The 288,358-nt window shown below is 40.1% G+C and overlaps 1 protein-coding gene across 1 annotated transcript; it reads right to left on the minus strand.

Annotated features, from left to right (window-relative positions):
• Window positions 1-63,231: 63,231 nt before the first annotated feature.
• PLPPR5 (phospholipid phosphatase related 5) lies at window positions 63,232-220,589 on the minus strand. The gene is made up of 6 exons (XM_075833179.1): window positions 219,620-220,589; window positions 149,356-149,488; window positions 121,553-121,803; window positions 92,051-92,227; window positions 91,036-91,155; window positions 63,232-63,871 (listed from the first exon to the last, which is right to left on the minus strand). The coding sequence occupies exons 1-6, from the start codon at window positions 219,848-219,850 to the stop codon at window positions 63,839-63,841; spliced, it is 945 nt and encodes a 314-aa protein (XP_075689294.1). The 5' UTR covers window positions 219,851-220,589; the 3' UTR covers window positions 63,232-63,838.
• Between the last annotated feature and the right edge of the window lie 67,769 nt (window positions 220,590-288,358).

Consider the following 288,358-nt stretch of genomic DNA (forward strand, 5'->3'; position numbering starts at 1 on the left):
CCGTACGAACTATGTAACCAACCCTTTCTTTTATATAATAGAAATGATCCATGTGTCATTTTTCAGACAATATTTGCATTTTTAATCATTGATCAGAAAATCCTAACCTGTATTACCATAAGATCCTCCAAAAATCCTTGTAGAGACTAAACTGGCAGCTACTAGCTAGTTGTAAATCATGTATAAGGTGAAATACTGAAAGAATTTATAAAGAATGCAGTGAAAGTGCAGCTGCTGACGTGACCTGGACGGGTGCAATCAGCCGGAAGAATTGGAAATTAATAAAACACAAGAAATCTCCAGCCCAGGATTGTAAAATGATTTACTGAGATAAAAAAGGTAAAAATAATAAATGTTTAATGTAGTTCTATGCACGTTCTAACTCAGGATTTCATTTTGCACTGGATTGTTTAAAATCTCTATGATAAATGTTCATTATGCATGTACATGGGAACTATTAGGAAATTGTCCAACATCATCACCACTAACAAATAACTGATTTTGCAGGGGAAAGTTTCCGTGAATGGCCATATATGTAATACATGGATTGATCTAGACCTCCCTCTAATGTCCAAATGCCTTAAAGGGGTTGTCTAATCCCTAAAAATGTATGGCCTATCCTCAGCGCCTTCCCCTTCATTCCTTATCTGCTCGTACTGTGAATCGCCAAACACTCTTATAGTGGCGGCTCACAGTTTTACAGCCTTATGCCAGTCCCTTAAGTAGAACGCTGTAGTATTGTTGATCCGTCGCTACAATCGTATCGGCGATTCACTGTACGAGCGCTCTGGCCCCTTCAAAACAGCTGATCGGCGGGACTCCTGAAAGTTGGACCCTGACCTATCAGATATTGATAGCCTATACTGAATTTTCAGGACTGGACAACCCTTTTTATTAGGACATATGGATGGAGTAGTCTTTGTGAGACAACTACTTCACTGAATTTCTACTGTTAAACATATATATATATATATATATATATATATATATATATATATATATATATTTAACCTAAATAAGTACCAGATACAGTACTGATTAATTTCTTAATATACATTTATAGTTCTCAGAGCTCCATTTATCTAATACAGTGCACCAAATCCCTGCAAAGACATACATTTAAAACATAACTTGCTGGCTACCTGCAGTCGCCACTAGAGGGAGCTTAGGAGCTCACTGCATACTGTTTTGTATTGAACTCAAAGTAGAACTTCATGTAGTCCGCTCTTGTGCTGTCTCTAGTGGTAGCTGTAGGCAGCCAGCATGTTTGTTTGTTTTTAAATAAACCTCTGTGACTGCTATGTATATTAAGAAATTAGTCCGCACAGAATTTTGTTACTTGAATATTCACTTTAATGTTACTGTATTTGTGTAATTGTATTTCCTCCTACATTTAAAATAATCTAATAAATATAAGTCCTTGAGTTGTCCTCTTCTGTCAAAGTGTTAAAATTTTATTATACCATTACTTAAATTTGTTTCTGGGGAAGATGGGTGACACCATGTTGGCTGAGCCTCAGCGTTCCAAGACACAGATATAATTGATGGATTAATAGATTGTTATAGTAATTTGCCAGAAAAAGGCAATTTAAATGTTTTGTGTGAGATTACAAAAAAAAATATTATTTTTAACCAACATAACTAGCACCACCCTTGAGCTGTATAAAATCATGCCTTGGAAGTACTTACCTATGTGTACAAGGGAGTATTATATAGCATAGACATTCTCTACTTTAGGACAGTATTTCCTGGACGAGATATACAAGGCTGCTATACTCCCACAAGTGCCATGATTTGTGCAAGACTGTAGAATTGGTGCGAGCTATATATTAGATGTTGCACCCTGTTCCATTTCTAGATTCTAGACTTTTTTTTAAAGTGTAGAATATCAAGGACCTATCCTATACATTCTGATAGAGAAACACTTCAGTATCTAAGAACGTATCTCATACGTCCTTACTACAAGAGGCTAGACCTAGATCTTAGACTTGCTTTAAATCCAAGAATTGGGCTGAAATGGGAGTTGCAGAGGGGGACAAGGGGGGATGTGCTGATAGCGTGCAGGGAGAGAAGGACAATACTTCTCCTGTCCCTGCATTTCTTTAGACAACTCCTGGGGCAAAGAACATGCAATTTTGTTCATTTTATCACCCCTCCCCCCCCCCCTTATCAATCAGATAGTATTTTTGCTCTCTGTTTGTCACATATGGTTGGGGTTTTCAGAAAAGGAGTGAGAGAATGAGCAGTTTCTCATTTAATCAAAATCTCTGTGCCTAAGGAAGCCATTTGTTGATTTCACGACCCGGGCATTTACCAGTGCCCAAATCCCAGGGTTAAGTTGCGATAAGCACTCGCACCACACACAATCATTAATAAAGTTTATAAAGTATACACCAGGGGTAGTCAATCGTATCGAGGTGGAGATCTACTGTTGTAACTGGGAGCTTCATGAAATCTACTCAGTACCAAGTTGTGACAAAACCATGGGGGAGGGAATAGTGGGAAAGTTATCAGAGATGTTTCTAGGGTCTAAAAAGACACGGTCCCTGGATGAATATTACTTTTCAGTACTGATCGGAGGCAGTTATAAGTAGAATTCACAACAATTACATCAGGTGACGGCTACTCTGAATGAAGACATTTTCTCTTTCCTCATCTTCTACATCCGGCCTAGACCTCCATGAACGCTTCTTCTAGCCGTAACTCATTTTGGTAGAGTTTGTTGCCCAGACATCTTAGGTTCCTCACTTTTTCACCAACTTTCCCACCTCAACAGAAACTCCCCATCATTATACCGTAACAGTGTCAGCCTGCTGCCACCCCTAATACTGTTCCTGCTGTGCAGCCCAGTGCCCGCAAATACTGTATTTCAGAGATAATAGTGACATACAGAGTCCCCCTGAAAATACTAGTACCACTCAGATAGTGCCCCCTACTGTAATTATTGACACACATAATGCCCCCCAAAAATAATTGTATGTGCTCCTGAAAGTAATAATGCCCACTAAGTGCCCCGAAAAGTAATTTTGGGAAATAGTGCCCATGACAGTAATACTGTTTAGGCAGTTTTTTCAAAAATAATTGTGTTAACGGAGTGCCCCATTAGTAATAGTGCTCCCCATGGTGCCCCCATTAGTAATAATTATTCCCCAAAGTGCCCTATTAGTAATAGTTGCCCCCAATATTAATAATGCTTGCCCAGAATGCCCCTAATAAAAATGCTAGACCAGAGTGCCCCCATTAGTAATATTGGCGTACAAATATAATAATAATGCTAGCCCAGAGTGATAACAAAGTTTATAATGCAATTATAAGTGAATGTGTTCTGTATCCCCTTGCCGCCGCAGCAATTTTTCGGTTTTTCTTTTTCGTTTCTTCCTCCCCACCTTCCAAAAGCCATAACTTTTTTTTTATTTTTCTGCCTACATGAGGGCTTGTTTTTTTTTATTGTACCATATAATTTACTGGGAAAGTGAAAAAAATATGTTGTGGGTTGCAATGGGAAAAAAAACAGTGATTCCTCCATTGTTTTTTAGGTTTAATTTTTACTGTGTTCGCCATGTGGTAAAAACGACATGATTGTTTTTATTTTGCGGGTCAATACCATTATGGCGATAGCAAAACTATATATTTTTTTTAATGATGTACTACTTTTACAATGGAAAAACAATTTAGTTGTGTCGCCATGTTATGATAGCCATAACTTTTTAACTTTTCCGTCAAAGGAGCGTTACCATGTTACCATTTTTGGGCACATACGACTTTTTCATTATTATTTATAAAAAATGTTGGGGAGCAAAAGTGACCAAGAAACAGATTCTTTTTTTTTTTTATTGTTTTATTTTTTTACAGCATTCATCCTGCAGATTATATAGTTTTGGACTTTTACCGAATACAATGATGCTCAATTTTATTAATTTTTTTTACTATGGGGGAAAACTGGGAAAAGGGCGGTTTATTTAACTTTTAATCTTTTTTCTTTTTGTGTATACTTCAAAAGACATTATTAAATTGTTTTCTACTTTTTTTTGTCCCCCATGGGAACTTTTTTGATTGCTGGTACAATACTTATGTATTGCAGTGCATTGTAATTCTTACCAGCTTCTATTAAGGAGGGGGATATTGGAGTGACAGAGGGGGCTCCTCCTCTTTCTAACTGCTTAGTTGCTGCAGTCGCTATTGATCGAGGCCATTAAGTGGTTAAAAATCAGTTATCTCCAGTTGAACTAGTTATCAGTTCTCTCCAGTCCCCGCCATCACAGTGAAGTGTCGGCTGAAACATACAGCCAAAAGCCGCTGAGTATGGAGCGAGGTCGGACCTTTAGCACACTAGATACCATTTCCCCTATCAACATTGACTTTCAGTTACATCAAAGTAGGGAATGGTACCTTGAAAAGTGAGCGTTCACTTTGAACTGTGCTTTTCCACATCATCACCATTGGAGAACCATTCACAGCTGCGTCCCCAAGTTCAACAGACACCGTATTTATAACATATTACTGTACCAGACAAAAAGCGGAAGGAGTAGACATTACCTGCATGTAAATTAGAATATTATTCAGATATTATAAATGCAAATTAAAGTAATTCAGGGAAGATGGGCATAGTTGTGATACATATTTATGTGACATATTTTGCAAGGAGTAATTGTTCTCCCAGTGACATGTTCCTGTTCTGTAACCTCTCTGTATTATTTGCTACTTCTGCATATATAATACAGAGTTTATTCTTTTCGCTGTTTCCATATTCAGAGTTAACATCCTCCTAGCAGTTAATAAATTGGACAGCAAACACAAGTATCCTTTAAACTTTCAAATAAGCTCTGTCAAGTCTTCTGCTGACATGTTATCAAATATGGCATTTAAATGCCACAGCGCGGAGCGTCTCTACCCAGGCTGTGTGGTTTTGCAAATAGCTCCATGGGGATCTGATTGAACTTCTTCTATACAAAAAAAAGCAGTTATTTTTATTAATTATTGACAAGTCCAGTTTTTCTGCTCCGTTTATGACTGAAAAGCATTGTCCTTGTTGTGACCTCTCCAGTGATTTAACCAATAAATTTGAGTTCACAATAGACTTAGTTTGATTAAAATACTCGGAGAAGGTAAAGGATATACAACTTTGTTTAAAGAGCCCAATACTACTTTATCCTTTCCTGTGACGAACACTGCACTATGCCCACTTCAGGGCCTCAAGGGGCGGTGCATGACACTATGTCATGCTCCTCCTCTTCCGAACCTGCAGTAATTTCCTGTTCAAAATTCTGCCTCTAACTACAACTGCTTAAAATTGAAGCTACTACTTCATCTCAGGTCTAGATTATCACACCTCGAATGTTGCTTTCATTCGGAAACGTATTTGAGAGTCTGTCAAATTAACCAATAATTATGTCACTGCCGAGCAATGTAGGGCAGCACCTCTCCTCCAATCAGCAGTGCAGCTAGTCCATTTGCTCTGCACCGCTGCCCTAACTGCAAATTTTATAGATTTCTGTATTTAAAGTGCCATTGTCTTCTAACCATGGCCATCTAAACCAATGTCTATGTCTCTTGACCCCCTACAAGCATGCATGCTCTAATCAGCTGAGTATGTATGATTATTTTAATAGGGAAAGGGAGAAAAGCTGCTGCCAGATTCCTCTCGCAGCACTCACCTCCAGGGGGGGGGGGGGGACAAAGAATCGGACATGTTAAACATCCAACATACCCAATCTTTCTTTTCCCCAACAGCAGACAACATGGGAACTCTCATGCTGCTCCCATACACATTAGATTGTTGGCCGAGCCCTATGGAAATGGTGTGTGTGACCAAACTTTATCTTATGTCTAAGTCTAGTTTAAAGATGTGTCTGTTTCTTACGGTAACAGCACCACACCTGACGATGGGTTATGTCTGGTATTGCAGTTCAGCTCCATTGAAGTAAATAAACGAAAAAAAATTGTAAATAAACTATGAACAGGAGTGCTGCTGTTAAAACTGCAGCCATATTTTTATAATCCTGTACAATCCCTTTAAAAGGGAACGTCCATCATACAAAATTATGGCATATCCACAAGATATACCATAAATGCTTGATAGGTTCAGGGGCTCACCTCTGGGACCCTCACCTATCAGATCGACAGTCGTGGCGGGCACATCTCCATTAACTTCTATAGGGAGAGAGGACTGCCTCAATCGGCTATCCCCAATAAGTGAGGATCCCAGAGGTGGAACCGCCACACCTACTATATCAAACAGTTATGGCATATCCTCTCAATAATTTTGGGACGGGCCCATTGAATTCACTAATGCTCTATTGTAAAAGTTGTCAGACATTTCCAACAATAAAGCTGTTAAGAGCAACGTGTCTTCTTCAATTTGGAAATCGGCAGCGGTTTGAGCTTACAGATCCCAATGGATGTCGTCTTGTGAAATGTTTAATTGACAGAGAACATATAATTTCAGAAGAAGTGGGGGAAATGCACTTTAATCTGTGGTGTTCAATGTAGCATATTCGTTGTTCATTTTTCCATCACTTATTAACAGCAATGTCAACTGAGATTCTTTTTGTAAATAAAATTGTTCTTACGGTTATTTTGGCAAAGCTACAAAATTCCTGTACATCAAAGATTTTTTTTCATGCTTTCTACTACGGTAAATAAACAATTTCTGACAACGACAAAGTGGATTTACACGTGAATAGTATGACTCTTGGATAAAAGCTATAGATGTGAGTCACAATTAACCTGTGTAAACTGTAGTCACAGTAACTTCACAACAGAGCCATTTCTTCCAGTGAATGCTTAAGAGTTCAGCCTAACTTGGAGCCCAGAGTGACTAAATCCTACCATTAAATAGCCTCCAGCAAATATTAAAATGTAAGTCATCCAGAATAGGTATTCCATTAATTCTATACAATTTATTGCACATATTTCAGCAGTGAGAATCCAAGGTGTCTACTTTTGGGATAATCCCATTTCAACGGTGGTACACTGTCCAAATGGCCACACTTGGGGTTTCCTCAAGACTGATGACCCCAGCATTGAAATATAATGGCCCTTCCAGGGATAGATTGTGGAGCACTTTGAATCTCGGCACAGGATTTTTAGTGGACACGGTCAACTGTTTTTCTCCTGGTTCTAGGTGATATGGAGGATATGTGGGAAGGGGTGGCTTGGGGCCGCCCTCATATGATTACTCTTTGTGCTGCTGGTGTGTGATTCAGCATGCCATTATTTCAATCCATGAGCAGAAATAACCATGTACTACTTACTACCTGTTCATCAAAACGATTTTTGACATCCTCCTCTGAAGCCTTTTGTCGATGAGCTGTTGATGTCCACAGGATCTCTTTTCTCTGGATGTTTTTCCTCGATCGCACCATTCTTGAATATACTCATGACACCGTTACATGAGAAACCGCACGAGGTTGGCAGTTTTTTAAAAACTGGCCCAGGCTAGTCTAGCACCGATGACCGTGCCTCATTGGGAGTCGCTCAGATCGCTCCATTTTCCTATTCTAATGTGGATACACACTGAAACTGATTCACGGAAAACTTGCTCACTTGATCATAAGTTGCGCACCAGGGTCACCTGTCTAATTTTTACACAGGGAAGGTCCAATTATGAAAAGACCGTTATCTCTAATAAAGTGGACATTCAGGGATATTCACACTTGAAAATTACACGTCAGCAGGATCACGAACGTGTTTTACGTTCGTGATACGTGTGTGAAAATCACACGCGTCGCACGGACCTATGTTAGTGAATGGGGCCGTTCAGACAGTCCGTGATTTTCACGCAGCGTATGTCCGCTGTGTAAAACTCACGACATGTCCTATACTTGGCCGTTTTTCGCTCATTACGCACCCATTGAAGTTAATGGGTGCGTGATATTCACGCACGGCACACGGAAGCACTTCCGTGATTCGCGCAACAGTACATAAAGAAAAGAAGGAAAAAATAAAAGCACTTCCTTCATTTCTTTTTCTAAAATTCAAAACTACGTGTCTTAAGCATGGCATATGCGTGAAAATCACGCAGCCACGCAGCCAACACTGATGACACACGGAAGTGCAACGCGCGCAATATGCTGTCACCAAGATTTTTAACTATTTTCCAGATATAACATCACCCGTGTCTGCCATCTTTGTACATCTTTGAAGCTCTGCCTCCGGAACTGTCAGAATCACGATATAGTGCAATACATTAGCTGCTTCAAGTCCCCAAGAGGGACTAATAAAAAAATATAAAAAACAGTTAGATTTTTATAATGTTCCAAAAAAAATTAAAAAATATTAAAAGTTAAAAAAAAACCTTTTCCCATTTTTTTCCCTAAAGCAATATTAAAAAAAAATAAAAGTTAACATTATTGGTATTGCCGCGTCCGTAAAAGTCTGAACTATCACAATATGGTGTTGCTTAACCCACTTGGTGAACAGAGTAAAAAAAATACATAAAACATGCAATTGTTTTATTGGTCACCTTAGCTCTCCAAAAAAAAGACTAAAAATGTGATCAAAAAGTCTCATGTACCCCAAAATAATATTGGTAAAAATGACAGCTCGCCCCGCAAAATATAAGCCGTCACACCACTAAACTGATGGAAAAACAAAAAGTTATGGCTCTCGGAATATGGCAACACAAAACATTCGTTTTTTTAGCAAATAGTTTTAGTTTTTTTAAAAGTGGTAAAACATAAAACAAAACATATAAATCTGGTATCGCCGTTATTGTATCAGCCTGTAGAATAATGTGAATATGTAATTTTTACCGCCTGATGGACGCCGTAAAAACAAAATCGCTGTTTTTTTTTTGCCTATTTCACCCCAAAAATGTTTTGTTTTTTTCAGATTCCCAGTACATTATGCGGTACAATAAATGGTGCCATGAAAAACTATAACTTGTCCCACAAAAAACAAGCCCTCATATGGCTATGTCGACAAAGAAATAGAAAAGTTATGGCTTTTGGAAGGCGGGGAGGAAAAAACTAAAATCAAAGAAATCAAATTGGCCTGGTCTTTAAGGGGTTAATTTGGTGTCTAATGGTCCAGAATTTCCTCTGGTTAGACATCCCTCAAAATACTCATAAACTATAGACTGTCTAGATTTATTTATTGGCTAAACTACATCACATTAGGTCCTCATTAAGTTATTCTGGAAGTGATTTCCCGAAAACTAGTATCATCCAATGGTTAAAATGATTGAAAATCCCAGTCATTCCATGTCCCACTGGTCTGAAAGATGGCAGATTTCTAAAGATCTCCTGTTCAGTCCCACCGCTGAGCTCTGCACAGTCAGACTAGACCGGTATAGTGTGATTATACGGTGTACAGCTTTTCTAAAGAATTAGACATTTCATTGTTCTTGAAATCTTTTTAACATGTTGAAGTTTAAGAAAAAACCTCACGTGATTGTGTAAAGTAAAGCACATCATCTGCTCTCCTGTGTTTGGTTTGCACTTGTTAAAGTGGTCACGTTTTATTATCTAAAACAATACTTTTCTGACAAATACACAGCAAAAATATAGTCTAAAAATAAGCATATATTTAACTATTGGGTTCTAAAGAAACATAGACCTAAACTGAATGAAATGACTGAGACAGAATCGTAGAAGATCGTTATGTGGAATTCAGGACAAACTGGAGCATAGCGCTAAAAGGAATTACATTAAAGTGTAGCATTTTCTTGACTGTTATGTTGCCTTTATGTTTTTACATAATGTTGCTCTTCACCTTGATAAACAAGGATTGCAGAACCGGGAGTAGGAACCAGGGTTGGACTTAATGACCAGAGCATTAGAGGATACTTCAATGGGACCAGGTCACTCAATAATAGGCCCCAAAGGTCCAGCATCAGGTGACCCTATATACAGCTGACTTTGGAATAAATCACTTAGGCCCAATGCACACGACCGAGCCTGTAATCTCGATCCGTGATTACGGGCATGGCCGGCCACAGACAGCCGCCCATGGCCGTGCTCCCATATAAAGTACGGAAGCATGGTCAGTAAAAAGCAAAAAATAGGACATGTCTTATCTTTTGCAGAGGCTTTCTATGGCCCGGACACCTTTCCGCAAATATACGGGAAGGTGTCTGTGGTCAATAGAAATGAATGTGTCGGTAATTGTGAACAGTAATTACAGTCCGCAATTACACACGAAATATACGGTTGTGTGCATGGGGCCTTACCATTAGGGTCTATTTCTTATGAGCTCTGAGTTTTGAGTGCTCAAAACTGTGTAACCGTGCTATATACAAAGTGAGAAGTGTAGCATTTCCATACCTATGATGCTGGTTATGCAAATTGCATGACCAAAAAGTCTCTATTTTGATGTCCCTGGTGTTTTGGTCACAAGTTCCCCGGAGGTGGCTTCTTCATGTTAAATGTTCTGGGCCCTCTGTACTAAGCGCTGCCAGCCCATCGCCTTTGCTCTGATTGACTGCTCTAGCGCCCAATCAAGAGACTGCTAGTGGCATTTGCGAGTGCAATGCCAGGGACAGCAAAATGTCGATTTCTCAAGCAAGCATGACAAATGGCATAGGTATGGTTACGCTGCACTCCCTGCCCCGTACATAGCGTTGTCAGCAGTTTTGAGGATTTGAGATTCCCTTTAACTGTTGTTCTGTATGGAGGATAAAGTGCGTCAGCTATGCTATTCAATAGAGTTTATTTTCCATACGGTATTTTAACTCTTGTGTGAACATTTTAACTTTATCCTGTAGCCAGCAAAAAAAAAACCTGTTTGTGCTTTACGAACATTACATCTATAGTATTGAGTGGAACGAACACACTGACTGCACAAGGAAACATTTATCTGCCATCTCCGTCAACAGTTAGTGTATTGAAGGATCTCCATTGTTTACCTGTCGTATAATACTTCATAGAGAAGCTTTCACCATAAATGCTTAGCTACCAGACAGAGCGTTACCTGAGCAGGACAGAACCTGATCTCGGCTGCTTTACAACAGGGTCTCCTACTCCAGTGCGAGGCACCAAACTTCCACAGTGCAAAGAAATGCTTAAACCCCAGAACAGAATATGCAAAGAGCCGGCAAACAGGTAAGATTTTCCATAGACTGTTCAGATTATCAGTAACCATACGTATAGAAGTGGGACCTGGTAGGTTCCAGATTCTCAAATAAATTACTGGATGATTAGGACAATATGTTACTTGTAAAGCAGGAGCGTGACTAGAGAGTCTACCCTACACTTCTGAATGGGGCCCCCCAAGCATGGGACACCCCAGATCAGACCTAAGTAATGCATTTACTCACCCCTCCACAGTCCTAGTTTCTCTTGTCTTCAGGACCCTCCCCGAATACCCACAGGCTACCACATCTGACCCTGGCACACAAAGTCTGTGCTGCTTCGCATACAATATCCTGACTCTGCCCGGTATCAGGATATTGCATGCGCTGCAGCATAGAGGCAGAGGAAAATATGCCTCAAAATTCCAAACTGAATTTTGAGGCAGATTTTCCTCCTGCAAAAAACTCTGTGTGAACCCAGCCTTATACTTACAACTCGGGCTTAGTCAGAACGACGCAGTCTTCTTCTTCCAGAGCGGCCTCCTGGGATGACGTTTCATCCCATGTCACCAACCATAGACTGCAGCGCCATCCCGGGAGGCCGGACTGCACGTCAACGAAAGGACGTATTGCCATGACTACGGCTGGGGTAAGTATGAATGTTTTTTCTTTTTTCTAGTGCTGCTTTTCTGCAGCGGTATTTCCTCCGTAAAAACTGCACCACAATGTGCATAGTTTTACACAGCGTATCCGACCTATGGGAACCCGGCCCAAGTGTTGTATGAGATTAGAAAAACATGGCTGCTCTTTTCCCACATACACCATCGCTCCTGTCCATGGGCTGTGTGCAGCTCAACCTTATTTACTTGAATGAGGCTGAGCTGCAATACCACACACAACCCATAGACTAGAGTGGTGCTGTTTCTAGAAGAAAGCAGCAATGTTGTTCTAATCTGATACAATGTTTCCATTCATTTACAAAAAAAACAGATATTAAAAATAAGAAGGAAGTAAACATAATGTTTATTAGAAACTTGCGCAACTTTTTATTTTACAGTATATTTATTTTATTTAGATATATATATATAAAACCATTATTGAAGTGAATTTAGCCGTTAAAATTGTCACCTGGTGATAGTAAACCATTATACAGTATATTCCAATAAACGTTCATCATTCTCTGTACCTGAAACCTCAACAAAAATACCTCTGTGCTACAAATGAATATACCGTTAGTCGTATGTGTCCTGTTACGCTGCTTGAGAGTGTCCCTTGTTTATCATCAGGGGAAATGTGTTCCTCTCCACTCTAAGAAATTGCTTTTTAAAATTAGACCTTTAAGAAACTGGTGTATTATCATCTTATGTGTGGGAGTGAGATTGCAAAGAGATGTCTGACACCCAGTAGTTACAAGAAGTGAAGAGCACATCTAGCCAGCGTGCGTTCACATGTGACGGGAGGGATTCAGCACACACAACCATGGACAACTGCTGGCAAGAGGTTTACGATGAGTATGATGACGAATACATATCTCTAGAGAATGGAGGAAGGCTGCAGACAACAGGCCTCACCTATTGCAGTAGCAGTTCCTGAGATTTGCTTTACAGCAAGTACCTGGACATAAGAAAAGGCCAGAAAATGACGTAATGACCTGTATGGGGGAGTGTTGTGGGCATGCTCTGTGACATGTGCTGAGTTTACTGGGTGGGAAGTCATTTTTGGTGACGTGGACCCCAGAGACAGAGAAGACTTTTTAAAGCATAAAGTCTGCTCTTTGCCTACTGCCAGTGATCATTAACCCTGATTTAAGGAAAACGTTTCTGGTCCAGACCGATGCTTCTGATGCCGGTTTGGGCACGGTAGTGTCCGAAGTGGAGAATGGGGAGGAATCACTCTTTCATGTATTAATAAAATTATGCCAACAAACCATTTGTATGAATCTCCCCTGCCACTCATTTGTTGGTGTCGCAATCCTTTCACATGAAGTGCGACTCCTTAAAAAGTAGGGGTCAGAAACGCCAAGTCAGACTTAAAATTTTTCAATATAAGAGCTTTACTCCCTACTGTGCATGTTCTTGTTGGAGAATACATTACACAACCTCTCACAAAAATTGTTGCAGGGGATCTAATGGACATTTTCATCAGATCGATCCTCGCTGCAGGAAGGGGGAGCAGTTACCTCCCAGCATGGAAAAGGGCATAATTTTTGCTTAGTGACGGCTTTCATGAGTGCTGCTCTGTCGCTAAATGCGGCATTTACATTTACAGATTGTACCACTGATAAAGAAATTTGGTAGCAGCACGATCCATAAAGATCAACAATAATTGAAAGTACAAACAATAATTCTATTGATCACCCAGACCAATTATTATTACAATCGCTCGGAGAAGAGTAATGGTCGTTGGCCTGTGTAAACAAGCCTTTAAATAACTGTCAACTATCAAGTATAAATCAGCATTATTTTGACAAGCTCATGAGCAGGGTAATGCGGCAACAGACGCAGGCATAAATAAAATAAACATCATGGGTGTAACTACCAGGACAGCAGGCATAGCAGCTACTATGGGGTCCAACCAATACGGTGCCCCATATAGAGGGGCATCGGAAAATAAATAGAGCCCCATGCCAAGTTTTACTATGGCTGTGGCATAATTTTTTTAATTGTATATGTGCTGTGACATCTTTGTGTGAATTATATCTGCACTGCAACAATATTGTTTTCTTCCTGTGATGTCACAATAAGGATATTGACATTTTGTGTATGTAATTCCTGTGCTATGATATCATCATGTGGATTATCCTTCTACTGTGCCATAGCTGTGTGCAATATTTTTATGCTGTGATTTTGTACATCATCACTGTACTGTGACACCTCTGGGTTCATGATTCCTGTGATATACCGGTAACTACATGGAGTTAATTATTCCTCTACTGTGACATTACCATGTATATAATCTCTAATCTGTGACATCACTATGTGCAATATTTTTTTGCTGTGACATCATTATGCACATTATCCTGCTACTGTGACATCACCGTGCATTCTTCCTGTACTATGAACCATACAGTGCCATATGTTGGCCAAATAACACTTTGATGCAGTTATGTACCTAAGTAACATTGCTATACAATGCAGTCTTTAGCATAGTATACTGCAAACATAATATACTGGACACCGCCTAAGCAGCAGTGCCACAAAATGCATAAGTAATTACCACCATATATTGCTCAAATAATACCAACATACAGTGACCAAATAATAGCTCCATGTATAAATTAATAACAGTGCTATATAATTAATAATGAGATTTCTGGCGGTCACAAATGCCCCTGAGGTGCCCCTAAAGCAGGGGTTGCTGATTCTGATTGGACACACTTAAAAGGGTATTCCAGCCATTAAAAATGTATGGCCTATTCTCAGGATAGACCGTCTATAGCTGATGGGTCGGGGTCCGACTCCTGGGACCTCTGCCGATCAGCTGTTTTCTAGGGGCCCCTATTCACTTCAATGGAAGAGAAGGCTGCAATACCCGTAAATCGCCACTAAATGCGTGTCGAACATTCACAGTGAGCAGGAAGAAATGCAGGTGAAGCAGAGGTCGTACAAGCGCTGCACCCTCTTCAAAACAACTGATCGGCGGTGTTCCCGGGAGGAGAATGGGCCATCAATTTTTATCGGCTGGAAAACCCCTTTAAGGCCGGACGTGGGTGTAAGCACGTTGCATCATGTAAAAGGGTCCTTAGACAGGATGGTCTGGACTATTTAAGGGTATATGGGAAAATAAATAAACTACTGTAAATTTGATCAAGAAGCAGAAGTAACCACTATGTAAATTAGTTTATAGCTCCACAATAAAGCTCTATGTATTATTATCATCATTATAAATATTGTAATTACTTTTAACTATTTTTAATAATATGAATTATTGCTATATGTGATTTTTATGTATTTTACCAGGAAGATTCTATTATAATTGACTAGAAAGGGAAAGTGAGCAATTTTGTTTATTTCAAATCTAATAAATTCTCAATTATTATTTTCTATTATATGTAAATTATTATATTATGTTAGAAAAGAAGGAACATATTGACATATTGTTGCACTCATATTTCTGCTGTGAATGACTGCTTGAATAATGACAGGCATATATATATAGTATGAGTCCCTCAGTATACAGGTTAGAATTTTTTGTGCTCGCCAAACACTTGGCATAGAGATTTAAGATGATTTTCTAACTAAAGCAAACCAACTGCTGTGATAACGAGAGACTTTCTGATTCCCATGGCAACCAAAACCATTTGTATATAATAACAGAGCAACCCCCAGTTGTACTAGATGTCTTTTTACATAGAATAATCTTTCAAGGGTTCTAGAGAAATAATGACCCTATTTCTTATTGTGGTCACAGAACAAAATAAATCTATGTTTATAGGATATACACACATAATATAAAAAGGATTGGGGATTTACAGAATAATTAGTTTTTTTTCTTAGGTAGTACAGGTCCTTCTCAATGAATTAGAATATCATCAAAAAGTTAATTTATTTCAGTAAATCAATTCAAAAAGTGAAATTCATATACTATGTAGATTCAATACACACAGAGTGATCTATTTAATTAATTAATTAATGAAGACAGTTAATGAAAACCCAAAATTTAGTCTCTCAGAAAATTTGAATATTATGTAAACCCAATTTCAAAAATTATTTTTAATACCAAAATATTGGCCTATTGGTCGGGGCTCCTTTTGCATGAATTCCTGCATCAATGCGGCGTGGCATGGAGGCGATCAGCCTGTGGCACTGCTGAGGTGTTATCAATGCGGCGTGGCATGGAGGCGATCAGCCTGTGGCATTGTTGGGGTGTTATGGAAGCCCAGGTTGCTTTGATAGCGGCTTTCAGCTCGTCTGTATTGTTGGGTCTGGTGTGTCATCTTCCTCTTGACAATACCCTATAGATTCTCTATGGGGTTTAGGTCAGACGAGTTTGCTGGCCAATCATGCACAGTGATACTGTGGTTATTAAACCAGGTATTGGTACTTTTGGCAGTGTGGGCAGATGCCAAGTCCTGCTGGAAAATGAAATCTGCATCTCTATAAAGCTTGTCAGCAGAGGGAAGCATGAAGTGCTCTAAAAGTTCTTGGTAGACGGCTGCGCTGACTCTGGACTTGATATAACACAGTGGACCAACACCAGCAGATGTCATGGCTCCCCAAACCATCACTAACTGTGGAAACTTCACACTGGACCGCAAGCAACTTGGATTGAGTGCATCTTCACTCTTCCTCCAGACTCAGGGACCTTGATTTCCCAATGAAATGCAAAATTTACTTTCATCTGAAAACAGGAGTTTGGACCACTGAGCAACAGACCAGTTCTTTTTCTCCTTTGCCCAGGTAAGACGCTTCTCACGTTGTCTCTGGGTTATGAGTGGCTTGACACAAGGAATGCGACAGTTGTAGCCCATGTCTTGGATACGTCTGTGTGTGGTGGCTCTTGAAGCACTGACTCCAGCCGCAGTCCACTCCTTGTCAATCTCCCCCAGATTCTTGAATGGCCTATTCTTGACAATCCTTTCAAGGCTGCGGTTATCCCTGTTGCTTGTGCACCTTTGTCTACCACACTTTTTCCTTCCTCTGAGCTTTCCATTAATATGCTTGGATACAGCACTCTGTGAACAGCCAGCTTCTTTAGCAATGTCCTTTTGTAACTTACCCTCCTTCTGGAGGGTGTCAATGACTGTCTTCTGGACAACTGTCAAGTCCGCAGTCTTCCCAATGATTGTGTAGCCTGCTGAACCAGACTGTTGGACCATTTAAAGGCTTAGGAAACCTTTGCCGGTGTTTTGTGTTGATTAGCTGATTACAGTGTGACACCATGAATCTACAATTTTGAACTTTTACCCAATATTCACATTTGCTGAGAGACTAAATTTTGGATTTTCATTAACTGTTAGCCATAATCATCAACATTAAAAGAAAAAGATGCTGGAAATCGATCACTCTGTGTGTAATGAATCTGTATATATATATATATATATATATATATATATATATATATAATGTTTCAGATTTAGAATTTTATTACTGAAATAAATTAACTTTTTGATGATATTCTAATTCATTGAGAAGGACCTGTATATTCCCATTTACCATCAAAGGGGTTGTAGAGAACTGTGAGTAAGTGGCCATGGTGCTCAGTGAGTGGGGCTGATATGCAATACCTTATACTACCTATGGTCAGAAGTGACGTTGTACTTGGAAAAAAATCGTAGTGCTTCAAAAATAATCAATCCCGTTAATTTTATTTTATTTCTACTCTTCAGTATTCTATGAATATGAATATATTTCCCCTTAAAATAAAAAAATTATAATGCGTTCAGCTGTTTCTGTCAGTCCTATAGGTTTTGAATGGAGCAGCACAGGGCATTCTGGACCCCCCCCCCTCCATTCAAACTCCTCCTCATTCTGGTCATGTATTGAGGTCTAATGGAACAATCACGAATCCTGTTCTAGTGATCGGTGGGGGTCGTAGTAATGGATGATCATACATTTATCACTTATGGTAGCACCCAGTTGTCAACTTCTTCATACGTTTCCAGGAGGAATAACAGAGGAATGGCCCTATGCAGAATTATTTCATGAGGATTACAAGTACAGATATAGCCGTCTTTATCTTGACTATTAACGCATTAAATACACAGTGGCAAGATCTTTTATCTTTACTTTTTCAATGACTTTTCAATGGCTTTTGTCGTGTGATATCACGCTGCAGCAAGTTATCAGTCAAGATAAAGATGGCTACATCCGTATTTACTAAAACAGACATGTAAGTAGAGCTGATAGGTCCTTTTTAAGAACCCTTTCTTAGGCTGTCAGATACAAGGCAACAATAATACTATAGAACGATGTAGCCTTTTAAATAATTTTGCTTGGCATGCTTTGTATGAACTTGATATGGAAATCAGGCAAGTCTTGAGCAACCTTTCTCGAATAAGTCCTGAAGCAGAAGGAAGGTTGGCACAGACCCCTCTCTTCCGACAAAGAACATGCAAAGCTGACATATGAAGGAGGTTTATTTATAGAGCAAGCTGAGGCTAGAAAACATCTTGTGTACTCTTCCAAATACTGTAGAATATGTCAATGTTTTTAACTCATGAACACAGATTTCAATGATGAGCAGCAAGTAGTCACTTTATTATCCATCTTTCCATAATAATGTTCAGGCAACGTCTTCAGTTTTAAGATCAGGTTTTCTTTGAATTGTGAATGATAGAATATTCTGCTGAAAAACAATATGTATGTAAATCAGCAGCGTGGTCAGTTGTCAAGTTAATAACATACATTGTTAAATGCTTTTATACTTCAAATAACAGTTTTATGCAATATGAAACCTAATGTTCTTTAAAGGCTATACACACCTTTTGATTTTGATTTTTAAAAATAAATAAATTAATGTTTTATGTGTTTTTGAACAACTCTTAAAGGCTATATACACCTTTGCAGGGCATTTTTCTTTTTAATAAACAGGTCAGTCAGTGTATTTGGTGTAACTTTATAAATAGTTTTTAATAAAAATTTGTTTTACTTTTTGAGATACAGCTGCTCTATTATCTATACAGAGCAGCTGTATGTTGTGCTAAATCCTGTTCCCGTCAGGTCCATGGGACTGACAGGTACAGTGACAGCAGATCCTGCATGTCTCTGAGACGCAGCATCCACCTCTTATCCATCACATCTAAGTTCATAATTAAGATGTGATAGATCTGTCAGGTCCGTGGGACTGACGGATTCAGGTAATAGCAAACGATACAGCTGCTCTGTATAGAGAATACAGAGCAGCTGTATCGCGAAAAGACTATTTATAAAGTTACACCAAACACAATGACAGACCTGTTTATTAAAAAAAAATAATGCCCTGCAAAGCTGTACATAACCTTTATATTGACTTTTATTTAAAAAAAAAAATGTTTTTAAGATACAGCTTCTATGTATCCTGTATACATAGAAGCTGTATTGTTCTCACACAGCCGATTCTGTCAGTTCAGCTGGACTTAAAGAGGCTCAGTCACCAGATTATAAATGGCCTATATCCTACATAATCTGATCGGCGCTGTAATGTAGATAACAACAGTGGCTTTTATTTTTAAAAACTATAATTTTTTAGCAAGTTATGAGCAATTTTAGATTTATGCTAATTCGTTCCTTAATGCCCAACTGGGCGTTTTTTAACTTTTGACCAAGTGGGCGTTGTAAAAAGAAGTGTATGACGCTGGCCAATCAGCATCATACACTTCTCTCCATTCATGTCCCTTTGTACTCAGCACAGCGTAATCTCGCGAGATCACACTGTGCTGTCACATACACCCACATTAACTTTACCGAAGTGTCTTGAGAGTCAATAGACATCACCTCCAGCCAGGACGCGATGTCTATTCACACTCTCGACACTTCTGTAAAGTTTGTGTGGGACTTAATCACAGCACAGATCACGCTGTGCTGTGTGAGTAAGTCCCACAAAAACTTTACCGAAGTGTCGGGAGTGTGAATAGACATCGCGTCCTGGCTGGAGGCAATGTGATTGCAGTGGACACACGGCATAAAATCCGTAGGACTCCCAGTAAAGTTGACATGCCTGCATTTAACCCAAGAAAAGTGGTAAAGACTTCTTCGTTTATGTGGAATAGGGAAGATCCAGTCTTTGGTGACCTACAGTAAGATCATCTCAGCAGGTCTGGATATAGCAGCTGTAATACAGATTTTAAAATTCGGTCGGATTGTGTCCGTCTGAAACTATTCTAGATTTAATTGTCCATTATGATTTGTGTTACACAAGGCCTGTTGCCTGACTTAAGGTATATGCAATTTACATACTATTTGAGCAAACGTAAATGAGAATGTTTTGTTTCAATGCCAATTTCTAGCTGACTTTTATGTGAGTTTCTCCTAAAAAAAAATGCAACTGTGGTGACTCAGTCTATGCTTCTCTATGTATTCCTATGGATATGACTGTTACATAAACAAACCTGTCGTTCAGCCTCCCGTCTGATACATAGATATTTGTAAATATCCTTTTTTTTAAATCACATGTTTTAGTTGAAATCTTGTTGATTATATGTTATATCATTTACAATTGTTAGGTGTGTAAGAGAAGACTTTGTATGTGAAGGCTGGGACACCCCTACTCCAAGTGATGACGGTGAGTACTTCTATCAACTTTCCTTTTCAGGAAACATATTATTTCTCTATTCTCTCACAAGTATAGGTATTGCTTAAAATTCAAACCCTTGAAAAAGAAAAAAGATAAACAGGGTAGAAGAAAACCATCAATTCTGTTTATTTTATGTACCCAACTATATACAGTAAAATTCCTTTAAGGCCTCGGCCGAGATTACCTGAGACAATACCGGAGACACCCCGACAGAAAGCCGATGGAACCCATTAAATTTAATGGGTTCTGTCGGCCACCGGCAGGGTCCGTCGTGCAATGTAACCGCTGCTTTTGGTATTCCGTTGTTCTGCTCCTCTGACGGAGCAGAACAACGGAATGTAACAACGCAGGTGTGAACATAGCCTAATCCAGCATTAAGGGAACCTAATAGGTGCCAGATTGTCAAATATTCTGGATTACAAGATTATAACATCAAGAGCAGAGAGCCCCCAGAAATTCAAATACAAATAAACTTTGAACTTTAAATAACTGGTTATCTATTCTAGATTATGTTACGGTTCTAAATCAGAAACAAATGCCAGATGCAATTAAGATTCCAGATTAATGGAACTTCACAAGAGCCTGTAGGCACAGAATGTCTGATGCCTTAGATTCCGCCCATCAAGGCCCAGGTGTTCCAAATAAAAAGTCCTTTACTGACTGGTGGTATATAAAATTGACCACAAATGATATAAACACTTCTCAGCAGAGAGCCACAGTTTCTTTTACAACGTTACACAGCAAAATGGGGGCAATGAGAGCAATGGTGGCTCATCAACTTCTCTTGGCTTTCATGGACAACTCCTTTCTGATGCAGTAGTAGGTTCACTTTAAATCCAGGCCCTTTTTTTCACTTTGGCCTCTATAAGTCGCTATTTTGGGGAGGCCCAGGCAACTTCCACCCACTATCTCCGTATTGAACTCACAGGGAGGCCCCTATCAACTTCTCCCGGCTTTATGTCTATTTGCGGGGAGGCTTCCTGGCAATTACATCCGCCTATACCAGATCCCCTCCAGCTTCAGGGCCTTCCATCAATCTCGTACTCTTCAGTATTAGTAATACTCTGCTGCTTCCAGGGCTGCACATGCGCACTGAACCCTGTTAGGCGGGAACAGCTGCCTTTCAACGATTTAGAACCACCGCCAGCGTTAGGCATTCAACACTCCTACGCTGGATGCATCCTCACTAGTTAAGGTGCATTAAAATACCATTGAAAAAGACACCCTTTGTGCTTACCACACTAATAATGCCCACTTTGTGCCCCCTAGAAAGTAATATGGCTCCCTGTGCGACTCTAAAAAGTAATAATGCTTTGTGTCCCATATAAGTTAATAATGCCCCAGGTGCCCCTAAACAGTAATGTGTGCCCCCCCTCAAACATCACCACCTTTGTGCCCCCGAATATAGTTGAAAGTGGCATTCGCCTGGGGAACCTGGCCCAGGTGGCACATTGACCGCCCCTTCCCATCGGGAAACTGCTCAGTTGGGCAGATTACCAGTCTGGGTCTGGCAGTGAGCTTTTTCTGGCTTGAGGACCTGTAAAGCATCAAAACCTGTGACCACAGGTCCTCTATGCAAAATAACACATAATACTGCGCCCTGGCCACTAGGAGTCGTCATAGTAATAGAAATATATACACTTAAAAATAAAATACCACAGCATATACAGCAAACGTTCTTCTACAGGATCTGGACCTGTGAATAAAGACTAGTTAGAGCAACATTAAATAACACACTAAAAACAACAGTAGCATTTTCTTGGGGAGGGGCTGCTCCACCTCCTTTCATCTCCTCCATGCTACTCCACACTTGGGAAAGGGGTTGGACCCCTTTCCATACCTTACAAACAGGCAATAACCAGAGTGCACAGTTTTTATAGGAACTATAATAATAATTAAAGAGGTTTACCCATCTTGGACATCTATGGCATATCATTATTGGCTATGTTACATAACAGTCACGGCAGATTAGGACCTGCATATTTATTTCATGTCTCAGGAGAAGCTGACTAACCATGTTGTCTGTATTGTTTATATGGGGGGAGGGACAGCGTCGATCTTAGTCGTGCTCTCCACCCATCTGTCCAAGGCTGTTTTTAATTAGAATAGAATAAAACTGACTCCTACCTTTCCTGGGCTCATTTTGTGGGCTTTGTGCCAAGAGATAAGTGAGTTTTACACTGGACGATTATCGTACAGAAGTTGCGGATAATTGCCCTGTGTAAACATCGATCAGCAGATGAACGAGCAAACACTCGATCATCTGCTGGTCATATCGTTTGAAAAACGCAAATTATTATCGTTGTCGGCAGCTCATATCCCTGTGTAAACAGGGAGACGTGCTGCCGACACAATAATAATGTATGGGGACGAGCGATCGGAGTAACGACCGGTCGTCCCCATCCATAGCTCCGTGTAACAGGAGCAAACGAGCGCTGAGCAACGATGTCTCTTTGATCGGAGCTTGCTGCATCGGCCGATTCTCGGCCGGTGTAAAAGGGCATATAGGTAAGTCTCCTATTACATAAACATAATGTTTATATGGCCTCTATATGAGGTCGCCTTATCGTGGGAGGTGCGTTCGCACAATTTGATCACATTTCGAAGCATAATAAATATAGCAGTAATGCAATTAAAATAATAAAAATGCATAATAAATATCAAGTGTGCGTGTGTGTATATATATATATATATTTATCTGAGCCCACAGTGTGCATCTGCGTTTTTTTGTTATTGTCTGTTACATAAAAGTCCCGTCAGATTAGCACTTGCATATTTATTAATGCCTCGGGTGTAGCTGACTAACTATGTTTATACTTGCAGGATATGCCATAAATGTCCGATAGATGCGGGTCCTACCTCTAGAACCCACAGCTATCTCGAGAACGGGGCCTCCTGACCCCTGTCATGTCTGGCTCCTGTGGATATGTCATAAATGTCCAAGATGGGAAGACCCCTTTATTAATAATTTACTTTTTAAACTGTCTAGATATTAGAGTATTAAATATGAAATTGCTAAAAACAATGGCTTCATGATTGATTGCTGTTTGTTTGATAATGAATTTACTATAACGTTATTTTCTTGAACGCGGCTTATGACTTGAACCACAGTTTTAATCTCATCAATCACAAAAGAAGAACTTTCCCAGAATTAAGTGTAATTGAATTAACATATGGATAATTAATTGAGCCAGATAAGAGTTATACTGAAAACTGAACAAACACAAGTAATGTGACTACAATTATAAGGAATCATGATGACAGCTTCTTTTAAGTTAAAGCATCTTACTGAACCTGCCAAATAGCGCCACAAGTGCTGTTTGGGCTCCTAAGTTTGGCTTGCTCCTTATGTTAATTACATTGCCTATTCGTCTGATTGGCTGCAATGCACCACATGGCTGCTGCCAATGCACCTTCACATGGAAGGCGATCATCTGGTGCCTCTTGGTTAAGAGGTATACATAGTTAATATAAATGCTTAAATACTGTACTGCAGCACCAGCCACTAACATATTTAACGTCAGTAAAATGCTCAAACTTAACGGAGTCTGTCATGATGACATTCCCTTTAAGAGTACAGATTTAGCAGAGCTGTGTTGGTCATTTAAAACAACTCACCCTGATAGCATAGTATGGTTGTGATGGGTCTGCACACTCAGTGATTTTTCAAAATAAATGGTTGAATAACTAATTTAATTCAACTCTGCTAGATCTATACCGTAAAACCTACAGGGTATAGGGTTCAATTAACACATAACAATGTTTTTTAGAAAAAATACAAACTTTATTCACAAAATACAAAAAAATGATTAAAAGATGAGTCACGCAGAGCATGAACAAGGCGTCACTCATTGCAGGAAATATGTATAAACAGACTATGTAACACATGGGCTAGAGTAAAGCACAAGGTGCAGAGTGTTACATGCCAGCAACTGGTCATGAACTGTATCAGCTGCTAGCGTCAATGTAAAGTGAATCTGTGCCTAGATAGATCAAATATATTGGCATAACATACCCATGTGATTTGTCCTGCAGGAGAGAGACGCCAGACCCGACGCGCGTTTCGGCGGAAATGCCTTCGTCCGGGCGTGGCGTCTCTCCAGTGGGGACCTGCATTACAAAGAAGAGTCGGCCAATCGGACATGACCGTGGATGTTAACGCCTCTCTGGTGTCCGATTGGCCGACTCTTCTTTTTAATGCAGGTCCCCACTGGAGAGACGCCACCCCCGGACGAAGGCATTTCCGCCGAAAAGCGCGTCGGGTCTGGAGTCTCTCTCCTGCAGGACAAATCACATGGGTATGTTATGCCAATATATTTGATCTATCTAGGCACAGATTCACTTTACATTGACGCTAGCAGCTGATACAGTTCATGACCAGTTGCTGACATGTAACACTCTGCACCTTGTGCTTTACTCTAGCCCATGTGTTACATAGTCTGTTTATACATATTTCCTGCAATGAGTGACGCCTTGTTCATGCTCTGCATGACTCATCTTTTAATCATTTTTTTGTATTTTGTGAATAAAGTTTGTATTTTATGTTGTATGTTTGTTAATTGAACCCTATACCCTGTAGGTTTCATGTTCATTGGTAGGGTCAATGCACCAAGGTTACTTGGCTTTTAAATAGTTCTTGTCTATACATGATTTACATATTGATCTTACATGTATTTTGACAGGACTTCCTGAATGTACCAATAGGTCTTTATTAGATCTATACCGTATAACAGTGGCTTCCAAGCGTCTACAAGCCGGGGAACCCTTTAGTAATGTTACCTCTTTGGGCCGTGATTGGCTACTGTGGTCAGGTGATGTGTCGGCACTATGATCAACATGGCAACAGTGAGCTGAAAATCATGGACAGATAGAAAGGACACTCCAAAACTCCCCCCAACCTAATACGGGAGCAGTGCACATGACACCTTCATCAGACCCTCAAAATTAATTCAGCCCCAAAATTCGTTTAAACCCTAAAATTAATTAAGACGTTGTACTCTAGAAATGAAATTAGACCCCAAAATTAATTTTGACCCTAGAGCCCAAAATGTATTCAGACTTCAGATCTTAAGAAGCACTGACCTGCACTCATAGTAGAAGGAGAGGACAGTGGACTTATTGTATGCTGCTGCTTCATGGCAGGGAGGAAATAATTGGACCTGACAGCATGAAAACACGTTCAAGACCTCTCCCCGAATCCCTGCCCCCTCTGATTACAGCCACTGCAGCATTATTTGGACTGTACATGTCGCCTATGGAAACTGGCACATGCAGAGAGCAAAAAAGCACTGGCCTACCACAATTGCCTAGTCCCAGAGACCCTGCCATAAAACCTTGGGGTTCCACTGAATACACTTTGGAAACCACTGGAGTACATTATTGTAGACTGACTGCTAAAAGTAACACCTCTTGTGTTATATAGCAAATTTGACAAAAGTGGTTTCTACTTAAATGCTTTTATGACATTTCAATCAGACTTATTATAAAAGTATTATAGGTGGTGGTCCGGCTGTTGAGGACCCAGCAGTTGAATAGACTACCGTCAATGGAGAAGTATCTGTACACACTGTACAAATTAGCTCTCCTCTAGAAAAAAAACCATCTCTCTGCCACCTATTGGAGGTAGTTTCCTTGTAAGCCATTGCCGAACCTTAACCAAGCCAGAATCTCCTGCAAAAGGAAGAGAAAGCCAACTGTAGACAGCTGTTTCTGTTTTTTGCCCCTCATCAGTATAGAGCAGGGTGCTGGCTGGCGGGATAAGAGACCCCGAGTGGACATGCACTGTCATGCTCTATTGAAATGAATGGGGGTTACAGAAACCTCTGAGTGAGAGTCATTTAAGAACAATGAAATGCACAGAAAGAATGATGTTTGTTAGAATGGAAACGGAGAGGGAAATCTGATAGTTGAAGGCAAACACTAATCTATTGCTAAGCAACAATAATGAATTCTATAATTGCATTTCATGATTGTACAAGCTACTTGACTTTTAGCAAGCTCAGCGTACATAGAAGTGCCAAGAATTATGTTACCATGTTAATCATCCAAACAGGAGGCCGATGCCAATCCAAACGTCACTCCTAGCTCTAACATTGTTTTGGTGGCTCTGTAACATTATTGTCAGTTAGATCAAGAAGAAATAGTATAAAAAAGATTCTGGCTCTTTGTGATAAGATATTATCCATTGTCAAGATCACAGCCAATGACATAAAGCAGAAAGTGTTGAAGGGGATCTGTTTGACAATGTTCCAAGTTATTGAGGTCACACGTGCTGTAATATTATAGTGCATATTGGAGAAATTGATGAATCACAACATATATTTTCCACAAAATCTGCTCAGGTTGGAATTTTATTTTTTGGTGAGTACTGGTTGCGACAACTAAAGGTACATGCTTTAAGTCTCAGTCAGCCCAGGAATCATTCGCTTTTTTTGGCCGCTTATACATATTGTGTTTATACACTACATGACAAACTGTATTGTGGACATCACATCCCCAAACCATGGACATTATTATGGGATTGGTCCCCAGCCACTTCTTGTGTGGGAAAGCTTCCTTCTAAACTTAGGAATGGGGCTGCAGAGAGTGGTCAAGTGGGTTGAGGTCAGGGCTCTGTGCAAGCTAGTGCAGATTTCACACACCGATCATAACACATGTTTATGGGCCTCACTTTGTAAATGCAGGCATTATCATGCTGAAATGAGTAAGGTCTGTTTCTGAGCTGTTGGAAAACCTACCGGAATGGTGACGAACGGAAACAATTAGCAATGTTTCCGTCACCATTTATATCAATGGTGACTGAAACGGAAGCTGTGGTTTCAGTTTGACTTTCCGTTGCGGGGTTCACCCGACGGAAACCTCAGATGGAACCCCAGAACGGAAATCCAACGCTGATGTGAACAGGCCCTTAGGCTCCGTTCCGTCAGGTTTCCGTTTTTTGACAGAAGAAATACTGTAGTCTGCTGAGCTATTGTTTCCGTCAAAAATGAAATCTGACGGAAAGGAGCTTTCCGTTTTTTTTTAACATTGAAGTCAATGGATGACGGATATAAACTGATATGCCATCCGGTTATATCAGTTATGCATTACTTTTAACGGATCTGTTTTTTCTGCACATGCGCAGACGAAAAATTAAAGCAAGAAAGATGCAAAGATAAAAACGGATCCGTTAAAAACTGAGCATAACTGATGATAAACTGACACAAACGGAAAGAAAAGAGTCCGTTTTTTTGATGTCATGGTAAACTGATCCGTCAAAAACAAACATATTTTACCTTCCGGTGCATTCAGTCTGTCCATTTTTTTTTTATTTCAACGGATCCGCTAAAACGGATGGCACAACACAGATGTGAACGAAGCCTTAGAGTCACTCACTTTTAAGACAATCAACGAGAAAACGTGCAGAAACATACAAGAGAAGAGAAGAAAAAAAACCAACTACCGTAACTGACTTTAACCTTTTGCTGCCTCAACATTCCCATGCTTTTACTGTTGGCCAGGGAATCTCCAGTATGGAATGAAATTGATGAACTAACTCTTTTACATCGGCCAATTTTGGCCGTAACAAAGAGCGCCGATCAATGAGCCATTTAGTTGATCAGCGCTTGTTTGCTCCTTTCACAAGGAGCTATGATCAGTAATTTATGGGGACGAATGATCTTTACTACGAATGCTCATCCCCATGCACCATGCATTACCATCATGTCGGCAACACGTCTCCCTGTTTACATAGGGAGATGTGCTGCTGACAACGATAATATTTTCTGCTTCATAAATGATCCAGCGTTTGCGCGTTCATCGGCTGAACATTGCCCTGTTTACACAAGGCAATGATCGGGAACGAGTGTTCATATGAACGCTCATTGGCCCGTGTAAAAGGGTCTTTAGGAAAGGTAGTGTCCTATAACAGAGACTTGTTGAAAGTTGCCGAGGCCCTTCAGTATGACCCATTTTATTGCTATTGTTTGTCTATGGAGACTGGAGATTAGATGTTAAGTTGAAGCTGGTCAATGCACCATTAAAGAGGGTAATCTAGCCATCTGGACAGCATTCATCTTGCAATGAAAGAACAAAGAGAATTGTATTTTACTACTAGTTTTTCAGCTGTAATATAAAATATTACAGCAAGACCCATCACAAGAGGACATGTCCATTACTGAGGGAAATGTCTTTGTCTGTGTGTGTACTTAAGCCATTATATGAAAGTGTACTGACATTTCCAGGTAAATTATTGAATTCATGTGCAAACATTTCATAAAGTCATCTTGGGACATTTGACTAAAATGCAGCACTCCAGCTTTCAATTTTTCAATTATTCACATGCCACATTCCATATTCCAGTCACATTTAGATATAGTATATCCAGTTTTCCTTTGAAATTCAAATCATTCTTCCGTCCCTGAACATTGCTGTTATGCGTTAATGTAACCTTGAGCTGTGCTGTACCTATATTGTAGAAGGACACATAAAGAAAGGAGTGTGAAATACAAGGAGGAGGCTAGATAGCCATTGAGGAACACTATTATTTCTAGTTGCTAAGCTTATAAAGGATAATTGGTTTAGCTCCCTGATCTAAGAGTCACTGGCAGTAAACAAGTCACCTGCTTCGACGTGTAGTTATATTATATGTTGAGATGTGTAGATCTATCTACATGTGTATTCTTGCCCATGTTCCTGGTCTTTGTCTACTAATGACAATATTGCTTACATTGGCTCCCACAGTGATGAACTTCCAGTTCTTCTTACTACCCTCTTGTCCATTACCTTTTTCTTCTGTTCTTCTGATGACTTCCTAAATACAATACTTTCGTATAGGTTGCATGAACCAGCACAGGACTTCCTATCTCCTCTATCACAGCAGCGTTACTAAACAAGGTGGTGGAGAAATTGCTAGAAGATCAAGTAGCCTTTCTCTTTTGCACAACGACAAGGAGGATCTGGTGGAAAAGAGTCAGACTGTCCCTCAATTGTGGTGTATGCATGAATCCGCACCATCAGGGGGCCACATATAGATTTGTGCTATGATTCAGCCACTGGTTATTGGTTAAACCCCCCATTATTTGCTGACAATGCTGTCCATTTAAAGGCTTCTTACTTGGATTGCAGGCTGTGTGCCCCAAACCATGGTAACAGTGCTGTAGATTGATGGCTTCCCAGTCTGTTATCACTTGAGAAAGCAAAACATATTTTCCCTGCTGCCTGCAACCTGAAATGTCCAGGAAGAACAGACATGTTTGTAAGAGGGAATTATCAAAATCAATTGCAGGGGGTGCATAATGTGGGTGCATAATTGTCAAAGTTTTCTGTGTGGGGGTGGGAATAACTTTGTGTGAGTCTTATTTTGGTGTATTTGGGCTGTGTGTGTGTGTGTGTGTGTGTGTGCGTGTGTGTGTGTGTGTGTGCGTGTGTGTGTGTGTGTGTGTGTGTGTGTGTGTGCGTGTGTGTGTGTGTGTGTGTGTGTGTGTGTGTGTGTGTGTGTGTGTCAACCCCCTCCTGGTAATATCCCCTGTACGCCTATGGTTTTAGTTTTCATATTCAATATACAGTATGACTTTTAGAGTTTTCTATGAAGACAACTACAGCTAACATTCCGTTTAGTTCCCTTGTGGTTAGAGGTCAGAACTGGAAATACAGATCCTAAAAATGTTGGCAACATTAGGTCTGGTGTGAGTGGTATTGGTGGAATGAATCAATATGACTGCGAGACAAGAAATGGCTTCCAATTTCTTAATTAAAGCCGGTATGAACTCAAATCCTATAATCCTGTAATAGTGTGCCAATTCTCAAGTCTCAGGGGCGCAGGGAAACAATTATTAGAAAATGACCATTCTTTTCCTTATTCGACTAATTGAGATCTGCAGTGTTAGTTTAACTTGCTTTTGTTTTAAGAAGTTATTTTTGCCTGTAGGGAATTTTATCATAATTTATCATACCAATCTGCCACACAAGTCACTATTTTAATTTGCATCTTTATTAGAAATTTAGCAATGACTTTGCTTTGAAGTTTAATTACTCTTAGTGTTTCAAACAAAAGAAGCAATTTGCCACTTTGTTCGTGAATAGGGTTATGTGTTAAAATGTCTTCAGTTTATTATGTTACAAGTAATTATATTGTAATATTACTATTTCAGTTTAAAAAAAATAAATTCCATTCAAATATTCTCCTGTTTAATGGGAATAAACAGCAAAAAATTAACATAAAATCATCTCCAATAAAATATAATAAATATATATTAAGGAAAGTATCCGAAGAATTAGTTGTTAAAGTGTTTTATTAAAAATAGTTTTATTGCAAAAAGTTCACCTCAGATCTGAGCGTAGCATTAGCTATGAGAAATGACTGTATCCCTAGTAGATTGACTGGCACCACTTAATGTCAAAATGTGGACCTCTATGCAGATCCAGGGGGGCACCATATAATCTAAACCATTAGCTCCTGGACTACAAAATTATTTAAAATCTATACCAATTCATTTTTCTCAACATTTTAAACAAAAATCACAGGATATTATAAGCCTAGCCCCATTCTGCCTGAAAATGCCCAGAAAACTGCCTAGAAATGACCTTTAATATGCAAAACTGCATTAACTATGCTTCTTTCTCGCAAAAAACCTGACTGTTGTGAGGTATCTCAACTTTATTACTACATTCAATATACACAGTTAAAGGGAAAGTGAACACAGGGGATGTGAATAACATTGATTATCTTGTTACAATGGCGCCTGACAAGGGAATATATTAGGCAGCAAGTGAATAGTCAGTACTTGAAGTTGATGTGTTGGAGGCAGGAAAAATGGACAAGTGTGAGGATCTGAGCGAATATGACAAGGGCCAAAATGTGATGGACAGACGACTTGGTCAGATCATCTCCAAATAGCAGCTCTATGGGATGTTCCTAGTATGCAGCGCTTAACCCCTACCAAAAGTGGTCCAAGGAAGGACAAGTGGTGATCCAGCGACAGGGTCATGGGCGTCTTCGGTTCATTAATGTGTGTGGGGAGTGAAGGCTAGCCCGTCTGGTCCGATACCACAGAAGAACTGCTGTAGTACAAATTGCTGTAAAAGTTACTGCTGGCAATGATAGAAAGGTAAAAAAAAAATGTGTGGACAACACAAACAGGCTTCTCAGATACGACAGTCAAATGGTCCAGTTTTTCTCTAGATCCTAATACATCCATACATCCACTTCAGTATAATATTTTATTTGCACCTCTAAATCATACACAATGCATTGACACTCACAGGGGTCTTTCTCAAGGAACTTTAGGCAAATGCAGTTCACTTGAACCTTACTAAGATTAACCAACCACTATTAGTAGCTATTGCAGTGCCTTAAACAGAGCCTGTCACTAGATTTGAGGGCACTAAACCACCATTGTCTTGTTATACTGCAGGGGTTTATCGTTCTAAACATACTCCTCTCAAAGCCGTCTATTTTATTATTTTGTCTAAAAATAAATTATAATACTGCGTGAGCTAAATGTAAATTACGAGAGAAGAGTCTTAAGATGATTCCAACATCATTCTGCACATGCTCGATGCTCAGATGAAGCTGAGGCCGGTACACCTAGACTCATCTTAAGGTCCTTTTACATGGGCCAATTATCGGGCAAACAGGCGTTCACAGAACGCTCCTTCCTATAATTGCCCCGTGTGAACGGGGCAAAGATCAGCCGATGAACGGGCAAACGTTGTATCGTTTAGGCAGCCTAAAATATTGCTGTCCACAGCACATCTCCCTGTGTAAACACGGAGACGTGCTGCCGACATGATAGAAATGTATGGGGACGAGCGATCTTAGTAACGTTCCCTCATCCCCATACATAGCTCCTTGTGATAGGAGCAAACGATCGCCGAACAACTAGCTGTCTCGTTGATCAACGATCGTTTACAAGGCCCACGTTGGACCATGTAAGAGGACCTTTAGGACGCTTCTCTGGTAATTTACATACAGTGCATGTTTGTATGTAAAAGCTCAGCATAAACTCTGTGTGCACTGCTTCTACTAATGTGACATAAAGCACACATATAATGCTATAGTCAACAAGTGTATCCGCTTTAATGCATATTTCTATTTTCTTACATTCTTGGATTCCAAGATGACGACTTATTTATGTGTTCGTCTGGATCATCTAAATGGAGATGCAGACACCTGAACACAAACAGCCTTGTTATATCACCAAAGTTGTATCTCAAGATGTCCACTACCAAGTGCAAAGAAGATCATAATATATTATCCTTCGCTAAAATCCTTGATAGTTCTATATTAAAAGGCACCAGCAATGTACAAAAAGATAAATCTAAGACCAAATCATCTGGACCTTGTAGTTTGAAATATTCCACAGCTACGAAGGACATCAATACTGCAGAAAAAGACAACAGAGTAAAAAGACTATTATGCATCACGGATAATATATCAAGCAGATACAAGCTGGATAGATCACCTAATGCTTCTAAAGAAAAGGTCAACATCTCCACAGATCAAAGTGAACGACAACAAATTGTTACTAACAGCCCTGTCTCCATACTGTGTACAATCCATAACAATAAAAAGATCAACGGGGAAGCTGAGAGACATGCTGGTGACCTCATTGAAAATTACAAAGATGCTATAGAGAAACTCAGAGGCCAAAATGCATGGAAATCATGTTCACATTATTCTGAAAATTTGGCAAAATCTTCTTTTCATGGTCACATTCAGACATGTATCTTACACCTTTCAAATCAAAGACTGACACAACCTATCCAGCTCATCTCCTGTGGTGACAATAGCAAGTTAATGAAGAGTCCCAATGAGAAGGTAAAAAGGCTTGAAGGCCAATCTCAGAGGGTTCACCAAGGTCGTCATCATCGCAATTTATTTCCAGCCAGCCCTGTAATTGCAATGAATAAAGTCTCTAGGACAGACAATGAAAAATTTGTTTGGAGCCAGAATAGCCCGGAAAGATTAAAAAGCGGAACTTCTGAGGACAACACAGGTTGTTTCAGGATATATCCTACGTCACCGGGAAAGGAGAATGTGGGACACAACCAGGTGAGACTTTAAATATCCATAACTTAAAGGGGTTGCACAGGATTACAAAAACATGGCTGCTTTCTTCCAAAAACAGTGCCACACCTCTCCACAGGTTGGGTGTAGTATTACAGCTCATCCCCATTCACTTCAATGGAGTTGAGCTGCAAACCAGACACAACCTAAGGACATGTATCACACTATTTCTGGAAGAAAGCAGCAATGTTTTTCTAATTCTGTACTATCCCTTTAAAGTCTATGTACACTTTTGCAACACATTTTTTAATTGCTCCTATTGTTTGAGTATACATCTCCTTGCAGACTTTTGTGTTTCTATGTTTACAGACCACAAACAAACTTATTGTATTTTTGATTGTGCAGTCATGAGTTACTCTCTTCATTATTCCCCACTTTTTGTGAACCTACAGACAGTACAAGATGGGGCAGAAGGTAGGGAGTAAATGTGACATCCAATAAAGACGAGAACCTGCATTTTATCTCTTCTATTGCTGTGGTTGAACCCTAGTTTGGGCACCCACGGGGCATCAACGTACTTTAATGTTGATTTGTATCTGGGGTAACTGAATGTGGATTCATAATGAACATCACTTAGGGTATGTGCACACACACTAATTACGTCCGTAATTGACGGACGTATTTCGGCCTCAAGTCCCGGACCGACCACAGTGCAGGGAGCCGGGCTCCTAGCATCATACTTATGTACGATGCTAGGAGTCCCTGCTACTCCGTGGAACTGCTGTCCCGTACTGAAAACATGATTACAGTACGGGACAGTTGTCCTTCAGAGAGGCAGGGACTCATAGCATCGTACATAACTATGATGCTAGGAGCCCGGCTCCCTGCACTGTGTTCGGTCCGGGACTTGCGGCCGAAATACGTCCGTCAATTACGGACGTAATTAGTGTGTGTGCACATACCCTTAAAGAGAACCTTTCACCTGCCCATACATGTGCAGCTGAGTGTGGAGAGAGGAGAGCGCGCATGCGCTCTCTCCTCTTCTGCTCTTGCACTGTCCGTAGCAGAGACACGCCCCCTTGCTAGTTTGGCAGACAAGTACAAGACTGTGATCTCTCGCAAGAGATCAGTCTTGTCCTTGTCTGCCGAGAGCTGAAGAGTGAGAGCGTGCGCTCTCTCCTCTCTTCAGCTCTTGCACTCTCCGCAGCAGTGACACGAGCCCTTGCTGTGACATGCCCCCTTGCCAGTTCGACAGACAAGTACAAGACTGTGTGATCTCTCACGAGAGATCAGTGTTGTCCTTGTCTGCCGACAGCTGAAGAGTGAGAGCGTGCACGCGCACACGCTCTCCTCTCTCCAGCTCTTGCTGTAACACTGTCTGTAGCTGATTAAACAGTGGCACATCCATAGTAACACGCCCCCTTGCCATTACACGCCCCATTGACATCTCAGGGGGTTATTTAAATATCGGGCGTCAAATGTAACGGCACCAATATCTAACGGAGGAGGGTAGAATTTTTTTTTAAAGTGCCCTAGGGTTTGTGCAGTCTTGCCCATTACATGCTGCACTCAGCTGCACATGTATGGGCAGGTGAAAGGTTCTCTTTAAAGGGGTTGGCCAGGAATACATTTTATTTCTATTTTAACCTGAGGTGACATATACAATTAACTTTCTACTATAATGTATTTTTATTTTTTGAATGGCTACTTACTTCTAATTAGCGGTCACGTGACAACATCCAGAGTAAACTTTTCATTTCCTGTGACGTTACGTGTCTTTGCTCAGCCAGCACGTCCGGTTGAGAAGAGGCACGACATGTCATCAACTACGTTTACAGGCAGTGGGCCGGGTGGATGTTTCATGAGCTCTTCAGAGCTCCGCCTCTGGTCCCACTGCCTGTAAACATAGTTGATGACACGCCGTGCCTCTGCAAGCCTGAAGTGCTGGCTGAGCAAAGACACAGAGCATAGTTTTTCAAAGTACACATCCACTCCTCCTCCTATCTCATCGTTCTTCATCTCTCTTGGAGTTCCCCCACTGCCTAGCTACAGCGTGGACGATGAGAGAAGAGGAGGGAGTGTGTACGAGGCGAGCCACGGTGGCCAGGCAGTGAGGGAACTCTGAAAGAGAAGACGGAGGGGTGTGGATGTCGAGATAGGAGGGCAGTGATGTCAGGGGCTCTGCTCCCGAACTCTGTGAAATCCCCTGACATCATTGTCCATATATAGACAGTGATGTCAGCGGCTTATCCAGAGCCGGAGTCCCAGAGCAGAGCGCTAGTATAGGCTCTGCTCTGGGACCCTGGGGTAGCCTCTGACATCATTGTCCATATATAGACAGTGATGTCAGGGGTTTTCCCAGAGCCGGAGTCCCGGGCAAAGCGCTAGTATAGGCTCTGCTCTGGGACCCCGGGGAATCATCTGACATGACTTCTTCTCTCTTGGAGTTCCCTCACTGCCTGGCCGCCGCATCTCTCCTCGTACACACTCCCTCCTCTACTCTCATCGCCCAAGCTGTGTTACATAAATACATGGATGATGGGGGTTATATAAATACAGGGATGATGGGGTTATATAAATACATGGATGATTGGGTTATATACAGGGATAATGGGGTTATATCCAGGAATGATGGGGTCATGATTCCTGTATATAACCCCCATCATCCCTGTGTATAACCCCCATCATCACTGCGTGAGGGCAGAGAGCTGGGTGCCAGTAACTAGAGCAGGGAATGACCTGTGAACATAGAGGGGAGTTGCAGTATGCAAATAGCTGAGAGGCTGTGGAGGAAGAGGGGGATATAAGCTGTCTCCTCAGATGCGGAAAAGGGATCATGTGTATGGTGGGTTACTGTCACGAAGGGTCTGTGGACCCACTGAGCCGTACCGCCTTGGCGGTAAGGCAGCTGGCCAACAGGGCGCTGGTGAATGTCTATAGTTTGTATAGGTACCTGTGGCAGCTCAGACAGCAGCAGGGCAGGCTCAGCTAGAACTAGGCTGCAGGTAGACGCCAGGTGAGGTGAAGCAGGTCAGACGTGGAATACAGCACGACACGACTTTGGCACAGCTTAGTTCTCGACCAGGATGGTATGGAATGCAAGGAACAGGAACAGGAAACACACTAGGAGGCCATCACATAGACAAACTAGGAAACATCAACAACGTTCAGGCATAGAAGCAGGGGGCTGGACCCCTCTTATAGTCCAGGGTACTCACGGGTCAAAGTTCATCAAAAGTCTTGTACGCGCGAAGCCACTTTAAGAGCGGGCATGAGAGTGCGCGCGCACCCTACGGGATTCGGCTGAGGTGAGTGGAAGCGAGCGCTGGCGTCTCCTGAGGAGGGGGCTGGGGCCAGCGCTTGCCGACTCATGACTGCGGCTGTCAGGAGGGGATTGGAGCTGACAGCCCGCAGCTACGGACATTACAGTTACAAGACAGGAAACAGACAGGAATAGAAGCAAGGAACGTAAACAAACAGAAAGCGCAGCAGTGACGATTGAGATCAAACAGAAACTGTCTAGAAGGTTAGTAGGGGGTTTTAGGGAAGGCAAACCAAGGCTGTGGGCCACTTTTTAGAAAATATTTTTTCCTGGCCAACCCCTTTAAGTTTTTATTTTCCCCTTTTTATTTTTCTATGATATACAGTATAGAAGTATTTAATCCAGTGTCCATGAGTAGTAAGGTAGAGAGAGAAACTATTGTCACATTCACACAATTCACACACATTCTAATGATAAAATATAGCGCTAAATACCGATACTGAATGCAGATGTTTTACTCCTATGTACTTCCGTAATCATCTTCATATTGTACCCATATTGATTTTTCTATCAATATATTATCTGTATTTTTAAAGGGAATCTGTCAGCTTCTCTTTGCCTTTTTAAACTGGTCCCAGCATTTGGTAGGTCTCGTAAAACTATGTGCCCTACATACCATTTGATTGCTTTGTATTACCTTGTTTGCGCAGATAAATCACTTTATTGCCATATGCAAAATGACTCTGCAAGTGCCACTTGTCCGGTCTGTTTCTCCGCAGGTGCTCCTGTTATCACCATTTTAGCCTGCTCAACTTTGCCCCCTAGCTTAAGGCCCTTTTACACCGGCCGATAAGCGAGACATCGTTGATCGGCGCCTGTTGCTCCTGTCACCCGGAGCTGTGGATGGGGACCAGCGGTCGTTACTCCAATCGCTTATCCCCATAGATTATTATCTTGTCAGCAGCGCGTCTCCCTGTTTACACAGGGAGATGTGCTGCCGACAACGATAATATTTTACTCTTTTAAAACAATACGACCAGCAGATGATCGATTGCTCGTTCATCTGCTGATCGCTGCCCTGTTTACACAGGGCAATTATCAGCAATGCACGTTCTATGAACGCTCTTCTGCCCGATAATCGTCCAGTGTAAAACCCCCTTTAGGATTGACGTCAGCTATGGCCATATCCCTCTCATCCTCACTGAAGTCTCACGCATTTGCCGCTCGCATTCTCTACTGCGCATATGCAGTATGCTACCTGATCTGCCAGATGATCCGGGCCAGATAGAATTCAAGAATATGCATAGTGTGCCAATGCCAATACGAAGCATGGGGCCGAATTTGGGTACACTATGGCTATGCCACTCTCATCCTCACTGAAGCCTGCACAGCTTGCGTTCTATCTGGTTCATGCCCAGTATGTGACCCGATCTCTCAACGTCACTGAAGTCTTGTGCATTCGCCACTTGCAATCTCTCTGGTGCATGCTCACTATGCTACCTGATCTGGCAGATCAGGTATCATACTGCGCATGTGCCAGAGAAAATGGGAGCTGCACATGCACAAGATTTCAGTGAGGATGAGAGTGACGTGGCCATATTTTTCCGTTGACAATCCTAAACTAGAGGGTGGAGATGAGGAGGCTAAAATGGAAAGAACAGGAGAACTTGCAGGGAAACAGACCACAATGAGTGGCATTTACATATGGCAATAAAGTCGTTTATCTGGACAAACAAGGTAAAATAAAACATTCAAAAGGTATATGAGCACAACATTTTATAAGACCTACCAAATGTTGGGGCAAACTTGATAAGCATATAGGAGCTGTCCTCTTCTTTATATATTGTCTGTTTCTAATAGATACGACCACCCCCGAAGGACTACATCTTTCTATTTGTCTGGCCAGGTTCTCGGGAGCGCTCATTAGTCTCACATGTGCAGAAACTCCCGGCCACCTCTCTCCTCTACAATGAAGTGAATAGTAACGGCTAATGGGCATGTGAAGTAGCCCGAGAGCTGTGCTATTCAGGTATTCTCGTCACATCACGGCCTAGACTACTACATCAGAGTCCATATCAGGGATTTCACACTTCTGCTTGCTCTGAAGCTCTGTTATCTCTATATGCAAATATAGAAATATCAGGGTGGACTTTGGAGCAAACAAAAAGAGTTTCTATTTCTGTGGACATGTTTGTGCAAGTTTGCAAGAACTGGAGAAAGAGGGAAAAGGACATTATACGTTTACGCAGGACATGGTGAATGACAACGAGGGGGGAACGGGCAAAGCTCTTGTTGGAATTTATTCAGTCAGTCAGTATGTTATATTCCCAATGCTGTGTGTAATACTATACATAGCAGCATCGGGGGCGTGCTTGCTGATGCAAACGGCACTGTGATATTTATCACAGCGCCACCTGCAGGTTATGTGAATGGAAAGGGCTTTGTACCGCCCACTCAAGCAGAAAAGATAGGCAATGAGGTCGGCACCATGCAGTCCCGTAGTGGGTAAAATAAAAAGAATGAAGGCGTGTAATATGTTTACTTTTAGTAACAAAATAAGATTTAGGGTATAAATAAAAAGGGAGATGGAAATACCACTATAAGTTGTCATGAGTTTCACACAGCAGTCTCACATGTAGTCTCACATATAGGAGGTGGCATGATCTTTCATTGACAAAAATTGCAGGAACTTTCAAATAGGAAGCCAATATGCTTAGACAATGCGGTAGTATAGGAGGACCTACAGTATAACATTTACTGGCTAAATAATTATGATATTAAATGTTCGCAACAAAAATATATTTGTTTCCCTTTGTTACATATAACATTTTGCATAAATAAAATTTAAATAATGCATTATAAAGCCACAGACAGGAACCGTATGTCCCAGGTGGAAGTGTGGCTACAGACAGCCCCACTTGGTACCATATTATTGCCTAGATCACCCCACACCTCAAACATATAAGGGAGTCTACAGTGTATATATATATATATATATAATTTTTTTTATCCCCTGTCATTTATGCTGCAGTGTGAGTAGGTGGTACATTATGGTAGTAGCAGTGGCACCTGGGCAGGGTGCGTGAATTTTTTTTTATTTTAAATGGCACATGCTAGTTGGGGCCCTGATACAGATTTTGCATTGGGACTAGGGGCTTCAAATTATACATCTGTCTGTGGCACTGCATAATATACAATGCTGCTGCTGATGAACCTCTTCTTAAAGAGATGGGGAGCCCTTCATATCAGACAATCAATGGTTGACACAGGAGAAGTAAAATTCCTAAAAAATCAATCTGTGCCAGACTTCTTCTGCAGGTAGAGATGAGCAGCGCCAATATAGCACCACTCATCTCTGTATAATCCTCAGGTTCTGACACCAGAATCTGATGTTTATATAAATGTTTAAAGAGATAAAGACAAACAACATTCAGAGATTATTCATTTGTTGTAATAAAAATATGCTAAATAAAGTCAACATATTCCTCAGATGATCTCATATTGCTTCCATAACATGGAGGAGAGAGATGAATTCTTGCTATTCTGGTGAGGACCACGGCTCTTCCAGCAGTTCAGGAAAAAGTGAAAACCATTCGAAAATGTAAACATCATTTACATATTTAAATTGGTTTCCCATATTAAGCAGGCTCCCGCGTGGACACATGTGGCTCATGGATGTCAGGCTTAATGCCAATTGATATGCCATGCGGCATATTCCTCCTCTCAGCTGGTTAGTTTTCTCGACATGTATTGAATGAGGGATTACATTATTCGGAAGCCATTGTATGTTACAAACAAGTTTATAGTGTTGTATAAAAGATTTGAAACATCGTCATCGTCACCTTCATAATTCTTAAATATGATTTGTATAATGTGTTTTAAACGGTTACTGTTTATTTTATTGTTGGTTTATGATATTTCTTTTTAGTCTAAAGAGAAAGGCCATTTCCTTCAACGGTAGCTATGAAATAATATTTGATTTTTACTGGCACTGTCTATTATTAAAGCAGACCGGTCAGATATTTATGCTGCGCTTTCTGATGGCAGCATAAAGAAATGACAGACGATCTGATTTCAGCGTGCTGTCACTTGTTCATGTAAAGTAGTTATTGAGTATTTAGAACTAATATCTGTGGAGTGTAACCAAGTATATTCATATATTCACACTCCCCCCCCCCCCTCCGCCTCCTCTTGCGTCCTGTGTACATTCCTGGGCATGGAGAGAAAAATTTCAATCAGCGGCTGTAGGGGGGGGGGGGGGGGAGGTACGTGAATGTATGGATATACTTGGACTCATACTTGCTGCGCTTGTCGTGTGCCACAAGTATTAGTACTAAATACTCAATAACTACTTAACATTACCGAATAAGGGACAGCACACAGAGATCAGCGTGTCTGTCACTTCTTGGTACTGCTGTCAGACAGGGCAGCATAATTATGTGATGAATTAACTTTTAGAGGCAATGACTTAACATCTCTAGTCCAAACCCTTAAAGTAAATCTCTAAAGATGGCATCCATCACCCATAGACTATAATCGTATACATTTAACACATACGTCCTGAACTCTCATGACACCAGTTCACAACGTATCTATTTAAGGGATACTATTACGGTTTGTTCACACAGAAGCACGCAGTGTATCCGCCCAAATTGTGGTTCTGTCTTTCGACTGGAATATCCGCTGCAGAAATCCTGCACTGAAAAATAAAAATGGATACTTACCATGGCGACGTGTCCCTCCGACTTCCTGACATTCTGCAGCCCAGGGATGACATTTCTTCCCATGTGACTGCTGCAGCCTGTGATTGGCTGGAGCGGTCACATTGGATGAAACGTCGGTCCAGGAGGTGAAATCGCTGCTTTTCCGCCGCGAAAAACGCATCATCTGTTATTTGTTGCGAATTTTACCTCCCACTGAGTTCAATAGGGAAAACCCGCAACAAATAATCAGCGATAATACAAAAACAATTGATATGTTGTAGATTTTAAAAAAAGCACCGCTGTTCAATTTCTGAGCGGTTTCTCCGCTCAACATTTGCAAAGCGTGTGGATGAGATTTCTTCAAATCTCATCCACTTTGCTGTTACTGTATTATGCTGCGGATTTTCCGCAACTAAATCTGTTGAGGAAGATCCGCAGTATTTATGATATGTGTGAACGTACCCTTAAAGTCTATGGCGACAGATTCCACTGTGAGGCATCCATCACAGCTTATGTTTAACCCTTTCTCGCAACAGCCACTTTTCAGATTTTCACTTTCGCTCTTTTCCTCCCCATCTTCCAAAAGCCATAACCTTTTTATTTTCCCATTAATATTGCCGTATGATGGTTTGTTTTTTGCGGGACAAGTTATAGATTTTCACAGCACCATTTATTGTACCATATAATGTTGTGGGAAACTGGGAAAAAAATATTTGTGAGGTGGAATAGGAAAAAAACAGCGATTCCTCAGCATATTAACTTTATTCTGCAGGTCAATATGATTACGGTGATACCAAATTTATATAGGTTTTTCATGTTTTACTACTTTTACAATAATAATAATCTTTATTTATATTTTAAAGTCGTTTTATTGAAAAATAATGTTAGTTTACAACAGTATTAACTATAAAAGGTACATGACAACAGTGTCCCTATAAATGGGACAAAGCACATAAAACAAAACAAACTAGTTTAAGTTACAAAAGGCATAGAAGACATCAGTCCGAGTGTACAAATTATAACATACTTACAAGTAGGCAGATATGCAAGAGGTCCAGGAGAGCAACACCAAGCGATCAGAACAGTGACTACCTCCCCATTCCTCCCACCAGCGAATCCACCACCAGGTCTAGTTCCCTGGAGGAGTAAGCAGTAGCTGGAGATATGCACCATCAGTCCCAAATTGTATTAAATTTGTCAGGGCAATTTCTGTGTTTGAATATAATACGTTCATACGATACAGTAGAATTAACCATGTGTTTCCAAATTGCAACGTTGGGAGGACGTCTACCCATCGACCGTATAGAGATGCCTTTACGAGCCAAAAACAAAGTCTCACGCAAAAAGGTTCTTGTATGATACGGCCATATTTCTTCGTCTAAAATGTCAAATAAACCATTTTCCGGAGAACCTACAGTATAATAGGAGAATGTAATATCGAGTTAAGAAAGATAACAATCGCTGACCAATAGGACTTAATGGGAGGACACAGCCACACCATATGCCGAAAATCTACTGCAGCATATGAGCATTTAGAAGGTTCAGGAATGCAATTCCTTTTAAACAATCATAAATGCGTCAGATATGCTTGATGAATATAGTACAATTGAATGAGCTTGTTATTGGCTGCAGGCGATACATGTAAGTGAGATATTAATAATTCCTCAATAGTATCTTCCGTGAGCGACGGCATCAATTGGGACCATTTGGAGGTAGTTGGTAGAGGAATATCAGAAGCCTTCTTTTCAATTAGGTGAGCATAGATAGTAGAAATCAAACCCCTAGTGCCTTGGGATCCGACCACTCCGATGAGAGGATAGGAGGAGATGGGCTGGCATGGCTCTGGGAATTGTGTCGCAAGCAGATGACGCAACTGAAGGTATCTGAAGAAATGTTGTCTCAGAATGTGAAATCTTTCTTGCATTTATTCGAAGGACAAGAAAGCATTATGATCGTATAGATCATCGAGCACCTGTATGCCCGCATCGATCCAGTACACTGCATCTGCGTACTTGCATACGGACTCTAAAGTGTTGTTATGCCACAGTGGAGTTTCCGCAGGAGTGTCAGAAGTTTGAAATTACCATAACCGTTTTCCACACTCCCCTGGCCGTATGATGGATAGGCAACATATAGATTCTAGGGATTCAGTGATGAAACAGTATGGGCCATAGTGTTATATATGCAAAATAGTCCAGTAACATGCCCTGAGGGCCAGGAGGATGACTTATGAGTCCAGGAGCCAAGATACTTGAGATGGCCAGCCAAATAGTAGAGGTAAATATCTGGGAGAGCAATACTAGCTATCTCTTTTGTTCTTTGCAGTTTGTGTAGGCCCAGTTTTGACCAAGAGTGTCCCGATATAAATGAGATAATTAGAGAGTCCAGCTGTTTGAAAAAGGATTGCGGTATGGGAATAAAGACATGTTGCAGAATATAAAGACATTTTGGATGCACCACCATCTTTATTAAATTGATTCGGCCCATTACTGATAATGGAAGAGCTGCCCATATCTTGAATTTCTCTCTAAAGATGGTCAGAAGGGGAAGAACGTTGAGTGGAAGAGAGAGTTTAGCCTTCCTAGCGATATGTACTCCCAGATACTTGAAGTGATCAACCTCTGCAAGGCCTTCCAGCGTAGCACCCACAGGCTGTGAATCTCCAGGGTGAAGAAACAATAAGACCGACTTTGTCCAATTAATACGAAGTGCCGAATAATCTTTTTATCTCCCTAGGTAGGGAAAGCTATGTATGTGAGATAAAAAGCATGATGTCGTCTGCGTATAGGGCAATACGGTCCTCGCCTGCTTGATGTGAGATACCCTGCACCTCTGGGTCCGACCGAATGGTTATGGCCAGCGGTTCTATCACTACAGCAAAGAGCAGGGGTGACAGGGGGCATCCCTGTCTCGTCCCTCGGCCAAGCACAAATGAGGTAGCTGTAAGACCGTTTAAGGCTATAGTGGCATTTGGATGTTTATAAATGATCTGTATCCATGGCATAAATACAGGACCAAAGCCAAAACTGGAAAGGACACTGGAGAGATAAGGCCATTCAATGGAGTTGCATGCCTTGGCGGCATCCAAGGAGGCCAAGGCCCAGTCATTATAGCTATGTTCACCCATCTGCGTCACTGCCTGGACCCTCCGTAGATTGTCAGATGTACTTCTTCCAGGTATGAATCCCGATTGATCGGAATGGAAAAGATCGCTAATTACTGAGTTTAGTCGGATCGCAAAACTTTAGTGAACAATTTGTAGTCCATATTGAGCAGGGAAATAGGCCTCTAGGAACCAAAATCCATAGGTGATTTATCTGGTTTCAGGATCACTGCTATAGTACTGAAGTAGGTAAAGTTCCTCTTTCAAATGATGTATGTAAAATGATAAGTAACTGAGGTACAAGGTGATCCTGGTATTTGGTGTAGACTTCAAGTGGTATTCCATCCGGGCCTGACCACTTACCCTTTGCCATTGATGATAAAGCTTCTTTCAATCCGGTTATAGTGATCAGGGCATCCATAAACTCTCTTTGTAACGCAGTCAGCGTAGGTATATTTATCTCCGCTAGGTAATCCCGGATATTCGATAAGGAGACCTGTAATTTAGAACAGTAGAGTTCCCTGTAGAAGTCGGAAAAATCGGGTATCCCCTGATTCTGAGTTAATACGTAATATAGCTGGTGAAGTGGAATTACTATGAATGAGATGTGCCAATAGGCTACATTACTGATTACCAAACTCAAAGTATCTCTGATTAGAGAAGAAGGTTCGTCGTCTAGTCTTTTCATGCAGGAAGAGTAAATATTCCCTACCCTTCAGTAACCAACGCTGTTGGTTGAGGGGAGAGGGATCAGCAATAAATGTGGCTTCTAGGGTTGTACATTCAATGGCTAGAATCTTTTCCATCTTAGAGGATTGTTTCTTGTGATATGAGATCGAGGATTGTAAGCAACCACGTAGAAAGGCTTTTAGTGTGTCCCATAGGGCTGAGTGATTATCAAAGGGGACGTTATCTTCAAAGAAAAGCGTCAATTGGTCCAGTATGCGATCCTGTTCACCAAATAGCGTGAGCCAGAATGGGTGTATCTTCCTAGGGCCCCTATATATCAGTTGTGGACATAGGTTCATTTTAACAAGTAGAGGTGAGTGATCCGACATTGCTCGGGGTAAATGGGAAATCATCTCCATCATACTATACACTTTAGAATTACTGCACACATAATCTATTCTAGATAGTGAGTTCCTCCCGGGGGTGAAGCAGGTAAATTCCTGCATGGTTGGGTTGCGCTGTCTTCACATGTGAAGCCAGCTCATCTCCTCCAAGAAACCAGCCAGAGGAGAAGATGTAGGTAAATGCTCGGGTAGGCCCTGGGGGAAGAACTTGTCTTTAGAAGGATCTAATAAAAGGTTAAAATCTCCCATACAAAGCACTCCCGCCATGGGAAACTGTGTTGCAAATTTAGCTGTTTCATAAAGTAAAGTCATAGGTGCTGGGGGTGGGAGATACAGCCCAATTAGCACAAATGGTTGGCCCTCTATCCATGCATGTATAAAAATTGACCTGCCGTCCGGATCTTTCTGAACCACGTCAGGTTCCCATCTGACTGTCTTGTGCACTAGAATGGATATTCCTCTTGAATAGGAACTATGTGTGGAATGGGCTGACCATTGAATCCATGCCCGATTTAACCAGTGGGTATCAGATTGTGTGAGACGCGTCTCCTGAAGATAGATTATTTGTGGCCCTTGGTTACGGATAAATAAAAAAAGTTTGATTTCTCTTATGGGTGTCTCCCAGACCTCTTACATTCACATATAAAATATTCAATGTCATGTCACTCCAACATCATACAGCAGTGCAGTGATAAATTTGTAAACAAAACAGTTTAATTAACCGAATAGTGGATTGGTTATACCTGTAGCTATACACGGGATAGAACTACGTAGCAATAGGAACTACTAGTGCAAGCAGTGGCGGATTAAGTGTACCATGGGCCCTGGGCTGTTGACGCAACTTGGGCCCCCTTCTTCCCCTTCACACGCAATTCAACCCCCCCAACCCGCTGACACTGTACCCGTCATTGCCACTGACCTGACGGATACAGGTTTTAGCACTAGATACAGCTGGTCTGTAATCAGGATATAAAGCAGCTGTATCTCAAAAAGTAAAAATCATTTTTAATAAAAAGTATTTAGAAAGTTGCACCAAACATACTGATACACTGTTTTATTAAAGAAAAAAATAATAATAATAATTAAAAAAAAATTATAACACCTCTCTTTAACCCCTTAATGACCGCCGATACGTCTTTTTACGGCGGTCATTAGTGGGCTTTATTCTAGAGCGCCGCCAAACTACGTCGCTGCTGTAGAATAAAGTAAACAGAGCAGGGAGCCGTGAAATCTCCCTGCTCTCAGCTGCCAGAAGCAGCTGAGGGCTGGGGGCGTCCCTGCTCTGCCGGGTGAGATCGATATTAGTATCGATCTCACCTGTTTAACCCTTCAGATGCGGTGCACAATAGCGAGCACCGCATCTGAATGGTTTTGGAGAGAGGGAGGGAGCTCCCTCTCATCTCACTGACACCCGGCGATAAAATCGCCGAGTGTCTGTGTCTTCTATGGCAGCCGGGGGTCTAATAAAGACCCCCAGGTCTGCCTGGAGCGAATGCCTGCTAGATCATGCCGCAGGCATGACCTAGCAGATGCCTGTCCGTTTTAAACGGACAGGCAGTAATACACTGCAATACAAAAGTATTGCAGTGTATTATAATAGCGATCGGAGGATAGTGAAGTCCCCTAGTGGGACTAGTAAAAAAGTAAAAAAAGTTTAATAAAGTTAATAAAAAAAAAAAGTGAAAAAAAAAAAATGAAAAACCCAGCTTTTCCCCTTACAAAATGCTTTACTATTAAAAAAAACTACAATAAAGCAAAAAAGTTACACATATTTGGTATCGCCGCGTCCGTAACGACCCCGACTATAAAGCTGTTACGTTATTTAACCCGCACGGTGAACGCCATAAAAAATAAAATAAAAAACAATGGAAAAATTGCTGTTTTCTGTTAATCCTGACTTAAAAAAAATGTGATAGAAAGTGATCAAAAAGTCGCATTTACTCTCAAATGGTACCAATAAAAACTGCAAGTCGTCCCGCAAAAAACAAGACCTTATACAGCTATGCCGACGCAAAAATAAAAAAGTTACAGCTCTTCGAATGTGACAATGGAAAAATCTAAAAAATGGCTTGGACATTAGGGCCCAGAATGCCAGCAGGGGGAAGGGGTTAAAGTGTAACTAAACTTTTAACATGTCATAGTGATATGTCAGAACTTTTAATCGGTGGGGGGTTCGAGCACTGAGACCCCCACCGATTGCTAAAGTGAAGCGGCAGAAGCGCACGATTGAATGCTTTGTCGCTTCGCTTCTGATCGACATTCCTCGTAGTGGTGTACGTCTGTACACCGCTTGCTTGGCTTTCTGAGAAAAGCAGATCAGAAACGAAACAGCACAGCAGTCACCTGAGAACTTCTGTCACTTTGTTTTAGCAATCCATGGGGAACTGTGCTCGGACCCCCACCGATCAAAACTTCTGACATTTCACTATGACATGTCAGAAGTTTTTTAGAAGTTTAGTTACACTTTAAAGGGGTTTTCCCATGGGGGAAATTTATGACATATCCTGTGGATCCAGTCAGATAAGTGTAGTTCCCAGAGGTGGGACTCGCATCTATCTCTAAAACCGGGCCCCCTAAACCCTGTTCTACCTCTTTCTGCTATCGCTGCCTCTCAGCCACTTCCTGATCATGGACTTTCCGTAACTCATAGTAGTGAATGGCAGTTACGGAAGCAGCGTAGCATGCGAGCTACGCTGTTTCCATAACTACCATTCACTTCTATGGGACTTACGGAAACAGTGTACCAGAACCAAGCTCAGCACATAAATACAACACCAGAACCAAGCTCAGTACATAAATACAGCACTAGAACAAAAGCTCACTACATATATACAGTGACTACAGTGCTGATTAGAGGCAGAATAAACATTTACATTAAGTGACTGACTGGTGACGTCTCAGATTCTAGTTCTTCTTTTTCACTTTTCTTCTCCATCCGGTCCAGACCTCTATGACTTCTCCCGGCCACGACCCATTTCTGAAGTTTTCCGCTCAGATGTTTTGGGCTTCTCACTTTTCAAACATTTCTGCATCTATAAACAATGATACAGTTAACATGGTGCCCCACAATATGTCCCTATATATGATAGTACCATACACTGCACCTCTAGTTATAATAATGCCATACACTGTGTCCCTGATTATAATAGCACCATACACTGTATCCCCCCCCCACACACACACACACATAGTGCCCCCTATAGATAGTGCCCCCATAGAGCCCCCTGTAGATAGTGCCCCCATAGAGCCCCCTGTAGATAGTGCTCCCATAGATAGTGCACCCATAAAGCCCCCTGCAGATAGTGCCCCACATATAGCCCCCCTGTTGATAGCGCTCTACATATAGCCCCCTGCAGATAGCGCTCTACATATAGCTCCCCCTGTATATAGTGCCCTACATATAGTACCCTTGTACATTGTGCCCCACATAAAGCCTCCCCTGTAGATTGTGCCCCACATATAGCCCCCTGTAGATTGCGCTTTACATATAGCGCACACTATATAACCATCTGTACCCAAAGAGGGCTAAGAGAGGTTTACGCAAAAAATGGTGATAAAGTGTGTTACATCAAAGTGATTATACGAATCCATCAATAATCTATACCACTATGAGAAATCCACAATAAATAACCAAGCATGACTTGGTGCATTGATCAAAGGCAACTGGAAAGACTTACAAACAGAAAAATGATCAACTCTGGCACAAAGGTATTGAGTATAAAAATATATCAATTTTATTAGAGATAGACCAAACAGAATAAAAAAGATGAGTCACACAATGAAAAGAAGGCGTCGACCTGTGCAAGACCAAAAAACGTGTATAGCGAGCATGATCATACGTAAATGTCAAAATACAGGCGCATGTGCAAATTGGAGTCCAGAAGGTACAACTAAGCTGCATAAGATGTATAGAAAAATAGTTAATATCTGTAACAGTAACAGTCTAATGTAAAGTGATGAAAGATGCAGGTAGCACAGCATATAGCCATAAACTACTAGACTACATGTGAGTCAATACAAGCCTAGGGCCTTTGCAGCCCATCAACTGAAGGGCCAAAGTAACAACAGACCTAAAGCATGTAACACAGTCACCTGTAAGAGGTAACATACAGACCCAAAGTTATAGTCTCACACAGGGAGGACGCCAACATCCGACACGCGTTTCGTCAGATGCCTTCGTCTGGGGGTCCCCTTGTAGATTGTGCCCCACATAAAGCCTCCCCTGTAGATTGTGCCCCACATATAGCCCCCTGTAGATTGCACTCTACATATAGCGCACCCTGTATATAGTGCCCTACATATAGTCCCCCTGTAGATTGTGCCCCACATATAGCCCCCTGTAGATGGCACTCTACATATAGCGCCCTACATATAGTCCCCCTGTAGATTGTGCCCCACATATAGCCCCCTATAGATAGCGCTCTACATATAGCGCCCTACTTATAGTCCCCCTGTAGATTGTGTCCCACATAAAGCCTCCCCTGTAGATTGTGTCCCACATATAGCTCCCCCCTCCTGTAGATAATGCCACCCACACTTTTTAGTTGAAGACAACAAAATGTATATACTCACCGTGATCCCGTTCCCGATCTGTCCTGTGTCAATGCTGTCCTGTGTCTGCTGGGGCTGAGCGACACCATCGTACCGTTGAAAGGCACTGACTGGCAGGGCAGAATAACATGCCCGTCAATCAGCGCCCTTCAACAATGGAAGCTGTGCGATGACATCATCGCGCCGCTACCATCGTTGATTGGCAGTGCAGAATGACTTCCCCCGCCAATCAGCGCCTTTCAACAAGTTGAAAGGCGCTGATTGGTGGGACAACTTCTGCCCTGCCAATCAGCGTCATTGTGAAGCGCTGAATGGTTGGGCACGGAACGTACCAGGCCATTCAGCGCTTATGCATGTAATTGTACCTGCGTTCTATAGACGCAGGTACAATTAGTGCAGGAGGGGGTGGCGGCGGCTGGTTTCAGTTGCGCCGCCGCCCCCTCAGAGAGGCAGCAGGGCGGACCGTGCATCCCTATTCCCTCTCAGCCCGCTCTTCCTCCCCATTAGCGGCGATAGCGCGCTGCAATGTGTTTTTTTTTTAAATGATGTGCAGTTCGGTGATGTGCCACCCGAACCGCCCATATGATAACCCGCCACTGAGTGCAATGTATAGCACACTATTACTGAAAGTAGTATATACAAAAACTTTTCGTATCACAGGTGTGATAGTGTGGGTAAAACGGAGGATCACCTATACAACTTATAGATAATACAGGTGAGCAATAGTAAAACATAAAACCAGCGTTAATTTTTCCCAGAAATTTTAAAATTGGGACCACTAAAGAAATATATATATATACGGCGGATGTCGGGAAGGGGTTAACATATGTGTCGAGAACATTTTCCCGACGTTTACATCAAACATAGACTAAAAAATACCTGATGCGAACAGTGGGATGGATTTTCACAGTCCAGGCATAATTTTGATTTATGAACAAAAACAAGTAAATACCCAAATTTACATTAATAATAAATACAGTGGTAATATCCTTTCTCTTCTATTTTACCATAGCTATATAGGAGGTAAACGAAGAATTGTGAAATATAAAAGATGACAAGTGCAGGGGTTGTATTTATGTCTTTATTAGAGTATATTACAATTAAAAAAATCTAGTCTAGAACTGCAGCACCAAGGCAGGTTTATGGGACATTTGCCCACAAGGCTAGCATTTCAATGGTTCTAACTTAGAGATTAGCAGAAGTGAAGCTCACACAGGACCAAGAGTAGGAAGCCATGATGTTTGGTGTTAGGCCAGTAGTAGGGACCATCCAAATTAGATTTGTAGGGTTTAAGACGAGTTTAGATGACAAAAAAATAATTATATTTAGTTTTAATTAAACTGACAAAATTCTAGAAAATCTATCCATAGCCCAATTAGTCCTACTTGTGCTGGATCACTACAGTTCTGCTGTAGGTAGTTGGACCACTAAATTATAATTTTCTGTGTCCATAAAAATCTTATTTTTCTGAGGGCAGTTCCACAGATGCAAATTGGTATAGTACATTATATGTATGTTTACTTCAAAACTCCTGTTTTAAAATTCAGAAGAACATATATCAAAAAGTGGGTTTATTCCTATATTTTATTTTTGACAGCAAAAAGATTTTCTTTCGCAGTCATTCTATCAGCATAACTGTCATAACAATCCTTGTATTTTATGATTTGCTATTCCCACCAGTGTAATAAGACAACTTTTGAGCTTCGGGAAAACTTTTTTTTTTTCTTGGTAATTTTAGGTTCAAATAGTTTTTCAGCAACTTTAGATTTCCAGAAACGTCTGCAGGAAAATGATCTTACTTAGTTTTAAAGTATTTCATAGTCAATACCAGTGAGGTATATCAGAGGGGGCACCATAGCAAAGATTAAGATTAATTATAGTGCAAGGTTTTGTTACCCAGGTCAGAAGGACCTGGTGTTTGTTCCCTCTTTCGTGCTCATTCCATGACGCTTGAGCACCCTTGTTTGCTAACAATGTAGTTCCCCTGGAGAGAGGAATACTGCGGCCTCTACGGTAAATGACCTTCGCCAACACAGAATAGAAATGTAACATTTTTGGTTGGGTTTCCAACATTATCCCAATTGGTACAAATTATATGTATCTGATATGACCGGATACCTACATCATTTCTCATGACTTCATAAGTGGCTTTGATATTAATACAGTCTATATAAAAAGTTTAGCACACAAATAATATAACTTTGTATACGCTGGCCAGTCATTCTGTTCGTTTCGATTTATATTCTTTATGATACAGCATAAATTTCCACTAAAGAGAAAATATAGAAAAATGGCCACTGCTTGGTTTCTGAATCAAAACTCCTCTTGCCTTAAAGTGGTTGTATGAGATTAGAATTTATTTTTTTAAATTAAAAAACAGCGCCACTCTTGTTCATTTGCTGTGTCTGGTATTGCAACTAGTCCTCATTCAAGTACACAAGTCTGAGTTGCAGTACCAGGCACAGCCCATGGACAAGTGACACAGTTTCTGGACAAAATCAGAGCCTTTATTCTAATCTCATACAACCCCTTTAAGAGTGAAAGGTAAAATCTGCCAGCTGCTTTCCTTGTCCCAGTGGTAAATGCTATATTTATTTAAATGTTGTATGGAGCAAATGATCATTTTTGTAATGAGATGTAAAATGTATATACTTCGCTAATTCTCTTTGTAGGACGTTTGGGGTTTTCCTGCTTTTCATCCATACCCCATGAAAACACAATATAGTAGTTCGAGCTCTTCAAGAGGCCAAACTAGAAGTGGGAAGGTAGGATATGCATACATCTCATTGTTAGGTAATGTACTAAAGTCTGCAACTTTAGGGTTAGACCATGTTCACACAGATTATTTTCCGGTGTATTTACTCTCCGAAATACACCTCAAAAATGCTTTCAAACAGCTTTTCATTGTTTTCAATGGTACAAAGTTGTATAGTTCATACAAAGCGTAATTTTGCGCCACTGATTAAAAAAACACTGCTTAAAAATATGCTTTGTAAAAAAAGAAGCGACATGTCACTTCTTGAGGCATGTTTGAAGTCGATTTTTAACATTTAACAAAAACCACTTCAAATATTTTGGCAAATCTGCTTCAAAAATCTACTTCACACAAAAAATGTGTGAACATGGCCTTAAAGGAACACTACAGACAAAATGTATGCACTGTGTTATACCTAGTGCAGGGGGTGATGCATGACACAGGGATTCTTTGAATCCCTATGTCACGCATCACCGGTTTGGGCCCTGCACTTGGCATATCACAGTGTATCAGTTTTCCTGAAGTGTTTCTTAAATGATAATTCTACATGATGCTTCGATAGCACATTGTCTTCTCTTTGGGATCAATCGTGAAGCTATCTCTTCCTAGCTATAACTCAGAATTACAGCAGTAATGCAATGGAAATAAAGAATAGGCGAAGGTTGATAAGTTTGATAAGCTCCTCACTGCATCATAAGGACAGTATCATTAGCATGACTTTCACGTAGATTGGTACACCAGAGTACATCTATATATGTGTCTGATAATAAAATTGTAAGCATTTTTAGTGCACAATATTGATAAGTTACAGACCTAAGACCTTATTCACACAACAGGGTTTCCTGGCCTTGTGACGGCCGTTCATAAAACGGCCGTCACACGGCTGCAGTAGGAACAATAGACTCCTAATGGGGCTATTCACACGATCAATTTTTTTGAAGGCCCGGGAAATCCGGCCATCAAAAAATGGGACATGCCCTATTTTCGGCCGCTCTCCTGGCCGCCCGGCTCCCATAGAAGTCTATGGGGCCGGGTAATACACGGCCGTCACTGGAATGTGTTCCGAGTGACGGCCGTGTCTTCCGTCGCTCACTCTCTCACCTTCTCCTCCTCACAGTGCGAAGTGCATGTGAGGAGTAGGAGGAGGGTATTTGTTTGCTCCCTGCAGGAGTGGAATCCCCAATCCCCGGCCACAGCTTCGACAACGCTGAGGCCGGGTATTGGGGATTCCGCTTCAGAAGTGCTTGACGTCACTGTGTCCATATATCACTGACACAGTGACGTCAGGCACTTCTGAAGCGGAATCCCCAACCCTGTGGCCGGTGTTTCCGCTCCAGGAGAATTCCCTGACTTCACTGTGTCCATATATGCACAGAGTGACGTCAGGCACTTCTGAAGCGGAATCCCCGACCCTGTGGCTGGTGTCTCCGCTCCAGGTGAAGTCCCTGACTTCACTGTCCATATATGGACATTGAAGTCACGGACTTCTCCTGGAACAGTGGCGCTATCTACAGACAGGTAGGGGGGTGCCATCTATGGGGGGAAGGGGGTGCTGCGTAGAACTACCTACAGGGGGCTGTGTGGCATTACCTATGAGGGGCTGTGTGGCATTACCTACTGGGGTTGTGTGGTATTATCTACAGGGGGCTGTGTGCCACTACCTACAGGGGGCTGTGGGCCACTACCTACAGGGGGCTGTGTGGCACTACCTACAGGAGGTTGTGTGGCATTACCTACAAGGGGCTGTGTGGCATTACCTACAGGGGGCTGGGTGGCACTACCTACAGGGGGCTGTGGCAGTATCTACAGAGGGCAGTGTGTAGCATTATCTACACAGGGAAGTGTGTGGCAAAAAATGTACAAATGAAATTCATCTGATTTTAAAACGGACAAGGAAAAAACGGATGCAAAATGGGTCAAAATCGGCCATTAAAAATGGCAACACGGCCTGGAACGGATGCAAAACGGCCGGGAAAAATGGTCCAAAACTACCATTTTTATCGGCCGACACTCGGACCCTGTCGTGTGAATAAGGCCTAAAAGTGTCAAGCCAGCATTTAATTATGACCAAGGAAATTATGCTCGTCTGAGCCTTAATTAGATGTTAAAAAATTTCAGCTATCCAGAATATGTTAGCTTGATATCAAAACAGAATTTTTCTGTATGCAAAATATGTAGATTGTTCTACAGTGAATCTTGGAAAGCACTGGTTCTTCTTGGGGAGATCCAGCTGGTAGGGAGTCTTAAGGGCAATGCTTTCTGGGAAAAGTTAAATGTAAAATAGCTCTCCTCCAGAAGAAAGAAAAGTGCCTCTCTAGTGCCACCTATAGGGGCCTACCTTGTAAGTAATGACCAACTTTTTAGATAGCTATTTTACAGTGGACAAATGCATCTGTTCCCACCCACTAAAGTCTTCAGCACTTTACAGATACACCTTTCATGATAGAAGTTCATACTCTCATGCAGTATCAAAATTGTATAATGCGTATTACAGCTAAGTCACAAGCAGAACAATCAGTGAGCATAAAAAGTGCAAACCTTTATACAGATGCTTGCAAGTTACCACAACGCCGTCTCCCAAAACCCCAGGACCCCACCCCCTGAAGTGCTAACTCTCAAAATAACACAGTTCCCTTACTATGGTCTTCAAGAAATGTGAAATTACAATAATTTTCCAGAGGACAAGAACAAGTTCATGAAAATTAAATCGTCCCCTCCGAGTGTACAAGCTATGACAATAATGGGAAAAATACTCTTAATGACAAAAACTCAGCGGCTCATAATGTATAATATTTCATTTAAATACATTTAAATGCATGAGTTCAACTTTTTAGTGCTGTAAATGAAAGAATTATATTCTGAAAGTAATGTAAAATATTCATGAAAATATCTCAGCAGGCATAGAATATGCAGAACCACATAAAGACATTTATTGATGAGGGGTAAGACACGTTTGGAGGGGTTGTGTGTATCACAGTACAGAAAGTTTATGATGGGCTTTCGAATCTGCAATCCCAACACTGCAAATCTAAGGGCATGTTCACACAAAAGATTAGGGAACCAGAAAAATCTGACTCTGATTGCAAGGAAAACTTGCGTAAAAAAATCTGCACGTTATTAACAGATTTTTGTCGCAGATTTCCAGTTTCTTTTCAGTGAATTTGCATGCAGATTAGCCCTCTTCATTGTGTATCATCCGCGTATGGAAAAATACAATAAGAATCAGGTGACATATGTTGAATGTGAGAAATACAAGAAGCAAAAAGTAACAGCTGTAGGGGAATGAGGGGTTGGTGGTCCCTGGGCGAAAAAGTGTATGTGGCCGTATGGTTGTAGGTTAAAGGATGGTTGGCCCATAGTACGGGTATTATAGGTTGATTGATTAGAGGGATTGGATTTGCCTGGGGTGGGGGCATTTGGTGTCCACGAGTCCCAGATTTTCTGAAATTTATTAAGGGTTACTGTGTCAAGGTTGTTTCATTGATTATATAATGATACATCTTCTGAAAAGTCAAGGGTTGGTTGTTTCCAATCACCGGCAATTATTTGCTTTGTAGCTAGAAAGAAAAAGGATATGAGTTTTTTCTTAGTTCGGGGACTACTAGTTCTTTACCAAGTAGGGCCTCTCAAGGATTCTTAATTAGATTCTTAATTAGATTGTGTCCTATAACTATGTAAATAAGGCCATACACCCGAGTACTTAGCTGCACTACATTTATTTACTCCCTTGTTGCCAAAATTATTAGGAAAATTTATATTTTCAGATCATTTTACTTGTTTTTGTTTTATAGAGAAATCAGTCAGCACCAAGACTTAATTCTTCTGAAGACCAAAGGATACACATATCTGACACAAGTAAGGATCTGGTGCCTTTAGGAAGCCAGGTCACTGTAGGTCTAATGTTGAACGCTATAAGAAATGGGCTCAAACAGACTCCTATCAAAGTGATGCTTGGACCAACAAACAGGTGAGTAAATTCTATCTGTATCTCAGTTCTCAGTAAAAAGAACGGACATGGATGTGCAGTCCCTCTCCGGTGAATGAGAACTTTTTTTGGTCCTTAAGATCAGTGGGTCCTCAGCTACTTTTCTGAGATGTTTTAATAACCCGGTGAATGAACTTGCTCATAGTTTATACACATGTCAATATAATATACACATAAGTATCTTTACTTTGTGCTTTTTGTCCAATGGGTACCATCAACATTTTTTTTATGATTTTTGATTTATATAATCTGAATCCTTATCAGGAATATATGTAAGATTTGTAACACCTGCCTGAAGGCGCATATCTTGCTATATGTGTACAGTTATATTTTCCAATAGTCATGCAGCAGGGAGCCTCAGCAATACCACATCTAAAAACTGCAAATACCTCAATAATAAAGTGCACCTATTATTACATAAAAGTGTTAAAGGAATTTAAATGTCATTGGTAATAACATCACACAACATTGGAGTATGTCAAATATTCTCTCTTTTCCACGATGTGTGATATATCCAAGCAATTTGTCTGTACAGAAGGTACAGTAACTGAACCATCAGTTCATCATTGGTTTATCAGGATGGCACGTGGAGCCGCTGAGTGTCGTAACTACATATCCATATCTTGCTTAAGAATTGTACTTAATTAAACAATATAATTCCATTAAATGTGGCATAATGGAGAACCCTCCAGAGCTGCAGAATTGGCAGCATGGGCACTGGCACTGATAAGATGAATGACTAACTCAATTCTCAGCAGAATCATTTGTCTTTCGCTATACAAAATGTGGATTAGAAATATTGTTTGATGTGAAATTAACATTGCATACATTTATTTGTCGTCTTTTATAACTCCTTGTGCCCCATGCACCCCTCTCTTTCCTATTTTTCTTCTATATTCTGTAATGCCAGTCACTGTTTATCACCTCCCTACTCTTTTTCCTGCCATTCCCTTTTTATAGTAAATCAATTTTTAATAGGAAAGAAGTGAGCTTAAACATACTGTATGCACCAACAGAACAGGGTGAAGAGAGTACTCGCAGAAAATATAAACCAAGGTAAAGTACCTAGAGGTAACTTTCTATAGGAGACTACCTGAGCCGAAAAGCACTTAGCAATTGGAAAAAAAATAAAAATGTGTTGTTCTTTATTATGACAGTCAAAGAACGATAGTAGAGGAAGGAGAAGGGAAGGATGAGATAAGGGGGGGGGGGGTAGTGAGAAGGCGATGACCTACTGCCTTGAACAACATATGTTAAACTAGGTATTAAATGGGTTGTCTCATGAAGACCACCCCTGTCCATATGCCCCATCAGGACATATGGACTTCATGGAGGAACCACCGTCAAGGAACCAGAACAAAGAGCTGCTCTGAACGATCTCCTTCCATTCTGGTGGACTCAAGCTGTCCTGATATTACAAGGACGGCCATTCATCTGAATAGGCACCATGTAATACTACATTTTCCCTACAGCGGCCATGGCCGCAACTTCCCTTGGTAAAATCAGCTGTTTGCTGGGGTGCCGGAAGCATTACTCGGGCCAATAAGCTGATCAGGACAATTCCTTTACGCTGTGGATGGGGATAGGCCCAGAACCAGCTGCTTATAGCACTAAAATCATTGACGACTGCTGTTCCTTTTAAATGTGCATTTTCTCTATCTACCCTCTCCCTGCTCCTTAACTTTTATGGCTGTATTGTAGCAGTTGCTTGTTAACATGAATGTATTAGTACTGCAGTATGATAGGAGCCTCAAAAACATTGCATGCTAATATACATTTTTAAATGCATTGTATATTGTGAAAGAGTAAGGCCCTATGCACACGACTGTATTGGTTTTTGCGGTCCGCAAACCACGGGTCCGTAGCGGTCCATCAGACTGCATATAACCTTCAATGTGCATTCATGTGTCATCTGGACTCACGGATCCATAACAATTTATCAGTATTGGTGAATAAGCAAATCCGGAGAGTAAAATTTCTTGTCCTGAGTTTTGATTTGGGGCCCCAGCACCGTTCTGTGCATGGGGCCATAGAAAAGAATGGGTCTGCAATTTATTCACAAAAATACGGATAAATTGCGGATGCAAAAATATGATCATCTGCATGAGGCCTAACTGCTATATATATATATATATATATATATATTTATATACACAGTCGAGTCACATTATTATGACCACCTCCTACTTTAGACATCGGCAGCGCGTAGCCCATGAAGGAAGTGACGTGTCATGGGCTTGCTTGGAGGGTATATAAAGTGTGTGATAAGCTGTCTGAACACATATCACTCGTTGTTGCCATGGGTAAAAGTGTCGATTTAACAGAGTTGCAAAAAGGCACTGATTATTGGCTTTCGGGCAAAGGGTGGCAGTATTTCCCAAACAGCGCACTTTGTGAACTGTTTGCGTGTTGCTCTGGTGAAAGTGTATCATGAGTGGACGAATGGTATCTTTGAGAATAAGCGATGTGGAAACTACAGAGCACCACGTGCCATTGATGTGAGAGGTGAATGTCAGCTACGAAGGTGCGCGAGGGCCGAACGACACGCATCAGTGGAGCAGCTCACCGTGAAAATCAACCAGGGACTACCAAACGTGTGTCTAAAACAACAGTTCAGTGAACCCTACTATGAATGGGGCTCTGAAACACACGGATGGTGACTGCTCCTATGTTAACAATTGTGAATTGGAAAAAAAGGCTTCAATTTGCACGGCAGTATCGAAATTGGACCACCGATGATTGGCAAAGGGTTGCCTCCTCTGATGAGTCACATTTTCTGCTTTATTGAACGGATGGACGTTGGTGTGTCATGCGAGAAAAATCAGAGAACAAACACCCTGCAACCATTGCTGGAAGAACACAAGCTGGTGGCGGCAGCGTTATGGTCTGGGGAATTTTTTCATGGCATTCTCTGGGCCCACTCATCCATGTGGAAGGCACTCTAAACCGATTTGGGTATAAATCAATCGTTGCAGATCACGTCAACCCATACATGATGTTTGTCTTCTCCGGGGCAGATGGAATCTTCCAGCAAGACAATGCGACATGTCACACGGCCAAAAATGTTGAATGTTCAATGTATATATATATATATATATGTATGTATATATATATATATATATATATATATATATATATATATATACACATATATACATACAGCTACAGAGGTCATCTTTCATTTACATTGCTTTCCAGTTCTGTGTATGCACTGTTTGCCTTGAGGGGATATCATGGATAGGTACCCGCTATAATAACTGCCACAGAGGAACAATATATGGCAAATTATCTTTAGCTGTCCTCGATGGTGAATTTAAAGCACATCCATTTATTTCAAAATAGGTGTTTTAACTTGCAGATCCATCACATGGCTCAGTATATTTTCCGCTGTCTATTCAGATATAATTTGCAGTATGAAAAAAGAAGGCTAAATTTAGACTTGTATTTCCTGACAAACATCTCTATATACCTGAACAGACTGAATCATATGTGCCAAATTTCTGTCACACAGATGCTAAATTATTCTCTAGCAATGTTCCCTAAAGAGTTTTTAATGTGTTAGTTCTAGCTCAGGAAACAAAACTCAGTTTTCTTAAACATAACAGTTCTGTGAATAACTACACAATAAAAGAATCTGGTTTCCAAAAAAATACAAGGTCATGTTCATAAATGTAAATATTTCCTGGAGATAGTTGACTGTAGGCATTTAAAGGGGTGTCACGATTTATGGAAAGAAAGGTGATTACTTGTATAATTAAACATTTTCCAATATACTTTCTGTATCAGTTTCTCATGGTTATCACTAATTTTTGCTTTTAGTGGATAAAAATCTGTCCTGGTTATATACAAGATGGAGCTCTAATAACTGTACTGTAACAAGCAGAACTCCTGTGGGATTATCACATGACCAGGGCAAATTTTTTTTATCCACTGGAAGTAAATCAAGGTTCCTATAGAATAACATCAAAATTGTATAACTTTATTTTCTGAAACTGGAATACCCCTTATACCCTTTGCTTACCAGTCTCCATGAATGAGCCACTGAGGTTACCACTAACCAAGTGTTTCACCAGTGGAACTTCAGGACAGTGGAACTCAAGTAACTTATACGCAGCAACCTTGTTCTGTTTTAAACAAAATCTCAACTTCATGCAATAGTAAACCATAATCCAATGTCTCAGGAATAGTAATAATAGGGTGAAAGGCTGTGTACTCCTTGGCCAAAAAAATGGTATTGCTCCAATGCATCTAAAATAAAAAATAAAGCAACATTGAAAATGCAAAATATAAGTAAAATCATAAAGATAATGAAATATTTTTTTTAACCGTAGTCCGATTTCTCATCTCCATTCAAAGTCAGACTAACAGTAAAAACACCAAAAAATTATTTTGAGATTACAAATTGAAAATAATAAAAACTATTTAACAATAACCTTTAATATCTTACTGGTATTTATAATGTTGTACTATGTTTTATACATTTAGAGAAAAATAACCAATAATCCAAGCAACATTTTCAAATTAGTTAGTACATAGACACGTTTACTTGGTCACATCCCACTTTTTAGGACAAGAATGCTTATCGCTGTACCAGTGAAATACCAGTGATTTATCATCAATCGATTTTTGCTTTTATTTTATTTTGCATGACTTAGAAATTAGACTTTACTAATTGATACTAATACATTTGATACTGATAGACTGTTAAGTGATGATGATTCAACATATGAATGTGATATCTGTCTTTGGAATCAGAAATTATTTAAATGGTTCCTCCAGTAATGCAGCCGGAGATGGCGATGGCATGGCATGACTGCTTTGAATAGAACCTCTGACTCATTTAGACTAACTTGTTTCTGGGGATCCTCTACATTGAAGTTAGTCTTTTTAAAGGGGTCTTCAGGCTATATTTTCTTTGCAACCAGTCTGTCTCACATTACTAAGTTTTTAGCTTAATTGGCACATAGCTCAGGGTAGAAAAGTGCCAAATAGACTTAGAGTACTCAACCCACACATATAGCATCGCTATAAGAGGTGCAGAAGAAGCAATTGCACCCTAGCCATGGTGTCTTAGGGGGGCTCATATGCCGCAACTTCAGACACCAGTATTATAATAGCACATGGTAGGAGGGAGGGGAAGACTGCGACAGACTTTGCATTGGGGCCCAGGAGCTACATGTTTCCCTTCTGCACTAATTCCCTATTGCTGTGAATATAAATTTAAGGCAAGGACGACTTCTTTCATGTTTTTTTAGAATTGACTTCTGGGTTGTGTATATAGGGACAGGTTGTTCTCCATACAAAAACAACTGCAGCTAAGTTACCTTTTTGAAAGTATACTTATTGTCAGACTGCGTTATCGCAATGATGGGAGTAGCCCTGATATCATGCCAACAGTCCAGTTGGTCTCACATGAAGGGCCACAAGTGGGTGTAAACCACTTCTTCAGCTCAGAGACACAGTTTCTTTCAATGTTACACAAATGTAATGGCGTCAATGCGGGCCATGGTTGCTCCCCAACTTTACTTCCGGATAGGACTTTTAACTCCTCCCTGATGCAGGGGTAGCTTTCCCTTATCTTCAGGCTCTTTCACTCATTCGTACCTTTTCAATCTCTCCCTGAGACTCCCTGGCAACTCCATCCGGTGAATCTATCTCACTGCTTGCGGGGAGGCTCCCTGGCAAGTCGACCGGCCATAAATAGAACCACTTTAGCTTCAAGGTCTCTCCTCCGTCTTATGCTCATGAGCACTGCATCCTACTGCTTCCAGTGCCATAGCCCATGCCCTGAATGTGTTAATAGCCGCATTATATAACTTAAGCACCACCCAGTATGAGGCACGTAGTGTCCCTACATGTGTTGCTTTCTCACAGTGCTGTTAGCGTAGCAAAATATCCTAAGGATGGTGTCCAGGCCGTTTCTTTCGACGAATTCAAAAGACCAATTGAGCTAAAATCACCTGAAATCAGAGCATATTACCATGTAATAAAACACTTAAAAGTATATGCATATATAAACCACATCAGCAACAATTCTTCTCCAGGCTCTAGACCTGTGGAAGAAAAGCAGTGAATCACATAATGCACATAAATCTAAGCAATTAAAGAGACAGTAGCATCTTTACTCTGGAGGGACTGCTCCACACCATTATGGTACAACATATCTCCGTCAGGACATATGTACACACTGCATTTCCACCTTGCAGCCATTGTCCATGAGAACTGTAACCTGGAACAGGAAGATACAGATAGATCGAAAGTTAGATCATGTATAATCCTCTGCTAGTTGAGATATATGTTTTATGATAAAGAACTATTGTAGTATTTATTAGTAACTTCTTTACTCTATGTAGAAGTGCACAGAGAAAGCAAATAACATACTCATTTTGAGCATTTCAAATCCCTTGTTATGTGCTTAAGATCCCCACTTCTCATATTCTTTTTGCATTTGTATCTCATGAGTTTATGCTGTTTGTTTTGTTTTTTTGATCACCCTTTATTTGACTAATGTTTTCTTTTGTAGATTCATAGAAGCATAGCCAATGAAGACTTGAAAAAAGACTTTCCTTTGATCCACGCCAGACAAGTTTCCAAATAAATAAATTTTTAATTATGATACATTAATTATTACAGTAAAAATTTGCATTTTTCCCTTCAAAACATAAGCACCAGTCTTTATATAACATAAAGTAAAAATCATATAGTGAAATATATAGCAAAATACCATGTGCAAACAGTATTTAGCACAAAACATAAATAAGTTCCTGTTTTTTTTCTTTTGTACATACTGAATTATTACTAGATGGTAGATAGGTCATGCTAAATTAGCTTGAACATTTTTTTTTGTATATGGTCATTGTTAAAAAGTCCAAAACTGAAGATGTGACCTAAGGTAGGGTACTGTACATGATTGATTAGAAAGCTCTAAGGACCAAGAATTATGGGGATCTGACATACTGACTAGCTTACATTTCTAATACACCTTCAATGGTTTTCTGAAAAAGTAAGGAAAACAAGTTATAATTACAAAACAACCTTCAGATGCGGACAATATTGTTGAGACTGTAAAAATCATGAAATAGACCAGATACTGTAGCTTGTACTTCCCGCTCTTTTCAAATAGGTCTCAGCTGAGATGAGTGAACTGTGAAGAGGGAGGAGGTCCAGTGCAGAGAGTAGGCATCTATTTCAACATCATGTGACTTCGGCAAAGGCGGTAAGGTGGTTCTAAAGATAAAGATGCAAACCAAAATTAGAAAAAGTTCATAGGTGGCCTACTTCTCAGAGAGTGGTTTTTAAAACACGAAAGACAGAAAATCTCACTTACTGAAATATACATTTTCCCTAAGTATTTTTCATGATTTTTTTTAATTCTGTTTAACTGTAAGAGGCTTGAATGTGCATGTTCTACAAATGTAACCCAGATATGATATTTGTATTGCCTTTATACTCAACTTTAATTTTTCTGTTATCTGTTGTGGTAATTTCACATGGCACTGGAGGCTTCATTGTCGATACCTGTCGGGTCGATTACAACATTGAGAACTTCCTATTTATAGATCAGTACAAATATTAGGCCAGTTTCAGATGGCTGTGATATAGATGTATGTTAACGTCCGCATTAAAGCCGAAAGATCCAAACCACTCGCGGTTCTAGTTAACCCAACTTAGATAACCAAAGAAGTTAAAAACAAAAAAAACTTGGTTCATTAGAACTGTGGGAGGTCCAAAACTTGTGGCCATAATATGGATGTTAAAAAGGGGCAATAATATGGCTGCCTGAAACAAGCCATAAGATTATTGGCAGTGTTGGGATATAATCTGTTGATGTGACACAGAGCCACTAATGTGATCCTGTAGTCTGGATCTGAAAATCTATTTAAAAAAAAAAGAAATGTATTACCCTGGTCTTGACGTAATTGCTCACACCATTTTAATTATTCTTTAATTATATTTTACTGTTGATATGTTTTTATTTCCTTTGCATTACTTGTGCCATTTCATATATTTTGTAACTTCAACAGTCTCTTTGAAAATGTGAAAAATTAAGTTGACTGTGGTAACAAATGTAGATGTCTACCACAGATGTAGATTGTTTTTTAAATAAAAATCTTATTTCAACTCTATAAACTCAAACTAGTGCTGGAACATTTCTTGGACTACACACCAGTGTAGAAAGATAGGAAAAAAAGACATGGATAGACGCAACTTTCAGAAGATCAAACCAGAATCGGAGTCGACAGTAGTCAAAATAAGGTTCCTTTATTAAAATCTCATAAATGACGCATTTCGAGGCAGTGTCACCTCTTTATCAGATAACCGAGATGCAAGTGGTTACAGGGTGAGGAGTTTAAATACCAAAAAATTTGCCATAACAACAGACGGGATGGGGGGGGGGGGGGGGGGGGTGAAAATGGGAGGAGTTAAAAAAAGGACATAAATGAGTTTTCACTATTTAACAGTACTTTGCAGCAACACATTGTTCTGTATTGTTTTATTTTGTTAAGCTGAAAATACATAGGTGACTGAATGAATAAATAAAGTCGGAATATATGACAGCGATGTGTATATTCTGTTTTACAAATGTCGGCTGATGTACTGAATAAATGGTGATGTAAGATCAGCTGCTAGGATAAAATCAGTAGCTGTGGAGTTCTTGAATGGAGAGACAGGGAAGTAAAGTAAGACTGGGCTCAGCGTCTCGATCGGACCATGTGAATAGCGTTACCAAGGTGACGAGGAGCTGAGGGCGAGGGCCAGAGCTTTTGTCACGGATGAGCGCATGCACTGGCTAGTGTTGTCTAAGGGACTAAACGCTAAGGAGGGCTGGTAAATTAGTGTGGGCGATGCTTGTAAGGCATATGCGCAGTAGTTATTACATTCGCTGTGGATGGTTGTAATTACGTGTTGTACTTTGTTATTCGACATTGGAGAGATACATGGAGGGGGCCAACATAGGTATAACCTTGCACTTCTAGTAACACAGTATTGTATGAACAAATAAATGAGTGGGCGCATAGCAAAGGATGATATATCAGAGAGCAACAAAAATATAGGTGAACATTAATTCAAAGGCATATTGTGTGGAAGTAAATAGTGAGCAATAAGTTTAAAACTCAATATGGGTTATATAATTTTTTAAAAAAAATTTGCACTTAATAACAATGGGAATGAAAAACAGTATAATGATAAAAAGTGGTAATTAAACTATAAACAGGAATCATGTTGTCAGGATAGCATACAATAATAAAAAGTCAGGGTATGAAAGGCGCAATAAAAAACACAATTAATTGTGATTATAAATCGTGATAGTTCCTATTCAGAATAGATTAATTATCTACAGTTCTAAATGCATAAAATATTGCTATACTATTGAGACAAAGTTGGTCTAGATATAAACATAAATCAACCGGGGTGGGTGGGGGGAACCTGGAGACTATTGTCTAGGACAGAATGTAAAGAATTATATATATATATATATACACACACATGTACTGATAATTTAAATATATATGTACGCACCGATTCTTTAATCCCATATAGGATCTTGGGTGAGTCCACAGGCTAAATCAAAAGACCCATAGGTGGGGTGGGATTTTTCATTTCAAAAAATATTTTCCAGAGACTCATTTCGCCCCATAGGAGTAAAAGTGTTGAATTTAAAAATACAATACATCTCACGTCTCTATATTCAAATCTGTTCAAGACAGTGGCTGGTACTTGTTCAATAATAATTACTTTGAACTGGGCGAAGTCACAGTTGCGTGCCTTTAACGCATGTCTTAAAATACTGTGTTGGAACAAATGTAAAAGCGGATTTTTCACGGTTTATTTATTCTGCATCTGAGGTTTTTCATGATGCGTCCCACATATTGACGTTTACAAGAACATTCCAATGCATATAACAATGGGAAAGGCTTTTCTTGTGATGTTGCTCATAAATATTTTTTTTCTATTTGTTATATTATCACAACACTTACATCATTTATGATTACACCTAAAAGTACCTATCATATCTGGAAAAAAATAGCTTAGAGCTGTCAATAGGTTTCTTGTTCGTTTTCACTACATTTTAAATAGTTATAGAAGGATCAAATATTTCACGGGAACTTGGTGAACTTCTATTGTAGTAGGTGAGCAGTGGCCCAGGCATACTATAGGCCATATCCAATTGAGTCATGATGGTTTTTAAGCCATGAGGCTAAAAACTTAATAGTGGGGAACTCCTTTAGTAGTTGCAGTGGGAAAGCCATTAATGCCCTGAAAAACAAATGCATAGTTACCCCAAATACATAACAGTAGCTACCGTAACCATTTCCTGCAAAAATGTAAATACCAGAAATTTTCTATGCTGCCAATAGAAATTATTGTAGAAGCTAAAGGTCCTCCAGCTTCATGATGTATGAAACTAGCAAACTAGTATCCCACAAATGAAATGCTTGCTATTTTATTTTTTTATTTTTAATATATTCAGGAGGAAAATATCAGAACTCCTTGTGGAATGTAAATATAAATCTCCTTTATTTTGAATAGAGTAATGGCTCTTGAGAGCTAGAAACGCGTCAGAGGGGAAGGACGCTTTATGTAATCTGTCCACTTCATTTTTGCTCAGTTTTTACACTGGCTATTCAAAATAAAGGAGAATTATTTTTACATTTCACAAGAGGTGCTGATCTTTTCCTCCCGAATATTGTTCCTGTGGCGTGGAGATCGCTGTCTACTTCGTGCACCTGTGAAGGCGAGCTGATATTCCGACTTTTATTTACTGTATTTTTAATATGTTTTATCTTGTCCTTTTACCAGTGCCACTTGATGCAAATAAGATGAATTCATTCTTAGCCTGGAAAATTTAATGGCTATTGGGATAAGGGCAGACTACAAATATAATATTCAGTAAATGATTTCTTATGGTAAAGACACTCATTACTATATTATTACATTTAATACAAACCAATGTAACAAAGCGCTGCACAACTATTGAATTCAATTACAATACTATTAAGAAAGCGGTAATGCATTTAGTGGTCCTATGTGAGCAGTTCATTGTAGTCACATTTACTATGAAAATAATACAAAATGTCAGCTTAATCCCTTCCCGCCGCAGCCATTTTTCAGATTTAAATTTTTTCCTCCCCACCTTCCAAAAGCCATTACTTTTTAATTTTTCCGTCAATTGTTCCTCCATTGTTTTTTGCGCTTCGTTTTACGGCATTTACTGGCAATTAAAACAACATGTTAACTTTATTCTGAGGGTCAATACGATTACGCCGATACCAAATTCATATATTTTTAAAATATTTTACTACTTTTACGAGGAAAAAATGAACTATAAAAAATAAAATTTATTTTGTGTCGCCAAATTCTGAGAGCCATAACTTTTTTTCTTTTTACGTCGATTGAGCGGCATTAGGGCATATTTTTTGCAAGATGAGTTGTAGTTTTTAATAGTACTATTTTGGGGTACATGCAAGGTTTTGATCACTTTTTATTCTATTGTTTGTGGGAGATGAGGTGACCAAAAAGCAGCGATTCTGGTATTTAACTTTTTTTTTTACGGCGTTCACCGTGCGGGTTAAATAATGATATATTGTAATAATTCAGAATTTTACAGACGCGGCAATACCAATTATGTTTATTTAATTTTTTACAATGCTTATGGGGAAAAATAGGAGAGGGAGGGTTTTTTTAACCTAAAATATTTTTTTTTGTGCATAAAGAAAACTTTATTTAACAGATTTTTACTTTTTTTTTTTATTAGTCCTCCTTGGGGACTTGAACCAGCAATCGTTGGATCGCTGCACTATATACTGCAATACTAATGTATTGCAGTATAATGTCTTTCTGACAGGCTTCTAATAAGCCCCCAGGCTGCCAAAACATCCATCGGCAACCCGCGATTGCGTCGCGAGGGGGTGATGGGCTGTTAGAGGTGCGCGCCCCCTCTTTCTAACGATTTAAATGCTGCGGTTGCTATTGAACGCAGCATTTAATGGGTTAAATTACCTGCTTTGTATGGAGCCTGCTCCGCCCGTGAGCCTGCTCCATACTTCCCCTACCCGTCTATGATGTAAGTATATGTCATGTCGGGAAAAGGTTAAAATCATAGAAAAAGGTCATACTTACTGATACAAGGGCAGGTTAAAACACCAGTACCTGGCAGGATGCAGACGAGCCACAATGTTTTTATAGAGCGAGGTCACACAGGTCCAAAATACAGAAAAACAACCACTCTCACACCTACCATTTATTAGAGGGCAGCTGCTTAGTAATATCATTGCACACAGATAAAGCTGTGATTTAAAATAAATTGCATCTTATTTTCTGTGATGTGTTTAAAAAGTCAGCTTAAAAAAAAGATATCAATATTGAAGACCACGGCACTCGACATGTAAGTAAAATTATTTGAATTGAATTCAAATTTTCCATGTATTTTTCAACAATTATTTCTGACATACACCACAGTAAATAAAGTATGCCGTAGTTTTTCGTCCCATCGGGACTTTTTCAAAGGTAGTGAGTGACCTGTGGTATTGGATGAGATGATGTACGGAGGATAAGACGGGTAACCGTCCAAGTGCAGGCAGCTTAAAAATAGAAACGGCCTATGGAAATGAAACCTTAGAAAAGGCTAAGATGACTGTGGTAAATCTTGTTATGGTTTGATGGTTACAATGGTTAACTGGTCTACTTTTTGGATGTAGGTGAAGGTCACTAAACAGGTCATTATTGTCTAGTTGGGCCTCAAGCACACTACAGTGAAATGCTTTAGTGTGCTATCCATATTTTTAATGATTAGCACACTGACCCATTCATTTCTATGGGGCCATGCACACTTCCGTTATCCTCTCCCTTACAGCCGAATTTTCCTATTTTTTTGAAAGTATGAAAACCAGTTTTTCATACATAAACAGCAGCTACGAGACTTACCACTTCCGGTGCCTGTGCAGAGACTTGTGTATCATGTGGTTGCATAGCAACGATTCACTTCCGGTCAAAGGTTACTGACATGCACAATCAACAGGAATTAACAAAAGCATGGTTTCATGATAGTGTATCACTATGGATTACATACTACAGTCCTGATTGGTAAGTGACCCTAATGTCCTAATTAAACACATGTTTTTGCATGTTTGATTATATAGTAATCAAGCATATATGTTTTTATTTAATGTTGGAATATGTTTTTTATGTTATGTATTTATCACATGTACACTGCTGTTGCGAACACATTTGATGAACTGAGTTTATTATGTACTCTAATGGATTTTAAAATTTGTACAACACTATATTGATGGTTCATTATGTAAATTATGCACATGCTATTTATATCACTGTTCTCAATGTGGCACCAAGCTTGAAAAAGGTGCTAAGGTTGGACAGAAACGTTGCATCTTGTTTTGCTGTTTGAAATAAATCACCTTTATTTGCCATACCGGAGTGCTGTGGGATTTCTTTCTATATATATTCATTATACTTGGATCAGGATTACCTGCTGGGCACCCATATCCATTTTGGAATTTATCTTTGAGTGCTGCTTTTTTCTATTAATATATATAAATTTAATCAAAAGTTGTTTTTTTAGATACTATTCACTTTTGTAATATACGTTATTAAAAAAAAATGTTGATCTATTTCAGAGCTGCAGCTTCTATGTATCCTATTCATCAGTGAGCGGCTCCTGTGTGCGTCTGACACCTCATCTATGCCTAATACTGATAAAATCAAAGTTGATCGCCAGGCACAAAGATTTTTTATTTTTGACACCTTTAAATAGGACTAAAACCTGATGAAACATTAGGAGACGTAAGAAATGCGCCACCATTTTTTACATATTCTAAGTGCAAAAATACTAGTAAATCTTGGCCATTGTAGCAAAGTACTTTAGCTACATTACACCATTAGACTAAAAACTAATGTGTGAAGCTTTACATTGCATCATTGCCTAATCAATACTATTAATCTGGAAGTGGATATCTGCACCTCTTTCTATTGGAGAATGGACTAAATTAGAAATAAGTAGCTTGTTTTACACTTCGGTCAATCCCTTTTTGTTGGAAGGGTCACACAAAAATCAGTTTATCACATGGTGTCCTACTGCTGGGAGCCACAGACATCACCTACAATCTTTGGGGGAATCTGGCAGCAAGTGTTTAAATTATCTGCAGCACCACTAGAGGGAAAATAATGCATTACGTGGTACCCACTCACAGCTCCGGGTGGGTATTGGAATTTGCTAAATCAAGCAATTTATATTTCCGATATTTATATTATCATATTCTGTTAGTTGACTCTTAAAAATAAATATATTGAAAACAAATTATAATCAGGGTTTTGTACCTTTATAACAGCATTCAGATAATTAATTGAATTCTAAGAATGTAGTGTGTCTATGAAAGTTACTGTATACACATGCTATATGTGTATGTGGAGAAACACATGATTTCTATATAGCCGCAGTTCCTGAGATATCTGAATACTATTTGTAAAAAGTGTAGATCCCCTTTAATTATCTGACAAGGAAAAGATATCTGTATATGCTTCATCTTAGAATAAAGTTTATTTTACTTCTCCCTTTAATATTGCAACACCACAATATATTTTTGGAAGGAGAAGGAATGAATGATCTTGCCTAATGACTAATTCAACTGAACAATGAATACAATGTCCACTTTGTTTTTCATTCTATGATTAATTGCTTTTCAGAAGCCTCAAACTCCAGAATGGAGCAGGAAAATTAAGTTTATAAAAACAACATTTAATAACTGACATAAACTTATTAAAGGAGTCTTTGGATTTTACCATTACAAGAACCGAATTAGACTTTATTAAAATTATATTTTTTTTTTAGAAAATTAAAATGATATACAGTAAAAAAATTATATATATATATATATATATATATATATATATACATATGAATTTTTTTTTGCATCAGCTTAAAGTAATTCCATCATATTAATATATAGTTTAAGGGGGTATTTCCATCTTGGATATTTATAGCACATCCACGAGATATGCCATGAATGTCCGACGTTAGATGCGGGTCCCACCTCAGGACCTGCACCTATCTCTAGAATGGGCCACCGAACACGTCCTACTGCTGCGCTCCAACCACTGGCAGACGAGGTGGCCGGGTTTTCCTAAATCAGTCAAGCGTGTTTTGCTACACCTGGTCACCTCTTTAGCCAGTGGTCTGAGTCTAGCGACAACAGCAGAAGGTAGGACGGGGTTCAGATGGCCCTGTTCTAGATATAGATATGCCATAAATGTTCAAGATGGGACATGGTATGGAGCAATATCCAGGGCTCTGAACATGCACAAATAATTACAAATATTAAGGAGTAGTATATCAAAAGCAATTTGCTAATATATTACAATTATTGAAATTGTACCTTTTACAAGCAAGATAGGTCTATGCATAGAGTAGGGCAGAATCAGGAAAATGAAACTGACCGCTCTCCGTACGCCAACAGACACAGGCTGTTTTTGCTATGAAAATCGCCTGATGTTGGAATTTCTTGACGCTGCCCTCAACTAATATTGAATTATTTCCACTTGTAAATTGAGTTTTACCAATAATATATCAGTGTATGAAGTGTCCTTATCTACAAGTGTTCTGGGAGAATCACCTCTCCTTTCTAGCCATCAGCTTCTAATAAGAGTTAGTTACCATGGACATATAGCTTTGTATGGACACTGTATTAGGGGCGGACACAAATAGCAGAGGCCCCCAGTGCAAGAACTGTCTATGGACCCCTTTTCTCTTGAATAGGCCATCATAGAGGCACCCTCATGTCTCTCTAATATCCACCAGTAAATAGGAGCCATGAAATTCATTATCTAAGTCTGTAACACACAATCTGGTAGACAGTAGGGATCTGCTTTAAGGTGACAGTGGGCCCCTTAATTCCTGGGCCCTGCCTGTGCAACTGCCTCCCTCTCTCTCTCAACAATGGAGTACTTCTAAACCTTTTGCAATACATTACATATACAAGTGTTATATAACCTATGATTTTCTTCTAGCAATGTAAATTATCTTATTGCTTCATATACCAAGCAGTTAAGGGGTTTGTAAGATCTGGAACAGATGGCTAATGGAACTATACCCCAAACAGAAAAAGACCTTAGGGCTGGTTTAAAATGAGCTAGTAGTTGTTTGGGGAATAATGATTTTTTTTTTATTATTATTATTATTTTTTAGGGGGTGACTGTTAATTTTCCAGCATTGACTTTTGGGATAGTGTCTGTAATACATAATATTTTGTTTAATATAATGCTAACTCTGAATATTTTCTTAGGTTTTTTTTCTGTTATGTAGTATGGAATATTTTGTTATAAAAAAACAAACAACAACAAAAAATGATATTATAAAAAAAAAAAAAGGGGGTTGTCTCATCAGTGACAACCCCTTTCACAATGGGACCGTTGGGGCGATTAGCTTATTGCAGCAGGTCTTACTCCTGTCACCCCCAGCAAATACTGACTTTACTTAGGGGAAAGATGATACAAGGGTGGCTCTAGTCCACCAGAATGGGAGCTGCTGGTATAGCTGTACTGGCTCAAAAAAAGGGAGGGTCTTGAGAGGGGGACACCCTACGATATCCATATGCCCTAATAGGGCATATGGACAGGGATTGTCTTCATAACCCTTTTGATACAAAATAAATAGTCATGTTCTTTGTGCTCATCTATCTATACAATATTCATAAAATATAATATACAAAAGTTCACGTGTAAAGCAAGCATCAAAAGTTCAACTTTGTATCTTATAGTTTTGTTCAATGACTTTCAAAGTGCTTAGAGAATAGTGTTAGGTAAAGATATTTCCTGAAGAATTCCTCTTAGATGGTCATGAATATCTCAAATGAATGCAGTTTTATTTCTCAATAGCTGAATGCTGAGCTCCTGAGATTTCAATGACACTAATGCACATACAGCCTGGGTTGTCTTTTGTCCTGGAAATATTACATTATCAATCAAATGTTTTCTGTTGTACTCCTATTTTATATGATTTGCTATTGCCAATATCATAAGGAACATTGAGGGCATCGTTTGGGAGTATTGCTTGAAATAAACATACATATAGAAATATTGAATATGAGATACAAAACTGCTCATCACCCATGCATACGGTTTTAGTTTTTTATTAGTCTTTATATCATTTGATCTAAATAAATGTCCTGTGGGTGAAAAAGGTAACCTATCTATTTTATAAACCCTCGGCAGAAGGCACTATTCACGCCGAAACGCGTGTTGGGGTGGACACAGCATACAGGAGTCTCGGTCATCAATTTTGGGTCAGTATACTTATTATTTATTTGGCACTGTGTCTATTCACTCCATTTTATTCATTTATACCAGATTCTGGTCCATCTTTCAGGACAGTTATTTATACCTGCACTGGGGTCTATGTATTGTTCTTATTATTATATGTTACTTGCCAGGACACTTATCTTGGCATGCTGTGCAGAAGTCATTGTATTTGTACCATCATATTACCCTTTGCTGTGTCTGTTTGTTCCATGAGTAGAGTTTCCTTTCAGTTTTTAAACAATGTTTTATCATTTATATTCTAATAAAGTTAAAATATTATTCATCCAGGCATGGCTATGTAGCATCTATTATTGTGCAGGGTTATATGCATATAGGATCAGATGTTGCCTTTGATATTGTCGTATCCATATGTAAGCAGGTCACTTCTGACCATATATATTTTTCATTTATACAGTTGTATATTGGTTGAATAATATATACCATTGTATATGGATTTTCAGATGCAGCATCAGATCACGACGGACAAGCAAAGATGTTATTTGAAGCTTCTAGGCTCCAATGAAAAATGTGTAACAGGGTCCCCAACTACAATGTGCCATTTATAGTACTGGTGTCTTTTTATGTAGTTGAGAAGTTGTTGGACCCCTTTAGGCACTAGGGCCCGGATAAAACGGCTAACTTTGCACCTCTGAAAGTTGCGCCCCTGCCAGCAAGGACACATAACATGAAAACTTACAATCTAATTCTATTTAGCACTGAAAAAGTGTAGCAGATGCCATCTTTTCATTGTGGGCACCTGAAGCGTTGTTTTATCCAGAGGCATAGTGTTCTGTTAACACACTGCAACCTGTTGGGAGTCGGCAATGGCAATATATTTCTACATCATGCCAAACACTGCAGCAAAAAAGAAAAGCTGTATCAGTAAATTGGTGTTTTGAAATTATTGGGAAAATCTTCAATTTAGGTATCCATTCTGATTGTGACAACAACTTAACGTTGATTTTAAAGTGAAAATCTAAAAAAAACTTACAAGGGGTGTTTACTAGGAAACCACTGCTAGTGAACTATGGTCACAAAAAGGTGCATAACTTGTTCTCTACTAGTGTTGTCCATTATGACAGTCGAAAGCATTCACATACTACTGTACAAATAGCTTTGGCTAATCTCCCACCAGATGTTCTTCCAGATATTCAATTTGAGAAAAGCAATAAAATTGGTATATATTGTGTCAGCACCACTTATGCAGATGGGATAAGCAGGGTTCCAGAGTTTTCACAGTATTCTTTTACTGGTGGTGTATAGAAGAGTGCATTTGGAAGCTGAACGAGCACCTTCCCCAGGTAATACCTAGCAAAGGAGTTGATTCAGCTCTGAAACACAGATCCTCTAATATTCCTTCTCCAAAAGTGGAATTAACAATGCTTGGATGCTTTGATTTCATATTTACATCGAAGTTTGACATTGACATTGTTTTGGGTTGTAATGGTCAAAATGACCAAAACTCTGGGTATTACACAGTTAATCTAAAAAATGTTGTATATATATCCTTTATTCCTGTGTATCTCACACCATCATCCAATACTCTAAACTAACAGCCGTAAATATACTCGATCCTGACCCAATGGCAGTTAATAAGAAAATCACTGCAAAAAAGCATGCAATACTTTAGACCTTGAATGTGAAATATTCAAGCAAAGGCAAAGCATAAGATCTGTCTGGCATGAGAAAAACTCATTTTGTGGGAATACAAAACTGCGGCTAATCTATGTTGTAATTCCCCAGTCTATTGTTTATATTGAGAATGAAGCTGAAGCAGAAGGCTCCATGTGATGAACTGCGCCATGGTGTGCTAATCTCTAAGTATCTCGTCCATTTAAGTCAGGCGTACAATATAGCAGATCGGCAGTAGATCACCTTAAAATGCATCATGGGGATATGAAGCCAGTTAAAAATAAAAACTAGTGGAGCTTATTGAAATAAAGCTCTGCTGGAAAGCACAGTGCTACAAGTCTGGCTGTGTTAATGCATGCTAGCTGCAAATCTGTAGACACGGTCACAAGCTGTTTGACACTCAAATGCAGTCTTGAACTCATTTACTGAGCACTGCACAGCCTTTCCATCAGCAGTTTTATTATCCTTCCAAATCTTTGTATTTTCCAACATTTCATGCTGCACTTGTAACATGTTGCAATTAGAAAGTGAAAAACATGCAAAAAACTATTATTCAATGTTACCTGGAGCAAATAAAGCATTGATATTACTAATCCAAATCTGATATGAATTTGAGAACATAGGTCCATATTTTGGTTGTCTGGCCTTGTGACTTGTTGCAACCAATCATGATAATGTTTTGGTGCCAGGGAGTAGGTAAGTGGGCAATATGTCACCTGGGATTAATGTTTAAAGGGGTTGTATGGTTTAAAATAATCTACTTTCAAATAATCTATTGGGGAATACTGAGTTAAAAGAGAGGGATCCCCTGGTCAGGATCTTCATCTTTTGTTCAAACTTTAGAGCAGTTACATCTGAAGAAAATATTACTAAAGATAAAGGACTTCTACTAGATCACCATGGGTTTATACTAGATCATTAGAGTTTTAAACCAAACCAATTGTTCATCTAGTTCACTACACAATTTGGCCAGAAAACTGAACCTCTTGATCAATAGTAAGTATGGATGGACAGCACTCCAGATGTGAAAAGATGTGGTGCACTGTCCTTGTGGACTTGTCCGTCTCATCTCCGTGTATAGCCAATGCAAAAGTAATTTATGTAGTACGGCACTCACATGATCAATGCAAATATGGATTTAAATCCAGACATACATTTGTGTGGATTAAATCCATAATTTGTTACGTAGAGTACGTGGACCCACTGGGCCGTACCGCCTTGGCAGTATGGCAGCTGGCCAACAGGGTGCAGGTCAGAGTCTACAGTTTATATAGGGTACCTGTGGCAGCTCTGACAGTAGCAAGGCAGGCTTGGCAGGAACTAGGCAGCAGGTAGACGTCAGGCGTGGTATACAGCACAGCACGGCTACAGCTAAGCACGGCACTAGATCTGGATACAGGTTACAGGAAACAGGAACAGGGAACACTGGGAGCAGGAAACACTAGGGGACCATTTGCAAGACAGACTTGGAATACGACAACAAAGCTCAGGCATGGGAGGATGGAGCTGGGACCTTCTTATAGCCAAGGGAGTCGACTGGATGGAAGGAGTTCGTGGTCAGCGACCACGGACGTTACATATTTACATTGATCACATGAGTGCTGTACGCGATTATTTACTTTTGCATTGAATAAAGGGCATATCTAGTTTTAAAAACAAATAAAATAATCGACTTTCAAAGACCCTATTGGGGAATAAGTAGAGAGGAATCCCCTATTCAGGATGCTCATCTCTCGTTCAAAATTTAGAGCAGTTACATAGAGTGTCTCTTGCTCTGGAGGACCCGTCCTGTTCTGCATTACACAGATAACCCATTGATTTGAATGGGAACTGTGTAATGCATAATTTCCCCTGTGGTGGTGCTGCAGAGAAATTGAACACTTACTGCCAGGTTTCCCCACAGTTTACAGCTGATTGCTGGGGGTTCCAGCAGGGGGACACTTTGTGATCTGCTAATTGAAAGTAGGGATTTTCCAAAGCGAAGGACCCCTTTAAAGACTGGATTACTTAAGATAAAGGAACTCTATTAGACCACCGAGGGCTTACACTAAATCATTAGAGATGGAAACCAAACCACTTATTCATCTAGGACACTAGACAACTGGGCCAGAAATCTGCACTACTGGATCAATAGTGAGTAAGGTACCAGTGCAGCAATAAATCATTAGCTATCTGAGCACAATACCAGTGGATATTGGAAAAATAGAGCCTGAATAATATTTAAAAAAAACGGCTTTCAGTGTTTAAATAAAGTGGGACAGTTTGAAATGGTCCAATCGAATGTATGTCCAGAAGTATGCAACTTTATGCCCATACAGTTGCATATATCTGCCAATGACAGCAATTAAAACAAAAATAATATATACTGCATGGTTAGTGTATTTAAAGAGGCTCTGTCACCAGATTTTCAAATCCCTATCTCCTATTGCAGCTGATCGGCGCTGCAATGTAGATAACAGTATCGTTTTTCTTTTTCAAAAAGGAGCATTTTTGGCCAAGTTATGAGCATTTTTATATTTATGCAAATGAGCCTTTCTTATGGACAACTGGGCGTTTTTAATCTTATTTCCAACTGGGCGTGTATTGTGTTCGTTACATCTGGGTGTGTTTACTTGTTTTACTAGCTGGGCATTGTGAATGGAAGTGTATGATGCTGACGAATCAGCATCATCCACTTCTCTTCGTTACCACCCAGCTTCTGGCAGTGCACAGACACACAGCGTGTCCTCGCGAGATCACGCTGTGACGTCACTCACTTTCTCCCACAGGAACTTCATCCCGTCGGACGAGCGAGGACACGCTGTGTGTCTGTGAACTGCCAGAAGCTGGGTGGTAACGAAGAGAAGTGGATGATGCTGATTCGTCAGCATCATAAACTTCCATTCACAACGCCCAGCTAGTAAAACAAGTAAACACACCCAGATGTAATGAACACAATACACGCCCAGTTGGAAATAAGATTAAAAACTCCCAGTTGTACATAAGAAAGGCTCATTTGCATAAATATAAAAATGCTCACAACGTGGCCAAAAATGCTCGTTTTTGAAAAAGAAAAACGTTACTGTTATCTACATTGCAGCGCCGATCAGCTGCAATAGGAGATAGGGGTTTGAAAATCTGGCGACAGAGCCTCTTTAAGTAGCTACAGTTACACAAGTTTTGAAATTTTAGCTGTTTACCAAAACAATATGAGCTTAAAGTGCAGACTCTCAGCTTTAATTTGAGGGTATTCACATCCTAGTTTGAGGAAGGGTTTAGTAATTACAGCTCTTTAATAAGTAGCTCCCTCTTTTTCAAGGGACCAATGCTAATTGGACAATTATCTCAAAAGTTATTTAATGGGCTGCATGGGCTATTCCCTCGTTAATCATAATCAATTAAGCAGGTAAAAGGTCTGGAGTTGATTCCAGGTGTGGCATTTGCATTTGGAAGCTGTTGCTGTGAACCCACAACATGAGGTCAAAGGAGCTCTCAATGCAAGTAAAACAGACCATCGTTAGGCTGAACAAAAAAAATGAAAAAATCCATCAGAGAGATAGCACAAATGTTAGGAGTGACGAAATCAACAGTTTGGTACATTCTTGAAAAAAAAGAGCGCACTGGTGATCTCGTGAACTCCAAAAGGCCTGGGCGTCCATGGAAGACAACAGTGGAGGATGATCGCAGAATCCTTTCCATGATGAAAAAAAAACCCTTCACAACATCTACCCAAGTGAAGAACGCTCCCCTGGAAGTAGGTGTATCAGTATCTGAGTCTACCATAAAGAGAAGACTTCATAAGAGCAAATACAGAGGGTTCACCACAAGGTGCAAACTATTAATCAGCCTCAAAAATAGAAAGGCCAGATTAGACTTTGCCAAACAACATGTAAAGAAGCCAGTCCAGTTCTGGAACAGAATGAAACTAAGATCAACCTGTACCAGAATGATGGGAGGAAGAAAGTATGGAGAAGGCTTGGAACGGCTCATGATCCAAAGTACACCACATCCTCTGTAAAACATGGAGGAGGCAGTGTGATGGTATGGACATGCGTGGCTGCCAAAGGCACTGGGTCATTAGTGTTTATTGATGATGTGACTGAAGACAGAAGCAGCCGGATTAATTCTGAAGTGTTCAGGGATATACTTTTGCTCAGATTCAACCAAATGCAGTAAGGTTGATTGGACGTCGCTTCACAGTACAGATGGACAATGACCCAAAACATACTGCGAAAGCAACTCAGGAGTTTTTTAAGGCATAGAAGTGGAATATTCTGCAATGGTCAAGTCAATCACCAGATCTCAACCTGATCGAGCTGCATTTCAGTTGCTTAAAGAGGCTCTGTGACCATGTTATAAGTGAAAAACTATCATTTTTGACTGAGTTATGACCTATTTTAGCATTATGCTAATGAGTTTCTACACGTCAATTGCATCTCAGTTGTTTCATTTCAAGTCCAATGTGGTGGCATGCAGAGCCTAAATCATGAAGATTGTGTCACTGTACAAATAATTCTGGACCTAACTGTATGTTTCTCAGAAGCAAGTGAACTCTTATTCTCTGTCACCACAATAATGTTGCCGTCTCATGTCAGAAATCCCCATAGTTATTAATTCATTAAATCCAAACACCATTTTACGATAACACAATATGCACCATTAGTCATCAGTTTAAATCAATTTTTTGCAGTCAAACTCAAGCATAGAATGTAATTATAACCTAATGATAACCTACTTCTTTATTTGCTCCATGTTCAACATTTTTATTCCATCCATTATTTCCAACAATCTTAAAAGGAAACAAGTTTTAATAATCATTAAGGCTCTATTCACATTGTTTTTTAGGGTGTGTTTGAAATATTAAGTATGCATATATTTGAATGCATTTGATAGGTTTACATCTGGATACCTTTTCTTTTGCTATACTATTCGGTGCAGTAAAAAAAATAAAAAAATGATTTCAATGTAAGTCAATAAGCATATGTATCCAACTGTATGACAATTGCACGATCACATACATTTTTGCATATAGTTGAGTGAGAAGAAAAAAAGTATACCTCAACTGTATACCCCATACACCATGTGAATAGAGAAATAATCGCTGAAACCATGCTACAATAGAAAGTTGAGTTTATTGTATGTGTTTTCTACGGGTCGAGAAATACGAAACAAAAAATGTGAAGCATTCCTTGACCAATGCTATGAGGTTCACATAAGAAATATCCACATTCCTGCAGAAAAGATAATCACCGCAACCTCAAATAAACACTGCACGCCAACACACAGGTGCGCTCTCGCGCACATACAATTATTGCCTTGTTTTGTGTAGATGTTCAAAGCGATTCGTTCCTGAGATCCAAGAGAGAAGTCTTCTAACCCGAATCCTGAATGAGTTGGAATTTTCCGAGTCTTCATCATAGTTTTCTCCATAATGTTCCCGTGTGGCCTATGTCACACATACAAGTCAAATCTTATTCGTATTAATTTACAGCAGATCCAGATTTGGGGACTATTCTTTAGATGCATCATATGTCTGATAATAAAATCCTTCAAACTTATTCCCACTAATACATGTAAAGCATTCTTGACCACATAGTGCAAGTTATAGCAGGGCTGGGGCAGAGTTTACTATTGAGAACACATACGTTTATTTTAACTTCATGTAATGTAGTAGAAGAACAATATAAACACACTGAGGTCAGCCACACTTCCTCTGCATATGTACAAAGTAGCCATATAATAAAGAGAAAAATTCACTTGATAACATACTGTGATAAGGTGGTGAGATCAATTCACACTAGTGGGATGTGTTCTAAGCTGAAGAGTAAGTATCACAAAGAAGTTTCTTTATACAAATTATCTACAATTGACTCTTGGATTTGTCACCAGATGCACTTTAAGCTACAGACATCTTAAGGATTTCCTTAAAGGGGTGAAGCAGTAGGCACAAGTGCTAGCAATTGATAAGGTAACTGGTGTAGTGTGACGGTATCCCAATTTACTTCCTTGCTCTCACGAGCATCTCTTCATGATAGCACTCTCAGCACGGCTGACGTGCCCATAGCAGGGAGACAGACAGTTTCCTCTATCTGCACAACCTAACTGGTTAATTATTGGTTTGGCTGGTCACGGAGCATCTACGGCTTCAACATTCTTTATAAATATCCTCTAAATTCACTGTCCAGTGACAGGTGCACTTTAAGCTTTTATTTATTTTCATAAGGAACTAACATTTTTTTATTGTAAAAGTTTTAAGGAACATACATGTACCAAAATTCACAATGAAAAATAATTATGATGACTAGAACTGACCATAAAACAACATGAAGTTTCTGTTCACACTGACAAGGTTCCATTCTGTCAGGTTTTCATTGCACCTGACAGACAGAATAGAGTAATCTGCTGGGCTATTTATTCTACCTAGTAAAATAAAACCGGAGACTTAAAGGACCAATTATAAGTCTATGACATCCATTAAGATACATTACATATCTGTAAAGGATGCTGTAAAAACAGAACCCATGTGTCAACAGAACCTATCGTTGCTCCCTATGGGAAATTCTGTGCTTATTACTGTCTTATGAAGAGAGTAATAGTAATTAACGAGTATTTTTAATAACAGATATTAGATATGACTTTCAGTATAGAGAAACTTCTCTAAAATACCAAATCTTTAAAAAAAATCACCCATTTATCTTGACTAGATTTCCTGTGACTGATTTCAGTTCCATCATATACCTTACATACTAACCATCTTCTTTAAGCGGATCACCTATTTAGAATGCAATTTTGGATGGTCGCCTCAAAGAGGTTTCACTGCATTTAAAGGGTAGTCCAACGAATAAAGATTCATTTTAAAACAGCTCACAATGGTGTAGAAAAATAATTAAAAAAAAAAGCCATTCTCACCTCTCCGATCCCCCGCCTAGTCTCCCGCCGGTCTTTACTTCCTGTTGGGACGTTAACGCTGCAGCAGAAAGTAGAGACCATTTGGGGACCGGACAGCATTGGTAAGGGAGCGGCGGGGGATTGGTGAGATGACTATGGCTATTTTTTTTATATTTTTACACCATTGTGAGCTGATTTAAAAATATTTTTATCTATTGGACAACCCCTTTCAGTTCACTAGCTAAGTCTGCAACATTTATTTTATTCAGTTGAAATATTTAAAAGAAATCCAAATGTTATCATTTGAGGTACTTACTAATTTTTACATATATATTACCATCATAACACTTTACACTAAAACTAAATTGCCTTCACTCATGAACTATAAACAGACATCAACAGTGATGAAATTTTGCATAAACGGTAATTAACTCCTTTTATAGCTTGAGCTAAATCATAAATGTATTGAGAAATGTTGTGAATACTAAATGTACAACCGCCCTAAAATAAACTGTATGTGCTGTATTCCAACAAGCTCTTTCAATGTCTTGAAGTATCCAATTTAGAGGGGTGTTCTAATGAAGACAAACCCTGTACACATGCCCTATAAGGGCAGATGGGTATCATAGAGTGGAATCCCATGCTTGGGACTGCCCTCTATGGGCCAGAAACCTATATCTTTATATACACTTACATACTGCAGAACTCCTAATATTAATTTGATGGTGTTCCTTTAAAAGTCTATGAAATAGTTTCTGAAGTATAATTACACTTTTGCAGTTTGGTGCTATTATTATTTATATATATATATATATATATATATATATATATATATATATATATATATAAATAAAACATTAATGTATTCAGCAGCACTGTACAGAAGTTGTCCTCCCTTACTGTCCCCAGTGGGGCTAACAACCTAAATTTCCTATTTTTTGAGTGTGGCAGGAAACCGGAGTACGCAGAGGAAAACCACGCAAATACGGGAAGAACATACAAACAATTTTACTTCTCTTGTTTTTGACACATAATGTATGACCATTTTTGTAGCATTTTTGAAAAATAGTTTGTGATTTTTAAAGTATTCGGGTTTAAGCGGGTGACATTTACTCATCTTTCTCATATTTGTGCTGTTATTATTTTCAGTGACATTTTTATTTACAAAATGCTTGCCAGATAAGAACTACAGGAACTTTTTACAATATATTTTGGATAAGGGCTGGTCTAGCTCGTACAAAGAGCAGGGGAAAAAAAACAGCATATGGAAGTGCTGCGCTTTAACTTAATCTCTGGAGCTTCAGGCTTTCAGTGACACCATTGTTTTACTTATGCATATGATTTTTGTTGCGAAAATAAAGGTCAATACAAACACATATTGTCAGTCCTTAGAGGAACACTAAACCTAATATTTAATGATAAAAGAAAACAAAAGAAAAACTTGTCCACAGTGTTTGACAGTCTGCAGCATTTTCTGCATGCCTTGCAGAAGTCTAATAGAGAAAAAAAGGTGTTAATTTGCTCCTGATTCAAAAACAAGGAGGCGGCACTCCTCTAGGTAATATTTATTTGGGTAGGAACATCAAGATTTCTTATAGTGTATTTATTTCAGTCACCTATTGGAGTTGTGCTATGGAAGGCATGGTGTGTAGAGAAGGAAGTAGTACGGCCGGAGGCCACCCACTGCTTTCCCTCGGGGCATCGGATTCTGCTCCAGGGAATGAAAGTATTGAGGAGCATGAAGGAAAAAAGTTGCAGTGTTGGGGAACCAGCTGCCGTACCTTAACACTGCAACTTTTTTCCTCTATACTTCTCAACCTTTTCATTCTAGACCTGCATAAAGATTGGGCTAGTGATTTGCTAAAGGGTGACATTTAGTGTGTTTGGTCTCCTATAGCCGATAGAGAGGTGGGAGGAGGATTACCTGTTGCAGCCAGTTGCCTTGCAGCCAGATATATGTCTGATCCAACGTTTTTTAGCACCTGCCCCTGCCCCCTTGACCCCATTAACCTCTGAGCCATGTAGCAACTGATGTGGCTGCTACAGCTGCAATTGTCGCCAAAACAACCACAATTTCTGTTTTTCATGACACAATAAAAGTGATATGTTTGAGCTTATGTGTTCCCACTTGTAAAATTGTAATTCTCATTATTCTTGTACTTGTACTGTGTGGATGCTCAAACTGAAATACTCTGAGGACATCTGAATGCTGAACTTAGTCTCAGTGGACATTTTCTTTGGTAGTTTCCTATAAACAACATTTTTTTTCTCTTTTTCCAAAAAGAAATAATGGAAGACGCATGAGATGAGGTTAAAGCTTAAAAATTCTACTAAATTCATTTTCTCAAGAATTGGGAGAATTTTGCTTTTATTTAAATGTTAATGTATTTACTCAATGTCGCTGGATCTATTGTACCTATTGTAATACTGTAGCTAAAGACAATTATAGCAATTTTGCTTTTGTGTCTATCAAATTTCAAATATGTATTGCCAAGTGTTTGAATATTTCATCTCACAGCTGTGCAGCATATTCGAGGAGCTGTCTGATGTTGAGATGTGTTAATTTACAATGAGATAAAAATCAGCGGTACCTTTTATTAAACCATGTTTAAGGCTCCCTTGGGCTTTTGGCTTTACAGTCTACACTGCAGTGGTTATTCATCATACTATCGGTCTGTTTGCTTATATAGTTCTTACCCTTCATTAACAATGTAAAAGGGTCATTAATCACAGTGTCTAACATAAAATAGAATTCAAAATTGTAATGGAATTGAACAAAAAAAAAAAGACACATCAATTTCTGACCATAGATTCCCAAAGGATTCACTAGTCAAAATGCAAAAACATTATTGGAAAAAGTAATATATAGCCGTATTACTTTTAACAATTTACAAAATTAGACAAATGCCTATTAAACTCTGATAGTTTGCATAAATTGCATATACCAAAATATCACAATCAATCCATATAGTGTGCCTAAAGATAAGAATGTCTTCTGATACCCATGATTATTTGTTTAATGGTTGACATAAGGCGTAGTAGACAATTTAGAGAGTAGACTACAGATCAAGATGGAAAGTATGTAGAAGGGCATTAAAGGCTATGTAAACCTTTGAGCACAGGTTTTTTTTCGTTAAACAACATTTTAGAGGATTTTAGACAACTTTTTAATTGTTTTTTATTAAAAAATGTTTTTACTTTTTGAGATACAGCGTAGATCCTGGATACATAGAAGCTGTATCTTGCGCTCAAACCCGAATCCATCAGGTCAGCGGGACTGACAACTTCGGTGACAGTGGGTCCTGCATTTCTCTGACACGCAGGATCCAGCTGTTATTGATCACATCTAAGTTCATTATGTGATCGATAACTTTTTAACCTGTGCAATATCCACCAATATCGAGCATAAACTGATTCATAAATGTGGGCCTATGGGACCAATTTTCAAATACAGTCATCTTGAATTTTCTTACTAGAATAAATGAAGAAGTAAATCAATTAATTAGTCGTCTTATTGCAAAATCATATATTCCTTGCGGCTGGTATGCCTGTAATGGAAATCAGCAATTAATTATTTCAATGATCCAAATTTTCTTGGCCTTAAGCCCTTCCTGAAATTTGGTATTGTAGAATTAGAAAACATTTATCACCCATTTAATGGCAAGTGGTGGGCATCAATTCTTTAAATTCAAGGACTGTTAAGAGAGCACTAATGGGATAGGTTAGGTAGACCAATTACACACAATGGTTGGTTGATTGCAGAGTAAGAGAAGCGCATTGCTCCCCGCTCTGTGGTTGCCATGGAGGAACCACGTCTATTGACTCAATGTTTGAACGGCTGCTTGAAAGCATGTAGAATATACACTGCATATTGCTGGAAAAAATAAATAAATACAATTTGCCTTTACTGCATTAAATTAAAAAGACCAAGTACAAATGTTCTCATGCATATTAATTTGCATGTAGATTTAAGACTTCAAAACAAATATATGCAAAGTAAGATTTCATGAAGAGTAATTTTCCCCTAACTGTGCTGAAGAATGAACTTAAACAGTGCTGGGTAATCCTGAAAAATGACATAGTCTTGCAGAAGAAACTACATTCCTGGTCGTGGAAGTAAATAATGTATTTAAATTCCAGAATTTATTTATTCGTATGTTATTAGCCAAAGTTGCTATAGAAGTTTGCAGCCATAACAGGCATCATCACAGGAAATGGTTAACAAGTGACTTAAGAAATTGAGAAAAAGACACAATATTACTCAAATTCACTTCATACTAAGTTTTTCAACATTTTGTGTAGGTTTATACTGCAAAATGTTTTTAAGTAGTCGAACCACAATTAAATATTACATACCACTGTTAGATTAGGCAAACTATAACACAGTTTTAAGTGTAACATTTGTATAAAAAAAAATGCTCCTGTGTCTAGATATTCCTATCATTTACATGTTATGGCGCCCCCTGGTCTTCTTTAGATTCCCTCTCAGAAAGTCTACCTAATATGTCCAGTGCCAGTTGACACACCTGCCCAGTAGCTCAGTCCCACTGTTCAGATCCTCTTGTACATGGAATGGGAAGTGATTCCTCCTATCGTGCAGGCAAGCCAATAAGGATCAGCACACTGGAAGTGGCTTCCCACCGTCATTACACACATAAACAAAACACCAGGGGGCGCCATAACAAGTGCATAACCACAATATCTAGACCCAGGAGCATTTTTCCCCCAAATGATTCCAAATGGAAAAGTGTTATGTTTAACATGATCTAACAGAAAAAAATAATATTTAATTGTGGGACCACCCCTTTAAAAATGATATTACTTTTTAGCTACTCCATGTAAAAAATAAGGTAGTGCAAAAAGCAAATGTCTGAATCTTAAATTCCACACTGTTTAAATATTTATGGAAGCCAACCTTTATTAACCCCTAGTTGGTGTAAAAAATATTTTATCAAAGACTTCCGTCCTAGTCCTTTGTTCTACCAGTAGCCCGCTTCCCAGTACATTCCAACATCAATTTACATTTCTTTCTTCTATACATAGAAGTACATAGAGGCATACTTCTTTTTTCTCTTCTATATAGGGCAAATTTTTTATATATTTTTTAGCACACCAAAATATCACCTTATCTATCAAATTCTGCTCATAGTCAAGTGGACCAAATTTGTTCAAAGCCACAATTCTATTACAGTAAACCTGGTCAATTATAAAATATACAAATAATATCAGATGAACTGTATTGTGCTACTGATAGGCAAGAATAGGGATAGCTGAGGAATCTGCCACGTAAAATAGAAGGAGAAGGAACTAAACTACAAATTGTACTTTCTCAACCATCAACAGTTTAAAGAGTTGTCTGGATTTGAAACCCCGTAATAGCTTATGGATGGATTCTGCACCGTATTAGGGAATTTGGGTTAATACATGGCACTCCCGTGTTCATAACTCTCATTAGACAAAGCAGAGAGCAGATACAAAAAGTGTCTCTCGCTCTGTAGGATCTAGCACATTTTTGGTGTGTCCTTTAATTTCAATGGCAGCTATGTAATTCTTCATTTCACCTGTGGTGGCACTGCAGGGGAATTAAACACTTGCTGCTAGGTTCCTCTACAAATTACTGCTGATCATTTGGGGTTCCAACAGAGAGCGGCCCTATTATTATCCTAATTGTCATTGGATCTTTCTAAGGTTAGGGCTCCGTTCCGTCTGAGCTTTCCGTCAGAACAGAGCCATGACAGACACAAACGGAAACCATAGCTAGACTATGCCATTGATTCCATCAAAACGACGGAACCCTTGCACAATGGAGACAAACGGAAACCATTGGCACCGGATCCGTCACCATTGAAATCAATGGTGTTGGAAATGAAACCTTTGGTTTCCGTTTGTGTTAGTCAGGGTCCCGTTCTGACGGAACGGGACCCTGGAGCAGATGTGAACGAAGCCTTAAATGCACAGTCCTTTTTACCTCTTCTAATCTGTATAACAATGATTACTAATTAATGGTCATGTAAAAAAGGCTGCAGGAAAAAAAACCTTTTCTGTAATTCTGGGAATGATAAGTAAACTACCTGACAAAACATATTCAGACATATTGGTCTAGGACTTGTTTGTTAGTCAGGGACAGGGATGTGCCCAGCCCGCGCTGAACGCACCTTCAGCAGCCAAATAGATCTATTAATACGGATGTCATTGCTCACAGATCAACAAAATGCTTTGTAATATATGGTGGGTGGATTATTATAAATAAGATTCTGGAAAGCCACTTGAGTAGTTGTTGGGATGATGTACTTAATGGTATTAAAGAATATAATTTTTTTTTAGTTAGACCACTCAAAACATAAACACATCACTTAAAAAAAACAAACAAACAAAAACAGGCTCCTGTGTCTACATATTGCTGTTACATACTTGTTGTGGCGCCCTCTGGTGTTCTTTTGATTTCACAATGTCAGCCTAATGCCAGTGCCAGTGGGCACACATGCTCAGTAGCTCAGTCCCATCACCCGAATCCTCTTGTACATGGATGGTGGACGGATTCCTGATATTGTGTAGCCCAGCTAATAAGAACCAGCGTACTAGAAGCGACTTCTTCTCTCAAGCACTGAACATGGATATTCTTAGAGGTAATAGAAAAAATACCAGGGGGCGCCATAATGAGTATGTAACAGCAATATCTAGATGATTTTAATAAAAATTATGTTTTGAGTGATCAAACAGAGAAATGTAATATCTAATTGTGAGACAACGCCTTGTCATATACATGGGCCGTCCACATGGGAGGAATTTTGTTTAAGTTACTGATAATATTTTTATGTTTTTCTACAGCAATGTTTGTGTTTGCTAAAATAATTTCATGCTCTACAAAACATGAGTGATATTGAAATAATAATGAGTTCTATTTAAGCCTTGCTGCCGTTCACATATTGTATGCCATGTTTGACTATTGTACCTTACAGAATTGATCTTTTGTAGGACAGAAATGTTTTTACTGTGTAGCATTATGTAAACATTTTTTTTCTTATTTTACCTTAGTTGATCAGTTTATTTACAACCAATATAGTGTTAAAACCCCCCAAAAATTCATAATGACCAGATAATGTCTGTTTCAGTGATCACATGATGAATAAATTGTCATGCCTATGGCCACGGGCCGCCGGGTTTGCTTACCGCCTGACGGCCGCAGCCATGGATCAGTGAGCGCTGGCCCCCGTCTCCTCCCCAGGATACGCCAGTGCTCACTTCAGCTTTGCTCTGCTGTGTCCTGTAGGATGCGCACGCACACTCGTGCCCGCTCTTATAGGGCCAGCGCGCGCACCTGAATTAAAGACCAAATTAGCCCATGAGCACCCTGGACTATAAGAAGGGCTCTGCCCCTTCCTGCATTGCCTGAGCGTTGTCGTTACCCTAATTTGTCTCTGCAAATGGTCTCCTAAGTGTCTTCCAGTTCCCAGTGTTCCTGTTCCTGCTACCTGTAACCTGTATCCCGAGTTATCCTGGTCCAAGTGCCGTATTGAGTTGAAGTCGTGCTGCGCTGAGTACTATCCCTGTCCTGCTGCGCCACGCCTGGTGTCTGCCTGCTGCCTAAGTCCCATCCGAGCCTGTCTTGCTGCTGTCTGAAGCTACTAGTATTGCTATTTATATAGCTCAATCTGTGCCACTAATTATATAATCAAATCAAGGAAATTATTTTACATGCACACATTTCTATGCATGAACTGTCCGTATTAAGGGTTTGCACACATATATTAATGCAGGAAAGACATTTAAAAAAGTTGCCTGCTCAAATGAATTCTGATAAAAATCTACAGAAAGGCAATGTGCATATTTCCAACCAATGTAACTTTGCAAAGAGTCTTAATTAGAAATATCTTACCATTTTGTGTATACAGCTCCTTTGCAGACCGATGTGTCACCCTTGCTACAGACTACAAAAAACCCTGGGTGTAGTCAATACCAGCAGTCATGTGTTACTCCACTTCCTCTGCCTCTGCTTTTACTGTCTGTAGACTAGCATGAAAAGAAGGCAAAGAAAGGTGGAGTAACTCATGACTTTAGATTGAGACTACACACAGGTTTTGTTTATATCCTGTAACCAGACACAACAGTCTGCATAGGAGCTGTATACACAAACATAATATATTTTCAATCGAGACTTTTTGCAAAATTACGTTGTTTTTTTATATTTTTGATGCATTGAAGCAATAAAAATATATACATAGCCTATACATACCTCTTCTTGGCTTTGAGTTTAAGACCTTAACAAACTGACATATACTAGTTGGTATAGATGTGTTGCCTGACAACCCCATTTTAAAGGTGTAGGAGGGGTATCCCTGGCAGCCAGTCTGTCTCAACTTACTCTACTGTCTGGTCAGAGCTGGATTGGCACTGTGCTGGCAGCAGAGAAAGGGCAAAGAAACTTGGCAGTGGCATTTGCTGAGTAAATACTTATTAAAGCAGAAAAATGTTTCAATTGTTTTTTTTTTGTTTCAAATGCCTATATTTATGTTGTGAGATAAAAGTCACTTTCAAATACACTAATGAATTAAGAAAAAGATGAACATCAGGGAACATACCTTTTCCAAGGGACTTTCTACCCGGGGAATGCTGATCATTGGCATTTGTGCCAAATTATCAATGGGGGATTTTTCCTGTTCCGCCTGCCGTCCCTTAAAATTGTTAACCACACAGATAACCTGTCGTAAGACAAACATTTTGTAGCATGTAGTAATTTTTATACAGACAGTATGTTTGCATTTCAGACAGTGGTGTACATAGAAGAGGGAAGACCCCATAGCAAAAGTCAAAATTGGTCCCCCATTATGGCACTTGGGTTTGTCTCCAAGGACAGAATTGCCTAATGTCTATTTCCCCACCCACTCCCTTTCCATGATTCTTGGGCCAATTCCCCATTCACTTGTTTGCTAATAATCGGGAGTCCTACACAGGTTCTTAGGTTCTTGCCACTCAGTAGCATAGGGAATCGGACCAACCAGGACTGGGCTCCGTCTTTCCAAGGGCCCCTAAACAGCTATATATCTTGCCTCTATTTTATTTACGGCCTTGATTTTAAAAATAATGCATACAAACTATGTAAAACAAACAATATATATTTGGTTTTATTAATTATTTGTTTCCAATTATTTATTTAACACCAATATAATCTTCAGAGATTGTATTTACTTCCACTAGCCCTTATCATTACAGGGGATTACAATCTCCGAATGTCAAGTAAACACACACACACACACACACACACACACACACACACACACACACACACACACGGATACATGCTAGAAACCTTTACCATGGGTTGTCAATTAACCGTACAGTAAATTTTTGCAGGGTGAGAGGAAACCAGAATACCTAGAGAAAATTAATGAAAGCACGTGGAGAGTATATAAGCTCCAAGCAGATGTTGCCTGGGTAGATTCAAGCTGAGGACCCCAGCACAACTGTGTGATTGCGGTAATCCCCAAGTCACCATGCTTCCTCAACGCACTCCTGCACTTGGAAACCTAAATTTGGGTCTTGTCAATGTATATGTGCATTGCAGCTTTTTGAATAAAGAGGTGTTGTTATACATACCAGAAATACGGCTATTGATATTCCAATAAGAAACCCTGCTATGACATCTGACCAATGATTGCGATATTCTGCCACTCTGTTTATTCCAGTAAGAAATGCCAGACACATCAAGCCCAGGCATAGGACAGGTTTGGCGAGTCGTGTCCCTTTGGCTTTAATGGTGCTGGTAATGTACATCTGTAAAATAAAAAAATATATACATTAATAACATTAATACAAAACAAGAGGAGGAAAAATATTTGTGTTGTCTTTTATAGATGTTTTCTGAATGGTGGATGTGGTGAACTGAAATTCAAAGGATTGTTACAAATCAATACCTTCTCTCAATAGGTTCTGTCAGTGCCCCCTCCTCTATTAGTCAGAGCTGAGAGCTGCTTTAAAGAGCAATGCCACCCTGGCAGGCTTGAAATGGCCATGTACAGATGTGTCAAACTTTACCTTTGCTTGAATTTGGTTATGAACTCAAATTATCATCAAACAAATTCTATACAATATCGCAATATGCTAGCAGAACCCTTGACAGGCTACAGGTCAAATTACAACCACTGGGTGGCCACACATAGACACATGTAGCAAAGAGATCTCGTGACAGAGTATCGTGGATCTTGTTTGTTTTTTTGCTTTTCCAAAGCTGGTCAACTCACACCACTCATGTCAGAATTTGTTGAGAAAGGGAAAGGAATAAAACACATATGTATTATAAGATTGCCTATTCATTTGAATGTCTGCAGCTTACCCCAGTGATAACAGTAGATTGACGGTGGTTTTAGCAGCTGGACACTGGACACAGCAATATTGTAGCTGGTATGTTATGGTGTTTGTGAGAATCCAAGCAATTGACAACTATCCTTTAGACATATACTATATAATTATCAGGCATAATGCAAAATACAATCAAGAAAGATGTCACAGATTCTTTCTCTGTATATGGCTACAGAAATGACACTAAAATACTTGGTTTGATCCACCAAGTTACTTGACACAGCTAAAACTGTCTTCCCCACACTTAGCACATGTTACATGTTGCACAGCTTTTAATACTTTTCCATGGCCTCAAATGAAACTCTTCCTTTACAGCTACTAATGTAAACTTGAAGCTAATGCTGATGGACATACACACTATTATAGGCTACACCACTGTCATATATTTTACTTATAAGTTGTTTTTTTTAAATTGTCACTTGCTAATAACTTGGAAGTTACATTATGTGTGGAGCATTATGTTGCTGTTCTTTGAAGGTGGAAAATTGTACAGCTGTGCTCAGATATTTAAACTTATTGCTCCAATGTTTTCAAAATGAAAAATAAAACCACTTTAAGGCTATGTTCACATGGAGTATTTTGCAGAGTTTTTTTACTTCAATGGGAGGCAGAGAAAGCGTATTTCGCGCTGTTTTATGCCCGCGGCACTCAATGGCCGCGGGCAAAAAACGGCGCGAAAATCGCAGCGAAAATCGGCGTGCAGGGAGAGGAATATCTGCCTCAATCTTCCAAACGGAATTTTGAGGCAGATATTCCTCCTGCAAAATACCCCGTGTGAACATAGCCTAAAAATGTTGACTACTTTTTTAAAAAAAGGGGTTGCCAGTGGTCATCTTTGAGTCCATGCTGAACACTGGATGCTACTAATTTTTGCTTTCATAAATGTAATAATTTCTCTGAATTTATTAAGTTAATGGCCATTATTTAGAAAAAAATGAAAGTCATTGTAAAGGGTTTGTTAGTTAGAGTTACACATTTTTGTAGTGTAAGCAAATTAGTTTGATTGAGATTTATATTATCAATGTTTTCACACACTATATTGAAATACACAAAGAGAGCGATATAAATAAATTGTTGACGATACTGACACTGACCTTGGGCAAAGTTGAGTAAAATTGCTGTGTACTGCATAATAACTGAGAAAATTTTCAATTTGGCAAAACTATGTAGCATTTTTATAGTAGAAAACTCAAGTCATGACAATAGCTTGTCAGAAAAAGTAATGTGCTTAGTCTTATGGAATAGACACTTCTATGGCTATTTTTATTGCCTGTGTTATTAGGGTAAAAAAAAAAAGCTTGTAAAATGATTCTCCATATGATACTCTTAAAATGAATAATGGGTGAAATATTTTCTTGCAATCATTGCATAAAAAAAGCAACAATGGTATCTACTCAAGGGCCTATAAAGATAAAGGAAAAAGTTCAATGGTCATAAAAAAACATAATATTATAATAAAATAATACTTACTCCTGCAATCCTCCTTGAAAACTGAGCATCAGAGAGATAAATGGGTAAAGTTATCCTTAAAGGGATTGTTCCAATAGGTCAACCACCAGTCTACCTTCCCTATCAGGGCAGATAAGCATCCTAGACAGCATACCTCTATTAGTCTGAGTAAAGAGCCACTAAGAAAGAGCATCTGCCGCTCTGAATGACTCAGTGGGAAAATTTATTACATAATTGTTCATTCATTTGAATAGGGGCCATGTAATGCCACATTCTTCCTGTAGTAGCTGCTGCAGGATAAATGCACAGCTGCTTGCAGCTTTCACCGGCAAACAGCTGATCACCAGGGGTTTCACCTGCCGTACCTGTGGTGGTCAGCTGATCATGAGTGGGTCCTCATTTAGAGAGGTGGTTGCCTCTTTTAATTCTATATGTAAACTAGTGTTCAAACTATATAAAAAGTTGAGTAACTTACTAACTTTTTTGGAGTTACAGTGTGTGTTATATTCAAAAGCTACATTCACAAGTACATACGCCTAAATTCTTACATTTATCAAAATTATAGATAGTAAAGCAGGATAGAACATTACTCAAGACACTATTACTACCCAGCCTCTTGTGTGGATGAAATATTTCTTAGATCCTTGGTGTAACCTACTGATTCTATAGAACTTAGTCACATAAATTTACAGTGGCAGTTATCAGCATCATGCACCCATAAATAAGTCCAAGTAATATTAATAATAGTAATAATAATGATAATAATCCACACACAAAAAATTCAAAAAGAATTGTTTCCAACTGGCAAACAATAGGAAAATCATTAATGTGTGTAAATGTTTGTTTTTTTTTAGTATTTGTCTATGGAAAGCTCACACTGTATAAATCATACTGTCTTAAAATCAGCATATCAACACAATGGAAATGACCACCGATGCCTTTTGGGGCATTTATTATTTTGGAGACAAAATCATCTCATGGACCTTTACGCCAAGTTAGAAAAATAACAAAAAAAAGTGTGATAAATTGCACTTTGTGAATCTAAGGCAATCATTTTGTGGGATGAGAGATACAGACTATCCGTTCAAGAAGGCACTAGAAATAGATATAGTGTCATTTTGTCCCTTCTTCAATTACATTGAATTTAGCCTCTGTACTGTACATCAGCACAATGGGTTGAAAACAATGCAATGAAGATGTGATTGAAGTGTAGACTTTCAGATTTAACTGAACGGGTTTATCAAAAATGTTGCATTAAGTGTTTAGCATTTACAGACATTTGTTACCGAGTTAGCCATTGAAGCAAATTCCATTTCGCATATTTTGGTTCATTATCCATCAGTCCTCTAAAGCGCCGTCCTGTTAGTCTTCCTGCACTTGACTAAATCTTAGTAGAAAGTCTCACTCTATACACTTCAGAATGAATCCTGCCAGTGACCCAGTTCCATTGGCAGTCATACATAACACTGCCTCCGCCATGTTTGACAGATGATATGGTATGCTTCGGATCATGAACTATTCCTTTCCTTCTCCATACTGTTCTCCTAGCATCATTCTGGTACAGGTTGATCTTGGTTTCATCTGTTCAAAGCAGTAGTATAGCTAGCTGGGAGGGCGGCGGCTTCGGGGGCACTAGGTGGTGCGCCCCTGCCATGACCGCTGCTCCCGCTGCCCCCGCCATGACCGCCGTGGCCACGCCACACAGGGCGGCGTGCTGCCTGTCTGAGGGGGCAACGGCGCAACTGAAACCAGATACCGCCACCCCCTCCTGCACTAATTGTACCTGTGTCTATAGGATGCATATACAATTACATGCATAAGAGCTGAATGGCCGTGCACGTTCCGTGCCTGACCATTCAGCGCCTAACATTGACGCTGATAGGCAGGGCAGAATGACTTGCCCTGCCAATCAGCACCTTTCAACGATGCTAGCGGAGCGATGACGTCAGCTGATTGATGGGGCAAGTCATTCTGCCTTGCCAATTGGTGCCTTTCAACTACGCTCGCGGCGCGATTACGTCATCGCGCCATTTGCATCCCTCAGCCCCAGCAGACCTGCTCAGAAGAGAGCAGGCCTGCATTGACACAGGGCAGAGTGGGAACGGGATCAAGTTGAGTATGTAAAGTTTTTTTTTATTCACTTAAAATTGTGAGTGGCATTATCTACGGGGGGAGCTATATGTGGGGCACAATCTACAGGGGAGGCTATATGTAGGGCACTATCTACAGGGGGGCTATATGTGGGGCACTATCTACAGGTGGGGTATATGTAGAGCACTATCTACAGGGGGGCTATATATAGAGTGCTATCTACAAGGGTCTATATGTGGAGCACTATCTACAAGGGGGCTATGTGTGGGGCACCATCTACAGGAAGGTGTATGTGGGTACTATCGACAGGGGGATCTATGGTTGGCACAATCTACAGGGGGCTATATGGGGGCACTATCTATAGGGAGCACTGTGTGTGTGTGTGGGGGACACAGTGTATGGTGCTATTATAATCAGGGACAGATGCTAGGCACGTCTGCTAGAGCAGAGCACACCACCAATGCTGCCCGCCAGAGAGGAGCAGAAGAAGCCTGTGTTAGAAGAGAGTGTGAGAAAGCACCCCTTCTCAATAATGAATCTATACGGGGATGATGGGGTTTGTATACAGGGATAATGGCTGATATATACAGGGATGATGGGGGTTAATGCAGGGATGATGGCTGGATTACCAATCATCCCTGCATATAACCCTCATCATCCCCGTATATAACCACCATCATCCCTGTATATACCAGCCATCATTCCTGCATATAAACCCCATCATCCCTGTATATACCAGCCAGTCTTGTATTTATACGGATGATGGGGGTTATATACAGGAATGATGGCTGGTATATACTGGAATGATGGGGGTTACATACAGGGATGATTGCTGGTAAATCTAGAGATGTCGTTGTATACAGGGATGATGTGGGTTATATAAATGGATAATGGCTGATCACTGTATATAACTACCATCATCCCCGTATATAACCCCCATCATCCTTTTATATACCAGCCCTCATCCTTGTTTCTAACCTCCATCCTCCCTATAAATACCAGCCTGGCTGGTATATACAGGGATGATGAGATTTATATACAGGAATGATGGTTGTTATATACAGGGATGATGGTTGTTATATACAGTGATGATGGATAGTCCAGCCATCATCCCTGCAATAACCCCATCATCCCTGTGTATACTAACCATCATCCCCTTATATAACCCCCATCATCCCTGTATATACCACACATCATCCCTGTTTATAGCCCCATCTTACCTGTATATACTAGCCAGACTGGTATATACAGAGATGATAGGGGTTATATACAGGGATGATGGCTGGTATATTCAGGGATGATGGGGGTTATAAACAGGGATGATGGCTGGTATATACAGGGATAGTGGAGGTTATATACAGGGATGATGACCGGTATATACAGGGATGATGGGGCTATATACAGGGAGGATGGGGGTTATATACAGGGATGATGGCTGGTATATAATTAGAATTCGCCTCTTCAGTTGTAAGCATGCGTTAGGTTGGGCCCACTCAGATATTTTTTTTTGGGCCGCATATTGAGAGTTCCCATGAACAACTGCCAAATGCAAATTCAACACTTGGAATCAACTCCAGACTTTTTATCCCCTTAAAGAGGTTTTCCCCCGAGAGACATTTATGACACATCCACAGGATATGTCATAAATGTCAGATAAATGTGGGCCCCCCCTTGGGATCCACACCTATCTCCAGAACGGAGCCCCCTAAACCCCGTTCAGACGCTGTTTGTTGCGACTGAATGAGGTGTTTTCCGACCATGAAAAACGTTATATGGTCGTGAGTTATGTAAACAGCATAACTCTCGGAGGTACGCTGTTTACGTAAGTCGCATAGAACCTAATGTTAGTTACGGAAACAGTGTAGCCCGAAAGCTACGCTGCTTCTGTAACTGCCATTGACTACTATTGTAGTTACGGAAACAGCGTAGCACCGCGAGTTACGCTGTTTACATAACTCACGACCATATAACGTTTTTCATGGTCGGAAACAGCGGCTGAACGGGGTTTAGGAGGCTCCGTTTTGGAGATAGGTGTGGGTCCCAGAGCTGGGACCCACATCTATCTGGCATTTATCACATATCCTGTGGATGCGCCATAAATGGCTCTCGTGGGAAAACCCCTTTAATTTCTCACGAAATAAAGAGGGAACAGGCCACACACGGCCATAAAACTGCTTATCAGTTGAGTCAATCAGTGTCAATTTTGAGACTGTGAAAATGGAGGGTCTATGAGATATCTTCATTGCTTTGTTCCAAATTAATTGTGGTATACAGAGGCTAAATTATGAAAATTGTGTCACTATCCAAATACTTCTGTACCTGACAGTACATATGTATATATCATAAATAGATAAATCTATATATAATAGTAATGCATTCAACAGTGGACATCTTGTTAAATTAATAATCCATTCCCATGACTACCAACATGCGCCTTTGCTTGAGACTGATGACAGCATTTGTAGTACAGAAGTATATCAGATCCCTACAGTCTGGCTTATATCCGCTTATAATATATATCATAGATTGGCTTAAAGAAGTTTTCCACCGATTTATTTTTTACAAAAATTTGATACTTTAAATATATCAGTATGAAACCTTCTCTGCCTTCAGTTCACAGCTAAATCGGGCGTATCCCTACATACTCTGACACTATCCAATCAGTGTTGGGAATGTCAGATTGTGTCTAGACACACCCAATTAACTAGGGTAATGGTAAAGTCTAGAAGTCAATTTATTCATACATTTTCAAGAGAAATAACAGAGGAATAGCCGAATGCAATTCTAAGAAAAGAAACCCCAACATTGTTATTTTATGGTTATTATTAAAACAGACATATCAAGACAGGTCCACTTTAACTGGTTCCCAACCGCTAACTGTATATAAACGGCCGGCGCTCGAGGTCCTTAAAACCCGCTCCATATTGTATCTAAGGAGCAGGTTTTAGCTGGCTACCTGAGCAATCGGGCAGCTGAATGTTGGGTACCCGGCAATCAGTGACTGCCGGGGGCCCTGAAGAGAAGACAGAAGCAGCTTTTACTGCTTCTATCTTCTCTTAACAATTGTACACAGCGCTCAATGAGCACCGTTTATAGAGTAGAGGCAGCGGCACACATGATCACCGGGATGCCATCAGTGGAAGGCTAATTCTGGGTCTAAGTAGACCCATCACAGCCCTATTAGTGACGATAGTCATTTGACAATAGTCATTATAAGAGGGCTGATTTACCCTTTAACTGGGGCAGCCTCAGTAACAGTGGAAAAACAATGTGTGAAAGAAAAAGTCCCGCAAAAATCTTTTCTGTCCTTTGAGGGACAGACCATAATAATAAAAAAATAAAAGTAAAATAAAGTACAAAAAACCTAAATAATAAATACATATAAAATACCCACCCAAAAAAAACATTCACAATGCCAATCATTGTCGTAATGCTAGCTCTGACCCTTAAAATAGACGCAATATAACAGAATTTATGATGGATAATGACAATCACAAAGAAAAGGTCTATTTCAGCGTAAAACTATATTATTACCACAAAAAAATTGCTGAAATGTAAAAAAACATATATTTTTAATATTATTTTCAAACTATAAGCCTGAAAACTCTAAAATAGCCAATAGGATGTGTTTAAAAATGGAAAAAAAAGAAACCTTCATTGTCTCCGAAACAAATATCACAAAAATCACGTCGCTAGTCCAACAAATAAAAAAGTTATAGCTGTTTAACTAACACGTGCTAAAAATGGCTGAACTGTGTCAGGTACTGAAGGCTCAAAATAGCCCGGTCCTGAATCAGTTAAATACAGAAAATCATGGAAAGATGTCTAACAATAATTGTCCCCAAATCATTTTCCTACCATTAGACCCCTACTGCTCTACTAATGGTGGAGCCATGGCGACAAAATCCTTTTCTTTACTATTAGAAAGGGAATGGTTATTAAATATAAAAAAAATACTTCTTAATATGTTGCAAAAAAGTTTCTGTATTATATTAAGTATATCTGATTTTTAGAATAGCTAGATATCCTATATAAGGCATAATGATTTTATGGAGCCAAAGAAGTACCATGTACGGCCAATGTCAGGCTCTGATCTCGGAGAGCATAGGAGGTGGAGTAGATTGTGTAGGTCACTTACACACGGCAGTAGTTTGGTCTGTATTTGGTCAGTATTTTGCATCAGTATTTGGAAGCCAAAACTAGGAGTAGAACCTACACAGGAAAAATTATAATGGCAAGATTTGCACCTCTTCCATGTTTTGGACCCACTCCTAGTTTTGGCTTCCAAATACTGATGCAAAATACTGACCATATACTGACCAAAAAACTGCTGTGTGAAAGTGACCTTATGGATGCCATACATGGGATATGACCATAGAGATCTATGTACATAGTCCGTCAGCTCTATTATATATGTATTTGGGTTCTGACAATATTAAGCTTAAAAAAAATAGGAAGAACATTTAAATCTACCGTACATAAATCAGTCCTTCATAGCACGTTCACAGTTGTTCTCAGCGCTTTCATTACCCCACTTTCATTACCCCTCAGCGTCTTCCTTAAGGATACATTGTAACAATTTGTCTGTTTGTTTCTGGATTTTATGCTTGTCTTGTCAAAATGCAGAATACATTAGATTTTAATGTGTTCACTGCAATAATCTAACATTTGATCTTTGATGTTCAGCTTACAATGACTGTGATAATGTTCCGGAAGACACAATTCAATAAGGAAAAAAAACGGTTTAAAAGGCTTATTTTCACCAAGAAGAGCCTACAGTTGCCATAGCAGCCACCCACATTTCAAAAATGCAGAATAGGAATGTTATTTGTCAAGCAGGGGAGAAAAAACATTGTTAGTCTACGAACCGCATTACATTAGACATGATAATCATCTTTGCATAGGGTAAAACCATAGGGCTTTGCACATATGCTCTTTCTCATCCATCACTGTGTTAACGTATTTACCAGAATGGTAGTAAAGAGAGACGAACCCGTACAGAATCACATTAATGACGGCAGACAACTAAATCACTGCAATAATCAAAGAAGCAATTTGTATCCCAAAGTCTTCTAACCTGCAGTAGAGCTTGTCAGGTCAATGGTTTATGTTTCTCTGGACAATGTCAAATTCTATCATCTCGTCTTACAATCACCTATTAAATGTATATAAGGGAGCTGGTGGATGTCAGGATTGATACAACAAGTGAACAGATAATAACTGGGTCTTGTACTGCAAACGAATAATCCAGCACCTGCGGGACAAGACGATGTAGATGCCTCATTAGCAGGATTTTGTGATTATTAGGACTCATTGGAGCAACCAGAGCCATGTGCAGGCTATATAGTTGCACACTGTGTCCTGAGTAGTTATATACTATGAAGCTGCAGGTGCTCCGTGTGCTTCTGTCTCATGCTCCATTGGGTGCTGTGTATACAGAGCTGTTCTCCCCTAGAAGTTATGCTTCTATGGGAGAATAGCTCAATACATATGGAGTCTATTGGAGCAAGCCAGAATTTGAATTCGGAGGCATACGGAGGTACAATAAAGACCTAAGCACCTCTATAGGTGCCCTATTACGTCTCTGTAATACGGCTGTGTGGATAATACTGATATAAATGATCCATCAATATCTAACTTGCTAAAGTGCTGAAATATTAACTATAATTATCTCACAAAACATCCCAGGAATATATACCGGATGCTGCTAATACTGTAAATGCAAGTCTAAACTTTAACATCTGCTTGGACCTGTGGTAGTACAATGATATTAGAAAAAAACGGTTTACTTTTTCCAGGAACAAGTCAATGGAGCTGAGCTGCATTACCGGACACAACCAGTGGACAACAGTGGCGTTGGTTCATAAAAAAATAAATCATGCATATTAACATCATACAAACCCTTTAATGAGTTTTTGCCATTTGAGATACCAGGCTTTTTGATCCTTCCATCGTGACAATGAACTCTCTGTTACTACAATTTCTACATTTGTCAGTTTGAGCGTAGTGTTTCCAAATGTGAAAGTAATTTGAGTTGTTGCTATGAAAACCCATGATGGACATGCTATGCATCTTTCAAGTATTTTTCTATATACATATCCCTGATAATGGTGACCCATTGGCAAGTAATCATTAGAGAAGAGGTGATAATTTCTTCTGACTCTGTCATCACTAGTGGTGCCAGTATGTTAGGATTCATATCAAAATTACATTTTTATGGTGTTGCCTTCAGAGAAATCATTAAACTAATTTTCAATTCTGTTGAAAAAGTAGAACAGCTCAATTTTAGTGGTTAATTTCCCATGTAGATCTCATTAAAATGAGGTAGAAATCTATCAGTCTGCTATGCTGTCTAGCATATTTTAACAGTAATTACCTCTTACTTGTGACAAATTCCAATACAAGGGTACAGCTATTTAACACACTGAATTCCACATCGGCTTCACATCAGCTCATAGTTTTGTCAAGAAAAGTGTGCGTAGATCTAACCCATTTCCTGATGTCCTAACTAAATGACGATTGTTAACAATAATCATTACATCTGTGATAATAGAAAATTTGTTACTAATCAAAATCCTCGCAAACACGTAAAAATGTATCCACCAACCCCTAACCTAACCCACATTATAACAGCATTCTTCTATTTCCCCTAATGTCACCTCTAACTTGCTTTTTAGAAGACAATAATGTCTGTCCACAACCATTATATTAGAAAATACTGTCTGTAGGTAATAGCTCTGGTAACTAAATGTCCCATGATGCCCATGCGACACAAAGATAGGTAGGGCCAGATCAAAACTTTTATAAGCTAAAATTATATGGACTATTTGAAATTAAGACCAGTATGCCACAGAGCATAGCTGTAAGTTTAAGGCACAGGGATAAGGCACAAGAGAGGATGAAGATGTGTTTCCATGCTGTGCATTCCTTGATTGGTCCTATGAAACGTCCAAGTACTTTCTGCATGACATCCTTTTACTAAAAACCTATAAGAGATGGCAATAGCATAACACATTGTCAAGGTCTATAGCAGATTCAGAATCCAGTGGATGAAACGATTAGGCAGCAGGGTGATAATAGCAAGAGCAGTCTAGTAACAGTCCAAGTACGACACACAGATAAGCTGCAACAGGTTGTAGAGTGAGGCAGAGACGTGGTCAGAAAACAATACAAGATCGGCACACAGATAAGCTGCAACAGGTTGTAGAGGGAGGAAGAGATGTGGTCAGAAAACAATCCAAGTTCGGTACACAGATGAGCAGCAATAGTTTGTAGCGTAAGGCAGAGACGTGGTCAGGAAACAATCTAAGTTCGGCACACAGATAAATAACAACAGGTTGTAGTGTGAGGCAGAGACTAGGCCAGGAAACAATTAAAGTTTGGTACATAGATGAGCAGCAACAGTTTGTAGAGTAAGGCAGAAAAGAATTAGGCTACAGGCAGGATGTATATTATGACAATCAGGAAGTGCAAATAACAGACTTTTATAGCAAGCCAAAATAGGTTAGGCCAATCAAACAATTAGGCCGGGTTCCCACGTAGCGTAAATGCTGCGGAATTTCCACAACGGTAATTTCCACAACAGTAGTAGCAAACTCGATGAGACTTCGAAAATCTCATACCCATGCTGCAGGAAAAAAAAAAATGCAGCGAAAATGTTCAGAAATTGACTTGCAGTGCGGAATTTAAATCCGAAGCATGTCAATTTATGCTGTGTTTTCGTTGCCTTTCTGTTGCAGGTTTTCCCCATTGAAGTGTTGCGACTTTCGCGGCGGAACTGCAGAGGTTCAGCGGCAAAAATGGAAACTCAGAAAAAAAAAAGTTTATACTTACCTAGAACTCGCTGCTTTTTTTTCTATTCCGGCCTCCTGGAATGACGTTTCATCCCAGGAGGCCAGACACAGACCAATCACAAACTGCAGCAGTGACATGGGCTGCAGCATCATCCAGGGAGGCTGGACTGGACGTCAAAGGAGGGACGCATCACCATAACAACAGCCGGAGGAAGTATGAACGTTTTTTTTTTCAACCGCTGCTTTCCAGGGCGCAAATTCCATCCGAAAATCTGCACCACGATGTGGTGCAGTTTTTCGGACGGAATGTGCTGTGGGTTCCAGGTCGGATACCTGTGGGAACCCAGCCTTAAGGCAAAGAATTTAGAGAGGCATAGATCAGGAGAAACTGGAGAATAAATTTAGCAATGGTGCTCTCCAACGCTTCAGATGGCTCCATGAGAAGAACTATTGCCAGGGACATAGGAGTTTCTGGGTTTAAATTCTGACAGACATTATGTGAGAATTTACATGGGAATTATGGTTTTCGCTGAAGTTTTGATAATAATATTATTATAGATATTACATTTTGATTTATCAATATTATGCAATTGACCATTGATTCTTAATAAACATTCTCAAAATAATTATATCTGCATAACTAATTCTTTTATTTATGCAACAAAAGGCTATGATTAAAGGGTTTGTCTCGTCATTAGAAGCCATTTTCATATGGAAGCTTGCCCAGGATCCATCCGTTTTTGACAGGAGAAGCTCTGGCTGCCCATAAATTTTGGCCACTGCAGGGGAAATATAGTATTACATGCCAGCCAGGTAGTATTGCATGCCATCCGGGTCCACGAGAGCGAGAATTGCTGTTTGCAGGGAAGTCTTTAATTAGGGAGTATTTCAAATAGTTGCAATGCAAAAATGCTGGTATGACATTTTCATATGCACCACTAGCATTTCCATATAAAAGTAAATCTATATGTAAATGTAAAATTCAGATGATCATTACGTTAATATATGCATGCCGAATCTAACTCAATTTTTTTTAAATGTTATTTTCATTATAATCTCTAGCCAGCAGCAACCTGTCCATAAAAAAAAAAATGCTTGATGGGTAAATGGTGGAATCAAATATTTCTTTGGCTCTTTAAACCAGCAACAATAAAATATAAAATGTCAATATTGAGGTATTTGCATAAACTTTACGTTTTAAAAACAGTCTGGGATACATTTATAGGATGAGGTTTTGCAGGCGTCGAAATGTTGCCATTGGCATATAAAAGGCTCTGGATACCCACAGATATAATACCTTGACACAGATTGCATCACATGAGCGCATACAGCCCTGCATGATCAATTTTCCTCCATTTACAAGGTGCTTTCTGTCGGCATGTATGTCCTGTACTGCAGAGCTCTCCTGCTATTTGATTTTGTGTAAAACTCCTGCATTGTCTTCATCCATTAAGCCCTTATCTAATACATAAAACATTTTTAACCTTGCCAGAAAATAGAACAGCTTCAATATGTACTTGGGCAAGTGTATAATGTTGACGCAGAATCACCAGGTTATATGGTGAGGGAAACTCTTTGACAGAAACCATCTTCCTAATAAAGACATGGTCTGTTGAAGAGTCCTAAGATGGTACATGTCTGTTTTTGCCTACCGTAAGGATTGACCATATTAGCAGTTTACACAGATGATATAGTCTGTATGAAAGGGAACTTTAAGGATGTGATTTTTACAAAATGTCCATAAAATTGCACCTCGTCATAAAAACTACTCACATATCAATCACCCAGCGGCCATATATAAACAATGGTTGACCAAAGTGGTATTACTTACTGTGATCACATGACCTAGATATATGACCACAGCGTCTATTCACTCTAGCTAAATACACACACGTAGTGCACTATAGTCATTGGTTGCTGTACGTGATTACAGCATATGACATACTGTGGAAAATGTGGGATTATAGCATGGATTTGGTAAATCACTTTTATGAACATGAGCAACTATATATATATATCCTTTTTTTGTAAAAATTTAATAAAATAGTAACCTTTTCAACATAGTCAAAATCTATTGATTTACCTAATTTATACAGTATATTTTGAATTACCTGAATACCATGTTCCATACATCTGAATTATAGCTAATTACATTCAGACACAGCCTATCCTTAAAGGGGAAAATATCTAAGGCTCAGTGCTCCACTTGTGTAAACTAAAACACTAATGGATTGAAAAGGATTTAATGTAAATGTAATGACGGGGGGTAGGGAAACGGACAAGTGAGCCCTAGTCTACCCGCCACTCTGTCCCTGTGTACTTGCAACGACCCGCCCTAGGCGACGGGGTACAACTGGGCGGCGGTCCCTGCGCTCAGTAAGTGCACGACAAACACGACAAACATACAAGGGAATACAAGCAAGGGAAAGGGGCAGTTGCCCACGGCAACACCGTGAGCAACCAGAGTGGTGAACGAGCCGAGTCAAGCCTAGGAGTGTGCGAGGTACCAAACGAAGAGCAGAAGAGTAGTCAGTTAGCCAGGGTCTGTATGGAGCAGGATCAAAATAGAAGGAGCTGTAGCTGGGCCAGGAAACCACACGAAAAGAATCACAAGCACCGAGGGACAGGAAGGGCAGGCTTAAATAGACCGATGGCGGGAGCTAGCTGAGTCTGGCCAGGTTGCGAGTGAGGTCCGTAAGAGGCTTAGCAATGACCGAGAAGTTAGCAATAAATCTCCTGTAATAATTAGCGAACCCCAAAAAACACTGTAACGTCTTCAGGGAGGCAGGTTGGACCCATTCCGCCACAGCCTGAACCTTGGCGGGGTCCATGCGGAATTCATGAGGAGTGAGGATTTGACCGAAAATTTTTATTTCCTGTACCCCAAACACACATTTTTCGGTTTTGGCAAACAGTTTGTTTTCCCGAAGGACCTGGAGCACCTTCCTGACATGCTCAATGTCGGAGGACCAGTCCTTGGAAAACACCAGTATGTCATCAAGGTACACTACAAGAAATATCCCCAGGTAATTTCTCAAAATCTCATTTATGAGATTCTGGAAGACCGCAGGGGCAGTACACAACCCAAAGGGCATGACGAGGTATTCGAAATGGCCTTCGGGCGTGTTAAACGCAGTCTTCCACTCATCCCCCTCTTTGATGCGGATAAGGTTATACGCCCCCCGTAGGTCCAACTTAGAGAACCATTGGGCCCCCTGAACCTGATTGAAGAGATCAGGAATCAAAGGAAGGGGATACTGGTTCCTTAGCGTGACCTTATTCAGGCTACGGTAGTCAATGCATGGCCTAAGACCACCATCCTTCTTCCCTACGAAGAAGAAGCCAGCACCTACCGGAGAAGTAGAGGGACGAATGTAACCCTTGGCCAGGCATTCCTGGATATACTCTCTCATGGCTTCACGTTCGGGACAAGAAAGAATAAATATCCTACCCTTAGGAAGCTTAGCTCCTGGTACCAATTCAATAGCGCAATCGTATTCTCTATGAGGAGGTAACACTTCGGAGGCCTCCTTAGAGAAAACATCAGCGAAGTCCTGAACAAACTCGGGTAGCGTGTTCGCCTCCTCAGGGGGAGAAATAGAATTAACAGAAAAACATGACGTAAAACATTCATTACCCCATTTGGTTAGCTCCCCAGTATTCCAGTCAAACGTGGGATTATGCAACTGCAACCAGGGAAGGCCTAGAACCAAATCGTACGATAATCCCTGCATCAACAGTACAGAGCACTGCTCCAAATGCATGGAGCCAACAAGGAGTTCAAAAACAGGGGTATGCTGTGTAAAATAACCATTAGCAAGAGGAGTGGAGTCGATACCCACTACCGGGACAGGTTTAGGCAAATCAATCAGAGGCATAGCAAGAGACATAGCAAATTCCACAGACATGATATTAGTAGAGGACCCTGAATCCACGAAGGCACTGCCGGTAGCAGACCTACCACCAAAAGAGACCTGAAAGGGAAGCAAGATCTTAGTACGTTTCCTATTTACGGGAAATACCTGTGCGCCCAAGTGACCTCCCCGATGATCACTTAGGCGCGGAAGTTCTCTGGCTGCATTCTTACGCTTAGGACAGGTGTTCACTTGATGCTTGTCATCCCCACAGTAGAAGCAGAGATCATCCTTCCTGCGGAATTCTCTACGTTGTTGGGGGGACACGGAGGCCCCGAGTTGCATATGTATCTCTGAGTATTTCGGGGAGGAACGAAGCAACGGAACTTCGGGAGGCATCATGGGGGAGTCGGAGGAGAAAACACATAAACGTTCACGTTGTCGTTCCCTGAGACGTCGGTCAAGTCGTACCGCTAAAGCCATAACCTGGTCTAGGGAGTCAGAAGAGGGATAGCTAACTAGCAGGTCTTTCAGGGCATTCGACAGACCCAACCTAAACTGGCACCTTAAGGCAGGGTCATTCCACCGAGAAGCTACGCACCACTTCCTAAAGTCAGAACAATACTCCTCAACAGGTCTCTTACCCTGACGTAAGGTCACCAGCTGACTCTCGGCAAAGGCAGTCCTGTCAGTCTCGTCATAAATAAGTCAGAGAGCAGAGAAGAAACAATCAACGGAGGAAAGTTCAGGGGCGTCAGGAGCCAAGGAGAAGGCCCACTCTTGGGGCCCTTCCTGGAGCCGGGACATAATTATACCCACCCGCTGGCTCTCAGAACCTGAGGAATGAGGCTTTAAATGAAAGTAAAGCCTACAACTCTCCCGAAAGGAGAGAAAAGCCCTGCGGTCCCCTGAGAACCGGTCGGGCAACTTGAGGTGGGGTTCAAGAGGTGAGGGGAGGGGAACTACCAAGGTAGCATCAGGCTGGTTGACCCTCTGAGCCAGGGCCTGGACCTGTAGGGAGAGACCCTGCATTTGCTGAGCCAGGGTCTCACGGGGGTCCATAGTGGTGTCAGGGACCAGGGTAGACTAGGTCTGGGCTTGTGATTATGTAATGACGGGGGGTAGGGAAACGGACAAGTGAGCCCTAGTCTACCCGCCACTCTGTCCCTGCCTACTTACAACGACCCGCCCTAGGCGACGGGGTACAACTGGGCGGCGGTCCCTGCGCTCAGTAATTGCACGAAAAACACGACAAACATACAAGGGAATACAAGCAAAGGAAAGGGGCAGTTGCCCACGGCAACACCGTGAGCAACCAGAGTGGTGAAAGAGCCGAGTCAAGCCAGGAGTGTGCGAGGTACCAAACGAAGAGCAGAAGAGTAGTCAGTAAGCCAGGGTCTGTATGGAGCAGGATCAAAATAGAAGGAGCTGTAGCTGGGCCAGGAAACCACACAAAAAGAATCACAAGCACCGAGGGACAGGAAGGGCAGGCTTAAATAGACCGAGGGCGGGAGCTAGCTGAGTCTGGCCAGGTTGCGATAGGCTCTCCCACTCCTAAGCCTGCCAGCCTGAGTGGTGGAAGCTGGAGTCAGTCTCAGGGATGTAGATTCAGGTGCTGACTGATTAATTATGGGAGGTAACCCCGAAGCTGTGCCTGGCAGATCCTTTACAGTAAATGAGATTATTTTTTTTTTTTACTAAAGACATTGATGGCATATCACTAGGATGTGGCATCAAAGTCTGATCAGTGGGGTACGAGCACTGTGACTGAAATGCAGTGGCCGCAGCACGAGAAAGGCACATGCCACTTTATTTGACAGCTCTCCTCAGTTTTACAAAGACCATATGAAGCTAAGCCAAGCATCTAGGGCAGAGGCTGTAATAACATGGAATTTTTATAGCACCACTGCCACTTCAATCTAGCGGACAATGGGGGATCATTGCGGTCGGGCATCGCTGATTGAAAATAAATAGTATATGCTTGCCACAATGTCTTCAGAATTTTAGTGACATGATAGACCACTAACCATTGCCTTTGCCCTAATGAGAAATCTTAGAGACATTTTTACCATACATAACTCACATAGAAAACACATACTGGACAGCCACCACCATCTGGGAGCTGAAAACAGGTCAACCTTACATTAACCATTCTATGGCCTTACATAAAATAAATTGCACAAAACATCCAAAACAACATTAAATACATTTTGTATGCAGCAGTATGTTCTTTGCTTAAAATCCACCCAACACAGCAATAACTTATGCAAATCTCCCTAAAAGTGAAATGAAATTTGATTTTGGTAACTAAGAATATGAAGCATGTTAGAAGTATACCTATAGTTTAATAATTATATCTTCCAGAGAGCTGCTTAATGAATTACATTAGAAAAGTAAATTTTCTTTGCTTTCATTGCAAAAAAAAAAAAATGCAATGCAGAATATTGTATTAGCATCACGTAATTAAATTCTAAGTATTATGGATAAAGAATAAAAGTACATTTAAAATCAGTGTATATAAAAACTAAAGTAAAAGTTAATCCGGCATGAAAAGTGCTCCTTCTATCAGTGAGGATTGCGCTTTTCAAGTGTCACTCACACCTTTTTTCAGCTTTTCACCTTCTTTACTGGTTATTTTATAATCTGACGTTTTGATGGTGGATACAGTAAAAAAGATTATAAAAGGTTAATTATCTCTATAAACCCAAGAGTGCACCTAAGAAAACTCTGGAAGTACCTTAGCATGAGCCTTTGCTGTGTATTTCTACAGGTATAATAAGTGGAAATCTGAATATAATGGAACACATTAGATTGCAGCCTATCATATAAATACACAACATTACTGGAATTTAAGAGCAAATTCAGACATAGCAGTTTTTTTTCTAATATTTTGCAGTGAATAGTTCAACCAAGAGATAGAAAAAAGGGAAGGGATGGCAAAATCTGCATGCATTATTTCCACTATGTGTGGATGGGGTTTTAAAAAGCCTATTCACATGTATTGTACGGTCATTCGATTGGGTTTTTGGTGTGGAAACTGTATTAAAAATCGGCAACAAATCCGCTACATAGTTGCAAAGATGGCGGTCCACTCTAAACAGTCACTTTTTATAAGAGTGAGCTGAACACGGGTTGTTTCGCTGCTGGGGATCTCTTTAATGAACTATAATCTGTGGTGACTGCAACTTTTTAATTCTCCTGCTGCGACACCTCTAAAGAATTGAAGCATTACACAGTTCCCATTGAAATCAATCATCTGTCCATGTAATGCATGAACGTGTAGGGTCCTCCAGAGTAAGATGCTCTTTGCTGTGTCTAGGAAGAGTTGTTCCATCTGTCAAAACCATTTGTAGCTTCCAGCATCCAGGTGTTATTATTAGGAAAGCTACATGCAGTCGTTCATTTCCCCTGCAGTCACTCTCTGCACTAGTTCATAATTGGGGGTCCTGAGAAGGGCACCCCTCTCAAAGACAGTATATGGAAAGGGGATGTCTCCTCTGATATTTCCATAAAACGTTCCCAAAATATCCCTTTCCTGGTGCAGTTAAACAGAAAGTATGGTTTTGGTCCTTCATTTTAGTATCAATATATTCTACTCGACCTGGCAGATCCCCTTAGCCTTCTTCTGTTCCTGGGGGTCTTCCTCAGCTGATTGTGGTTTGTCCTCCTATGATTGTGTACTATTTGATTTTGAAGCCACTTGGCTGTTTCTAAAAATTATCAGAACCTTCCCTACATGGTTTCTTTAGCATAACATGACCAGGAATATTGCCCAAATAATAATAACCACCGGCGGGCACAGCACATATATTGCCACATACCCTGAAGAACTGTAGAAATGCAAAACGAATTACAAATGGGTATGTATAAGGCAAAATAACTTTTAGGCTGGGTTCACACGACCTATTTTCAGGCGTAAACGAGGCGTATTATGCCTCGTTTTACGCCTGAAAATAGGGCTACAATACGTCGGCAAACATCTGCCCATTCATTTGAATGGCTTGGCCGACGTACTGTGCAGACGACCTGTAATTTACGCGTCGTCGTTTGACAGCTGTCAAACGACGACGCGTAAATTGACTGCCTTGGCAAAGGAGTGCAGGGCACTTCTTTGCAACGTAATTTGAGCTGTTCTTCATTGAACTCAATGAAGAGCATCTCAAGATATACGAGCGTCACAGACGCCTCGTATATTACGAGGAGCTGCTTTTACGGCTGAAACGACGCAGCTGTTTTCTTCTGAAAACAGGCTGTCATTTCAGCCGTAAATGACAGCTAGCATGTGAACATACACTAAAAGTCACAATGTATTCCACAAAAATAAAAATATAATTTATTTAAAGTTAATGCTCCACATAAACATTTAAAAACATTTAAGATAGCAACAACATGCTAGACCTAATCTATTGGGGGGGTTGCCACTCTGATAAGCGGCTAAACACAAAACCCCCACGCAACCACCTAGAACCCCTCAGCATACGCAGCTCAGGAATATTGCCCAATAATGTATAAATGAGGTCTTTGAAAATCTTTATATTCTTTTGTAAGTGACCCGTGCTGACAAATATACTGCACCAGTTACACCTTTATTTCATATAAAAACAGTATTATGAAAATAGTGCCAAGGCGAACCATACTGCCCATAGTAGCCTGGGTATATAGGGTCATATACCACCAAACGTGAGGCATGTAAAAATATAAGAAGTGATCCCTATATAGCCTGTCCACCCTCTAAACAGTTCCTAAAAGAAAAATTGCTGTTCTTTCCATCTTTATTTAGGGCTCAAATCAGTGGATCTATCCTAGCAGAAGCGGAGCAGTTTCCATGAATTCACCTGTAAACTGCTGGAATTCTGTTTCTTGTTTTGTGTTTTTATTCTTCTCTGTTATTTCCTTCATTTGCATCTTGATTCCTGCCAATTTCTCTTCCTATATAAGGCAGCCGCTAAATTGCTAGAATGTTTTTTCCATCCAATCTAGTCATCTGCTCATGATACTGTATCCTGTGCTCAAAGGTGCTACTTGAAGATCCTGGGCCACAATACAAAATTTCTAGCAGGGCCCCCACCTACCACGTGCCATTTAGAATATTTGTATTTTCTTATGTGGCAGAGGGGGCTCTTCAGGCACCAGGGCCCAAGTGTTTCACTCCTGTTTTGCTGTAGTCTGCCCATTGAGTCTTTTTGCAACTTGTCAATATGATATACTGCAAGCCAACAGAAGTGAACAAATATTTTCTGTAATTTTGCAATTTGATGAAGTGCACAAATGTCCCCTATCTTTATGTCAGAGATGGCAGAACAACCATCATCCATGTACAACTACAACATTAGAAGCAACATATGCAAACTTCTCCCAATCCCCCTTTTAGCTTTGGATAATTGAGGTATGGAAAAGGACAATGGCAACCTCCATACATCCATCGCCACAATGTCAGCAAATGGGGTTATAAGTTATTACCTGTTCTACAATATTTTAACCTTGTGTTTCAAGTTGAGAAGTATAATTTATAGATGGAGGGGCAGTTAAGAAGTGTGTAGGAAGAATTTCAAGTATTTCTTATCCTCTCATGCCAATGTCTTTATTACACTATTGACATTTTCTTTCAGGAATAAGTGTAGTTACACTTGCTGATGCTCTCATATCCTGTATAGATGTAAATCTTCTGTATATTACCATCTTGCATCACTGCAGTGCATTTTATCAGGACGATGCTAAAGTCTATTAATTTTGTTAAATATCTCTACACGATGTAATAAAGTATACAGGGTGCCAAAAAAATCATCCAAGTGAGGAGAACAGGAGCTCTAGTCAGCACAATTTACAAACCTGTCTGTAGTATATGAAGCTGTTCACCTGTCTGTAGTATATGAAGCTGTTCACCTGTCTGTAGTATATGAAGCTGTTCACCTGTCTGTAGTATATGAAGCTGTTCACCTGCCTGTAGTATATGAAGCTGTTCACCTGCCTGTAGTATATGAAGCTGTTCACCTGTCTGTAGTTTATGAAGCTGTTCACCTGGCTGTAGTATATGAAGCTGTTCACTTGGCTGTAGTATATGTAGCTGTTCACCTGGCTGTAGTATATGAAGCTGTTCACCTGTCTGCAGTATATGAAGCTGTTCACCTGTCTGCAGTATATGAAGCTGTTCACCTGTCTGCAGTATATGAAGCTGTTCACCTGTCTGTAGTATATGAAGCTGTTCTTTTTATACATGTATCTTTGTTTTATTCAAATATCCCATATAGAGGCAGGTGACTTTAAGCATTGTTGCTTCACAATGGGGAACTTCACATTACTTATGACTATACGAATCAGGAAGACTAGTGTTTTCATATTTTTTTGGCCATTTTGTAATTTATTAATTCATACAATTTAGGTCTCACACTCAGGGATATATTACAGCTCTGTATAAGCTCCGAGTTGTACAAAGCTTTAATAAGGCACCCCTATAAAACTATGGAGCCACATCGTATGCCTCTTATTTCATATAAAAGCATACTGAGATTTTTCTGTCTGATTCATACGGAATCCTACTGAAAAACAAAATGTGCAATGTTCCTTTAAATGCTGTATTACTAAAGTTTTCTCCCCCAAAAGCATTGGTACAAGGATATAATTCCTAAGTAATACAGTGTCATATGGAGGCACCATGTAATACAGGATATATGCACACTGCTCTTCCAGGCGCAGGATGCCTGAGTTGGAAAAGGTGAACCGTGTGGGACACACAACAACTCGTAATATCTAACAGTTTGTTATACGGTTTTTGATTTCTTTGTTTAACAGATATCAATACAAATTAAGTCCTACGAAAAATGAATTATCCAATTTTAAAATTCCCTGTTATAAAAGTTATGTACAGTTTTGCGCTGATCCACTTTTAAGTTCTACTGCTTATGCTTATTTTTACTACACCACTAATACCAGGAAAGCAAAGCACAGCAATCTATTCACAGTTAGGCACCCTGCACCCGACTGTGATCGTAATTATGACCTGTAATTACGGGCAGAGACAGTCGCGGAAAGCCGTCCGCATTTACAGGCCGTGCTCCCATTATAAAGTATGGGAGCACGGTCCGTAAAATTAAAAAAATAGGACATGTCCTATTTTTTAAAAAAAAGTTTCTACGGCATGTTCACATTCCCGTAAGTATACGGGAAGGAGTCCGTCGACCATAGAAATTAATGGGTCCGTAATTACGCACCGTAATTACGGGCGATTTAAAGGTTGTGTGCACGGGGCCATAGATATTCTTATTTACCATGGATGACCTTTAGTCGTATTGACTCCACTCCAGCACTAATACAGCAGCTTGGTGAAACTTTTTGAAAATTTGTGTTTTTGAAGATTGGTAATAAGAATATTAAAGGGATATTCCCATCTTATAAAGTGACAGCATATCACTATATGATTGGTGGGGGTCTGACCACTGAAATGCCCCAGAAATACTGAGAATGAAGGGGCTTGAACGCTGCGGCTATTCAGCTGCAATTCCCTGCACAGCGGGTGTCTGGGCGCAGCTGTGAAGGAAAAAACAGTGAACAAGACACAGTGCTAAATCAATGTTGAGGCCCCTTCATTCTCAGGATCGTTGGGGGTCCCAGAAGTCCGACCCCAACCAATCATAAAGTGATGGCATATCCTTGTAATATTCTATCCCTTTATAAGACGGGAATACCGCTTTATTGTTAAAAATAATAATTACCAATTAAATTCAGTGTAAATGGAGGGTGACACAGGGCTGTAACGGGATCAATCTCTTTCAAATTTCATACATGTGAACTGAAATAGTTAAATAGTGAAATAGTTTGAGTAACCAGTAACTACTAGAAGTGTCGCTTCTCCCTATGGTATCATATTGAGAGCTTGAAAGCATAGAGACGTAAATAAAATGTGTGGAATCTTCTGTGCCATTTGCTTGAAGTCAAATCTGTCACTTATTTTAGAATCCTGTCAGTCAAACCTCTCACTTTCACAAACTCTGCACTTTTTAAAAATTGAACATTAAATTTGGCACAAACCTCCGCTTTGTGAATCTGCTAATTGGAGAGGAATGCCAACAGAGCGGGCTGCAAATACTGCAAACGCCACTCTGGAAAGAACATCGTATTGCACTCCAGCAAAAAAAAAACAACTTTACTGCATAGCTGCAATTTGTTTAAATTACTGACTGGGCTATCTCGAAGTGAATTTCATTACAAGACTGAATTTAGCATTAGTCACAGCTGGCTTGTGTCTTGGAGTGGCTTAAAGTGCCGCTACTCTGTTAGGCTATGTTTACACAGGGCGGATATGCTGTATAAAAACATACAGCGTATCCACCCTTGACGCCGAAGGGAATTCCAAATTGTGGTGCAGTTTTGTGGCTGGAATATCTGCTGCGGAAAATAGTAGTTTAAAAAAAAAGGCTGATTGGCTGCAGCGGTTACATGGGATGAATCGTCATTCCTGGAGGCCGGGCTGAACACAGTAGCAGAAGGTTCTGGGTAAGTATAAACTTACATTTTTTATGGAGTACGATTTTTGTGGCAGAATTGCAGCCTCTGCTATTTGTTGAGGGCTTTACCTTCCCATTAAATTCAATGGGGAAAACCCACAACAGAAAAGCAGCAATTCCGCAACATAAATTGATATGCTGCGGATTAAACATTTGAAGAGAAAGGGTTATATTGTGGTGTGTATATAAATATATATTATATACACTGATCTGTCATAACATTAAAACCAGTGACAGGTGAAGTGCCTAACATAGATTATCTCATTACAATGGCACCTGTCAAGTAGTGGGACATATTAGGCAGCTAGTGAACAGTCAGCTCTTGAAGTTGATGTGTTGAAAGTAGGAAAAATTGGCAAGTGTGAGGATCTGAGTAACTTTGACAAGCACCAAATTGTGATGACTAGATAATTGGGTCAGAGCATCTCCAAAATGGCAGGTCTTGTAGGGAATTTCCCATTATACAGTGAGTACTACCTACCAAAAGTGGTCCAAGGAAGGACAACCAGGGAAGCAGTGACAGGATCATGGGTGCCCAAAGCTCACTGATGCGTGTGGGGAGTGAAGGTTAGCGCATCTGTTGCGATCCCATACAAGAGCTACTGTAGCACAAATTTCTAGAAAAAAGTTTATGATGGCTATGAGTGTCAGAACACACAGTTCATTTCAGCTTGCTGAGTATTGGGCTGCGGTCGGAGTGCCCATGCTGAGCCCTGCCCACTGCCGAAAGCGCCTACAATGTGGGCATCAGAACTGGACCATAGAGCAATAGTAGAAGGTGGCCTGGTCTGATAAACCACGTTTTGTTGTGCATCATGTCAATGGCCGGGTGCGTGCGTGTGGTTTACCTGGGGAAGAGATGGCACCAGAATGCACTATGAGAAAATAGACAAGCCGGTGATGGCAGTGTGATGATCTGGGCAATGTTCTGTTGGAAACACTTGGTCCTGCCATTCATGTGGATGTTATTTTGACAAGTGTCACCTACCTAAACATTGTTGCAGCTCAAGCACACCCTTTCATGGCAACAGTGTTCCCTGATGGCAGTGGCCTCTTTCATCAGGATAATGCGCCTGCCACACATGCAAAAATTGTTCAGGAATGATTTGAGGAACATGACAAAGAGTTCAAGGTGTTGACTTGGCCTCCAAATTCCCTGGATCTCAACCCAATTAAGCATCTGTTGGATGTGCTGGCAAAACAAGTCCAATCCATGGAGGCCACACCTGCAATTCACAGAAGTTATAGGATAATCTGCTAATGTCTTGGTGCCAGATACCACAGGACACCATCAGAGATTTTGAGTTCATGTCTCAATGGGTCAGAACTGTTTTGGTGGCACGAGGGGACACAATATTAGGCAGGTAGTTTTCATATTATGGCACGGCTGATTGGCTGTGTGTGTGTGTGTGTGTGTGTCTCTCTCTTTATATATATTAACTGACAAAACATATTCTGAAGATTAATTTATCAGTGTATTAATGTGTATTGTGACACAAGGCTGCACTAAAAGGCATTATAAGCTAAATGGGAGCCCCAGGTTGTGCATAGGAGGGTGTTAGTAGTACAGTTGTAACAAAATCACAAATAATTTTGATTACAGGGATATCTATCTATCTATCTATCTATCTATCTATCTATCTATCTATCTATCTATCTATCTATCTATCTATCTATCTATCATCATCTTTCCCATCCGTCTTATATCATTATTTCCTTTTTCAAAATATTAACTGATCTCAGTTGCTCTGCAGTATCTCTAACAAGGTCACTTTCATCTTGATCCTTGTTTATCCCGCATTTAATTCAGTAAAGCTTGTTTCAATAAGCCATGAGAGAAGCAGGTGTTGTTTTCATCTGTAGTTTGCCCTTTAGAATGATTATATGATAAAACACACTGCGTGTAAAAGGAATCTTTCTTTTAGGGTAGGTTCAGACATGACAGATTTTTCAACTGCGGATTTCACTGCAAATCATGTAGATTTTGCCACTGTCCGATTGTGTTTTGAATTATCACAGATTTCACCCTATACATTGAAAAGGGTGAAATCTGGGGTGAAAAACTGCAACTTTTCCAAAATCCATAGCACACTCATATTTGCACACAGATTTTTCCAATATGTGTGGATGGGGTATTAAAGAACTAAATGCCCATTGTACTGTAAATTGCAAATCCCCGGCAATTCCGCCATATTTGAACTAGTGTCAACTACCATAGAGGCAGTCCATGCGGCTACATTTGGGCGCTTTGCTTCTGGACTTGTGCTGGAGTCCCCTATCCAGAGGAACTGCATTGCTAGCAACAAAACATTGAAAGGGTGTGAACGGGGGACCATCTGTCCTGGATGTCAAAACCAGGCACCATTATGGGACGGGGCAATTTTTGTCTGTGCTATGAGGCCCACACTCTTCTATGTATGCCACTACAATGCATTAAATGCGCTCTGACTTTGTAGTATACTACTTTTAAAATTTGGTCCGCAAGAGCATTTTTGGATTATTATTTCCTTATTTTCTTAGCTTTTTGGAGTGACATTTATCTTTTCCTATTGAAGCAGCTGAGGCAGAGTGACCCATATTTGTCATTATAGCTAATAATCTAGTTGTTATCCTATATTGCAGCCTTGTGTATGATGTTAAAATGATTGGTCATCTCTGCACAAACTCTTGTTAAAATGAAGAACTTCAAATACTTAGTTCTGAGTATTGTCCGCCCTATGTCATTATTACCAAACTTCCAAATTCAATGCCGATGCTTGGTTTTTATACAGCACCTCAATATGGGTTGTCAAACATAACACTTCAGCTGTCCTCCTAGTTTATCCTGTAGCTCATAACCAAACTTTAAAAGAAAATTTTATTTTTGTTACATTGGGTGATTAATCTGAATGGACACTCCACACTGGATAGGTCTCCTCCAACAATGACAGGAACGAGAGTCAAGTCCTAGCACAGTATGACACAAGGACTGAATGTAGGAGGTAGACAAAAAAAAATAAAGGTCGGGAGGTTAGTTGAGGGTCTATCTACTCTGTATAATTTTATAACTTGGTCCAGTATTGTACCTGTAAAATGTCTCTCATTCCTTTAATATTAGGAAGGTGATAGGGAAAGTTGACGTGCCACTATTTATACATAATTTAAAACACTTGACGTAGTTATCCTGAAAGGTGGATTAAAATACATCCATCACTGCTGGTAGCTGGCTTGCTTCGCTGGCGTTTTGATATTATTGAACGCATAAAATAGCTGGATAAGATATATTTCCACATTGCAAATGTTCTTCTGCTTTCATCTTTCACAAGTGTTTATTGAGCACTTGAGGCAAAATTGAGGCAGTGTTAGAAAGTATCTCAACTGAAGATGAACTGTAAAACCAGCATATCAGTTGTATGATCAGTAACTTCCAAGAAGATCATAAATAAGGATTATTAATAATAATATTGATAAAAATAGAATTATGTAAAACTGTGGACAATGGTTAATACAATATTCAATGAACGTTTATTGAGACTTGGCACCCTGCCCATTATTTTACATGTGATGGTGTACTCTTATTATAGAAAATATGAAGCTAAGTATATCCACTGATCTGATGGAGTAGACAAGGGGGAAACAAATGTACGGTGTACGAATGGATACATTATAGACACTGTTACAAATAATGGACATCTTCCTATGCACTGTCAGGTAATATACATATTATTAGACATTGGTGTCGACCATATGGTTGACCATAGACTATAATGGGAATGGACCGACCATGCAGTCTCCAAAAAAAGTGTCGCTGCCACTTTGTTCTAGTGATATGCCAGTCATGTATATCCTGAGACAACCCCTTTAAATACATAAAAGAATTAAGACCCATCTGGTGGCTTAAAAAACTATGATGTTACCCTGAAAAAGGTCCCAATTTGCATATCTATGAATACTAAAGTAATAGTTAATTAGGAGGATATTATGTTTTTATGTTAGTATTTTTCTCTATCTTTATCACAATTATCATGATTCGGGAAAGCCTTATTTTAGAGGGGGAATATAGGAGGAAGAATGAAGGCAACAGTATGGGACAAATAAATTGGGGGAAATGTATTAATACTGCATCAGTACAGTATCTGTCCATGTGAATGGAGTGCCATACTTATCAACACTCTGTGAATGTATGTGGCATGGGCTAAATAATGCCTGGTTGGACCTTGCATTATTTTCTGCCACTTTGCTAATAAAAGAAGTCAGGGCCAAACTGCCAATATGGCAATTTTAACAAATGCCGGATGGGCTGGTGTTGGCGGGGGGGCCGCTTGTGAGGAAAGACCAGACACCCCGCCCAAATCCCTGTGTCGCCTACTGTCCAACGTGAAAAATTGTCAAGTGTAGTCCCCATGTTTCCCCTCCCTTCAGTAAGTCCTTGTAGAGCGTTTGTCCCCAGTGTGTTATGTCTCCCCCTCTTGCCTGTTTCCCCCAAGCAGGCGCAGTCAGGACACAGCATTTTAACAGCGATGGACACCATGTCCCATTAGTAATGGTGGTGACACTGCAGAGCACATGACAAGAGGGAGGAAAGGATTCCTCCCTTGACGATAGAGAAGGAGGGAGGTCGTATGGAGCAGCGCTGGTTTGCACCGCTGCGTGTAGGAGGAGCCAAAGTAGAGAAGAGAAGGTAATAAAAGGGAGACAAGCAGGTGGGCATGCAGCAGTAACGTGGGTCACTTTTAATGGTGGAGTACCCTAAGTTTCTTGAAGCCCGGCCAATAAGTCTGAGACACAAAGAGCAAAATATCACAGGAGATAGTCTCAAAGAATGAAAGAAATTGTTGGAAGTATAAATCATAAATTACAGTACTTCACAATATTTTTTACTTTGATTTAGCTGACATATTGTACGTAAAGCTAAAAAATATCACAATCGCTAAAAGTAGGTTTTTACCTGCACATTACAATAAATGAAATGCAGCGGAGCAATACTTTATCAATACTAATAACATTGATCAACGTGTTTCAAATATTAGTATACAGATAATAAATAAGAAATAATAGCCAAGCTTTACTCACAGCCAGATACATTGCTCCATATATACTGAGAGCTGCTTCTTTGGATGGAAATGTTCTTCTTGCTTTAAGTACAAGGTCTAGATTTCCAGTGCAAGAATTGGCATCTGTGATGAACTGTGTAAGCTGGTAGCAACCAAGTGCTGTGTAGTTGGGTTTACAAACTGTAAGAAAATGTGGTGCCAAGTTCCCAGTCACAACTTGTCCAGCATTTACAAATATATCTGTAGCAAATAGTCCAAAAGTATAAATCCCTGAAAAGGAAGGAAACAAAAACATATTAATAACAAATTTATTTTTAGGTATGCATAAAAACACCAACAGGCATACATAGCGAACACAGATGATCCATACAAGAACCTTCAAAAATTTCCTAGGTCCTATGTTCTCTACCTGCAGTACTTGTACTCCAAAGGATATGTCTCTCCAGGGTACTCACCTCGTCCTCAAAAGATGCAGCACAGTGTATCATCAGAGCCAAAGGCCGGGTTCCCACAGGTCGGATACGCTGCCTAAAAACTGCACCACGTATCTGACCTGGAACCAACAGCACCTTTCGTCCGAACGTCTGGTTTTTCAAAATGAATTTCCGCCTGTGATTGGCTGCAGCGATTACATGGGATAAAGCATCATCCCAGGACGCCCGAATGCAGGAAGAAGGAGAGAGTTCTGGGTAAGTATGATTTTATTTTTTCCCTGGGTTTCGATTTTTGCAGCGGAACCACTGCGATTCCGCGGCAAAACTTGGCTTTCTGTTGCGGGTTTTGAATCCCCATTGAATTAAATGGGGAAAACCCGCAACAGAAAATCAACGAAAACGCAGCATAAATTGACATGCCGCAAATTTAAATTCCGCGCCACAGATCAATTTATTAACTTTTACGCTGCGTTTTTTTTCCGCAGCTTGGGCATGAGATTTTCTAAACCTCATCCCCTTTGCTGCTACTGTAAATGCTGCACAATTTCCACACAGAATTCCGTTGTGGAAATTCCGTTTACGCCGGCCATAGGGTTCTCTGATGTCCTTTATTTAAGTAAGGGTTATTTAGTAAGAATTGGTTTAGAAACACTGTCCTAGGTTACAACTTTCCATCATATTGTAAGGCTACATGCACACGTTGCGTATTTTGCTGCGGAAAATACGCACCAAAACCCACAGCAAACGCATGAAATGTGCAGGTAAAATCCGCACCAGATTGCGCATTTTTCAATGTGTTTTTGGTGCCTTTTTTTTTACGTTTTTGATGCGTATATCGGTGCGTTTTCATGCTGCGGGTTGTGCATTTTTCCTCAGTATTAGGCAGATACAATTTGCAAGCAGAAACGCAAGATAAATTGACATGCTGCAGATTTTAAAATATGCACCGCAGGTCATTTTACATGCCGAAAAGTAGCGCAGCGTGTACGTGAGATTTCCTGGAATCTTATTGGCTATGGTGGTACTGTACTTTGCTGCGGATTTGCAAATACACCCGGAAAATCGCACGTAATACCCATTGTGTGCATTGAGCCTAAGACAGATATCACTATAACATCATCAGAAGTGTTAAATTCATGCCAAGGTAATTTTAAATAAAACATTAAATCGATCATCTATCATCAATACTACACGAGACTCTGTTATGAAAACTCAATAAAACTAAATTGTATAAATTCTAGGCGATACTCAGGTATCGATAAGAGTAGAGTCACGATATATATTGTACCCAATCAGTTAATAATCGTATTTAAAATATACTACCATTTTGTGTATACAGTTCCTATGCGGATCTATGTGTTTCCATTCTTACAGACTACAAACAAACTCTGTGTGTAGTCTGATCGTGCAATCATATGTTACTGTGGTTTAGCAAGAAGCTGGGGTAAAATACTGCTCGTCTAGATTAATATACAATCTTTAGTAGAATATATGTGGTATAACTTGCACCAGTGACTATAAAGATTGGTGTGTTTGGGTGATGGTGTATTAGCAAATATGTCCTACACCTAGTGAACAGTGGTATACAAAACACAAATACGGATGTGTCCTCCCTTACTTTCTCTCTAATTCTGACATAACCTCAGGTGTATGGCACGAGATTTAAAAAAAACCTATAAAAGAAAAAAGTATACCTCCAACGGATGCCTCCGATGGGTTAATTCATTGGCATTCTGTAGAACTTCCATGTTAAAAAAAAGTATATGTCACATTTATCCAGTAAAAAAACATATACGTTAAACATATATATTTTTTAATCTGGGAGTCTATGGGATCCATCAGGGGCATCTGTTAGTCATCTGTCGCCCATAGACTCCCATGTTAAATATAAGTTTACGCTTAACGTATATGTTGTTTTACTGGATCGGTGTGTAGAAATTCCTCTGAAGAATACCACCGATCGGCCATTCGTCGCCCATAGACTCCCATGTAAAAAAAGGATACATTTAACGTATATTTTTTTTAATGGATGGCATGAGATTGTATTGAAATTTATATCATGACAAATTATATAACAGCGCAATTTAAGAAAAAGTAAGAGTGGACATATCTGTATGCAGATTCACACGCGTACTTGTGTTTTCATACCTGCAAACCTATTTAAACTAATGGATATTAAAAATAGCACCTAGGCTTTGCATACATATTATGGATTTATGTTGTATGATCTTTAATAAGGCACCCAAACAATACTATTGGCCATAGTGTACTTCCATATGTGTCTGATTTCATACAGGGCTACACAGAGGTTCTCTCTCACAGATTCATTTTGATCCCTGAGAAAAAAAAAATCATGGCATGTTCCATTGGATGCCATATTACCGAGGTGTCTCTCAGAGACATTTCATATGGTGGCATGTTTTTTTTATGATTAGGGTCAGTAGAAAATCTGCTTGTGTAATGAGAGGCACATTTGGATGTCAATTTTAAACCCGAATCTCAACAAAATATGTGTTCACAATTAAAATATTCTGTTCACTAATGTAATTTTGGGAAATAAACTTTTAATTAAAATTTATTTCAATCTAGACTAAGTGTAAAAAAAATAATCCCTGCAACTGAGCCATGAGAAAGAAAAGTGAAGATGACATTTCTTTCACAGTTTAAAATTGATAGCTAGACACAAAGTTATTTGATGATTTAAGTAGAATTATATAGTTTCAGCGGCCACATCAAACATATTTTATACTTGAAGCATAAGTGACCAGATAAAAGCTTTATCCTTTTTTTTTTTTACACATATTTAGAGAAGACCATAATTGAGAAGAAAAAGACCATAATTCTTAGGGCACGTTCAGACATGGCAGAGTTTTTCCGCTGCAAATGTTGGTGCAGAATTGGGGCAATTATGCAACGAATCTGCACCAACATTTGCATATTTGACAGGTAATTCAGACATTGCAGAAAACACAGCGGACTTGCCACAAATTTCAGTTTTTGCATTGCAAAGGCTGAAATTCTCAGTGAAATTCCGCTTCTTCTCCGCAACAGACAGTGCATGCTGCTGACTGAAAACTCCGCACCACAGCCTATGGTCCGCAGCAGAGTTTTCCGCAATGTCTAAACTGACTTGCCTTAAAATGTATAGAAACAAATGTAAAAAACGGCCACTGGAGAATTCCACTGCGGACTGTCCGCAGCGGAATTCCACAGCAATTCCGCCACGTGTGAATGTGCCCTAAGGCTGCTTTCACATTTATCAGTTGCATTCTGATTGTTCTTCTTTTTTACTGCCTGAACTGATCACAACTTATGGAAACAACAAAAGAGCTGTACCCCACATGTCCTCAACAGCGTGCAATGTTTCTTTGTCTGGTTTAGGAAGAGGTCCAGCATCAAATCCGATGCCTTCTGTGACAAAACTGCTCCCATTCCCCTATGGCAGTGTTTCCCAAACCTATTTTAAAGGAAGCCCAGCAGGCAATGTCTTGAGGATTTCATTCTCCCACCAAATCAATAAATAGCACATGTGATATCAGGGAAGAAATCCGCAAGAGATTGCCAGTTGGGTTCCTTGAAGACATGTTTTGTAAACACCGTCCTGTTGTTTCGGTTATGCGATGAGTTTCCCTCTGGTATTTGTCTATTAAGGGAAAGACCACAGGAATGCCAGACATATGGGCCTTTTTCAGGAGCTTTTCAGAACAAGGTGTCATATGTGTGTACATGAGGAATAACACTATTTCTGGCCATTACATGACTTGTATTCTGCATTATTTAGCGGTTTTCCCCTCCGCAGGTTCTCTCTCTAATTCTCAGTTTTCTCAAAGCTAGTGGGCAGAGCCTAACTGTTATCATGTCTTTTATACACTGCACACACAGGAGAGCAGGATTCTCCTTTTCTTTCTTTATCTATCACAAATATAGAAGCTGCAGAAGCATAGAGGAGATTATATGGCAGTAATGAGCAGTGTAGCTGAGAATCCAGCACTGGAGTGACACAGAAATCTTAGCAGAGTGTCTCTCTCTCTCTCTCTCTCTCTCTGCTCCTGCTTCCTCCCCTGCTAACCCCTCCCCCTTCACAGACTTACATGCAGTGTCTGTTTGCTGACTCACTCACTCTCTCTGCTCCCTTCTGCTCCCCACTCCTCTCTCCATAAAAAGTAATAGCAGGAAGTGGAAAAAACACATCCCCACCTTTTGCAGCCATCAATTCTGCTCTGAAACTAGGGACAGCCAGTGCTTGACAACAGGGGGTGGACAGCAGATTACATGAAGGGAGATACCTAGTGGCAGTAATTTCACACAGAATTTGCATGGAAAAACAACTACATTTTAACATATATAACTGACAAAGTTGATCTATATTAGGTATACTATTAGCTTAGCATAAGTTATTTCAAAAGTTAGTGTCCATCTAAAGGAAAAAGAGGAAGAGGATGGCCAAAAATGAGATTGATGGTTTATAGAAATCATGAAGATGCCTTTGAAAAGTTGAAATATCCTGGAGCAAAAAACATGCTCCATTAGTCAAACTTCCTTGGCAACTGTAATGACCGGGGGGTAGGGAAACGGACAAGTGAGCCCTAATCTACCCACCACTCTGTCCCTGCCTACTTGCAACGACCCGCCCTAGGCGACGGGGTACAACTGGGCGGCGGTCCCTGCACTCAGTAAGTGCACGGCAAACACGACAAACATACAAGGGAATACAAGCAAGGGAAAGGGGCAGTTGCCCACGGCAACACCGTGAGCAACCAGAGTGGTGAACGAGCCGAGTCAAGCCAGGAGTGTGCGAGGTACCAAACGAAGAGCAGAAGAGTAGTCAGTAAGCCAGGGTCTGTATGGAGCAGGAACAAAATAGAAGGAGCTGTAGCTGGGCCAGGAAACCACACGAAAAAGAATAACAAGCAAGGAGGAACAGGAAATGCAGGTATAAATAGACAGAGGGCGGGAGCTAGCTGAGTCTGGCCAGGCTACGATAGGCTCTCCCACTCCTAAGCCTGCCAGCCTGAGTGGTGGAAGCTGGAGTCAGTCTCAGGGATGTAGATTCAGGTGCTGACTGATTAATTAAGGGAGTTAACCCCGAAGCTGTGTCTGGCAGATCCTTTACAGTACCCCCCCTTTTATGAGGGGCCACCGGACCCTTTCTAAGTGGACCTGGCTTACTGGGGAAACGCAGGTGGAACCTCCTGACCAATACCCCAGCGTGAACATCCCGGGCGGGTACCCAAGTCCTCTCCTCGGGCCCGTAACCTCTCCAATGGACCAGGTACTGGAGGGAGCCTTGGACCATCTTGCTGTCCACAATCCTGGCCACCTCGAATTCCACCCCCTCAGGGGTGAGGACGGGAACAGGAGGTCTCCTCGAGGGAGCCAAGGAGGGGGAGCAGCGTTTAAGGAGGGAGGCATGAAACACGTCGTGTATACGAAAAGACGGGGGTAACTCCAGCCGGAAGGAGACAGGATTGAGGACCTCAATGACCTTATACGGCCCAATAAACCGGGGAGCAAACTTCTTGGACGGAACCTTGAGACGCAAGTTCCTAGACGACAACCACACCAGATCCCCGACCATAAACAGGGGGTTAGCAGAACGTTTTCTATCAGCCTGAGTTTTTTGTACGCTCTGGGACGCCTCTAGGTTCTTCTGAACCTGGGCCCAGACTGTGCACAGTTCCCGATGAACGACCTCTACCTCGGGATTGTTGGAACTACCAGGTGAAACGGAGGAGAACCGTGGATTAAACCCAAAATTACAGAAAAAGGGGGAGACCCCTGACGAGTTACTGACCCGGTTATTAAGGGAAAATTCGGCGAGGGGAATGAATGAGACCCAATCATATTGACAGTCAGAGACAAAACACCTTAAGTATTGTTCTAGAGATTGATTAGTCCTCTCCGTTTGACCATTGGTTTCAGGATGGAAGGCAGAGGAGAAGGACAGATCAATCCCCAACTTCATACAGAAGGCTCTCCAAAACAATGAAACAAATTGTACCCCTCTGTCCGAAACAATATTGACAGGGACCCCATGGAGACGCAGGATGTGTTTGACAAACAAGGTAGCCAACGTCTTGGCGTTGGGTAGTTTCTTGAGGGGCACAAAGTGGCACATCTTACTGAAGCGGTCTACCACCACCCACACCACCGACTTGCCTTGGGATGGAGGCAAATCGGTGATAAAATCCATAGAGATATGTGTCCAAGGTCTCTGGGGAATGGGCAACGAACGCAGTAAGCCCGCTGGTCGGGACCTGGGAGTCTTGGACCTAGCACAAACCTCACAAGCGGCGACGTAGGCCTTAACGTCTTTAGGCAACCCAGGCCACCAATAATTTCTGGTAATGAGGTGTTTGGTACCCAGGATGCCTGGATGACCAGATAGTGCGGAGTCATGATTTTCCCTAAGTACCCTTAGCCGGAATTGCAGGGGAACAAACAGCTTGTTCTCAGGAAGGTTCCCGGGAGCTGAACCTTGATCAGCAGCAATTTCAGAGACTAAATCAGAATCGATCGAGGAAATGATTATACCTGGAGGCAAAATACAAGCAGGATCTTCCTCCGAAGGAGGGCTGGCCATGAAGCTACGCGACAGTGCATCAGCCTTAATATTTTTAGACCCAGCCCTATAGGTAACCAAAAAATTGAATCTGGTAAAAAATAACGCCCATCGAGCTTGTCTCGGGTTTAGCCTCCGGGCAGATTCTAGGAAAACCAGATTCTTGTGGTCGGTAAGGACCGTTACCTGGTGTCTAGCCCCCTCCAGGAAGTGGTGCCACTCTTCAAATGCCCATTTAATGGCTAAGAGTTCGCGGTTGCCAATATCATAGTTACTCTCAGTTGGCGAAAACTTCCTGGAGAAGTAGGCACAGGGGCGGAGATGGGTGAGGGACCTGGTACCCTGGGACAAGACAGCCCCCACTCCCACCTCAGATGCGTCAACTTCCACGATAAATGGCTCCTTTTGGTTGGGCTGAACCAGCACCGGGGCCGAGATAAAGCACTTCTTAAGGACCTCAAAAGCCTGGACAGCCTCAGGAGGCCAGTGGAGGAGATCAGCACCTTTGCGAGTGAGGTCCGTAAGAGGCTTAGCGATGACCGAGAAGTTAGCAATAAATCTCCTGTAATAATTAGCGAACCCCAAAAAACACTGTAACGCCTTCAGGGAGGCAGGTTGGACCCATTCCGCCACAGCCTGAACCTTGGCGGGGTCCATGCGGAATTCATGAGGAGTGAGGATTTGACCCAAAAATGGTATCTCCTGTACCCCAAACACACATTTTTCGGTTTTGGCAAACAGTTTGTTTTCCCGAAGGACCTGGAGCACCTTCCTGACATGCTCAATGTGGGAGGACCAGTCCTTGGAAAACACCAGTATGTCATCAAGGTACACTACAAGAAATATCCGCAGGTAATTTCTCAAAATCTCATTTATGAAATTCTGGCAGACCGCAGGGGCATTACACAACCCAAAGGGCATGACGAGGTAATCGAAATGGCCTTCGGGCGTGTTAAACGCAGTCTTCCACTCATCCCCCTCTTTGATGCGAATAAGGTTATACGCCCCCCGTAGATCCAATTTAGAGAACCATTGGGCCCCCTGAACCTGATTAAAGAGATCAGGAATCAAAGGAAGGGGATACTGGTTCCTTACCGTGACCTTATTCAGGCTACGGTAGTCAATGCATGGCCTAAGACCACCATCCTTCTTCCCCACGAAGAAGAAGCCAGCACCTACCGGAGAAGAAGAGGGACGAATGTAACCCTTGGCCAGGGATTCCTGGATATACTCTCTCATGGCTTCACGTTCTGGACAAGAAAGATTAAATATCCTACCCTTAGGAAGCTTAGCTCCTGGTACCAATTCGATAGCGCAATCGTATTCTCTATGAGGAGGTAACACTTCGGAGGCCTCCCTAGAGAAAACATCAGCGAAGTCCTGAACAAACTCGGGTAGCGTATTCGCCTCCTCAGGGGGAGAAATAGAATTAACAGAAAAACATGACGTACAACATTCATTACCCCATTTGGTTAGCTCCCCAGTATTCCAGTCAAACGTGGGATTATGCAACTGCAACCAGGGAAGGCCTAGAACCAAATCGTACGATAATCCCTGCATCAACAGTACAGAGCATTGTTCCAAATGCATGGAGCCAACAAGGAGTTCAAAAACAGGGGTATGCTGTGTAAAATAACCATTAGCAAGAGGAGTGGAGTCGATACCCACTACCGGGACAAGTTTAGGCAAATCAATCAGAGGCATAGCAAGAGACATAGCAAATTCCACAGACATAATATTAGTAGAGGACCCTGAATCCACGAAGGCACTGCCGGTAGCAGACCTACCACCAAAAGAGACCTGAAAGGGAAGCAAGATCTTAGTACGTTTCCTATTTACTGGAAATACCTGTGCGCCCAAGTGACCTCCCCGATGATCACTTAGGCGCGGAAGTTCTCTGGCTGCATTCTTACGCTTAGGACAGTTGTTCACTTGATGCTTGTCATCCCCACAGTAGAAGCAGAGACCATTCTTCCTGCTGAATTCTCTACGTTGTTGGGGGGACACGGAGGCCCCGAGTTGCATAGGTATCTCTGAGTCTTTCCTGGAGGAACGAAGCAACGGAACTTCGGGAGGCATCATGGGGGAGTCGGAGGAGAAAACACATAAACGTTCATGTTGTCGTTCCCTGAGACGTCGGTCAAGTCGTACCGCTAAAGCCATAGCTGGTCTAGGGAGTCAGAAGAGGGATAGCTAACTAGCAGGTCTTTTAGGGCATTCGACAGACCCAACCTAAACTGGCACCTTAAGGCAGGGTCATTCCACCGAGAAGCTACGCACCACTTCCTAAAGTCAGAGCAATACTCCTCAACAGGTCTCTTACCCTGACGTAAGGTCACCAGCTGACTCTCGGCAAAGGCAGTCCTGTCAGTCTCGTCATAAATAAGTCCGAGCGCGGAAAAGAAACAATCAACGGAGGAAAAGGAAATGCAGGTATAAATAGACAGAGGGCGGGAGCTAGCTGAGTCTGGCCAGGCTACGATAGGCTCTCCCACTCCTAAGCCTGCCAGCCTGAGTGGTGGAAGCTGGAGTCAGTCTCAGGGATGTAGATTCAGGTGCTGACTGATTAATTAAGGGAGTTAACCCCGAAGCTGTGTCTGGCAGATCCTTTACAGCAACACTAATGTACAAATAATTATGATAACAGGAGCTTTATATTATGGGGAAAAATAGGCAATTGTCTCTATATTACAAAACCTTGGGTCACTGTTTGGAAACCCCTGTGATCAGATGGGAAATTCCGTCCATCCATGATGAATGATACTCTGTGGCTCTCCATTCTGGCTCATAGAGGGGGGTCTCGAGCAAACAATCCTCTGTCTATTATTTCCTTATTCTCTAATAGCACATATGAAAAAGGGTTTTCTTAGCAAACTTAATCAATATGTATTACCTAGCTGTCTTTCTTTTACTACCATCTCAAACCACAATTCTAGACCAAGCTGTTAAAAACAAGCCTTCATCTTTTGACACCACACACAGAAAGTGCTACTAATATTTGTTAATATTTAATAAAGAAGTATATAGAAATGGCACTTATATAAGTACATTATAAACCACCCAAGACTGGTTTCTCTTGGAAAACAGAATGGATAGTGATTTAATTTGAAATAAATTAATTGGACAGTCAAAAATCCCCAAAGGCTGTTCACTTGTCAAGAAGACCTTTGCCTTGAGACTGTAAAGTAGATGGGGTTGTTTAATTATAAGTATTTCATACACTAGGTTGTTGGCATTATTATCCTATTATTAAACAAATTAATTAAATACGCTATTAATTGCTGGAGGAAAATGACTGCTAAATTCACTCAGAATCTGGTAAATAAGCCTAAAGTGAACACGAAGATTTAGAGGTAATTAAGTCCTGCTAATTAGTGCTGCAAATTAATGGTTATTAAACCATAAAGTGCAGAGCAGAATAACTCCTTGTAAGGAACACAAGCACACTTCCAAGAACATTTATACATAGCATAAACCAAATAACTATGATATAATCATTTGCTATTTTAAAGGAACGCTTCAGCCAAAACTGATCCACTGTGATATGTCTACTGCAAGGCCTAAGAGGGGGGTGCGTGGCACAGAAATGCAAAGAACAACAAAGAGAGTCCCTGAGTCATGCAGCTCACCTTCATGTCTTGCGCTAGACATAACACGTGGTCTTCGTTTTGCCCAGAGTGTTCTTTTACAGGAACATTAAACCTTCAAAGTTAATGATAAGACTAAACAAGAGATATATTTGCCTCCCCTCCCCCCGTCTTTGTCAGTCTGCTGGATTTTCTACATGTTTCTAATATAGTCTTGTAGAAATCCTGCTGAGAACACAGGGCTGCGCTCCTTAAGATCTGTTCTATTTTCGGCTGAGGAATGATTGAGGGGACAGGGCTTAGCCAAAGGGGAGGTCTTAAGCATTTTTTGGCCTACTGCAGACAAGGCTAAGAGGGAGGCTCCTACTTCAGCCAGTTGTCTTACAGCCAGACACAGGATAGTGAAGAGCAGGACGAGAGAAATGATTGTTCTCCTGAAACACACAGAGAAGATTTCTTTTTATATATCCCAGTGTTAATTGTAATATGAGACAAAACAGAGTCAAAGTAGAGGAGGATATTAACCCCTTTCCAACGCAGCAACTTTTCAGATTTTTGTTTTTGTTTTGTCCTCCCTGCCTTCCAAAAAACCATAACATTAAAATTTTCCCATCAACTTAGCCATATGAGGGCTTGCTTTTTTGCTGGATGAGTAGTAGTTTTTAATGGCACCATTTAATGTACCAAGAAACTTAAAAAAAAATCTTAGTAGGGTGAAATTGGAAAAAAACCTTATTCCACTCTTGTTTTTTTGTTTTTGTTTTTACGGCTTTGATCACACGGCAAAACTGACATATTAATTTCATTCAGCCGAAAATACAATTACGGCGATACCAAATTTATATATATATGTTTTATGATGTACTAGTTTTACAAAGAAAAACAATTAAAATAAAAAATAAAAATTGTGTTGCCATATTGTGAGAGCCATGTGTTTTTTATTTTTCCATTGATGGAGCGGTGTGAGGGATTGATGTTATACAGGGTGAGCTGTAGTTCATATTGGTAAATAGGACTTTTTGATAATTTTTTTTTACAATTTTTACAACCTCTGTGTTAAATAAGGTTGTATTAAAAATAGTTTGGACTTTTACGGATGCGTCAATATCAATTATGTTTATGTTTTTATAATACTTTAGAAGCTTTGTTTTTAAGTTTAAATATTTTTACAATTGTCCATGGGATCCTACGTACGAACGATCCACTAGCAGCAGAGAATCCGTTTAAGAAAAACCTGACTCTCTGGGGTTTGCAAAAAGTGGCAAAAGATCGGCCGAACTCGGGAGATCATGAAATACACATGTAGTTGGCCGACCAGAGCCAAAATTTTCCAATTTGGCTGATTACATTTATAGCAGACAGAAGTCTCGCGTCAAAATTGTCCATTTCGGCCGACTTTTATCTCATGTGTAAGGCCAGCTTAAGGGTTTTGGCGTCTATCGTATGGAGACTGAAGAATTCTTCAGAGGGTTGTAATTCATTTTTACAATGTACTTTAGAGATTCGTAGAGGAGAACTCCACTTGTATACTTAAATTAAATGAAATAAGTAATCTCTCCACGCTCAGGTGTACACCACCTATTGAATTGTAGAAATATTGGGAAAGGGGAAAAGAGGAAAAGGAGCGTGGAGGGTTAAATGTCGCCTTCAATTGTATTGATACCGACTGCAATAGGGACAGAAAGATTATATTATGTAATGTCCCCTTTTAATATTGCCACATTGTAAAATTATCAGTGTTACAATGTATAATTGCGACTTATGTCAGTTTTATCAAAGTAGAAATTCTATTGGTTACTTTCACCACTTTGATAAAAATAGAAGAGGTAGTGCTGCAAGGTTGAATAGTATATGTGAAATTCCTTGTAAATGCACTCCGCAAGAGGTTGTATTCAAATTCTGTGAGCAACTGCGTATTGCCTAATTGCGTTTTTTGTTATTTTTTTATTATTATATTATTTTTCAATTGTTTAATTCTTTCCAATTCGTTATTAGGTCATATTATAGTGCAATATAGACTGCAGAATATGCCATTGGGCAATACGTTCGTTGGTGCGTTTTATGTACAACGCTGTTAATTTATCACTGTTAAATATGTACTTAAGTCAGCAGTGTGAACATTATCCTAATGAACTGCCGGCTCTTAATCCACCACGTGTTGTATTTGGGCCGCAGTGCACACAGATAAACAGGCTCTGTTTGAATTGTAAGTGTAACTTAATAAATTCAATCGTATAATCTGCTGGTTAATTTGGCCAGCAAATATTCAAGATGCACGCTGTCAAAGCCACGGCAATTCCGTAGCCTGTGACGGTATTACCACCACGTTCGTCCGTTCCCCTTCGTTTATAAGTGCGGAACGAACTGACAGCTCAACACCTTGTAGTGCTGTTGCCACTACCTCCGTTCGTTCTGAATTGGCAGTGAACGAACTAAATTGCGGTAAGATTAGATTTTAAATTTCTAGATTATCTCTCACTAATCTTGCCCTCTATAGTCGATAATCTTTCCCTATTGCCAGGGTCGGTATAGTCCCGACGCGCGTTTCACTGACCGAGGTCAGCTTCTTCCGGGGGCGGGAGCATTTTGTTTCTGAGGCTATTTAAAGCCCAGAATTTGATTGACATTACGTATTGCCAATCAGTTACATGGTGATTCGTTAAACTATTACTAATCTAAAGGGAACTATAATTCTGTTCCCGTCCGTGATTGCAAAACAAAAATAAAATCATCCCGTGCAGGATTCTCCTCAGCAATATTTAATAGGTTAACAAAACCTTTGATATTTATTTATATGTCCAAACCATTAGGACATATTATATTAAAAGATGTCACTTCTCATGCTCTATGTTGTTCATTAAATTTAAAAGTAATATGCTACTAGACTGTCGTTAACTTTAATTATTCTATTATTGGACCTACAAAATCTTTATTATTTATTATTGTTTTATTGTATTTTATTTTTATTTATTTATATAATGTTATATTAATTTTATTTAATTTTTGATTATTTTAACTTGTTTTTGAAAGATTTTTTAAGGTTTTATGTAATTTTTATATATATTTATTGTTTTTGGTAATTTCTGACCCTTGTAGGAAAAATACTAAATTACATTCTTTTCTAAGTAAAACCCTATATACATACTTTGTATCAGTTAGATAAATTAACCCAAAAATTAATCTACCTTCAATAGCAAATGAATTCATGTGAGCAATATCACTGTTTCCCTGTACTCTTTAGGTAGATATTCCTTGAGATCATGGCATTTGGTTGCACACAATATACCAGGATCTCCTATTATTTATAATCTAATTCCATGGACTTATTGCAAATATATAATTGACCCAAGACTGTTTTGATAACATTGATTACAGGTTGACCATTCTGGGAGATTGGAATTGTTATGGATGGTGTAATGGGAGTGTCACATATTTACAGAAAACAGCCAAAGTTGAAGGATTCGTTTAAACCATGTGGATTCACAGAGTTCATGTTGAAGATCCACTTACTCTCTTCTTGTAATAATAAGGAGTCCACATCTCCACCTCTGATTCCCGTGGTGAGGTGGCAAATCGCCCAGCCTGATAATTCTCTAAAATTGAGATTATGGCTGTGTTTAAAGTGTCTGGCCACTGGTGTTGGTTGGAACTGTTTATTTTGTTTTTTTGTCTCCATTTCCACTTTATCATAATTTCTTATGTTTCCAATATGTTCCCTTATTCTAGATTTCAGGTCTCTCTTGGTTTTTCCCACATAATGTAGGTTACACGTGCATCTTAGGACATATATCACCCCCTTGGTGGCACAGGTGATATGTTCCCGAATTTTGTAATAATCTCCTTGTCCATTTTTGAAACCCTGCTTTTTTATGAGGATTTGACAGGCTGTACATAGGCCGCATGGATAAAACCCTGGGTATTTTTGTTCTTTCTTTTTTATACAATCCCTTGAAAAATGACTTTTTACAATATGTTGTTTTATGGTGTTACTTTTTCTATAACCTGAGGAGATTGTTGTACCGAGATGTTCTTTAAGGTCTTCGTCCAGTAGTAAGATCTGCCAGTGTTTTACCATGATATTATACATTTCTTGCCATTTATCGTGTAATGTGGTAATAAACCTTACTTTGTTGTCAATTTTCGACTTTATCTTGGTGACTAGCAGTGTGTCCCTGTCTGTCCTGAGTGCAATGTTATAAGCCTGTTTTATCTGATGTCCAGAGTAATGTCTATCCTTCAATCTTTGTTTCAAATCTACTGCTCCATCCTTGAAGTTTTCAAAGGTAGAGCAGTTTCTCCTTAATCTCAGGAATTCCCCTTTGGGGACCCCTCTAATTGTTCTTTTGAGGTGGGCACTATTAGCATCTAGCAGGCTATTGGTAGCTGTCTCTTTCCGATACAGGTTCGTAACAATATCACGATTAAGATCAGTACCAATTTTAATATCTAAGAATGTGACCTCCTGCCTGCTGTAATTTAGGGTTAATTTCAAGTTCAAATCGTTGGTATTAAGTTCCTTTATAAAGTCCAGCAATTCGCCCTCTGTACCACTCCAGATGAACACGATATCATCAATGTATCTTCGCCATGTCGTGATCCTATCTATGTACATCTGGAGTGGCTCCCCAAAAACAACTTCTTCTTCCCACCATCCAAGGAACAAGTTGGCAAAGGTAGGTGCACAGGTTGTCCCCATCGCCGTTCCTTGGATTTGTAGGAAGAAGCGGGAGTCAAACACAAAATAATTCCTACTTAAAATAAATTTCAGAATCTTGTTGACAAAAATCCTCCTGTTGGGGTTATAACCTTGTTCTCGTCCCAAGAAAAAATCCACAGCTTTGCAGCCTAAATCATGTCTGATACTCGTATAGAGACTCTCTACATCCAGGGTTACGAGAATTTCTCCCTCTTCCAAGTTGGCATTGTTTAGCTCTTGGAGTATTTGCATCGTATCCCTGGTGTAGGAGGGTAGTCTATATACAAAATCTCTTAATTCTTGATCCAGCCATTGACTGCACCTCTCAGTTAGGCATCCTTGGCCAGACACAATTGGTCTGCCCGGTGGATGTTCCGCATTTTTGTGAATTTTAGGCAACATATAAAAGGTTGCCACTTTAGGATGTCCAACCGAGAGAAACTTAGCCTCACCTTCCGAGATGGCCCTTTCTTCTACACCTGAATGAATAAGTCTCTCATATTCCTGTAGGAATTGAATGGTGGGATCCCCCCAAAGGGGTTTGTAGCAATCCTTATTATTAAGCTGTTTTTTGGCTTCCCTTGTGTAAAGATCCTTTGGCCAAATGACCACATTCCCACCCTTGTCGGATTGTTTGAATACTACATCCGTCCAGATTTTAAATTCTTCAAGAGCCTTATATTCATCACGTGTGATATTATTTTGTCGTGGATTGTCACTTATTTTTAAAAGATCTTTTGTGACTAGTTCCACGAAAACTTTAACTCGTGGACATATGTCCAACGGGGGCATTTTCTTTGATTTTAACTTTAATCTCGGATTTAGCGTGTTGGTTTCCTCTAATGCTACTGTTTCGATTTCCAAGTCAATTTCTTCACTCAAATATTCGCCTTCTATAGCTAATGCTTCTAAGTCCTTCAAAGTTGCACTTTCTTGTGCACTAAGACTCCTATTGAGGGGGTCCATTAACCTAGCTCTTTGAGTAAAGATTTTTTTTTTTTTTTTTATATATTAATTTTCGACCAAATAAATGTAAGACCTGAAATCTAGAATAAGGGAACATATTGGAAACATAAGAAATTATGATAAAGTGGAAATGGAGACAAAAAAACAAAATAAACAGTTCCAACCAACACCAGTGGCCAGACACTTTAAACACAGCCATAATCTCAATTTTAGAGAATTATCAGGCTGGGCGATTTGCCACCTCACCACGGGAATCAGAGGTGGAGATGTGGACTCCTTATTATTACAAGAAGAGAGTAAGTGGATCTTCAACATGAACTCTGTGAATCCACATGGTTTAAACGAATCCTTCAACTTTGGCTGTTTTCTGTAAATATGTGACACTCCCATTACACCATCCATAACAATTCCAATCTCCCAGAATGGTCAACCTGTAATCAATGTTATCAAAACAGTCTTGGGTCAATTATATATTTGCAATAAGTCCATGGAATTAGATTATAAATAATAGGAGATCCTGGTATATTGTGTGCAACCAAATGCCATGATCTCAAGGAATATCTACCTAAAGAGTACAGGGAAACAGTGATATTGCTCACATGAATTCATTTGCTATTGAAGGTAGATTAATTTTTAAATTTATCTAACTGATACAAAGTATGTATATAGGGTTTTACTTAGAAAAGAATGTAATTTAGTATTTTTCCTACAAGGGTCAGAAATTACCAAAAACAATAAATATATATAAAAATTACATAAAACCTTAAAAAATCTTTCAAAAACAAGTTAAAATAATCAAAAATTAAATAAAATTAATATAACATTATATAAATAAATAAAAATAAAATACAATAAAACAATAATAAATAATAAAGATTTTGTAGGTCCAATAATAGAATAATTAAAGTTAACGACAGTCTAGTAGCATATTACTTTTAAATTTAATGAACAACATAGAGCATGAGAAGTGACATCTTTTAATATAATATGTCCTAATGGTTTGGACATATAAATAAATATCAAAGGTTTTGTTAACCTATTAAATATTGCTGAGGAGAATCCTGCACGGGATGATTTTATTTTTGTTTTGCAACCACGGACGGGAACAGAATTATAGTTCCCTTTAGATTAGTAATAGTTTAACGAATCACCATGTAACTGATTGGCAATACGTAATGTCAATCAAATTCTGGGCTTTAAATAGCCTCAGAAACAAAATGCTCCCGCCCCCGGAAGAAGCTGACCTCGGTCAGTGAAACGCGCGTCGGGACTATACCGACCCTGGCAATAGGGAAAGATTATCGACTATAGAGGGCAAGATTAGTGAGAGATAATCTAGAAATTTAAAATCTAATCTTACCGCAATTTAGTTCGTTCACTGCCAATTCAGAACGAACGGAGGTAGTGGCAACAGCACTACAAGGTGTTGAGCTGTCAGTTCGTTCCGCACTTATAAACGAAGGGGAACGGACGAACGTGGTGGTAATACCGTCACAGGCTACGGAATTGCCGTGGCTTTGACAGCGTGCATCTTGAATATTTGCTGGCCAAATTAACCAGCAGATTATACGATTGAATTTATTAAGTTACACTTACAATTCAAACAGAGCCTGTTTATCTGTGTGCACTGCGGCCCAAATACAACACGTGGTGGATTAAGAGCCGGCAGTTCATTAGGATAATGTTCACACTGCTGACTTAAGTACATATTTAACAGTGATAAATTAACAGCGTTGTACATAAAACGCACCAACGAACGTATTGCCCAATGGCATATTCTGCAGTCTATATTGCACTATAATATGACCTAATAACGAATTGGAAAGAATTAAACAATTGAAAAATAATATAATAATAAAAAAATAACAAAAAACGCAATTAGGCAATACGCAGTTGCTCACAGAATTTGAATACAACCTCTTGCGGAGTGCATTTACAAGGAATTTCACATATACTATTCAACCTTGCAGCACTACCTCTTCTATTTTTATCAAAGTGGTGAAAGTAACCAATAGAATTTCTACTTTGATAAAACTGACATAAGTCGCAATTATACATTGTAACACTGATAATTTTACAATGTGGCAATATTAAAAGGGGACATTACATAATATAATCTTTCTGTCCCTATTGCAGTCGGTATCAATACAATTGAAGGCGACATTTAACCCTCCACGCTCCTTTTCCTCTTTTCCCCTTTCCCAATATTTCTACAATTCAATAGGTGGTGTACACCTGAGCGTGGAGAGATTACTTATTTCATTTAATTTAAGTATACAAGTGGAGTTCTCCTCTACGAATCTCTTAACTAACCTGTGTCCTGCTAGGATACTTCTTGATCTTCCACTTAGGGTGATTAGTTTGAATTCATGGCTACTTACAATATAGTGGATAAAATTAAAGAACGACAAAACAAACAACTATCATCAGTGCAGAATTTATTCTCAGCAGAAGATGTACTAACAAATGAAGCGGATAATCCTAATTTTGATATTTCATCACTTTTGAAGCAATTTAAGGACTTAACGCTACAACAGACTCAGGCCTGGTGGACTAAGTCCACACTAGAGCGATATCTGTCTTTGAATCTAATCACCAGAGGTTTGAGAATACCGTTATTCCCAAGCTATGAACTCAGTAAACCAGAATTAAAAACTAGATGGGAGGAAGCTCTGACAGTCTGCTCTAGAACATTGATGACAATTTTGGTGGAAGATGAATCCATCTTATTAGAAAAAATAGAACCCCAACTCAACAAAACAATAGAAGCCCTAGAAATTCACAAACAAAATAAAGAATTTGAGGATAAATTTGATAAAGTCCTGGTCCAGATTGATAAAATTGAAATCAAAATAAAAGAAAAAAAGAGAAGGAAATTTTTACGTGACCAGCGTGATTATAAGTCGAACTCAGTTTATATCTGGGGTAATAGATCACAGAGGGCTGCTGACAAAAATTTTCAAAAGAGTGCTAAACCAGGATTCTCTCGCTATAATCAAGAAAATAGTGAATCTGAAGTTTCAGACTCTTCGGAAATAGAGGGGGAATCCGAAAGAACAAAAAGCAGCACCTCCAGGGGCTATTTAAACCCAGAGACACTACAAGAACAGACTTTTTTACGGGACAGATTACGTTGGGGATACAGGGGACAACAGAGAGACAGAGGAGGTCCCCCCAAAGGCAGGAGAAGGAGATAAATACACACCCTGGTGAATACAACACAATGCAAATAATTAATTTGTCACAACATGTGCTGACGCAAGCACAAATGAATATCCTTAAAAGAGGCTATAACTTTTGTATAACACCTAGATTAAATAAGTTTGAGGTTATAAAAGACTTACATTTATTTGGTCGAAAATTAATATATAAAAAAATCTTTACTCAAAGAGCTAGGTTAATGGACCCCCTCAATAGGAGTCTTAGTGCACAAGAAAGTGCAACTTTGAAGGACTTAGAAGCATTAGCTATAGAAGGCGAATATTTGAGTGAAGAAATTGACTTGGAAATCGAAACAGTAGCATTAGAGGAAACCAACACGCTAAATCCGAGATTAAAGTTAAAATCAAAGAAAATGCCCCCGTTGGACATATGTCCACGAGTTAAAGTTTTCGTGGAACTAGTCACAAAAGATCTTTTAAAAATAAGTGACAATCCACGACAAAATAATATCACACGTGATGAATATAAGGCTCTTGAAGAATTTAAAATCTGGACGGATGTAGTATTCAAACAATCCGACAAGGGTGGGAATGTGGTCATTTGGCCAAAGGATCTTTACACAAGGGAAGCCAAAAAACAGCTTAATAATAAGGATTGCTACAAACCCCTTTGGGGGGATCCCACCATTCAATTCCTACAGGAATATGAGAGACTTATTCATTCAGGTGTAGAAGAAAGGGCCATCTCGGAAGGTGAGGCTAAGTTTCTCTCGGTTGGACATCCTAAGGTGGCAACCTTTTATATGTTGCCTAAAATTCACAAAAATGCGGAACATCCACCGGGCAGACCAATTGTGTCTGGCCAAGGATGCCTAACTGAGAGGTGCAGTCAATGGCTGGATCAAGAATTAAGAGATTTTGTATATAGACTACCCTCCTACACCAGGGATACGATGCAAATACTCCAAGAGCTAAACAATGCCAACTTGGAAGAGGGAGAAATTCTCGTAACCCTGGATGTAGAGAGTCTCTATACGAGTATCAGACATGATTTAGGCTGCAAAGCTGTGGATTTTTTCTTGGGACGAGAACAAGGTTATAACCCCAACAGGAGGATTTTTGTCAACAAGATTCTGAAATTTATTTTAAGTAGGAATTATTTTGTGTTTGACTCCCGCTTCTTCCTACAAATCCAAGGAACGGCGATGGGGACAACCTGTGCACCTACCTTTGCCAACTTGTTCCTTGGATGGTGGGAAGAAGAAGTTGTTTTTGGGGAGCCACTCCAGATGTACATAGATAGGATCACGACATGGCGAAGATACATTGATGATATCGTGTTCATCTGGAGTGGTACAGAGGGCGAATTGCTGGACTTTATAAAGGAACTTAATACCAACGATTTGAACTTGAAATTAACCCTAAATTACAGCAGGCAGGAGGTCACATTCTTAGATATTAAAATTGGTACTGATCTTAATCGTGATATTGTTACGAACCTGTATCGGAAAGAGACAGCTACCAATAGCCTGCTAGATGCTAATAGTGCCCACCTCAAAAGAACAATTAGAGGGGTCCCCAAAGGGGAATTCCTGAGATTAAGGAGAAACTGCTCTACCTTTGAAAACTTCAAGGATGGAGCAGTAGATTTGAAACAAAGATTGAAGGATAGACATTACTCTGGACATCAGATAAAACAGGCTTATAACATTGCACTCAGGACAGACAGGGACACACTGCTAGTCACCAAGATAAAGTCGAAAATTGACAACAAAGTAAGGTTTATTACCACATTACACGATAAATGGCAAGAAATGTATAATATCATGGTAAAACACTGGCAGATCTTACTACTGGACGAAGACCTTAAAGAACATCTCGGTACAACAATCTCCTCAGGTTATAGAAAAAGTAACACCATAAAACAACATATTGTAAAAAGTCATTTTTCAAGGGATTGTATAAAAAAGAAAGAACAAAAATACCCAGGGTTTTATCCATGCGGCCTATGTACAGCCTGTCAAATCCTCATAAAAAAGCAGGGTTTCAAAAATGGACAAGGAGATTATTACAAAATTCGGGAACATATCACCTGTGCCACCAAGGGGGTGATATATGTCCTAAGATGCACGTGTAACCTACATTATGTGGGAAAAACCAAGAGAGACCTGAAATCTAGAATAAGGGAACATATTGGAAACATAAGAAATTATGATAAAGTGGAAATGGAGACAAAAAAACAAAATAAACAGTTCCAACCAACACCAGTGGCCAGACACTTTAAACACAGCCATAATCTCAATTTTAGAGAATTATCAGGCTGGGCGATTTGCCACCTCACCACGGGAATCAGAGGTGGAGATGTGGACTCCTTATTATTACAAGAAGAGAGTAAGTGGATCTTCAACATGAACTCTGTGAATCCACATGGTTTAAACGAATCCTTCAACTTTGGCTGTTTTCTGTAAATATGTGACACTCCCATTACACCATCCATAACAATTCCAATCTCCCAGAATGGTCAACCTGTAATCAATGTTATCAAAACAGTCTTGGGTCAATTATATATTTGCAATAAGTCCATGGAATTAGATTATAAATAATAGGAGATCCTGGTATATTGTGTGCAACCAAATGCCATGATCTCAAGGAATATCTACCTAAAGAGTACAGGGAAACAGTGATATTGCTCACATGAATTCATTTGCTATTGAAGGTAGATTAATTTTTGGGTTAATTTATCTAACTGATACAAAGTATGTATATAGGGTTTTACTTAGAAAAGAATGTAATTTAGTATTTTTCCTACAAGGGTCAGAAATTACCAAAAACAATAAATATATATAAAAATTACATAAAACCTTAAAAAATCTTTCAAAAACAAGTTAAAATAATCAAAAATTAAATAAAATTAATATAACATTATATAAATAAATAAAAATAAAATACAATAAAACAATAATAAATAATAAAGATTTTGTAGGTCCAATAATAGAATAATTAAAGTTAACGACAGTCTAGTAGCATATTACTTTTAAATTTAATGAACAACATAGAGCATGAGAAGTGACATCTTTTAATATAATATGTCCTAATGGTTTGGACATATAAATAAATATCAAAGGTTTTGTTAACCTATTAAATATTGCTGAGGAGAATCCTGCACGGGATGATTTTATTTTTGTTTTGCAATCACGGACGGGAACAGAATTATAGTTCCCTTTAGATTAGTAATAGTTTAACGAATCACCATGTAACTGATTGGCAATACGTAATGTCAATCAAATTCTGGGCTTTAAATAGCCTCAGAAACAAAATGCTCCCGCCCCCGGAAGAAGCTGACCTCGGTCAGTGAAACGCGCGTCGGGACTATACCGACCCTGGCAATAGGGAAAGATTATCGACTATAGAGGGCAAGATTAGTGAGAGATAATCTAGAAATTTAAAATCTAATCTTACCGCAATTTAGTTCGTTCACTGCCAATTCAGAACGAACGGAGGTAGTGGCAACAGCACTACAAGGTGTTGAGCTGTCAGTTCGTTCCGCACTTATAAACGAAGGGGAACGGACGAACGTGGTGGTAATACCGTCACAGGCTACGGAATTGCCGTGGCTTTGACAGCGTGCATCTTGAATATTTGCTGGCCAAATTAACCAGCAGATTATACGATTGAATTTATTAAGTTACACTTACAATTCAAACAGAGCCTGTTTATCTGTGTGCACTGCGGCCCAAATACAACACGTGGTGGATTAAGAGCCGGCAGTTCATTAGGATAATGTTCACACTGCTGACTTAAGTACATATTTAACAGTGATAAATTAACAGCGTTGTACATAAAACGCACCAACGAACGTATTGCCCAATGGCATATTCTGCAGTCTATATTGCACTATAATATGACCTAATAACGAATTGGAAAGAATTAAACAATTGAAAAATAATATAATAATAAAAAAATAACAAAAAACGCAATTAGGCAATACGCAGTTGCTCACAGAATTTGAATACAACCTCTTGCGGAGTGCATTTACAAGGAATTTCACATATACTATTCAACCTTGCAGCACTACCTCTTCTATTTTTATCAAAGTGGTGAAAGTAACCAATAGAATTTCTACTTTGATAAAACTGACATAAGTCGCAATTATACATTGTAACACTGATAATTTTACAATGTGGCAATATTAAAAGGGGACATTACATAATATAATCTTTCTGTCCCTATTGCAGTCGGTATCAATACAATTGAAGGCGACATTTAACCCTCCACGCTCCTTTTCCTCTTTTCCCCTTTCCCAATATTTCTACAATGTACTTTAATAAGGGTGGGCAGGTGTGGGAAATGAGAACCCAACTGCCTGCTTGTAAAGAGAGGTGCAGAATAATGTACTTGAGGCTGAGTTCCCACGTAGCGTAAACGCTGCAGAATTTCCGCAACAGAATTCTGTGCGGAAATTCCACAGCATTTACAGTTGCAGCAAAGTGAATGAGATTTAGAAAATCCTGTGCACACGCTGCAGAAAAAAAAAACGCTCAAAATTTGTTTGGAAAGTGTTCTGCGGTGCGTTTTTCAATTCCGCAGCATGTAAATTTATGCTGCGTGTTCTGTGCGGAGATGCTGCGTGTTTGACCCATAGACTTCAATGGGGAGCAGAAAATCTGAAACAGATTTATGTTTTTGCGGTTTTTGCAGCATTTACGCAGCGGAAACAGCTGGAAATCCACAGTTGCACATATACTTTTCTATAACCAATGTTTAACACTAAATCGGCAGGTAAAACTGCTGCAGAAAAAACACAGCGTTTCCGCAGCAATATGAGCAGGAGAAAAGCAATATTCGGTGCAGATTTTTGTGACAGATTTACCAGCGTTTTTCTAGAGATTTTGCTGTAGACTTTCTGTTGCAGAAAAATCTGCAGCGTATCCTGTGTGTGGAGCCTGAGAGGGCTGGATAACGATGGAATTCCAATGAATATTCCTGATGCACACTATTTTGATTAAAATAATTCTTCAAGAATAAAACTTTTATTGAATATGTAAATTAGCCATTTTATTTAAATTAACTAACTTATTAAACATTATGCTTTGATCTCCTACTCCAGAAACCTATGGCCTTATTTAAATGAAGTGACCACATCCAGGAGTCATGTGACCATATCATCCAATGACTCTACAGCCATTAGACACTCCTGGATGTGATCTCTTAAGCAGCTTCAGATTTGCAGAGTATTTGCCCGGTGCATAAGTGTTTACTGGTAAGTAACTTGTACATTTGTATAAAGCAAGATTTTAGACTTTAAACAAATAAAAATACAATTTTTGGAAAACCCCTTGAATCCTTTCCTGCATTTGGATGTACTATTATGTTCTAATTGTGGTATCCTTACCGCAATAGAACCTAATAGTATGTCCTGTGGATGGCACGGCCACAGGAGTTGTGCCCACGCCATCAGTAGCGGGTGTCGGCTGTAAAATACAGTTGACATCCTGCTGCAATGGCCTCCGATCCTGTTTAACCCCTTAGATGCAAAAGTGAGGGGAACTGATGGGCCTGCTATGGCTATTTGCTTAATAGATTGTCTGTGAATTTTTCACTGACAGTTGATAATGCTAAGGTATACTGAGTATACGAAAGCATTACAATAGCGATCAAACTATTGCATTGTATAGTTACCAGGGGGACTAAACAAATGAATGAAATAAAGTTAAAGTTTATTGCAAAAAAAAGTGTTAAGAGAAAAAAAATAAACAAAATCTTTTTTTTTTTATAAAAAGTGGTTTTATTGTGCAAAAGAACGACATCGATAAAAAAATAAAAAAGTTATGACTCTTGGAATGCAGCAACGTAAAACATTTTTTTCCATGAAAAGTGTTTTCATTGTAGTAAAAAAAAACTATAATAACTTAAAATATGTAAGCCATACATATTTGTATCGCCCTAATCGTACTGACTCATAGAATAAAGTTAATGCATTATTTATACTACATGGTAAATGGCATGAATAAAAAAATAATGGCATCAATTAAAAAAATATATAATTTTCATCTACCCTCCAAAAAAGTTATTATAAATGTATCAATAAGTAAAAAGTACCCCAAAATTGAAAGACTAAAAAATACAACTTGCCCCACCCAAAAAACAAGCCCCTATATGGCTAGGTCAATGGAAAAAAAAAATGAAGCGATGCAAAAAGAAAACTAAATCCTATGATCCTTAGGGCAGATTCACACGAGCGTTGCGTTTTTGCGCGCGCAAACAACGCGGCGTTTTGCGAGCGCAAAAACCATTTGACAGCTGCGTGTGTCATGCGTGTCTGATGCGCGGCTGCGTGATTTTCGCGCAGCCGGCATCATAGAGATGAGGCTTGTCGACGCCCGTCACTGTCCAGGTGCTGAAAGAGCTAAATCTTTCAGCACCCTCGACAGTGAATGCCGAACACAACAGCGAAAAACCTGTAAAAAAAAAAGATAAAGTTCCTACTTACCGAGAACTTCCCGGCCGTTGCCTTGGTGACGCGTCCTTGGTGACGCGCCTCTCTTGACATCGGGCCCCACCTCCCTGGATGACGCGGCAGTCCAAGTGACCGCTGCAGCCTGTGATTGGCTGCAGCCTGTGCTTGGCCTGTGATTGGCTGGAGCTGTCACTTGAACTGAAGTGTCATCCCGGGAGGTCGGACTGCAGGAAGGAGACAGGAGTAATCGGTAAGTTAGAACTTCGGTTTTTTTTTACAGGTTCATGTATTTTGGGATCGCAAGTCACTGTCCATGGTGCTGAAACAGTTTAACTCTTTCAGCACCATGCACAGTGAATGTCTTCCGACGTCGCGGACCAGAATTTTTTTTGCCGGGTTCGGCCAAAACGAGTTTGGCCGAACCCGGTGAAGTTAGCTTCGGTTGTCGGGGTTCGCTCCTCGCAAAGACACTCCGTTTGGATGCTTGGAAACAGAAAAGCACGTGGTGCTTTTCTGTTTCCATTCATCCTTTTGACAGCTGTTGCGCAAACACGAGGTTCGCACGGAAGAGCTTCCGTGCGACCTGCCTGGTTTTCACGCACCCATTGACTTCAATGGGTGCGTGATGCGTGAAATACGCAGAGTTATTGAACCTGTCGCGTATTTTGCGCAGCGAACAAACGCTGCACAAAATACACGGCTGTGTGTACTGCCCCATAGACTTCTATAGGGCATTGCGTGCCGCGCGAAAACCACGCGGTCTACACGCTGCCAAATCACGCTCGTGTGAATCCCCCCTTAAGTTAATGCCAAAATAGGTTCGGTCCTTAAGCAGTTAAGGAAAATGGCTTTGCTATACAAATGAAATTCAGAAATATATCAAAGGTACTCTTCTGGGAAAATTTCATGTATACATTTTAATATTTGACTTTGTGTTGAAATGCCGTTTTAGCTTTATGGCAGGCATATTATATGCTTATTGTCTCCCTGGCATTATTGCTTCAGCAACACTTGGGCCGTTTGACACTGCCAGAGCCGTAGGACAACCTGCTATTGTTTCAGATTGCTCTCAACATGACAATGTGATAAAGATGCAAACAAACTGAAAGCCAAGGTCATGTTGCAGCCAACTCTTTTGTGTATCCCAACTGATAACCTGTCATGGCAGCCGGCCACCTTGAATGTCACCATGTATATATTTGCCAGCCTAACTACTTTGAAGCTGGTAAAATTTGCCAAATTGGCTTCAGCAAAGTATTTATAATGCTGACCTCAGAAAAAGGAGCATTTTCACATCCGTTATTAGGCTACATGCACAGGTTGCAGAATTTTCCTTATTTTCTTCTCCCAAATTTTCTTCTCCAAATTTTCTTCTCCAAAATGTTCTTCTTCAAAAAAGCGGTGTAGGATATGTGAGCTTCATATGGCAACCCACCTGGTGCCTACAGTTCTGTGGTATGGAGCCGCAGGGACTCCATGTGTCTCCATAAACCCTTCATGCACACAACTCTGGTTTGTATGAGTCCCAACATGAATACATTGGTCATCAGTGTAGCCTGTACATACTTTGAGGTCCAATAGTTATCACACTTGGGTAATTTCCACAGTTACAAAAAGTTAAAAATCTGCAATGATTCAAACTTATTGTTTGTTTGCAATGACTATATGGCTGTCCACATGATGATAAGCCGTGTCCATTCTTCCATCTTGTTTTTGAAAAAAAAATTGTCGGGTAGATCGTTACTAAAGTCTATAAAACAAAGTCTATCTATAGTGTGTTCCCTACAGTAGACAGAGTGCATTATTTGCTTATAAGTTCTAAAATATGATAGAAATGTCAGAATATTAGATAAGTGTGCATGATCTTACTTTAGAAAATGTTCAAGGGTAATACTTCACAGCAATACATTTCTCTAAAATTCACCATAACATGTAAAGATCAAAGTAATAAAAACTCACCAAGGAATCTGACAGTTCTCCGCACCAGTGGATTAATATAGCAACAGTCTCCTGTTAAAAGAGTTTTTTCCTGGTTCTCAAAGTCTCTTGTCGCTACCTGTAGGCAAAAGACTACAGTTTCTCCAACAATTATCTAAATAGGAAACATAAGAGGAAAGACGCCCATTTAGAGATCATATAAACAACATTTAATTGGCGCGCGGCATGGCAGATACAGTAATTCTTCTCTCACGCAAGTATTAAACAGTAATGCTCCACTCACACAAATATTAAACAGTTATTCTCCACTCACAATTTTCTACATTTAATGTACATTTACATTTTTAATGTACATTAACTCCTTAATGACTAGTCTTATTTTTGCAAGTTATGGCATTAAATCAATTTGTTCAGTTATTAATGTTGGTTTTCTTTCGGTTGAGTGGCTTTGCTATTGTGCTATGCAAAATTTGCTTTGCTATTATTCTCAGCAACTTGTTCATTTATAGAAAGATTCCTAGACAAGAGTTCTGGTATCTGTTCATAAAATATCATAGACAAGGTGATGATCGATAACTGATGTTAGCACTTGCAGCTCTTTGTTCCTGGGTTCACATCCACCAAGGACAACATCTACATGAAGTTTGATAGGTTAAACAGCTTCCAACGACTCTTCACTAAATATTCCAACAGGGCATTTTTATAAGGTTGTCTGATCCAGGCAGTGCATTTAATGAAGGGATAAATCAACAAATTCTATGGTATTTCCTTTCTAATCGGTCACATTATGCAAAATGATAGATTAGTTACACATCTAATATGTCTAATAAAGTATATGCAAATGTAAATTATATTATGTTACACATTAAAACCTTTCCTCACCAGCAGACTTCCTTTTAATGATGATACTGGGCCTACTTTCATCTTTTTGGAGCACAAGTAGTCATTTTTACTCTAGCCAAATAAATAAAATAAAAATTCCATGGGGGGGAATCCAGTCAGGTCATCTTTGGAGGTCCAAGGGGTCAGACCCCCATAGAGCAAACTTTGATAGCCTTTCTTAAGCATAGCTCAACAAGGTCTTAGTACCGAAGAACCCATTTAATACAACTTCAAGTTACAGTCTTATCTTGACACCTTCCCTTCCTCTCCTTGACAACCTTTCTGTTGTCACCATGGCCATGAAGATTCATTTTGCTGCTTGTCTTTCAAAGAGTAGCAAAAAGAAATAGGAAGGGAGATAGAAATGTATAAGAAAAATAGGAAATTGTATTGAATTAATGTCAAGCTGTAATATGACAAATCCTACAAATTGTTATCAGTATTTTTTTACTTCTCCAGATCAAAATTCTGCACTAAACAATTCATATCATCTTGTAGGGTGAGTCACTTTTAAACTCTTTTTACAGTGAGACAAGAGAGTTTTGTCTCATGATTTCCCTATCACTTTTAATTGAGTAGAGCACTGGTTTTGCGCTGTTATTGTCGCTATGTCAAGTCTTGTGTTTTACAAGGGCTTCTGTATGACTTCTTGGTAAACACTTAATTTGTTTGTGACATTGAATAGATTAGAGACGGTTTTCGGCATAAAAAAAAAAACATTAGTAGAAGATTTCCTTACATAGGTGTTTATAAGTGTACTGATGCAGCCACTTATCTCACTTACGGATGGATAACATGAAGCAAATCTAATTGACATGAATTATGTCAAATTCAGAAATCCATCAGTTGTTTATTCCATAGAATCACTAATCATTAGAGAAGAAATATTAGAACGCAAGATGATAGCACTGAAGCATTGTTGAGCTAGGTGTATGATGACATCGCAAGTTACATCTTTGCAGGATTGTAGTGTGTAAACTCAGTTTAAGGCCTAATGACGATAGACACAGAAAACAATTAAAGGTTTTTTTCCATCTAAAAAAGTGACAGCATATCACTAGTCACTTTCTGATCTACGGGGATCTGACCGTCAGGACCCTCACTAATACTGAGAATAATGGGGACACAGCACTGGTTTACTTGAATAGAGCTGTGTTGGAGTTCCCTACACAGTGAGTGGCCGGGAGCACCACTGTCCAGGGAAAACTATGTAGAGGCTGCAGCACTAAACCAGCGCTGCGGCCCCTTCATTTTCTGTGATTGGAAAACCCCTTTAAGAAAAGTCAGATTTGCAGTCTGGACCAATAATTAGTTTCAAGTTCTTGCCTCATCCACCAAGTTCTTAAAGGTTTATTCCCTTTTTATAAAGCGCTGGCATAATGTTAGAATATGCAATCCCTTTATGATCGTGGGGATTCGACCTCTAGAACCCCCACCGATTCTGAAAATGAGGGGACCGCAGCACTAAATTAAGCCAATTCACTGTTTTGTGTGGCTTTGTCCAGAAAATATTATTGTTATCTATAATTTTTTATGAGTGGTAATGGTCATCCTTGAACCTCTTAGATTGGATAATGCTGGATTCACCTTCTGTATTTGAATGATAAGTTTCTATCATGATTGACAATGATCGTACAACAATAGGTAAAAATGAACGTTGAGTATATGTACTGTATAGCATCTATGATAGAAGATGGAAGCAGGAATAGTTTACAGACAGAAAACGTATAATGAGTTAGACGGTGGCAAGAATTACATGAAGATTGGATAGCAAAGGAAATAAGTGAATAGAAGTACAATAAATTGGATATACAAGGACAAATATAAGTAGCTGTAACAACAATGATTACTAAATAAGTTCCCCACATTCAGCAAATACAGATTACTCATTGTATAATAAAATATGTTCTTTGTTCTTCAATTCCTCAGAGTCTGTAAGATCTTTTTTTGGGCCCCAAGCAGTGGTCCCCCCTTATCCCGGTCCTGATCTCCCGGCTAGCGTTGTACTCTGTAGGTATAGGTACACTGCCATCTGTGTGATTTATATGTCTGTGATTGCAATTATATCTTTTGTGTCTCACTGTACCAATCTGTGCAAAATGTACCATACCTGACACTTGCCTTAAACTTATGATTCAAGCACTTTTTCCTGTGCGATCTTTTGACCGGTTTTCCATCTGGGGGCCATGCTGTTTTTATGTTCTGATTCCATCTTTTTATGAGGGCTCATTTTATTGTGTATAGTTTTGTCCATGTGTCTAAATTGACTTTAATAAAGGCTTTGTTACTTTTTCTATTATTTAGTCGTGACTTGTTTCTCTTTTTGGTTTATGGTAACAATAATGCCTACAGATATGCCATCCACAATATGTCCAAACATTACCGCCGTACAGTGTCTAAACAGCAATTAGGTCAAATGGCTTCTCATTTCCTCATGGACTGGCAGCAGCATTGTCCCCCAACACTGCTGCTCAGCTCATAGACTTAGATTTTGCGGGAAGCCTAGAGCTGTAGCTCTATCAGCCCTATTGTTAATCCAGCTGTGGGTCTGGGAAAGAACTGCTTCCAACACACAGTCCTAGGGGGAGATTCATAAAAAACCTTCTTATGGAAAATACTGTCTTAGGCTGCGTTCACATCTGTGTCAGGGCTCGGTTCCGACGTTCCGTCAGAGCTTTCCGTCGGAACGGAGCCCTGACTGACACAAACAGAAACCAGAGGTTTCCATCTCCCTCTCCATTGATTTCAATGGTGACGGATCCGGTGCAAATGGTTTCCGTCTGTCTAAGTTGTGCAAGGGTTCCGTCGTTTTGACGGAATCAATAGTATAGTCGACTACGGTATTCATTCCATCAAAATGACGGAACCCATGCACAACAGAGACAAACGTAAACCATTTGCACAGGATCTGTCACCATTTAAATCAATGGTGATAGAAACGGAAACCTCTGGTTTCCGTTTGTGTGAGTCAGGGCTCCGTTCCGACTGAAAATTTTGATGAAACGTCGGAACCGAGCCCTGACGCAGATGTGAACACAGCCTTAATTGCCCATAGCAATTAATCACAGGACAGCTTTAATTTTTGAAGAGCACTTTAAGAAATAAATGTTGCACTGTGATTGGGTTCAATTGGCAACACAGTTTTTCTGTGAGGCAGTGTTCATGAATCTCCCCCCAGTGTTTTACTTCAGCCATCACTAGGTGGATTCACCGCTTAGAGATTTTTACAGCTCCGATTCAGCTGAATGAATCCATATACCGTGAGCTCCCCCTTGTGTAAAGGGAAGCAGGGGATTTTTTTTGCTCTATAAATAGAGCTCCATCCCCCTATAAAGATATGTTGCAAAATTACAATGGACATTACCATTTAGAAAAAAAGGAGTTCTTTAGTTGGAGCTCTCAGTGGCGGATGGGACTATTCTGAGTTTTTAAAGGCGGTTATGGGTTCTGTCTGGATGCACAAGATCATAATGCATAGACATAACAAAAAACACAAAACAAAGAAAAAAGGCGAAGATTAAAAGGTGTAGTGTCAAAGGCTTTGAACGTTTCAAATTAACAAGAAAGTCAGATCAGAAATATAGGGACAATCATAGAAAGTAAATAAAAGAGACCATAATGCTCTGTTTTCTGTCCTTTTCTCATATATAAAGAAAACACTAAGATGGTTCCTGACCTTTACTTGATGTTCACTGTTGTTTATCAGAGCTAAATAAGGCCTGAGGGGGAATATTGGGAGTGACTTTTTAGGATGATTTAACTTATCACATTTATCATGGTTTTAGCTTTCTACAAAACAAATGATGTGTGAAACAAGATGCATTAAAATCATTATACTACAATTTGTTTTAAAATTCACCACCTATTGTTTCCCAAAAATCTGTCAAATCTTTAAATAGGTGTAGATAAAACAAAATATGGTACTTCAACACAACATGCATTAAAGTGATAGTCATTCTATTAAATGAAGAAACTATATTTGAACACATTAAAAAAAAAAAACAGTACATAAAGACTACGGGCAATGAAGCAGCTTTGCAAAAAGTCTTGATTAACCACTTGCCAATGCAGCCATTTTTATTTTTTTTATATTATTTTTTTCCTCCCCGCCTTCCAAAAGCCATAACTTAGCTGTCCAAAAAAACAACAATGTGGTCCATCTCAAGTTTGCTTAAAATCCACCAGGATATTCCACAATGCTTCTGGAAAATTTGTTCAACGGACAAATAAGGCATAAGTGGAACTTTTTAACTCAAATGCACAACGCTATGTTTGGAGAAAGAAGAACATTGCACACCAACATCAAAACTTCATCCCAACTGCGAAGCATGGTGAAGGGGGCATCATGATTTGGAGCTGCTTTGCTGCCTCATGGCCTGGATGCCTTTTGATCATTAAGGTGAACAATGAATTCAGAGGTTATCAAAATATTTTACAGGAGAATGTAAGAGCAGTGGTCCATGACCTCAAGCTGCAGAGACATTGAGTGATACAAGACAATGACCCAAAGCTCACAAGTAAATCAACTAAAGAATGGTTGGAAAAGAAGATTTGTGTTTTAGAGTGGCCAATTCCGAGTCCTGTCCTTAAAGTGTTAGCTAAACGTTTGACAAACTTCTGACATGTCATAGTGACATGTCAGAAGTTTGGATTGGTGGGGGTCCAAGCACTGAGACCCCCACCGATCTCTAGAATGAAGCAGCTGAAACGTTCATGTGAGCGCTCAGCCGCTTCGTGTCTGTTCGGCTGTTTCTGGAAATAAATGTATCGGTGTACGGATTCAATAGCGATGCTGTGGCATGACCTGAAGAGGGCTGAGCATGCAAGGTATCCCAGAAATACTAATGAACTGAAACACATTTGCTGGGAGGAATGGTCCAAAATTCCCCCTCAACGTTGTACAAATCTTATTTGTAGCTACAGGAAACGTTTGCTGGAGGTGATTGTTGCCAAAGTTGGATCTACAGGTTATTAAATTCAAAGGTTCACTTACTATTTCTCCCTGCACTGTGGATATTTACTCAATGTAGAAATTCAGGTAATTCTTGCAACTTTAGTTCTTGAAATGACAATTCAAGACTTCATATATAGCAATATCAGTTATACTTTGATAATGAACTTCTTCTAATGATACTTTTCTTATTTTTCTTATTTTAGGTCTCAGCATGATAGTGTGTTATAATCAGCAGGTGATAATTGTACTGTAACATTTTGTGACTATGTTTGTTTAGCATTGTAACCAGAGTTAACAGTATTCCTGTAGTTATTTCAGATCAGTTTTGTATTCATGTACTCACATCCAAATAAATAAATTGGGGACTTTACAAAAACTGATTTACAAGAAATGCTGATAGTCTTACACCTTTCCAACACTGAACCCCAAGATAGACTGGAATCTCACGAGACCAGAAGCAAAGATTTCCAATTATGAGACTCCTCTTATTAAAAAAAACACAAAGTGAAGGTATCACATTATATGTGAGCATTTTTCACCCAGTAAATTGACCAGTAGGTTTTGCATAATTTTCTATATTGAATATTTCTATTATATCGCTACTATAATCCAGCATTTGTCCGTTTTTGCTAAGGCCAGAATTAAAGAGTTCCCCCGGAACAGTACATTAGTGAAGTCTTTCCATTCAAAGCTCGGCTGTTTTTATTGCAGAGCACTCCTTCTTTATTCAATAACAGATAGGAGAGCATTTTTTCATTCTAGATTAGAAATTTACATTTACACATTGAGGTGCATATCCTAAGAGGTTTTTAAGTGGCATGCTTCAAAGTTTTTCTATATTATTTATTATTCTTTTGCAACATCATTTTGTATTGACATTTTTTATAAACTTAGATGTGATCGATATCAGCTGGATCCTGTGTGTCAGAGACAAGCAGGACCCGCTTTTAGCCAAGCTGTCAGTTCAGCTGAACTGATGGATTCGGCTGAGAGAGAACAATACAGCTTCTATGTAAACAGGATACATAGAAGTTGTATCGTAAAAAGTAAAAAAAAATCTCAGAAATGTGAATTTAAAAGTCGATTTAAAACACCTAAGACATTGATTTAATTTAAAAAAAAAATGCTTACAAAAGGTGTACCTAGCCTTTAAAGAGGACCTGTCACAAGGTCCTTGAATCTAATTTACATACGTTGATTTTAGCCCATTTCCTCCCTGTTTACATCACCGTTTTTCTTTTCTTCTTGCTGCCTGCGTTTCAGAGTTATTGTCTCCGATTCTTTTGGCACCCAATATGTAAATTCACTGTAGTTAGCCAATGGAGCATGAACTATAGTCAATCTTCCCAGGTGGAGCAATCTTCACAGCTTCTGATGCTATCCAATGATCGTGAGGCAGCTAATGGCAAATGTGCTTGATGAAAAGTCTTCTCCAAGCGTGGTCTCGCGAGATCACGCTGGGCAAGGCTTGTCATAAGCTGTGTTATGCTGATTGGACAGCGTCACAGGCTATGAAGTTGGTTCCAACCGGGGAGATTCACTGTAGTTCACGCCCCGTTGGATAAATACAGTGAATTTACATATTGGGTGCTAAAAGAATGGGAGACAACAACTAAAGAACGGGAGGGAGCAGGAAGAGAAGAAAACTGAAAAAGAAAAACGGCAATGGAAACAGTGAGGAAGGGGACTAAAGGTAACATATGTAAATTAGATTCTAGGACCTAGTGACAGGATCTCTTTAAGAGCAATCATTGATATAATTGCCCTTTAAAAGTCTCAATGTACTTGTATATTGCGATGACAGCAAATGCACAGAACATATAGGTCTTATACACTCTTCACCTTGAACAAAAGTGTGGGAGTGTGGGAGTAAGATTTATTGTGTTGTACAACACAATTCATTATAATAAGGTTGTTAATCAGTAAAGAAAACATGATCTATCTATCTATCTATCTATCTATCTATCTATCTATCTATCTATCTATCTATCTATCTATCTATCTATCTATCTATCTATAGAGAGAGCAGAGAAAACACATCACACCTCACAATACTGCAAATCAGTCCGTGTGCACGTTACCCAAAACAGGATGAATCAACTCCTTGGCTTTAAATAGAGAACTTTTAGGATAAGTAATAGCACTAGGACTTCAAGGTAAATTGAGAGAAGTTGGTTTAATCACCAAAAAGTGAGCAACGTTTCGGTTCACATCTGAACCTTTAAACCAACTTCTCTCCATCTACCCTGAAGTCCTGGTGCTGTTACTTATTCTACTCATCTCTCTTTCCAGAATCAGGGGTATAAATAGGGATGGGGGTTATGAGCCCCAGTTTCTGGGTGCCAGATAGGCACCAGCAAGTTAGTCTTCCTTAGCCAGGGTATTTAGATACAGATCTAGGGCAGAACACTGATTTTTTTTGTCCCAGTTGAAAGAAAGTGTAACTATGCCTAAATTGTTCCCCTCAAACACTATGTACATTATTGACCAGCAGGACCCGCAGTCACTGAACCCGTCAGTCCCGCTGACTTGACGGATACAGCACTAGATACAGCTGCTCTGTATACAGGATACAAAGCAGCTGTATCTCCAAAAGCAAAAAATATTTATTTTTTTATAAAAAGTATTTATAAAGTTGCACCAAACAGACTGATACACATTTATATATTCAGAGGTCTACATAACCTTCAAGGCCTTCTTCACAAACAGAAGTTTTCGTTAAAATGTAACATGCATTTTTAAAGTCGTTTTTGATTTGGTGTCATTTTGCACATGCTAGCGTTTTTTAAGTCCTATAGAGAAGCCTGAAAAAAACATCATACTCAGAGCATGCTACGTTTAAAAAAAACGCCACTGACCATAAAATGTCACTGGCCATTAAAAATGTCACAAACAAACTTACAAAAGCACAGCAAAACACTGTGTGTGAATCAATCCTTAGGCTGGAATCATAAATGCCATTTTTGTGACTTTTTTTTTGCCAAACATAGGAGTGGATAAAAAAAGAAAGGAGTCATTTTAGTCTTTCCTTTATACTTTTCTTTCTTTTTGAATCCATTCCTATGCTTGGATAAAAATGCTGCAACCAAAAAACGCATGTGTGATTCCAGCCTAAAACTACAAACAAAACAGGTAAAATCCAGCAAAATCCACAGTGGATTACAGCACCATGTGTGGGTACCTGTATTGTTTGAGTGTAGTGAGCAGGGAAAATATACTACTATTCATAGAATACAGGCTGTTGTAAAACTAGCAAGGAATCTGATCGGTTATCAAAAATTAAGTGATTCTATAGGCCCTTTTACATGGGCCAATGATCGGGTGAATAAGCATTCGTACAAATGCAGTGATTAGCAGGCGAATAATCAAATGCTAGTTTGTCGGTTGATCAAAAAAAAATGGTCGCTTGTCGGCAGCTTATCTCTCCGTGTAAATAGGAGATGTGCTGCCGACAAGATGCAAATGTATTAGCGATCATTCGTCCTCATACATTCCGACCATAGCTCCATTTAAATGGAGCAAACGAGCGCCGATCAACGTGCTGTAATGTCGAACAGAGCTCTTTTACCGGGCAGAAGATGTCCTTAACAAGAGTAGATGTCCCAGGAGTAGACAACCTCATACCAACTGTCAAGTATGGTGGTGGAGGCTGCTTTTGCTTAGCTTAAGCTGGGAGGAAATCGGATCATGCAATAGGAAAATGATCCGAAGCACATAAGAAAATCAACATCTAAATGGCTTAAAAAAGAAATATTATCAAGTGATTGGAATGGAAAGTCAAAGTCCAGACCTCAACCTCATTGAGATGCTGTGGCAGAGTCTAAGGAGAGCTGTGCACAAACAAATGTCTACAAACATTAATGAACAGAAGCAACATTGTAAAGAAGAGAGGACCAAAATTACTCAAAAATGATATATGCAGAATAGCTTTATTCCTGGAGGAGAGTTATTTTTGCATACTTTTTGGTAGGGAGCATTGTCTTAAAGACTCCCAAACAGCTGGATCTCTACAAGGGGAATCAGTAGCTTGTGAGAGTCCAAAACAATGTGAGAGACTGATGCTACATAAAATGTTAACTTTAGTGGGGAAATTAACAACCTTTTGACAAGAGTTTTCTGGAGTAGAAAAGTCACAAAATGGCAAAAATATAGCAATTTGTACTTTTGTCCTCTTTACGCCACCCTTGCCGCTTTTGCGAAAAGGGGACATGACTTCACAAAAGGGGTAGCGTCACAGCGTCCAAGCAAATTTATTATAATTTATGCAAGAAAACTGTGGAAAGCTACACCAGCTCCTAGCTTAGCCTAGATTTCACTAGTACCTTGCCTTTCCACCAATCAGACTAGCCCCCCTTTGGACAATGAGATAAAAAGAAAAAAAAATTATGTTCACCTCACCGTTCCTCTTCTCCTCTCCGGTTGTTCTCAGGCTCCTTCAGCATGCGACGGCTCATACAAGGTCTGGACGTTGGTCAGCGTTAGGACATTGTATGTGATGCAGCATTGATTATGTTAAGTGCTGCATCGCATATAAGGCTCTGGCGCTACGCAGCATCAGGACCTTGTATGAGCCTCTACACACTGAGGTAGTCTGAGGGGACCCGGAGGGGAGAAGAGGAGCGGTGAGGTGAGTTTACTTATTTTTATTTTATGTCTGTGTGGGGGGGGGGGTGCGGATGGGTGGCACATGGCCAGCGGGAAGATGTGACAAATTCATTAAGGGGCTTGCACATCTTAATGAATCTGTCACATATTACTCTAGCGGAGCAGATAACTAAGACTGGTTGTTGATAAATGCGGTTCTACATGTTATCGGTTGTATTTACTTTTTTCCCATCTGGTTTCTGAATGTTAGTTAATAGGACTACATATTAGAATCAGGTTTTTTTTCACCAGAGGTTGTTTATAGAAGTTAGTAGGGATCAAACAATTGTTATTTAGGCCTTAAAGGGTTATTCCCAACATATACTTTTATGTCCAAGTGTCCTGAAATGTACATTTTTTTCCGTCTTCTTTGTTGCGGTGATTATTCCTATGGAAACGACCACCGCCGCAGCTTGCAATCTCCTGTCGCGCTTGTGCAGTTCCCCCTGCTTTTGCTGGCTGGATTCCCGGGAGCACACCGGGGCTGCGATCTCCTGACCCTTCCTCCTCCCCTGCTGGTCATGTTATTTGTAAGAGACAGCTCCAAGGCTAGCAGCAACAGGAGCGCGCAGAGAGATGGTGGCGAGGAGAGGGATGGATGAGCGGCACACCCACATATTAGGAAATGCTTGGGTACGAGAAGCGGGGAAATCAGAAGAAGCCAAGAGAAGTATTGAGATGTGATTGACTACAAGGGGTGCAAAATACTATTTTTTTTATATGTATATAGATGAATTGGCTAAAAAAAAAAAAATTAACAAGGAAGTTGGGAATAACCCTTTAATAAATACAGCTATAGCAAAGAATTGAAGAAGGGTGCATTTTCCCCTTGCCATGACTTACAATTGCGGGGCTTTAGTGTATTTTTTGGACATACTTATTCATGTTGAAGTTATTAAGCTGTCACAGTAGTTGAACATTTGGTTCAAGCTGTTTAACCCCTTAGGCACAGCAATCAATATCAATTGTGCGATCAACAAAATTAAGGTCTTCCATTTGTTTAAAGAAAGATAACTATAGGTGCACAGTCAATGTGAGGATCATGCAAATATTTGGTAGAACGATTATGTTTATATTTTTACAACCTAAGAGTCGAGTGCCTCGCTTTCCAGGTATTTTTCTTTGCTCTTGTTTCTAATCCTGCAAATATTAGTCTAGATCTCACCTTCACAAATCCATATGGTTATGACTTGGTGTAGAAGTGAGATTTTGGGTGGAGTCGAGTCCGACTTTAAAGAGGCTCTGTTACCACATTATAAGTGCCTATAATCTTCTACATAATGTGATCGGCGATGTAATGTAGATTACAGCTGCGTTTTTTATTTAGAAAAAGGATCAATTTTGACAGAGTTATGACCAATTTTAGATTTATGCTAATAACTTTCTTAATGCCCAACTGGGCGTGTTTTAGCTTTTGACCAAGTGGGCGTTGTAAAGAGATCACACTGTAAGCTGTCATTCACAGTGTGATCTTGCGAGATCACGCTTGCTGTCATTCAGTCCTATACAAACGTTACCAAAGTGTCAGGATTGTGGATAGACATCGCGTCCTGGCTGGAAGGAATGTCTATTCACACTCAAGACACTTCAGTAATGTTAATGTGTGAGTAAGTGACAGCACATCATGATCGAACAGGATCACTATGTGCTGAGTACATGAATGTGGAGAAGTGTATGACGCTGATTGGTTCACGTCATACACTTCTCTTTACAACGCCTACTTGGTCAAAAGCTAAAAAAACGCCCAGTTGGGCATTAAGAAAGTCATTAGCATAAATCTAAAATTGGTCATAACTCCGTTAAAATTGATCGTTTTTCTAAATAAAAAACACTGCTGTAATCTACATTACAGCGCCGATCCCATTATGTAGAAGATATAAGCCACTTATAATGTGGTGACAGAGCCTCTTTAAGAAAGTTTACATTCTTGATATATTCCTTGAGCATAGTATCTAGATGTAACTTTTCTTTCCCTGTACTAAAGAAATCAACCTAATTGCAATACTGCATAAACCATTAAGTTGTATTTGTAGTTCGATACTTAATCTGAAAGATTTCACTCAACAATTAATTTACTGTACATTAGCAAAGAAGGGACACATTGACATGTGGAGGTCATTAAAACTATCTACCCACACATTCTCCTGACTGACGACACAAATAATCCTCTGTAGGCTATTAATTATACTAGTAACATTTTTTTTATTTTATTTTTTTATAGAAGAAATACTTAAAGTGTTTAGAAGTCAAGCAAGCTACTTTACCTGTGGTAATGAAGTTTTGACCTTGACAATGTTCTCAGACATAAACTGCACACGATTTACTGTCTACCGAGTGCACAAACTACAATTACATAGCTACAAATATGGAGAGCGCAGTGGCACAGAGGTAAGGAGCTAACCGTGCCTATTATCGCCATAGTAATAATCCCTCATTTCCATTTTGCAAGAAACTTCATCTTGTGCTCCATAGGAAGAAAAACTTTGGAGGAGATTTATTAAGACTAGCGTTTTATAGGCCAGTCTTAATAATCAGCTCACTGGAGTAAGATTTGACACATTTATTAGGAGGCGAACATCTCTTAATAAATGTGTTGCATCTTTCGGCTGGCCATGTGCCACAATTGTGGTTTATCAATTAACATAAAATTAAAAAAAACACTCAGCTTCTCCCCCTAAGACTCTCACAGCATGTCGCGGCTCATACAATGTCCTGACACTGCCCGGCATCAGTACTTTGTATGAGCCACGAACTTCTGTGAGAGCTTGAGGTGAGTACATTTTTTTTTTCATTGTCCAATGGGTGATGGGGTGTAGTCTGATCGGGGGGGGGGGGGGTACTGTTGTCAGGGATTATTAGCCTGTATATTGCTTGCAAAACCATTATTACCTTACATAAACTAAATATCAGTATATTTCACAAAGAATTTGAATGTATACAACAAGATGGAGGCTGCATAAGGAACACGCCTATGGAAGACACCGCCCCTGGAATGCAAGAGGAGTGTACAGATGAACTCACAACTGAATAGAGCCAATGGGGCTTAAGCACGTCCCACCTTCCTACAGAGATTTTTTTGTAACTCTTTGTTCAATAAAGTTCAGTTGTACTTCCTACTTCACTGAGGGAGGATCTTTACCAACAACTCTGTCTGGTATATTTCTTCCATTCATGCCCACAGTTTCCAATTTACACAGGTGGTTATTCGGTGTGAAATAACAGGAAAAGGAACCCTGACACTGTGTCAGGGACAGACCTCTACCTTTCTTCGCCCCGCAGAGTGAAATCTATGCCAGCTAGGTGCTGGTGTATATTTCCACTATAATTTATGCCACCCTCTGGCAAAGTTTAAAGTAGATATATCGGGCCGACCCTATTGTTAAGTAGATCTGTCTGGCTCCACCGTTTTGTTGTCACACTCTTTTTTGTTTTTTAAAGTGGCAAGGGTGGCGTAAAATGCCCAAAAGTTGCAATTTCCCCCGCATATTACCACTTTTGGGCTTTTTGTGACTTTTCAACGCCAGAAAGATTAATAAAATGCCCCCTATATTCCTCTGACCGAATTGGAGACAGTGGGGAATTACGTATATGTCTCTATGTCTGCCCCACCTTAGTATAATATCTCTCCTGCTCTAAAATAAAAATATGCTGATCACGTAAGTATACTAAGGAATTGCAATACATGCAATGTAGAAGTTTAGATGTTATGAGCCGGGATAGACCATAATACCTCTTTGACACAATTATGTTAGTGACAGCTAGGCAGTCAGAAACAAATTGGAACCAAGAGATGAGAGAGAAGAAGGTAAGAGGTAAGAAATTGAAACATGTCAGGAATAAAAGCCAAAATACAGAAGCAGATAACAAACCAGACATGACCAGAAAATGTCAAATCAGTAAGAAAAATCAGGAAACAATGCAGGAACCAAGACCGCAGTCAGGATGAAACACAGAAGATCAGACAGTAAATACCTGCAGTGCCGCCTGGTAGTGCTTGTTGCCTTGTCAATGGGACTTTACTTCAAAATGGTTGCAAACCTAATGCTAGAACAGTATACCACTGCCGCACCATCGAGGATATCATAAGGCATTGCTGGTGGCATGTAATACTGCTGCAGAGATTAGCACTCCTCTCCCTGAACCTTAGAGGGTCTGTCATGATAATATGCTTTAAATAGGGCAGTATATTTTATGACAGATTCGCTTTAAGAAGCTTGGCAAGAACTTTTGAATGACAATCGAGAGGACTGAGTCCCACTAGGGACTCAGGTCCTGTCCTCTTAACCAAATACCTGCCAACCAATGAATTCCTTTCACCTCAATTCACTACAAATTGTGTCTGAGGGTTTGAAATCAAAGGTGAGTAGGGCATTGGTACTATCATGCAAGTCTACCACTTCTTACAGGGGTTGTCATACCATAAGAAATGTATCACCCATCCACCACTGATACCCACCCCCACCGATCACGAAAACTTGGAAAGGTGATAAGTTGTTACGGTAGGACACCCCTTTAACTTGTGATGTCACAATCTATCCTTCCTAATAGCTCAATTCTTAGGATGTCAGTGTTTTGTTCATTATTACTTTTTTTTTTTTGGAAGTACTCTCCCATATATAAAACATAACGGAATCATCTGCTGCAGTCGCTATTATTCAAAAATTCAACAGGTCAATTTAAACTCCCCTCAGATTCTTTGAGATATTATCAATACTGTGTACGATAATCTATTGTTTGTAAATGGAAATCAGACACAGATTACTATAAAAAGTTGCAGTACAATCATCTGGTACAAAATTCGGTGTCTTCAGCGCCCTTTTCTCCTACCGAAACAATGCATTGATGACCTTACCTTCAACTTTCCAAAGACTTCACCTCCTGGGATTGAATGAAAATTCAAACAAACATTCTGAGTGATATTTTTTTCCCCGCTACTTTCGATGTTTTAGCGTCCATGCCCAGAATTGATTATGAAGATTACTATGCATTAGTTGGTCATAAAGCATCTATATACTAACTACATATGACATATATTCAACAATTCACCAGGGAGGCAAAGCTGTCTATTTGCAATAGAGGAATATATGTTTTTTGCTGCAGTAGTTTAACCCTTTCTTAATACAGGGGGAGTGGCTTTATGAGATACTTAACACGATTCTAAATAGAAAATTATATGGTATATTCAATATAATTAAAAAATATAGTTTTTGCTGGAAGTAGTACTGTCTTTTCTTAAAAATGATGTCTGCTTTTTACAATCCCTTTTGTTAGAAGGGTCCCCTGACAATAAGCTATTCACAGCATAAGGGTCCCCAGCTGTATTCTGTAGTGGAATTTGGTGGTAAGTGTTCAATTTCCCTGCAGCACAACCACAGGGCAAATGGAGCATTTTACAGTTCTCCTTTAAATTAATGTGTTATCCATGTAACTTGAGAATGTGCGAGGTCGAAGACACTCTTCACAGCCGTCTGCTCTAACTGATAGATATCCATTAACAATGAATGTCCTAATAGGGTATCTGAACCAGACATCCCCTTTAATAGGCATGGCAGCGCGATTTAATAAATGATGCAGTTAAAAGCAATGGTGAAAGCCAGAGTAAATTTTTTACTTGAAATCATGATGTCTGGGGTCTATACTGTTTCTTCTGGCATTTCTATTTGCATGCACCGTGTCACCATGTTTTTCAGTGCTTAGAGTGGTGGACCTGGTATATCAGGGCAGCCCGTCTGATAGAATACTATGGGGGTAACTAGTAGGCTGTAAGCCAGCACGGTGCACTACACGTTATTGTGCGACTGTGGAAACCTTATTTGTGTGCAATGATAGTATACTAAGCAGCCACCATTCTCATGAATAGTAGGTGTGAGAGTGCCTGCTTGCCAGTATTTTTCACCTATGGAATCTCCCCTTATATAGCAATTGTGGCTTGTCTGCATCCTGTTGGGCAGTGTTGTTTGAACCTGCCCTTGTATCAAGTGAGTATGGCCTTTTATTTTGTGCTTTTGTGGTAAATATATGTCCTTTTTTTGGTGTGATGTGCCACAAAGTTAGACCTCCATGCTGTGTGCTGCTGTTTTGAGAGATCCTACAGACCACTATAGAAGTATGGCTATGTCTACTTCCCTGCAGAGTAGTTCCCCCCGCCTCATAGCTCTGACTTGGTGCCTAGTAAGGCCGGATTCACACGAGCGTTGCGTTTTTGCGCGCGCAAACAACGCAGCGTTTTGCGCGCGCAAACACTATTTGACAGCTGCGTGTGTCATCCGTGTCTGATGCGCGGCTGCGTGATTTTCGCGCAGCCGGCATCATAGAGATGAGGCTTGTCGACGCCCGTCACTGTCCAAGGTGCTGAAAGAGCTAAATCTTACAGCACCCTCGACAGTGAATGCCGAACACAACAGCGAAAACCCTGTTAAAAAAAAGATAAAGTTCCTACTTACCGAGAACTTCCCGGCCGTTGCCTTGGTGGCGCATCCTTGGTGACGCGTCCTTGGTGACGCGCCTCTCTTGACATCGAGCCCCACCTCCCTGGATGATGCGGCAGTCCAAGTGACCGCTGCAGCCTGTGATTGGCTGCAGCCTGTGCTTGGCCTGTGATTGGCTGGAGCTGTCACTTGAACTGAAGTGTCATCCCGGGAGGTCGGACTGCAGGAAGGAGACAGGAGTAATCGGTAAGTTAGAACTTCGTTTTTTTTTACAGGTTCATGTATTTTGGGATCGCAAGTCACTGTCCATGGTGCTGAAACAGTTTAACTCTTTCAGCACCATGCACAGTGAATGTCTCCCGACGTCGCGGACCGGAAATTTTTTTGCCGGGTTCGGCCAAAACGAGTTTGGCCGAACCCGGTGAAGTTAGCTTCGGTTGTCGGGGTTCGCTAATCGCAAAGACACTCCGTTTGGATGTTCGGAAACAGAAAAGCACGTGGTGCTTTTCTGTTTACATTCATCCTTTTGACAGCTGTTGCACAAACACGCAGTTCGCACGGAAGTGCTTCCGTGCGACATGCGTGGTTTTCACGCACCCATTGACTTCAATGGGTGCGTGATGCGTTGAAAACGCAGAATCAACGGACATGTCGTGAGTTTTTTGCAACGGAGCAACGCTGCGCAAAAAACGCTGCCATGTCTGCACGGCCCCATTGTCTAATATAGCTACGGGCAACGCACGTGAAAATCACGCGCGTTGCACGCGCGTATTTTACGTTCGTCTGAATAAGCCCTCATGTTGCTTCCTTGCTTGCTGCTGCTTCCTACTGTGGACGACCAATGTTATTTCTGCAAGCAAGATGGAATCCAGTAAAAGGAGTGGGATAATATTTAATTGCATTGCTAAAATTGTTCTTTAATAGGTTTCTACGTACAGAATTATATGGCATAGACATAATGTTGTTGTCATAAGTATTAGGCCACTTACCTTCCTGCAAATAATGAGGCAATCATGTGGCTGCAATCAGTGCTACCTCTAAGCTGTGCAGTTTGGTAAAGAATTAAAACCATACCTCCCAACAATCCCAGATTCAGCAGGCAGGGGATTCTGCTCCTAGATGGAATCCCTGACGTCCCTGACCATATATGGACAGTGATGTCAGTGGCTCCTCTTGGAGCGCAATCCCTGGCCAGAGAATTGTCGATGCTGTGGCCGGGGATTCTACTCCTAGAGGGAACATCTGACTTCACTGTCCATATATGGAGAGTGAAGTCAAAGGCTCCTCCTGGAGCAGAATCCCCTGCCACAGCATGGTCGATGCTCTGGTTGGGGATTCCGCCCCTAGAGGGAGTCCCAGTGGCTACAGGGGAGGGGTAGCACTATTTACAGGGGGTGTGTCACTATCTTTAAGGGGTGTGTGGCATTATCTACGTGGGCACTGGAACTTTATATGTGGGCACTGGCACTAGGGGCATCTAAGGGGGCATTATACTGTATGGGGGCAGCTATGGGGCATTATACTGTATGGGGGTAGCTAAGGGTGCATTATACTGTATGGTGGCAGCTAAAGGGCCAATATACTGTATGGGGCAGCTTTGGGGGCATGGTAGTGTATGGTGGCAGCTAAGGGGGCATTAAACTGCATAGGGGCAGCTTTGGGGGCATTATTCTGTATGGAGGAATCTATAGGGGCATTATACTGTATGCAGCAGCTGTGGGGCATTATACTGTATGGAGCAGCTATGAGAGCATTATACTGTATGAGGGCTGCTATGGGGGCATTATACTGTATAGGTCAGCTATGGGGGCATTATGCTGTATGGGGCAGCTATGGGGCATTATACTGTATGGGGGCAGCTATGGGGGCATTATGCTGTATGAGGAAATTTGTTTGGGAATTATACTGCATGGGGGCATCTGTGTGGGCATTATACTGCATGGGGGCATCTGTGTGGGCATTATACTGCAAGGGGGCATCTGTGTGGGCAATAGAGTGCATGGGTGCATCTGTGTTGGCTTTATACTGTATGGGTACATTTATGGGTGCATTATACTGTATGGTGGCAGCTATGGGTGCAATATACTGTATGGTGGCAACGATGGGGCATTATACTGTATGGTGGCAGCTACTTGGCATTATACTTTGTGAAAGGCATTATGGGAGCATGATACTGTGTAGGCTGAACCAGGTGTGTATGGGCGGAAATTGAGCGGGATCAGAGGTGCAGCTTAAAAGAAAAAAAAATGGCCTCTCTTTGCAATGCTTGTAAATTGGGAGGCACGGTTAAAACAACATGCTAATGAGGTCAGCAAATGCGGCAAGGGTGAGGACACACCTAGCCACGTCCGCATGTTAGTTGATGGCTGCACAATTTTGCAAGTAATACTGCAATTTTACCTACAAAACAGCACAGTTAGACCGTGTGCAGAATGTGGTACCTGACCACACAACTCAGGGGAAACATTGGGTTCAACTTAATGTATAAAAGTATGATGCATGGTAAAGGGGTTCAGTTGTCAGTCAGACCAAACAATAGAATGGAGAAGAAATGAGATTTGAGTGACTATGATCGTGGAATGGTAATTGGTGACAAACAGGGTGGTTTGAGTGTCTTATAAACTGCTGATTTACTACAATTTTGAAAAAACTCAAACTCAGATATTGGTATGAAAAAAATGTACAGCAGTGAGTGTCAGTTCTATAGGCAAACAAGCATTATAATAACAGAGATCAGAGGAGAATGGGCAGACTGGTCCAAGCTATCTGGGAGGCGACAATTACTCAAATAAACATGGGTTATAACAGTGAAGAGTACGTCCAGCAAAATATCCTACAATATTAGCACTAATCATGCCGTACTAGACCCCTAAAAATGGAAGAAAGAACTGTCATTTATCTTACACATAAATCTAAAGGTGAGTGAGACAAATATTCAGTGATTCTGTCTGTTGATTTCTTCATTCTAATGGTGCCCTTATATCTCTTTCTTATTCAAATGTACCATGCTTCAGAAAGAAGTCACAAATCTATCATATCCTCCACCTCTAGGAGCAAATCGGACACTATCCGTGCTTACATCAGTGGGGCTTAGATGATGTCCTCATACTTGGTACTTGAAGGAGTTCATGGGGGGATATTCCAATCGGATGTGGTGTAAAGGAAAAACCATGAAGACGATTAATGTATTTTTTTTGCTTATTTTATCTGTACTTCTCTTCATCATATAAGAAGAGAAGAGCAACAAAGATTTATGTAAATAACTTACTTTAAATGTGTGTTTTAGTATCCATCCAAAATGCTATCATGCAGTCATGTACTACAAAAAAGCAGCGAATCTGTAACTGCTTCTTGCAGCAGCCAGCACCCCAGGGTTTGTTACAATTACATCTACATAACTATAAGTGACCTCATGCCCCTCTCAATATTGTATTTTTATTTATGAATCTGCTTTCCAGAACACTGAACAGGCAGCTCTCATTTCCCTCAGGCAGACAACCGTAAAGAACATTCCACAGAACACAGTTATTCCAGCTGAAACTGTTTGTATTATTCTTATAACTATACATTACATGTTTCACATCAAACAGAACAACGATCAGACATTCCTCCAAAATTCACTACGCTAAAAGCTACCACAAAAGTACCCAACAATCACCCTACGTCAACATAAGCATGTCACTAAGGTGCCCAAAAGTTTCTTACAGAAATAATGGTGTTGTTACCCCTGGCATCCACTCAGAGTTCAGCTTTTATTTTATAAACTACAACGTAGAATCTGATTGGTTATTATGGCCAAGACGACCATGTTGTCTCTAAGACGGTTGTGACACAAGATCCCTATATATCACAAATTTTCATGTTGCAGATCGCCTTAACCCCTTAATCAATTTTGACACACCTTTGAATAGTGGTCATTAATGGGCCTTATTCCAGAGTTTCAGCTACAGTGCTCTAGAAAAATTGCCACATGAAAGATTGTGGGTTTGGTGCACTGGCTGTCAGAGACCGCCTAACACCCATGAGGGAAGACCTTCAAAATGGCTAGACACAGAGTGCTCAAATGGGTGTTGTATATATAATAGAGGCAGCTTAAGTATTACTGTCCTCATTGCTCCCAGTATTCATGTTGCTGGATGCCTGGTTACATGGGCAAGCTGCTTGTTTACTTTAGACTTTGTCACAAAAATAAGACACAAAACTAAAAATTGGCAAAAAAAATATTGTCACAAACTGCTAATATTAAAAAACGAAACAAAAAAAAGCTATTACTATATAAAAATGGTCAAATAGTAAAGCCGTATTTGCCACAAAAACAAGACAAAAACTCACTTTATTCGCTAAAAAAAGAAAAGAAAAAAGTTATTGCCATTGAACCAAAGCGTGCGTAAAATCTTAAAAATGGTCTAGTTTTTAAAGGACCAAAATAGTGTGGGAATTAAAAGATTAAAAGACCAATAAAAGGCAATGTTTACATCTGATAAAAATGCAGCTTATAAGCAGAGCAGCTTGTATGATTCACACAGATGTATGGAAAATCTTTCTTCAGGTTATCAGACAGCGAGATAGGTGAGATGAAAAAATAATCATGGGGTAGATATTTTATGGGCATTCTCTCACTAACAACATTAAAGAGTGGTACAGTGTACATCTCCCCATCCTGAAATAGCAGAATACTTTCCATGCAAATGCACAGCAGATATAAATATACTGACCATTTTAAAACGAGAAATAGAAATGATGGAAAATGGAAATTCTATTTTTGAATCTAAACCAAATTCCAGATCTTGCCTTAAAGGAAAAATCTGTCAATCACCTTTTTCCCATATAATGATAATGCTAAGTATAGCCTTAGGAGGTGAAAATGGGGAAACATCTGGTCTGTTTCACATTAGTCCCTGAATGTATTTATTGCTCCAGAAATCCATTCATATAAAGTCATGGAGTCCATTCCTTTAAAGGACTAAATAAGGATCTGTTTCCTATTACCCTGATTATGTGGGAATGAAGGTCCCTGTGTTGGGAGCAAGTCCAATTTTGTCCATGTTACACAGGGACCCCTGAGGCTCCTGTGTTGGGAGCAAGTCCTATGTTGTCCATGTTACACAGGGACCCCTGAGGCTCATATATAATCTTGTCACTCAAAAATGATGTTTTGTTATTGGGCAAATCTGGATGCAAGAACCAAATAACTTTCCTTTTTTTAAAACAAATTCAGAATATGACATATAATCTCCAATATCCCACTCATTTTCATGTAGGACAAAATACCTCTATACTTATGGCTAGACTTTTTCACCCAGGGCAAAGATTAAATTTAGGACCCGTCTCTCAAAAAGTAATACATACTGTTGCTAGGTGGACCCCCATGTGCTGCTTCACCATGCACATTGAGTTTTATGCCAAAATAGGGCAGCCAAGTGACTTAGTGGTGAGTATTGGGGTCCTGGATTAGAATCCGAACAAGGACAATATCTGCATGGAGTTTGTATGATTCTTATAGGCCAATTGGCTTCAAGAAATAAATGATACCTTTCAATGTATCATTATTAAAACTTCAACTTCAATCAACTCTTACTGCTGGTACCAGTGGGGTTCAACCCCTCCCGATGCAGCACCCAGGGCACATGCCCCTGTCTAGACTATACCTCCTTTTTAAAAAAGTGCATTGGCAACACGACAATATAAGATCAATATATGGTTGTGTTCAGATGGCACTGGTTTCTTTGGGTGCTCGAGGTAGGGTCCCAACCCGGGTGTAGGTTAAGAATTTGTACTCGGCACACCTTGCTTGTGTTACAAAAATATATATTTTTATTATGGATGCCAGAGGCTGCATGTGCGACGTCGACGTTTTGGTCAGACAGACCTTCGTCGGGCACTGAGCCGTGCTGGGGACTGGATCGGTACAAAATATGATGCGTATATAGCGCTGCTGTGGTCAGTAACCGGCGGCTTACCGCTCTGTGTTGGCGCTCAACACAGAGCGGTAAGCCGCCGGTTACTGACCACAGCAGCGCTATATACGCATCATATTTTGTACCGATCCAGTCCCCAGCACGGCTCAGTGCCCGACGAAGGTCTGTCTGACCGAAACGTCGACGTCGCACATGCAGCCTCTGGCATCCATAATAAAAATATATATTTTTGTAATATAAGATCAATGTTAGTGTCACCTGTATGAATTTCTGATATGGGTAATAAAAGTATGAATATTTTATACCAGTTATAAAACTGGAAGTTTACATTTGATACATCGCCTATGAACACCTGCTATAGTATTAAAATCTATACAGCACAGTGCATTTTAACAATTGTTCCCTATCATTTTAAATGGAGAAAATCTTGGTGAAATGTCATAGAAAGTAAATGGTAGGAAAAAGGAACGTGGATAAGAAAAAAGAAGGGCAAAAGTTACTTGGATCATTCGATCTCTTATAGTATAAGACTGGCACCAGGAGGCAGATTATGCCTACCAAGGGGATATATGGTGAACGGTCCCTCTGTTGCGAACACCAATAATTAATTTTCAAATCCCATTAATATTTCTATTATTATTTACAATTTGCAATAGTGTAACCAAGCACAAACTCATTATTGGTGTTCATAACAAAGGGACCGTTCGCCATATATCCCCTTGGTAGGCAAAATCTGCCTTCTGGTGCTGGTTTTATACTATAAGAGATCGAATGATCCAAGTAAAATTTGCCCTTCTTTTTTCTTATCCCCATCCCTTTTTCCTACTATTTACTATTTACCTATGGTGGTGTACATCAGGGCAGAATAAAAGTTATTAAAAAAGATCAAACGAGGGGAGGCTTTAACCCCAATGTCATAGGAATACATCTTAACCTATTGTACCTACTTGTCAATCTTTTCAATGATAATGTAATTCCCTCAACCTTATGTAAGTGAGTTTATAGATTCTCAGACACACACAGCTGTTACGCCAGGGCCACAGATGGTCCAAAATGCATGAATTTTTCTCCTGCCCCCGCAGCCAAAGCACATCGAAATGCTCCAAGCTCTCCTTGTCTATGCATTATACACTTACATAAAACATTTTATTACCCCATTGAACGCAATACAACAGCCAGAACAATAAATTTCAGCTCAGCTCCTCTGGCTGTATCTCTAATTAAAGTTATTTTTGTCTCATTGGTAATGTATGCTGATAAAACACTTCTGGGACATTCACGTTTATGAAAACCATTGCTCACTTATGTTCTGCAATGAGATATTGTGTTGACAGATAAAGTTTGCTTAAAGCCATTCTGTTTAACTCAATATTGATAACTGGACTTCAGAGGTACAAAAGGAGGACAAGATTATGCTCAACAAATCCCAATAGAATACCAATTTTTACTTAGATATAAACATATGGCGCTCGATATCTGGCATATTTGGATTTATTGATGTATTTTTAATAATTAATTACTTCTATCATTGAGAATTCACCGTAGAAAACGAAGGGGGAATGACTGTGAAGTTATCAAGACTTGCAGTACAAGAAAAATACTAAGGATAAATCACACAGAACAATAATAGCTGTATGCTGCAGTTGAAGATAATGTACAGTACAGTTATTACATTATTCCTATCTGTTCTTTGGGTCTTTACAATGAAATATAATGAGTTGTTATGAATACATTTCGGGGTGCAAGGCAACGCTTTTGCGCTTGCGTGACCGGCGCTCCATTAATTTCTATGGAGATACCGGAAACCACAAGCCGGACACAGACCCTGGAAGTCCCAAGCTTCTCATGGAGCTCTTCGGGGGACTTTTAGTTCCCCGTTCTCCTTATTGCTGGGGGCCCCAGTGGTCAGACCCCCAGCGATCACACATGTATCCCCTATCCTGTGACTAGGAGATATGTGTTTTGTGGGACAACCCCCTAGACCAATTAACTTCTGTGTGTTAAAAATTGTACCAATACAGATCCATTGTAACATGCTGCGTTTTAAAAAGAATGCCATGCACAGAAAAAAAACGTGTGCTAAAAAATTTAAATGTGATAAAAACTTTAAAATGTATTGGCACCATTTTTTCATTGAGAAAAATGGAATTGAATGCAGATTCGATATATGCAAGTGTGAATGAGCCCATAGTGGGTGTATGTATTTGGGTTGTGTTCACATAGCCTATTAATTTATCAGAAATTGACATGCCTGCTCCTTCACTCTCCACTTACTCTATATACCTGGGCGGTAGACGTTACTCCCTCTTGTAGTCACATGACTTTTTTTTTCGTCCAGGACTACATATTCCAGCTTCTTTCTATACTAAGGCGCGCTCTTGAGTACTAGTATCAATTTCCTTCTATTATTCTCTGTATTTTCAGTAGGGGGAACACCTGGGAAATTCCAAAGAGTAACACTTCGGGTGAATTGCAGTACATTAGTTTTGCTCTACTGCCCATTCTTATCTAAGGTACAGTCCTTGCCGAGCAAGCACAGAGTTATGCGCGCTCCCACAGCTCGGCATACAGGAAGATACTGTGCATGCTCAGCCAAGGATTTTCTAGGCATCTGGTGGATGTAACTATAAGTTACCAGTAATAAACATTGCATGGATTACTGGAAATACATAGGTCGGAATTCAGAACACTGATCATTTTGAAAAATAACATCTATTTGCAAAGTTTCATATCTTGCTAATAACTATTCATAAGGATTCATTTGCTATTGCGGTGAAACCCCTTTAACCAGCACAGAATTGTGGACCAAATAAAATATATATTATTACACAGTCTGGACAATATATGTACTGTATATTATCAGTTTTAGTGAGTCATAAAGATATTGACATGGTCACTGAAATACAAGCTACTTTTACCCTTAACTCTATGAATAGACTTCTTCCAATCCATCAGTATCGTAACTATGAATGTGGTTATATAAGACATCAGAGAAGTATCGCACACTAAGCATATAATCAGGCAAATGAATGTATTTTTATTCTCTTGAAAATTAAGCTTTAATTGTGGTATTTAGCTACCGTGAAGGTGAACATTTTCTAGGAAGGAATGCTGCAGGCGCACGGGATACTTAGCAAGATCTAATTGTTGCTGTGAGAGTAAATGTTTACTTGTAATTGTGTCTGTCATTTTAAAGTTGACTTAGCACTTCACTTTCTGTTTTAGAAAAAAAAAATAGAAATGGATAGAGTGTTTTCTTTCTGAACCTAGTTTCGACATTTTTTAGTCTATATTGTATTACATTTAGTGATTTGCAGAGAGCACCCTCAAGGTCATGTGCAGCACATCTGTGCTCTATAGGCAGCCCACGGGATGAGGGTTTGGGAATCTAGGTTGTTATCAGCATTACTGACAACATTATGTCACTTCTTTTCACCTCTATTTAATTTCAGAGCAATCCAGTTTCAACAAATGAAGTTTACCCAACATATAGCAACAAATTCTGTCGTTTTCTAATATAGTTTCTATATTAATTTCCGCAGAGTTTTTATTTATTTTTTTAAATCTCTGCATGAGATCACTTAAACTGGCCATACACTTGAGATCGCTATCAGTCGAACGATTGTTCCGCTGACAGCGGTTTCTCCAGACTCTCCCACACACATACACGCTCGGTTTGGCCGAGCGTTTATGCATTTTCAATAGGGAGAAGGGATAAAGCTGATGCCCGCCGAAATAGTGGGATTGGCCGAAATACAGTGTATTTGTAAAGTTTTCAGACCCTTTCAGTTTTTTCACATTTTGTTATGTTGAGGCCTTGTGCTAAAATAAACAAAATTCAAGTTTTTCCCCATCATTCTGCACTCAATACCCCATAATGACAAAGTGAAGACAACATTTTTAGAAATGTTTTCAAATTTATTAAAAATGAAAAATGCTAATTTTGCATGGACTTAACTATTCAGTCCCTTTGCTATGACACGTGAAATTTAGACATCAATAGAAATGTTTCTCCACCTTGATTGAAGTCCACCTGTGATTGGACATGATTTGGAAAGACACATCCCTGTCTATATAAGGTCTCACATATCAGAGCAAAAACCAAGCCATGAGGTGGAAAGAACTGCCTGTAGAGCTCAGAGACAGGATTGTGTGGAGGAACAGATCTGGAAAAGGGTACAAAAACATTTCTGCAGCACTGAAAGTTCCAAAGTGCACAGTGGCCTCCATAATTCTTTAATAGAAGACGTTTGGAACAACCAGGACTCTTCCTAGAGCTGACCGCCCCACCAAACTAAGTAATCGAGACAGAAAGACCTTGGCAAGAGAGGTGACCAAATGGCCACTCTGGCTGAGCTCCAAAGATCCTGTGTGCAGATGAGAGAAACTTCTAGAAGGTCAACCAACACTGCAGCACTCCACCAATCTAGGCTTTATGGCAGAGTGGCCAAGAGAGAAGCCTCTCCTCAGTAAAAGATACATAAAAGCACGGCTGGCGATTGCAAAAAAGCACCTAAATGGCTCTCAGATGGTGAGGAAAAAAGATTCTGTGGTCTGATGAAACCAAGATTGTACTTTTTGGTCTCAAATCTAAGTGTCATGTCTGGAGGAGAACACACACTGCTCATCACCTGCCCATTACCATCCCAACAATGAAGCATGGGGTGGCAGCATGATGCTGTAGGGGTGCTTTTCAGCGGTTTGGACAGGGAGACTTGTCAGGGTTGGGGGAAAGATGAATAGAGCAAAGTATAGAGATAGTCTTAATAATAACAACCTGATCCAGAGTGCTCTGGACCTCGGACTGGGCCAAAAGTTCACCTTCCAACAAGACAATGACCCTAAGCACACAACCAAGACAACACAGGAGTGACTTAGGGACAACTCTGTGAATGTCCTTAAGTGGCCCAACCAGAGCCCTGACTTGAACCCAATCGAAAAACTCTGGGGAGACCTGAAAATGGCTGCCCTCTGATGGTCCCCATCCAACCTGACAGAGATTGAGAGGAGCTGCAGAGGAGAATGGCAGAAAATCCCCAAATCCAGGTGTGCAAACCTTGTGGCATCATAACCAAGAAGACTGGAGGTTGTTATCACTCCCAAAGGTGCTTCAACTAAGTACGGAGTAAAGGGCCTGAATACTTATGTCAATGCAATATGTTCATTTTTACTTTTCAATAAATTAGCAAAGATTACTAACATTCTGTTTTCACTTTGTCATTATGGGATATTGAATGTAGAATGATGGAAAAAAAAAACTTGAATTTTTTAATTTTAGCACAAGGCCCCAACATAACAAAATGTATAAAAATTGAAAGGGTCTGAAGACTTTCCAAATGCATTGTACATATAATGTGTCTGGTCAGCCATAGTAGGAACCTTTATTGTTTAATTTCAGAAGAATCAAAGATCAGTCCTGACCATGTGATGATCAGACCACTACCTGGTGAATTACAAAAGAGATCTAATAACTGTACTGTAACAAGCCATGCACCTGTGTGTCAATCACATGACCAGGACAGATTCTAATCCTCTGGAAGTAAACAATAAAGGTTCCCGTTGACTACAAGCAGAGATCTAAAAAAACAGGAGGAAGTGATGTTCCAAGAAAACTGCATAGCTTTTTGTTATACAAGGAATACGCTTCATTTGCTGAAACTAGACTACTCTGTAAGTAGCTTGCAACACTCTTGTCAATTTCTCATAAATTTTCCGAAATCTCTTATTCTATACCCGATATTGCTTTTTATACTCCTCTTTGTATGTTCCAAGGAAATGTATTGTATTCTTATTTATTGAACTTTGTAGCACTTAAAGGCATTTTCCATGACTAAAACATTGATAGCTGATCCCTAAGATGAGCGATCGATCGATTGGGGTCCTTGCTAATCATTAAAACAAAGGGGCCACGGTGCTTGCAGAAGTGCCAGGGTCCTTTCATTGTCTATCCAGGCACCGCTTCACATCTAAACATGTGGCTCTGCCTGGTACTGCAGCTCAGCCCCATTCAAGTGAATGTATAAGTATACAGTACTATATTTCAAGAGAGTGCTGGATTTCTCAATTTATATACATTTGAGTTAAACGTTTAGTTCTGTTTTTAAGCTACACTCATGACCAATTATTAGGAAATTGTAGTTAATAAAGTATTTTAATTAGGTTGTTTTTACTTTTGATAGATGAATTTAACTGAATTGACCTGCTCACAACAGAATGCTACAGACTACTACATAATATGGCAGCCTGTATGGGTTAATGGTCTTTCAACTAGGAAAAGCAGTAAATCTTGCCCTCACCATACTGAAAGTCCATGTTTTAGCTGTGGTTATAGGGTATATTGAATCCTGTCCAACATTCATCCACAATAGTTTTATATGAATAATGAACAATAATCTCCAGCTTATATTCATACATAATAGATTGAAATAAATCTAAACTTAGAATCAGACGTATTTTCCATTACTTGTTGCTGTCCTACTATATCATTCCTATTTCTTTTTAATGTAATACTTACTGACACAACTGTGAACTGGAGGACTACCTGGTTCAAATTGGCAATTTTCCTCTCTGCATGATAACACGATCTCCCTTAGAATATATTGATATTTCCAAAGCACAGAGGGAATTTAAGTGTCTCATACATACTGTGTGTCAATGGAGCAGAATAAATGTGTCCATTTCTGATACATCTACTGGAAGATTCCAATCGCAGCGATAAATGAATCAGCAGGTTTCCTTTGTTTGACTGAACCAACTGTAAATAACTGCAATTTCCATTTGTTTTTTTGCTCACAATCTTGTCCAATAAAGCTACCCACCATTTAGCAACACTTGTAATATTCACTTCTTGCCATTTTTGCAGTGTTGGGTCCTGGATAGAGTAAATTTTTACTGATGTATGGGACATTGTACTTACAGCTTATGCACATGGCAATGCCATGTGCAAGGATCTTGTACAGTGGCACACTGTTTCTACGGATCCATATTATGGAATAGTTGGCACTTAATGTGCCGCCATATGGTGCCTCATTCAGGCACTGTAATTTACCATAGATGTAATGCTTTTAGGGAAGAATGCCTCCATAATACAGTGGGGAAAGGAGCATGCTAAAAAAACAACTCACTGTGTGCATTCATGTAAAACTGAAGGCATATGAAGGTACAGTATAACTGTAATAGGGCCAGTGGCAGATTAAGTAGAACATAGGCCCTGGGCTGTTCCATACACTTGGGCCCCCCTTCCCCATCGCAGCTCTACCATGTCTATAGTGAACACCACCTTTCTGTGCGAGCATTGACAAAAGGGCTTTGTCCCTACTTACTGAAAGTCTCCAACTATCGCTGACAGTACCACACTGTGCAGGGACACATCCTCCTGACAATGAGAATGGTAATATGCATTTGTCTATTAGTCCTGGGTACACAAAGACTTTATGTGGAATACAAGGATTTCCTACAACAGACATGTCAGGAGAGGTAACAGATCCTCTATAGATCCAGTGACTCACAAGTGATGTCTTTTCTGATGAGAGTCATTCTATTTTCTTCTCCATCTGACACAGACCATTATGGCGACTTCTCCTGATGAGACATGATCCTCGCTTCTGCAGCCATTTCCAGCCTCTATAGAAACACACAAATTCAGATACCAATGCCCAGGCCCGTACATTAAAGGGGTTGTCCGGGCACGGACCGTTTTTTTTTTATACTGATGACCTATCCATGTGCCTGGATAACCCCTTTTACTCAGACTAGTAAATTCGGACCCCAGACTAGAACCTAGAATACATACAGACACCCAGACCTTCTAAACTATTGCAGTTCCCAGACCAGGCCCCCATAAGCAAATACAGACTGCAGAATAAGCACCCTAAATAATTACAGACCTCGTACCAGACCCCTAAATACAGAACCTAGACCTGACCCCGTACACTAATAATGACCCCAGACCTGACTCCCTAAGGTAATACAGACCCCTAAATAAAGACCCCTAAACTAATACAGACCCCAGACCAGACTCCTAAATACAGACACCAGAACCCCGAAATACAGACCCCAGACCCCATAAACTAATACAGACCCCAGACCTCCTATATACACACCCAAAACCAGACCCCCTAAATATAGACCCCAGACTAGACCTACTAAATACAGACCCCAAACCAGAACCCCTAAATACAGACCCAAGACCAGAACCCCTAAATACAGACCCCAGAACAGACCCCCAAAATATAAACCCCAGACCCCCTAAATGCAGACCCCTTAAACAAATCCATCCCCTTATACTTACCTAGCAGCTCACCTCATTCTTCTTCCTGCAGTCTTGCTGCTGTTCTAGGACCTGCGGTCATGTAAACTGCAGGTCTCTAAACAGTAACAAGTACTGCAGAGATAATGTCATGTGATCTTATGTCTTAAGACCCTTTTGCAGGACATACTCAGTGCAGTTTTGTCGAGTTTTGCCACGATTTGCTGCAAAATGCATATGGCTGTATGCATGAGCCCTTATGATGAGAGTAAATCTCGTGAATCTACACTATAGACAATAGCGGAAATTAATCAATATTGTCCTAAGATACTGCATTTTAGGAGATGCCAAAAATGATGCAAATTGTGCCAAATGTATGAAAATAGTGATTTGGTGGTATAAATAATTTGGCACAATTAACTACGCATGGTAGACATGTTATAGTATGGCTGGTGTAATTTATATCGATATCTTGCACCAAAAATGGTGCACGTCCTTAACACATTTGGTACATTTTACAACTCATCCTAAGAACCCTCTTTTTTCTAGAAGTCTTCCAAAACTGTTGATGTACAGTAAGTGAAAAACATTCATTTTTGGTGCAATTTGTGCAATTTTGTTTAGTAAATCTCCTGTAATGGGCCAAGTAGGATACAGAGACTTGTGCAGGAGAATTTACAGCTGCACACTGAGTATCTTGCGGATCTATGGTCCTGAGCAACAAAGACTCCTTGTTCCTATGTATGGTGCTCTTTTTTGAGATATGTCAGACATATTTTATCCTAGATTAACTATTTCTAGTGCAAAATACCTGCATACTATGGCATGCGATCAGAGAAAAACAACATTTTAGCTCTGTCCGATTTTTACAGAATCCAAAAGAAATACATCCTTAGGCCACCGTACGACATCAGAGGCATACAGAGATACAGCAGGGCACCATGCAACTCTATGGGAGCCCTATTATGGCTCTGTACAATATGCATGAGGCCTAAGGTCTAGTGCCCTTACCAGACAAGCTGACACTGGATATTGACATAGTACTTTTAGCACCATGCCATTTATCATTAAAAAAAAGACCAATGCCTGGTGACGAGCGAGTGGCAAAAATATATAAACAGCTAATAACCCATATCCTGATTAATCTTTAAGTAGTCCTTTGCTTATAAACACAAGATAATTAAAAGCAACTCTTTCCTGCAAAGCTTGTGTCAAATATAGGTACTTTAATTGGTAAATTAAAAGGATCTGAGCCATTAATGAGAGTCAATTAATATGCTTTTGACTGAGTTGGGATGAATTGTGCGTAAAGTAAAAGTAGTCATTAGAGGTGGTCGAATCAATATGTCAGGTTCAAGATTTGCAGTAAATGGATAAAAGAATTTTTAAAGATTTTCTCATCTCTAGTAGTTACATAAGTAGAAGTGGTAGAAGTGTAATAAGTATTATTCCTTGGTCAATTTGACAGCGTTTTTCCAACCTTTGCAAAAAAAAACAGCATTACACACGTCACTATTATACATGGAGTGGACGCGCCATCCACACTGGCATTCAGATTGGCTGGCACAGCCACATGTCGTGTACAGTATGTCATTGCTGCTTACTTCTTCCATGTCTTTATTCATCTTTTGTCTTTTCTTGCTGAACGCTCGTTTCCGATCATTGTCCTGTGTAAACAGGGCAACGATCAACCGATGGACAAGCAAACTCTCATATTATCCTTGTTGGCAGCACATCTCCCTGTGTAAACATGACATGATGGAAATGTATGGGGACGAATGATCGTAGTAACTGATCATAGCTCCTTGAGAAAAGGAGCAAAGGAGCGCTGATCAACAAGCTGCCTCGTTGATCGGCGCTCGTTTTCACGGCCCATATTGGGCCGTATAATAGGAATAGTGCCATCTGATACTTCTGTTTCACTAATCTGTCTAGGTTATTGGTGTGGTCTCATCATAATTTAGGTAAAGTAAAAGGTAATGCAACTTTTCCCTTTTCATCCACATATTTGCTCTAGAATAGAGAATTCTACATTACAATGATAAAGTTTATAGCAAGGGTCCAAACTTTATATTTTTAATATGTTAACATCTACAAAGAATATGTTTTCAAACTCATATATAATATAGGTAACATACTATATAATAAGTAAACGTACATCATTATAACATTAGCTCTGCAGAAGAGTTTTTGAAAAGATCTGTCTTGACACAGAAGTTTTTTTTCTCACTTTTAGAAAGTAGGCTAAGAGTCCTCTAGAGAAAAATATGTGTAGTCTAAACAGCATTAAATGGCGTCCCAAGAGAAGGGTTACATGGAGTGAGTGCATTGTATATGACATTTATGTGTCAGAATGAACTGCTAAAAAGAGAAAGAAAGGGACAGGGATGTGAAATGTAATAATGTGTCCTGTCACTTTTAATCGAAGACTTGCTTCATAAGCACACAAGGGAGGTCAGGCAATTGGAAAATGTTAGTTTTTTTTTTACACAGAAATGATTCCAGTTTTTTCTCCTTCATCAAGTAAGGATTTGTCTAACTTATTAAGACTACAGTTAGAGTAGTAGCAACTTTCACTCTGCCAATGACAGCATTATCTCTACCACTTTTATCAACTCCCCTCTCTCTTACATACAAGACTTCTCTCGTGCCTCCCCTCTCTTCTGGAACGCCCTCCCTCATGCCATCTGACACTCTCACACCCTCCAAACGCTCACTAAAAATGTAACTCTTCCTATAAGCATATACCTGGCCTAAAAGAATCACTCAACCGCTATGCTAAGGCCTCGTTCACACTGAGTTTTTTGTAGGAGGAAAATTCTGCCTCAAAATTCAGTTTGGGATTTTGAGTCAGATTTTGTCCTTCCTGCACGTCGTTTGCCGCGATTTTCGATCACGCCCATTGAGTGCTACGAGCAAAAAACTCAGCAAAATATGCTTTCTCTGCCTCCCATTGATGACAATGGGAGGTCAGAGGCATAACCGCGCGAAGATAGGGCATGTCCCTTCTTTCTCCAGCAAGGCGGATTTACTGCTCGCGGGAGAAAACCGCCACCGCCTCCCATTGAAATCAATGGGAGGCATTTTCGGCCGGTTCTTGATGAGTTTTGCAGAGCGGTTTCCGCTCCAAAAAGCTTGTCAAAATACTCTGTGTGAACAGGGCCTAACACTCCCTCCATCTACAGATCTGCTTACTCCATTTCCTGACTTAAATTGTATCTATTCTCTTTTCCTTATAGATTATAAGCTTGTTTGGGCAGTGCTCCTCCATAACGAAGATTGTAATAACATTTGATTATACCCCACTGTCTTTTGTAATTGCTACTATGTTCTACCCCAATATTGTGCTATAATATATATGTATACACATATATATATATATATATATATATATATATATATATATATATACACATACACTACCGTTCAAAAGTTTGGGGTCACCCAGACAATTTTGTGTTTTCCATGAAAACTCACACTTATATTTATCAAATGAGTTGCAAAATGACTGGAAAATATACACTACCGTTCAAAAGTTTAGGGTCACTTAGAAATTTCCTTATTTTTGAAAGAAAAGCACAGTTTTTTTCAATGAAGATAGCATTAAATTAATCAGAAATACACTCTATACATTGTTAATGTGCTAAATGACTATTCTAGCTGCAAACGTCTGGTTTTTAATGCAATATCTACATAGGTGTATAGCGGCCCATTTCCAGCAACCATCACTCCAGTGTTCTAATGGCACATTGTGTTTGCTAACTGTGTTAGAAGGCTAATGGATGATTAGAAAACACTTGAAAACCCTTGTGCATTTATTTTAGCACCGCTGTAAACAGTTTTGCTGTTTAGAGGAGCTATAAAACTGACCTTCCTTTGAGCTAGTTGAGAATCTGGAGCATTACATTTGTTGGTTCGATTAAACTCTCAAAATGGGTAGAAAAAGAGAGCTTTCATGTGAAACTCAACAGTCTATTCTTGTTCTTAGAAATTAAGGCAATTCCATGCGAGAAATTGCCCAGAAACTGAAGATTTCCTACAACGGTGTGTACTACTCCCTTCAGAGGACAGCACAAACAGGCTCTAACCAGAGTAGAAAGAGAAGTGGGAGGCCCCGCTACACAACTGAGCAACAAGACAAGTACATTAGAGTCTCTAGTTTGAGAAACAGACGCCTCACAGGTCCTCAACTGGTAGCTTAATTAAATAGTACCCGCAAAATGCCAGTGTCAACGTCTATAGTGAAGAGGCGACTCCGGGATGCTGGCCTTCAGGGCAGAGTGGCAAAGAAAAAGCCATATCTTTGACTGGCTAATAAAAGGAAAAGATTACTATGGGCAAAAGCACACAGACATTGGACAGAGGAAGACTGGAAAAAAGAGTTATGGACAGACGAATCGAACTTTGAGGTGTTTGGATCACACAGAAGAACATTTGTGAGACGCAGAACAACTGAAAAGATGCTGGAAGAGTGCCTGACGCCATCTGTCAAGCATGGTGCAGGTAATGTGATGGTCGGGGGTTGCATTGGTGATGGTGAAGTGGGAAATTTGTTCAAGGTAAAAGGGATTTTGAATAAGGAAGGCTATCACTCCATTTTGCAACGCCATGCCATACCCTGTGGACAGCGCTTGATTGGAGCCAATTTCATCCTACAACAGGACAATGACCCAAAGCACACCTCCAAATTATGCAAGACTATATTTTCTAGTCATTTTGCAACTCATTTGATAAATATTTCATGGAAAACACAAAATTGTCTGGGTGACCCCAAACTTTTGAACGGTAGTGTAGTCAAGACATTGACAAGGTTAGAAATAATGATTTTTATTTCAACTAATAATTTTCTCCTTCGAACTTTGCTTTCATCAAATAATGCTCCATTTGCAGCAATTACAGCATTGCAGACCTTTGGCATTCTAGCTGTTAATTTGCTGAGGTAATCGGGAGAAATTTCACCCCATGCTTCCAGAAGGCCCTCCCACAAGTTGGATTGGCTTGATGGGCACTTCTTGCGTACCATACGGTCAAGCTGCTCCCACAACAGCTCTATGGGGTTGAGATCTGGTGACTGCGCTGGCCACTCCATTACAGATAGAATACCAGCTGCCTGCTTCTTCCCTAAATAGTTCTTGCATAATTTGGAGGTGTGCTTTGGGTCATTGTCCTGTTGTAGGATGAGATTGGCTCCAATCAAGCGCTGTCCACAGGGTATGGCATGGTGTTGCAAAATGGAGTGATAGCCTTCCTTATTCAAAATCCCTTTTACCTTGTACAAATCTCCCACTTTACCAGCACCAAAGCAACCCCAGACCATCACATTACCTCCACCATGCTTGACAGATGGCATCAGGCACTCTTCCAGCATCTTTTCAGTTCTGCGTCTCACAAATGTTCTTCTGTGTGATCCAAACACCTAAAACTTAGATTCGTCTGTCCATAACACTTTTTTCCAATCTTCCTCTGTCCAATGTCTGTGTGCTTTTGGCCATAGTAATCTTTTCCTTTTATTAGCCAGTCTCAGATATGGCTTTTTCTTTGCCACTCTGCCCTGAAGGGCAGGATCCCGGAGTCGCCTCTTCACTGTAGACGTTGACACTGGCGTTTTGCGGGTACTATTTAATGAAGCTGCCAGTTGAGGACCTGTGAGGCGTCTATTTCTCAAACTAGAGACTCTAATGTACTTGTCTTGTTGCTCAGTTGTGCAGCGGGGCCTCCCACTTCTCTTTCTACTCTGGTTAGAGCCTGTTTGTGCTGTCCTCTGAAGGGAGTAGTACACACCGTTGTAGGAAATCTTCAGTTTCTTGGCAATTTCTCGCATGGAATTGCCTTCATTTCTAAGAACAAGAATAGACTGTTGAGTTTCACATGAAAGCTCTCTTTTTCTACCCATTTTGAGAGTTTAATCGAACCCACAAATGTAATGCTCCAGATTCTCAACTAGCTCAAAGGAAGGTCAGTTTTATAGCTCCTCTAAACAGCAAAACTGTTTACAGCAGTGCTAACATAATTGCACAAGGGTTTTCAAGTGTTTTCTAATCATCCATTAGCCTTCTAACACAGTTAGCAAACACAATGTACCATTAGAACACTGGAGTGATGGTTGCTGAAAATGGGCCTCTATACACCTATGTAGATATTGCATTAAAAACCAGACGTTTGCAGCTAGAATAGTCATTTAGCACATTAACAATGTATAGAATGTATTTCTGATTAATTTAATGTTATCTTCATTGAAAAAAACTGTGCTTTTCTTGCAAAAATAAGGAAATTTCTAAGTGACCCTAAACTTTTGAACGGTAGTGTATATATATATATAGTACATAAATAAATATCAATAATTAATAATATATTTTAATAATAATGTTTCAGCACATTAAGTGCTAACACTTTGTATTATATGTATACTGTGTTAACATTTTGCGCTGAGAGTGGCTACAAAATGAATGGGGGAGCAAAAAATTGTCATAGCGGCAGACTTTGCATACATTTCCACACTAATTTTCCAATGTTTAATTTGAAAACATGCTCAGTCTATTTTTATCACCACAATATCTAATTGTAATCGCTACTCTGTCTTTCTTTCAGCAAATATAATGGAAAGTATATAATATATACACCTACAACATTATAACATCCACTCTGCAGAATATTATTTGTATGGAAATGTCTTGACATTGAGAATTTTTCATCTCATTACTTGCTGTAGACCACATGGACAGTGATATACTGTTTTGAAAATATTTAGAAGCTTAGATTTTCTGTTTCACGCACAAGAGAGAAGTTTTACTCAGTAATTATTTAGTGGAAATATAGTATTCTGTAAATATTTAGAATTTCACAATTACTCATAAAGAATCAATTCGTAATAGTTTCTACTATTCACAGTAATTGGCCCAGATCACTATTTATGTGCATATATTTTAGTGCTAATTGCTGTACAGTCATCAATTTGGCAACACGATGATTATTCTTATACACAAATTTATTTATATTTACACTCCGACCAACATACAGATGTGTTCACCCTTACCTTTGCTTGAATTTTGTTAAGTTCAGTTCCTTATAAATCCAATTTTTTTCAATATCGCGGCATGCTAGCAAATCCCTTGGCAGGCTGCAACTCACATCACAACCATTGGGTGGCCACACATAGACACATATAGCATATACATCTCGTGACAGAGTATCGCAAAATCATGTTGTTGGTTTTTTTCAAAGCTGGTCAGCCTGCCCTACACATCTTAGGCTATGAGGACAGGTAAAGAAGGCTACATCTGTTTTAAAGGGTTATTTACATTTTATTAAGTGATGGATGGCATATCCTTAGGATGTGGCATCACTTTATGATTGCTGCGGTCTGACCTCTTGGACCTCCACCAATCCTCAGAATCCAGATTTAGCCCTGTGTCCCCTTCAAAGCTTTTTCTGCACAGCGGTGCTCCCGCCCATCCGGCAATGCAGGGAACTGTAGGTGTCTCCAATCACTTGAATGGGGCCCTGCTGCAGTTCCCTACACAGGGGATGTGCAGAGAAAAACAGTGAACGGATTACAACTCTAAATCAGTGCTTCGCCCCTTCATTTTCAAGGTCAGTGAGGGTCCTAGAGATCGGACGCTCATCAATCATAAGGCAATAGGTCAGATGGAAATGCCCCTTTAAGCATCATTTTATTGGGTACATGGGAGTAACAATTGCTGGAGCAACCATCGGAGCTGCTATGGGGCCAAGAGGTCGAGGGGACAAAGTCAGGTGCAAGGACATGTTTCTTCTTATGGGGAATAACAAGTGGGTGCCTTTCTACTATATAGCACTTCCATGTAGGATTTCTCATATTTGGTGCTATTATCCATACTTTTAATTATTGCTACTTATGCTCTTTTTTCAGTTTCCTGACGCTAAGTGGTTGGGGCCCATCTCATGTTGATGTGGGACCCTTTGAATTCTAGTTACACCTCTGGTTGTGTATCTAAGCTATTGAGAATGAAGCAGCACCATAAAAATCAACACACTACATTGAATGTCAGGACCTTTTTTTGAACTGGATAGTTATTAGAGTCACAGTAAAGGGACCCCAATAAAGCTCATAATGTCCCATCCTCCAAAAATATTGAAATTGCAACACCTTTAAAAGTATGGTACATTCAGAGGCTTAAATGGGTATTCTCAACTCAGATAAGAGGGAAAATAACTAGGTGGGAATGCAGAAGTCACACATTTTTAAAGGAACACTATATGTAGAGAATACATAAAACAAAAATGCCAACAATTTCTTCTATAATATGCTCCTGTGCTTTGGTCCTAATCCTTGTAATATTACTGTTTTTTACATGTGAGTCATAGGGGAACTTACACTTCTCTGTCCTGCTTACAAACCTCACACCAGAGCTGCTTCTGGCAGTATGACAAATGGCTGCCGCTACCCTCCCCCACTGCCCTTTCAGCTAAAAAAAATACCCATGATAAACTCCGCCCCTTGCCTATGCAACATATATGTTAACAAGCTGCATAAATATACATATATATATACACACACACTTTTGCAAGCATTTTTGCAACTCTGCATGTAATGTTAAAAAATTCCTATTTTTTTGTGTATACAGATCCTATGTAAATCCATGTACCTATACGGTTAGTGCTTGTCCACACACAACGTAATTGCTGCAGAAAATTTAGACAGCAATTCCGTTGAAAGTCAAAGGCTTTCCGCTGTGGCAAAAATGCACCATTTCCTGCATTTTTTCCCAATGTTAGGAGATGGTGACATCTCCTATGAAAAACGCAACAATTCTGCACCCTTTCTGTAACAGGAACTGACATGCTGCGCTCTGAAAAATATGCACCGCAGGTAAATTTTGGCTTGGAAATTTTATGCAGGATGTGGGTGAGATTTGTTAAATATTACCCGCTATGCTGCTACTGTATTCTGCTGCGTTTTTTCTGGCCGAAAAAACGCAGCAGTTCCGGAGCGTGTGGACAAGTCCTTTCTTGCTGTCATACTCCCTTCCATCTGTTCTCTAATCCTTACTAACATACATTCAGCAGGATTGCAAGAGTTAGGGGACAGATGGATGGAAATATAACTGCACAAAGCTTGCTTGTCGTCTGTAACCATGGAGATACACAGGTCTGCATAGGAACTAAAGACACAAAATGATAGGATATTATTCAATAAGACTGTTTGCTTTATTTTTTATTTAAATGCATTGGAACAATAGAAAGAAGTGTCTGCACATTCCTAGGTTTAGTGTTCCTTAAAGGTGAAGCTAGAGATTACTGGAAAAGAACCACCACCTTAACATGAATTCTAAATCTTCAGGTGACATTGTCCTTTGTTGCTAAAATCAAAGTGTTAAAGACACATGGCTAAACTAATAAGAATACAGATGTGTCTTTTTATCTTTCATCTTATCTCAAAATACCCCTGAGATGTCTGGCGCGAGATGACCAGCTTTGAAAATAAACATGATTTTGCGATAATCTGTCACGAGATTTCTATGCTATATGTGTCTAGGTGTGACCACCCGGTGGCTGTGATGTGAGGTATGGCCCGTCAAGACTTTTACTAGCATGACGCGATATTGTATTGAATTTGTTTCATCAGAAATTGGAGTACTTAACAAAATTTAATAAAAGGTAAGTGTGGGCACTTCTGTATGTCCACATGTGGCAGATTTGTTGCAGAAATGTCTGCAACTAAAAATCTGTTCTATGCTTGTTCATAAATTTTTAAAATCCTTACTCTATCGTCTCAGAAAGTTTTGCAACTAACCTGCCATGCGTGAACATACCCAAAATCTTTTAGGACATTGGTTGTGTTCTTTGTACTGTCTTAACATCTTAATGACTTATGACGTAACTATACGTCAAGTCCAGCAAGGGGGAATACAGAATGGGCTCACGGACTGAGGCCGCTCCATTCTCAGCGAGAGTCAGCTGCATGTTACAGCCGACACTTCACTGTAACAGCCGGAATTGGAGATAACTCCAATGCCGATCGTTTAATCACTTTGCCATGGTCACTAGCAAAAGAGGAGGCCCTCCGTCATCCCATCACCCCCGTGACGTGATCGTGGCATGCCGTTGGTTGTTATGGCAGCCTGGGGGATTAATGAAGGCCCCCAGACCTGCCATCTTCGTAGCCAGAGCTTAAGAATCCCTGTGTCTGTAAAAGTCTAATCTATTACAATATAACATTATTTCTCCTGCATGGTGAAGGCTGTAAAAAAAAAAATTAAATGCCAGAATTGCTGTTTTTTTGTTCACTATTCCTCCCAAAAGAAATGAAATTAAAAGTAATCAAAAAGTAGTATAAACCTAAAAATGGTACCAATAAAAACAACAGTTCACCCGCAAAAACAACAAGCCCACACACACACTGTTCCATCGAGAAAAAAAATAAAAACAAGTTATGGCTATCAGCATATGATAAAACAAAAGTATTTCTTCTTTTTTTTTAAATATTTGTTTCTTTGTAAAAGTAGTACATCAGTAAAAAATAGATAAATAAATTTGGTTTCACCGTAACAATATTGACCTACAGAATAAAGTTCACGTGTTGTTTTTACTGCACGTTAAATGCCATAAAAACAAAACCCCAAAAAACATGAAGGAATAGCTGTTTTGTCCAATTACACCCCACAAATAATTTTTTCCCAGTATATTATATAATATATTAAATGGAGCCATTAAAAACTATAACTCATCCCTCAAAAAAACAATCCCTCACACATCTATAGAAGGAAAAGATGGAAATGAGAAAAAAAGAAATTTGTTGCGGAACCAAGGGGTTAAACGACTCGGTAAGAAGCTATCGTCCCTTAAAAAACTCTCAGTAATTTCTTTGAACTAAAAACTAACATCCTCATTAAGCTTCTTGTCCCATATACAGTTTTTAGAGTTTTAATGATTCACTTGTCCTTGGATTATATTCCAACTGGCAGAATTCTGGAGATTTACAGACCTTAATTAATACATGTGATATAAAGGAGCATACTTCAAAATATTCCAAAATCTGCAGAAAACAATGAAGAAATCGAGTTCTTTTGTAGCTCAGAAATGTAATTATACTGCTGTTTTTATTCACATCACGCGCATCAGTTCAGCTGCTTTAGGTTACGTAATAGAAATCTGTTTGTACGCCGTTACTTTCCATATGGAAACATTAGCCTAGTCAAAGTCACAGATGATATTCTTATTTGGCAAGCCCCTTCTTGGCTGAATGTGCTGCGCCACTCCATGATTTAGAGGGATTTTCAGACTTGTGGCATGTTGACTATATAAGTAATCAATGTCTTTTCAGTGGGGTTCCCATCAGTTCTAATGTTGGGTGGAGAAGAAGCGACACATACACAGTCACTCTCGATTAAAGTGAATGGAAAATACAAAAACAGCCGAGTGTGCTCTTGTAGCATCCTCTAACTTTAATAGAGTGACTGCACCTGCTTAAACACTTTTTAATAGGTGCCAGAAGTTGCCCCTCCACCCACATTCATGAGACTTTTATACACGCTCATTGTGGGGTCTTTTTTTTTTTTTTTAGTAAAACGGTCCATGCGTTTTCTTTATGCCGTTTTTGGTGACTTTTTTTTGCAAATAATGTATTTTAGTATCTGCATTTTTTTCACATTGCAAATCATAGGAATCAAAGATCATGTGTGTAATGACAGGGATAGGGAAACAGACAAGTGAGCCCTAATCTACCCGCCACTCAGTCCCTGCCTACTTGCAACGACCCGCCCTAGGCGACGGGGTACAACTGGGCGACGGTCCCTACACTCAGTAAGTGCACGACAGACAACCAGACAAGGAAACACAGAACAAAGGGAAACGGGGCAGTTGCCCACGGCAACACCGTGAGCAACAAGAGTAGTAAACGAGCCGAGTCAAACCAGGAGAGTACGAGGTGCCAAACGCAGAGCAGGAGAGTAGTGAACAAGCCGAGTCAAACCAGGAGTGTACGAGGTACCAAACGCAGAGCAGAAGAGTAGTCAGTAAGCCAGGGTCAATACGAAGCAGGGACAAGTAGTTCAAGAAGCTGCAGCAGGGCCAGGAAACCAAAAGAGAAGAATCACAAGCAAGGAGGAACAGGAAAGGCAGGTATAAATAGACAGAGGGCGGGAGCTAGCTCCGTCTGGCCAGGCTGTGATAGGCTCTCCCACTCCTAAGCCTGCCATCCTGAGTGGTGGAAGATGGAGTCAGCCTCACAGACATAGAAGCAGGTGCAGACTGATTACCTATGAGCGTGGATACAGAAGCTGTGCCTGGCAGATCCTTAACAATGTGATGCAAAGATTTCACTATTATTCTGAAAAAAGATTTCACATTATTCTGAAAAAAAAAAAAAAAATTTCAAAAAAAGCCAAACACATTGACATGCATTTGTTTTTTGTTTTTTTTTAAAAAGGCACAAAAGTTTATGGAGGTCTATAAGAGAAAAACACTATAAAATGCTTTAAAAACACCTCCAATGCCAGCCTTGCCGCGATTTTGCAAAAGCAGCGCTGAACAAACAGCGCTGAAAAGGCCACCTAAAAGACGCCATAATTATAGTGTGTTTTATATTTCTCCTTTGACTTCCAGCTAACTACAAGTATAAAGTTAATACATCAAACGCGAATCATAGACAGGAAAAAGGGGCGACTGCCCAGGGTCTCTTTCTCAAAGTCCCCTAAAGCTCCTCCTAGAATATCGCCACAGATCAGTAAAACAATGTTCATGCAGACACAGCTACACATACAGATTAGTCGCTGTGCCTGGATAAGGGGCCATGTCGCTCACTGAAGCTGATTAGTCGGGGTGCCCTGGCGGTCAGTCCCGGACTATTAACACATTGATGGTTTATCTGAAGGATCATTCAATGCTTTTTTTCTGGAAAGCCAATTTCATTTAGTCACAAATTATATGACACTTTAACTGGAGCGGCGGCCCCCACCAGATATTTTGCTCAGGGGCTTCCACCAACCTTGATACGGCTCAAAGTGTCCATACAAAATCCGGCCTCTATAGACTTAATGTTATATTCTTAGAATTCATACATGTCAGTGGTTTTTAAATGGATTATTATAGAAATATGGCAATATATAACAGAATACATTTTGCTACATGTACAGTCCTGTAGAAGAATGTATTACATTAATATGCTGCTCTGTTCGGCTTTGATAGTCATTTCTTTTTTCTGAAAATCTTGACTTACATTTATTAAGCGTTGGGACCATCTCTCTGGAGATAGCTGCAAGCATATGTTCCAACTTATAAAGCAATGATAACTTAAAATACAGTTTTTTTCTGTTGATAATATAATTCTGTTGCGCCAGTTGGAATGAAATTTTACTTCTTCCATTATCTAGGTCGATTGATAGATGTAGGAGAACATTGCAGAAGGTTTTTGGTAGGTGATTACCGGCAATTGGACTGCGTGATATGGATGCAAATGTGCAGGTTAGTAAAAGTTCTAAAATGTTCATATATGTTAATCCTACTACAATTAAATTCATTTTATCCAGCATTTGATTACCCAGAAACTAGAATAGAGTTTCACGAGATCGGAAGTAGAAGACTGAGGGGACCTATTAGGAACTTGGATTTTATGCTATCATTTAATTGTGGACTTTATTTTTGAAGTTTTTTAACCTTACAAGATGGTTTTATATACTTTTTTTATGACCATATGTGATAATGTAGCAATTTAGTCTGGTACTAGGAATTTTAATGTGAATAGCACAGTGTATACAGGGGTTTTATGGTGTCTGTGTTGTACAGTGACATCATATATATAACTACACTACTTGGAAGCTGATAGATTTTAGATAAATATCTTTATTTTTTTGCAACTTTTAACAAACTTCAATTTGAAGCAGATGTGCTGACTGTGATGGTTTTACATATACTATTCTGATTAACTGGCCTATCTCGGGGTAATTAAAAACTTTTTCAATTATGCCTTTAAAAAAAATAAGAGCTGGAATTGATTTATATGGGAAAAGTGGGCATGATGTCCAAGGAGTTGTAGTTTTAATCATATTTATTAAGCAAACTAAGGGGAAATGGTACAAATGATATAATTTATATATATACCTACGCTGCTTATAACAGGCATAGATTTGATTTCTAATTGAAAGAGAGCTCAAAATGCTCCAAATTTAGAGGTTAACATTTGATAAAATTAGAGCAAATCAATCCAACTGCGTCCTTTATTTGGACTGCCATAAGATATGCTGTATTGTTTTAAAATGGTAAACACGGGTGATATCTCTCTGTATAAAACCACCTTTGTTAAATGTGAGCCATAATTATTGAAGGACCAATAGGGTTAATCTCCTAATTAGCACATGTATTGTGATGATTTTTAATGATCTCAAATATCAGAGATACCTTAAAAACATGCAACTAAAATATCTAACAGCCTACTGTTCTGTCAGTAAAATTGCAGCACAACAGCGTCATTTTGCTGTGATTTTGTGAAAATCGCTGTAAATAATGCATTTGACTGCAACGTGTGTACCTAGCGTAACAGCGTTAACATACCATTCCCTTTCGCAGTCAGAGAATGATGACAGATGGATTTGTATCTCTAATCTTTGGTAAACAAGCCTAATCTGAGAATTTAGCTGAATGGGACACTAAAAAACAGCGTAAGTATGTAGACATGTAAGCTGTAACGGCCTCGGTCGTGGACCGCCGCCTCCCCTTACCTGCTGACGGCCGCGACCGCAGACCTCTATCCTGTGACCGACGTCTCCTTCTCCCGAGATGTCAGCACATCCAGCCACTCTGCCCCCTAGTGTCTGCTAGGGGGCACACACTCAATCCCGGCCTTAAAAGGCCAACGCATATGTAATTAATTCATTCTTTATTTATTCACAGATCACCCTGGACTATAAAAAGGGTCCTGCCCTTTCACTCCTTGCCTGAGCATTGTTGTGTATTCTCATGTTAGTCTTGCAAATGGTCCCTTAGTCGTATCCTGTTCCAGTGTTCCCGTGCCGTGCTACCTGTATCCTGTGATGTGTGTGTTCCTGAACCATTTCTAGTGTTCGAGATGCGTTGTCTCATCTGCTATGCCTCTTGTTATACACCACGTCTGGTGTCATCCGCTACACATGTGTTATACACCACGTCTGGAGTCACCTGCCACGCCTGCTGTCACACACTACGTCTGGTTTCATCTTCTAGGTCTGCTGTTATACACCACGTCTGGTGTGATCCACTACACATGCTGTTATACACCACGTCTGGATTCACTTTCCACGACTGCTGTCACACACTACGTCTGGTGTCATCTGCCACTGCTGGTATCATCCGCCACATCTTGCGCTAGCTGCCACATCTAGTTCCATCTGTGCCGAAGCCTCTGCTACAGTCTGCACTATCTCAGGTACCTTTGTGCTAAGAACTTTGTATAGACTTTGTATAGACTGTGACTTGGCCAGCTGCCACCCCGATACGGCAGAGCGGCCCAGTGTGTCTACATACCCCTAGATTGTGACAGTACGCTCAGGCCATGGAACCCGCTGGCCTACCTAAGACCACGGTTCAGGTGATGCAAACGGATATGCGTGACCTGCATACACACGAGGATCCACTCCTCGTGGCAGTAAACTCTATCATCGCCCAACTGGATCAGCCTCCTGCTCCTTTTCCGGATGCTGCTGCCGTTCCACTGCCCGTTACTCCTCCTGTCTGTTCCGGATCCACAGTTTCGCTATCTCTTCCACCTCGCTATGACGGTGATCTGGTGATCCTAGAGCCTGTAGAGGTTTCATCAACCAATGTACCATTCATTTTAGACTGCTTGCTCACCTCTTCCCCTCTGATGAGGCCAAGGTAGCGTTGATCATTTCCCTTTTCGCTGGCAAGGCCCTGGCATGGGCGAACCCCATCTTGGATCTTGGAATGAGAAGGCCCTGAATTCTAGGACCTGGCGTTATTTCTAGAGACTTTTCGTACTGTGTTCGAGGAGCAGGGTCAAACATTCTCTGCAGCGGCCACTCTGCTAACTCTCAAGCAAGAAGGGTCCACGGTAGGAGAGTATGCTATCTCCTTCCGTATACTGGCAGCAGATTTGGCATGGAATAATGAGGCATTGGTGGCAAACTTTTGGCAGGGACTGTCCTCGCACATCAAAGATGAGCTAGCAGCCCGCAATCTTCCTTCTAACCTGGATGTTATTATCCTGTTGGCTACGTGGTTCGACATGAGTATCCAGGAACGTGTTCAGGAGGCTCGGCGGGAGAGACATTTCCACAGACTGGCAGCCTCGTTCCAGAGACCACTATTGCCTCCTCCTTTTACTCTACCAGAAGAACCTATGCAGGTAGGCAGAATCAAATTGTCCGAGCAGGAGAAACAGCGCAGACGCTATTCAGGTCTGTGTCTGTATTGTGGCCTTAAAGGCCATTTTGTGCGCCAATGTCCACAAAAGCCCAGAAACTCCAGTACCTAGGGTTGGTTGGAGAGACAATCCTAGGTGGGACGACGCCAAATGTCAAAGCCTCTCCCAAGTTATCTATTCCTGTGACCATCATCTCTTGAGAGACATCACACTCCTCCTGCCTATCTGGATTCTGGAGCAGCTGCAAACTTTATCCAGCAGGATCTGGTGGATCGCCTACATCTATCCACAGTTCCTCTGGAGAGCCCCCTTGTCATTGCCTCTGTGAATGGACTACCATTGCCCAATCCTATTTTGTCTGTCACTAAACCACTGACACTACAAATCAGAGTTCTTCACTCGGAACAGATCACCTTCCTCATTCTACCTAAAGCTATCAACCCTGTTCTGCTTGGCCTGCCTTGGCTTCGTCTACACGCTCCGGTTCTCGACTGGAGTTCTGGAGAAGTCCTGCAATGGGGGCCCAGATGCCCTAGCCGCTGCCTGCCATAGATTCATCCTGTTTTGCCTCCACTGCCTCAGTCACTCTCCGATCTACCGTCTCATTATGCTAGTTTTGCGGACCTCTTCTGTAAGAAGGAAGCAGGGACTCTTCCTCCTCATCGCAACTACGACTGCCCTGTTGAGTTACATCCAGATGCCTCACCACCTCGAGGGCAAGTTTATCCTCTCTCCCTGCCAGAGACCCTAGCCATGTCTGCCTACGTTAAGGAGAACCTCGAGAGAGGGTTCATGAGGAGGTCTTCCTCCCCGGCCTTTGCCGGATTCTTCTTCATGAAGAAGTAGGACAGATCTCTTCATCCATGCATCGACTACCAGGGTCTGAACCAAATTACAGTCAAGAATAAGTATCCCCTGCCGCTCATTTCACAACTTTTCGATAGAATTTGTGGGGCCAAGTTGTTCACAAAGCTGGATCTACGCGGAGCTTATAACTTTTTCCGTATCTGCAAAGGTGACGAGTGGAAAACCGCATTTAACACCAGAGACAGCCTCTACGAATATCTCGTGATTCCCTTGGGTCTATGTAAAGCTCCAGCGGGGTTCAAGGAGTCTCTGGTAGCCTCTGCTACACTCTGGAATATCTCAGGTACTCTTGTGCTAAGAACTTTGTATAGACGTGGTATAGACTGTGACTTGGCCAGCTGCCACTCCGCTACTGTGCCTAGATCGTGACATAAGCAATATTGTGAGGCCCTTAGTTATGAGTTTATTAATGGCTATCTATGATTTAATAATGTATATACCAGTCTGTGTGGTCAATGACTTACAGTGATTGTCCAACTTTTTTTTAAATCTCAATATGTAAGGGGGTGCTCCAGCATAGGCAGACTTGAGCATTGACTAGCACCCCTTACACAATAGTGCATTCAAGCTGACCTCTTGTTGCTGTGCACATGAACTGTTGATGCACCAGTAAAGCTGACGGCCCTTTTACATTGGCCAATTATCGGGCAAACGATAATTGTCTCGTTGATCGGCGCTCGTTTCATTGGCCAAACTTGGCCAGTGTAAAAGTATCCTTGCTGTATGTTCATGTTATGTGTACTTTGTGCCAAACGTGTTATTAACATGCTTTTTTTGCAGGTATTGTGCCTTTAAAAGTTGTTGTAATGTTTACACTGTTTAAAGGAGGGGATGCTAGGTCTAGTGAGGTCTCTCGTCATGTGTGCGGATGCAGTAGCGTGGTGGCATATGGGATCTGTACTAGGGTGGATCTAGACTATAGAAGGAGGTGTTGGAGTGCCTTGAGGGGAGAGTCAAGTGTGTAATGAGGGAGTACTGAGAACTTGTTAGGTGTGAGACAAGTAGCACACGGGACTGACATTGCAATGAAATCTGGAGAAGTTCTGTGAAGAGGAATGGGAGCTGCCAGCATTTGTCACTGAAAAGGCAGCAGTTTTGTGTATATTGTTGAGCAGCTGCGGACCGTTTCCAGCACCTTGATCCTAAACCGGACTTCTGTATCCTCAGTGATCAGAGAATGCACTGTGTATCACTGTTTTGGACCACTTCCACGCTTTTTCTGTTCCAATAGTGGATGAAAGCCTTATCACCCCTGCCTGCAAGTGTAATCAAAGACCAGGGACTGCAACGGCCAAGCTAAGTGTCCATCAAAGACTGTAGCCGCTAAGTGCCCCTATTTGTTACTATTACACATTGTGCCCCAACCAGAGTGAATTTCTGTGCCATTGAACGGTGTGTGTCTGCCTCCATTACTTCATCATCCTTGAGTGGGGTGTGTTAGGGTCAAGGGCCCACACAAAAAAAATTACTCTCTTACAAATATGTCTACATTTCTATGGTGGTTAGGGGTCTGTTCACATCTGCGTCAGGGTTTCCGCTGTTTTGCTCCTTCATACGAGCAGAACAAAAAAATGCTGGTAAAGCACAAAGGGCGCCCAATGGAAATCATTGACTTGACTAATGTGTTCCATCGGGTTTCCATCATGGTGTCCGATGTTTTGCACGTTTTCTATCTATTTCTATTCATTTCCACATTTATTTATTTTTTTTTAAAAAAGCCAGAAAATACAGTTTGTGCACATTTCTCTATAAAAAGGGATTTTCTCACCTCAGCATTTGGAAGTGACTTGCTTGGTATAGACTATAATCAACGAAAACATTCTGTACTTGTTGCTATACCAACACATCCATCTAAGATCAGCTAGGCAGAACAGTTTGCTATGTCCCTTTCAGAAACAAAGACCCAAAGGTATTTTTAAGTGTATTTTCCCAGAGGAACAATCTAGCACACATCAAACGCCTGGTAATACAAAGTCTTCAGAAATCTATGTAGTCACAAAATTAGGTTTAGAAAATGTTTTGTAAGGGTGTATTCTCATGTGCCAAATTGAACTGCCAATGCAGTGTGGGCAATATCTGCGTAGCTAAAGGACAGCGTTTAACAGCGAATTACCCCAATTTTACAATGTGGTTTTTGGACACACAGGCTAGAGAAGTGAAACACATGCCTTAAATATGAATCACCTGCACAAGCTGCTCAAGAACTGAATTGCAAAACCGTGTTTTTTCTGTGCGGTAATTGGGTGTGAGGCACACTCCCACTGCCATTCAACACATGCGAATATACCGTAAATAAGGATAAGGCACACATTCAGTGGTTTCCGTTTGGTTTTCGTTCATGGGTTCCCCTGATGGAAAAGTCTGACTAAACCCATGAATGGAACCCCAACGCAGGTGAGAACGAAGCCTATTACTGTATGATCTGTACAGATGATGGAGGGTACTATATTTTGGGGTGTAAGCAACTCCCATTATATGATTACCATTGTTCAGGTCATACTGGAAGTTGCTAACCTGACTTTGCAAATGATCTCTGTACTGAAATGTATTATGTACTAAGCTTGGTTCTGGTACTGTATTTATGTACTAAGCGTTGTTCTGGTGTTGTGTATATATGTACTGAGCTTGGTGCTGGTGTTGTGTGTGTGTGTGTGTGTGTGTGTGGGTGTGGGTGTGGGTGTGTATACACATATGAGCTTAGTTCTGGTGTGGTGTGTGTTTGTGTGTTTGTGTGTGTTTGTGTGTTTGTGTGTATACATGTATGAGCTTGGTTCTGGTGATTATATATGTACTAAGCTTGGTTCCGGTACTGTATGTATGTAGGAGCTTAGTTCTGGTGCTGTAATTATATAAGATATATTTATAATTCAAAATTGCAGAGCAGATGGCATTGTTGCAATTCATTGTATGTTTAATGGGAAACCTGTCTGGTAGTTTTAACCCCTTGAACCGCCACCATGCAGTAATACATGTCCTGACAATATTTCCAAACATTCCCCTGTATGTTTGTTTTAGATACAGCAAAATCCATAAAATCAACTTTTAAAATAGTGCACGCTATATGCTAATTACTTTATTAAGGGTCATGGGTCGGTGCTGCTATCCTGTAGAGTCACACAGTCCTAACTGAAAACCCACCTTTCTATGCTTGGTTGACATCCCCCTGACTGTTATACATCTCTACCAGTCTCCTCCAACTTTCTTGGATGCGCCATTGCCTTGTACTTCATGAGCACGCACCATTTAGTGAGGTGTACTCTGCCCAGCTTCATCGCTGCACCGCGCATGCCAAGGGAGTACAATGCAATGGAGAAGGCCGGTAGTAATGTAGAACAGTCAGGGGGATGCCAATCAAGATCTGGGGGGTGCCGTTTACATTTTCACATCAGGTAGCAGAAAAGCTAGAATCGGCCCTGGGCTAAGGCGCCACTGAAACCAGTCGCCGCCACCCCCTCCTGCACTAATTGTACCTGCCTTACAATGACATGCCCCGCCAATCTGAGCCTTTTAACGATGCTAGCGGCGCGATGACGTTATGTGGGGCACCATCTACAGGGGGCTATATGTGGGGCATTATATACAGGGGCGCTATATGTGGGGCACTATCTACAGGGGGCTCTATGGGGCACTATCTACATGGGGCTGTATGGGGGCACTATCTATGGGGAGCAGTCTGTGTGTGTGGGACACAGTGTATGGTGCTATTATAATCAGGGACACAGCGTATGGTGCTATTATAAACGGGGACACAGTGTATGGTGCTATTATAATTAGAGGTGCAGTGTATGGAGCTATTATATTTAGGGGTACAGTGTGTGTCACCGTGAGAATTTTATCTTTGTTTATAGGTGCAGAAATGTTTGAATAGTTAGTAGCTGAAGACATCTGAGTGGCAAGCTCTGCAGAAATGGGTCAAGACCGGGAGAAGTCATCATAGAGGTCTGGAGCGGATGGAGAAGAAAAGAGAAAAAGAACAACTCGAATCTTAGATAGTCACTGGTGAGTCACTTAATATAAATGTTTATTCTGCCTCAAATCAGTACTGTAGTCACTGTATGATCTGCAGCGAGATGATGGGTGGTATGTTGTTTTTTTTTGTGAAACGTCAACTCCCAGCATATCCTTACCATTGTTCGGTCCATGCTGGGATCTGTAGTTTTACTACGTACAAACCTATATGGCAAGGGTTGCACTAAATTAAGCTGTATTTGTGCTGGTGCTGTATTTATGCACTGAGCTTGGTTCTGATGCTGTATTTATGTACTGAGTTTTGTTCTGGTGCTGTATATATGTACTGAGCTTTGTTCTGGTGCTGTATATATGTACTGAGCTTGGTTCTGGTGCTGTATATATGTACTGAGCTTGGTTCTGGTGTATATATGTACTGCACATGAGTCATAAGTGTGAGAGGTGTGCGTGCGCATGTGTCTTAGGTGTGAGTGGCACAAATGCAGAATATGTCCAGCTTCTGGGTTGCATTTGTGCATCATGTTTCCAGGATGTGTGTGTGTGTGTGTGTGTGTGTGTGTGTGTGTGTGTGTGTGTGTGTGTGTGTGTGTGTGTGTGTGTGTGTGTGTGTGTGTGTGTGTGTGTGTGTGTGTGTGTGTGTGTGTGTGTGTGTGTGTGTGTGTGTGTGTGTGTGTGTGTGTATATGGCTGAATATGAGATTGAAATCATACTATTTAGTTAAAGTATGGTGACATTTTAGCATTGTATACTGGTATAATTTGCAATCTTTATACTACAGTATTTGGCCATGATCACGCAAGTCCCTGATTCCACACCCAAATCCCTTTCAAATCCACTAACATTCTGCATCCATTAATAGTGAATGGGCTATTTTGTACCACATTCACATGCAGCAGAAATAAGTCTGCTTCAATTTTTTTGGGTTCCGCAAAAAAAAATCCTTTACAATAATGAGCATGTTCATTATACTTATGGGAATGCAGCGGATTCATTGGAGTTTGAGCTATCAGGAACTATTTCTCTTTTAATTTACACCTGTTTACACCTGTTTTAATAAATCTTCCCGTGACTTGTATAGCTGAAAGGTGGTCCCAGCCCAACATTGGCGGCTGCGTATGGCCTCAGGTGGGCCTGGGTGCTTAAAAATGCCAGGGCTGATTTTAAGTCCCAGTCTGGCCCTGTCTAGGACCCACGCCTATCTCTTTAGAACGGGGCACCCTAAGCCCCGTTCTACCGATCTGTGATGCGGCTAATGCGAATGATTTTCGACCATGAAGAAGAAAACAGCGTAGCTCGCTGAGCTACGCTGTTTCCGTAACTTCCATAGTAGTGAATGGCAGTTACGTAAGCAGCATAGCTTGCGAGCTACGCTGTTTCCGTAACTACCTTTCAGTTGTATGGGACTTACAGAAACAGTGTAGCTCAGCGAGATACGCTGTTTTTGTAACTCAAGACCAAATAACCTTTTTTAGGGTCGGAATTCACCTCATTCAGCCGCAATACATAGCGGTAGAATGGAGTATAGGGGGCCTCGTTCTAGACATAGGTGCGGGTCCGAGATGTGGGAACCGCATCTATCTGACATTTATGACATATAATGTGGAGATGTCATAAATGTCCCTGCTGGGAAAACCCCTTTAACCATTTATCGAATCATCAATAACCAAGAAGAGAGGTTCGATTGCTGTGAAGAAAGCTTCAGGGCGCCCAAGAAGGTCCAGCAAGTGCTAGGACCGTCTCCTAAAGCGGATTAAGCTACGTAATTGGTTCTACACCAGTGCAGAGCTTGCTCAGAAATGGCAGCAGGCAGGTGTCAGTGCATCTGCACGCACAGTGAGATGAAGGCTTATGGAGGCTGGCCTGGTGTTAAGGAGGGCAGCAAAGAAGCCACTTCTCTCCAAGAGAAACATTGAGGACAGTCCTCTGCAGTAAGTACCGGGATTGGACTGCAGAGGATATAGTGATGTGGAGGCAGCGCAGTGCTGCATAAGAAAGTTACTCATACAAAGAAATTTACTTATGCTGCTGTCTGTTTTGAGACAACTGTATTTATATAGTAGATTATTGCAGAGTTCAGCAATATACTCATCACTCAAACAGGTATCATAATCCATCACTCCATAGATGGCACCTTGGGAAAGGGGGTGCAGCCCAAGGTCACCACTAGGACAATGTTGAAGTTAGAACCCACATTGTGCAGAAGTGATTCCTGCGCTCAAGTTGGATCACACAAGCTGTGAGCTAGCTGCACGGCAGCTTTACAAGAACACATTTTTAACCTCTTTTAAAAAAGGGTAATCGGAACTTCAACAAGAAAAACTTTAGATCACATTGGGGAAGGCAGCAGCATGACAGCGTGATGGCTTGGGGCTTAAGTGCCTAAGCCTGGTTTGCTATGGGGTTAGCCCATGTCCCTAGGTTCAAAGCATCCTGCATGCTGCTTGTGTAGTAGATGGTGGGCTCCTTACTTATATGAGTTTGTTGCTTGTGCTTGAAGGTGACAACAATTTTGGCAAGCGGCTGATGTTCAACAGGGCAATACGTTTCTCCTTTAAAAGGATGCCTCGCCTTGTGAACCTAAACTGGTGAAAGACATTCAAAACTGAGACACAAGGAGGAGATCCTGGAGATAGAGCCCACATGTTCCTGACTCCTATAATTCATCAGCAGAGAACATTACCAGTGCACTACTTCTGCTGTCGAGAGCCGGCCACAAACTCTTCCAAAGATGAAATGGGCTGGACTGGGCCAGACCTTCATCAAGAAAAACTTTAGATAACATTGGGGAGGGTGGGGGCAGTATGACAGCATGGTGGCTTGGGGCTTAAGTGCAATGGGAACAATAAGAAAGGAAAGAAGCCAACGTGAGCTGGTGGTGTGGTGATTAAAGGGAATGTGTTGCCAGAAAAACATGTTTGTTTTTTTTTAATTAAACATTTAGTGTGTAGGTGATTAAACATTGTTCAAATTTTTTTTATTTTTTTCACGAGTCAGGAAATATTATAGATTCTAATTTATAATATTTCCCATTGCTGGTCACTAGATGGAGCTATTCCCAAAATTGCAGCATTGCAAAATTGGGTAAAAAGCCCTCGCTCTAGTGAGCTCTCAGCATCCCCCCTCCTTTATCCTGGCTAGTGCCGGGATAAACGAGGGGTTTGAACGGTCTAACCTCCTACACTGTGTGTCGCCATTTTTTGAGCTAACACACAGTGTAGTAGGTTTACATACAGTAGTAAACGTACACAAACACGAACATACATTGAAATCTCTTACCTGCTCCTGCCGCCGCGGCTCCCTCCGGCCCGTCCGCTCTGTCTGCTGCCGCTGGTCCAAGTGCACAAGTCCGGAAGCCGCGACCGGAAGTAGTAATCTTACTGTCCGGCCGCGACTTCCGGTCCACAGGAAAATGGCGCCGGACGGCGCCAATTTCAAATTGGACTGTGTGGGAGCGGCGCATGCGCAGTTCCCACACAGACGGCGTACACAGAAGTGGATGGGACGGGAGCCGTTCGCAGTCCCTATGGGACTGTGGCTGCCGTATTCCATGTCTGTATGTGTCGTTAATCGACACATACAGAAATGGAACAAAAAATGGCAGCCCCCATAGGGAAGAAAAAGTGTAAAAATAAGAAAAAGTAAAACACAAACACACAAATAAATATAAACGTTTTTAATAAAGCACTAACATCTTTAACATATGAAAAAATAATTTGTGATGACACTGTTCCTTTAAGTGGTGTCTTAACATTGAGTGTCTTCTGTGCAGTCCTTGGTTCAAATCCTGATGTGTGGATTGTCCAAAATGGTACTCTGCTTGGTGGTGTAGAGACAGTGCAGCGAGATTGTTGCTGCATAAGAAAGTTACTTATGCAGCTGTCTCTATTTTGAGACAGCTGTAATTATATATTAGATTATTACAGATTTCAGCAATATACTCATCACTCAAATCGGTATCATAATCCATCCCCCCATGCAGGGCCGGATCCAGGTTTAGGGGGGCCCTTGGGTGACAGAGCCTTAGTGGGCCTCTTTGCGGTGCAACTCGAGTGGCCGCGGCATAAAGGCACAAACTAAACAGTGAATATGAAAACATTTTATATGATATACTTAGATACAGGGCCCCAGCAGTAAGTATCCTTGTACTAACATACGTTCATCCCCCAAAAAAATGTGTGTGTGTGTGTGTGTGTGTGTGTGTGTGTGTGTGTGTGTGTGTATGTGTGTGTGTGTGTGTGTGTGTGTGTGTGTGTATGGAATTGCTTTGCTTTGTTATGTGTTACTAATTTTTTTGTGTGTTTGGGTTTTTCTACAGGTTCGGATGTTGGACTACTTCGGATTCGAGGACTACTTCGATGACGGCTTTTTTTATTCTCAAGGACAGAGAAAAAATATTTTATTGAAATAAAAAAAAACACACAACCCTCATTAACCATTTTATTGAAAATAAAAAAAGCCATCATCGAAGTAGTCCTCGAATCCGACGTAGTTCATTGACCAAACCTGTAAAAAAAACACAAAAAAACTGAGTAACGCATACTGTATAAGATTAATGTTTGCTGGGGCCCTGCATCTAAGCCTGCTATGTTGTAGGCTTAGATACAGGGCCCATCAGACAGTATCATACATGGACATACATACATACATACATACACACACACACATACATACATACATACATACATACCTACATACATACATACATACATGCCCCCATACAGAAGTTAGTCCGTTTTTGTTCTCCCATGTAAAAGTCAAGTGAGACCCCAGTTTCTGCCTCCATGTGAAAGTTTTAGATCACAGGTTTGTGTCCCCGGCAAGTTTGGTGCCTTTGCTCCAATAAAAATAATTAAAACAAACTCACCTAACACGGTCCCGACTCCCATCACTGTCTTCTCACTGGCACTTGACTTGGTGCTACTCGCATCCACAATAACAATAGCGATGCGGCGCAGTTGCACAAATGACATAATCGCGTCAGCGTGACATGAATACGTCATCTGTGCCGCAACGCTAGGTTGTTATGGATGCGAGAGATGGGGCCTCCGCACTGCTCCTCTGCAATCTGCCGCCACGCACCACAGATGGCTACAGTTTGTTTAAGCAGGTGGGCGGCGTAAGGCACCCATCGGCCGAGTGGGCCCCGGCACTTGCCTGGGTTTGCCAGGTGCTGAGGCTGGCCCTGCCTCCATGGGTGGCACCTTGGGAGGGGAGGGGGGCTGCCCAGGGTCTCCAGGTGGTGAACATTGGGATTTGAACTCACATTGTACAGAAGTGATTCCTGTGCTCAACTTGGATCACGCGAGCTGCGAGCTGCCTGCATGGCAGCTTTACAAATACACATTTTTCACCTAAATGGGTAATCGGACCTTCAACAGGAAAAACCTTGGAAGACATTGGGACATGACAGCACGGTGGCTTGGGGGTTAACTGCTTTTAAGGTTGGAAATCCTAGAGATAGAACTCACATGGTCCTCACACCTCTAATTTATTAGCAGAGATCTTTACCAGTGTGCTACCCCTGCTTTCAATTGTTGGCAACAAATTCTTCCAAAGATGACATGTTCTTATTCCTGCTGGAAGTGACGTTTACATTTGGTCTTATGGGAACAATAAAAAAGCTCAGGGGTCTGCCAGTGCTGGTGGTCTGATGCTTAAGCAGTGTCTTCTGTGTGTACCCTGGTTCAAATGCTGAAGTGGGGCCTTGTCTGAGAGGATACCTTGCTGGGTGGAGGTGGTGTAGTGAGGAGGTTGCTGCATAAGAAAGTTACTTATGCGGCTGAACCAGTTCTCTTTTACAGAACATTATTGCAGATTTCAGCCATTTACTTATCACTCAATCAAGTATCACGTTCCGTCGCCCCGTAAGTGTTGCTCTATGGCGAAGGGGGAAAGCTGAATGTTCAGCACATAAGCTGTGAGCTAGCTGCTCCACCGGAATGCATTTTCACCTCATAAAAAAGTGCGGTAATCTGACATTCAACAGAAATCACTTTGGACCAAATCGACCAACGTGCGCTGTGTGCTGTGACTGGGGGGCTTAGGGCCAGGGCCGGTTTTAAACAGAGTGTGTTGGCTGCTGGGGCTTGTGTGCCAGGGATGCTTTTTTGTCTCAATCCAAGCCCTGTATATGTATATATATATATATCTATATATCACTAATTTTTTTATTATCCAAATTGTCAAAAAAACTGTGTCTGTCCCTGATTTTTTTAAATAAGTTGTTCGGAAAAAAATTAAACAGAAGGCTGGCAACCCTGTTTGCAAGTGAAGATGTCAATAATAATGATGCTCTTGGTGATAATATTATTGTATTTTGCATTGTGTTATATGGTACCCTCCTCATAAAGTGGTTGAGGGATCACGGTCATTTCATTAACCTCTGACATGACATAGACACACGTCAGAAATTGATATCAGTGAATATTGTAGCAATGAGTCTCCCACTGATCAATAGAAGTAAGAGGCATATGCGCTGACTGCTGCGCCAACTTCGGCTCCTGTTTAGATAGATACAGAAGGTGGCACTAATAGAGGACGGATAATAGACAATTTCTTAGTCCAACAGTCTAAGGCTTTCCAATGAAAGTAAAGAAAAAAAATGACAGGCACAGAGCTCTTGAGCACCTTCATTCTAGTAATTGGTGGCAGTCTCAGCACAGAAATGACAGCTCCCCTTTAAGTTAGTCAGTTCTGAGCTCATATAACTAGTCCTAGCTTATAATACCAGCATGTCATGACAATATTATTGGCTATCAGTATTATTGCATGAATTCTACCTATAATACATTTATTCACATGTGTTTATCCTTGGAAGAAATATATTATGGGCAGAATTTATGAAAATCCGGAAAATATATGTGAATTTGTGCTTAAATGTATTTGTTTCAGAAAAAACATGACCATTTGTAATTAACCCCATCACTTCCTTGCTGCATTTATTAGAAAGGCACAAAGACCCAATTGGAAAACTATGAAGATCATTAATACACAAAGCACAAGTGATTTTGAAGCCGAAAACATACTGTTAGAATTCATGAGAACTTCAATCTTTCTGATTAGATCAGTGAAGGGAACATCATCTGAACAAGAGAAGGCATTTATTATGTGATAGTTGAAACATTTTATTGAGTATTTTCCAGCATGCAGTATCAGATTGAGCCAAATCCCTAATGTCCTGGCCGGCTCTTCTCTGATCTGCAGTGCTGGGGGCCTGCTGCAGTCTGTTTTATTTCCAAAACACCAGCAAGACACTTTATTCACAATATGAGACAATCAAATCATCAAATATGGATTAAACAGATGCTGGGAATCCAAGATTATTTAGTAATCAACTGGAAAATAATGATATAACCAAATAGTTTAATCTATCCATTTATAGACTAAGCTACCCCTCCCCCTTCATCCACATCCTCTCCTCTCCCCTGGTTGAACTTGACGGACACACTGTATGTCTTTTTTTCAACTATTTTCTCCAGGCTGATATCATACGGAATACCAAGCAGGCGTTCAGTTTGAATTCCCATTGATACTAGTTTTGTAGTTCAGCATGGATGACATGTGCTACTACAATAACCATTCCATGTACTTCTCAACACAATATATGCAGTGCATGGAGAATTGGAGATCAACCAATGATCCTTTTAATTCTCCTTTCTCCTTTTATATGCATCTTACTTGTTTAGACAATATAAAATTATGTTTGTCTATTAAAGACCATGGAAAATTTTTGTTACAAAACAATTCATGACATGTACGCCCAAAAAAACGTAACTTAGGGTAATATTCATTAAACTCATCATGCAGAATTTACATTAAAGGGTTTGTCCACCATTTAAACCAATTTTTATTGCTTCAATATGCCTTGAAAAAAATTAAGCAACGTTGCAAAGCCTTGATTAAAAATCTCCTATTTTGTGTTCACAGCTTCTGCGCAGACTTATACGTCTCCATTAATAGACTACAAACCATGTGGGAAATTTGATCCTACAGTCATGTGTTACTCTGCTCCGTCTGTCCCCTCTCCTACTTTGTGAAGGGTAGTACGAAGCAAGTGACAAATGGAAGAGAGTGAAGGTGGCCATACACCTTAGATAACTGTCAGTTATTCTTCCGAACCCCCAACCCCACCTCCCACTCCCATACACACTTATCCGACCTGAGCGTGCATGTGTTCTCAATGGGGAGAGGAGAATAAGACATAGACAGACTCCTCTGGCAGTGGCTTATGTCCTGTCAGAACAAAGGATCAGGCATGTTAAAATCCAACATGGCCATCCACCACACCCCCAACAACTGCCGTCAGAGGTGAGTTGGGCTTCGATCAACAAACGTGCATGGGCATCTTTACAAAGGTGGACATACCCTTTAAACAATGGGAAAATCTCTACTGCCAGGTTTATCAACTGTTGCCATAAATCTCAAGCTCATATTATGATCAGTTTGCATTCATGCTTTTGGAACTGCATGGAAATAATTAAAGAATAAATAAATTATGCATTAATAAACATGAAATATCTCCCCAAATATTCCTGCAAGAACCCAGTCTTACAATAATTGTTATAACCAGGGTTTAAAACACATTAAAATATTTCAAATAATGCAGAATTGCCCATAAAGTCAGAGGGGTTGCTGGGTGCTAAAACATTTGTTGGGCTTATGCCTTCTTTCATCATTATGAAATCGTATTGTATTTCAGATTGTATAATTCAGGTTGTTTTCTCTGTTTTCTTGTTTCTGTCTGCTCTTTTTCTACACACTATGGTTTCTACCAGCCAATTATCTAATTGTGTGATTTCCTACCAAGATATGCCATCAAGAATGTGGCCACTGGAGCTCGATGGCCACTCCATTCAAAGTCCTCCTTACTGTGGTCAAGCAGTGTGGGTGAACGAAGAATTTGGCAACATGTACTCGCGACGGATGGGGGTCCTCACAGTGGAGCCCCTAGTGATCAGATAATTACCACCTATCATAAGGAAGGGTGATAATTGTTGGTTCTGAAAATACCCCGTTTAAGGGGTTGTACAGGATTAGAAAAACATGGCTGCTTTCTTCCAAAAAGAAGACCACACCTGTCCACAAGTTGTATGTGGTATTGAAGCTTAGCCCCATACACTTCAATAAAACCAAGTTGCAATACCAGACACAACCCATGGACATGTGGCGCCCAGGCTCTGGAAGAAAGCAGACATGTTTTTCTTATTCTAGTCAACCACTTTAAGTGAATGTTATGATGGGAATGATTTCTCACTTTTGCCCCATGTCTGCCAATAATCATTGCATTAAACTATAAATAAAGCATTTTTTCACAAACCTCAGTCTTTGTTGGTATTGATTTGTGTCACTGGAAGAGTGATTAAATCATTCTTATGAAGCTCTATTTTCATTAGAGGCTCAATAAAAATACCCCGGGGGTTTGGAAAGTTCCACATGAGTCTAATTAATCATGATTTTATTCTTTATCAATTTAGAAATGTTTTGTTCATTCATACAAATACTATTTGTCCCACACTTGTTATTTATTATGACTTTAAACCTACAGTATTTGTGGCAGAATGAAGAAAGTTCAGTATAACAAAACTGATACAGTATAAGGACAACATCCTTAAAGTTATTCATTATTTAAATCTCTTTGTGTTCCCCCAACAATAAGCTGATTGCAGGGTGTCCCAAGCACTGCCAGTGGTCATCTATAATCTGGGGGGAACCTAGCAGCAAGTGATCAATTCCACTGCAGCACCACCACAGGGGTAATGAAGCATTACATATTGCCTATTGAATTTATTGAGATGTCCATGAAAATTCACAGACCTAACATGACCTCCAGATGCTATTGAATGGGGGGTTACCCTATTTTAGTTGAGAATTTGTAGTATTCAAAATTTATTAGGCATGATCTGAAGTAGATGGGGGCTTAAAAATGATCACAAATTATAATAAGGGCTGATGCACACATCCGTGACCTTTTTTGTGGCTATAAAGCACGAATCCGCAAAACACGGACCCCACACAGATGGCTTCTGTGTGCAGACCATTGAATAGAATGGGCGAGACTGATCTGCAAAAACAGACAGGAATAGGACCTGTTCTATAACTTGCGGAACCTACATATGGATCCGCCAAATGGGTTACATGCACTAATAAACAATACCTTCCTATAGTGTTTGTGTACAGTATATATATCAGGAATTATGGTAAAGCTAGTAAATGAAGGAAAAAGTGTTTTACAGTCTCATGAACAACAGCAACTGACTTTAGAAGGCTACAATTCGATTGTCCCATATTTTTACATATTAGAAATATGAGGAAAAATTGCTAATAGCTACAGGAGCTGGCATGCCATCACTATCACTTTATGCTGTTATATAAGTACAAGTACCTTTGAACAAGTCCAGCCTTAAAATGAATGATGCCCTGTGTGGTACCTTGTTGTAGTTGTCCCCTATGGTGTCATATAGTTTACAAAGAATTAGAACATAAAGTGCCTAAGTAATAGCACCATACAGTAGGGAGCCAAAATAACAGAGCTATATGTTGACCACATTCCATACATTTGTTAAAATAACAGTGTTATACAGTGTTGCACACCACTAATCAACGACCTTGCATATGTACATATAAAGACTGATTTTATCTATCTATCTATCTATCTATCTATCTATCTATCTATCTATCTATCTATCTATCTATCTATCTATCTATCTATCTATCTATCTATCTATCTATCTACTTATCTATCTAGTAACAGTTGTTTACTTGATTCTTACTCAGAGGTCTATTTCCACATAAAAAAAAAAGCCAATGGGAAATAATGCTTCAACCTTCGTACTGCCTGCCACTGTTCATGAGCTGACCATACATCTAGCAACATGGACACTTATGTGATAAAGTAACATGTATTTGCTATAAGCAATGCATAATATGAACAGAGAGCATATTAGGCATTGATCTAACATTCTATTGTTCTAATAAGCCCAAACACTTTTGACCTCTGTAAACAATCTACATTAAAATATAAAACAGGAGATAGGATCACAGCTATAGTGCAACATAGGATTGAACTGATCTTGTTAGGATATATCAGAAATATTCATATTCAATGTTAGAACAATCAATTTAGAATTTTAAAATGTCTGTACATAGTTTGTTATTTTTCCTAGTATTTTCCACATTTTACTGAATAGCATGGTAGGAAAATAATTTTAATGAATCTTAATGATGCCTTGCAGGGAATTCATTCTGGCTGTATATACTCCACTTCCTAAATTGGTTTAAAAAGTTTCCTGTGGGGCTATTTGAATAATTTAGATGTATGTCTACATTAGACCAAAAATAAGCAATTTATTGGATTGTAACTTTGATATCTGCCTACTTGGAGGTCAATAAACTATTCTATTCAATATGGAAAAAGGGAATGGAAATTAATAGAAGATAATCTGCCAACTAACAGCCAGACAATGTCCTGTATTTAAATTGCGGAACATACAGTAGCTGTATGATTTTAATCACAAAGACCATGCTTGAATGTATTAAGGCTGAGAACAACCCTATTGGAAAAATTTACGTGCCATGTTTATGAATAGAAATAATAAACATAGACGTAAAGATTTAGTTTCATCAGAAATCATTCTAGTTACCATATTAGAAATCAAAGCAATTCGACCGAATCAGACTCAAAATAATTCTTGGGAAATGCACTCATTTTTTAAAGAAATCTTTGATTGAGTTTGACCCTCCAGAGGACAGAAGGATCAGGTGCATAGGGTGTTATAAGGTTGATATTTCTGGAAGTATATCTGTAAAATGGAGATTGATTGGACTTTACTGGAAAAATGGTAAAGACAATATGATGTTTCCAAATGTGAAATAATGTTTTTAGGGAAAAATAATATTTGTGTAACCAATGCAAAGCTCCTGAAGAGAAACTTCTGGAACACTTGTTGTGAGCGAACACTAAAGTGAGTGCACAGTGTTCCCAGGCTGCAGGAAAGCTAGAAGGATTTTGTGACGCATCACGAGAGGTATTTCCAGTAGAATGAAGGAGATTTTGACTCCCCTGTATACGACTTTCATCAGGCCTAGTGGCTACAAATATTTACTGATAAGATACAGCAGATTCAACAATATAGTTCATGGTCTGGCTATGAAATATGCCTAGTTCTGCAGCTCAACCACATGTAAGTGAATAGAGCTGAGCTACAGTACAAGTCACAGCCGTACATATGGATGAGCCGCTGTGCCTGGATAGACAATAAATGGGCCACAGCACTTACTAGAGCACCATGGCTCCTTTGTTCTGATGATCACAAGGGTTCGAGGTCAGACTCCCATCGATCAAACATTGATGGCCTATTCTAAGGATAGGCCATAAATGTTTCAGTACCTAAAAAACCCTTTAATGGTAACAAAAACAAAAATACACCATGACATAGTTTTGTTTCAGTATAGTGAACACCTTTTTAATATAACACAATGTAACATAGTATAATAAAATATAATACAGCTTTCTTTTGTTAATCCTTATATATGTTGCATTATAATTGAGTAAAAAGTTGTACAAATTTCTAATCTGACCTTAAAATTACCCGTCCTGAATTGTTTTGGAAGAATGTTGAAATATTCATTACAGAATTGATGCCATTTTGTCAAGAACCAGTAAAAAGACTCTGGCTAAAAGTATGGTTTGTATCTCAGGGGGAAGTAAGACATTTGTTATTGCTTTATCCTAGGCACTTTCCCCAGTATGCCCCAACATGCAGAGTCTCTCTCTCTCTTTCTGTCTCTCTCTCTCTCTCTCCCCCTCTCTCTCTCTCTCTCTCCCCATCTCTCTCTCTTGTTAATGTATCCATTTTGCATCATTAACAGCATTTAAAACACATAAAATTGTAAAGCCCTGTAAAACATTCATAAAGGTCAGTGGCATAGCTATAGGGGTCGGTGCGGTCGCAATTGCGACCAGGCCCCGAAGCCAGGGGGCCCGCTGCCCCCCGCATCACATCAATAAAAAGTTACTATCGTAACTGGGGCCACGAGCCCCTGTTACTATAGTAACTTACAGTACTTACCCGCCTGGTTCCGGAGCGCAGTGGAGGTCCTGACGTCACAGCGCTGTGTGCAGTGCATGACGCCACAACGCTATGCGCTGCGCACAGCATCCTGATCCTGGATAGAGTCAGGACATCCGCTGCAGCTGAAGAGGAGGGTAAGATTAATATCCCTGTCTGCTGAAGCTGATTGGCGGGGTCCGACTCCCGGGAGCTGGCCAATCAGCTGTTCTGAAGGGGCTGCAGCGCTCGTACAAGAGCTGCTTCCCCTTCATTCCGGTCACTTGCTCACACTGTGAATCCGTGTCAGCCATTCACAGTGTAAGTAAGTGAGGGTAATGAAGGGGAAGCAGGTCTCGTACGAGCACTGTGGCCCCTTCAAAACAGCTGATTGGCGGGGTCCTGGGAGTCGGATCCTGACCCATCAGCTATTGATGGCCTATCCTGAGGATAGACCATCAATGTTTAGGGACTGGACAACCCCTTTAAGCCTACGATGTAGCAGGCTTAGAGGGCCCATGAGACAGGATCACAGATTGTGTGATTCTGTCTGCTGGGCCCTGTATCTAAGACAATCACATGGTAGGCTTAGATACAGGGCCCATGTATGATCCTGTCTGATGGACCCTGTATATAAGCCTACCACACGGTTGGCTTATATACAGGGCCCCAGCAGACAGTAATCTTATACTGGATAAGATTACTGTCTGCTGGGGCCCTCGATCTAAGCATCTTACGTAAGCACATGGTAAGCTTAGATACAAGGCCTATATGTGATACTGTCTTTTGGAGCCTTGTATCTAAGCCTACCACATGGTAGGCTTAGATACAAGGCTCCAGCAGACAGTAATCTTATACTGTATAAGATTACTGTCTTCTGGACCCTGTAACTAAGCCTACCTTGTGGTAGGCTTAGATACAGGGTCCAACAGACAGTATCACACATGGGCCCTGTATCTAAGCCTACCACATGTGTTACTAATCTTTTTTTGTGTTTGTATTTTTTTACAGGTTCGGTCATTGGACTACGTCGGATTCGAGGACTACTTAGATGAAGGCTTTTTTTATTATCAATAAATTGGTTAATGAGGGTTGTGTGTTTTTTTTTAAATTTCAATAAAATATTTTTTCTATGTCTTTGTGGTTTTTTTAAACTTTTATTACTACCGCCTTAGTAATGGCCGCTGGCTGATTGACAGCGTCCATTACTAAGGCGGGGCTTAGTGTTAGCCGGTGCAGAGGCTAACACTAACCCCCATTATTACCATGGTACCCACAGCCACCAGGGGTGCCGGGAAGAGGGTGCCGGGAAGACCCGGGTACGATCCAGTACTTGACCATCTGTAGTGATGGTCGGATACTGGGGCAGTTGCGGGCTGGTATTATCAGGCTTGGAAAGGCCAGAAACAGCTGCCCTTTCTCCCCCGGTAATGCTAGCCTGCTGCTGCTTTATTGTATCTCACTGGTTATGAAAAACCCACGTCATTTAAAAAAAATAAGAAATTTGTTTTTGGAAAGAACGATGTGGGGTCCCCTCCCAATTTTCATAACCAGCCAGATACAACATAGCAGCAGCAGGCAGCAGAATCAAAACGATTATTATTCTTACCTTTCCTGGGTTCAGCGCTGGAACCGCAATGTCAGCGAGCTGGGCCCTATGTCTAATCCTATCATGTGTGATACTGTCTGCTGAGCCACTGTATCTAATCCTATCCATAGTTTGTAGGGTCATAGTGCTATAGATATGCTCTCTCCTATACACACATATACATACACACATTTTCTTGGGGGGGACATATGTATTGGGGCTATTTCCCCTGACATTTTAAGATCTTAGTGACGCCCCTGGCTGCTAGTGCTGCGTTGTTGGGTCACTTAGGAGACCCAGCGATGCAACTGAAAGCTGCGGGCTGTCAGCCATGAGAAGTTTGCTGGGGGGGCAGTAAGAACTTTTGCATCAGGGCCCATGAGCCTTTAGCTACGCCCCTGATAAAGGTTATAGTGTTGTGAATGTTGTAATACTTATCAACTGTGTCAATAAATAAAATTTGGGAACCCCTTATTGGCAAATATACAAAACATTGCTTTAACCCTTTCCGTACCAAGGACGTTTCTCATATGTCCTGGAAGGGAAACACTTCAGTATTAGATATGTCCTTGCTACTAAAAGCTCCAACTGTAGACTCGTGACTTTAAAAATAGACCAAAATCTCTTATCTAGCTGCGATCTGGCCCAAGTTAGAGCAGGTAGAAGTGGAAGATGCATATACTTGCAGCTCTCATTTAGTCTATGTGAAGAGCAGAGAGGAACAGCAGGGGAAATTTCTGATCCTTCTCCTGTCCCTGTATGGCTTCAGATAACACCAAGTGGAGGGATAACATGAACTTTTGTTCATGATATTACCTCTTCCCCTCTTATCAATCAGAAAGCATACTTGCTCTCTGATTTTCATATACAGGTGTTCTTTCTTCCAGAAAAGGAGTGAGAGGAGTTAAGTCTGTGTCTGGAGCATTTAGCTAAAAAAGGAATAATGGAAGATTCTTGTTGATCCTAAAACACCCAATGCTCTGTCTGCATATGGAATATTTCTTTACAACGTGGCTAAAGTTCTATGATCAGAGCCTAGTGTTTATGAATTTACTGCATGGTGCATCCTGCTGGCAGACCTGCTGCAATTCCATGTTGGAGTTTTATTGTTTAGCCATAAGTTCCATTTGTCAGATGACAGGTGACATGCTTGCCGATCAATAGGTGGGAAAGTTACTGGTTTTCATATTAAGCCTTTTTAAAAACATGTGAACTCGTGCTGAATTTCATTACAGATTACATCTAATTGCTGGAGGTTCTATCAGTGGGACACCCTGTGATCAGCTCATCATCCCGGGAACCCTTCTAACAAAAAAGGGATTTTCCACCATGGACAACATTTTTAAAGATGAATTCATATTAGCAGTTTTCATACATTTGTTTTACTGATTAACAACAAAACAAATTAGCTCCTAGGTTAGAAGATTTTTCTCCCTGTGTATGATTAAATTTATAAAGATCTCAAACTTTAAGATACAGTGCAAGTCTCTCAAGCTTACTTCTCCAAGGATGAGGGGTGGGTAGGGGGTGAATGTTGCAGTCATTGTTTTTGTTTGTAATTTAGTACTCTAATAGACATTATAAAATGTAAACAAATACCACAAGAACCACATATAGTATCATAGTACATAGTATAAATACATATTAGCACATTTAACAGCTTAATCATAATCAGATACTACATTAGAATTTATCACTTCTTAAGAACAAATGAAAAATACAGTTCAGGTAAGGTGTATCTCCAGTATGTGACATGTAATGCATATTTTAATTTCCCAAGCAGGGTAAAGAAAATCCCAGTGTATGAAAGAGAATAAAATTCATGGTTGGAACCAGATATAGCATTGTATATGCCCCTATTTGAAAATAAAGACAAATATTATATACTTGTGAACCGTATTTATTTATATTCAATATCATAATATTGGAATATGCTTGAAACATGTTTCAAATGCATTTAACACTTCAATTCCAAGAGGCCTAGGACATATTAAAGTTGCAGCTCTATGCTGCAGGTATATGTACAAGCTAGACATAAGGTTTCTGACCATAGTCCTATTATGGTCTGCTGCAATATTCTCCAAGGTTACTTAAGGATTTGAAACCGTTATGACAAGAAATGATTAATACATCACCTCACCCCCCCCCCCCAAGTGTAACAGCAATTGTCATAAATGACTTCCAATTACAATGTTGAATAATCCATGTAGTACTGCAGTAGAGAGGAATGTATAATAACCATTTAGTGAGGGATAAAAGTAAGGCAGATGAAAACACAGGACCATGCAAATAGCATATCTAGCTATATAACTAGTGAATTCCACCACTGAAAGAATGTATATATATATATATATATGTGTGTATATATATATATATATATATATATATATATATATATATATATATATATGTATCTATCTATCATTGCTATGAGAAGGGATAATTAGGCATTGGCAGATTTTACGGACCCATTTGTATCTACTGGGTAATAAATTGCTGTGCTTCTAGTAGGCAACATATGGGTTAAAGTTCAAATTCATTAAGGTTACAAGGGCAGCAGGTTTTGAATCAGTATAAACCCCCTAATCCTATAATAAGTGGTCGGTGGTTGTTTGACAACTCCATTTTGTGAATGAAGAAGCTTGCAGCCATCTAACCTAAGTCGACAACTGAGCTAACAGTCTATGAAACTATCATTATGTATCAGGTCACAGATGGGCTTCCCTTTATTTTCAGCTAATGACCCTCACCGTCCCCTATATACCATAATGAAGAATAAAATGCAGGTTCTGTGAGGCTGGTGCTGATCTTTGGCATGTCAGCATCTAAATGATTCATCTAAAAGTACAACCCTCTTTCTTTATCCCAAAGTACAATGAACCTTAATGCTGACCCAAGAATACACAGCAGTGAACTGCAGATCTGCTCTGCACAAAGACACAGCACATTAAAGCTCACTGGGACTTAAGACAGAGAGCAGCAGTAAGTCCAGAAATAGAGAAGGAGGGGGGAGAGGAGGAATCAGAGAGGAGAGATTGTCAGAAGAGGGAGCTGCAGGCAGTTAAAACCATACCACAATACACACAATGCAGCTTTAAAAATGCAAATAAAGTGCAGTGAATGTTCAGAGTCATAATAAGAATATAATTCACAAAATGGGAAATCTGCAGTCAAATAATAACAATTCATAATCAGCCCAGATATGACTTCTATTAACCCCTTCGTGTAGTACCTAACACAACATGCTTTATCATGTACTGTAATGACTCAGTGTATGAATAATACGTATATAGCATGCATATATGTGCAATGTATGATCTGATAAGGGTGCCAGTTGTCTATAATCTTATATTTACCACTCATACAGACACAACCAACACATAATAAGTGAAGAAAAACCATGCTTACCACAAGCACTGGTACCCCAGTGACCAGAGAGAAGAGAAGAACTGGAGGGATATCACTGCTCTCATCAGGTCCTGGATAGGGCTTGGTGTAGGAACTGTCAAAGCAGAAAAACCCCTGGACATTCACAGTGAACGTGTCCGTATACTCGAAGTAATAAGCCAGCATTACAGTCCCTGCCATAATCACCATCTGGAAATAAAGCATGATCGTCAGGGAAAATTGAAAACTCATTTAAAGAACCATCCACACATCAAAGGCACAACCGGAGCTCAGGAGCTGTCCACACTGCCAGTGCTGAAATCTACATCTCTATGCAGGAGACACAATGGTACAAGGTTGAGTTCTGCTTCCTCGTTTCCGTCACCCAGAAAGCAGCTTCTACCAAACAAGATCATCTACTTAATTCAAATGGTTGTCTGGATCCACTGGCAGATTTAGATCAGATGCCCACACACATAGTAAGTTGTATTCAAAGACTGATGCTTAAAGCTCCAGCCACATAATAATTATTCCCCCCCTTTGCCTGATCACTGATCCATTGTAGCTGCCAAATAGAATTCACATGGTTCCAGCTGCTTCCCAGGTGGTGAAAAATAGAAGATAGCTTTTTTTTTCTTCCTTGCCACAGTGCTGTGTTTGGAAAATAAATTCAAGTGGTGAGCCTGCCCCATTGCAAAGCCATCCTCTCTTTCCCACTATTTGAGGCTGGAATATAAACCAGAAATCCCAGCAGAAAGGTTCAGATCCTCCCACTGTGTAGAGAGAGACAGAGAAGCCGTTGTCCTGATGTGAAGAACAGATCTGAATAAATCTGAATTAAGAATCCCTCTGTAGAATTCAGTAGGTATTAATGCATTACTTAAGATGTAGCTAGATTAAGGATTAGGCTCAGACGAATCCTTCTTATAGCTGCTATAGATGTAAGCACATATAGTCTCAATAATACAGGCATGTGTATAGGGTAAACCGAGCAAATGGCACTTTTTTTTTTATTCTCTGCAATGTAAGTAACTTCCTCCTCATTGCTTACACTCCTCCCCTTCAAGAAGCAAATGCTTTCTACCAGAATATGACCTCCTCTTCTGCACTTCAGGAAGGGACAGTCCACAAATAGTCCTCTTACATGAACCCAAGGTGTTTTAAAGGGCTACTCGTGATAAAATCCCAAAAACGTTATTGTCGCCTAATTGTCAAAAAAATAAAAAAAAGATAAAAAGGCACCAATGAGAGAGGGACATACAATGATAAAATAAGTGACTAAAAAAATCTGTTAGATCTGGCAGATTTAAAGAAAAGGGAGAAGTAATCGAGACACAACTTTGGAGATAAAAGTGGCAACAAATTAGGATTTAAAAGGCACAAATGGGAGCAAAAGTAGAAATTAAAGAAAGGGAAAGGATTATGAAAGCATTGGGGGAGGTTTAGAAACTCTGGTGTACCACTTCATGGTAAATTGTATGGTAGCACATGCCATATTCTCTAGAATGGTGTATTGAACAATCTAGCACTGTTCATTGCCACCAAAGTAGCAAAAAGTTGCAACTTGTAAGCTGCATCCCCATAATTGTCTCAGGTTTTGGAAAAAGTGTTGGTTCATAAATAAGGCTCTCATACTAAACACCATTTATTTTAATGTTCTTTAATGTAAAATTGTGGCGAAAAATCCATAGGGACAAGGGAAAGATGAGCGAAGTGTGTGGTTATGATTGAAAATAAATATTAAGATATAACTTTTATGATGCGTGTTTCGTTGGTATTCTCGACTTCTTAATGTAAAATTCACAATTGCATTCATAACTGTACCTTATTGAGTAAAGCTAAACATTTTAGGCAATATTGACTATAATGCTTTTATTTAACCCTACACATAAAACTCTACCCTTCCTAATCTTTATCCATGTTTAAGTTCACACTCTATGTCCCTATTTTTGTCCCCATGTTTTGTTTGTTAACATTTTGCCTCCACATTTCTTAGTAATATCTTTGCTTAATTACATCTTTACACTGTTTTTAGTATATAGACAATCCCATAACCCATTCTTTCCTTAAAGACCTGCTGGTGATTAGCTAATTGCCGTGGGTCCGATAGCTGAAAACCACAATGATCAGACATTATCCCTGCGAAAAGCTACAGCAGCTGCACATTTCAACTACAGTGGCCACTATAGAAGAAATATGACATTACATGCAACCTATTTAAATGAATTGGCAACCAAATAATACATGTTAAGCTGAATCCTCTAGAGTCCAAAGCCTCTCTTAGCAACAGCTTTATGCTTTGGTTAATACAAAGGGGGACCTCCCTCTATGACGTACATATAACCTAACAGGGAATATGAACAAGGGTTGTCCTGATGGGATATTAATCACACATTCCCGATTCTACCATTTTTGTGTCTCTATTAAAGATGAGATGAACTCTGAAAATTTACCAATCAGCAAACTTTAGAGATCGATCCCTTTAGCCTCCATTATCTTAAATGGTGTCAATTTGCGCCCCCCCCCCCCCCATGTTTCCCATTAAAGACACTTATGACATATCCCAGGATATGTCATACATTTCTCATAGGTGGGGTCCCACCTCAGGTACCCCTACCTATTGGGAAAGAAAGAGATCCCCAAGCCTGCTTGCCTGGTTCTGTATCCTCCATAGACTAGAATGAAAAGAGCCATAGTCATGCATGATCATCTCTCCATTCATTCTCCTCTGGGATGCAAAGGCCTACGGCCATCTAACCAGCCACATCAGTGATCCCAGGATCCATGTTTTTCTGGAAACCCACCAGATATTTATGACAAATCCTGTGGATATGCCATAAATGTATTTGGTGGAAAACCCTTTTTTATATATATATATATATATATATATATATATATATATATATATATATATATATATATATATAGGCTCTGTATGGTATTTCTTCTTCTTTTACAAACATCTGAAATGAGATTCTGCTTCAGGAAATGTGTGAAAGGCTGTCACATCTATGCAAAAATCTATATAATAAAAAGTGCCTGCCTTTATTAATAATAACCCTTGTAGGTGCTGAAAATGCTTTCTCCATGACCCATATAAGAACTTTCTTCTTGATGTTTTTTAATCACTGTTTAAAGTTTTATTTTTACTTCAATGTCATTGTCAGCTCTCCTGAAACATTCATTTAGACATCCCATGACAATTGCAGCAGCCTTATTGAACACTGCTGATATAGTACATGTTGGTTAAACATCAGCCCAGGGATATGGGACATGACAGATAAACCAGCATGCATTCCCATTATTCCCCAGAGAGTAGAAATACGACCTGATTTATTTTAACACAAGCAGCACGTTTAAAAAAAAAAAGCTGTACACCTGTATTTGTAGGATGAGGGTGATCATACAGAAATCTATTTTTATTTTTTCATGTAGCGGAAAACAATGCAGATAGGACCCCACCCCCCACAATAAAAAAAACAAAACCCAAAAAAAACAACAACCCAAAAATAAAACATAAAAAATAAAACATGAATAAGAAAGGAAAACACAGTATGTATTTTCCATATGGTGTTTCATTGTATGACGTATTTAAAAATTCTATTATTCTATTATGAACAGTTCTGAACACATAATTAACTTCCAAAGTGGACAACATTAGTTGTCTGCTATTTCTGTGCACATAAGTGTTATCACCAAATTAAATGGTCTGTCCCATTAGGACAACTCCTTTCTATATGTCATATTAGGGCATATGTACATCAAAGAGGGGTACCCCTATTCATGTTCTATTCCTCTATTGGTCAGAGTAGAGAGTCACCTCAAAGAGTGGCTCTTGCTTTAAAGGACTCAGCATGACTATATATTATTTGGTTGCTCATTCATTTGAATGGGAGCCATGTAACATTACATTTCACCCACAAAGGCCCTATACTTTCTACAATGACATCAGCTGATCACCAGTGGGTCTGCATTTAGAAAATGGGTTGTACTAATGTGCAATTCCTGTGGAACAGCTCCTAATGGCATGTAAGGGTATAATCAATATGCAGAATTGTTGCAGAAATTTCTGCAAATTAAAATCAGTTTTATTCATCTGAATTGGATTGCTTCTGGAGTATATGTGCATATTTCTGCAAGCCCCATTCAGATGTATGGGATAGTTGGAGACATTTTTGCAAGAAATCTGACACATGTAAACATACTCTAAATATCTATTTTTACCCACAATTCCACCTCTTCCCGATTCCTTCTCCAATACTCTGCATAGTGTCAGTCTTCACTGTTATAATGGTGTTGCATTCACAAATCATAACAAACTTTTTAATTTGCACAGCTAGGGAGAGTGTTACTACACAAAAGTGCAAGCATTTGTAAAAACACACATCAATTGTTGCATTGCTCTTTATCGGAATTGCCCTTGCTGGGGTCGAAAGACACTGTCTCTGCATTCACATCCAAATCTGGTCAACAGCACAATAGAAGTTTAGACTGACTTGCAGCCAGGCTTACTTAACCTCTTAAGCATCCCTAACATACATGTACATCATGGAGTGCCTTAACTAAAGCCTCCATGACATGTGCTGCGTTCAACAGCAGTATTCCGATAGTGATTGACAATTAAGCTACTGCTGTAATGGCTCGGACCAGAGTAACCGCTGATTCCAGCCATTAACCCCCTTTTATGCGGTGGTCAATAGTGACCAGAGCATCTAAAGAGTTTGACAGAGGGAGGGGGCACCCTCTGTCTGTCCATTGGTGCCCCGCGATGCGATCACGGGTGCCGATGTGTTAACATGGCAACCAGAGGCCTAACAAATGCCCCAAAGTCTGCCATAGTTATGTGCCTATTAGTGAATTGGCAGTGCCAATGAATTACCATGTCAACTGGAGGCCCTAACAAAGACCCCCAGGTCTGCCATAGCTTTGTGCCTATTAGTGATACACTGACTAATACTGTATATTGTAGCTTCAAGTCCTCTAGTGGGACAAAATAGTTAGGTAAAGATTAAAAAAAGTTTAATAGGGCACATGCACAAGGGTTGTCCTCCTGAAATATTAAGTATGCCATCGCAGTGCTGGCGACGCAATAACGTCACGGTTCCAGTGACGGGATGACATCATGACGCTGGGTTTACAGAAGAGAACCTATCTGCTTGTCATGGGGGAGGGGTTAGGTAAGTTTTTTAGTTTTGTACTTTTTATTGATGCAAAGGGGACCTAACTGTTAGGAAACGTCTGTTCCTATAAGATTGCCATGACTACTAGTCTAGCTTCTGGGCGGTTCTGGTTTTACTTGTTGAGCCTTTCCCACTGCTCTGTCTTTCTTCCTGTCATGTGTAAGGATGGAGTATTTATACCTGGCTTCCTCCCCTTTTTCTTGTGAATTTTCCTGTCTGCATTTGTTTTGATCAAGCTACTGACTATACCCTGTACCTTTGATTTCTTGGAATTCTTGGAACTGGACCTCGGCTTGTCTCTGGATTACCTCTTGTTTGCTGATTTGGACTTTCTGCTCCTGGCTGGTTTTGACCTTTGCTATTCCTGACATCCACTTGCTTATTGATTTAGACTTTCTGTTTAGCCTCTGGCTGTCTTGTTACCTGTTCTGGTATTTCCTGCATTGCACCTCTTATCCAACACTGAACTCCTGGGTTCTATGCAGCAAAAACCAACATGACTTGTGGTGGGCACTGGCGAACAACATAGAGTAGCCTTAGACTCTGTTGATCAGAATTGTGACGGATCTGGGGTTGCAGATTTATTTGTATGCTCACTCCCGACAGTCTCCAGCAGCCTTTGAGGAATCGCTCACCTAGCAATTCCATAAACTTCCACCCTGGGAATTGCTCAACTAGCGATACCATAACACTAACTACTACATGGAGAGCACAAAAGTAGCCTAACTAATTACATGGAGAGCACAAGAGGGCCTAACTACTATATGGAGGGCACAAGGAGGCTAATTACTGTATGGAGGGCACAAGGGGGCCTAATTATTATATGGAGGGCACAGGGGAGCCTAATTACTCTATGGAGGGCACAAGGGGGTGTAACTACTACATGGAGGGCACAAGGTGGTCTAACTGTTATATGGAGGGCACAAGGGGGCCTAACTACTGTATGGAGGGCACAAGGGGGTCTAACTACTACATGGTGGGCACACAGGGGGCATAACTGCTATATAGGGGCACAAAGCGGGAGCTAACTAACATGTGGACACAAAAGGGTCCTAAATACTTGATAGGGGTACAAAGGGGACCTAAACAATATATAAGGGTACCAAACGGGACCTAACTAACATGGGGACACAAAGTGGTCTTAACTACTATATGGAAGCCTAAAGGGGGACCTAACTACTTTATGAGGACACAAAGGAGGACCTAACTACTAGGGATGAATTCCTGTGTAGGGAGGGCAGTATTACTGTGCGTGGGTCACTATTATTGTGTGAAGCACAAAGGGGGCACTATTACTGTACTATTATATTGTGGGGCACCAAGAGGGGACATTATTTCCATCTGGGGCACTATAAATGGTGAGTTTTTGTACAGGGTGTGGAATAGGTGGGGTGGGTGCAGGAAAAGCGAGGAGCCAAAGATGTTTGTGTTGAAAATCCTGCAGATGTGATTTGTGGATGGAAGAAGTCGTCATGGCGTTTTTGGTCGGATGAAGAAAAGGGAAAATTATCAACTTCAATGTGAGAAGACGTCACCGATGAGTCACTGTATATGCCTGTATTGTAATCACAGATATGGTTTGCAGAGCGCCTATATAGGACAGCTATCTGACACTATATGGTCACTATATACTGGTAATATTGATTTTGGTTGACTACACACGTTTTCCTTCACAATCAAGAGTGGTCGCATTATTTCTATATAGCTGAAGGGTGGTCCCCAATAACACATATCTTCATACGTCCATGAGAATCCAGCCTTTAGGATGCAGAATTTAAAGTTGTATCAATAGTGTGTGGTTTATTTTCAATTTAGTTTGTTTAATGTAATTAAACATATATTTTCACATGAGCATATTTCTCTTCATTTACCGAATTGACTGAATGTGACTATGTTGTTGGTACAATATTTTAAAATTTGAGGCCCCACTTGTAATTTTGCCCAGGGCCACACTTTGCCTAAAACCAACCCTGTTTAGGGGGCAGGGTTGAAGTGGCCCACCAGAGTACCAAAGGATCCTTCAGTGCACGCAGGTCCTAACACAATAATGGCCCCAAAGGTCCATCAAAAGGAAACTCTATTTGAAGCTGATTTGGAGCCCAATTATTGCTGCTAGGGGCTATCCTTATTGGTTTTATGCACATGTAATATATAAAAATATATTCATGAAAAAAGGTGACATGCACGTGTTTTGTATAAAATCACAGTAGACCCTCACAATACTTTCCTCTGGTGGGTCCAAGGCACACTGGGCCAACATTGCTAACGGGGTTAAACAGCTCAGATCATAGGTTTCTATCATAGCTGCCCTCCCACTGGTAATCGTGCGGACACAGCTGCTATGCCCACATGATCACATTACCGTAATTGAATGTGCATGGGCAGAAACTGTACACTGCCTGCAACACAAATGTACGCCACAAACCGTGGTCATTGATTGCAGTAAAACAACAAATATTACATGTGCGGTTGTGGTGCAACTTTGTGCACCACAATGCCAAGTGTAAATGAGGCATAACAGTTTTTTTGAGTCTGAATTGGTGAGGTCTTAAATGCTTATATACAAACCTATTAGTGACAATATAGTTGAAATATTTCAATCAAAATCTATTGTGAAACAGAATTGTTAACATTACATCTGATACTAGAACAGTGCTAACTAAGTGTAAACATTCCTCTTAAATAATTTGTTTTTAAAACTTAGAAACCCAAAAAAACAAGAAATTATTATTAATTATTCATGCAGTTTATTTAGTAAATTGATCTAAACATTAAACATCTTCTATTCTCTGTGAATATAAACAATAGCAATGAATACTAAAACATTCAGAAACTTACATCTTATGAATTGAATTATGTGGGTGGACATCTGTCAGATTAATTCTCTGAGTAGAAGTATTGATGCTTTGTCATTTCTCTTTTAAGATATGTGAAATGTCTTTTTTTTTTATTTAGAGAGTTTTATATGAGTAATTTTCCAGTCTGCTCTGAAAGCATAGCACAAATTGTGACAGATTTGCAATAAAGAACATTATATTAACAGTGCGCTGACTTAGACTAAAAAGCTATTTTGCAAGGTCAAAAATACATTTAAAATAAATGAGAATTTTAGACTAAGCTACTAGTTATAATCAATATATAAAAGCATTGATAATGAAGGCTGGGCATGGATTACAACAAAAACGTCCCCCCATAATTTACCATACAGGCAGCTCCATATGATTGACCATACACAGAAGAACAAAGAAGAGCCATAAAACCAATTAATATAAAAAGTAGAATTTATTTAACACATATCACAGACAAAGTTTAAAAATTAATAAGGATAAGACCCTAGTATGAGCAGCGGAGCAATTATTAGCACTTGCTGAATAGTATCTATGGATATAAGGGCTATATAGACAATTGTATAGACTGTATAAAGACCCAAAAGGGAAATTACCTTATTATTAATCAAAAATTAACCCTGTAAATATATTCAGTGGGTAGAAGAAAAAAGGGAAGGGAAAGTGGAATAAAGTGACAGTGCATCAGAATATTGTTTGTATCCAACAGCCTTACCTGTAGCAGCAAGAAAAAGTAGTAGTCAGTGCTCGCTCCTTCACATGAACCCCAACGAGTGTTTCGCTAAAGGTGCTTCCTCAGGGGGAATGTGTTTATATGTCCTGATATCAGCCCTTAAATAGTGTGTGGAATGTCACAGGTGTGATGAGTGGTGGCGAATCCCCAATGGCGTGGCCGGCAACGAGGCCAGCCCCACTTCCGGCTCCAGTCACTGCAGCGCACATCCGGATTCCCGACGCGTACGGGAGTTTCGGACATGCGCAGTGGGCCATTGGAGACGGAGAGGGCAAAGCGTCGCCGCCAGCAGCTGACACAGACATGCGCACTTCATCACATGGGGAGATTCCAGTACCGTAAGTGGAAAGATTTGTATCCTATAATGTTATTACCTTTATATATACAAAAACCTGTTAGGGACAAAAGTGGCCATAAAAAGCAAATTATCTATCAATATATATATATAGGGAATGGTATTGTATAACTCTCAGTGGGGACCTAGTTGGCCATAAAGAACCGGATGCCTATCAATATGTATCCAAAATGATACGAAATATCCATAGGGTCTAGGTCTTTAGGTAAAAATCCTGCATGTTATAGATGCGTGATGTGAATGAAGTGAAAAACGAATTAAGACGCAATTAAAAAAATATACAAAGAAAAATTGCGATTAAGGGTAAAAATTAAAATGTGTTAACACAATAAAAGTGAAACAGATCCAAAAACGAATAAAATCAAATAAAAATAATTCATTCGAAAAAATATATAAATAAAACAAAACAAAAAACAAACAAGGAGATATGTGCAGTTAAAGCTGGTAAATTTCAACGAGACGTCCATGACTATCAGCAGCACCGGGTGTATAAATGGCGCATGGGTAGGGGGAGATCGAGAAGTATATCCCATTCCAGGTCATCGTCCATCTCATCTCGTACCTCTACAGAGGACCCCCCCCCCCAGATCTAGAGAAACTAGAAACATGTTAGAATCTGGTAACACCCAGAGCTCCCAAGGCCCACGTTGGCACTTTGACTGGCAAGCAAAAAGGAAGAATCTCTCCAACCATCGGCGGGATAAAAAAAATAGGAGTAACTTAGAGGTAATAAACCTCTCTTCACATGTCCTCTCTGATGCCCAATAAGAGATTTTAGGGAAAGGTTTGACTTTTTCACCTACCAACTCCTTTAATTTCTTCAAAGCTTTAATAGATTTACACCTTTTCTCAAGGAAAGTGGTTTTAAAGAAACGACATAGTTAGGGTATGTTCACACGATAACGGCATTTATGTCTGAAATTACGGAGCTGTTTTCAGGAGAAAACAGCTCTTGAATTTCAGAAGTAAATGTATGTACTGGCGTTTTTCGCCGCGTCTTTTACGGACGTAATGTGGAGCTGTTCTTCATTTAAGTCAATGAAAAACGGCTCCAATTATGTCCCAAAAAGTGTCCTGCACGTCTTTGACGAGGCTTTAATTTTACGCGCCGTTTTTTGACAGCGACACGTAAAATGACAGGTCGTTGGCACAGTATATTGTAAGACCCGTTGAAAGTAATGGGCAGATGTTTGCCGATGTATTAGAGGCGTTTTTCAGACATAATTCGAGGCGTAAAACGCCTCCATTATGCCTGAAAATAGGTCGTGTGAACCCAGCCTTAGGGATCCATGGAAGTTACTAGTCAATTGGAAAGGGACGCCCTGTTGACACTGGAAGAACTATTGCAAGAACAAACAACCGAAGTGCAAGGTATGTTTCCATCTACTATTTTGCCCAAATCCACCAAGTTTCCCCCTTGTCCTTATGTCCCCAGGTGGAAATCTTTACTAAATTGGGGATTGAGGACTTTGAAAGGTTATCCACCAATAGGACCAATGACAATTTAACCTTAGATCAAAGAAACACACTAAAGGAACTCCAAGCATTGGATGATGTAGTCTTTAAGGCTGCGGACAAGGGGGGAAATATTGTGGTTTGGCCAATAGTAAAATACGAGAGGGAAGCTTTCAGACAGTTACGGGATAAGCAGACTTATGCTAGGTTACCTACAAACCCCATGTGTCTTTTTTTCTCAAGAACTACTGAGAATTTTGGACATAGCTCTTGATAGGGGCATCATCCCCAAAAAAATGTATGATGGATTAATGACCAATGATCCTAAAATCCCCACTCTGTATCTTCTGCCAAAGATTCACAAGGATCCCATTGACCCCTGGGACGTCCGATCGTGTCCGGTATTGATGGATTGTGTGATCCTGTGTGCAAATTCATTGACCATTATTTGAAAACCTTGGTGGTTGATTCGCCTTCATTTGTCAAGGACATGACGGATGTGCTTGGGAGGATCAATGAGATCCAAATTGAACTAAATACGTATCTGGTGACAGCAGATGTAGAGTCACTCTACACGAGCATAAGACATCATGATGGGTTGGAGGCGGTCCGCTTCTTCCTGGGGACCGGCAACCGTGATGGCCAGCTATGCGATTTCATTTTGGAATTACTACAATTCATCCTTAGCCATAACTTCTTTGTATTCAAAGATTGTTATTATTTACAGAAGCAGGGTGCTGCAATGGGTGCGGCGTGCACGCCATCCTATACAAACCTGTTTCTTGGTTTTTTGGAGAGACAGGTTTTTCATGGGGATGGCGCCTGCGCCGCTGACCAGGTACATTTTTTGGCTACGCTACATCGATGACATTTTCTTTATTTGGCAAGGAACGGAGTCTGGGCTGACAAGTTTCATGCAGCAACTAAATAATAATCCATTCAATATCAAGCTGACATATAAATATCATCAGCAACATGTAGTATTCCTGGACATACAGATCTTTAATATCAATATATAGACTCCAAATAGAATTATAATAGAGGCTGGAGACTGTTTAAACCACCACTGTCCCCCCATATCATCTAGGTGGCTCCATGTACTAATCAATATAACACAGAGAAACAATTAAGAGCCTTTGACGCCAATGTATGAATATAAAAAGTTTTTTATTTTATTAAACAAACACAATATAAGTTAAAATCAACAGAAAGATATGACTCTAGTATAGCAGGCGGAGACCGCACACACAAATTGTTGCTGACTATAGTCTATGGGCAAACATGTGAATATATTAGACCAACCTCCTTCAGGAGTATATTACCAAAGACAGTGCATTAAACAGAGTTAACCGGTCAAAATCATGAACTTACCCATAATAGCAACAAAGAGTGGAAAGAGTGTCTGCTCCGCCGTATAAGCCCCGACGCGCGTTTCGCCACGTATGCTTCCTCAAGGTGATGTATAATAATGTGTGTCCCGTCGCTACCCTTTTATAGTGTTTAAACCATCTGATTATGGCGATGCACAGCGGCGCATCACCGCTGAGACGGCCGGAAGCGGGGCAAGCCCCACATCCGGCTCCAGGCACGGCAGCACACGTCCGGAATCCCGACGCGTAACGGGAGTTCCGGACATGCGCAGTGCGCCCAAGGAGGCGGAGTGGGAGTGCATCGCGGGCAGCCATCGCAGCGGACATGCGCACAACACCGCCAAATCAAGGTTATTGGAACCTGCATCAATGTATCTCTATTGGACGATCTCCCTAGCCTCTTACTATGAATTGTATCAACAATGTGTGTATTAATAAGACCACTAAAAAATGTCTCTCCCCCCCAAAAAATGCATATAGCACATGAATATATACGGTTTATATCGTGACCGAGTAGTTATAAATATATTTAAAGAAAATAAATAGACAAGGAAAGAAAAAGAGGGTAATTATTGTGTCCTGAATTCCGTACGTATATCAAAAACTAAAAAAAGAGGGAAACTACCGTGTACAGAATAATCAAGTGTGGAACAGGTTAATCTGATTATATGACGGTGTGTATGACCTAAGCATGAGTAAATGAGTTAATAAAAACAAGAATAACCCATAAGAAAATTTATATTATTAAGGGGTACATAATGACCCAAATACATATTTTACAAACATCACGTGTTATGTTACGCATTATTTTTGACATATGTTCGGAAATTTCAGTACGCTTCCCTGAAATAATAGTGCATTCATTTTTCTGCATGATGTTACACTAACTTTTATCACTGTGGATGTTGTATGTTCTTGTAATTTTCCGATTACACTATTACACTGTCTGTTTGTGCCTTAATGGGTCAATAAGTCACCCCTCAATTTACATATCTTTGTCACTTTGTCACTTAGTTTTATATCAGTTGCATCAATCGGCATACAACTGTGTTTGTTGTTTGTTTTTTGTTTTGTTTTATTTATATATTTTTTCTAATGAATTATTTTTATTTGATTTTATTCGTTTGTGGATCTGTTTCACTCATCTATACCATGCAGGATTTTTACGTAAAGACCTAGATCCTATGGATATTTTGTATCATTTTGGATACATATTGATAGGCATCCGGTTCTTTATGGCTAACTAGGTCCCCACTGAGAGTTATACAATACCATTCCCTATATATATTGATAGATAATCTGCTTTTTATGGCCACTTTTGTCCCTAACAAGTTTTTGTATATATAAAGGTAATAACATTATAAGATACAAATCTTTCCAGAAAAGGAAAAGAGGTGATCCAGCGCTGTGTGAAATTAAAAGGGATACTCTGTTCCCACTTTTATTAGCAAAAAAATGATTAAAAATAGAGCAGAGACGCAGTCTCAAGGTGAAGAGTAGTGCGGGTTAGTACCTGAGCCTACGCGTTTCGAACACGTGCAGTGTTCTTATTCATGGCAAAGAATTCTTTGGACTATAGGTTTAGAAAGTATAGTTTGTAATTGGATTGAGAATTGGCTGAAGGACCGTATCCAGAGAATTGTGGTCAATGATTCCTACTCTGAATGGTCCCCGGTTATAAGTGGTGTACCCCACGGTTCAGTGCTAGGGCCACTATTATTCAACTTATTTATTAATGATATAGAGGATGGGATTAATAGCACTGTTTCTACTTTTGCAGAAAACCCCAAGCTATGTAGTAATGTTCAGTCTATGGAAGATGTTCATGAATTGCAAGCTGCTTTGAACACACTAAGTGTTTGGGCGTCCACTTGGCAAATTAAGTTTAATGTAGATAAATGTAAAGTTATGCACCGGGGTACGAACAACCTGCATGCATCATATGTCCTCGGGGGAGCTACACTGGGGGAGTCACTTGTTGAGAAGGATCTGGGTGTACTTGTAAATCATAAACTAAATAACAGCATGCAATGTCAATCAGCTGCTTCAAAGGCCAGCAATTTAGCCTTGAAAATAGACGACTAAGGGGGGACATGATTAACTTATATAAATATATGAATGGCACATACAAAAAATATGGTGAAATCCTGTTCCATGTAAAATGCCCCCAATAAACAAGGGGGCACTCCGTACGTCTGGAGAAAAAAAGGTTCAATCTGCAGTCTAGCCTTCTTTACTGTGAGAACTATGACTCTATGGAATAGTCACCGCAGGAGCTGGTCACAGCAGGGACAGTAGATGGCATTAAAAAAGGCTTAGATATTTTCCTAGAACAAAAAAATATTATCTCCTAAGTCAATGTGTAGAAATTTTTCCGTTCCCCTTTACCATCCCTTGGTTGAACTTGATGGACATGTGTCTTTTTTCAACAGTACTAACTATGTAACTAAGTAACCTAGTAGTGTGTGACATATATTTATTGCACGCAAATATTCTTGATATTTCTGTAATATTTAATTTATTATGAGAAATTTAAGTATGATTGGGGAGAGTCCATTTCCAGGTATCGTCACCTTTGACTCATCTCCATCAAATTCCCATTTTTGCTGCCTTCCTTCTGTGCAGGTCAAACATTTTATGATTGATAATCAGACACCGTTCCTGCATGAGAGTGGTGACTGGTGTACTCATTCAGCCCCTCACATCATGCTCCCATTTTTGATGGATGTAAGGTTTTACTGATTTATGTAATATCTGAATAGTACAAAACAAAGGCAGCGTTAGAAACAATGTGCAATAGACAAAAGGAAGGAGCATCAGAAACGATGTACAAGGATTTTTGTATAGCTGGGGGGTGGGTCTGCAGCTGCACAAGTATATTGCATAAACAGCAGGTGGGCCTGTGTGCTTCAAAACACTAGGGCTGATTTTATGTCCCAATTTGGCACTGAGCTCAGGGATATAGTCATTGCTTATAACAGGAACATGCTCTATTTTATATTGTATGTGATTTTATCTATATTAGGGCTTATTCACACAAACGTAGAATACGTCCATGTAAAAGCCGTTAAAACAACGGCCGTCACACAAACGCATGTATTTCAATGTGGCCGTCCACTCGGCCGTTGTTTTAACGGACCGTGTGAAGGGTCCGTTGAAAAATAGATGTCCTATGTTCTTCAGTTTTCAGGGATCCCTCGATTGACTCAGGTCTATGGGGATCCATGAAAACGGGTCCCACACGGGTGAAACTCATTCGTATGAATAAGCCCTAAAAGATCATAATACTGCTTTAAAACTGTACATAATAACACGCACTTGTTGCCAATAATTAAAAAATACAACAGCGTTGTGGATCGCCCAACTATCACAGGCCATTTACGGTACTGGCATCCTTCTATGGTACAAGGGGACATTTTGGACGCCCTAGGCCTCTAAGACCTGTATGCAACCGCAACCTCTTCACCCCTATATTTGTGGCCCTATAGGCTTAGTTTAAAGTCTCACTCCAGGCTACAGATTTACTAAGGATTCTGCCCACTTTGTTGGAACAGTTGTTCAGTAGTGTGCGCTGTATCCCTCTATACACTGTAATTACATACAGTACTGGTAGACCGCCTGTTTAAATATTCATAGTTTAAGTACAGCCCAAGGTTCTACTTAGAGATGTCGTTGGCACTTGAGCTGGAAGTCAGACATGCTATTACGATCAATGTTCAAAGAAACAGTATGTCGATTATAATTAGAGATCACCAAGTGACGAACTTCTAAAGAAGAGACAACATATTTATATGTGGTCCATATGATATAATATAATGTAAATAAATTATACAGTGTATTGATCTCCCTATTGGTTTCTAATCACAAGTGGCTGCATCTACATATTCAAATTAAATGCAAAAGACTAATTAAACATTCACAGCAATAATACTCAAGAAATCCTACCACCAAATGAATAATAAAGTGTGCAGTGATCTGTATGATGGGAAGTTAATGTGACACAATGGCTTCTTCTAGTGTGTCCATAAATAAACATTAGCAGTGACACTTACCACGCTGTATGTGCCTTTAAGAGGCTGTTCACAGCGGAGATAGAAAATTACCGACAATTACAGTTGAGCATGCGATTGTACAAAATACTTATTTGGGTATTGTGAGAACGAAGCCACTTGTACTGTTGGAAATGTAACGGCACAGCAGGTTCAAACTAAGAGCAGCTGCTTTTTCTCTCTCTCCTGCTGAAAAACATCTGCAATGGAACATTTGTACATAGTCTCCAGACATACAAATTATTTAGAAAACCTATAATTAGAGCATATCCTAAAATATGTAACATTGCTTGTTTATGTTAATACAAAATTGCTTTGACATTTCACCGGAAAGTTCTTTCTTTCTTTCTTTCTTTCTTTCTTTCCACACTAAAGTTTTTTTTAAATACAGTATGTATTATTGTATCAGGTATTTGAATCATGGGATTCTAGTAGGGATTATCAGTCAGCAACATTAGTGAAGCTGGTCATAGATATATCGATTATCGTTAACAGTCTGAACAATTATATGATATAACAAACCTAATGGATTGTATAGAAAAAAAATCACTCCTTCTCGAGGCGCTCCTGTGTATACAAGGTATAATTCGAGATACCCCTTGGCTCTTCATCGGGCAAGTTCTGGGTCAAAAACGTGTAGCACATTAGTATTGTTATAATTGTTTTATTTTATTTGCTTTTACCGTTTTATTATACAAATGGAATAAATCTGACATTTTTACCCAAACGGGAAGTGAGTGGATCGGTTCTTACCTGAACGGAAGGGGTATCTCGAATGATACCTTGCATATACAGGAGCGCCTCGAGAAGGAGTGATTTTTTTCTTTACAAACAATTGGGTATTATCTTTTACCAGAGGATTTGGTGTTTACCTGCTGCCGGTATTCACTCCTAGGGTAAGCATACTGTATGCTACAAAGTTTGAAAGTTGAGTTGTGCCAATGAACTTCGCACAACTGGGGTGAGTAAACATTTTTACCAGCTATACTCACTGATACTGATGTGTTGCTATCTTTATAATCAAATCATAAACGGGATATACAATACTACCAGTGCCTGTTCTTTTTCTCCTTTTCCTTTTTCCCCTACCCCTCCTTTCCTTCCCCATGGCTGTTTTTTTCAAGACTAACTGCTTTGTTAGTCGGAGCACTACATCATATATGAAAGATATGACTGACTGTACATAAGTGTTCATAGTAAGTACTCGGGAGATCAAAGCACAATCTGTAGGGCGTTCTTCAGTGGCACCCTGCACCAAGGACACAGTGGACGTGTATATAATTGAAAACCACATGTCAGACATAGAGAGAAGCCAACCCAACACAGGTAACTGTGGGCTGGGCTAAAAAAATTGATGTGGGCAATGAGGCTAGCAAAGAGATCATGGAGTGTAGAGTAGTTGTAATGATAGCTGGCAATTTGTGTACTGTTGAAGGCATGGGGAATTGTGGCTATCATGGAGGGAGTGGGGCGCGCATAGGGGCCACTGCAAATGTCATTGGGGCATTGTAGCCGGGATAAGAAACAGTGTGGCCATCAAAGAGTCATTATGGCTGTCAGGTGGGCATTGTGGTTGTTGTTGTTGTTGTTGTGGGGGCATTATGGTCGTCATGGGGGCATTGTGGTTGTTGCAGGGGCAATCTGTGGCTTTCATGGGAATCATGTGGTGTGAAAACAAGAATTCTTGACAGCAAACTCTGCAGAGGAGCAACATATCTGGAAGAAGCCTTCGTGCCAGTCTGGCCAGTTGAAAAATACAGGGAAAGTGAACAACTACAATTAGAGAGAAGGAGTCACCTGTGAGTCACTAGATTTTTTTTCCCTCTGAATGCATGACATCAGCACTGTATTTATATGTCCGGTATATTGTGGTAATAGTTGGTCATGTTACGTTAGTGGTATGTATATTTGCATAGATAATATACATATTTATCATGATAACATATTTTTGTGGGTGGGGCTAAAGGAGGACACATAATTATGGGGAAAAAAAATGTGTTCAGCGCTAATAAGTATCCTGCCCTTGCATAAGCAACATCAACCAGTAGCCACGCCCTGGCATCCTTTATTTCGTTTTATGGACCCTAAATATAAAGACATTGTAGAAGCATTCACAAAGTACTCGGAAAATCAAGATACAGGAAAAATCGTATCCACTTTAAATAAATTTGTGCCCAAAAAAAGCTTGCGTTTCTGGCTTTATGGAGCTGCATATGCACTTATATTCATTAGCAAATATTAGAAGATATTTCAGCAACTTATCCTGAAGTAGTAGATTAATAAAGTCTTTTTAGCTTAACAGAAATGTGACATGTTCGGAAATTAATTGCTAAATCTTACCTAAAAAGCATCATTCATATATATATATCTTTTTTTTATTTAACCCCTTCCTGAAATTTGATGTAACTGTACATCATGGCCAGGAGGGGAAAGTGTGGAGCATGCTCATGAGCTGCCCGCTCCATGCTTAGCGAGTGTTTACTGTATGTTACAGAACTGTATGCAGAACTCCCGTTAGTGCTGTAGAATCCTATAGTGCTAGCGGCCGTTCTGCACACAGGAGCCATAGAGATGAGCAGGAGGCTCTGTTTCCAACTGCAGAGTTATGAGTGGCTGGTAGCACAGGCTATACACAGTCCATGCTGCTGCTAGAAGCAGAATCATATATGAAAGATATGACTGACTGTACATAAGTGTTCATAGTAAGTACTCGGGAGATCAGAGCACAATCTGTAGGACGTTCTTCAGTGGCACCCTGCACCAAGGGCACAGTGGACGTGTATACACCGTGTTCCAAATTATTATGCACATTGGATTTAAGTGTCATAAACATTTAATTATTAGTTTTTCAATTAAACTCATGGATGGTATTGTGTCTTAGGGCTCTTTGCATCATTGTAATCAATCTCAGACACCTGTGATAATTAAAGAACCAAAAAAGAAGGATTGACGCTGGAAGACTGAAAAGTAGGAAATGTACAAAAAATATATTTTATTGACAATAATTACACAATATAAAAAGAATCCAAAAAACCACAGTATAAAAACAGGGATCTTTGGCTGATGAAATGTAATCAAACCATGTGGCTACACAAGGGAATGGTATATAAAGTGCATGTGCGTCCTAAAATAAGATGATAGATGTATGTATGCATCCGTAAAGTTGCAGTCTGTACAGAGAACAGTTCAAGTGAAATGTATAGTAAATATGCAATCTCACAGACTACATGCAAGTGTGTCTCATGGTTACATGCTGAATACAAAGGAACGAAAAACATGCAGGATAAAGTAAAAAGAAAAGTAAGTGAAAATATTTAAAGGTCTCACATACCCATGGTAGTAGAACAAGGTAAGTACAGCCAAGGTCCACCCCAACGCGCGTTTCGGCGCTAATGCCTTCGTCCCCCCAGACGAAGGCATTAGCGCCGAAACGCGCGTTGGGGTGGACCTTGGCTGTACTTACCTTGTTCTACTACCATGGGTATGTGAGACCTTTAAATATTTTCACTTACTTTTCTTTTTACTTTATCCTGCATGTTTTTCGTTCCTTTGTATTCAGCATGTAACCATGAGACACACTTGCATGTAGTCTGTGAGATTGCATATTTACTATACATTTCACTTGAACTGTTCTCTGTACAGACTGCAACTTTACGGATGCATACATACATCTATCATCTTATTTTAGGACGCACATGCACTTTATATACCATTCCCTTGTGTAGCCACATGGTTTGATTACATTTCATCAGCCAAAGATCCCTGTTTTTATACTGTGGTTTTTTGGATTCTTTTTATATTGTGTAATTATTGTCAATAAAATATATTTTTTGTACATTTCCTACTTTTCAGTCTTCCAGCGTCAATCCTTCTTTTTTGGTTCTTTATTGCATTTCTGATGCTGTTAGGGTTTTACACCCTGAAATCGACCCATTTGTCCACACATATTTCTATGTGCGACTTGCTCTGGGCTTATGGTTATGCAAATTTCTGTTGCTTTTCTTGAATCGGTTATATATACCTGTGATAATTAGTTTGCCAGGTGTGCCCAATCAAAGGAAAACTACTTAAGAAGGACGTTCCACATTATTAAGCAGGCCACAGGTTTCAAGCAATACTGGAAAGAAAAAGGATCTCTCTGCTGCTGAAATGCGTGAAATAGTGCAATACCATGGACAAGGTATGAAAACATTGGATATTTCACGAATCATCGTACTGTGAAAAGATTTGTGGCTGATTCAGAGCACAGACGGATTCGTTCAGATAAAGGCATAATGAGGAAGGTTTCTGCCAGACAAATTAATAGGATTAGGATAGCAGCTGCTAAAATTCCATTGCAAAGCAGCAAACAGGTATTTGAAGCCGCTGGTGCCTCTGGAGTACCTCAAGGTGTAGGATCCTCCAGAGGTTTGCAAGTGTGCATAAAGCTATTATTCGGCCACCCCTAAACAATGCTCACAAGCAGAAACGGTTGCAGTGTGCTCAGAAATACATAAATACTAATTTTCAAACCGTGTTGTTTACTGATGAGTGCCGTGCAACCCTGGATGGTGCAGATGGATGGAGTAGTGGATGGTTGGTGAATGGCCACCATGTCCCGACAAGGCTGCGACGTCAGCAAGGAGGTGGCGGAGTCATGTTTTGGGCTGGAATCATGGGGAGAGAGCTGGTAGGCCCCTTTAGGGTCCCTGACGGTGTGAAAATGACCTCTGCAAAGTACGTAGAGTTTATGACTGACCACTTTCTTCCGTGGTACAAAAAGAAGAACCGTGCCTTCCGTAGCAAAATTATCTTCATGCATGACAATGCACCGTCTCGTGCTGCAAAGAATACTTCTGTGTCATTGGCTGCTATGGGCATAAAAGGAGAGAAACTCATGGTGTGGCCCCCATGTTCCCCTGACCTCAACCCTATTGAGAAACTTTGGAGCATCCTCAAGCAAAATATCTATGAGGGTGGGAGGCAGTTCACATCAAAACAGAAGCTCTGGGAGGCTATTCTGACATCCAGCAAAGATATTCAAGCAGAAACTGTCCAAATACTCACAAATTCAATGGATGCAAGAATTGTGAAGGTGATATCAAAGAAGGGATCCCATGTTAACATGTAACTTGGCCTGTTAAGTTTTTTTTGATTGAAAGAGCTTTTGATTTCTGTAAATATGACCTCCTGATGCTGCAAATTCAACAAATTACCATTTTAGTTCTCTTTACAACCTTTAAAAATTTTTGATCTCTGTTGTGCATAATAATTTGAAACTGTGCATTTTGAGTTTTTTACTTCTAAAAAAAAATCTGTTATCATTAGGAGATTTGTTCAATAAAATTTGCATTATACTTCAACGGTTGATGGCTTGAAGATTATACTGACTGTCATTTGCATCAACTATTTAGGAAAATCAGCGAAAAATAACATTTGCATAATAATTTGGAACGCGGTGTATAATTGAAAACCACGTGTCAGACATAGGGAGAAGCCAACCCCTACGCTAATAAAAGGTATTTAGAAAAATTATTATTGTGCATACTCCTGCACTATAATCATTTTTCAGTGAAAGTGGAGGTACGCTTTAATAATTTTGACTAATTGTGACTACTTAATGTTATATATACACATATAATTTAAAGCAGGAAGCACAACTGACTGAAATAAAGTCAAACATGTATTCAAATCTCTATTGGATATTACCAATACATTCTATTATTGGTTATGCTGATACTTTGCTTAGAATAATTATGCGAAGAATAAAAAAATCAATAACTATCCCATATCTTTTAGAGTTTTTTACGAGTTAATAAATATATTCATGAGACTGAATTCCTTATTACAAAAAATAAATTCTTATCTTTAATTAAAATAAGCTTTCATGAAGTGAAACCTTGAGTAAACAAAAAAATCTCGATGAGCTGTTTCTTCTAAAGAAGTTATTTATTTGGCTAGTTGGTTCCAAGGATAATTAAAGTAAATAAAAGCTTTCTCATTTCCAAAGTCACCTGCTTAAGAAATATCTAGTAGATGTCATTATGCTTTTTTTTTTTATATACATTAAGTGTCATTTTACATGGCTCGATGTGGGCTGTGAAAACGAGCGCCGATTGACGAAACAGCTCATTGATCGGTGCTTATTTGAACCTTTCACAAGGAGCAATGATTCGTAACGAGTGTTTATATGAATGCTCGTTTGCTATATCATTAGCCCGTGTCACAGGCCTTCAGAGAATTCATTGTTTGATAATTCTGTTCAAAGAATTGGAAATTTGTGTTGTCAAAGCAATAGTAGAAAAACAAATCTGTATTACACAGCAGTTAGCATCAGCAATTTTTTTTTTGAATTTCTTAACAAAAGTTTGATTCTAATCAGCAAAAATAATAATAATAATAATAATAATAATAATAAAAGGCTACATTTACACGACAGTGAAAAAAAATGGCCATTGAAAACTGATCAACTGTCAGTTTTTCATGGCCGTTTTGCATCAGTGTGTGTCCAAATTTTCATCCATTTCCAGTTTGTCTGTTCGTTTTTAATGGCCGTTTGCCATCCGTTTTTCATGGCCGTTAAAAAAAAAGGATGGATTTAATTTGTCAGTTTTTTTTTTGTCCCAACCCCGTGAAAACACCACAGTGCTGCAATGTCCCTGTAGATAGTGCCACAGTGCCCACTGCAGATAATGCCCTCAAATTAACACAGTGCCTGCATAGTGCCACAGTGACCACATATAAAGTATCAGTGCCCACATAGTGCCACAGTGCCCACTATAGATAGTGCCACAGTGCCCACATAGTACCACAGTGCCCACATATAAAGTGCCAGTGCCCACATAGTGACACAGTGCCCATTGTAGATAATGCCCTCATAGGGTCAGTGCCCACTTCAGATAATGAACTCATAGGGCCAGTGTCCACAAAGTACCACAGTTTCCACATAGTGCCACAGTGCCCACATATAAAGTGCAAGTGCCCACATAGTGCCACATTGCCCACTATAGATAGTGCCACAGTGCCCACATAGTACCACAGTGCCCACATATAAAGTGACATAGTGCCCATATATAAAGTGCCAGTGCCCACATAGTGCCACAGTGCCCATGTAGAGAGCGCCACAGCATCCCCTGTAGATAGTGCCGCAGTGCCCATATAGCACCACCCCTTGTAGATAGCAACCCCCTGTAGATAGCACCCCCTTGTAGATAGCACCCCTCTTGTAGACAGCACCTCCCTTGTAGCTAGCACCCCCCTTGTAGATAGCACCCCTCTTGTAGATAGCACCTGCCTCTCCTGTAGATAACACCACTGTAGCTCACTCTAGGAGCAGAATCTCTCTGTCCAGGGATTCCGCTCATAGACGGAGTCCCTGACGTCTCTGTCCATTTATGTACAGTGACGTCAGGAGAGCGGAATCCCCTGCCAGAGCGGGCTGGGAATTCCGCTCCTGGAGTTAACCCTTGAAGTCACTGTCCATATATGGATAGTGACGCCAGGGGGCTTATCCAAGAGTGGAATCCCCTGCCAGAGCGGGGTCTGGCCGCAGGGGATTCTGCTCCTACAGGGAGCTACAGTGGCGCTATGGGGGATGGGGGGTTGCTATCTTCAGGCAGGGGCTGCTATCTACATGGAGGGGTGCTATCTACAAGACAGGAGTCCACGGCCGGACAAGGATTTTTCCCTAAAAACGGCCGGTAACAACTGATCCATTGACTTCTATGGGAGCCGTCTGGTGAAAACGGACAGAAATAGGACAGGTCCTATTTTTTGACAGACAATATTCGCAGGCTATTAAAAACGTGGCCATGTTAATACACCCATAGAACTTCATGGTTCTGAAAACGTCCGTGCGACGGCTGTTAAGAAAATGGCCGTCACACGGACGATTTTCCCTCTCGTGAATGAAGCCTAATAATAATAATAATCAAAAATGGCAAATTCATGTATCTCCCTTAAGGGGGAAGCTTGGTTTAGAAAACACATTTAAATCTTGAATTAGTGGTAAAGGCAAGAGGTCAAGCTCTAGCTATAAAAGGGGTTGTCTAGCCACACAACATTGTTTACAAAGAGCTTACAATGCTATGAAATAACAAAAGTAGAGATGGATGAATCTATTCTACACAAATCAAATTCGGTCCAAACTCCCTGAAAGCTTCTAATCCACAAATTCCAAAACTTTTGAGGTTTGTGGCGCCCAAATTGAGAGCTATTGGTCGCTATTTTACATATTAGAAAATCGATCACTTGACCTCGTATGGGGTTTGCCATAATAATGCCTTGCAGGCAGCTTTCACAAAATACATTGCGGCTATTCCTTCCTCTATCCATGTATGTTGCTGTCACTTTCACATTATGTGCTGGCTTGGCGTTAAAGAGCTTGAAAGTTCTATAAGACATCAAGGTCAGACATGAGTATTCAAGGCAATTGGGGCATTTTTGATTTGTGCAAATTTTTTTTAGACAATCAGTCAGACGATTCAACCGAATTGGTTCCAAAACGTGTTTTAGGGAAGTATTTAGGAAAGTAATACTCACTTACCAATACCCTGCTGCTGCCGTGCTGATGCTTCCCGGGTGCCCCGACAGTCTCTGTTCTTCCTGTTTAAGCGAGGATGTGTCAATCACTGACTGCAGTGGTAACGTTTCGACACCACCCAGGGGACCGCTGCGGCCCGAGACATTTTTATAAAAACATTTATGTGGCTGGATAACAACTTTAATGGCATTTCACAGCTTCCTTCACTTAGTTAACTTGGTTCAAAAACATGATCGCATTCTTCCAAAAACAGCACCACACTCGTCCACAGGTTTTGCGTGGTATTGCAAGCTCAATTCACTTCAATGGAGCTGAGGGGTAATACTAGGCACAGACCATTGACAGGTGTGGTGCTGTTTTTGGAAGCAAGAAGCCATGTTTTTCTAATCCTGGAGAACCCCTTTAAGGCGCACTACTAAAAAAGAATGGAGTCATGGTAGACACACACACCCTGCTATGCAGGTACACAATATAAAGACTAATGATGCATTTGATACGTAATAATGCTGTCTCTAAATAGTCTTATTTTGTGGCCCAATAAACCATGAAAAGCCGAGACCTGGGAAGCACTTTTAATCGAAGTGCCTGTTATCACACGCACAGAACATGTTGGAGATTCTCTGTAAAATTAACACAATCTAGTGCTTCACTTTCCTCATAGAAATATGAATATCGTATACATAGTAAAGCCACATCCGTTGTGCACTTTAGTTTCTTCTGTAACTATTTTTAAAGAATGACAAACACTAATGAAGACCATTACTGCTCTCATACTAGTTGTCACCAACATTTTCAGATTTTCTAGTTGTCAGGAAATTTATCATTTTATAGCTAGGCAATTTTGCAACACAGGAGTGTGGATGACTGAATAGAATAATTTTACAATTCTTATTTACAGCTTGAGAGTAAAGGGCAATAAATATTATCAATATTACCAGTCATCATGAGACATTTTAAACTTTCTAGAAGCCAGACATAAATTTGCATCTTATAAAAGAGAAATGTTGATAAGATAGAATAGTCTGAAAATGCATCTCTATACACACAGTATATAATTCTGATCGTGGTAACTGTAGTGACCAGGTCTCCACAACCTGTTCACTTCTACCACCCAGTAGCCTCCAGCATTTCCTTTAATAGTTTTAAACAATTTAGGAGCAAGGCCTTTCATGCAAATCTCTCATCCAGTCAGCAGATGATAGCGTGTGAGCTAGTGCCATGTAAGGGTATGTTCACACGCTAGCTGTCATTTATGGCTGAAATGACAGCCTGTTTTCATAAGAAAACAGCTGTGTCGTTTCAGCCGTAAAAGCAGCTCCTCGTAATATACGAGGCGTCTGTGACGCTCGTATATCTTGAGCTGCTCTTCATTGAGTTCAATGAAGAACGGCTCAAATTACGTAGCAAAGAAGTGCCCTGCACTTCTTTGCCGAGGCAGACAATTTACGCGTCGTCGTTTGACAGCTGTCAAACGACGACGCGTAAATTACAGGTCGTCTGCACAATACGTCGGCAAACCCATTCAAATGAATGGGCAGATGTTTGCCGACGTATTGTACCCCTATTTTCAGACGTAAAACGAGGCATAATACGCCTCGTTTACGTCTGAAAATAGGTTGTGTGAACCCAGCCTAATGAAGAAGCCCAGAAAAGCAGTGTCTCCTGCTCTGCATTGGTATGCATATAAGTAGAGATGATGACTTGAGTCAGCTGAAACTGTTAGGTTAGTGGAGTAGCTGCAGGTGTGTCAACCTTACCTTTGCTTAAATTTAGTTAAGAACTACAAAACCCCATGAAACAAATTCAATACAATATCGTGAAATGCTAGCAAAACCATTGTCTGCAATCCACATCACAACCATTGGTTGGCCACACGTGGACACAAAGTATTGAAATCTTGCGACAGAGTTTTTCAAAATCATGATTTCTTTCAAAGCTGGTCATCTCACACCACACATCTCATATGTTGAGGGAAGAGAAAAGGTAAGGAAAAAAACATCTGTACTACTAAATGGCATTGAGAAAACGAAAGGTGGTCCCACACAATTACACCAACCTTGGAACCACCCCAGAGTGAATTTGTTGAGTGATCTGACGAGCTGAAGAGAGAAGGGTTCGGCACACAAAAAAGTTTGTGAAATAGAGGTCTGGCATATAACAGAGCTGGAGAAAAACTAGTGACACGAAGGGTGATTGGAGTCCAATATGAAAGCCATTGACCATAATTATAATAACAGTTCTGTGATTGTTTGCACAGGGAGAGCAGGGATGAGGGGTAATGATGCTGGCGCCTCATTGGCCATAAGAGTAAGAACATTTTTTGAAGATTGAAGAACTTTCAGGTAATTTTTTTCAAAAGAGTTTAACATATATTACATTTTATGACTTTGTACAGAGTTTTAAAATTACATAATTTCTTATGATGTCTGATTGACATAATTATGGGACCTATGATACTGTATGTTCAAACTTTATGGATCTTCTATGTAAGTTTTTGTGTGTCAGGCCTGGAAACAGTTTTTTCTAGTATTTATAATTTTCAATTAGTAGAGGAATTTAAGCTGCACCATCTGATACACAAACAAGTATTCTTTACTTTGAAGATTTACACACCAGGGAGAGGAAAGTGGTTCAAAGAAGAGCAGGGAACTGTACATGACAGCAACATTTCAAAGAGAGAAACAAAGTGGTAGATGCCAAAGGCGAGAAATGACTTTAGAAGTTCTCACTGCACATACTTAAAACAGTAAATTGTTTTTTCATTGAAATTATTATTTCCATCATAATAATGGTTGTAAAACAAATTATTAAAATTAGAATACTGCTGTGATGTTTGAAAACAATGTCCTGTATGTAATCTTCACCATGGTAAATCGTAAAAGCAGAAACCTCTGCCAGACCAGCTTTAACACCTTGTATTCCTCAAGAATCAGTGACACTAGAGACATGCAATGTCTGTTGTTGTATTCTTTGGAATGCATTGAGGTGTAACATGTGCTTAACCCATTGAGGGGGGCTGAGTGAATGATGCAGTTGACAAGTGTATTGCTCCAAAATTTGTCCATATAGCCGAAAGAGACAAGTTGGGGGAACTTTACTAAGCAAAATGCGCCAGAATTCAAATGCAAATTGTGCCAAAAAAAATGGAGAACATGATGTGCACCAAATTTATCACGTGTTTTAGACTTTAGTTTTTATCCAGGTAGAAAGTAGAAAATCACACAATTCGTAGAATACAAAAAATTAGTGTCTAATTTTTAAGCTCCAGAGTAATCAAATATGGGCAACATTACGGACCAAGATGGTCCTTTATCAAGCAGTGCTGTTAAGCAGCGGGACCTGTGGTCTCTGAGGGAGCATGTGAGTGTGTGTCCCGCTACTTCACAGCACTGCTTGATAAAGGACCATCTTGGTCTGAAACGTTGCCCATTACTTTGCAGCCTAATAAATCTACACAAATTTTTGCGTTCTAGGAACTGTGCTGTCCTTCATTTTGCCTATCTGGATATAGTGTTGGTCTGTGACATTGGGATCCTTGAGGACTTGCACCTACACTCATCTCAAACATATAAGAGTGCTGCTTCTCTCCAGCTGTTGAGAAAAAGGGTCATGGCTAATAGGAGTACTAATAAACGGGCAATGTGGGATTACTAAAGAATGGCTCCAAGTTATTGAGAATTTCTTTATGTATTACATGAAATGTGTATGTGTTTTCAAATAAATCATTGCTTCTAGAGGGGCATACCACTGTAATACAGTGTGCATTTTTTTTTTTTAGGAATTCTGTATGAATAAAATCAGAGACACTTAGAACTTAGAGGGACAGTCTGCTATGGGTTCCCTATTACGGATCAGTACAAGACAGATATGTAATACAGACATGTGCATAAGACTTAAACCTGGCTTTCCACAATCTCAGCTTATTGACTAGATTTTTAATTTCTTAGTTATGAGTGAATCTCTAAAAACCAATCATTCTCCAATTCCATTCTGGGCCATGGAGGCTAAAATATGCAGAATACAACACCATTATCTTATATGGGAAGAATGCCATTCAATCAGAAGATTTTGTCAGTGGGTAGATGACTGGCTAGGCAAGTTTTAGTAGTTTCACTCATCACTTTTACAGAGTTACATCACTTTCACTGATCAGTTACGAGAAACTTTTTATGAAAATAGGAGAACCCTTTAAATAAGTTCCCATTTGTTAGTGTAAGCTGGATGTGTCTTTCTCAGTTACTTCAAATATATTTTATATATCAGCAAAACATGAATTTTAGAACCGTGTGAAATGATTTCTCCCCAGTGTCTCTATCCAAATAATTGGCAAACAAACTAAAGATGACACATTCTATTCTGGAACTAGCAAAACCTATTTGTTTCAATCTTGTTTTCCAGTTTCTGTCAACTCTTGTAAATGTTTGTTTTTCTTCCAGATCCCCAATGAATTTGCATATTGTCGGTTATTTTTCCATTCCCTTTTTTATATGAGTTGTTAATTTTGGACACATTGTACTGAAGTAACAAGGGATACATGTGTATATATATATATATATATATAGTTTGGATGCAGATCAGAAACAAAGGGATTTTTAGAGATTATGTGTAAATCTGCATAAAAAGTCCAACATTTTACAACTCATTTACATACGTAAGAGAAGAATTTCAGTTGAACAAAATCTTATTATAATGACTTAGGGTTTGCCAGGAATAATACAGTTAGAAAATTATATAACCACAGGCACAGAATTTCATTAATAGGAGTTATCTGTAGGTATCACCATCTTTCCTTATCTCTTCCAAGTGCTCCTCATGTATTTGTAGCACAAATGGACAAACCATCTAATTCTCCATAGCTGCTCCCACAGTACAATAAGCAGAATACAGCTAGATACTTCAATTTTTATCTTATTGGAAGGTATCTGCTTGCGGTCTGTGAATAGAACACTTATTGATATCCAGAGGCTGAAAACTTGTCCTGATCCTGTTCAACTGATACAAGTTCAAGTGATTCCAAGCCCTCTCATAAAATTAGTTATGCACTATAGTATGATATTTAATGCATACAGAGGAATATAATTATACTGATGAGATCTTAATCTGACCATTCACATATCACTATTGATATAAATATCTATATACACACATATATATATATATAGATAGATAGATAGATAGATAGATAGATAGATAGATAGATAGATAGATAGATAGATATATATATATATATATGTCTATAAATATATATATATAGTAAGGTTGTCTCTAGTCTCCCTCATTACATCTTCACAACTATTGCCTGCAGCCAGTCACATGACACATATTATTGGGCGTGGCTTATTTTCTGATGACCTCAAATGTTTAGACATATTCAGTCCATAGGGGAACCAAATATATTATTACACAAAATACCTTTCAGTATATCATCACTATGCAATGATCTGTCTAGAAAAACAAATAAAGCTAGCACCAAAAAAAAGGTGACAAGTTCTCTTTAAGACAAGCAAAATCCTATATAGTTTTCTAGACCAGTGCTTCTTCATCTGTGAGGCGCCCCCCAGTTGTGAGTGAGGAGCAGCTGGGATTGCAGTTTTGACAGAAGTGATTATATGCTATTCTGTCCTTACTATGGTTGCGCACATCTCTGGTTCAGCAACATAACTGATTCTTTTTGTGCATATTTGAATGTTCTACTGGCTTTAGAAGACAAATTTTAAGAGAGATTAAGAAAAGTTCTTCAAATTGTGACATGAACTATGACTGTAGCGTCCATGGCCGTGGGCCGTCGGGTTTACTCACCTCCCGACGCCCGCAGCCATGTATCCGTGAGCGCTGGTCCCTATCTCCTTCCTAGGAGACGCCAGCGCTCACTTCCGCTCCGGTCTGCTGTGTCCCGTAGGAAAGGAAATAGTCATCATCATCAACTGCCTCGATTTCCTGGTCTATAAGAAGGCCCCAGGCCTTCTGATCCTTGCCTGAGCGCTGTTAGTTTTCCCAGTCTGTCTTGCATATGGTCCCTAGTGTTTCCCGTTCCAGTTGTCACCGGTGCCTTGTTACCTGTTCCTGTATCCCGTGCTGTGCCTCTAGTATCGAGTCGTGCCACGTCCTGTGTCATCTGCCCCGTCCGGAGGAATCTGCCATGTCTGGAGGAATCCGCCACGTCTGGCGCAACCTGCGGCACCTGTGTCATCCGCCACATTTGGCGTTATCTGCTGCACCCATCTCCATCAGTGCCAGAGCTGCGGCCACTGTCTGGACTATCCAGGTATCCTTGTGCGGGACATTGTATTGCTGGGGTTTCCTGTTGTTTGGCCAGCTACCTCCCCGCTACGGTGGTACGGCCTAGTGGGTCCACTAATCCGCTTCGTGACAATGACCAATAGTGAAGCCCAGGTAACATGTTGTATTGGCTAGTGAGGCCCAATAGAAAAAGATTGAGAAGCCGTAGTGTAGACAAATCCTAGGCACACAAGATCTCCAAATACAAGCATTAAAATGGTTAATAGAAGTAATAGTATTTGTAGAAACATGAATTGTTGTATATGTGACTTATAAATGTTTTTCTATAATCGCTCTTACATAAACTACAATTATATTTAGTCAACATTAACTAAGCTCAATAATATTAATCATTCCTAAGACTTGTATTACCATCATCATCATTTAAGGATATACTATACGTTACTTTTCTCCTGTTATTTTGATAAGTGGATATTTAAAGATATCTTGTTATCTGAACCTTTCCAGATTTTCAGCGCAAGACATATGGTTTGAAGATTGCAAAGATTGATGTGATTTTTTATACCTTTTGACAGGCATGACGCTTAATTTGCTATACAGTGAAAGATATATTTATTAACATTTAGCTTTTCTGACAGCAAGTCATCTGCTCTGTCTCTTCTCAGCAGCCTGTAAATCTACCACACACACTGCCAAAAAAATGGATGACACTGGTGTATCAAATCAATAAGGCAACATGTCAACTCTTGTAGAATATCTTTTAAAAGTCTAAGTTTTTTTAAAAAAAATGCAATTTTCAAGTAGTTTACATAAGCAGAGCAATTACATTTTGTGCAAGATAGATGCCCTTTAACAAGTCCACGATGATAGACTGATATGCAAGATGAATTCTATTTCAGGAGTTGTCAAAGCATGACAGGAAACCTAATCCTGGTTCTTGCTAATAAGATTTACAAGAAAATTTTTTACTTTATGCTTATTTACCAATGTAGCCCATTCTGTACTTCACTAGAATGTGGCGCCTTTATAGAGAGTGGGTGATAAGTAATAGTAAATAATACACAACTTATGCCATACTTATGTGGACGGCAGATAAAAGGTTAAAGGTGTTGTCTAACAGTTCAAAAAAAATTGTCAGCAGAAAAAGTACTAAAATAATAATAAAAATCTTTCCTTGTAATCTAACCAAAAACACTGTTATAATATAAAGTTCCCCGATATATGAAAGGAAAAGAGCCCACACTGTGAACTGCAGCAATAATCCAACAGTGTTTTCTAGTTAAATGTTATTTATGGGAAACCCCTTTAATTATCACCTATCTACAGAATAGGTGATAAAAGTCTGATTGGGTGAATCCAACCATTGCTACCCCATCCCATCACAAGAACGAGCGACCCCTATGTGAATGAAACGGTGGCTAAGCATGCGGAGTTCTGCTTAATTTACTGTCTATGGGACTGCCGGAGATGGCCGAGAAAACATGGCAGGAAGACAACCACCCATGAAGCTACGCCTCTGTCCACCCTTAAACTTTCTTGAATTGGGCTGTTATAGAATTTGTCATGATACCAATTCATATACATTAAATGTATATTTTATTTAACATTGGAGTCTATGGGCGATGGAAGGCTTCTGGATGTCATCACTCGGAGGCATACGTTGGAGGCAAACTTTTTTTATTTTAACATGTTTTCTTAACATCTCGCACTATACATCTCGAGATATGTTGGGTTTATAGGTAAGTTAAAGAAGGACATATCTGTAGTAGTAACAGAACGTAGATGAGTGGTTTGTTAGATTGGTTGAGAGAGTTTTGTGGAAAGATTTAAGTTTGCTCACTCTAAAAAAATCAACTAAGACAGCGCAAACAATAGAACTTGAGCATTCACATGCATACTGTACTGTATGAGCATATTGCCATTGGAATCAATGATCTGTTTTTGGACAAATCTCTGGCTAGGAATATCGAAAGGGCTGTAAGTAGTCGTTTAAATCCAAAGTCAGAGACGTTTGCAGTAATTTGCTTGACTCATTACTCTACCTCTCAATAAATCATGAATCCTTATAGCAACCTCAGATAGACCTGAGTAATTACCACTGAAAGACACAGTATAGAGCTACCACAGCTGGGATACTTTATATCTCACAAACAGATGTGATTCTGCAGGAAAAAGATTGATTTATTTTCTCTCCCCAGAGGTACACCTTTGACATTGTTCCCTTTAATTGACTAGAAGTAATGTAAAGTACTGTAATTAAATGACTTGTACTATGTTAGCAGTAGAGAGGAACAGCACAAAAAACGATGATGGTGAATGTGCTTACAAACAAAATACAGCACAGGTTAATACTGACAAACCAAGCCCATGACACGTCTAGAAGATGTCCATAAAGGGTTTGCTTAGCGGGAATTAGGAGAGTCCACTTGATCCCACCCCAGCCAATAGTAGTTGGGTCTCACCTTCCTTTATCTAAATAACCCTCACCTGTCCTGACAGTGTTGCCAACTGTGTAAATTCACAGACGGTTGATAAAATGTTTTTTCTAGTCGCCACAAAAAAAAAATTATATACAAAGTGTGGGGGTTATTCTTGAAGCTGGATGAGCTTACGATTATGCTCATTGTAACGTCCAATGGGGTTGTGAATCCACTGGGCTACTTCGCCGCAACAAAGTAGCTGCTGGCCAGACAGGTAGATGGTACCTTGGTGGCAGCTGGACACAGTCAGATTGCAGGTAACGGGTACAAGCTGGTAACAGATTACTGGAAGCAGGCTGGTGCCAGATTACTGGGTGCAGGCTGGATACGACTCTGGATACAGGACAGGTCACCGACACAGGATTCAGGATACAGGACTGGTCACAGACACAGGACTCAGGATACAGGAATGGTCACGGACACAGGACTCAGGATCCAGGTTACGGAACCTTCGCAGACTAACCCTGGGTTAGTAACAACATTGCTCAGACACTGGGTAAGTGGGCAGAGTTCCTTATATAGTCCAGAGAATGCAGGGATAGGCTGGGGTAAATATTCCTGGTGCGCGCGCTGGTCCTTTAGGAAACAACAGGAGCGTACAGGTCTAGAGGCAGGAGGCGTCCTAGGCAAGAAGGCAGAGGATACCGGAAGTGGGTATTCCCAGGCTGACGGCCGGTGGAGTGGACGAGGTCCGCAGCGGTCGGCGCTATACTCATATTAGTATTCTCAGCTACAGACATATATTACTTATGTTTATAAGTATTATATGCCAGCGGTCTGAAGCATTTTTATGACATTGTTTCCATGTGTTTTTATTGGTATTTTTTATACAGCCGTTTCTTCCAGATGTTTTTTTAAGTTCTATTTTGAACCCTATGGAGAAAAATGTCTGGACAAAAAGGCCATAAATAGAGCATGCTGCATTTTGGAAAAAAATACATTTCCCAAAATCTCCCAAAAAGCTAAACACCATAAAACCTAAATGCTGTATGTAGACATTTTCATATTTTACATTTTCATATTTACAATTTCCATTATATATAGTTGGAATCTGTACATATGTGGGGTTGTGGGTGGCAATGAAAGCGTAGATACAGTTCAGGTTTAAAGTCCACGCTTGGCTTTAGTGCAAAAAATACATAAGTGCTTGTCCAGCATGCAAAAGTTGCAGCATATAAACAAAACAAACACCTTGAAAAGTAGAATAGATTCAGTACTGCAGCACGGGCGCTATACAGTGGTCAGAGCCTTGTGCTTCCGGCACCAAACACTGCATAACTTCTGGTGCCCGGAGGCAGCCGGAACAGCTGAATGGTGCAGGGTGTGGGTGTCGGACCCCCACCAATCAGGATAGGTCATCAGTATGAAAAGCCGTCCCCTGCCCAGACAACCCCTTTAAGTCTTTCAAGTCATATTTTAAGACTCATAAAACATATGGTGTCAATATAAAATAATGGAATGCCTAAATACATACCACACATTACCTACCTCCACAAAGAAAAAGCAGTGAATAATGGTGTCATTTCTTCTTGTCTCTCCACGAATTGGTCTGATCATTCTTATCTGCAGTAATAGAAAATATTAAAATAACTGCATTAAAATCAACTATGAAGTATTTGTAAATGCTAAAGACATGCTCACTCTGAAGATCAATTTACAATAGAAAGTTAGTGAGAATAACTTTGTATTGTAAATGAATCTTTAGGGTATGTTCACACGTGCACGTCCGTTACGGCTGAAATTACGGAGCTGTTTTCAGGCGAAAACAGCTCCTGAATTTCAGACGTAATTGCATGTGCAGGCGTTTTTCGCAGCGTCCATTACGGACGTAATTGGAGCTGTTTTTCTATGGCGTCAATGGAAAACGGCTCCAATTACGTCCCAAGGAGTGACATGCACTTCTTTGACGCGGGCATCTTTTTTACGTAAAAAAAAATGACCATCTGCACAGTACATCTAAAAACCCATTCAAATGAATGGGCAGATGTTTGCCGACGCTTTCAAGCAGTATTTTCGGCCGTAAATCCAGGCGTAAAATGCCTGAATTACGTCCGTAAATAGTGCGTGTGAACATACCCTAAGAGTCACTATTCACTTGTTTCCGAATAATCCTAACAATAATTGTAAATGTAGGAAAATGATCAATGATAAAACTATTGTTTATCTTGATCAATGATTGAGCCCGTAAGAATAAATATCAGCGGCGTGATCTGTAAATGTTAATAACACCTGTATATAATACTGTAGTTACTGCTGCCAAGCGCACGGCTCTTATAGGAGGAGTCGCTTGGCAACAATGAGGCGCGCTCTCTGCCTGGCTGGGAAGAAACTCCTCACCACCGTCTGCGAGGGTCATAATGATAGAAATGTTTATCAGATTCTCGGTAACGACTTTTCGGGACTACATCATATGATAACAACCTTTATTCTTTGTTTTTGAAGGAGTTCTCGGCTTTGGACAATCTCTACTTGTAAAATGGGTTCCTTGAAAATAAGCTGATAAATGTCAACATGGTGAAACCCCCAGCGATCGGCTGTAATCTGTGGGGAAACCTGGCAGTAAGTGTTCAATTTCCCTGCAGCGCCACCACTGATGAAACATTACACAAGGCACATTCAAAAAATGAGTTGTCTGTATAATGCCACACAGGGCAGGTCCTCCAGAGTGAGAGATGCTCTTTGTAACCTCTCATCACTTTGGCCAAGAGATGAGGGTCCTAAAGGGAAGACCCCCCTCTTTGAACTCAAAATGACCTAATAGGGTATATAAAAATAAGTTTTTGAAATAGAATAACGTTTTTAAAGAGGTTATCTCACTTGTCAACATTATTTTTAGAAACAGCTTCAAATGGCCTAAAATAAAAAAAGAATCAGTATTCCCGAAATTAGTTTTGAGGCCGATTCTATCAAATTGGCAGTCCAATTCAATTTGGTCAAAAAAAATTCAACGCAAATCGCAGGTGCCCTGATTGCCCTGTCTGACTCTCTGATGTCCTCTAGGACTTTATGCAGTCGTCACATGGACCAAAACAACATCTTCTAAGGAGGACGCCAGGGATGCGTTGCGGCAGCAGTCATATGAGATACAACAACATCATCTCAGGCGGTCGGCATGGACGCGTCACTACGGGAGGCCAAGTGAGTATAAATATATATATTTTTATCTCCTCTTCTCCCCTTTTCCTTTTCCTAATCTGTAAAATGGTGGCCAGTGGCCACCATTTTGCCGATTTGTGCATTGTGAACCTCAAAAGTTTCATATGTCTACGAATTGAAACTTTTGGGAAATTTGGTCCAAATTCAATTTGTTTAGAATTGATTCGCTCATCTTTAGTACTTAACTATTCTTTCCCTTGCGATCCAGCGCTGATGCACCGGCAGGCCTCTCTGTTTTTTTACATTTAGCCAACATGTGACTGCTACAGCCAATGTGATGTCTCAGCGGTCATGTGCTGTATTGCAAGCATCATGGCCGAGCATCAGCCCCTTGAACTTTAAATGGAGCGGCACTGCGCGTGCCTGGCCGCCAATCCATTCAAACATGTGGATGGGGGATTGGGGGTCAGGGTCCCCTTTTTGGCGATCAGTGAGGGCCCCAGTGGTTGGACATCCACCGATCTAGCATTTATCACCTATCCAGTGGATATGTGAAAAATTCTGTAGGCTGAAATACCCTGTTAGAGGATATTTCAATTATAGCTGGCTTTTTCTAGGATAAATCAACTGTAAACATACACAAGTCGTTAAATTTATGCTCAAATGAGATGGGTCATTTGTACTGCAACTGTCACGCACACGTCGGATTTCAAGCTGCGGATGCATAATTTAGCTAAAAAGAAACTTATTACTGTGTACATTTAGTATAAATTCCTCTGATGATGAGATTAGATAAATCTTTCAGTTTGATGAAATGTTTCAGAAGAATTTATGCATAAAAATAAATTAGACACATCAAGTTCATTTTAGGCTGTCCTCGTAATATACTGATTAAAATGTTTACAGTGGTAGAATGAGAAAGTTACTAAACTGACAACTATGGGATTATTTGGAAAGGAAGGGCATATACTTTTATTTTTCTATTGGTTTCTAGGGCGAAGACTCAATGGTTTCTGATGAATTTTATAGATTTTCTTTTCCAAAGAAGGAACTATAAAGTGGTTTAGATAAATGCAGTTATTGCTATTATAATGTATCAGAACTTTCAAGTTTATAACTGAGTGTCAGTGTCACTTTATCAATGTCACTTGACAATACTGAGATGGGAAGTTCCAGAAAATGGCACTAGTGGTGTATATTTCAGTGTCATATATTGAGGTAACAAATTTAAAAAAAATTAAAACAAAAACAAAAAAAAACCATTATAATCTCAATCTGAAATAAAATGCTAAAAAACAGAAAGCCACTAAACTGAGCAGAAATTTGTGTATTTATAAGAGGGAGTAATGAGGTTGTCCCTCTTTTTTTAAATAAGGCCTCCCTGGCAGAAAGCTGATCAGTTCACATTTCCCCTGTAGGGTACATAAATGTAGTATTACACAGCACCAATTTAAATGAACAGACCAAAATCTAATAATACATGGTTGCACCACAGCAGGAGCCTATCTTTGCAGTGGCATTATTCTCTGGCTAATAAAAAGGGGTCACAAGCAGGGAACCCCTTCCTCAATGACGTCCATATACCCCAATAGGGAATATAGCCAGAGGTTGTTCTAATGTGATAAGCCCTCTAAATATTGTTGGCAATTGCATTTTAGTATTGTATTATCAATCTATATATATATATATATATATATACAGTGAAGGAAATAAGTATTTGATCCCTTGCTGATTTTGTAAGTTTGCCCACTGTCAAAGACATGAACAGTCTATAATTTTTTGGCTAGGTTAATTTTACCAGTGAGAGATAGATTATATTAGAAAAGAAAAAAAAAATCACATTGTCAAAATTATATATATTTATTTGCATTGTGCACAGAGAAATAAGTATTTGATCCCTTTGGCAAACAAGACTTAATACTTGGTGGCAAAACCCTTGTTGGCAAGCACAGCAGTCAGACATTTTTAGTAGTTGATGATGAGGTTTGCACACATGTTAGATGGAATTTTGACCCACTCCTCTTTGCAGATCATCTGTAAATCATTAAGATTTCGAGGCTGTCGCTTGGCAACTCGGATCTTCAGCTCCCTCCATAAGTTTTCGATGGGATTAAGGTCTGGAGACTGGCTAGGCCACTCCATGACCTAAATGTGCTTCTTTTTGAGACACTCCTTTGTTGCCTTGGCTGTATGTTTCGGGTAATTGTCGTGCTGGAAGACCCAGCCACGAGCCATTTTTAATGTCCTGGTGGAGGGAAGGAGGTTGTCACTCAGGATTTGAAGGTACATGGCTCCATCCATTCTCCCATTGATGCGGTGAAGTAGTCCTGTGCCCTTAGCAGAGAAACACCCCCAAAACATAATGTTTCTACCTCCATGCTTGACAGTGAGGATGGTGTTCTTTGGGTCATAGGCAGCATTTCTCTTCCTTCAAACACGGCGAGTTGAGTTAATGCCAAAGAGCTCAATTTTAGTCTCATCAGACCACAGCACCTTCTCCCAATCACTCTCAGAATCATCCAGATGTTCATTTGCAAACTTCAGACGGGCCTGTACATGTGCCTTCTTGAGCAGGGGGACCTTGCGGGCACTGCAGGATTTTAATCCATTACGGCGCAATGTGTTACCAATGGTTTTATTGGTGACTGTGGTCCCAGCTGCCTTGAGATCATTAACAAGTTCCCCCGTGTAGTTTTCAGCTGAGCTCTCACCTTCCTCAGGATCAAGGATACCCCACGAGGTGAGATTTTGCATGGAGCCCCAGATCGATGTTGATTGACAGTCATTTTGTAGGTCTTCCATCCTTAGAAAGCTCTTTGGTCTTGCCCATGTTCTAGAGGTTAGAGTCAGACTGATTAATTGAGTCTGTGGACAGGAGTCTTTTATACAGGTGACCATGTAAGACAGCTGTCTTTAATGCAGGCACCAAGTTGATTTGGAGCGTGTAACTGGTCTGGAGGAGGCTGAACTCTTAATGGTTGGTAGGGGATCAAATACTTATTTCTCTGTGCACAATGCAAATAAATATATATAATTTTGACAATGTGATTTTCTTTTTTTTTTTTTTATATAATCTATCTCTCACTGGTAAAATTAACCTAGCCTAAAAATTCTAGACTGTTCATGTCTTTGACAGTGGGCAAACTTACAAAATCAGCAAGGGATCAAATACTTATTTCCTCCACTGTATATATATATACATACATATATATATATATATATATATATATATACATACACATATTTATACATATATACACATACACACACAAATGTGAGGATTGTTAAGCTGCTGGCGACCTGTCCCTGCTAGTGGTTCCTGTCGGCGGCATACTTACAGTGTCCGCCGTGCTTGGCTCCACCCCGCTAAAGAGCCTTTCCTTTCTCTCCTTCTCCTGCAGGAGAGGTAGCGACCTGGTAGTCCCTCAGCATTGAAGTCCAGATCCCTGTATAGGGGTTACAGGGTGAAGACAAGAGGGACTACTTAGATAACGCCTTTGGGAGTGGCCCAAAGCCAAACCAGTTAGGTGGCAGAGCTTGTTCACTATCCGCTGCCCGTTACAAGGATGAAAAACAAATACAGTAAATCCAGTAAACTCCAATATGGTAAATTCTCCAATATTTGTACAGTAGTCTACTGTCTGATCTCAAGTGTTTGGTCGCCCACTCCGTTATGGTTGACAAGATGTACTCAACTTACAGATTGAAGCTTCTTCCATGAAGACGTTTACATATATTTTTATTCTGTAAATGCATTTTTTCCTAGAAAAAATTAAACTTGTATTTTTAATCTACACCTGAACGCACAAGATTTCACCCGGGGAATGTCTCACAAGTTTGAAATTTCAATATGCAGACATTGGCAGTTCAACAGGAGATCTATAGAATTTTGTTATGATAACAGTATTAGAATTTAATCAATGGAGCAAGAACGGCTCCAACATTTCAGAAAATAAATAAATGAGTCAGTGACGCCCCCATTCTGTTTTCACTTGGCTTATCTTGTGCCCTCCCTAACGCAGATGGTGCACAGAAGCTGCTTTGCGAGTGTCCTTATTTGGACTTCTAGACCTAAATCTTATTCCAGCTGCAAGGCAAAGCTGATAACAATGTAAGTGTAATGCTCACACGGACTTGTTATAACAGTCATAACTACTCCTAACCTCAATAGGAAGGGGGGGACATATAGACAAAAGCAATACTTTAAGCCGGGTAGGGCCCATGACAAACTATTAGACTGTGAAATAGTCTGATTTTCAGCAAAGAATTGTTCTACTCTTACAGCAGACATAATCGTACAATGCTGGTGTATAGCAATATAGTAAAAACACATATACCTTTAAACGGAAAAAGGAGCTTGCAAGTGTTTACATGCCTTAGAGGCAAATTATTTAGAGGAGAACTGTAGCTACTAATCTGCCCTTAGAGATGACGGCAGAAGTAATTTTGAACAATCACTGCTATCGGTTATTGAATTTACTCACTATCCATGCAGGAGAGATGTGCCTTTATGGACCACTTTTTATACAATTTTGGAAGAAAAAAAACATCATATGCTCCCGCATTTGCAATGTAACGCCCAAACACCTGACAATTCCATACACATATAATTTCAGAGGACAAACAGCTGAAATTATCCAACATGGCTGACTAGTTTTTCAGCAAACGTCCGTCAGATGTCATCTCAAGGGATTGTTTGCATAATAATTTCATACAATCATTGGCATTTCCATCTAATGTCTAGGGGTAGCTTTAGATGGATCTATTTAATCTAACCCAATTTACTTAGCCCTATTCATTAGACTACTATAGATGTAATTCATACAGATGAAGCACATGTCAGGGTAAGGCCCTGTTCACATCATGTGTGTGATGTACATTTAGTGTGAACGCCAGGAAATTTCCTGGCATACACACCAAAAGTGTCTTTAGTCTTACATTAACCCCCATATATATATAAAGTATGGAATAGCATAGTAGACCAGGCTGTTCCATACAACGGAATTAAGTAAAATAACTTTCAGAAGCACTGCATGGGGAAACAAGCATTTGCAAGTAATGAGTAATATGACAAATATTTAAAAGAATCTCACGAATCATAATGTATCAGTCATATTTCTGGTTGGGGAATTTTAAGCGTTGCTGGAGTACAATTAGGGAGAAATTATCAGACGTCTATTCATAGTAATGACTTTGCATTGACACATGTTCAGGAAATGTGGACGTCTGGAAGTCAAGAAGAAAATATTGAAAGTGCCTTTTACCAGAGAATATAGTTGAGCGCTGCATAAGATGCTCTCTGGCACAGAAAGAGTTAATATAACGAAATTAAAAATACGCTCAGAATCCAAAATAGAGTACAACACAATGAGATAATGAGCAAGAGATTAATCTGAACATGAACTGTTAATCTGCAAAATACAGAATTTTCCATTTGACCGACGCTGCTTTGCTGATGACAGAGATTGTGTGGATTAGGTTAACAGAGCAGAAGGTGTGAATTATACATAAAACATTAAGATCGATCTCTTAAATTAAAAAAGAAAGCTGATCATATCTTCACATGCCAGCAGTAAACATGGTAATTTCAAAAAGTTTTCTACCTAGAACAACTCCATTCTTTGAGGCAGCTCTCGTGTCCATGAACGGATTGCTGGGGTCCAGTCACTGGATACTTCAGCACCAAGGCAAGTTGCCTCTACATTTATCCTGCAGCAACTCTGCAGGACAATAGTAGTATTACATGGCAGGAGCTGCTTTTTGCAGGGCAAAGCTGGGGAAACCTTACCAAGTCCATGTCCGAATTGTTATGAGTGGTTTTGACAACCCATTTTAATATGGGTCGTGCTAACTAGAGTAGAAATGCTTTCATTTCTATGATAGCCCCCAAGCAAACACTGAGAAGCATACAGACTTTACGGTGCCCTAGCTGGACTCAAATCAATATTACTGTAGCCGTGCTGACTACTCAGCCACTATTCCACTCCAAGAGTGATGCTTGCACTCGCATGGACTAGCAAGCAAGAAATGACTGTGAATAAAAAATGCCTTCCCCTGGTAAGGGCCCAGATACAATGAATATCAGTAAATTAGTAATTTAGTGCTTTGACATTTTTTGTTAATTTAAAACAGATCTGTCATGGGGGCACAAGATAAGTTAATTAATCCAAGTCCAGAAAAACAAGCATGGACCTTTTGTGGTCCAAATTCTAATATTGGCAACCTTCAGCTTCTCTGAACCTGCATGTATGGAACTGGCCTTATATTGGTGAGAATTGGCTCTTCCAAACAGGGTTATCTGCAAGGCAATTACAGTGTTAAAACCAAGCCCCTCCACCTGATGCCTCATCCCTGACTGCAGCACAATACTTTTCTTTAGGAACTTTACATAGACTTGCCCCTCTCATTAAATGAGTGGAGGGGGTCAATATAAAGTTGCTGGAAGAAGCCTAGAACAAGCATCTATGCAGAAGCCAGTACTTAGGAAGAGAGGGAAGTTACTTACTGACTCCTCTCCTAGAACACAGGTCACAGCACGACTTCTTGCTCCAGTGTTCTACCAGTAACTTCATATAGATCTCCCCCACTTCTATGGCACTGGGCAAAGGAAGAAGTCTGTGTATAGTTGTTAAAAGATATAAGTAATTGGGCACTGATCAGACTGAGGAGCATGAGGGAGACACGCTCAGGGATGTGGATGGAGAGCAGCCGGTGAGCCGGACTGAAGCTGGAAAGAGGAGGAGACAAACAGCCCAGTTACGAACTACTGGATTGGATAAAGTTGCAGAATGAAATGCAAGAAAAATTTTAATGACACCCTTCCCCCCTTGAGTGAATCCTTTGTTTGCCTCTGCTTTCAAGTATTGGAGTACTGTAGTAGTAATTAAAAGGGTTGTCTAGTATAAAGAACCCATTTTCATATGCCCTATTGGGAAATTCTGAGTTAAAGGGGTTTTCCCATCAGGGACATTTATGGCATATCCACAGGATATGCGAGAAATGTCAGATAAATGCGGGTCCACCACTGGGACCACTATCTCTAGATTGGTGCCCCCAAACCCTGTTCTACCTTTCTCTGCTCCCACTGCCTCCGAGTCACTTCCTGATTAGGTGGTCGGGAATTACAAAGATAGCGTAGCTCACTGAGCTACGCTATTTCCATCAGTCCCATAGAAGTGAGTGGCAGTTACGGAAACAGTGTACCTCGCGTGGTACGCTGCTTCCATAACTGCCATTTAAATCTATTGGAGTTACAGAAACAGCGCAGCTCAGCGCCTGATGGGCAAACCCCTTTAATAGCAGGATCCTCATCTCTTGGCCAGTGTGAAGAGTGGCTCTCACTCTGGAGGACCTGTCATGCATTACACATACAACCCACTGACCTTAATGGGCATTACAGTATGTAATGATCAATTTTCCCTGTGGTGGCGCTGCAGGGAAATTGAACACATTCTGCTAGGTTTCTCTCCAGAATACAGCTGGTTGCTGGGGGTCACAGCAGGGGTACATTTTGGGATCAGCTTATTGTAAAGGAATCATTCTAACAATTGTCCAAAACGTACAAACCCTTCAAAGAGGAACTATTACTCATGAAGTAAAAGAAGAACAAAATATAAAAAATATAAAGCCTTTCTGGCCCTGTAATAAAGGGAGACGACATCAGCTGAAATCGGCAGCATTGCAGTCAAAGATGGGTATTTATTAGAAAATCACAAAGCAGCTCTATCCTCCTCTAACTGATTAACCATTCACAAGCAGCTATCTCATCCTCCTCTTCCTGTAGCAGATTAACCCATTAATAGCAGGAGTCTCCTCCGCCTACTCTAGCAGGTTAACCCTCAGCGGTCTCTATGTACCTCCTCCTTTATTAAATTAACTCTATACAAGCAGGTTTCCCTTCCTCCGTTAGCTGAGCTGCATAATACGCAGGGAAATCTTATTACATGGCTGATAAATAACAATACTCTATATAAACTCCAGGCTCCTAGCTGGATATAATTAATTTTTTTTCTCGATTTGCATTTTTCTGATTTATCACCAGTTATGAGGTATAGGGGAATTAATTCACCAGGTTTCAGATTCGTTTTTGTCGAATTTATGTGAAAAACAGGGGAATTAATTCTCCAGTTGTATCCCATGGGTCAGCAAATCGACAAAACGGTGATACCGGTGACTTGATTCTCTCGCCCCTAATCCTGACCAGATCTAAGCACAAGACTCCACATTGCTCTTCATATGCTGAATAAGCTTCACCGCTCCTCACAGAGAAGAAGAGAATCGCATGAGATTTGTACCAAAGGGTATGTTCACATGCAAACTCAAAAACGTCTGAAAATACGGAGCTGTTTTCAAGGGAAAACAGCTCCTGATTTTCAGAAGTTTTTTGAGCCACTCGCGACTTTCGCTGCTTTTTTTGCAGAGTTTTTTACAGGCATTTTTGGAGCTGTTTTCAATAGAGTCTATAAAAAACAGCTCAAAAAATGTCCCAAGAAGTGACCTGCACTTCTTTTACGCAGCCGTTTTTCAAAATGGCTGCGCAAAAAAAACGCCCGTCGGAACAGAACGCCGTTTTTCCCATTGAAATATATATATAGGATATATATAGGAAATAATTATTTTCATTGAATCTACTGTCACTTTTTGTTTTTTTTCCAGAACCGATATGTTCTCTTTAGTTATTAGAGGAACGTTTGCTCCATGACAGATTAATATAAAAACTAGATACACAACAACCAATCAGATTCTTGCTTTTCCACTCCAGGTTAAACAGTGTTAAATACTTTTGTGTAAAAAAAGACAAAAGTATTGTAGGTATGATACCTTTATTGGCTAACCATAAAAGTTCTATATGCAAGCTTTCAGAGCACACAGGCCCCTTCTTCAGGCAAGTTTACATATCTGAAAGCTTGCATATAGAACTTTAATGGATAGCCAATAAAGGTATCATACCTACAATACTTTTGTCTTTTTGTTTCTAGCTAACACGATACTACACTGTTTTCTTTACTGTACTTCAGGTTAAACAGCAAAACAAGTGATCTAATTGGTTGCTATAGACAATTCCTTTAATTTTTGTCAGCATTAATTTAAAAAAATAAAAGTCATGACTGGAATTAGTATTTTTTTAGGGTAATCTGTGCTTTTAATCAACATACATTGTTAGGCTGGATTAAATCTGTATTCTACATTGCTGGGGTTTTATTATTTATTCAGTGCTCGTGCCAACATAGTTCTGAATTGTCATTTTGACTAATCCCTTGTCTCAACAATCTAATTTCCTTATCTCAGACACACACATTACATTTTCTAGTGAATCATATGTAATTTTTTTTTTATTAAATCCATGTGTTTTGTGTTAACAATTTTCTAATTTACTTTTATTAACCTTTTTCAGCTTCTACGTCTACAGTATACATAGAAGCTGTATTGTAAAAAGTAAAACAAAAGAAAACAAATTTAATAAAAGTCAATTAGAAAATTGCTTAAAAACACAAAACACATTGATTTAATTTAAAAAACAAATTCATTCAAAAGTGTAGATAGCCTTGTGTGGAAGAATTTAAAGGAAGAAAATGCTGTCACATTATACAGTGAAGGAAATAAGTATTTGATCCCTTGCTGATTTTGTAAGTTTGCCCACTGTCAAAGACATGAACAGTCTCGAATTTTTAGGCTAGGTTAATTTTACCAGTGAGAGATAGATTATGTAAAAAAAAAAAAAAAAAATCACATTGTCTAAATTATATATATTTATTTGCATTGTGCACAGAGAAATAAGTATTTGATCCCTTTGGCAAACAAGACTTAATACTTGGTGGCAAAACCCTTGTTGGCAAGCACAGCAGTCAGACATTTTTAGTAGTTGATGATGAGGTTTGCACACATGTTAGATGGAATTTTGGCCCACTCCTCTCTGCAGATCATCTGTAAATCTTTAAGATTTCAAGGCTGTCGCTTGGCAACTCGGATCTTCAGCTCCCTCCATAAGTTTTCGATGGGATTAAGGTCTGGAGACTGGCTAGGCCACTCCATGACCTTAATGTGCTTCTTTTTGAGCCACTCCTTTGTTACCTTGGCTGTATGTTTTGGGTAATTGTCGTGCTGGATGACCCAGCCACGAGCCATTTTTAATGTCCTGGTGGAAGGAAGGAGGTTGTCACTCAGGATTTGACGGTACATGGCTCCATCCATTCTCCCATTGATGCGGTGAAGTAGTCCTGTGCCCTTAGCAGAGAAACACCCCCAAAACATCATGTTTCCACCTCCATGTTTGACAGTGGGGACGGTGTTCTTTGGGTCATAGGCAGCATTTCTCTTCCTCCAAAAACGGCGAGTTGAGTTAATGCCAAAGAGCTCAATTTTAGTCTCATCTGACCACAGCACCTTCTCCCAATCACTCTCAGAATCATCCAGATGTTCATTTGCAAACTTCAGACGGGCCTGTACATGTGCCTTCTTGAGCAGGGGGACCTTGCGGGCACTGCAGGATTTTAATCCATTACGGCGTAATGTGTTACCAATGGTTTTCTTGGTGACTGTGGTCCCAGCTGCCTTGTGATCATTAACAAGTTCCCCCCGTGTAGTTTTCGGCTGAGCTCTCACCTTCCTCAGGATCAAGGATACCCCACGAGGTGACATTTTGCATGGAGCCACAGATCGATGTCGATTGACAGTCATTTTGTATGTCTTCCATTTTCTTACTATTGCACCAACAGTTGTCTCCTTCTCACCCAGCATCTTACTTATGGTTTTGTAGCCCATTCCAGCCTTGTGCAGGTCTATGATCTTGTCCCTGACATCCTTAGAAAGCTCTTTGGTCTTACCCATGTTGTAGAGATTAGAGTCAGACTGATTCAGTGGCGTAACTACCGCGGTAGCAGCAGTAGCGGCTGCTACGGGGCCCGGGGCTTGAGGGGGCCCGGTGGCGCCGCTAGCAGCCGTTATGGCTACTACAGCGGTAGCGTCGCTACTGTGGGGCCCGCGACGCCGAGCCTTACACAGGCCCTCTCATGCCTGTAGGTGTCGCTAGCACCGGAGGAGGCCCCAGTGCTAGCGGCAGCCAAATACATGTATTAGCACTGAATGGCCGGGCATGTTCCGTGCCTGACCATCCAGTGCCTTACAATGACACTGATTGGCTAGCGGCGCGATGACATCATCGCGCCGCTTCCATGCTTAGAAGGTGCTGATTGGCGGGGCAAGTCATTCTGCCCCGCCAATCAGCGTCATTGGAGGACGCTCGTTCAGCTCCTGCAGACATGCTCAGAAGAGAGCATGTCTGCATCGCCAGTGAACAGCGTGGGAACCGGAGAATGTGAGTATGTCAAGTTTTTGTTTTTTTTCCCTCATAAAAATGCGAATGGCATTATCTATAGTGGGGGGGTGGGGGGGAGGGGTCATCTTTATGTGGGCTATTATATATAGGGTTCTATATGTGGGGCAGTAGCTACAGGGGGGTCTATATGTGGGGCAGTAGCTACAGGGGGGGTCTATATGTGGGGGTGTGGGCCACTATATACAGGGGGCTCTATATGTGGGCCATTATATACAGGGGGCTCTATATGTGGGCCACTATATACAGGGGGGGGTCTATATGTGGGCCACTATATACAGGGGGCTCTATATGTGAGCCATTATATACAGGGGGCTCTATATGTGGGCCACTATATACAGGGGGGGTCTATATGTGGGCCACTATATACAGGGGGGTCTATATGTGGGCCACTATATACAGGGGTGGGTTACCTGTGGGGCACTAGCAACAGGGTGGCTATATGTAGTGCACAGTCTACAGGGGTGGGCTATATGTGGGACACTATATACAGGGGGAGCTATATGTGAGACACTATGTACAGAGGTGGGCTATACGTGGAGCAATAACTATAGGGGAAGCTATATGTAGGGCAGCACGGTGGCTCAGTGGTTAGCACTATTGCCTTGCAGCTCTGGAGTCCATATGTGGGCACTATCTATAGGGGCTTCTATGTAGGTCACTATCTACAGGGGGCATGTTGTGTGTTTGTGACAGTTATATTTAGATGTGTTGAGAATTTTAACTTTGTTTATAGGTGCAGAAATGTTTTAAAAGTGAGAAGCTGAAGACATCTGAACGGAAAACTGCAGAAATGGGTCATGGCCGGTAGAAATCCATCATAGATGTCTGAGCCGGAGGGAGAAGAAAAGAACTAGAATCTGAGACGTCACCGGTGAGTCACTTAATGTAAATGTTTATTCTGCCTCTAATCAGTAATGTAGTCACTGTATGATCTGCAGCGAGATGAAGGTGATAGGATTTTTTTTGTGAAACCGCATCTCCCAGCATATCCTTATCATTGTTCAGGCCATGCTGGGAGCTGTAGTTATACGCCGTACAAACCTATACGCAGTGGCGTAACTACCGCTATAGCAGCCGTAGCGACTTCTACAGGGCCTGCAGCATGAGGGGGCCCGTGCCACCCGCCGGCACGGCCCCCTCCCATGGCCGCAGGCTCCGCTAGCAGCCGCTATGGCTGCTACAGCGCGACGCCACTGAAGGGGTTGTTCCTACATAAGACATGTATCCCCTAATCACAGGATAGGGGATACATGTGTGATCGCTGGCAGCGATGAGGAGAACGGGGGACCGAAAGTCCCCCCTAAGTTCTCCATGACAAACCTCGGACTTCCGGGGTCTGTGTCGGCAGCTCCGTAGAAATGAATGGAGCGCCGGTCGCAGTTGTGCGCATGCGTGACTAGCGCTCCTTTCATTTTTATTGAACTGCGCAGACGCCGGAAGTCCGAGGTTAGTCATGGAGAACTTCGGGGGACTTTCGGTCCCCCATTCTCCTTATCGCTGCCAGCGATCACACATGTATCCCCTATCCTGTGGATAGGGGATGCATGTCTTTTGTAGGACAAACTATAGGCCGTTTTTTTTTTGGGGGGGGGGCTATATGGCGTTATCTACAGAGGGGTTCTGTATGGCATTATCTACAGGGGGGGCTGTATGGCATTCTCTACAGGGGGGACTGTATGGCATTCTCTACAGGGGGGGCTGTATGGCGTTATCTGCAGGGGGCTGTGTATGGTGCTATCTATAGGGGGGCGCTGTGTGGTGGAATCTATAGGGAGGCACTATCTATAAAGGGGGGGGGGGTTGCGTGATACCCAGCAGAGGGGGGGCCCTAGTCAAAAGTTTGCTATGGGGCCCAGTCTTTCCTAGTTACGCCCCTGGACTGATTAATGGAGTCTGTGGACAGGAGTCTTTTATACAGGTGACCATGTAAGACAGCTGTCTTTAATGCAGGCACCAAGTTGATTTGGAGCGTGTAACTGGTCTGGAGGAGGCTGAACTCTTAATGGTTGGTAGGGGATCAAATACTTATTTCTCTGTGCACAATGCAAATAAATATATATAATTTTGACAATGTGTTTTTTTTTTTTTTTTTATATAATCTATCTCTCACTGGTAAAATTAACCTAGCCAAAAAATTCTAGACTGTTCATGACTTTGACAGTGGGCAAACTTACAAAATCAGCAAGGGATCAAATACTTATTTCCTCCACTGTATATATATATATATATATATATATATATATAAAGAATTCTATGGGCGCTTCCGCATTTGCGTACGGGCACGGAAGTGGATCCGTAGCCATCCATGACTGCGGAAGCATTGCTATGGAACGCCAGGGGATTCTCCAAGATTCGTCTCTGTTTTGTTTTTTTTACGGATACGTAAAAACGGAAGCACTAAGGATGCACTACAGACCATAATTACGGATACCGTCCCGTATTTGCGGATGAATACGGATCCATATTTGCGGACAGTAAAAACCCTTAGGCCCCATGCATACGAACGTGCTTTTGCGGCTGCAATTCCCCCCAAAATCCACGGGAGAATTGCGGCCCCATTCATTCCTAAGGGCCCATGCACACGACCGTGGTTTTCACGGTCCGTGCATGGCCCAGGAGCCTGGGCCGCAGAAAGAACGGACATGTCTTATTACGGCTATGTTCTGCAGCTCATAGGAAATAATGGATGCGGCCATGTGCGGGCAGCTCACCGGTGACACTACGCGGCTGGCCGACCAGAAAATCACGGCCGTGCACATGGCTACGGTCATGTACATGAGGCCTAATGATTAATCTAACAAAAGAATAATCACACAAAGATCAATATATATTATAAACGGAGCAGGAGATCCTGGAAAAATAGTGCAAGTTTGCAAATGTCCTCTTAAAAGTCAAAGTAACAGCAATACGCAGTCTGACCCGCTCTATGTTTTCACAAAACCGCATCTAATACAAAATAATCTCCCTTTACCCACCTGAGGTAGATGTATGAACATAAAAAAAACAATGTTGTAGTATCGTAGAAGTAATCAGAGTCCAGCACAACTGGATGCAAAACAGACCTGGAACTCTGTTTCTTACGAGCCGCTCAAACAACGGATGATTTTGCCTCTTATGCACATACAGGGATGGTAGATGTATGAAACAGATATTAACTCGTAGAAAATGTCTGCAACAAAATCTGCCGTGTGTGACTGCATACTAGGATTCCCTTAATAAAAGGAAGCTATTATTATACTCACACAATGTTGATTAAAAAGCGATTTGAACAATAAAATGCGCAGCACATCATGCTGTTGCCTCCAGTCAAATTTTTACGGGGCATGCAAGCGTGTCTACACAACTCTATTAAAGGGGTTATCTGGGTAATTTAAATTGATGGCTTATCCTCAGGATAGGCCATCAATATTAGATCGGTGGGGGTCCGACTGCCGGCTCCCCCGCCAATCAGCTGTTCGAAGGGGCCGTCATATGAGCGGTCATTGTTTCATGGTTTTGTTTCTGTTTGTACTTGCACGTGCTGTTACATTTGTAGCAGCCATTCAAGGCGCCGCGGCCCCTTCAAACAGCTGATTGTCGGGGTTGTCGAAAGTCGGACCCCCACTGATCTAATATTGATTATCCTAAGGATAGGCCATCAATTTTAATAACCCAGATAACCCCTTAAATTAGCGGACAAATTCAGTATCTACTGCACAGCAAATGTAGATCATCATTATTATTATTACTATTATTATTAAAAGACATGCCATATCTATTTATCTATCTGTTATCTATCTCTCTCATAGCTATCTATTGTTTTGTGTAAATGACATTGGAATATGGCTCATTACTCATGGTTTGCAGACGTGTTTACCAATGTAAGGCTGGATTCACACGACACGACCATGTTACGTCCGTAATGGACGGAACGTATTTTGGCCGGAAGTACCGGACCGAACACAGTGCAGGGAGCCGGGCTCCTAGCATCATAGTTATGTACGGTGCTAGGAGTCCCTGCCTCGCTGCAGGACAACTATCCCGTACTGAAAACATGATTACAGGACGGGACAGTTGTCCTGCAGCGAGGCAGGGACTCCTAGCATCGTGCATAACTAGGATGCTAGGAGTCCGGCTCCCTGCACTGTGTTCGGTCCGGGATTAGCGGCCGAAATACGTTCCGTCCATTACGGACGTAACATGGTCGTGTGAATCCAGCCTAAAAGAGACAGTAGGAGACTACACCTTGGGATCAGAGAGGAAACTCTTCCAATCTAAAAAAAAGTTTTTTCAGCTCTTGATAACATATGTGTGTCAGGGCTTCCAAATATATTATCTGTACATATTGTTGTATGTATTAGGGTATGTTCACACGCTGAGTCAAAAACGTCTGAAAATACGGCTCCTGATTTTCAGACATTTTTTGAGCAACTCGCGTTTTTCGCGACGTTTTCGCTGCGTTTTTAACGGACGTTTTTGGAGCTGTTTTCAATAGAGTCTATGAAAAACGGCTCCAAAAACATCCCAAGAAGTGACCTGCACTACTTTTTCGCGGCCGTTTTTTTACGCAGTTGTTTTTAAAAAAAAACGGCCCGTCGGAACAGAATACCGTTTTTCACATTGCAATCAATAGGCAGATGTTTGGAGGCTTTCTGCTTCCGATTTTTCTGCTGTTTTTCAGGCATTTACGGCCCGTGTGAACATACCCTGAAAGTGGATGGCGGACGAGATAACACACTTGTACAACAGTCCACTGAAGTCTATTGTAGCCCCCTCTGTAAATTTTATATATGCTTTTAGCAGCAGTATGTGAATGGAAATATATTACTATATTACACAGTGTTAACACTATCTGTGTTGACACTGTTATTTATTGAGATTAGTACAGAACCCCTTCAATAAGGTTGTGTGTTTTAGCAAATCCATTTTTACATTCTTCTTTCAGGGTATTGTGAGTTTTTAGGGGGGGTTTTAGGGATTTCATCAATTGGGTAGTACAGAAAGCAGCTACAAACAACACACCACTATAGAGCACCCAGCACATCCGAACATTACACACAGCCTATTGATTTCAATGAGCACCATGTAATACTTTATTTCGCCTTTCTACCAGGTCCCACACAGATTACAGCTGATCGATAGGTGGCCCAGCATGGCTGCCATTGAAAATGTCTGGTCCCCATGCAGTGTCATGGTCAGGTCCCCTGAGTTCCCTCCCACAGCTCCCAACTTTCTAAGGGGGTGAATGTCAAAAATAAATTATATTGTGAGTCGCACTAAGGAAAGGGACTGATGTGAATGAATTAGAAATGTGTACAACTGTACCCATAAACCTTACTTATTAGGGTATGTTCACACGCTTCACAAAATACGGCTGAAAATACGGAGCGGTTTTCAAGGGAAAACAGCTCCTGATTTTCAGCCGTTTTTTAATCAAACAAGCGTTTTGTGCTGCGTTTTTTATGGCCTGTTTTTCTATCGAGAAGTGACATGCACTTTTTAACAGAACACCATATTTCCCATTGAAATCAATGGGCAGGTGTTTGTAGGCATTCTGCTTACGATTTTTCAGCCATTTTTTGGGACGTCAATGGCCCGAAAAACGGCTGAAAATAGCCCGTGTGAACATACCCTCAACTGGCCTCAGGTTTCAGTGTTCTTATAATGAAATTCTATTTACTCTAAAAATATGCAATGTAATAAAATATCTTATACAGATGTAGCAATCTTTAACTTCACATTTAACGCATTAAGAACACTGCATCAAGAAACTTTAACTTGACTTTTTTATGGCTTTTCAATAGCTTTGTTTTGTGTAACATGTTATCAAGGTCAATTTAAAGTTTACTATAGCTGTATAAGGGTCAGAACTTAATTTGTCTGACACAGGGCTCCCATTTACACAGCCATAGAGTTAAATAATAAAAGTCTGGCTGCCCGTAGACACCACTAGGGGGAGCTCACTACATACAGATATATACAGCTCTCCTTATCTAACTCAATAGCAGCTGTATAAAATCATATGTGAGGAGTTCACCCTAATGGTGGCTGCAGGCAAAAATAATCTTATTTGGTTGGGCCATTGAACACAATACCACCTCTCCTGCTTTGATGGCAGCTGTGATCCCAGCAACCGGCACCCTTCTGACAAAAAGGATTGTCTAAAGTGGACAACTCCTTTAATTAATAAGGGCCACCATAACTATATTTGGAGTCACTGCATGATGAAGTAGATTCACTTTCACAATGCCAGTTAAAGTTCTCTCAGATGCCTCTTAGCAATGGAGTACAAAAGTCATTAAATAACTATAAATGCTTATAATCTATTACTGAGGAGCAACTGAGAATTTAAAATCTCCTGCAGTAGAAGGAATTTGTACTAAAACTATGTAAATAAATAGGATGAATATATTTGACACCGATGTATTAAATTTACGGAATTTTTGCTAAAAGCAAAAGTTTGAACAACTTCTTCTTGATGAAGATTTAGTGTCATTTTATCAGGAAATTCTGTTTATTTACTGTTGAGAATCCGTTGAATGTTTAGCTCATACCAGGCCATTATTATTTCTCTGTGTACTGTCAAAGTACCACCTGCTATTTTCTTCACTCAATTTCTTGTAATTCCGGTTTTCCATTGTTTGCAAAATGTGATTTCTTGGAGCCCACAGTGTAGAAAACAATGTTTCTGCAGTTTTAGGGGGTATTCACAGTATACCATATCATTCGCCTGCAGAGTAAATGTGTTTTGCACAGTGACTTTGTCAATGGATGCCCTTTTACTTTTGTACGTTTTAGAAAGCTGGAGCAGCAGTGAAAAGGAAAGCCGGAAATTCACCATTAAGAAAATACCTGTATTTTGTTGATGGTAGAATGTATTAAGTGTTTTTTCCTTGCCTAATAAGTTGTAATGACTCTACCTTACAAAATGGTGTGGGTGTGGGTGTGTGTGTGTGTGTGTGTGTGTGTGTGCGTGAGCGTGTGCATATGTGCGAGTATGTGCGTGCGCTTGTGCGTGAATGTGTGCGTGTGTGTGCGCGTTTTGTAAGCCTGTAGCTGGGAAAGTACCGGAGAAGGTGTATTTCTCACTTCGCTGGTTAAGATGGGTGAGATGAGGAATCCAGGAAAGTTGAGTATCTCAGAAAAACTTACTTGTTGAGGCTCTTTGCTAAGTCTGTTTTCTGGACCTGGATTTCTACGGATTGGCAGAGGGACTTGGCATTATCTCCCCGCTAAAGTACATTGTTTTTCCCTAGACTAAATCAGTAACGGTGTGCTCACTGGGCTATTTATGGCTGCACCTAATTCAGTCCAGTGACAGAGCCTGGAAATCCACACAAGGATAGAGTGAAAAACCTGATCCAAGAAACACTGTGCTCATGGTTTACCATAAGAGTGGAAACCTGCCTTTTAGTTAGTGACCGGAGAAGTCACGTGTTTGTTTTGTTTGTATACTGCAAGTCTTGTTTGCTGGATAAGTGCTCGTTTGTTTCCGGACTGCAATAAAGCCAACTGTGGACTTCCAACCGCAGCCCCCATACTCACAGATCCTGAATATATATACACGCACACACAATTTTTATTTTATTTTTTTACTTACTTATTTTTAGTAAAGACACTTTAAGTTGGGGTAAAAGTGTGATTCCTTAGGCTTATAGAGCTGAAGATCTACCAACTCCACTTGAGATACAGGCACACTCACTCTACTAGATCTATTGCAGCATCATGGGCTAATCTAAACCAAGTCTTTCTGCAGCAAACATGCCAAGCAGCTTTGTGGACTTCATCCAATACCTTTGCCAAGCACTACAATCTGGATGTCTCATTTACTGGTTCAGCCTTTGGTGTAGGAAAGATAACTAAACTCGCTGATTTTCACCCAACCCTGTGATTGACGAGTTAAAAAGCACCAGTCACCTCTCCTGACGTGTCTGTTTTTGTAAATAATTGTATTCCCCATGAAATAACAATTCTGGAACATCGTTTCTTACAAATTTATAAATAAATTGACAGTTGGGTGTTACCAGTTGGGGAAGAGGGTGTCCCTACATAGACTGACAATGTCCAATCAGTGCTGACAGAGTGAGACTGTGTAGGGACACACCCCTTTGACAAGGTAAATGGTAAAGACCAGTTGGCAATTTATTCATAAATTCCTAGGAGGAGTAATAGAGGAATGGCACAGCACAGAAAAGTATTTACTAATATAGACATGTCAGGAGAGGTGACAGGTCCTCTTTAAATACTTTTAGTGCTGCCTGAGGACCAAGAGGAAACTTCTAAATTTTGCCTACCTGAAATTTTGTTCTTTTTTTTTTTTTAAGTCCAAAGGCAGCCCTATTTTTCCGCCCAATAAAATGTTGTTTTGCTTGATAATAACACGTCCTTGTTTCCAGGCGGTACTTATAGGCTAGGTTCACACAAGGTGGATATGCTGCGTAAAGGTACACAGCGTATCCGTCCTGTTGCCCACAGGGAATCCGGGCGATAAAACCGCACCAAATTGTGGTGCAGTTCTTCGCCCGGAATGTCTGCTGTGGAAATTCTGCAATGAAAATAAAATAAAAAATTGATACAATTACCATGGCAACGCATCCCTCCGACTTCCTAAAGTCATCCCATGGGGCCAGCCTGGACGAAGAAGCACAAAGTTCTGGCTAAGTCTAAGATTTTTCCTGAGTTGCGATTTTCGCGGCAGAATCACAGCTTTTCTGCCGCAAAAATCGCAACATCTGCTATTTATTGTGGGCTTTATCTCCCATTGAATACAATGGGAAAAACACAGAAAACGTAAGTGTTTTTTCCGCTATTCATTTACGCAGGACGTGGATGAAATTTGTTCAAATCTCATTCACTTTGCTGCTACTGTATTAGGCTGTGGATTTTCCGCAACAAAATACGTTTTATGTTCCAATTGTTTTAATTGTTTAAATGTACTTATAGTAATTTATTCTTCTGTCCTAATTTGGAACAGTTATCCTTAACCCTTCACCGCTGTCCCCAGAAGAAAAGAGATTTCAGGTAGGCAAATATTTTTGTACATTGTCCACTCGATGTGTACAAATCATTTTACCGCTCTATTTCAGACTATGTTGGATCCATAGGTAAAACCATTCACCGTGCAGTATAAATGATGTGATAACTTTATTTTATATTTTAAGTCATGGGGATACCATAATAGTTTTTATTATGTTTTACAATTGCACAATAAAAACATTTTTTTTATAGGATACTTTATTTTTGTGTCACCACATTCCAAGAACAATAACATTTTTATTTTTCTGTAGACTTAGCTGCAGGAGGGCTTTTTTTTTTGTGGAATGACTTGAAGTGAAATCTTCGCCAGCCAGGAATAAATTATAGTAAATTAATCAGGTCAGTTCCGCCCGCTCAATAACTTTTTGTTGCGACTCCTGGGCCGTTAGCTTCATTTCTACACCTGAAAACTGGCGTAGAAACATTGTTAACTTAGCCCCTATGTATTTTTCTAATCACTTTATTTGACTTTTTTGTTGCAAGGTTGTGAAGTTAACAGTCTAATAAAGGCACAGAAGTATATTACACATACACACACACACACACACACACACACACACACATACATACATACATACATATATATATATATATAATTTGTGATGGTCGCAATTTTACTCTCTGATTAATAAAGGTGGCTCATAACATGAACAAAAATTCATGTTACCCTTCCACTGGGGTCACCTAAAGGCATATAAAGGCAGGGGAAGGATCACAATACCTCCTCATCTCCTTGCACTGCTGTCAGCACATCCCCACTGCCCCCCTGCTCTTCACACAGGCTGAAGTAAGAACCCACTCTAGCCGGGGCTAGATCCTCACTAGAGCCACGATCCTGGATTTAATAGGCTCTCTCTGCAGTCACGCTGATGCCTCAAGCTGTGATCATTCTAAATAGTATTGTCCTCTTCATGTTGCTTGAGCACAGTTCAGGATAAACAGTAGGGGGTTAAAATGTCTGTACTAATGTATAGTATTAGATACCGATAATGGAATCTTATCAGTATTTTTTTTTATAGAGAAGAGAAGCAAAATAAATCAGATGCTGCATGCAAGTCTCATGGGATGAATATTGATACAAAACATGAGCAGTAGTTTAGAGAAAAAATAGATATGGCCCCAAATGGCGCATGTTGCTTGCTTTAATGCACAGCTGGAAAAACCACAAGAGGGCACTTCTGGAGATGGCATGGATTTTCAAAACTTAAGATACATTACTTTGTGGCAGAAATAGCATTTGACAATTGAGCTCTGCAGTGACATAACATCTGAAAGCATCTTGAGTGGATACAATATCTGAAATCAGGTTGTCTATAGCCATAATGAAAAAACAGATCCTGTTTTGCTTTATATTATTGCTTGGAGTTGAGTGTTGTATTTCACTTTATATAGGAAAAAAAAACAGAGGAAACATGTATAAAATTATAATTAGCCTGAAATATTGAATTTGTTGTTATTGAAAAAACAAACAAACAGCAAATCTCTGCAGATTCTGGAAATTATTTACAAGGTCCATTTTGTTTTTGGCTTGTTAACAATCTATACTATCGTTACCTATAAAAGTTAGAGGGTTTGCATACCGAAAGAGAGCGAGAAACAATAAAGGAGAGAGAGAAGAGGCAAATAGAAAAATCGGAGATATGGATGAAGGGATACCTTTAATTGGTTTGAGTCATGAGACTTGCATAATATGTTCAAGTGGTTCAGTGATATTGTTAAAGTTTGTCATAATAAGTTTTCCTTATGACACAATGGAGATATCATCAGATACATAGTAACATACACATTACAAGATATAATGGCAGTCCTGTTGATAGTCATCCCCACGAGTGTATATGAACCACTAGCTGTTTGAAACCAACCATACCTTGTGGAATCGCAGGAGAAAAAAAGTTCAGTAGAATAGTCAGCAGATTATTAAAGGGGTGTGTGGGGACCGAAAAGTATTAGCAGTGTACTCACTGCAGTATGTGAGTACACCCGCTAATATACATTCCGGTCCCCCGTCACGCTGATGAGATTTTAATAGATTTTTATAGCGCTGGCGAGGGCCCAGAAGTTGAGTGGCACAGTCTTTCTTCATGACGACATGACTCTTTGTCATGTGACCGGCCCGCTGTACTCTAGTAAATCGCTGTACTACTGCTACTGCTTGTACATAGAGTACAGCGAGGCCGGTCACATGACGAAGAGCCGTGTCGTCATGAAGAAAGACTGTGCCCTAGACTTCCGGTCCCACGCCAGTGCTATAAAAATCTATTAAAATCTCAGAATCAGCATGACAGGGGACCGGAATATATATTAGCGGGTATACTCACATACTGCAGTAAGTACACTGCTAATACTTTTTGGTCCCCACATAATCCTTTTAATGCTCTATACTAATCATTGGAAAACAGCGATTACCAGGGTTTCCAGCAGTCAAAAAACAAGTTTTTATTTCCTTTAAGATATACTACTCTGTTTTATTATCATATTGCTTAACATGTTTTTTTCAATGGTTTGGTGATTTTTAAGGTAGCTTCAAGCACCTAATAAACTTAGCAAGAGGAAGTGAAATTTGCATTTGGTACACGGCACGTAACCGGAGAAGTCTCTTCCTTACAATATACAGAGTGGGCCATTTATATGGAAACACCTAAATAAAATGGGAATGGTTGGTGATATTAACTTCCTGTTTGTGGCACATTAGTATATGGGAGGGGGGAAACTTTTCAAGCTGGGTGTTGACCATGGTGGCCATTTTGAAGTCGGCCATTTTGTATCCAACTTTAGTTTTTTCAATGGGAAGAGGGTCATGTGACACATCAAACTTATCGAGAATTTCACAAGAAAAACAATGGTGTGCTTGGTTTTAATGTTACTGTATTCTTTCATGAGTTATTTACAAGTTTCTGACCACTTATAAATTCTGAATATAAATTTTGGGTTATTATATAATCTATGATATGAACGGTTAACCAATGCAAGATTTTCAGCTAGCCTTAAAAGTAATACTGGTAGTATTACAAAAAATGTTTCCAAACTTGAAGATGGAATCTCTCCTATATACCTATACCACTTTTCATGGCATTTTGTATTTATTACCCTTAACTAGATTTTTGAATTAATATTGCATACGTTTTTTGTAATCATTTCGTTTTTTTTACCACTTTTATTAAAAAAATATTCCAACAGATTAAAATTTTCAATAGACAATGGACCAGTTTTCACCTGCACATCCAATGCGTGTCTGCATTGAAAATATCTGTACATACAATATCTGGGCAAACCATAATCCCTTTTTAAATTTCCAAATAGTTTAATACCCGTACACCCGTACCCGTATCTTGTTCTAGTCTATGAATACCAAATTTTGCCAAAAATCTCATCCCAGTATCCTTGTATAGATCTTTTAGATATGTTACCCTAAAGAGGGGTTGCCCTCGTATATCCGGAGATACACCATATTTTTTTTTAACTCTAATACATACTCTCTATTGAACATAATATGTTGGTATATTTATATTTGATTTTGAAAAAAGATACCACCTTACAGTATTTCACACAAAATCACCGACTGTTCTATATGATTGTTGAACCCGCTGGTTTACCATGTTAAATTCCCAGTCCACCAAGTATATTATTTGAGCAGCCAGATAATAATAGCAGCCAGTGTACGGGCATTTGATCTCCATTATCTCCAAAGAGAGGAGAACTTACCTTCCCTGGTAAGCCACCACTTTACTGCTTGTACTCTTTGAAATTCGTTATTTTTCATAATACTGTTCATACCTTACTATATTCATTTGCCGAATATGGTAATAGTAATTTGTATATAAATCTAGACCTAATGGCACTTACTATGCTCTTATCATATTGTCTCACTTGGTCTTTGATTTTGTAAACCTCTATGCTTGTATTATAGCTTAGTCTATTATACCTGCACAACATTGTACTCACTTATATCTCGTCCTATCCAGGTACGTACAGGCATTCATATGTCTGTTGATTAAAAATTGAATGTAGGCAGCCACAATTTTATTAATGTTACACATTCATTAGGACCAGGGTTGGGATTCAAATTTTTAAGAACAGGTTCCCTGTTTTTCGGACGAAGACATGCGGGGGGGGGGGAGGATGGGTTCACAGTGTTTTGCGGTGTATCGCTCCATTGAAAATGATTCTAATAATAAAATAAAACAATTATGATATTCCAAATACCCCCTACATTAAAGTGGACTCTAAATAAAGAAATCCCCTTTCCAGAATGTTATAGTGTGGATTGCCACGCTTTTTATATAAGTAACATATGCCATGATGAAGGACACTGCACGTGTCTGAAACGCGTAGGTGAAATATAATTGCGATACACCCTTCAGCACTTTTTATTCATAGTTTTAAACTCGATTTACAATAAAATTGGAACTCTGATTCCTTTTATTTACGCACAAGCGCTGGATCACAGTTTCTTTCTTTTCCTTGTATCCATATCCTTATTTCATTCTGAATTTTAAATCTATTTAATAAAATGTATATTTTAAATTCATAATATTCTGCTCATGATGCATTTGTGGGTTTTATGACTTCTATTTTTCCGAGTTGGTTTAAATATATGCATGAAGTTGTTCTAAACCACTTTCAAATATTTTGGGACCATTGTCTAAATTTTCCAAGCCTGGTTCTGTCAATCTCACTTCAAATGTACTTATATCAGCCCTTATAATTAAAACTTCCTTTTTAATGCTACCAGTTTGCTGTGTTGGATAATTTATTTGGAATTACAAAGGCATATAGCTTTAAAAACATCTCCCAGACTGGGTTCTCCCACGATGGGCAAATTCATCTTGAAGGAGCTTTCATCTAACACAGTGGAGGAACACTCAGCGCTATTTCGTGAACAGTCAATAGGGTTAGTGCTGCCAAGATTTGCCAGCGGTGTCGCTTTTTGCATACTGCAGAATCTGGCAGAATGGCCATGGACTCTGCATAGTTTTCTGGGCTATGCCAGAGGGCTTCTAATATTTATTCATTTTAGTGGCTGCGGTACTTCTGGAAGTATTTTTTTTGGCTGTCTGAGGTGGGAACCTGCCCCAGAGACTTTCTATCTTTCATAATAATATTGCTGGTGTTGACACCCAGATTCTGTTTTCTAGGCATATTGGATACACCAATCAAATAAGCACCCTAATTTATTCACTAAGGCAAATACTAGTACACCAGCCACAAAACCTCTCCAGCCAGGAAGATCAGCTGTTCGGGTGTCATGCAATTAGGCAGTTGTAGTGTTAAATGCAGACACGTAATGGGGAGGGGGGGGGTGACTAAAATACCTCTCCAGCCAGGTAGATCAGATGTTCCAGTGCCAGGCAGTTGGGCAGTTATAATGTTAAGTGTAAGGAAAAGAACAGGGGAGCATCCGCCACTCCTGTCAAATATCTTTTCAGCCAGGTAGATTAGTTATAGTGCCTACAAGTTAGCCAGTTATAATGTTAAGTGCAGGCAAGAAACAAATGGACATCCACCACTTCCAAAACTTGTCAGTCGTGCTCCACGCTGGTCAGTAGGGAATACAGAGCAGCCCTGGGCCGCTCCACCACATATACGGCATGCGAGGAGCAGTAGTGAGAAGTCAGGTAAGCCGCTCTCCACGGGTAAGTCTCTCAGTAACATAAATGGCTCTACACACCGGCTGGTCAAGGAACTCGAACAGCGCTAGACTGCACAGACAGCACAAGAGGAGCAGATGTCAGAAGCTGGGTAAGCCGCTCTCCAAACCGGCTGGTCCAACCAAAAAAATTTACACTTCGAGGGACTAAATGGCTCAGCATTCTGTGATGTGTATGATGCAGGAGGCATCTATGAGTGGTGAGCAGCAGCACGTCACTTTTGCCTCACATGCTCAGATTTATCATTTTTTTTTAAAATGTTACATTATTGAGGCCTGAGTCATAAACTAAGCAGTGCAGGGGTGGCACAAGCTGTGCTATACCCTGCATTTTCTTCTTGGGCATAATATGTAAAGATATATGCTCTTTTAATATGAGTAAGTCTGTAGCTTGAGGCATGACAATGTTGTTAGCAGTAGAAAGAGAGATATCTGTAGTTCTTTAGATAAAAATCTCATTGATTAAAGCTAAATGGGCAGAGGGGCCTTAGTGCCCCCTCAAAGACAGAGGCTCAAATGTGAGCCCAACTTATGAATCCTCGGTAGCTATGCCAAAGTACTTACTGTAGTTTAATAGATCCTGAGAAGTAAGTAGTAAGGGATCCTTTACACGGGCAGACTTCTTACCATAATTAGCATTGATCGACAATATAACAAGTCGATCAGCGTTTGTTTCATATCCCTTTTGCATGGGCCGATACAAACAAGTTTGTATATTGTCGGCAGCACATCCTCTGTATACACAGGGAGATGTGCTGCCAACAACGATTATTTTTTAGGCAGAAAAAAAAATGCAATGAGCCGACAAACAACATTTGCTCCTTTGTTGGCTGATCACTAAAATGTTGACACTGGTCAATAATTGGGAACAAATATTCTTACGAAACAATTATTCTGCCTGCGTAAATGGACCTTTAGTATTACAGATTGTAATGTGGTCATAACACTAGAACAAAATGCCTAAATGTACAGTACAAACCTAGACACAGCCAATAAAAGATTAACAATGTCTCTAACAAAAACTTTTACTTAACTAATCTATATGCCTGTGCCCATGCTTGTGTCCATTGTTGGCAGGAGGAAGGGCAAGGGGAGAGGTGACATGGTCAGTAATGATATATACAGTACAGGTTATTACTGTGTAAGCAATTCCATAATGACAGATGAAAGGTTAGTTTCAAAAAGGCGCTAAAATGTAAGAAGTTCTTCATTCATTAGTAATGGTAGACGGCTAAATCACCTAATCACCTGATTGGTGGAGGCAAACAGCCGGGACCAAGAATGATCCTCAAAATGCAAAATTGATTTGAATGCTCAGTAGCTGTGTTGCAGTTTCTTGCACAGTTGGTGGATGAGAGTAAGGCTGTGCAGGGAAAAAGCTGAAAGGACCTTGGTCCCTTTATTATTTGAATAGGCGTGGTTTAAGATGTCAGACACCCCCGCCCCCAGAAATCATAATGTTATGGAATATCCTAGAAAATAACATAGATCACATTTAATATGGGAATACCCCTGAAAACTAAGGCACACAATTTAGATAAATACTACTCAACAAGTGGCTCAGGAGCATTATGTTTCCCTTGGGCCCTTTGCATGTGGGGACTTTAAATGACACATAATTCCAAATCACAAACAAACCTGGGACTAAATAGGATGTGAATTTCTTATCTCTATAGAGTCTTGACCATTCGTATGTCTATAGTTGCCATATAACCTATTTGAATTGGTTGTATGTGTTTTTGGCTATGCTGATTATTGTCCCACCCCCTGCCCAAAAAAATAACAACAATAATTATATAGTAATAAATATTATAATAAATAAATATAAATAATAAGAAAAAATGAATAGATACATGAATATAAATAAAATAACATGAAATATGACTTATTACAAGTGTTACAAACAGAACAATTTATTTTAAAGCAAACGGAACATCATTATGTTACTAGACAATACAATAATTTACAGTCTTTTTATATTCTTTCAGGCCCTCCATTGATTTTTCTTTTCTTTTTAGTACAACACTTTCTCAGAAAATCAATGAATATTTGAATCTATTAACTGTATAATGCGAAATCAGTCAATAAAAAAAAAATCTCTAGTGGGGTCAATTACATATGTAGGATTTGCTTTACCTCATTTCCACCACTAGGTGGCAAAAGACTATTGTGGATAAATCAACCTTCCTTCCTTTCACTGGTGTCAGATAACAGGCATTGCATTACATTGTGACCGCTGCATCAATGTAAAGAAATTTCCTACAAATATTTTGCTATCAAAAGACAATACAATAAAATTTGGGAAGAGAATTAATAATGACATTGATTGGAGTAAAACATCTTAAATGTTACAACTGCTCCAGGGTTTGCAGTGATGCGCAGACAAACTGGAGCACGGCTATTACGGATAAACATCTCCATGGCAACGGCTCATGTAGAAATGAAAGTTTAAAGGGACAGCAGGGTGCACGTGCTCTTGGATAAGTAACAAATACTGACAGTTCCGTGCCACTCATATTCCCAGTGTTCTGCTTTATGGAAACAATTATAAATCAATTAAATATAGATATATTGAATAAAAAAAAAAGAAAAGGGAAACCTGGATGTAAGATAACCAATAATATGTTCATTTATCAATCAACACTGGGAAGATCTGGATTAAACTGTTAAAATGATCTACTATATATGGGGATATCAACCCCTCCATAAAATGTAGTATCCCTTAGGCCATGCTCACAGATTTGTTGCAGAAATTTCTTTCCCGTTCTTCTGAATGGGGTTTATAAAACATGATGCAGAAACAATCCCATTCAGAGGGGTGAACACACCCATTGACATTTGGGTAATAGAGCACAACAATGTCATCAGTAGAATACAGGGCCACTTCCATGGAAAGGAATGAATAATCTCTTTGTTCACCCCATTCAATTAAAATAAGATCCATAAACAGCACATACATTCTACTAAGAGAATAGTAGCAACAATGAATTTATATTCCCCAATGCTGCATTGATTTGTTATTTAAACAGCTCCTTCTTTTAACTGAGCAAGTAGGGTTGTGTGCGCATCGCCTGGGCAGGGGCGTAGCTAGGGGGGGCAGGCGGGGTATGTGCCCCGGGCGCAACTTAGAGGGGGGCGCCAGCGCCACCTCCTCCTGCACTATAATTGTACCTGTGTCTATAGGACACAGGTATAATTAGAAGAATGAATGACCGGGTACGTTCCGTGCCCGTCCATTCAGCTCTTTTGTACAAGTCACACTTCCGTCGCTGAAAGGCGCTGAATGACAGGCAAAGTTACCCTGCCCAGCCAATCAGCGCCTTTCATAGACGCTTCGTTCAACCCCAAGGAGACCTGCGCAGAAGAGAGCAGGTCTCCATTGCTGCCGGCCGGCGTGGGAACGGGATTAAGGTGAGTTTGAACAGTTGTTTTTTTTATTGTAATGAAAAAGTGTGTGGCTGTATCTACAAAGGGGACTTTATCTATACGGGGGGGCTTTATCTACAAGGGGGGGGCTTTATCTATGGGGGATTTATCTATGGGGGCTTTATCTATGGGGGGTCTATCTACAGGGGGGGCTATATACTGGGGTGGGTGATCTATGGAGCACTATATACAGGGGTGGGCTATATCTACAGGGGGGCCATATACAGGGGTGGGCGATATATGGAGCACTATATACAGGGGTGGGTTATATCTACAGGGGGGCTATATACAGGGGTGGGCTATCTGTGGAACACTATATATAGGGGTGGGCTATATCTACAGGGGGCTATATACAGGGGTGGGCTTTCTGTGGAGCACTATAGGGGGAGCTATTTGTGGGATACTATATACAGGGGTGGGCTATATCTACAGGGGGACTTTATACAGGGGTGGGCTATATCTACAGGGGGGCTAAATACAGGGGTGGGCGATCTATGGAGCACTATATACAGGGGTGGGCTATATCTACAGGGGGGGCTATATACAGGGGTGGGCGATCTATGGAGCATTATATACAGGGGTGGGCTATATCTACAGGGGGACTATATACAGGCGTGGGCTATCTGTGGAGCACTATATACAGGGGTGGGCGATCTGTGGAGCACTATATACAGGGGTGGGCTATATCTACAGGGGGGCTATATACAGGGGTGGGCTTTCTGTGGAGCACTATAGGGGGAGCTATTTGTGGGATACTATATACAGGGATGAGCTATATCAACAGTGGGACTATATACAGGGGTGGGTTATATCTACAGGGGGGCTATATACAGGGGTGGTTGATCTATGGATCACTATATACAGGGGTGGGCTATATCTACAGGGGGGCTATATACAGGGGTGGGCTATCTGTGGAGCACTATATACAGGGGTGGGCTATATCTACAGGGGGCTATATACAGGGTTGGGCTATATGTGGAGCACTATATACAGGGCTGGGCTATATCTACAGGGGGCTATATACAGGGGTGGGCTATCTGTAGAGCACTATAGGGGGAGCTATTTGTGGGACACTATATAAAGGGGTGGGCTATATGGGGGAACTATCTATAGGGGGCTCTATGGGGGCACTATCTACAGGGGGCTCTATGGCAGACACTATCTACAGGGGGCACAGTGTGTGTGTGTGGGACACGGTGTATGGTGCTATTATTATTATTAGAGGTGCAGTGTATGGCGCTATTATATTTAGGGGCGTAGTGTGTGGTATAATGATAACTTTATCTTTATTTATAGGTGTAGAAATGTTGGAAAAGTGAGAAGCTGAGGACATCTGAGCGGCAAACTGCAGAAATGGTCTGTGACCGGGAGAAGTCATCATAGAGGTCTGGACCGAATGGAGAAAAAGAACTAGAATCTGAGACGTCACCGGTGAGTCACTTAATGTAAATGTTCATTCTGCCTCTAATCAGCCCTGTAGTCACTGTATGATCTGCAGCGAGATGATGGGTGGTATGATTATGATAGGATTTATGCACTAAATTGAGCTTTATTTGTGCTGGTGCTGTATATATGTATTGAGCTTGGTTCTGGGGCTGTATTTATGTACTGAGCTTGGTTCTGGTGTTGTGTATAGAACTATATTGCTTGTAAAATGTACAAATGTTTTTATGCTCGAGTTACATAAAAAGAAATGTGGAAAATAAATGACACGTCATTGATTGGTAGAGAAAACAAACACGGCGAGGTGGAAGGAGATGTCGGGAAAGAGGTTGGGGGGGCGCCAAACTGAATCTCTGCCCCGAGTGCTGGAGAACCTAGCTACGCCTCTGGCCTGGGGAAAGAGATGGCACCAGGATGCACTATGGAAAGAAGGCAAGCCAAGGGAGGCAGCGCGATGCTCTTGGCAATGTTGTGCTGGGAAACCTTGGGACCTGGCATTCATGTGGTTGTTACTTTGGCACGTACTGTACCCCTATTTAAAAATTATTGCAAACCAAGTACATCTCTTCATGGCAACGGTATTTCCCAGTGGCAGTGGTCTCTTTCATTTCAGCAGGATGTGTGCCCTGCCACACTGCAAAAATTGATCAGGAAAGGTGTGAAGACCATGACAAAGAGTTCAGTTCAAGGTGTTGACATGGCCTCCAAATTCCCCAGATTTTAAAGACTTAAAGAATGTACTGCTAAAGTCTTGGTGCCAGATACCAGAGGAGATCCAAGCCTCGATGGGTCAGAGCTGTTAGTATATACTAAACATACCAAAGCATTAAATCAGCGATAAAAAGATTGCATAGTAAAATACCTAAAAATGGGTATACAGTATAAAAAAAAACAAAAAACATTTTTTCCCATAAAAATTGGTTTTATTTTGTAAAAAAGTGTAAAACAAAAATAAAAATATTCATATTTGTTATCACCACGATCATAATGATCTAAACAGGGAAGTTAACATATTATTTGAAACGCAAGGTGAACGCCGTAAAAAAAACCGCAAAAAAACAACGTCACATTTCTTATCTTTCCATTGCCACCACAAAAAAATAATAATAAAGTTAATCAATAGTTTCCATGTACTCCAAAATGGTACTAATAAAAACGACATGTCGTCCCGCAAGAAACAAGCCCTCATATGGCATCGATGGGAAAGTACAAAAGTTGCGGCTCTTGGAAAAAACAAATAATTTCAGTTCAAAAGTGTTTTTAATGTGCAAAGGTAGTAAAACATAAGAAAAACTATAAATATGTGGTATCGCCATGATCGTACCGACCCATAAAATAAAAGCTCTTATTTACACCGCACGATGAACAGTGTAAATTAAAACTCATAGATCAATGGCGGAATTGCTGTTTTCTTCTTTCTCCCCCCAAAAAAGATAATAAAAGTTCATCTAAAAATTATATGTACCCCAAAATAGTGCCATTGAAAAATACAACATATCCTGCAAAAAAAAAAGGTCCTCATACAGCTATGTCGACTGAAAAATAAAAAGTTATGCATCTTTTAGGCCT

Source organism: Rhinoderma darwinii, chromosome 7 (genome assembly GCF_050947455.1).
Source record: "Rhinoderma darwinii isolate aRhiDar2 chromosome 7, aRhiDar2.hap1, whole genome shotgun sequence".
NCBI lineage: Eukaryota > Metazoa > Chordata > Amphibia > Anura > Rhinodermatidae > Rhinoderma > Rhinoderma darwinii.

Bases quoted from the DNA above. Each gene is read 5' to 3' on its own strand.
- PLPPR5 (XM_075833179.1), bottom strand. From the start codon at position 219,850: ATGAGTTTTCAATTTTCCCTGACGATCATGCTTTATTTCCAGATGGTG. The intron at 149,489-219,619 runs GTAAGCATGGTT...TTTCCTATTTAG, and splicing joins CTGGGGTACCAGTGCTTGTG to ATAATTGTTGGAGAAACTGT. The intron at 121,804-149,355 runs GTGAGTTTTTAT...CTTCCTTTTCAG, and splicing joins GAGAACTGTCAGATTCCTTG to GGATTTATACTTTTGGACTA.